The 232442-nt window shown below is 37.0% G+C and overlaps 2 protein-coding genes and 1 long non-coding RNA gene across 12 annotated transcripts; 1 reads left to right on the forward strand and 2 right to left on the reverse strand.

Moving 5' to 3' along the window:
- The first annotated feature begins 17066 nt into the window (after positions 1 to 17066).
- LOC149790259 (uncharacterized) lies at positions 17067 to 30846 on the forward strand. The gene is made up of 2 exons (XR_016423823.1): positions 17067 to 17487; positions 22794 to 30846. It is a non-coding gene; the product is annotated as an uncharacterized LOC149790259 (long non-coding RNA).
- Positions 30847 to 34619: 3773 nt separating this feature from the next.
- LOC149790260 (uncharacterized) lies at positions 34620 to 74514 on the reverse strand. 8 transcript variants are annotated; one of them, XM_089972292.1, is made up of 9 exons: positions 74173 to 74514; positions 63962 to 65210; positions 62364 to 62547; positions 57167 to 57278; positions 55398 to 55881; positions 47542 to 47703; positions 42832 to 43044; positions 37360 to 37539; positions 34620 to 35691 (listed from the first exon to the last, which is right to left on the reverse strand). In XM_089972292.1, the coding sequence occupies exons 3-9, from the start codon at positions 62470 to 62472 to the stop codon at positions 34939 to 34941; spliced, it is 2013 nt and encodes a 670-aa protein (XP_089828418.1). In that variant the 5' UTR covers positions 62473 to 62547; positions 63962 to 65210; positions 74173 to 74514; the 3' UTR covers positions 34620 to 34938. The 8 variants fall into 8 exon arrangements, with proteins under 8 accessions (XP_089828418.1, XP_089828420.1, XP_089828423.1 ...); XM_089972294.1 differs by lacking the exon at positions 63962 to 65210 and adding an exon at positions 65258 to 65356; XM_089972297.1 differs by having other exon boundaries at positions 57167 to 57291; positions 74173 to 74506.
- A 32864-nt stretch (positions 74515 to 107378) lies between these two features.
- Positions 107379 to 208296, reverse strand: LOC149790261 (uncharacterized). 3 transcript variants are annotated; one of them, XM_089972300.1, is made up of 23 exons: positions 208179 to 208296; positions 207515 to 207882; positions 184378 to 184555; positions 160363 to 172742; positions 159046 to 159174; positions 158050 to 158101; positions 155383 to 155459; positions 152105 to 152306; positions 149552 to 149649; positions 147084 to 147225; positions 144591 to 144725; positions 143861 to 143971; positions 141027 to 141716; positions 137567 to 137630; positions 131821 to 131877; positions 130645 to 130708; positions 129232 to 129491; positions 127233 to 127333; positions 124745 to 124867; positions 120717 to 121019; positions 117319 to 117402; positions 115851 to 115952; positions 107379 to 109799 (listed from the first exon to the last, which is right to left on the reverse strand). In XM_089972300.1, exons 2-23 carry the CDS (start codon positions 207547 to 207549, stop codon positions 109635 to 109637), a joined length of 15552 nt encoding a protein of 5183 aa, XP_089828426.1. In that variant the 5' UTR covers positions 207550 to 207882; positions 208179 to 208296; the 3' UTR covers positions 107379 to 109634. The 3 variants fall into 3 exon arrangements, with proteins under 3 accessions (XP_089828426.1, XP_089828427.1, XP_089828428.1); XM_089972301.1 differs by having other exon boundaries at positions 208211 to 208287; XM_089972302.1 differs by lacking the exon at positions 124745 to 124867.
- Between the last annotated feature and the right edge of the window lie 24146 nt (positions 208297 to 232442).

The following is a 232442-nucleotide window of genomic DNA, read 5'->3' on the forward strand; positions in this document are numbered from 1 at the left end:
CTCGCTCATGATAATTATAATGTCATATATTCATGTTAGTGTCAGTCTGACTCCTGTTCAGATTAAAAAGCTTCAATCAAATTCAGCAAATAACTGTGGAATAAAAATAAAACAAAAAAAGATCAGATCATATGTGGTGAAAATAAACTATCTTTGTCAGAATGTCAACTCAGGCATTACAATGACGCCAAACAAACCAAGACAGGCGTTAAACTTAATTTTCTGCGAGCGCCATTAAAGATCGAATCAAAACTGGTGGTATATTTCCACTTCTTGCAACTATACCAGCGGCAATATCCGCTACGGCTTCATCTGTCTCAAAAGCATCTGTACTTGGTGATGTTGTAACTGTTGCTGGAATGGCATTAAAGAAGCAACAGGTCACGGAATAAAGACTTCTAAAAATACGAGAAAGGGTCTAAGATTGCCAGGAACCCCTCATTGGTACGGAAAAGGTCTGAGACTTCCAGGAACACGTCTTCCTGTGTCAAATTTTGATTTACTCTATGCTACTAAAAACATTAGATATCTTTTTTTTTTAAATTCAGAGGTGTTTTATGCGTGATCAGTTACCAAACCAACAAAACAATATTGAAACAGGCATTATTAATCACGATAAAAGTTCCGGTCCAGGTACTCATTGAGTGCCTTACGCAATTGATCCACGTGGAATTGTTTATTTTGATTCGTATGGGTTGGCCCACCAAAACAATTTTTAAATTACGTAAACACAATAAAAACTCCAGTCTGGTATTCAACAGACATTAACAGATCCTCCAAAATGTGAGCGTGAAGTAATTGCTGTACTCGACGCTATGTCATCATCAACAATACCACCTCATAAAGTTGTGTACGTGTATAAAAGCAGACGGTCCAACATTTTAAATAGATCTTCAACTATAATGGTAGATATATACGGAAGAGCTTCTCTGAGTAAGACTGGGCAAAACTCCAGGCGACTTATCTAAACATGCAACCATTGACGAGGTCAAGGATGAACTAAGTTAATCTTTTGAGTCTTGCAAATGTGGATCAAAATGAAGTCGTTGTTTTTCAAGATAAACAAGGACGATTAAAGACGAGTACTATCCCGCTGACAGATATTATTCTGTGGGTTCTAGATGCAACGGATAACTTAGTGGTGTTTACTAAAACAGGTAAAATTAAAAAATTCACAGGAATCAGTTATATCAATCATGAGGGGAAATTGCTCGACGTATCAGCAGAATTTGAGATATTATGTATGGCGATCTCAATATGAGTAAAAATACAGTTTTAATGTGAACGAACCAAAATCAGATGATGATGTGGTAACAAAAAGATATGTAGACAGCAACAACAACATGATCAGAACTGAGACTAATGATCGAGTATTAACCGCAGCTGATACAATGACTGGTTCTCTCAATGACATCACCAGCAGTTGTAAAAATTCGTGTTTCAGCTTCAACAACAATTGCTGGTATTCTTAATATCATCACAAAATAATATGCCCGTACACAAATACAAAATTACATGATCATATCCTCTGGATCTATGTTTAGTGATGTTAGATCAAAACGACGAGGGAATGTTCGTGGTGAAACCCGAAGACAAAAAGTAACCCTCTGTTGTATTATTGGTGTCTTGAATTAGTTGCTAAACTACCACCTACTTAAAATATAATGAGCTCCCCAATCAACGTTCAACGTTTTAGATACAATCAAGCACGTGAATGACAAACAAAACTAAAAAAAATATCGTTCACGAATATACAGCAAAAGTAAAATAATATCGCAGACGTGTAGTTGTCGTTGACTTAGTTGTGTAGTCGGCGTATGATGTTATTGCTGGAAACTGCGTACTATTATCAACAATGACAATAACATCACCAGCAGTTGTAACAACTTGAGTTTCAACTGCAACAACAATTGCTGGTGTTCTTAATATCATCGCAACAACAAACAAAAAACGTTTACAAACAAAAAATAGCATGATTATATAATAAAATTACATACAGCGACGGTAGCATATTCCGAATTATCCTCGTTATTATCATCAAGTCTTAGTGATGGAAAAATATCAGATTATGATTTCAAGGAGATGATTAAAATCTACAAGGAAGTAATGACTTTGATAGAATCCACGTCTGATTTAGAAAATCAGGATTTAAATAAGAACGAGCTACGTCAGCAGAATGTCGTTAATACAAGTCCGTCAAAAACAACGATGATATCAGCTAGCTCAACCAATTCTGAATGTAGTGTTAACTTTCCAACTGCAATTCCAGCGAAAGAAATAGCACTAGCACAATAGCAAATATATCATAGTTGGCCAAATATTAGATCGAAATCATCTGGTGGATTGCAAGCAAATAGTTCACTGGTATTTTCAAATAAGAATAAAGATGATGGAACTCCCTACTGGCAAGCTGTCGGAATACCCACTGGCAGTTATCTAATCAAACAAATCAACGATAAATTACAACGCAAAGAAAAGAGAAGAATCAAAATTGATATCACTGTTCACGAACCAACGTTATCAGGTGCGATAGAAATAAATTCTCTAGATTAAGTTGTATATATAGAATCAATCCAAAGCGTGTTAGGATGGCCTGAGATATCACCTGTTTATCAAGGACCACCAGAACCAAAACGAGATGATTTCTCTAATAAGGAAAAAAAAAACTTATAACAAGTCCAGTATCTCAAAACAAAGTATCCATGGATCTTTATATTCGCTATAATTATCATATTTTATATAAACATGATCCAGAAAACCCCGTTAAATTTGTTGCTAATGAAGAAGAATTTAGATCAATTGCTAATAAAATTAAAGATGAACACATAACGATGTCCACCACATTAGTAAATTCTCGGTCAAATTTCAGGTATATGGTACTTAAAATCATGAAAATCAGCCAGATTTTATAACTTGATGGGGCATATGGTATTCGTAATTATGAAAACCAATCATATTTTATCATTTGATGGGGTAAATGATACTTAAAATCAAGAAAATCAGTCAGATTTTATAACTTGATAGGTGAATGGTACTTAAAATTGTTAAAATCCTACTAAAAATAGAAATTACATAATAAATGTTATTATCAGAATAAAAAAATATTATTATCAGAATAAATATTATTATTAGAATAATATTATAATCCGAATAAATATGATTATCTGAATAAATATTATCAGAATATATATGAAAATATTCTTCATTGATGATTTAATTTGATGGGTTAATGGTATTCGTAATTATAAAAACCAAATTTTATCATTCAGGGGAAAATGGTACCCAAAATAACGAAAATCAGTCAGATTTTATAATTTGATGGGATGAACGATACTTAAAATAATAAAAACATCACCGAAAACAGAAAGTTACATTAAAATATTATTATCAGAATAAATATTATTATCAGAATTAATAATAAAATCTTGTTCTTTACTGATTCTCAAATTTGATAGGGTGAATAGTACTTAAAATAATAAAAACATCGCCGAAAACAGAAAATTACATTAAAAATATTATTATCAGAATAAATATTATCAAAATTAATAATAAAATCCTGTTCTTCACTGATTCTCAAATTTAATAGGGTGAATGGTACTTAAACTCATGAAAATCAGTCAGATTTTATAATTTGATGGGGTATATCATACTCGTAATTGTGAAAATCAGTCAGATTTTATAAATTGATGGGGGAATGATACTTAAAATCATGAAAATCCTACCAAAGCAGAAATCACATAATAAATATTATTATCAGAATAAAATTATTATTATTATTATTATTATTATTATTATTATTATTATTATTGAATGATTTTCGGAAAGGGTCAAACATCACACGCTTTTATAGTTGATTTTGATAATATTTTCTCATGAAACAGCGTCTCAAGTAATGTTTATTTTATCTAATTCTAATTAAATTTCTACTAAAAAATGAACAAAATTAAAAAATTATCAATAAATCCTAAAATCACTTAGAAAATTGCGTGAGGTTTGACCCTTCAAAAATCAGTAATCTCACGGATTTTCTCCTAACAAATAGACTAAAATCAATACAAAATGATACATTTCATCAGCATCATTAATAAATAGTATTATTATCAGAATAAATTTTGCAATCTTTGCCTGTTTTCCGGTTTTTCCAAATTTGCTGTTCTGAATTTGTGTAATTGCTCGTAAATTATTTAAAGTTATTTTTCTTATTAGAATCAATATGGTTGACCACAAGACCTTTCTCAATTAATCCGTTGGAACACTCGTATCAGAATTTATGACAGGAATAATGTTTATTTCCCTTAGATAACCAGAGTTAGTGACATTACCAACTGCTTTTTTTAGTCGACAGTACCTGATTACACCATCACGACATGCCTCAAAATTCTTGATAATATGATGTTTCATAAATTCTTTTTACGCCATTTTATATAATAATATTATGTGTCTAAATGATTATCTTGATAGTCTGGGGATATAACCTTCAGAATTTCATATAATCTTGTCATTATTTTCGCTGTTATTTTTTTATCATAATATCTCTTCAGCTCTCAGTAATTTTTTGCCGCCACATTGCACACACAACTGCGTTTCTCCTTTAACCCCAAAACCACATTTCAAACACGGTTTTGGTCCTAAACTCCCTCTAATCACACTGTGTACGTGAAGTCCACACAATTTGTTTACACAAGCTTTGTTACAGGGAGTTATAGAACTGTAGAACCTATCATAAACCATTTGCATTTATTCTTTGTTTGTTGAATCATTATATATATATATATATATATATATATATATATATATATATATATATATATATATATATATATATATATATATATATATATTTGTCAATTATAATATGGATGAGTTTGAGATATTATCCGCGATTAATATTAAGCCCTCTAAATCTTGATTTGATCTTGACAGAAGAAATTCAAAATTAGAATGTTGACCGGTATTGACAAACGAGTAGATCCCGTAACCGCGGTTATTTGTGCAATGTATTCCATGACTGATAAACCCAGCGTTCATGATCTAAAAGCAATGAATTTTTTAAAATTATATTGTGTAGCCGAACGAATAACAGAAAATTTCACAAATACGATACGTGAAAATGGTTAAACGGATCGAAGACGTACAAAATAAAAGAGTGGGCAGAAATAGTTAAATATACCGGAGCGTTTATCCAAAATGTCGCTGAGCTAGGAAAGAAATTAAAATTTCCAATAATGATAAAAACGATGACCGTAGAAATTCTGTACGAATCGAAGAATAAATCGAAAGGAGCTTCGATTGAAATTATTGATCATAATACGCATGCGTGGACTAATGAAGCAACAATATTTCCACGAAATCGAATTGTTAAATTTTGCCAAGGAAATATATTTGATTTTATTAACAAAATAAGTAAGAACTGCATCAGTATGGTTATTTCAGAGTTCTGAGATCGACGATGAATTGATTAGGCCAGATGGAAGTATCTGTATCGAAGAAAAAACAATAAGTTTGATTAGTTTGTACGGTGTCACGGAATTGTGTACCGAGTTACATCAATATGTATATGTTGTCAAAAATGTACTCGGGTTCCGTTGCCACGTACAGCGTCACCCGAGGGTGGTATATTTTTCGGCTCTAGTTATTTCGAAATACTGAGCGAAACTCAAACCGAGCTGCATGTGCGAATTGCCTGCAGCGGAAAAAACGTAAGTACCTAGCTGCGCATATCTGTCACAGCTAGTATACATATAGAGCAAATTCTCTATAACCAAATTACATTACGACGAGTCTTGTCAGGAAGCTTACCCCTTTACGGGAGCAAATCTCCAGCTGTAGAGCTGCCTTATACATGGTTTGATGTGGAGTCACAGAACTCTGCGTGGTTTCGTGTGACGTATACGCTGTGTCTGGTGACGTTGGTTCGGAAGGGTGTACTGGTTTTCTCAATGCGAGGGACCAGGGCGTCGCGACCATCGGGTCTGTGTTAAATGTTAGGGCTCTCGAGGGATCCTTCAACAGACTGAGAGGGGCGGACCGTGCGTGGGCGCTTCTCTGGCCATTGACTAGAGTGGAACGGGAGTTACGTCTTGGACGTCAAATGGGCGCCACGATAGTTATATGTATTATGTGTTCCACTTTGTAATTTTCACTATTGCTATCTGTGCAAATTTACATGCATTTCAATGCCGTTATATGAACGATACATTCAAATTTACATGCATTTCAATATCGTTATATGAACGATACATTCAAGACTCTGTTTATATTGGGGTGTAGATCATATACTTTCATTTTGTTGATCGGTGGTAATACTTAATTCACGTTTGTTTGAAATTCCATTTGTTAAATTCATGTTTGAGATTTTTCCGTTTAGTTACTTGTTGTTGATAGTTCCATGTTAGGAACCTTATAATCTTCCTTATCTTTTTTGTTTATAATGGTGTCAGATTTGTTAATATTTAATTTGCGTTTATAAATAAACATCTTATAAACGCAGTTGCTTTGGGTGTCTTCACTAATCCAGTCCCAACCCGGTTTCATCTTGTGACATACGGACTAATGGTGACATATATCGTAAAGAATGTCTTCATACAAAAATGAAAAATCTTGCGATGAAACATACCAACGATGATGATGTTGTTGTGGGGTTTAACGCCATTTTTCAGCACACGATAGGCTATGCATGGCGGTCAGTTTTAATGGTGTAGGAATAACCACGGACCCACGAGAAGCTACTGGCAAGTTTTCTCACATACCCTCATTGGCCGAATCCTAGACTCGAACCCATGCAGACAGAGGTGAGATGGCAGTGATCTGTAACGGACAGCGTTTTAGACCACTCGGCCACTCGGGACCCACCAACGATGATGTTGAACAATTACCGATTAATTGTTTTACTGTTCCCTCATTCGCGGCTCATTTTGCTCAGAAGAACCAACACGATTAAAATTTCTTGAAAATTACAACGTAGTTGTATAGAATATGCACACGGTGGATTGTGGAAAAGTAAATACGGTCATAAAGATGTTATATCGGTTGATATGCTTGCATGTTATCCCGGAAATTTTCTTGGAATGGGTGAATGTTCGAAATATTTTAAGAGATTTGAACATCCAATGCGAGAAATTACCAGAGTTGCTATAAACGGACCTTTACCGGATTTTGACTTGGACTAGATTCGCCTGTATCGAGTCATTCGAGTTTGCTAAAGGTCTTCATCCGATTTGTTATGTCTGGCTTGGTAAACACTTTTCAGAAAAAAAGTTGGTTATCAATAGTATTAATACGATATATGATTGATGATAAAAGAAAAAAAATTCTACAGTATGTGAAGCAATTATATCATATTATACTCAGAAGGAAGTTTGGTTACCACAAAAAAAAAATATTCTGATGATGAAAATCCTGTTATAACTGATTTTGAGAATAAAATCGCAAATGATTTTGGCAGAAACGACATTGTACAAGATTAATTATAGATTATGCTGAACTCGATTTTGCAATTGCTGATACACGGAATAGAAACACATTTATAAGTCGAAGTAATGTTAATTTATCAGACGGAACTAAATTAGGTACAATTGTGAGTTATATTATTGGCGTGTACCGCAGTTTACTCATTTAAGATATTCAATGCTCGCGTATGTTTCGATAAATGAATTATAGATGATAAATAGAGTTTCTGAGTTTGCTATCAGATTAGCTACGGATTTATTTATATCAATAAAAAATACAGGATTGCTAGAACAACTACATATTGGCACTTATGCATCATGGGGTGAATTGAGAATAAAACAAGAAAATATACTTAATTATTCTGAATCCGCCGACGTTGAAATTAAGGATATTTATTACCAAAAAAATAAAATATTAAAATTTTCATCTGCACGATCGGTATATGTTCCTGTGACCGGAAATAAGATTGTTTGTATCAATGGACCAGAAGGTTCTGGTAAGACAAATAGTGAACTTGAATTATTCGGAATTTTGATATTGTTGTATTAACATCTATACACAGACTCGCAAGAGAAATGAAAGAAACAAATACTAAATCATGCACTAATCACAAATTCTTTCGATGGAAGGGCGATAAATGGTCTCATGAACGAATGGGAGAGAAATATATTCCAAGGATTACTGTTTGGGGTGAAATATGCATCGTTTAATTAAAAACGTCAAAAATATTTCTTGATTGGTTATTAACAAAAATACTACTGTAATAATGTGTGGCAAACATGGTCAACCACCGCCTTTTATTGGATTGTCTCCACATAAATGACTGAAAAAATCTTGTGGAGTATTGTGAAGAAATAACTGTACATCATAGAGCGCTTGATCCAGAATTAAGAGAGTTTCGGAAAATATTCAGACTACAACCGAATAAAGTTCAGTTTGAAATAATGCGCGAGATAATTTCAGAAACTCCAATGAACAATTTTTGGAATTTATGGAGACCAAGTGATTTGATAGTTGCAAGTAGTAAGATAGTTCCTTTTACACTTCAAAAACAATTATTTATGTTACATAAAGAAAAAATGTCAAATCTACCTGTAGCATTGTGTTATCGACCAGCAGATAAGCGACGACAAAATATTGAAGTTGATATACCAGGATCGTCAGAGAAACAAAATCTTGTGTTAAATGACATTGTTTTAGTTCCTGTCAATGTTGCTGAGAGCGCATTAATGATAAACAGAACTCCGTGGACTCTAGGATACGTAATGACGAGTACTGCAAGGATTCACCATCTCTGAAACAACTGTTTGGATCGTCGATGATCGTATCGAATGGTCAAACTTAGTTTATCTCGCAGTGTCTCGAGTCAGACGAATATCTCAGCTGCAGAGAATTATCATAAATGTTACACCTCAGAAAGACGGCAACAACGAAGCTGTTGATAATGATGTTGTAAGAAAAAAATGGTTAGTTATAAACAATGTGAGAAAAAATGTGACTTTAATCTTGATGTTGAATTTAATAATGACGCTGAAACAACAGCAAAATAATCATTGTGCAAACTGTAACACAGGAATGTTATGACAGTATTCAAATAATAGTCCAAGACAATTTAACGCAGATAGAATTAATAGTAGTCTTGGTCACACACGCGAAAATGTGATGCTGACCTGTTTTAAATGTATTCGACGTCGAGGTGCTAGTTTACAAAAGTGAATGCGGTGGTAATTGTGTGTCTTCAGGAATCATTTGTAATTGTTCACGTACAAATCCACGCACAGGAGCAGCTGAATCTAATCCGTAGATTGCAGGTCTACCCGTGGGTCTTACCACGCTGGAAATTTTGTGTCGTAATACTCCAAATAGACTCTCTCGCTCATTTTTTTTAGCACCTTCAAGTTCACCGGGTTCATATAAATATCTGACAGTCATATTACCTATTACTGGTTGTTTAGAAAAATGATGACGTTGTATTGGTATGTTTTTTGTAATTGCATTGATGGGCTTCATAGAAATTGCACGAATAATTTCATTATTTAACGCAGCTATCAGACTTGATCAATCTTGTAACCCATCCACCAGATCACGATGAACTGCAGTGTGTCTTCGTCTAATTTTGATATTATGTTTTTCGTCAGAGATGATACTACACCAAGATAAGAAATTTCTTGCCAGGATCAACCTATAGTAACTGTGTCCATCGCAAGAGTCCTCGTTGATAAATTTGTTTAAAAGCAGATACAACTTCAGCTGCTGTTTTAGTTAATAGTGGTTCTGCTTCTTTATATCTACTCGCAACGTCAACGACAGTCAATGCGTATTTGTATGCACGTGATTGACGTCTACAAATTGTAATATTATCGTGTGGTTAAAAAAAATATCTGCTTGATGAACTTCATTAGGAGTACTGACATTAAAATGTGCATGCTAAATTTTTTAGGTGGTGGTAGTTAAATGTGCCATATTTCCTGTTTTATTTAATAGCACCATCTGTAAATGATCAGAGATGTTACGATGTACTTAAAGATTTTAATGAAAATGCAAGATTGTTGGACGAAGATGGTAATGATATTATTAATTTTATCACCGATATCGATGAAGCCCCATCTGTAGATGACCTTGATATATTTATTAATAATCTCGTAGTATACGATGATGCAATGTTGGACAAACAATCAAATCCAGCTCGGATATTTTCTCCAGACAGACACAAAAACAACGATGTTGTGTTATGTTACTCTGCGATATACACAAATACCTTAAGTGATCAGAGATAACTGTAATATTTTAGTTGTGTTTAATGGAGTCGATACACATACTATGCGAAATATTCATCAGACTTGATGGAGTGCGGACACGGACATGATTAAGTTCAAAAACTTCTTTTCAAAAGCACAGTCTACTCCACACAGATTTATCAAGCTAAATTTGCATGACCCTCGATTACGATATCGTATAGGTCTTGATAAAATCTTTGGTTGAGAGACTGATATAGTAATGACTTAATTACTCACAAACCCACACAGCAGCAGAGATGGTGCGACCACAAATGAGTGTCTGACGGGTAAACAAAACATATACAAATTTAGAAAACACGAACGACAAAGATGAAGTATCAAAAAATAAATAAACCAATTAGAGAAACTCTCGGTTTTTAGTTAGTTTTAATTTTCATAAGTGGCCTCGGTCCCATGGTTTTGTCTATCTTATGCAGCATTTCTGGTTTTTAATAAGTACCGGGTAATTTTTGCTGACCGTTAATTCGTGCTCAACATCATATATATGTGCCACGATCAGTTTCATAACTTAATACAGCGACACTGCCGCTCTCTGAAGCATTATGAGCCATTGTTCCTTTACTGTTACCTACTAAGTACTTGGTCATTTCCAACTGGCTGCTAAAGCATGATGTGTGAAGCGGCGTCATTTGCGCTGAGGTTCTATACCAAGGAACTATGACGCAGTCAGTTGGCATAATGGGACCTGGAGGTGTGTTGTGGACAATTTATCCCCAGACGTAGGGGCACGTGGGACTGGGGAGGACAATGTGCACTGGCCGTGAGGGGACGTGAAACCAGATGTGTGTGTGGATGCATAACGGATAACAGAAAAAAACTACGTAGAATTCTGGAGTAAGACAGAAAAAGAATTTGTGGTGGATGAAAACCTTACAATTGAAAATAAAACCACGTAACCTAAAAGAATATGCTTCGTCGTATAGGTATGTGTACATTTCTTGGCATTTATCTACAGTGTTTATATAATCAATGATAAAAAATTACCAAACTGTCGACATTATACGGTAAATTTCTCGGTTACGAGGTACACATACTGTGATGTATTTAATATTTTGTTGTTGCTGTTGTTCTTCTTAAACATAATATAATGTTCTAAAAATCTATTAATTAAATATGAAAAGGCCGCCTCCCCCCCCCCCTTTGGTCTCTCTCTCTCTCTCTCTCTCTCTCTCTCTCTCTTAGTACTGTAATAAAGCAGAATAATGACTTAGACCAATGATTTAGATCAAATGTACAGATATTAAAATATTTTAATTACCTCTTGTTGGTTCGTCATTTCACTTAGTTTCTATTAATTTGCATGCGACGATACGTGACTGGCTGAGCGTAAATGTGAATGACTTAGCTACCCATGTGTTAAGAGTGCTCTACATTAAAACGGTCTTTCATGTTTAAACCATAAGTGTGTATTATACTGATTTCATCAATGTGCAGAATATTAGAAACTCAAAAAAGAAAACAATCACCTTATCAATATGGAAATGTGGTTGTGAATAGCCACAAAAGGAAGAGAACTACATTTTGTAGCGGACACACTCGGCAGCGATGTGAGGACTTCATTCACTCGGTCAATACACAGCTGCCTATATATATATATATATATTATAAATAACATGGCTTTAAAAGTGTTGGTATAAAACAATTTGACATAACAGTGCTATTGGTATATCAAATTGTGATCCGCCCATGGTGCGATAATATGAATATATAAACATTCTTGGAACTGTATGCTGTAGGTTCTGTTGCTATATATCAGTGACGAATTTCCACTCATTAATCATTGGTAATCTATGAAGATAACGATACAAAGTAAACAATCCTCTTTTCTAAATGAATTTAATATGGTACACAGTTTCATTTCACAATTTAATTACCTCTTGCTGGTTCGTCATTTCGCATAGTTTCTATTCCACACTAAACTCCATGCGCCTGTATGTGAATGACTGAGTGTTCAGTGTTCAAGAAGGTAGCGATGTGTTTGCAGTCCTCTAATTTCTTCATTAAAACCATCTTTCAAGTATAAATCATAAGTGTCTTATATTGATTTAATCAATGTGAATGAAAATAAAAGCTCTAATAAGAAAACACTCAACTTATCAATATGCAAAAGTGATTATGAAAAGCCGAAAAAGGCATACAACATGTTGTAGCGGACACGCTCAGCAGGGATGCAAGTACATTCACTAGGTCAATACAAAGTTGCATGTTGTCAGTCTTAACTCCGTTCACAAGGCAAATATGTGTATATGAACGTGATATAAATAAAATGTATGTATAGTATGTACGCTGTATAAATGATACCACTCGTATAAATTTTGCATTAAAAGGAAACTCGACAAGCCTCGTTTCCTTTTAATTAAAAATGTATACAAAATGTATACATCTCGTGATATATCATTGATACAGTGTACTTACCATATATATATATATATATATATATATATATATATGGGTCGTTCACATATGACGTGGTTCGAGTCTAGGATTCGGTCAATGTGGGTATGTGAGAAAGCTTGCCAGTAGCTTTTCGTGGGTCGGTGGTTCTTCCCGGGGTTTTCCCGGGTTCTTCCTCAACCATTAATACTGGCCGCCATGCATAGCCTATCGTGTGTTGAAAAATGGCGTTAAACCCCACAGCAACAACACATATGATATTACACAGTGAGGGGGAAGGGGGTCAAACTTTTGTGACCGAGTGTGACGAGGGCGGAGTGGGTTAAAGAAATGTGACATCACATTACATATGAGTGTGGATCGCTTCTTTCAAAAAAAATGTCAGAAAAAAAAAATTTTGTGACCTGCATCCTCCGTCCATTTTTATCCACAATAGATAACAACTCTCTCGTGGACGTCTTATATTAATATTGTTAACTCAGATGAAATATTGGGTAATTGTAATAACCTTTATAACTAACTATTGTTTTTTTAATTATGTACATGTAATTCTTATTTTTAATATAATGTAATACACACTTTAAAAACAACATATAGACTAAATAACCTGCTGGCCTACTGGTGATTAAACTTAGATTTTGGAAAAGTAAAACAATAGGCTAACAAGTTATCACCATCCTGACAAAAGTCCGACGAGATCAAAGACACGAGTTTAGTAAGTTGAAAGTCGTTTTTCGGTCCGCAGTGAACATTTAATCTTTTAATATTTTTATGTGGAAAAAAAAAACAACAAATGTAATTAGCTAAGTAGCGCCAAGGTTGGGCCCTGTGTCGCGCAGGGACGCCGCACTTTAAAGGGAATACATATATCAAATGTTAGCTTTTTGTTTTATTGAAAACGTTTTGTTGACACCAACGAAGTGCTAGATTATAAACGGTCCTACTAGCACAAAGAGTCTTTGAGGCTTAATGACATTTTTTTTAAAAAAAGGCAGTCTAACAAAGACAGGATGAGGGGAGAGAAGAACTTTGAGGATTGAGCAAGCGTGGGACACTAGTAACATTTACGCTATTGAAACCAAACAACGTAATGTGTCTTGTTTTAATTTTCATGACTCTTCGGCAGCCCATAACAATGGATAAAAATACATCAGTCTTCATTTAACGCTTATGTGCTAGCATATCCTAAAAAAACAAAACCAAAAAGATGTGAAAAGATGAACTTCTTATAGAGTGCAATAGTATCAAGAATGACACAAATTTGACCGAAAAAGTTCACCATATGTCGCAAGAGCTCAAAGAGAAAAAAGGAACACTTTTTAGCTTTTGGACAAAACAGAAAACACTAGTTTAAAAAAAAAAGTTTCTACTCAGGAAAATTCAGAGTCCAATGAACAACCGACTTATGTCGTGAATATAATTACTTCTGAAACATTGCCTTCTAAAGCCATTTGGCTACTCCAAGAAATGCTACTGTTCAATTACATTTAAAGTCCCAAACTGATGTCATAAATTCTGACCTCGTTGGTTTGTTTAAACGGCAGAAACAAGGGTTACTTTCAAATGAGCAGAACTTAGAGTTAAAAGATAAATAAAAAAGAATAAAATGAGTTGGAAAAGGAACTAAAGAGGAAGATTGATGATCAAAGAAGATCCCAGAAAGCAAGGGATTTGAAAAAATAAAAACTGAATGCTTTATTGGAAGATAATTCTGAACTGCGCACAACACTGAATATCAGGGCCAGATGAGGTCAACCAAAAATCAAAAAGGAACAACCATTGCTTTAGCAAACTATACTTTATATCGCAATGCATGGTTCCGCTTCTCATGAAAAAAGACAGTTCGAAGTCTACAGAAGTATCCAAACCTAGGATCAATTAACAGAGCATTTGTATATAAAAAAGATGGCTTCTTCGTCTACTTTCTAAGCGTAGTTCGTCGTCAGAAGGTACGCGTCATGTAACCACTGTCCCAGTAAAATTAAGTAGAGCGGAAAATGATTATCACACTAAACATATTGATGGCCAGTGTTGCACAACTACAATAAGACATTTGGAAGAACTGTTTTATATGCTTGGACCGGACGAGGCTTATTTTATCAGCCAGGACGATAAATATCGCGTCCCAATTGGTTTGGTCGCTGCCAATAAGCAGAGTCCACTGCTAATGCACGTTGAGTATAAAGTAAGCCTTCCTGACCATGACTGGGTAATTGCTGCCCGGCACAAGCTTATACCCTCGGTGTATGCCGGCATTGAGATCCATTGCAACGGTCTTGGAAACAGAGATGCTGTTGGCTTTTCTGGCCCAACGTTTATAGCCAACCGATCTGGAAAACACTTAGCATCAGCAGCACTCAGCCATGGATTTGACTTTGAAAAGTTACTGTGCCTAACATAATTCGATACCATAACCAGGGCTGGTATTGATAAACTGGTAAAGCGGATTCTCGTGTTTACTGTTGATGGTGGGCCGGATGAAAACCCACGGTATCAAAAAGTCATTACGGTTGCCATCCACCATTTCTTGAAACATGATCTTGACTTTGTCTTCCTTGCAACAAATGCTCCGGGAGGAAGTGCTTTATACAGAGTGGAGAGAATGATGGCGCCACTAACTAGGGAATTTAGTGGAAATAATATTACCTCATGACAACTATGGCAGCCATTTAGACGAACGAGGTAAGACAATTGACATTAAGCTAGAAAATAAAAACTTCGAATTTGCCAGAAAAAACGTTGGTTGAAATATGATCACAGTTGACCGTAGACAATTACCCAACCAATGGCTGGGTATTTGGAGCCATTAAATTCTGACCTCATGGAACAGGATGTATTGTGTAGAGATCAGAATGGTGTGACACCCATGTCCGCTCAAGCCAACACTTGCTTCAGATTGAGAAGTGTGACGACAACGTGTACTGTTCGAAAGCACGAAGCTCATACTTCAGCGTGATAAAAGACATATTTCTTCTTCCTCCTTTACCCCTTGTTCAAACATGTAAAGGGCTTAAAGTTCCAGAACGAGCAACATATGGAGCCTTGTACAAATTTCCAACCTTATATGCAACTCAAAGTCACAAAACGGAAGACATTGCACCGCGGTCAGCAAACACATTTCGGACAATTCCCTACGATTTTTATTGCTCTTCATTTCAATCTGTGATGAATGGGAGAATTTGCAAGATATGCCACGTGTACTTCAGCTCTCTGGTCATGCTGCCCAGTCATTCAGTCCTTCACAAACAAACAAAATTGAAAAATTGTTAAAGCTACGTTAAAAATACAAAACACACTTCACAAACAAATAGCAGTTCCACTGAAGCGCATCAGACCAATGCGAGTCGGTGTTAGAAGGCAACGCGAAACGATGGTCATACTAGCAGATGCAGAGAATGGAGAAAGTGGAGATTGGATTGACGAGGAGGAACTTGATTTGGAGGATATATCCATTCCAATAAAGGATGTTAATCTAGAAACACATGGATTTCTTTTTCGTTCAATGGAGGAGCATTTTACTTTGCCTTGGGATAATGATAACTATGAAGAAAAGTTTTTAAACCCTTAGAATTTTTGTTGATTTGTTGATACTTTAATGACAGTAAGAACTGAAGTGATTGATGTGTTTAATTTACATTTCATCTTTTTGTTTAAAATTAATTAATTTTTTTTAAAGTAATTGTATAAATGTTTAACTAGCCAAGCAGTCCATGCAAAAGCCTGATTATTTAAACACTATTTTACATTAAAGATTAATGACCCTTCCAGTGGCCAAGTAGTTAGTCCACCTCGGATGCGGGAGGTCGTGGGTTCGATCCCCGGCCGAGCTATACCAAAGATTACAAACATGGTACTAACAGCTGCCTCGCTTGGCGCTCAGCATTGAGAGGTTAGTGTTAAGACTGGTCGGCCTGGTGTCAGGATAGTGTTACTTGGTGGGACATCATGCTACAAGTCCGCGACATGATGCCCCAGTGACAGGCATCACTATAAACTGCCACACTGCAGACATCGTAGCAATATGACTGAAAAATTGTTAAAGCTACCTTAAAAATCCAAATCACGCACACACACACACACACACACACTACAGATTGTTGTTCTGTTTTTATAGTTAACTGATGTACATTATATTTACTTTTCAGTATTACAGAACAATTGTGAGGTCAAGAGATTTCTGACAAACATAGAGGGGGTCTCTTTTTTTGTGACATGGGAGAGTAGAGTAAAAAAAAGAAAGGCAAAAATTGTGTGACGTCAGATGTGGACGACCCCCCCCCCCCCCCCCCACACACACCAAGACAAGATGGCGCTCAAATGTTAAGTTCCCTCCTGGATTTAGATCCCAAAACTCTACAACTTTCACGTCAATAATTTAAAATGCAGCATGTTGCTTGAAGGGTTAGTGTATTAAGGCGGCGGGGTCTTTAGGCTTAATGATTTAGGTTGTGAAAAGCGTTATGTGATTAGAGCCTTCTATCGGGTATAGTCAATCACTAAGGTTCAGACTAAATAATTGGTAGGGGAGAGTGGGACCATCGGTGTAACCAAAATTTGTTTTTTTATTTTGATTTCAAGATAATTCACTTTTACAACTAATATTGTCTTATTTTTCCTACATTCAGAGAAAAAAGGACATTACCAATCAAGAAGAACATTGGTTTTCCAGCAATATTAGGTGTGTTTGCCAGTTTTGTCGATTAACACCGATTTTTACTCGCTCACATAAACGCATGACTGTTTTTGGCGGAAGTGAGGCAACATCTTCCAAGTGATATATGAAATTTTAAAATTTTGACACCATCGTGTGAATTCTCCGTGAATTGTTATTTTCCAAGACTCCCAGGTATGTTGATATTTATTTGCAGGAATTGTGATGTCCAAAAAATATCAAATGTAGGAAGAATTACGAGGTACAGATTTGTTGCTGTGAGCAGTGTATGTTTTTATTTCCTGCGATCTGATCATGGACTTGATCATGGTTCGGTTGCAGGTAGTCGTAAGGTCTTAATATTTATGTGGTAAACTCTCCAGTTCTTGGAGGTATAGGAAATAAATTCCTTTTAACCTTTCAGATCTACATTTGTTGTTTTTTTTTTCATCTAAGAATGAAATGGAGAATCGTCATTTTAACCCAGAGAAGATTTTGCGAAATTTGACCTTCCTCAAACAAATCTGGACGGTTACTTGAAACACTGAAATACGATCAAAAACCGAAACGCAATAGAACAACCCAAAAGAAACAAGTATTTACGTGTTTTCAGTCTATATATCCATGTACACATATAAGTTATTATTCATATTTGTTTGATAATAATGCTTGTTAAAATTAACATTGATTTAAGTGATTTTTATAGAACTTATTTCATTTTTACCACAATACACACAGAATTATACACTGCATTCGGGCTTTTCAGCAAATGTAAAGTTTCCATCACCATCACTGGCACAAAACATACCGAATTTTCGACTGATTGATGACAGTAAAATAAAGCAGTGCTGATCCCATTTGAAAAGCAGCAGTTGTCATCAGAAAATTCTGTTAGAAACAATACTAATTTTGGATACACAGGATAATACTGCTGTGTTTTCAGGATCCATGATATGTCTGCCTATTCTGTGTGTGATTTGTATTATTAATGTAGCTTTAACAATTTTTCAGAGGCCCAGAGTGGCCAAGTGGTCTAAAGTGCTCTCTGTTACCGATCACTGTCATCTCACTTCTGTCTGTGTGGGTTCGAGTCTCGGATTTGGCTAATGTGGATATGTGAGAACGCTTGCCAGTAGCTTCTCGTGGGTCGGTTGTTCTTTCCCGGGTTCTTCTACCATTAATACTGGCCGCCATGTATTGCCTATTGTGTGCTGAAAAATGGCATTAAACCCTACAACAACAACAACTACAACAACAATTTTTCAGTATATTGCTACAATGTCTGAAGTGTGACAGCTTATAATGATGTCCAGCACTGGGACATCACGCTGCATGTCACATTATCCTGACCCCAGGCTGGCCAGTCTTAACACTAACCTCTTAATGCTGAGTGCCAAGCGAGGTAGCTGTTAGTACTATATTTTAAAGTCTTTGTTATGACAAAGCCTTGGTTTGAACCCACGACCTCCTGCATCCATGGCAGGTCCTCTAACCGCTAGGCCACTGGAGCAGTCCAACCTATTCTGTATGTGCACTGATTATGAAAAGCTGTAATGTTTATGCATTAGGCTATGAAAATGGAATGCATAACATTGGACTAATTCAGTCTGCATTTCAGCCAAGGAACTAGGTCAGGTTTATAGCTGGTTTTGCAAAATTCAACTTAAAAATGACAATAAATGGCAAGAGATAATAAGCAAACTACACCAGTTTTGTTTTAGAAAAGTTGAATCTTTGATTAAAAAAGTTAGTAAGTTGATGAGACACAACAATGAATAGAATGTAATTTTTACAATGTCTCGTTAATGGAAGAAAAAAAAGTTACTAAAGAATTTTGAAACAGACTTTGCACCCAGGAATTTCTTATTAATCCATCCAAGTGGCTGTTTGACAAGTTGGTTAGCAGATGATAAAGTTGGTGTGGGACAACTTGCAAAGTTAGAAACTTGGATTAAGATGCGGTTTTGTTTTGAGGTAGATATTTCTATCTTTTAAGTAGTGTATTGATTTGTATGATTTTAAAAGATAAATATTAAATAGGTTTTTCAGGTTAGAAGTTCAAGAAAGTCATGGGGTGGGTCTTCATGTAGACTTAGAAATCACATTTTCGTATTCATTTAGAAGAGAAACATGAGATATTTTTGTACACTTGATGAATATTGTTTAGCTTATTAAAAGATGAATTTTCTTTCTTGATACAATTGGATTTTAGACCAAAAACAACATGTGATCCAATTATTACAGAAATGATGTAGCATTGTGCAGAATAGTACAATGCTCAGAATAGACTGACACGGTGGTACAAGTATTTACATGGTTTTGTTGTATGTATCATCAGAATAGGCTGACACGGTAGTACAAGTATTTACATATTTTTGGTGTATGTGTCATCAGAATAGGCTGACATGGCAGTACAAGTATTTACATGTTTTGGGTGTATGTATCAGCAGAATAGGTTGACACGGCTGTACAAGTATTTACATGTTTTTGGTGTATGTATCATCAGAATAGGCTGCCACGGCTGTACAAGTAGTTACATGTTTTTGGTGTATGTATCATCAGAATAGGCTGACATGGCAGTACAAGTATTTACATGTTTTGGGTGTATGTATCAGCAGGATAGGTTGACATGGTGGTGTTTTAATAATAATAAAATGCCAAATTAACCTTGAGGCAATTTTGATAAGAATTATTTATTTATTTTTATATATTTTTACCACAATTCATGTAATGACATTTATCAGTCCTACTTGATTGGACAGAGATGATAAACAGGGAATAGTAACGGGGAATAGTAGCATATAAACAGAATGTAAGTGAAAATTATCAAAATCCCACGAGTATCCACTGACATTGTATTATATATCTCTTGTGAAGTATATTTTGAGGTTCAGGTTTTAATTTTATTGCAGTAATTGTGACAGTTCATACATTTAGAATTTTTATTCCCCAGTCAAGGTTTTTGTCTGTTTGTCTTTGGTGCAGCAAGAGTTGTCTGTCCATCCGTAGAATTAATATATTTTGTGTCAGTGTCAGTGTGGTGTTTGAACATGTTTTTGCTTGTTTCATTTATATCCTTTCCATTTTCTTAGACTGAAATTGTTTATGACTGTTGGCAAGCTTCAGTTCTCCAGTTGAGTACTACTAGAGTATTAATCAGAATGTATAATTGGTTATTTATGCAATTTTGAAGAAAAACATTTTGAGCATTTTTGTTCTATAGTTGTATGCTTTAAGAACATGGTTCTTCTTTATTTTTCTGAATGCATTCAATCTGTTTGATTCTTATGGGTTATTGATTTTTTATATTAACGAGTTATTGATTTTTATATATTAATGGGATATTGACTTTTATTCAATATTTGTCTTTAGCCTTTGCGGGAAGCAATTACTCCATTTTTCAGAAATCAAACAAATGTCAGTGTGAACTAGTCCATCTCCACCCCCCACCCCCAATTTGTTTCAAGATATTGTTTCAGTCAGTCACCGTAACTGCATTATACATCTGTCAATATGCACCTAGTGTTCTCATGTAAATGGTGTGTGTGCAGAATACATGGTGCTTTGGGCAGAACCACTGTAATGACTTTGACTAGGGTCTTCTCATCACTTCCAGTTATGAGGCTGTTTAGATTAACAACCTGAAGTTTACTTTGAGATAATGAAGGGAAAAAAAATTACATTTTGAAATTGCTTTCGTTCTGAATGAAGAGGGGTGCTAGAAATATTGGTGATTTGCTTGTTCTGGCCTCTTTCACCATTTTACCATCACATGCATTTTAGACAGCATAAAAGTTTTGCAAAGGCCAAGAACAATCTGCCCAGTGCAGTGCAGTTCCTTAGTGTGTTTGTAATATATTAGTGCGGGTGGGTGTGCCCACTTGTCATATACATGTCACTTTTGCTTGGTTATCGTTATCTAGGAGATGATGAACCACAGTGTTATTGCTCCGACTGAGTGAATCATAAAATATGAAAATTAATGCATGGAATAACAGATCTGAGTTGAGATATAGAATAGAACAACATGAGCCTCTATGTAAAATATAATAATTTAATCAACTGCATAAATAAAATAATTTTGATCATGACAGTTGAATGATAATATTTCTCTTAGAAATAAAATTACCAAGCTCTAAAAAAATCAATTAGGAATTCTGTTTACACTGATAAGACAAATGTCTTTATAGAGTTGAGTGAACGATCGACCTCAAATTGCCGGCATAACCCGTTTGCTTCATGTCCTTTCAAATTCAATGTTAGAGACAGGTCAGCTTAGCCATATATCTTTTCCATCTCTTTCCAGCCTCTTTCCAGTCATCAACTGTAATTTGGTTGTCTGCCTTCTTTTCACACTGTGAAGTACAGATATGGAGCTCTTTTTTCATGTTTCTCAACTTCCTGACACCCATCTGTTGGATAATGTAATAATGAGAAATACATGTTATTTCCCAGAAATTTGTTTTGTATTTATTCCTTCATAACCATGCCAAACATTGCAAGATGATTAACTGAAAGAATTTAGACATTGCAGTTAACATAATCTTCAGCCATTTCTTCACAGAGTACCATGCCCCACCCACCTGTACTGAATTGTGCATTACTATTAGAACTTAAGAAAATGTTGCAAGTGACCAGTCACTTTTAATTTTGTGGGAATGGGGTGCACAGAGTGTGATTATTTTGACCAAAATGTCCTTCCCCCAGATAGCTGGAATTAAATTCCTTGTATCCTGATCTATAGAAAAATAAAATAGCTATATATATATATATATATATATATATATATATATATATATATATATATATATTAATTTAGTCTAAAACAAAAATGATCCTGAATTAAATGAAAGAAGAATGTTCTGGTTCAAAGAAAAATCACAACCCATCTGTCCTGAATATTAAATGATCAGTTTCTAAATTATATTCAATGTACAACAAAAAAAACTTATTAATTCTGCTGATTCAATGTACAATTTACTGCCATTGTGACACTCAAAATCTTATTACTACTATTCTTGCCAGGATAGCCAGTTTGACCTGGTATTTTCATATAATTTTTTAATAAAAAAAACAACTTCTTTTGATGCCTATCTGGTTCTAAATGACAATGGTACCAGTCTTAATAGTAATACTAATATGGTTGCCATGACAGCCATCTTGAAAATCTTATCACTTCTCATGAATTCTATTAACATAGGTTTTCACCAAAAGACTTTACAACCAATATGGCTGCCACAGTAGCTAATTTGAAAATCTTATTATTGCTAAAAAAATATTAGAGATTGTTTCAACAAATGGCAGTTAAAAAGAAGAAATGTTCTTAAAGTGAATACTTGGAAATTCTTTCAGATCAGAATATCACCATTATCTCTGAGGGAATCTTGTTAGAGTAGTAGAGTACTTGAATAAGTAGAGGGATATCTTGCCATTGTATGGATTTAAAAAAACACAACAATCTATTGGATCAAATTCCTTTTTTTAATTTATTTATTTTACAGAGTTGCTCAAGGCAGACTTCTTCCTTGATGTATGTCTGGTTCTGGATACCACTGAAAACAGACGCACTGCACATTACTCCTGTATGAAATTGGAAAATGAAAATTGACAGAAAAAGATCGTGTGCTCGCAATACAGCTCATATTATCGCTGCACAAAGTGAATACTTGCAGACTTCCAAAAGGGATCAACAGTCATCAAAAAAATTCCGATGTGTAACATGCCATAAAAAATTTTCTAGCCGAGGGAATCTTAAAGCACATGAACGGATCCACAGTGGTGAGAAGCTTTTCAGATGTGATGAGTGTAATAAATCATTTTCATTTCCAGGAAATTTGACAGTTCATAAAAGAATTCATGCAAATATTAAGCCATATAAATGTGAAGACTGTGGTAAAACCTTTTCTGCAAAAGGAAATTTATTGGCTCATGTCAGGACACATACAGGTAGCAGGCCTTTTAAATGTAAAGAATGTGGCAAAAGATTTTCACACAAAGGGAACTTGAATGCACACATGAGACTTCATTTAGGTCTAAAACCATTCATATGTTCATATTGCAAGAAGGGTTTTGCTCATAAAGGAAACCTGAACGTTCATCTGAAAGTTCATGGAAAGCCAGTCACTTATAGTTGTGAAATATGTCCAAAAGTATTTTCAAAACAGCGATTATTAAAGAAGCATCTGTATCGGCACAGCAATCTATCCAAAGCTAATGATGCCCTCCAGAAGACGCTGGCTAAAGAAAACATTTCTAAGGAAGCTGAAACAGCCAGCTCGAATGCACATAAAACTCTCTCACGTAATGATAATATTAAGATGGGAGAGAGTAAGAAAATTCAAGATCTACAACAGGATCACATGAGATTGCTCTGGAAGTCAAAGCCTTTCACATGTCCCGAGTGCAGTAAGGGGTTTGAGGTTAAGAGAAGCTTAACTATTCATATGAAAGTTCATGGAAGGCCAGCAACTTACAGTTGTGAAATCTGCCCGAAAGTATTTTCAAAACGGAGATTATTAAGGAAGCATCTGGAGCAGCACTCTAACCCAGCAAAGGCTAACGACGCTCTCCGTGAGCTACTGGCAGGAGAAAACATCTCAATGGAACCTGGAATTTCGGAAATGGCAAATAATTCTGAAAGTGCAAAATTAGATGACTCAAACATCGATAACCTTATTTCATTGACTGACACTATTGGGGTAGAAGGTGGTAAAAACATCGGTGATCTACAAAAGAGCCAGGATGGCAAAGACAAACTATTTACTAGTTCCCAAGAATGTGTTGTGTGTAGCCAAAAGTTTTTTGATGAACAGAAATTGGAAATTCATCTGAGATCACATCTCCCCATTAGTAAAGTTTACTCTAAATGATGAATGCTTTTCTCAGGGATCTATACTTAGCTGAATAAAATGACAATATTGTTAAAATCTGCAAGATGATGAATCAGTTTGAATATTTACACAACTTTCCAGATCATAATGTAAACACTGTCCCAGCTATGCATATGTCAATCCTTTGACATAAATTTGGAATCCACAATCTTGAAATGAATTTGGAATCCACAATATTGAAATGAATTTGGAATCCACAATATTGAAATGAATTTGGAATCCATAACATTGAAATGAATTTGGAATCCACAATTCCTCTTGATGATCGTGACTAGCATACTGGGATTTTGGACGAGTCCAAGTTTTAGAAGGGAGTGAATAGCATTAAAACAAACAACCAGATTGTTTATTGTGAATGTTAGCAATATTGTTTTTATTTAGTTACCTATATATATAAGATATAAGCCACAAAATGTTCCTGTAAAAACTCTTAACAATGTAGGTATTCAGGTTTCAGCATCAAGGATACAAAATTTTAAAAAGACATATTTTGAATTTTGGAATTTCATTAGATAAAACCATAACACTTTATTTTCGTAACTTTATTTACTGTTAAGTGAAATAGAATAAGCTGCAGTAAGGAACTAAATTGAGCTAATTTGGGGATTAGAAAATATTTCTCAATTGCCTTGGACATATGACTTAGAAAAATGATTGGTCCTTCTGAAGTCATACTTGTCCATGGATTTGAGTAACATGGAAGTTATATTCTGACACCTCGATCTTACAGAACAAAATTTATGAATTTACAAAAATATTACACCTTTTTTACAGCTAGTAATAACATGTAGATTGCAGGAGTGCAGAAATCTTGTCAAAATCAAAAGTTGTACACGGACAAGTAAATTAAAACTGCATAAAAGACCACTTCTTCATATTTGAAAAAGGAATAGTGGAAAATAGGACTATTAAAATGTTTACTTTATTAAGCTGTACCATTTAAATGTACGAAGTATGGATCCGGGACATGTAAAATATACTGGATATTTTAACTCGTCATTTTTTGCAGCAAAATGTGTACTTAAACTACAGACACACGGAAACGGTGACATGTATATATTTTGATTCACACTTGTTTGGTTTGTTAATGACATGTCTTTCCTTGTGATATCCAGTATGGCAAATAGTCCACCGGTTTTGCCTGCAAGTGAGAGGTATTTCTTGCATACAAGGTGAAAGTGTGATTTTCTTTGTTAGCCTCAAGCCGAAGAAACTTTTGCAGCCAAGAATCGTTGAACTCCCATTTTCTCTTCTTTGTCATGTTCCCTAACATGTTTTGTTTTAGCCTGTTTTGTTGACTTTTCAATCAACTTTTCATCATTTGGCCCTAGCATTTTAAGAAAACTATCTATCCAGATGAATTCAGGAAAAATTCATTCTAGTCACACATAATGATTTCAAGGAGTACAGCGACTGGTTCGAAAAAAACATTCTTCAGGTAAGCCCTATTCTCCTGCCAATTAAATTCCTTCTGATCAGATGTAACCATAAAAAATACTGCCTAAACCAGAACTGTCTGCTTCCACTGGTTGTATTCATAGAAGCTGCATCTGCTTTTCAGTCAGAATCCGTCAATTTTTCAGCATACACTATGTAAATATACAATGCACCCATATGACATTCTCTGGTAAGTATGAATTGTGCTTTTGTAAACACAGCTCTGACAAAATAGGAACTGTTGCCCATTAATGTTACAGGCCACATTTTACTTGTCCACTGACAAGTAACTTTGTGGGGACCCCAGCTAGTCTAAAGCGCTCACCATTCCAGATCAGTGCCATCTCACCTCTGTCAGCGTGGGTTGAAGTCATGGGCTAGTCTAATGTAGGTTTTTGAGAAAGCTTGCGATAGCTTCTCGGGTCGGTGATTCTTCTCTGGGTTTTCACAGGCTCTTTCTATACCAGTTATACTTGTTGCCATGTATAGCCCCTCATGTGCTGAAAAATGGCATTAAACCCATAACAACAAGAAGTAACCCTGCAAAAGTTTCTTGTCTGTAAAAACACATTTCCGACAGACAATATGAACAATGTGTTTTTGCAACCCTGAGAAGCCAATTGTTAAAAATAAATGAATCGAGATCAGCTCTATCTATTCTCACTTCTGAGTCAAGTCCCGCTCCAAACCGAGTGCCTGAGTGGTCTAAAATGCTCTCCATTATGGATCACTGCTATCTCACCTCTGTCTGCATGGGTTCAAGTCTAGGATTCGGTCAATGTGGGTATGTGAGAAAGCTTGCCAGTAGCTTCTCGTAGGTCAGTGGTTCTTCCTGGGGTTTTCCCAGGTTCTTACTCCACCATTAATACTGGCCTCCATGTATAGCCTATTGTGTGCTGAAAAAGTGGTGTTAAACCCCACAACAAACTGCATAGACCCTGATCTACCATTGCATAATGTGCTTGCAGGTCTGGGTCTATTCAGTTAAAAGTAATCAGTAGAACATACAGCTTAGACCTTGATACGTTGTTACTTTATATGATTGCAGATCATGGTCTATGTTTTTTGCGGTTGGACTGGACTTAAAAGTGAGTAAATATGGTATATTCAGTGATCCATGTCCAACAGTATGAACTTAATCTGCTGACATAACATCTATTCTTGCTTACAAGTTACATCCAACTGCAATCTACATACACCTATCTGTTGACAAGTGTAATGGCTGAATAGGGTCTATTTTGTTTGCCAGTAGACCAGGCTTGTTTGGGAGTATATATGGTATGTCTGAAGTGCATGAATGCATATTACCAGTAATTGAGACATTTTACTTTTTATTCCTCCCCTTTTTAAAATTTGTTACAATTATATGTAATACATCAGTTGATTCCATTATCACAGGTCATGGCAGACAATCCATTGTGTGCCTTTCTCTTATGATGAGATTTTTGCCCAAAACTTGTGATGATGGTCTTGATTTATAATGAATATAAATCTCTAATGAATTTCCTTCCTGAAAAAATACTGCTTGTATAACCAAGGCCTACTTTATCTGCACATTTAGTATCTTACATACTGTGTATTTGTCATAACAATGGTCTTTGAAGACAGGTTTTATGGTTTAGTATCGTTGGATAAAGTACAATTTATTATATGATCTACGTATAATAGTCGGTGATACAATTTACTTGGTTAATTACCATATGTACTCACTTATATGTCAATACCAGCTTCAGATTGCACAGACCCAGATCTGCCATCACATAATGCACTGGCATATCTGGGTCTGTGCAGTTTGTTGGGAGTAATCAGTAGAACAAAAAATATATACCCTAATCGGCATGCACAGTATGATATGACAGGATCTTTGTTGTTTGCAATCTGACTTGACTTATAAGCAAGTATAAATGGTAAGGTATGAGACCATTAACATTGCTATAATTTCTGCAGAACCAAATGACCTCTTTGATTTTTAACCACCACGCTAGTTGGTGTCAGCAATTAGTACTTAACTGTAGTGATAAGCTCAAGATTTGTACACATGCTGGCAAGTGTTCTCTTTAGTGCCAATTGCAGTAGATGGCCTGGAGATAATTTCTACCGAAGGTAGCAGTAGATGGCATGCTGACAATTTCTGCTGAACGTTCTGTCATTTACTCAAATGATTTTAATCTGAAAGCAACTAATATGACATATGTACTCACTTATAAGTTTAGTCCCATTGCAAACAACATGGACCTGCTCTGTCATTGCATATTGTGCTAGCAGATGGGGTCTTTGTTTGTTCTGCTGGTGATAAAATCAGACTTGTTATAGACAAACCTTTTCAAAATTTTAATGAGCCCAACCAAGAACTTCACTTGTACCAAAATTTGGGCTACAGGATTTGCTGAACTTTGCAATTTAGTTGGATACTTGGCCTTATATTGTGGATTATTCCTGTATATTATATATGTAGAATTATGCATTCCTTACTAATTAATTTATAATCCCAAGTGCTTTTGCTTGGGGGCAATGGAAAGCCAAGTCAAGGTCTGGAGGGAAAAAAAAACTAAATGAAACATGTACAGATCAAGGGTCTCGGACATGCAGCCCATAGTTGTATTTTTTGCAGCCCATGACAACACCTGGAATTTTTAAAATAATAATAAAACAAATTTTCTTCTTCATGGACAGCCAGTTTTGATAATGATTCAATTGTTACATTGTTTAATTATTGTTTCCACCATTTCAACCATCTTTTCTGTGGGCTGCTTTCACTGTGAGAAGGTTTCAGTGATGCAGCCATTGATCAAGTGTACTAGTCCTTATGTAGCCCTTTAGGTAAATTAAATTAATAAAGAAAATTATGTATGCTAGTAAGTATCTAATGGATTTTGGGTTATGTCCCCTGGGTCATAACCTGGAGGGTAGAGTTTGGAATTCTATATGGGTGGTGGTAATATGCTCTGAAACTTTGTACAGTGCAGTGGAAGTAAAGCTGCTCTGAATATGTATAGAAGTCACATGACATTTACCATATATGCTTGCTTACAAATGCAGTCCAGATCTGCTCTCTGGTCTTGCGCTGGCAGATTTGGGTCTTTGCAGTTTGTTAAGAATAATTATTAGAGCAAACATAAAACCTGATTTGCCCATATATTTTGCGATGGCAGATAATGGTCTGTGTTGTTAGTAGTTGGACTGATCTCATAAGCAAGTATATCTGGTATTTGTGTTACATAAAAATGTATATGTAAAGTAAAGTGATCTGTCAAAGCAGAAGAAAATATGTACATACAGTGAAATGTATTTTTCTGTATTATTTTTAATTATATTTCAGTATCATGACACTAGAAGATAATATCTTTGAAGAATAACTACATTTTCTTTGATGAATTGGAATTCATTGTTCTTATGGATCTTTTTTTAATACTTTCTAATGTATATATAATTATGTCACAGGTTTCAATGCTGTCTTGGTCTTGTAATGAAATATTTATTTTTTACTGATTATCAGCTTTTGGTTTGTTTTAAAATAAAGCTGTCTATATCTGATACATGTTTCAGTTTGTGCAAGCCTTCAAAACAAAGTGCTTTTGGAGATCTTGGTAATTATAAATGTTGTTGTCACCATCATCACATTAAAACGCCACCAATTCGTATTTTATTTAGCCCTCACGGCTTAAGTGAAGCTAACTATATAATGTTCTTTATTGGTGTTCACCCAGATGGAGTGAACATTAAACACTTTTTGAAATCTATGAGTTAAGTTTTGTTAAACAGTAAGACGAAAGCCAGATTTATTTGTGTACTATCTTAATTATGCATCGTTGACTCTTTATAACTTATAACATTTTTCATACATTTGTTTTAAAAGTCCACTGTCGATCACCTTGACTTTCTATGCCCACACTTTGCAGTGGGTGATATTGATTTTGCCCTTTCATTTTATTTAAAAGAACCTTGTTAGAAAGATTGTAAAACAACACTCAATGTAGACAAATGAAATTAGGATAGCAAATTTGCATCCATATTTTGATGAATTTTTTAGATTTTCAAGCCATCATAGCAGATTTTTAGCTCATCTGGTCATAGACCAGGAGAATGAAAAGGTCTGTTTGTCATGCATCGGTTTGTTAGCACTACTACTTCTAAACTACTCAGAGAATTGCCATGAAATTTTAAACACACATTCATCAAATGATCTAATTGAACCTTTTTGAAAATGGTGCTGCTCTGACATCTAGTATGGCTGTCACCACAGCCATCTTGAAACTTTTGTTATCACTACTCTGAATTGTAAAGTGAGCTAGAGTTTTCATTCTTATGATTTTATCAGTACTCCTCCTTATCAAAAGTGTTTGCAATAAAGGACTCCTTATGATGTCGAGTTGGTCCTAAATGAAAATGGTGCTGATTTATATGTCCAAAAACCGCTCCGATGGCTTAGTGGTTAGAGTGTCTGCCTCGTATGCAGGATGTTGTGTGTTCGAACCCAGGCCACATCAAACCAAAGAATTATAAAAAGGGTACTAACAGCTGCCTCGCTAGGTGCTCACCAAAATACTTGTGATATCTAGTTGGTCCTGAATAGAAAGGGTGCCAATCTGTTATCCAATACAGCCAGCACAGCAGCCATGTTGAAAATCTCATTGTTACTCCTCCAAAACAGAAAGTCACATCAGCAGAGATGCTCCCAGGATTTGTTTCATGAGGAGGGCTTTTCCCCCCTTGTCACAAAAATAAGGAGAGAGTAGAACAGAAATGAGGGGAGAAGGAAATGGCCATAGTTCAATATTTACAGAAACTTTGATATCTGTCTTTTTGTTTTAAATCAAATTCTTCAAAAGATGTTTTCTCTAGTAAGCATTAATCTGTCGACTGTTTCTGAGCTTAACCTGTTCCTTATAAGTGTAAGAATGTTGTTCTGTACTGAGAACCCCCATTCACATTCTGTTGTCTGAATAGGCATATACATAGCTAGCTTAGCCAGCTGGAACAAATTTGAAAACTGTTCTTATGGTTGGTGTGTACAATTTTCCACACCTCGCAGGTATTGTCTTTTGGATACTTCTGCTCCAACATAAGATTTTTCACTAACAAAAGGTTTGCATAACTTTCTTAAAATAGCACTCTGACTTCTATACCCAATCTGCATTTCTAAATTCCTGTATTAGGATTTCAACTCCATTAATGCCATAGTCTACTTGTTCAAACGTGTTTTGAAATAAGTATCTTTACTTCTTAATTTCAGTTTTAGATTCTTATTTATTAGATTTATTGTAACCTTAATGCCAGGGCTATATGGTTCTGTAGCACATGATCCCACAAGGCTAAATTATGAAGACAAGAGAAACTAGAAGTTTTTCCGCTTGAATAATATCTAAGTACAACATAAAACACATCTGCAGACTTACAATAGGAACATGAAAAAATAGGAATTAATCTGATTGCTCAGTTCTCCTTATTTACAACTTCTATTATGACTATGCATCACAACATACCCCTAGTGACAGATCTTACATCTCTATTTATCTCAAAACTGCCTATTCATGTGATCTAGCTCAACCAATGGTAACTTACTGAATTCTAGAACCATCCAAACCCCGTTAGCCAATAAGAAATTAAACCAAATTCATCATTAAGTCTTATTAAGATTATTAGCAAGAAAATATCAACACATACTTAAGCATCTATTTATAGATCCCATCTAATTTTTCACACTTAATATTCCTAAAAACAGTCCCTAGTCATGAAGGCAAAATCTAAGTAAAGAAAACCTGAACAAATTACAGCCATGAATAAAAATTACAACAATTGGATAAAATCATGTACCAGGAGTTACAAAAAATGGAGATATTCACAACACTCCATTAACACTTGAATTGCTGGAAATCCTTACAACAACAGTGTCAGTCCCTTTGAGAGACTCCTATTTTTAAATTTGTTTGGACATAAAACTTTCTTACAAAAACTTGACAAAATTAAGCAAAAGCCACTTATGGTGGACAAATGAAATTTTATTAGCATACTTTATTGATGTGTAACTGACCTAATTAGATTTTAAGGACATTACATTTTCAGGTTATTGCAGCATCTTTTTTTTAAGTTTTTAGCTCCACTGGTCATCTGTTAACCAAACCCCAAGTGTAAGCCATCCACAAAGTGTGGTAGCTGTGGATCATGGAGAGTTAAAAGTTATTTTTCAGCAAATAAATTTTTAACAGACAGACCACAGATGTTAGAACATAATCGGGTCCACATTATGGCAGGCCAAAAATTAAAATCTGAAATGCATGTTGGTATGCCTGTGTAACTAGATTTGAATGCAGTCATGGCAATTTTTTAAGTTGTGCATCTTTTTGGACTTGGACATTTTGTCTGCATTGGAGGCACAAGTGTCTGACCAATACAAATCTTATGATGTTTTTTTTTCATGGAGAAAAATGCCAGTTGTAAAAAAAATTATTGCTTTTGTAGGTAGGTTCTCGTAGAGAACAAAATAAAATACAAAACTGTAAGCAGTTTCTCCTTTTTTTAAAAATAGACCTGAATTTTATCTACTGTTGCAGAAAACATGTAAGATACAACAGTGTTATGATAGATATCCTATTCTGGTGGGATACAATAGGTTATATATACTATTCTGATGGGATACAATAGTGTTATGATAGATATCCTATTCTGGTGGGATACAATAGGTTATATATACTATTCTGATGGGATACAATAGTGTTATGATAAATATCCTATTCTGTGCTGTTGTAATGTTTGAGATGCAATATAATCATAATTAATAGTTTAACCTTGGCAAATCCTTCACTCATGATCAACTTAAAGGGGCCAAGAGCCCCATGTTCGTGTGATTGCTCAGCATGAAACATATTAGGTTCAGTGAGGATAGACAACAAGGATCACTGGATTATACTTGTGTGATCAGCAGTAATTTGGAAACGACTAAAGACGTTAGTGGATTATGTAAAATGTGTGGAAATAAAATTTCAGTTCGCCGAGGACTTAAAACATGCTCTGAATATACAATTTCTTGCTTGAAACTTTACTTGAAGTTTATGGCTGAGTGGTTTAAAGCGCTCACCATTACGGATCACTGCCATCTCACCTCTGTCTTGCGTGAGTTCGAGTCTCAGGCTCAGCTAATGTGGGTACGTGAGAAAGCCTGCCAGTAGCTTCTCCCGAGTCAGTGGTTCTTCCCGGGGTTTTCCATGGTTCTTCCTCCACCAATTATACTGGCCGCCATGTATAGCCTATCTTGTGCTGCAAAATGGCGTTAAACCATACAACAACAACAACTTGAAGTTTAGTGCATAATCTCATCTGCCGAATCTGTAGCTTTCAAAATCTGGCTATTCTGATTGATTTTGATTGTATTAGAAACATTTCATTTTTAATTTACATGACAAATGAACATATCCAGAGACTTTTCATATCTTTCTTCTCAAAAATGTACCTATTCCATTAAGCTGGTTCAGAAATAAGCTTCAGCACACCTTTTATAAATAATATCCCTCCACCAGTTATCAAACTACAAAACTGTGATGAACTATTTTCGAAGGTTCAAAAATGGCATCGTTTAAATAGTCATTGACGATTACATGTTGAAAAGACCCAATTTTAGGTAGCTGGGTTGAAAATATTGTAAGAAATTATTTCTTTTATGTAAACCTAGAGTCTGCATAAGCATAGATGCTGCCAGGAATTTTCTTAAGAGGGGTAAATCCTCCACACCTACCTCCAGATGGAGGGCGGGAGGAACAATGCCGAATGGTAGCCAGTAGGTAACATTATTACCAGGTACATACATGCCTAGTTTCCTAGTTTAAGACAAACATTTAATGACTTTATATCACTTCTTTGAAAACAAATATATAAAGTATCTGTATATCCAATTTAGATTGCTGAGATGGTAAATGTACTTCTCTGCTTCCTATTACTAACTTCATCAAAGCCTCTCAAAATGGGAAATGGTCTATATGACCCCATTGTATCTGAATAGATATCAGTTTACTCACTGTTTCTGATGTTAAGAGCAGTGTAAATTCTTTGTGAACTAAATGCTCTGTAACAGTCTGCTGTTTGTAAAACCACTGCAATGTTGGCCAATTTAAACAAATTAGGGAAATGGTCTTCATGTCTGAACAGAAGTTTCCCTGGGATATTTCTGTTGTATGGTCACATTTTTTGCAAGAGTGTATTCAGCCAAGGATGCAACCTCTGAAGAACATGGGTTACCCTATGCAACCATTTTCATTGGTAAATGGATTATCTTTCTTATGTTTTTGACTAAGAAACACAGGACATCCCTCCTTTTTGGTTCTTTTCTTAACCAGTTGTAGGCACTTAACCACTTGTCTTGGAATTTCAGTTCCTTTTATTCTTTTTTTTCTCAGCCTCCCATTCCCTTCCATGTGCAGTGGATGAGGTGTCAACTCTTTCTGTGACATCTTCAGTTTGCATTGGAACATGAGAGCTTTCCTCTTGCCCTATAAGTATTGACTGTAGCAGACAATCTTACTGTAAAGAAATCCTGTATCTTCCGTCTCCACATTCATGAAACTTGCTGCTTGTTACACTCTGTAAGTTCTGTTATGGCTGATCAATTTGTTATAGCCCTCTAGAAGACAAATAAGAACCCCTGGTTAGTTTCTGCAAAAACCGCAGCAGATATCAATCATATAGATGCTTATATTCAACACTAAATCTACCTCAGTATAGGGGGCCCCTTGTGGCCGAGTGGTCTAAGTCACTCACCATTACAAATCACTGCCATCTCACCTCTGTCTGCGTGGGATCAAGTCATCGGTTTCGGCATATGTGGGTATGTGAGAAAGCTTGCCAGTAGCTTCTTGTGGGTCCACAGTTCTTTCCGGGGTTTTCCCCGGTTCTTCCATCACCATTAATAGTGGCCGCCATGTATAGCCCATCTTGTGCTGAAACATGGCGTTAAACACCACAACAACAACAACCTTAGTATAGCTTGATTTAGATCACCAGCAAAATGGATGGCCATGTTTGTCAAAATCTTTATTTTTAGTTGTTGTGTTTTTAAAGAAAGAAAGAAAAAACAGCATGGACTGGGTACAACAAATTGCAGGAAATGCAAATAATTTGCATGAATTTCCCCCAATGATTTTTAAAAAATGCATGACTAGCAATTTTTGTTGCAAGAAACCTGCAATCCCTGGCAGCATCTCTGTTACTAACAGCAGATTGCTGCCATTAAAACAGAAAGTAAACTGTAATATACATAAACACATCAAATGTTTGAAATTAAAACAAAATTTATTAAGAAAAAAGTTACTAAAAGTTAAAGGATTTGTATTCATGTAACTGCATCCCTCAAGGAATCTACAAACTTTCTGTAATCAAGATAAAAATCAACCGGTTTCTGAATCTTCCCCACACCTGGGAAGGATGCTGATTTATTCCGACTTGAGTTATCTCCTCTTGTTCTTATACTTTGTGAATTTCTTTGTTCAACAGTGGAGCAAATCTTGTTTTCTCCTCCTTTCCAAGGAAGTGCATTATCATCAAGTTTTTGCCTCTTTGAGCATGAGGAAGTGTCAACAATGTCATTGTCATCCTGATCCATCTCTTTCTTGGCAGAATTTTCTCTTGTAGCTTTATCCATAAAGTCGTGAATTATCCTTTTGGAAGTAAAGAATGGTTCATCACAACTATGTAAATGATTCACATTTTTCAAACAATCATGATTTTGTTTGTCACATGCTTCAAGTACTTCACCATTTCCTTTTGCCCTTTTTACTTGAAAAGTTTCCTCATTGTTAATAATGCTTGCTTTGCCACAGCTATTGCTTTTGTCCTCTCTGTCTTGATGAGAGTTACCACCTGTACCCTGTCCACAAAATACACACTTACAACCAATATCTGAGTTGTCTCCCTTTAAAACGGCATCTATGAGATTCTGAGGACATCGAGGTATATCACTGGTTTGGAGGTGGTTGGTGGAGACTTCTTTCTGTTTGGATGAAGATTTTGATTCTTCTTTATCAATCTGCTGAACCTTTGCCCTTCCTTTGCATTTTATCCATACCTGTTTGCTTCGCAGGTCCTTCTGCAATGACAAAATGTTAAATATGCAGCATTAAGATACAATACGTTTTCATGTTAATAAGATAAGCAACAATCATGGAAGCAGACTGCAATTTTGGGAAATTTCTGAAATACTGTAGTTCCGCGTTTATTTATGTATGATAAAGTTTCCTACATTTTGGGATTGTGTGTGTGTGTGTGACTTGGATTTTTCATGTAGCTTTACTAATTTTTCAGTCATGTCACTATGATGTCTTCACTGTGTCAATATATAGTTATATCTAGCACTGGGGCATCAAGTCGCAGACATGTAGCTTCATGTTCCACCAATTCACATTATCCTAACACAACCAGTCCTAACACTAACCTCTTAATGCTGAGTACCTAGCAAGGCAGCTGTGAGTACCATTTTTGTACGTCTTTGGTATGACTCAGCCAGGGTTTGAATCTGCAACCTTCTGCATCCAAGGTGGATGCCCTAACCACTAGGCCATCAGAGCAGTTTAATTTGAGAGTTCTAAAAGCCAAGAATGAAAAGTCCAATAAACATTGATTAATCTGTGAATGCTCCAGGACCCTCTTCTTCATTCCAAGAATTTTCAGACCAAAAATCATTTATTTTGGCAAAACCATCAAAATATATACCCAGAAAAATAAATTTAAAAAACTGATACCCAGAAATAAAAATGATTTTCAAACAGCTGCAACTAATATTAATAAAGATTAATAAACTGTCTCAGATACAAATAACTATAGTGTGCTGCAAGATAGGTATAATAGTCTACCTCAAAGGGCTGCAATTAACATATTCAAGTCAACTAAACTGTGATATACAGCTAATAAATACAATACTCCAAAGAAACTGCAGACCCAACCAACAACTCCCTTCCTAGGATGGTCAATAGCTAGTATAACAATGTTGTTTACTTGAAAATTTACTCATTCTTGCATTAACATTCAAAGAAGTATCATTTTTATTGCTGAGTTCAGTTTTTAATTTGGTTGGATGTTTTTATTTATTTATTTATTCAAATTATTCACTGGAATGACAAAGTGCTCAATAATATTCTTGGACTAAAACATTATTTTGGAATTAAAGCAAATCAAGACAAGGACATATTGGATTATATTACTGCAATACATCAAAAGACTATTAACACATCACCACAGTCCAGGTCACTGGCACATTAGCACTTTTGAAACTAAAGACACATCAACACATTCAATATCCTATGTGATGATGCATTGTCTTATGAGACATAAGATTTATATGGCATGACACTAATTATAAGATCAAAGATAAGATTCTACTAAGGCAGACCTGACAACCCTTATGATTGTGCAAGTTTTATGAAAATGCCCCTTTAATTACAGACTTACAGAATAAATTATAGAAATACAGTTGCTTGGAATAAAATCCAGATACTGGCTTGTCCGTGTTTGATTTGGATCTGAGTTTCATATTAGTAGATTCAGTGGAATTTATCAGGGAACCTGTCTAACTTTACTGTAGTACCCAGGATGCTTTAGAATCACACTTATGGACTTATAAATACATGTTTTCCAGCTTAACAATAGCAGTAGATGATATTCTGTTGCATCTTAGTGACAACAGGTCCAACTTAGAGAAAAAAATTAACTGCCTTACCGAGAAGGTCTAGTTAGGGTTGGCAGGTCTGTTATAGCATACCTTTATTTTGTCTACCAAGACCATATGACAAGCCCCAGTATAGTCTTCCTGGTTGGCTAAGGACAGAATTTCCTCCATACTCTCTGATATCCCCTCAGTCTGTAATAGTGTGGTCAAATGGTCAGCATCAAAGTTTCGAAAAGGGCAGCCTCCATCTTCTCCTGGACCCATCGCGGCTGCCTAGAGCATAAAAAAACAAGCACATGTACTACTTAATCTTAACTGTGCATAGTTAAATTACTCCTTAATTCTTTATCAAAGTCTTTTCCAGATACAAGACCCTTTTTAGCACTTGTGTCTTGAATCTGGGCCTGTATCTTTGATCGATCCAATTCATCTGCAAGTGTTAAGTTAAATTATTTATTGGATTAAATAATTTAGCTAATGATTTAATATTCAAGGCTGAGAAAACAGGATGTGTCCTTTATACTATCTTCCTGTAGAATGATTTAAAGGAGACCAGAAACCAATGGAAATATAGAATAATAATAAAAGTACTATAGCAGAAAACCTTATTCTGAAGTATCATCTGCGACCGTAATGCCAATATTTAAATATTGGCCTATCTTCTAGCAGCTGAATTTCCATGACCTCGTATGCAAAATTTCCGCGCCTATTCGGTTACTTTCGGGATGTGACGTCATAGTAGCGACTCCAGCAGCCCAAGTGGGAGTTGCCAGAGTAAAAGACAATACCGTTTTGCGTTGCTTACGGGTGTAATAGAACATTAAGAAAAGTCTGTGGACATAAAAAAAAATTCTTTTCCGAAAGATAAAGGCATAATGAAAGAATGGGTACATTATTACAAACGAGTTAATTTCAAAGCAACACCATACAGCACTATGTGCTCGTTACATTTCTCAAAGGAATGTTACGAGAGGGATCATGAAAAAATGGCAGCTCAAAGATACGCAAATGCTAGGCCTAGACTAAAAGTTGGCGCTGTTCCAGAAATACCTTTGGACATTTTAAATCCTGGGAAAAGTGTTAAACGTGTGAGTTACGAAAATAGGCAGAAGGACGAGTAAGTGACCACAAAATGCAACAATCAATCCACATATCTTTTATCTACACCAGCAGTGCTAAAAACAAATCTGATAGCCTGACACCCTGGGCCCTTCTGGTTTTAGTTCCGGCCCATCCCGTATTCAAAGTGAGGTGCCCGTCAGGTTTGTCGAAACAAAAATTGTTTGCCTGAGGAAACTTTGATCGTGCTGGTGAAATGAGTAAATGTATTTTCAAGATGTTGACATACATGCCTTAACACGGCACAATCTAAATCAAATCACCACTGTCCTAGGTGAAATTTAGATTTGATTTTAATCAAATGGAAGCTTTGCTAAAAATAAGATTCTAAACCTGTCGTGTTTCGAGAAAATACAATTTTCAGTAATCTTATAAAAATTAAAAATTTAATTTAAAAAATGCATTGTATACATGTAGTATGCATAAACGGTAATCTGTAATAATTGGAACTGATATAAGATATTCCTTGGGCAGTTTAAAAAGCAGCGATTAAAAAAAAAAGGTCAAAGTTTCACATTAACTGTCTGACAATAGAACGGGAGGGGGGCTATTGACCCCCCCCCCCCTTGCCCCAATGTGCGACCGCCCATTTGACGTGCCTTTTCTCCCTGTGATACGCCTTATTATTCCCCCACGACAAGCCCCTTTTGCATATTCTGGTCAGTTCTGGCTAAATTGCAAAATAGCTAAAGTTTTGATTTAAGGACGCAAACAATAAAGCCGGTGTGACTAATGAACATAATCCTTATCCTTGCATTGATCTTGTGAAAAGGACTGCCCTTCGGACATAATTCCAAGAAACCATGTTCGACAGTGTGTGTATGTGTAACCAGCAATTGATTACCAAATAAACGATGCCTATTTTGTTGTTACTTACGATGCCATGGACTTCATTTTAACAGTTCAAATCTGCAGTCACAAGTTACCGTACATGTGGCAACTGTTTTTCTCAAGTTTTATGCCCCACCTTATTTCCTTAGGCTTAAGTCTTAATGCATGTAACACTGTTTGCTGAATAAAATATTTATTCAGAATTAGTTCTTTGGGGCCACATATACTGCATGGTATATTTTGTTTTATTCCTTGTAATTTAATCATGGTAATTAAACTTTTCATATACGGTAGAGGAATGTCAGGTGTTAACTGGCCGAGTTTCTTTGGCGGAAATCGAGATGCGATTTTCTTTGCAGAGAAAATTTCAAAGTGATCATTCATTTAAGCTAATTGGTGACAATTTTATTCATTTATATTTTTTTTTACGTTAGTACTGTTGTAGTTGTTTAAAAATATCTGAAATTTACTTGAATAATGTTTAATCTTCACGTTCTATTATCTGAAGAAGAAAAAAAGAAGAAAAAAAACTGTTGTATGATATTAATTATTTCGTCCAGTGCCGGATTTAGACGTGTGTGCGTGTGATTTGAATTTTTAACGTAGCTTTAACAATTTTTCAGTCATATCGCTACGATGTCTGCAGTCTGGCAGTTTAGACTGTGGGTTGCATACGTCATATTTAAAAATGGTTTGGGGTTGGGTTTTTTTTCTTCTGACAAATGAAAATTGACAGACATAGTGTAATAATCGGGACTTCGCTGCGCAAAATTGAGAGATATTACGAGATCGGGAGGTAGATGAGGAAATACCCTCAAAATTGGGAGGTTTTTCTCCCGACTTGAGAGTTGACAGGTATGAACTGTCCCGGCTTGTGGGATTTCATTCAGGACTTTTAGTTTATTTAAGTCACCAGCCCGGGGCCTGTGCCTAACAAATTTCTTTTAGCACTTACCAGTACAGTACATAAACTATTATATCAGACTGCAGATTCAACTTTTGAATGTGCAACCCAAATGTGGTCTCCGCTCTGCCTTGCTCGCCAATGTTTATGTTTGTATTCGAGGACTGGCTAGTATAGCGTCACGGTACCACGTGATCTGTCGTCTCATCAAAACTCGTGTTATCTTCCACGCAATATAATCACTACCCGCTTACGATATTTAATTTACAAACATTGCAGTCGAATTAAAATCTGTAGATAATTACATACGCAAAAGGAAAATTTTGATTTCTAGTCTCCTTTAATGCTTCATCTGTCTTCTTTTCAATGGTTCCATGTTCCTATTTCATGCAAACCAGTCAAATAAAGATTATGAAACAAACTTAATGCTATGTCTTAGCCCTTCTTTTTGTTCAGACTAAACCACACAGTCTATTACCACACAGCTTCAAGTCAACACACTCACAATTGGCAATCTTATGGTAGTTCATTTAAATAAAAACAACATATTTCCAACCTGAAATCAGTCACTATTTTAAACATATTTTTTTTAATGTAGTGAATTTTCTTCTCGGGAATATGCAGCAATAAATTGACTGATATGAATCAGTCTGAAGAGAAAACGTCAAGATAAAATGTGTAAGAATGACAAAAATACTAGTCAAAAATTGGATGGCTCTCAAGTTAAAAACATGCCTGATATGGAACAGAAAATTCAATACTTTCCAGACAAAACTGACCAACAGCCAAGGCAGCGATGACCATGCTCATTAAATCAAAGTATTTTTTTATACTAATTAATATCTATCCCATGTAACCTAATGTTAACTTTATGGCTATACTATAATGTCATAAGAAATTACTGAAATTTTTTGAAGCTATGATGATTTTAATTTGTGCATCATATACAGTGATAGTTGGTGATAGGCAATGGGCTTCTATGCCTGGCTAGCTCTGCCAGCAATAGTAACAGTCAGCAGTCTAAATGTTGGCACTTGTTGGGGTTTGACAGATACACAATGAATTTTTATTTGATAACTGCTTGCAAATTTGTAGCACCTGCCTAACACATGAAATGAGATCAGTGTCCCACACTATGATTATAATACCTGTACCTGGTTTGCAAAAACTTGAATACAAATGAAGAATCTTAATGCTTATGCCAAGAGGATATTAACACAGAATCTTAATGATTGACTCGACAAAATGTTAACACAAGCTCTTAATGCAGATACCAACAAAATGTTTTTGTACGAATGGTGAAATCCAAACAAAGCTGAGTCCTTGAAAAAAGGCAAATGACTGAATAAAAAAAGCCATTAAAAGAATAAAAAAGTTTCTTTGGACTGACTTTAACCTCTTTTTTCAGTAACACAAAAGTATAAAATGGTTTAAAACCAATATCTCAAACAGCTTAGAACAAACAGTGAAACAAATATAATAGACTTGAAATATCATATATATAAATCTTACAAGTCAAGTCCACCTGCACAGACCACAGAAAAAAACATCTGCCGTTACCTAATGTGCAGTCATATCAAGATTTTTTTTTGCTTGTTCTACTGATTACTCCTAACAAACTACAAAGACCCAGATTTGCTGGCACATTATGCAGTGGCAGTTGAACATGACTTGTGAATATATACAGTACTGAGTACCAACTTTCATGAATTTTGTGGTTCTTACAAACCACAATAATTTTTAAACAAACAAATGTTGATCTCTTTGTGAAAACGAGATTTATTGTATCAACAATGAATGAATTTAAGCACGGACAAAATGTCATTTTCTACAAAAGCCATACAATTCAACCCTCATGAAAACAAATGGAATCACAAGAATTAACATTTCTTGCCATGCATGATCACTTTCTTTGCAGTCATTAAGAACAGCATATTTGTGCACAACACATATCCTAAGCAACATTGGTCAGCATACATATGAAGTTGTGTGATGTCAGTCAGCAATGCTTGCCTAATTGGTCTATATTCATTTCATAGCAATGCTTGCCTAATTGGTCTATATTCATTTCATAGCAATGCTTGCCTAATTGGTCTATATTCATTTCATAGCAATGCTTGCCTAATTGGTCTATATTCATTTCATAGCATTGCTTGCCTAATTGGTCTATATTCATTTCATAGCAATGCTTGCATAATTGGTCTATATTTATTTCATAGCAATACTTGCCTAATTGGTCTATATTCATTTTGTAGCAATGCTTGCCTAATTGGTCTGTACTTATTTCATAGCCATGCTTGCTTAATTGGTCTAGAGTTATTTCACAGCAATGCTTGCCTAATTGGTTTGTACTTATTTCATAGCAATGCTTGCCTAATTGGTCTATATTTATTTCATAGCAATGTTTGCCTAATTGGTCTATATTTATTTCATAGCAATGCTTGCCTAATTGGTCTATATTTATTTCATAGCAATTCTTGCCTAATTGGTCTATATTTCAAAGCAATGCTTGCCTAATTGGCCTTTATTTATTTCATAGCAATGCTTGCCTAATTGGTCTATATTTATTTCACAGCAATGCTTGCCTAACTGGTCTGTACTTATTTCATAGCATAGCATATCTTGCCTAATTGTGATATATTTATTTCATAGCAATGCTTGCCTAATTGGTCTATATTTATTTCATAGCAATGGTAAGTTACCATTGTTACCTGCAGAGAAGAACAACAGTGTCCTCTATAGTTTATCCTTGAACCTTCTAGTCCATACAAATGTCGAATATTGTAGGTGTATCTTTTCTCATTGCTGGACCATGTATGGGAGCAGCCATTTTCAAAGGTCTCATGAGAGTATTCCTTCCTCCAAAACATAAGAGCTTCATGGACTGGCATGCCAATTTCTTTCAAGAAAAGTGTGTACTGGATCTAAAAAAAATGGCATTGCTATATTAAACTTGAAAGCATCATACAATGCAAATCACATTAACTTGAGTAAATAGTAAATCAAGAAAGATATGGAATACAATTAAAACACATCTGACAGCATTACATATGAGATTACCACCAATAAAAACATCATCAATGTTTCCATTGATATAATAAATGGCTCTGTTATGTTTTGGGGGAGGGGTGTAAGCTGCTTATTATTTACAGTGATTGTTTTACCACAGAAATATAAGCAGACAGTTCAGTTAGTTTTGGAAATCCTGGCACTGCATACCGAGTCAAAATACTTAGAATACTGAAGGCCTTAATGGTACAAGAAACATGGAACATAAATTGTAAAATGATGATATGCATTTTCCTTGTCACGATCATAAGCAATACCAATATCCCTCTAAAAACATGTTGTTGTTATAGGGTTTAATGCTATTTTTCAGCACAAGATAGGCTATACATGGTGGCCAGTATAAATGGTGAAGGAAGAACCTGGGAAAAACCCCAAAAGAAGCACCGACCCACAAGCCTAAAAACGTGTGATCCAAATATTAAATGTTCGAGTTTTTTCATCTCTTAAACCCTTAACAGAGAATTTATTTTAAACACACATCAAACATTTGGATTGCAATATGTTGAGCAATGACATTTAATCGCCATTTTGTATTTAAAGAATTCTGTTTGGAAGCAAACATGCTAACCCCAATATAGATATTGGCTTAATGTTTGCTAATATAAGTGACAAACAGCATAATCTGAGCAGTAAAGTGTAATCTGTTACTTGTACGAATATTAGTAGCCCTACTTCATTGAGGCTTCATCATTGTAGCTAATATATTACATTGGTATAATTACAGTACGATGACAAATGTACATTTATTTTTACTGCTAATCTGGATCTTCAGGTCAAAATACATGGCAAGAGGATTAGATGAAAACATACTGAAAAATTATTTATATTCAACACTCACTTTAACTAGTCTACATGTCTAACTTTGCCAAATCATTGTGAAGTCTGCCATGACTATGACGATGTACTCAATCTGAAAGCTGTATTGCATCACCCCCATATTCTTCTTTACAAAATGTGGGGTTGAATTGTCTTTTTTCTGATCGGATGCATACTTAAGTTTAAAAATAGCCACCTGCTCTAAGAATTTTTATCCACAAGTCGAACTGTAAAAGAACATTTTGCTTAATATCTGGCCCATTTCCTTAAAAAAATATAGACTGGTCAGCTAACTAATTTATTATCAATAGAATGAATCAGTGAAAAAGCTCATGATTAAAGAAACCTGTTTTCTTGGAAATGGGTCACATAGAGTTGCCATAAATAGAAAATTAGGAAAGTACATGTAGATCTATGATATGCTATTCGTATGCTGCCTTTTTTATAATGCTCTCAATTTTTTTAAAACTGAATTAAAATGATAATATAAATGACAAATGCAACTTTTTACACCTTTATTTTTATTTTATTTTTTAATGTACCTGAAAAATGTAATGCATATACACGCAACTGTATGACGTAATTCAGCGGAACAAAAGTGCAATGATTATGCCAAAAGTGTTGTAGGTGGTGATCAAGGTTTAATTCATCAGTACCCAGAATTGTGAGAGTGCAAATTTGCCACTCATTATTGCCTCAAAGTTATATGCAATTCATGCTTTTCATGAAAATATATGAAGCAAACATTTAGCAAATTAAACATTGGTCATTTCACATTTAAAAAGTTCATCGGTATTTTTTCACAGCAGTCTGAAATGTGTAATTCTCTCTTCGATTCAAATGGTCATGATTTTATTTGTAAATCTCCCATTTTATTACCTGATGCCTCAAAATTGTTGTTATAGCTAAATGCCGTTTTTCAGCACATGATAAGCTAAACATGATAGCCAGTATATAAGACAGATGAAGAACCTGGGAAAACCCTGGAGAGAACCACCAACCCATAGGAAGCCCATGGCAAGTTCTCTCACATACCCATGCTGACCAAGCCTGAGACTGGAACCCACACAGGCAAAGGTGAGCTGTCAGTGACCAGTAGAAACAAGCAGCTTAGACCATTTGGCCACCCAGGGCCCCTGAAGCCTCAATGAAAAATACTTACTATAACTTAATCATTATTTATAACGTATACTTAACAAATAGTACACTAGTTGTTGGACTTGTATAAATTGTACATAAGTGTATTTGTTGTTGTTGTTGGGTTTAACACCATTTTTCAGCACATAATAGGCTTTACATGGCGGCCAGTATTAATGGTGGAGGAAGAACCTGGGAAAAACCCCGACCAACAATAAATTACTGGCAAGCTTTCTCACTTACCCACATTGGAAAAATCCAAGAACTTGAACCCACGCAGACAGAGGTGAGATGGCAGTGATCCATAACGGAAAGCGCTTTAAATCACTCAGCCACTCGGGGCCCCTGTACATAATAAGTGTAGCTTTGAAGCCATCTACTGACCAAAAAGAATACAGACGAATTCAAGATAATCCTTTGTTTAACTGCTGCATATTGAAACCATCTCACTACATTAGAATTCTTTAAGAAAAATCATGCCAAAGTAGCCATCCATTCTATAACAAGAATTTCAAGATCGCTACTGTGGTGGCTATGTTGGATCTAAAAGATGAACCTTTTTCATTTAGGACCAATTAGACTTCATTAGAAGTCTTCCAGTAAATATCCCATATCTATATGACTTTCCTTTGAGGAGTAGAAATAAAAATATCTGCAAGACTGGCCACCATGGTGGCCATATTGGATTTGATTTAGGACCAACCAGACCTCATATAAAATCTTTCTGTGAAAACACCATTTTGATAAGGCCTTTGGCGTTTTGGCGTGGAGTAGCAACAAAACATTCAGAGCTGCCAACCCTCCAGACTCGCAATTAGTGAAAAGTGGGATAAAAATTAGTGAATTTTTAATGCAATTAGTGAAAAATTATATCATGACACTAACTTTGTTCACTTCAATGGTCAGTACTGCATTATTGATGCTGATTACATGTACTACTTTATTTGTAGCCAAACTAACGTACACAGGCTTCATGCTATTTTTCATAGTATGATGCTGTGGCAGTCTTGAATTTCCTCAATCAGGCTATGATAAATTTCTTTTCAAAACAGTTCAGGCTTCTTGCCTGTTGGTTAATCTTGGTGACTAAAATTGTTGCAATAGCCTATGTTGGAGGTGAAAACATTTAACTGTAGTGTAGCTTAATTATGAAATGGTATCAATCTAGAAGATGAAACTCAAGCAAGTTAAGATATATGCTAATCTTTCAAGGTATAAAATTCCAACACTCAAAAAAACTGTCTTCATGTAGTTTCCCAACTTCTATGTACTTTTTGCTACCAAAGTGCTTCCTCACATCATCCCTGCCACCATGTCCAATGCTAAAATTTGTGGCACACTGTGCAAAAAGCATGATGTATATCAGTATTCTATGGCTGAATGCATGGGCAATTTTTGGCATATTCGAAACTAAACTTCACTTTTTGTGCAATACGTTTCTTTTTCCTTGGTGGTGAAGACGTTTTTGAGATGCGGTGCTGAATGGCAATGACGGCACATACAAAGAATAAAATTCCGGTATGGTCCTGTTTCTTTCACAAGCATTTGTAAAACTACTCATATATATAGATTAAAATATGCAAAACTGTGCTACCGGGCCAACTGTACGAATCAGGTATGGTTCTACTAATGTTGTGACTAGCAGTACCAGACCATTTCAGCAACTACCGATATAGCAACTAGCACTTAACGGGAAAATTTAAAATAACTGAAAATTGTGTTTTTCCATGAATCGCTGTAGAAAGTCACGAAATTCACTCCAAAATCATGAGGGTTGGCAGCTATGAACATTTCAAGATGGTTGCTGTGCCAGCCATTCATATATGACCAACTAGATATCATAAAAGTCTTCTTCTGAAAACTCCATGCTCGACAGGACTTTGATTTTTAAGATGGCTGCTATGGTGGACACATTGGATGTCAGACCAGCACCGTTTTCATTTAGAACCAGAATATATATCATATTCAGTCTTTCTGTGAAACCCCTATGTTTATATCAAAATATTTCTGTTATGCAGTACACATTATTTTGACATGATGCTATATTTGCATGTATTGTTACTGGTTGTTCAGTGCTTAATAATAATTATTAAGTCATTTGTGCTGCTTCCCAAACACTTGTTTTTTAACTGACTGGACACTTGCATATATAACTTGATATAGCATCTGATTGAAGATTTTTATCATAACATCTAAACACTTCAGGTGCATGGAAACTCGGACATAAATATCAATCTTCCTCAAAGGCAGTTAAAATAATACTCAGCCCATGCAAAATTCTCTTTCTGTGGTTCAGTTGTGACCGTTAAAGACAACCTTAATTACAAAATCCATGTTGCCAAGAAGCCCAGCAAGAGATAAAAAATGTAAACCATGTATTAAAGTAATGCCATTCATACCCTTGAATGATGCCTCAGTCTGTGTTGTTCTCTAAGTTTCCGATGAAGATGTGCCATACATGGAGGAAAAAGGGAAGTTACTCTGTCTACCTCATCATGTGTCAAGCTCCATGGGGATCCTGATAATGTATGCTGGTACCCATACTGCCTCCTATACAGAAACTGAAAGATCAAATACAAGAATGTCAGTACGTGTACAAGACTAGATGCAAAATGCAAGTAAAAAGTCAAGCCCTAATAAATGAAAATCACTTTCCACTGTAAGTAACAAATACACATCTCCCTCGATAACTCGCGTACAACGTGGTCCACGAACATAGACCACACTATAAGCGAGGTGCAAGTTAATGCAGGACTCCCAAAACTTGACAAAAATTCGTTTTTACATCGTTAGAGAACTGGACTGTTTATTGACTGAATCCTCATTTTACAATCAAGTCGATAATAATTTTTAATAACGTGCTTTTTATAATGAAGTTATTCGTTATTCTGTTTAAATAACATTTATTTTCAAAATGTCCAACATATGAAAGACCGTTCCAACTGGTTTCAACAAAAATGGTGGATTACATCACTTCTTGTTGTTTTCTTGATGAGTCTGGTTCTCGTAGTGGTGTTTAATATTATCATGCCAAATCGGGAATCCACAGAGCAAGGAACTGGACTAACTGTTGATACACCACCAAACAAGATTCCTTTTTTCAAAAACATGCAACGTATTTTTCATTATACAATTGTCTATGTTGAAACTTAATTTTTGTATTGCTCAATTAGTACAATATTGATGTTGTGAATTAATTAATTGGAACTAATAATGAAACTTCTCATCATCCTTGAGGATATCTCTAAGTGCCAGTTCAAGAATTCTCTGAATCTCGCTTGCCCACAATGGTCCGTATCTGTGAAATCAAACTCTTTATTTTATGAAGTATTTGTTTTTGCTTGGCTGCCTTGTTATCTTTGATCACAGTTATTAAAGAGTTGGTTAATTTAAGGTAGTTTATGTTACAGACACAATAACATTTATAAGCGTTCGATTGATCAAATGAAGTGAGTTCACCCGACATACGACCAGGGCCGCTAGATTTTAAGTTTGTAGGATTTTCGTGCCTTCTAACTTTTCTTTTATTCCATCCCCTTTTTGTGATTCAAAAGACAAAATTAATGTGATAATACTTAGGAGGCCAGCTTTTAATTCAGTGCAACAATACAACAAATACTTCCAGAAGTCTGTTATCAAAACATGGCCAGCATTTAAATAGGTTCTCAGAGAAATGCACGCGGACATAGCTGTTAAGGTAGAATGATGCATTTTACATTTAATTGCAAGAAGACCCATTGCATTTATGATGATTACACTTAAAAGGAACTAAAAGATAGAACTAGAAGATAAATTTAAATTGATAAAGAAATTATTTAATTTGTATTTATTTATTAAAGTACTGCCTCCACTTGGCGTGACATTTTCAGTGATCGAAAATTCCTTACATATTGTTAATTGCAGTGCACTAGGAATGTCGTTTTTGAAAGAAAATGTAAATATTTGTATGACCTATTTTTAAATTTGATATTTCATAGTGTTGATTAAAATCTCCAGGTCCTATCTACTGATTTTGACGATAAAATGAGCGATACATAAAGTTTCCTTTACCAATTTTAATTGCGATTTTGTTAAAGTTCAACAAATAGGGATCAATTTTTGGGGTATTTTTCTGGTTTAAAAAATGGGATCCATGCCTGACCCTGCACTATAAACGGGTTCGCGAGTTATCAGGGCGTGAATTATCAAGGGAATGGTGTAATAAACTGGATATTGCAAGGCAAATGAAAAAAGTGACACATTTCTGCAACCATTCACCTATAGATTAAATCAAGATAAATTACTACTAGAAATTTATCTTTGAGTTTCTTGGCTGCTGTGAAGCTTGCTAAAAAGAACTAACTGCTCAGAATAATTCACTCCAATGTGCAGTATTAACTTGCGATTAAATTTATGTACCCTCTCTCCTCCTCACATTCCACACTCAGTAGTCACTTCAATCCCAGACAATAACCCCAGGGGTCACAATGCAAAATCCTTCAAACCAATCCCAAAGAGCAACCCAGGTGTTATAATGCAAAATTATGCAATCATAATGCAAAATCCATCACATCAATCACAGACGGCGACAGAGAAGTCATATTTAAAAATCAATCGCACCAATCTTAGTCTGTGACCCAAAAGTCCTATTGCAAAATCTATCACACCAACTGCTAAATCCATCACACAAATCACTGTGTCCCAGGAGTCATATTGCAAAATCCATTACACACCATTCAGAGAGTGACCCAGAAATCATATTGCAAAATCCATCCCACCAATAACAGGATGTGACCCAGAAATCATTGCAAAATCCATCACCATAATCCCAGACAGTGACCCACGAGTCATATAGATGAATCCATCACACCAATCCCAGACAGTGATCCTGGGGTCATCATGCAAAATGCACCACAAGATTTGTGCATCTTCCCGCTATAAGTAAATTATTTAAGTCAAATTGCCAATCTGAAATCTGTGCAAATGTTGTTATTGTTGTTCTTGTGGGATTAACACTATTTTTAGCACACAATAGGCCATATATGAGTGCCTTTATAACCGATGAAGGAAGAACCCATGAAAATGCCCAAAAGAATCACCCACCCATGAAGAACCCAGGAAAACGTTTGTAAGAGCCACCCAACCAAGAAAAATCCAGGAAAACGTCTGTAAGAACCACAAACCCATGAAAACCCCATGAAAACGTCTGTAAGAACCACACACCCATGAAAACCCCAGGAAAACATCTGTAAGAACCACACACCCATGAAAAAACCAGGAAAATGTCTGTAAGACCCATCCACCCACGAAAACCCCAGAAAAGCATCTGTAAGAACCATCCACCCACAAAACCCCCACAAAAATGTCTGTAAGGACCACCCACCCATGAAAAAAACAGAAAAGCATCTGTAAGAACCACCCATCCATTAAGAACCCTGAAAAATATCTATAAGAATCACACACCCATAAAAAAAACCAGGAAAACGTCTGTAAGAACTATCCACCCAAGAAAACCCCAGAAAAACATCTGTAAGAACCATCCACCCACAAAAAGCCCAGAATAACGTCTGTAAGATCCACCCACCCATGAAAACATCTGTAAGAACCACACATCCATGAAAAACATCTGTAAGACCCACCCACCCACAAAAAACCCAGGACAATGTCTGTAAGAACCACCCACACACAAAAAACCCAGGAAAATGTCTTTAAGAACCACCCACCCATGAAGAACCCAGAAAAAAAATCTGTAAGAACCACCGACCCACAAAAATTCCAGGAAAACATCTGTAAGAATCACCCACCCACAAAAAAAACCAGGAAAACATCTGTAAGAACCACACACCCAGAAATAAACCTAGAAAATGTCTGTAAGGACCACCCACACATAAAAACATCTGTAAGAACCACTAACGCACGAAAACCCCAGTAAAACATCTTTAAAAACCAGTCACCAATGAAGAACCCAGGAAAATGTTCGTAAGAACCACCCACACACAAAGAACCCAGGAAAATGTTTGTAAGAACCACCCACCCACAGGAAGCTACTTGCAAGTCTTCTTACATACCCACACTGGCTGAACGTAACACTGGAACCCACGCAGACAGGTGAGATGGCAGTGTTCATAAAGACAATTGCTTTAGACCAATGAGCCATCTAGAGCACACCTGTGTAAATGTAATCTTTGACATCCCCCAGGGACCTGGGGCGGGAGCCAAGGAAGACGCCCCTCTTGCAGATTGTTACCATAGCCACCAAGTTTCATGATTTTTCCATCCAGCAGATTACCTGGAGATTTGTTGCTGTTGTGGAGTTTGACGCCATTTTTCAGCACATGATAGGCTATGCACGGCGGCCAGTATTAATGGTGGAGGAAGAACCTGAGAAAAACCCGGGAAGAACCACTGACCCATGAGAAGCTACTGGCAAGCTTTCTCACATACCCACACTGGCCGAATCCTAGACTCGAACCCACACAGACAGAGGTGAAATGGCAGTGATCTGTAACGGAGAGCACTTTAGACCACTCGGCCACTCGGGGCCCTGAATACCTGGCGATGTGGTAATGTATAGATTGACAGGCATACTAAGGAAGGACAAACAGAGGGTATCTTAATAGCCCCCATGTTGCTTTAAAGACTGAAAAGATAGGAAAGACATTGATCAAAGATTTTTTCAAACACAAGCCTAGAGGAAGTGTTTTTTGTTAAAAAGTCACTTGCCTTGACATAAAATCCACTTTCCTGACAAAACCTTATTTTTTTACTATTATCCACCCCACCCCACCTCAGAACAATTAAATGGTTAGTCCCTTATACTTGTGATTTTGTTCATGATATAACCCATGTTCAAATTTTGCTTAAGAGTGGCTCACAACAAAGATTTCCAACAATTTCACAATTTACACACTTAAGTGACATGAAAGTATTAGTTCCATGATCCCGAGGTATTTCTCCACTGGGTATGCAAATAATATCAGAGTCACTGACTGTGCTGGAGATAAAGCAACTGACAATGTATGTACTGCCAGAATGTTAGGCTGGAAGGAAGGTCAGAAGCTTAGCTGGATGAATGGCCAATGAAACCAATGGACGGACAGGTCAGACCAGTCCATGTATGGTCCCAGGTACAATGGATTGGACAGCCAGTTTGCAGCATGTTCCATCAAAAGGACAGATCTCTGATCACCTAGTATACACAGTCCACTGGAAAATTTAAACTGGAAGGTCAGCAACTGTGATGGCAGTGTTAGGCGAATCCATCTGGTAAGAAAAAAAATCAGCCAGAAAAGTTTCATATCCAAAGTGCCATCTTACAGGCCCTAAAGATATGCAGTGGGAAAGAGAAGCAACAGAACATTCATTTGCTTAATCAAACTCCTCAGATGCGACTCGTAGACTGGTGTAGCATGTACACATCGAACATCCAGTGCCACCAAGTTGTCTTTCTTTAACTGCCGAAATAGCTAACTGCCTTTCTGACGAAATTTTGGATGGGTAAGTGCAAAAGGAATATCATCCACTATCCTCACAACACAAGATGATTTTGAGTGTAGGCTTAAAATTTTGCACTCTGATGATTTTAACTTCATCTTTGTCTCCAGCCTTTTAACTTTTTAACAGAACAAAAAAAAGTCAGCTCCGACCAAGAGCAACATATACTGCAATGTGTTGTTGATGTACACTTAATACAAACAAGGCAAGTGAATTGATTATCCTAACTACATGCACCTTGAACTGCTTGCATTTTGAACAGGGGCTCCAGGTGGCTAAGTGGTCTAAAGCACCCCCCTTCACAGATCACTCATACCTCGGTGTGTATTTTAGCCTACACTCAGTTAACATGGTTTTGTGAGAAAGCCTGCCAATAGCTTCCCATGGTTCTTCCTCCACCAAATATGCTAGCAGCCATGTGCTGCCCAATGGTGTTAAATCCCACAAAACTAAGCCAAACCATTTGGGAATATAGCTGTTATTGTGTTATGACAAGATGATATAAGAAGAAAAAAATACAGAAAATAACATGAAAATGTAAGCAAATAAACAACAGCACCACAACAATGCAAATAAAATTCAATCAGCATTTGCAGCACAAAAATACAGCCAGTACATATGGTACTGATAACATGTGGAACTTACCATGTCAAAAAAACAGTCCACAAACTTTGAAAAATATTCAAGAATGTCCACTGAGAATCACAAATAAGGTTAGCAGTCCATTACACAAATCTTAAAACACAACATTACACCAAACTGATTGATGGATAATGAAGGATTCCGACTAGCAAATGGGATGATGTTGATTGCAGTGTAGAGAAAGCTTAAACAATCAGATGATGGGTATCCACCTAGCAGTGGCACAGGAAGGTAATGTGTAAATATTTCTTCACTTTATCCAAATTGTTACAGTCTATGGTCTTAAACTGAGTAACAGAAATGAGCAAAATCCCAAACAATTGAAAAGATAATTTATTTACCAGGAATACTAAGTGACAATTTAAACAGAACATAGGTAATTGTTAATTTAACCAAAATTAGTCTTAATAGTTCTATTACAAGTCTGAATGTATAGAATTTCTAATGAATTCCATATACTGAACATGCTGATTTGCCAGTAATATTGAATGTGCTACTGTGCCAACAGTCTTGATGTATCACAATGATATAATCCAAAATTTCTTTGAATGAATTCATAATAATTTCCAAAACAGTACTTTGGATCGAAAACTAATGATGATAAGTCCAGTGAATAATTTAAATAACTAAATCCTCTTGAATTAAAAACTCAACACAACTATAAGACTGATTCCACTTCTGCTGTTAAGATAGGAATAAGCGATTCAACCTTAATAACCTGAGAAACAATATGAGAACCAGAACGAGGGCCAAAATTTCATTTCCAGAAAATTATAAGCTATAAACAATCTTATATAGATCCCCACCACTCTGTCATCTTAATGCAATTACCATCACACTGTAAACTAAATTTGTTTCTAGAAAATTCTAAAGTCAAAATCAAGACAGCATCCAGTACTCAAACTTAGTAAATGTGACATGATTAGACATGTCGGCCCAATTCCCAACCTCAATTATGGATAAAAGTCAATCACACACTACAAATTAAATACACATAACAATATGATATATGTTGTTCCTGGATCTTAACGTTAACAAAACTTATTTCTTAACATTACTGTAATCGAGGAATGTATTTGGCTAAGAAACATCATGACATATGGGGATGAAGTTTCACTATATGTGACCAATCGTACACCATCAGTATAATGTAGTGTCTTGACATGAAACACAGCAAAAATGAATACAAATTATGTGCATATGATAGAATCATAACACAATCAACACTCTATAGCACAGGAAAAAGGTTTAATAATGGCTCAACCTGAGAGATACTTGTAATTTAATTCTTTACATGAAAGTCCTTGAAACATGGATTAGATACACTAATTCTTGCAAATATTTTTGATGAAAAGCTACATGTATAATAAACTAAGCTACATGTATAATAAAGAATGCAGCCAACAAAATTTCAACTGAAAACCTTTAATGGTTTCATACCAGATTTAACTTTGTAAAATTGTAATGTTGTGCACTTCTTATAAATTACATGGCTGACAAATCATAATTAGTATTGTCCGATTTTAGTGAACACTACTTTACACCATACTACATAGTGTAATAATCAGGTGCCACGTGTATAGTCATACTTTGCGCTGTAGGGTGTAACATTATCAACGAGCTCTGTCAGATTGAGCTGTACTTGGAAAATTACAAACTAACATGGCAGACCCCAGAATTTGACTCATGGTGGGAAAAATCCTAATCACACTTGTGCAACTGTCTGTAACATGCATTATGAAAATGTGATCATCACAATCCGTGAAGAAAGTGAAAGACGCACCATTTTCTGTCACTTTTACTTAAATTGTGTCAAGGCCATTTTGAGATAATTAGATGCATCTCTTGTTATTAATAGTGCCATTGTTGACGAAACAATACTTTCTGTCTATTTAGTAACATTACATTTTTGAGAAGCTATTTGAAGGTGTTATTGCGAAATTTAGCCATATGCCTGTATATCATGTGGGTGGAGCCAAGCTTACACCTATATTTACTTACCTACACTGTTAAGTCCCTCCCGCATTAGTGTAACATGGTCTCTATACTTTAAATGTACAGTCTTCTACAATTAACTTTCATGTCTTTTAACCACAGTAATATAATCAAGATTGGATTGAACTGTACAATAAACATTCACCTTCAACTTTGATGAGATGCTTCGAAGCCTGGCATCTTTGGAAACAACATGTTTCCTCTGGCGAGCGACACTGACACCAAGTCTTAGAAGGTTAAAAAACAGACTGGTTGTCAACTCTCTCAGTTTACTGTAAGGAAAATAAGCCCAGCCTCTGTGTAGGGAAACCAGTCTTTCTGAGACAAATGCTGGCACAGTTTGGAATGGAACTCGCATAAAGCAATCATCTTGACCTTGAAGATATTTGTGTACTAGCTGTTTCCAACCATTTCCTGTACTCTTCATGTACAAAAATGCTTTCATGATATCTCTACCTGGACTTGGCAGTGTTATTTTGTGGTTCTGAAACTCAAGGAGATGCTTGTCAAGACTCTGAAAGACCTTGATCAGTTCAATCTCAGTCATGCAGGAGACTTGAAAATCAAATAACAATGTCTCTGCTCTGAGGAGAAAATCCCTGGTGTCAAAATCATCACAGAAGCACAACCTGCAAAAGAATTAAGATTTATTTCTTCACAATTATATTTCAGACAAAACTTTAAACACCAGAACTCTGTGTGTGTGTGTGTGTGTGTGTGTGTGTGTGTGTGTGTGTGTGTGTGTGTGTGTGTGAGAAAAGGAACTAATTAATTCAGAATGTCCCAAGTATTTTGCCAATAATTTTAAAATGTCAAAGGTGCTTGATGTTCTTTTTGAAAGTGCCTTTTGACCTTCCCACCAACATCTAACTGAAAAGCACGTAAGGTCTAGCGATGATTTGAGGTATATCTTTGCACGTACAAAACAAAAACATGGATTTTGTATCAGATGCCATGAAAAAATAAAATCTGTAAGTACTCAAGAACATTTACAACATTAAATTTATTGCTTATAACCAAAAATAAATAAATTCCATGATGGTATCATTTCCAGCAGGGATCAAAACACATATGATGCTACATTTATTTTGCTTTGTCATTTTGGCAATGGGGGAGAGGGGCAGGTAGAAATCATGATTTCATAACTTCAGATTTATTTCACTTGTGAGCTAATTTTAATTTAAAGTTCAAAGCTCATAAATATTAAGAATAAAAGATAAGCTTAGAATTCTGAAGCAAAAATCGCCGTCTCAAACTAAATAAAAAACAAAACCTATGTCATGGAGATTCCACAGTCCAAATGAGAGATTCCAGTGCAGATATTCTAACACTCAAATTTGATTTCTATTAAAGTTAAACTGCCACATGTTTCAGACTTTAAACTACACTTGAGTTGCATGCTCAGAAGAAAAGTCCTTCAGAGGGCCTTTTACTTTATGTACCATTGATTTTCTTGCTCTAAATAAGAGTTCCTCAAATGGACTTATGACCTAGTTCCTCAAAGAGTTCCTCAAAGGGACTTATATTGAGCTTATTACTGAGTTTCATGTTCAAAACATGTCCCTCAATGGGACTGATGCTCTACTTAAGTTTCCATTCCATGCCCAAAACAAGAGTCCCTTGAAGGAACTGATGCTCTACTTAAGTATGAGTTTCATGCCCTAAAAAAAAGAGTCATAAGAATATGAAGGCAGAAGATGTTACAAGTATCAATTTTATACAGTATAGTTTCACTTATCTGGCATTCATTTCTCAATCAATCACTTTTATGTAATGCAACTACCAGTACTGATTTCTTAAAAATAATACCTAATATAAATTCATTTATTCAACAATCACATTTATCTGACATTTTTGTGGTGACTGTGTTGGATAAACAATATCAAAATATAGGTATGTCTTCCTAGTTCCTACCTGAGGAAGAAGTGTGAAATTTTGTCTTTGATTGTTCCAGCAATGAGACAATCTGACTCCTGTACATTGCTGATATTGCTGACCACATCATGGAGTTTCACTCTGTCACCCCCTGTATTAAGCACCTCAACAAAGAAAAATACAAGATATCATCAATATGTTCCTTAAAACAATAACATGACGAATTGGAAACATAAAATAAAAACGTATCCAAACGATATACATACTATGAAAGACATCAACATGATGTACTGAAAACATACATGGAAAGGCATACAAATGATATATGAAAATATACAATGAAATGGCATCCAAATGATGTACTGAAACCATAAAATAAAAAGGCACACAAATGATGTACATACAATGAAAGGCATATAAATTATGTACTCAAAACATAAAATGAAAGGCACCCAAATCATGTAATGAAAATATACAATGAAAGACATCCAAATGGTCTACTGAAAACATACAATGAAAAGGCATCCAAATCTAAATGTAACATTATAATCAGTGCTCCAGGTAGACTGAAATAGAAGAGATCCAGCACTCTTTGCCCTCCCTTCTGTCCTCCATATTTATGCAAAATCATTATATTATTAGTAATGTAATGAAAAAGAATCAACATTACAATCTTGTCAAAATATTTTGGGAATCCTAATGCATGGTGATTGGATATTGGATGCCTTCTATTATGCTCAGCCATCATACTGTTACTACGTGCAGCCTAGCCTGGGTAAAATGGCCTAAATGCATAACAATGTACACCATAAAGGTAAAACAGGTTTGCAAGAGTGTTGTTAGATCAATTTAGTTGCCAAAAACAACAGACACCTGTTTAATTAAACAATCTGCGTTTCAGCCAAATTTCCCCCACAATGTATACATTTTCTGTGCAGATAGTCTATGCAGGCTGAGATTGTACGGAATAGTATCGGGACAAGCTGACTTGCCATGGATGTTTCCTTCTATGTTGCATGCTGTAACATGCTTTCACTAGATAAATGTTCTCTTACCGTGATATATACTCTCTTAATTTGATACAGGCTCTCTTAATGTGATACAGGCTCTCTCACTGTCATATATGCTCTCTCACTGTGACAAGCTCTCCGTCAGAGGTGTGTGGTATTACCAGTAAACTGGATGACCATGGTATTTTTTTCTGGTGGCATGTACCATGGCACTTTTTCACTGCAACGGTATGTCAGTAGTTTCTGTCAAAAATGAATGTCTGGAAATTCCCAAGCAATCTTATTATGACTTAAATGATATTAACATCGTGTTTTCATTATTCACAACAAAATAGTTCAAGAAATTAACTTTCCATTTACAAAATGATTGTATCTGTCACAACTTAACGATGAATATTACAAATATAATTTAATTTTATACCCATCTGTTCTTACATGACTGGTCTGGTGTGCGATGCAGATGTTCAACCTCTGATTCTGCATTTGTATTTTTTAGGAGTAAGTCTAAGTGGAGGGATTTATAATTTGTCTGTTAAATTTAAGAGGAATCAAATTTGTTTACTAAATCTGAGGATAAAACCGACAAACATTTACAACATAAAGGTGGACTTGTCACAGAGAGCAGCATCTGTTTTGATTGTGTATTAAAAAAAATGTAAAAATTATGCAGGTAACAAACTCGTGCAGACTGAAATCTAGCCTTTGCTGATTCTGTGATAATTTTATTTATCTTGTTGGCATGTTCGGTCACTGATCAATATCTCTACACAAAAAGAGAGATTCCAAATTTGTTCCACCCTTTATGATTTAAGCAGCAATGCTGCCATGTTTTATAGAATGGGGCTATACCATTATCACTAAAATAAAGTGGGGAGTAGGAAGAAAAGATGAGGAGGAAACAGCCATAATTCAACATGTACCTAACACTTCAATATCTTCTGCTCCACTCTGTTGGCGCTCTATTACAATCAAATTCTTTAAATGATGACACATCTAGTTTTATAAGAATTAATCTGTTAATTGTTTTGTATCATACTCTGTTCCTTATGTTTGAATGAATATTGTTCTGTCCTTCTGTCTGAAGAGCATATACAGAGCCAGCTTAGCTTGAATAAGTTGGGAAATTGTTCTTTATGGTTGGTGTGTACAATATGCCAGAGCTCACAGGTATTATCTTTTGGATACTTCGGCTCCAACACAAGATTTTTCAGTAGCATAAGCACTGCCAAGGTTTCACTTTAATAAATAAATGCTTTCCTGACTACTATGCCAGGTTTCCTGTCAGTTCTGCTATGTTAGGGTTTCAAGTCCATCAATGCTACAGTCTGTTTGTTTATAGGTATTTTGATCAGGAAAACATCTTTACTTCTGAATTTTATTGTTTCATTCTTAATCATTCGGTTTATCTTAAACTTGATAGGGATATATAGTTTTGTATAACATCCCACAGGGCTAAATTGTTTGAGAAAAAAAATGAAACTTGCATTCTAATTTGGCTGTATTTTAAATATGCTCAGTTAAGTCTGCCTTTTCTACATTTTATTTTGAAAAACCGCTGAAAGAGGGATTGACTGACTATTTTTGTCCATCCAGCATGCGCATCAGACTCGTATTTAACACCAAAATCACTCACTGGCATCATCATTAACACTTCCTCATCTCCAATAATCTGATATGTTTCATAACTTTGAAAGTTACTGTTACCAGCTCTATCATCAACCAGTACTTGCTGAGTGAAATATCATTGCAAGGTAAACCATGACAGGAATCAGTCATTTTGTTTTTTCTAGCTCTCCCATATTTTAAACAAGCATTTATAAATCTTACTTGACACAAGGTTAAAACTATGACAAAATTCTTGCTCCTGGGCCCAAATTCCCAATCAAATTTAGTTTAACAACCGTTCACGTCAAGCATAACACACTGCAAGTGTAGCTTTCAAATTCAACCTAAATAGACCAGATACAAATCAACATAGAAATGTCACGTATGTGTATGTGTGTGTGATTTAGATTTTTAATGTAGCTTTTAAAAGAAATTCAGTCATATCGCTATGATGTCTGCACTGTGGCAGTTTATAGTGATATCTAGCACTGGAGCATCATGCTGCAGACATGTAGTATAATTTCAAACCAATTCACATTATCCTGACACCAGGCAAACCAGTCCTAACACTAACATCTTAATGCTGAGCGCCAAGTGAGGCAGCTGTTAGTACCATTTTTTAAAGTCTTTGGTATGACTCGGCCGGGGTTAGAAGTCACGACCTCCTGCATCCGAGGCAGATGCTCTCACCACTAGGCTACAGGAGCGTTGAAACGTCACATTAAAGTGCTTATTAAACAAGTACTGTTCTATACTGCTTGAGATGAGATAAATCATTTAACAATGTTTAAAAAGAAATTCAATGACAATGAAAAATCAGCTGGGGCTGCTAATTATATTGTCATGTGGAACACATCTGGAATGTCTCCTTTGTGCTGAAAATGCTGTTGGGATAGGATAGTCAGTAAAGAACTCGCGATAAGGCAGATTACAAAAAACATCACTTTAGTGTTAATTTGTAGAAGGTGAGTGTTCTCAAGTCTTTTTTCATTTGTACTAACAAAAATGAGTGTCTGTGCCTGTAGTAGCTGTCTTAGATGAAATCTCAATTTAAAGAATAACAAGGCAAGCAAATGATGACTAAAATAACTTGCATATGGTAAGTATCATTTATTTCAATTCTCAACCTCTTGTACTGATGTGTATTGGTACAACAAATGTATTGATGCATTGATATACTGATCCATCGTTTCACCCCTACTTCGAGGCAGCATACAAAACAATCCTATCCAACTCATAAAGCAACAAGATCACCATGACGACCAATGCCATGTTTTGGTTCAAGGAAAGAAGCTCATTGCTATATGTAGGATAGAGAAATACACCGAACAATAAATAGACTGGTAGCTTGCTTTTTTTTAAAACAGGATCCCAATATTATTAAACAGGCAGGTTGATCATTCTCATCATTTAAAACCTTCACCATGTGAGTCTGGATCACAGTCGGCCATATTGGGTACTCAAAAATTGACAAATACAATAAATTTTATTCCATGGCCACTCTCTTTATTTCCATTGTGGGGTCAGAGCATGAAACATTGTCAATGTCATCACCTCACTTGCTGAGTGACATGATATCACCCCAACAGATATATGGTGAGAAAACTGACCACAGGCTGGGCATGTACCCAGACTTGTCATGCTGGTACAGAGAGCCAGGAGTGTGCAGGATAGGTAGTTAGATCACCGGCATGTCTACTAAGAAACTGCCTTGCTGAAATGTGCAGCAAAATGGACAAACCTACTAGCCAGATCTCTATATAACTCTACATACCATAGAATGGCCAGTAAGTGGTAAGTGGCATGGCCTGCTAAAGTGATGGACATCTGGTCACTCGTCAACTGGTATGGTTGGCAAGGCTAGTCTGAAGTCAGAGCTGCAGCAGCTTATGGTGTGGAAGAATGTCTCTATGAATAATCAAACCAGACAAACACCCTATGCAATGAGATTGCAAAGAAAAGGGGAAAACACTCTCCTGTTATCTCCTAGTTATCAATGAAGCTTTTTAATTGTCATAGGGGAAAATGAAACAAAGGTATCCAGTAACTACATACATCATTGCTTTCTATACCAGCTGAGGGATCTGCACTTCGAACAATGTCTTGGAAAGAAATGGGGTTGGCATCTCACTAACCTCTTGTTCCTCCATCTATAGCTGTTGCCATCAGCATCAACTGCATCATCTTTGATTGGGAAATCCAAAGGGGGGACATCAGATAAAAAAAACAAAATACTGACATGTTGATGGTTATAGGATTCATTCTGATAATATGTTTCAAAGGTGTGAGGGTACATCCTGGACTGAGTCAATGACTGAATATTATTTAGAGGTACCCGACATAAAATTGGTATCAATGACACTTGCTTTCCTTGTCTATTACAGGTCTCATTTCAACACTTATACTGCAGTACTCACAACATGGACTGACTTGTTACTGGTGTTGCTGAGTTACATTATCTGGTGTAATTCAGGCATTGCACCCAATATATGGGTCATTTACACTAATCCTCAGAGGCACAAACAAGGCATTATAAATACTTCCCATACCACCACCACCACCACTGCCAAAGCATAAATAGTGATTCAATTGTTTGGAACTAGTACTTGACGGGACCTCACCTGGGTCAACAAACAGAATCTGGCCTCTGCAAATGCCTCCAGTTTCTGAAGAGATATATTTCCACCAGGTGGCACCAGGTAAAATGCCATCCTTACCAATGGTCCCCATGCTCTGAAGTCAGCCTATCAGCCCTCAACAGTGTTGACATCTGTCCTGATTTTCATAGAATATTGGCACAATATTCTGAAAAATTCAAAGTAACAAGTGTATTTTGTTGTTTTCATTTTTAGTCTTTATTCATCAATTAAAAGGATGTTGTGTATCTTTAACAAAATGAAGCTATCTAATCACTTTCATCAACATTAGTATCTTACATACTTCAACTTTATTAGTTGCCTTGACATTTATTAGTTGCCTTGACATTCATTAGTTGCCTTCACATTTATCTCATTAAAAAAACATACTTCAACTTTAAATGACTTCGGCATACCTCGGCTCCTGCCACATTTCAACCAAATGAAATGTATGGCAACAGAACCTGAAAACATGTCCATTTCTTTTTGTCAGAATTAGAATCCGTTTGGAAAAAGACGTCAGAGTAAGTACAATCTGACCAATGCAATGAGACTTTCATTTGTGACAAATTGTCCATATGGGCTGACAAGTGTGTTAGAATTTCCTGAAAATTCTGTCTTGTGCTCACCTGTCAGGCAAACACGACGATGTCATTTATTTAGGCAGTAAGATGTCTACCTAGTCCTACAATATGTCTCCTCTTATATTTGCGTTTTTGGGATCTCTTACTGCCTAAATGACAGATCGATGCAGCGTTGATCAAACTTAAGGTCGACTAACATCACAACAAGAAGTCAAATTTTCTGGAATAATCAAGCTTATGGCAGCCCATATTGATGCTTTATTACAAATTCAGGTCATATTGCTTTAGTCGGACTTTACTGGGATTTTTTTCACTAATAAATTCAAAATCTCACCACATAATATATCCATGGATTCACAAAGATAAGGGCATGCACAAATTACATTGTAAGTTTAAGCAAAATGCAGAATATAGACATCAGCTGCATGTATATTATGTACTTTTTGTGTTGTCAGTTAAGGTACAATTCAAGTCTGAATTATGTTTAGAAATACATATAAGAAACATGAATACAATATAAATACAATAAAGGAATGGAAACCTATGTACATGTACAAATAAATAATCAAGGTACAGGCAGAAAATTGCTGATCAACTGCCTTTTCAAAAGTCATGAAATTGTTCCTTATACAAATAATATCATGATGATTTATCTGATAGCATTTTGTAACAAGAGCAAAAACATGTCAGCACTATTTCCAAAATATATTTGGCTTATAAACTGAATGCAGTGGAAATACAAAAATAAAAATTAAAATTACATGTTCATGTACAATCAACGCAAATATTAATATAAAATGCATAGTTTTTTTTAAAATTTGAATCTACAATATGTGTACATATTAAAACACATACATAAAAATAGCATAATGTGAACTGCATTATTTTTTTAATATAAATATGAAGTAAGATCAAGTCTGCTCTTGCCTGATTTAACGCTGATCTGTAACAAAATATTCAAAAGTCCTTATGTTTTCATACAGCATCAGCGATACTTACCAAAAGCAATTTCATATTTTTAATACATTCCGCTATTTCACTGTAGTTTGTGATAGTGATGAGCTGGTCACCATCATCATTATTATCACCATCATTAGCTTCTTGCTGGCATGATTGCGTCTGCTTGGTTATCACCGATTGAAGTATTTCCTCATCAGTAAGTTCACCATAGGCACTACCATCATCATCAATGTGTACATAATTAGCAAATTCTTCAAGTGCAATGCCTATGCAGCCCATGATTAAAGACACATTTCCCATTGAGGCTTTCAGTTCTGCTGCAGCCAAACACTGCTGGTGAAATTCTTCATCCAAAATTTCCAGAAAAATACAGTAGAACCAACAATATTGAATGGTTATCCATGATACACTGTTCTATGCTGCACGGGCATACATGAAGGTGTCTAGCAAAGTTGGTTTATGGGATTGTTTTTCCTCAACTGCAAGTTAATAATTAATAACTAAAGCTTTCCAATAATGTGTTTTAAAAGCCTGAATTATTTCTTGGTGCAGAAGCTGGTAGCATTGGGAGGAATAAAATACAGCATGATTGCTTTTAGCCCTAATACACATGGGTAAGCACAGCAGTTGACTATTATTAATGCTATCTTTCACTTTCCAAACTGGAAGTGTCGATCTAACTTGCGTAATCAGTTCGTAAAGATCCCAACTGTCATCCAGCTATCAGACTGGGACTTGTATCAATGGAGAAAGAAGATCTATTAATGTTCTTGAAGCATCTTGAATTTTCAGATTTTCCTATTATGGTTTCATCTTGTCAGTTCCATCTATATTTCCGGCCAAAAGCAAAGTTAATCTCTCTTTGGATTTTTTAAATCAATAGCATTCGTTTCCTTTTAAATCCATCATCTTGTATGGCAGGCATGGCCAAAATAGCCCAGTATCATCATCACTATAATTTTGGCAAAACTTCTTAATGCCATTCCTCAATGGCCACATAATAAACAGATGCACTCTCTCCACATATGGTTTTAAAACAAATAATATAGCGCTGTTTGAAATGACCCATTTGATGCAATGCATGTTTGAAGTCCCAAGTCTTCTGCAAATTCCTTAGCCTGGATATGAGGCCCATCTATTGGGATATTTTCATCATGGGCTAATAAACCTTTTAGTGTTGCCTCGCTGACATCATTAAACTTGGCAAGTTGGCAGAACAGATGTTTTTTTCTACCAGGATCAAACTGTCAAAGTTCATATGAACTTTTGATTTTATTTATCTTCCTACCTGAAAAATAGTATTGTACTTTTCAGCCAAATCAGCACATTTCTCACCTTTTTCAAGTTGTAGCCAAATGTCATACTTCAATGTTTTGGTTTAAAAGCTTTCTCATTTGGAACATTTTTTTCTCTCTTGTGAAACAGCACCTATGTCTTAACAGAAAAAAAACCCCCAGAAGAACAGATTTAATACTAAGTGGAATATCACCCTACATTTGCGCTCTTATATATGAACATGAATGGATAATTAATCTCAGGCACATGGCTTCTATTCTTTGACAGGCAAGGCTCCTTAATTTAATTCCCAGTCTTAAGGTCTCTTTATTTTTTGCTTTTTGTTTTGTTTTGTTGTTTGTAATATCTCTTGTTTAGGTCTGGCAGAAAAACTGCTTCCATATTTTTCCTGCCCTGAGGAATAATTAAAAACCTCACATTGTATAGGCTAATCTTTCATCTTTTCAAGTTAGCAGATGTCTTGAAATGGGCAATTCACTGAGATCTGCATTACTTGAGATGTGAAGACATCGACAGATTGCACTGAGATAGATATTAATTATTACATAAAAAATGTACATAACATTAATTAATTTACAAATGATAAGAATAAGAGCATTTATGCATAAAGAAGGTCAGAAAACATGAAGAACAACAACAAAAATGATCATTTCTTTCATCCATTACATTGTATTAAGCGAGGTAAGATGTCTATTAAGGTTTTTTTTCTGAGTCGGTTTTCAGCCCATAAAACTGACTAATGCAGCACATTACAGTTTATCAATTTCTATTAAATAATATCTGTAGTTAGAGCCATGGCAGCTGTAGGGACATGTATATCGTATTTCTTTCTCTTCTGCAAAGACACAAGCAAAATATGTTTGCTTACATAGGGGTGGTCAGGTTTAGTTAAGTTCATATTTGTTTAATTTCTTCAAGAGTAAGGTTATTTTATCTACTGAGGAACATTAAACTATATGTCCACTGCAAAATATGCATCAACTATGGAACTAAAGGAGAAAAAAGAGTATGTATTGGATCTTTATTTCAGAAAGACTGCACACAGTATTTTCGGAACCTCACACATCACAGTGGAGGACTTAATCCCTCCACTTTGGTTCCGCGATAACACTCAGCTTTCATTGTAATACTTACAAACCACCACCTCGCCTTGGCCAGAACACTGATGGCATCCACCATTGTGTGGCTGATCAGCATTACTGATTGACATTGGAACAGTCAATCAATGAAGACCAAACGTGGAAAGACCAATACATTATGAGTGATTTAACAATCAAATACCATTTCAGCAACCAGTGATCATTAGTTTGTTCATAAGTATGGACAATAGAAATTATTTTTAAAAGTCTTGCATACTTTGTATATTTAGAAAACTTATGAGCTGATTTGATGAGATGTCCACCTTATTGAGCTGGTCTTTAACAGTGTAAATTTGTCCTGTTTAAACATTAAAAGTAATCCACTGGGTTATTCAACAGATAGCAGCAGATTCTGCTTAAAAATGCAAACAACGAAAAGAAAACACTGAATTTATGCTTAAATGTGATTGTTCTAAAGCAGTAATGGCCCAGTTACGAGATCAAACATACATGCAGACAACAACTTGTTCAATTCTGAATGCACGTGAACTGTAAATAACTGGCCCGTTAATTTTATAAGACTGAAAAAAAAATTCTGACTAGTATTTTTTTTATTGTTAAATTCATCACAAGATAAGTTTGTTTCACATAAGCAAGGAATGGCAGTGTTCTTTTTATACCACATATCAGAATAAGACAATAGTTTTCATGCATTGCCACCACGACCCCTTCTTTAGAAACTTAAATGGTCTCTCCCAGATGTTCAGCAGAAATAAAGGCCGTGACCATTGAAAAACACCGTTATAAAATGTTAGCATCATCATTAGATGTCAATTTCAGCATGGGAATGGTGTGTTTTCATCACACTATTGATATGGCATGTTGTACTTAATACATGCAGCTTAAAATATGGTCCAGTCATTAAAAATGGAAATTTCGTTCATTGACATTTGAATAGTCAATGTATGATGACCACCCATGGAAAGACAAGATGTACTGCGTGATTTACAATCAGATACCATTTCAAGAATCCAGTGACTTTAATTTCTATTAAACATTCTGGGACATTTTAAAAAAATAAGTCTATATATTCTGTATATTTAGAGAAGGTTGATTGACTTCTTTTGCAATATGCTTACACTTTTACCTTATACAAAGAAATCTGAACAAACTTCCACACAGACTTGACAAGAGGCAAACTATATTGATCTCTTTTCAGTTTATCATGTTCAAACATGAAAAGTAATCTTCTAGATTTAGGCAATTAAATTTCAGTTGCCTGCCACTTTTGTTGTGTTTTTTCCAACAAGGAGAAAATTCTGAATTTACAAATCACTTAATGACCCAGGCATGAGGATGAATATAGAAACTACAAGGCCATTTAATTTATGGGGTTAGATTGTCCTTTCCAAATGGGATATTTTTTGTTATTTCATTCATCACAAGATAAATTTATTTCAAATCAGAAAATGAATGGAATGGTTGTCTTTTTATAACAGAAATTTAAAGTTAAATAACCCCTCTAAAATTCTATTACTGGATGCTAGAAGAAATGGTACAATATATTACTGAGAACCTGTCATAGCTGGATAAGGCCAGTGTCGCAGAAAAGAAACCGAGTGGGTTTTTGGACTAAATGAATAAGACAAACACAATGTGCGAAAGATGGAAATTTATGAAATGAATTGATAAAGAAAAATATATGGTGGTGTTGTTGTTGTTATTGCTGGGTTTAACGCCATTTTTCAGCACATGATAGGCTATGCATGGCGGTCAGTATTAATGGTGGAGGAAGAACCTGGGAAAACCCCGGGAAGAACCACCGACCCATGAGAAGCTACATGCAAGCTTTCTCACACTGGCTGAATCCGAGACTCGAACCCACGCAGACAGAGGTGAAATGGCAGTGATCCGTAACGGAGAGCGCTTTAGACCACTTGGCTATTCAGGGATAATATATGGTGTAAAAATACAATGATTCTCTCACGCCCTCAGCATATGATTGACCCAATCACTCTACACAAACATTCACACATTGAAAATAACCAAAAAATATGAATTCAGTATGAAATACAGATCCAAGAAACCTCATGGACTGCAGATACGTTTCAAACAGTATTATATGCTACAAGAGAGATTCACATAATCAATGTATGCTTCTTGACCCCTTGTACAGTCGCACGATTCCTTGGGTTGGCCCACACTCTTATCGCCTGCTCGCACCCTTCATGGATCCACCACATGTATGGTCATATGTATTCACACGTACAGACAGCATAGCTATGTCTATGTCCATGGCTCAGACATATGTACATACATAAATATGTATCGACATCACGCAGCCTTAAATACTCTGGAAACTCCAGACAGCTCTAAACAACTTTAGACAGCTTCAGACAGCTCTAGTCATATTCACAGTCAGCTCTAGTCATAGTCACAGTCACAATCAGCTACAATAAAACCAAACTGGTCATAATAATAGTTCCTGTAAAATCTCTAGATATATGCTAATACATTAACCTCTAATAGCGATTTGTAATTCAAAGTTCAAATCTGCATTCTAATAAAGTTCTAATAAATGCATTATTATGTGATAAGACATTACAAACCGAATAAGCTTCGCATATCAAATGAAATATAAATTTAACACTTACCCCTATGGCTGGAGAACAATGGAGAGCGTACACTCCTTGATGTGATCCAAAATGACCAGTGTCGGTTTAGAAATTGATCTTATTTAAATCCATAGGAGAGTGAGCAATAGTCAGGGTAAAATACCCATGCATATCATGTTATTAATGTCCCTCGTTGCAAGTAATTTCTGGCGAGGTACATGTTAATACAGTCGTTTACCTGGAAAAACACGCATTCACCCTAGATAACGCATGTACAACAAAAAATAGTCAAATAGTTCTAAGTCAAAACCAAGTTATTTTTTGCCTAATTCTGTGACAGACATCCCCAAACCCCTGGTAAAAAAAATGTACACACACACAAACATACAGTAGTCACCTGTCACTTGAAATTTGACCATAATTTCATTTTTGGGCATTTTTATTGGGTATTATGCATACTTTGAGTAAACAGACACATAGATGTTTGTTTTGGTGCCTTTTCAAGCTAAGTTAAATCACTTTTGAAATCTGCGAACAACCCTCAGCCAAACACTTGACCTGATCTGGCCCTGCTCATGCATGGGGTAACTATCAGAACTTGTGCAATATTGTTTTACAAGTATAAATGCAATTTTGTTATAAAATGTTTGATGTCTATCGTTTGTTATCATTTATCATTCTTTTCACTACAGGGAGTGCAGCATTACTGAATTTCATACCATACTTAACAATGTATATTGTGTGAATGGCAACAAAAATAAGAATGACTGCATCTAACATTCCAACAACATACTGTACTGAGAATTTTGTTTTCAAATAAGACACAATGCACTAAATGTACTCAGCATTTTGTTAAGGTTTTGTTTCCTTTTAAGTAGAGGATTTTGTATTAAGCACTAAACCAATCTGAGATAAACGTAGAGACCAAACTGCTACTGACTGGTCTTTTATTTCCGTAAAGTTATTAGATCATGTTAGAGATAAAGATGCCAATGGATACCCGGGTACTCGCCCATTCATAATAACTCAGATAATAAAATGAACAACCGGGTACCCATTTAATAAAATGAACAACCGGGTACCCATTTAATAAAATGAACAACCAGGTACCCATTTAATAAAATGAACAACCTGGTACCCATTAAATAAAATGAACAACCGGGTACCCAAGTATTCAAGTTCAGATTGAGACACCGAATAACAATTACAATTCAAGGCTCATTTCGTGTGCACACTTATTCATTATCACAGGGGCTCGTATGGTTGCTTACAAATTACTTGTCATAAATGTACTTTATAATAATACAAGGGAGGACACTTCTCTCCTTTCTCGCATGACCTATTTAAGAATCAATGCACATATTTAAAGCTTGACTGTCCTAACTTTGTGCTTACACATGGTTCATGCACCATTTTTCTCGCAACTTAAACATACTTGCTTTGAGATCCTGATGACATTAACCTTTCTTAGACAGCAAACCAAAGTACTGATTAGATGAAATACAATTTAAATACGTAATACAATTCAAAAAAAAGAATGCACAATATAAATGTCCAGTTTAAAAATGCCATTTTTGCCTCAAGTTTGTGGCCCAAGACCAAGTATTGGCTGTTCAAGTCAGGGCCACTGTTCGCCTTCATTTACTGGACCTGTTTTATTAGTGGGAACCCCAAGACAGATATTTTTGTCACGGCAATGGCAACACAAAAACTTTAAAACACATCCAGTTACTTGTGTGAGAATTTGAATTTACTGGTAAAAAGACATCAGAGTAATTAAAGTCCATCTAAAAAAATATGGCTTTAATTTGTGGAAAAGCATCAACATGTGCTGACAGTTGAGTAATATTAAGAAAATGTCAAAAAATGTTGACGTCCAAAAGTTAATGTTGCAAAATTCACAATTTACACCACAGAAATGCTGAACTGTTCTAATAATAAATTATTGGAAAACCTGTACAATATGAAAAAGTGAATGAGGAATTTGTCAAGTATTCTGTATATGGGACTGACATCATTTACAGATGTGGAAGCATTCAATTTAAGGTATTTTTCTGTATGTTTACTTTTTATCATTAATTTTAAAGATATGAAAATTTACCAAAACTATCTACCATAATTAAATTCTAAAATGGCAATTGCTGTCTGCTAAATTGTAATTTCAGATCAACATATATATATACAAGAAAATTGTAATGATTATTGCACTATTATTTTCAAGTGGCAATTCGTGCAAAATGATGGAGCACCTAAAAAAAGCATAACAAGGCTTAAGAAGTAAACAAAACAATGAAAAAGTGAATTAAAACCAAATGTCCACAAAACATTTCTATATTACCATACACAAGAAATATGCAAATTTCCACTTGAAATAACCATGAGATCAAGATATTGCAAAAAAAGTAACTGAGCACTAAAATTAAAATTGTGAATCATGCATGCGTTTGAAATTGAATGATGCATGCTGTAAATTTCTTTGAAAAGATATAAAGATGAGTTCGATTTTTAATTCTGCACACATAACTTATGCATAAAACAGAATTGCAAGAGCAACATATAATGTCAACATGTGTATGACTCAAGAATATAGTATTTCATACAAACATGTTAGTGGGGAGGCACTTCATAAAAAGGGACAGAAAGGCTATTTAACTATATGTAACACAAGTCCTAGAATGTAAGACATAGCACATGTTATTTTTGCTTTAGTGCTATGTCTTACTACCCAAATAATGGACTTCTAATGAGTAGTCAAAGTTTCAGGAATATCTCACACTATTGGCAGTCCATATCAACACTCTTCCATATATCGATATGTAATTAAAATACTTACTGTGCTGTTTTTATCCTGGTAGAATCAAAATCTGACAATGTTCCATTGACATACATTTGAAGTGGTTGAAATGTAATGGTAGTCAAGGTATGGTTCATGTAGGGGATATGTTTCTTGAACAAAACGAAATGTTGCTTACAGTTCCAATAGATATATTTTTATTCATTTCGTTAAAGAATAATATTTTAACTTAACCCATTTTCAGCATTCCCAGCTTTCATCACTTTCTAGCCAAATGAAATGTAGGCCAAAGAAACTTGAAAACAGGTCCATTTCTTCTGCGAGAATTTGAATTTATTAGAGAAAAGACATCAGAGAAAGTAAAATCTGACTGCAACGTTATGATTTTACTTTTAAGAAAAGTGGTATTTTAGTTGACAGCTGCGTGAGATAATGTTACTTTCGTTACGATGTCAACATCAAAACACAGCGCTGTTAGTTAGGCAGTAAGACACTGAAGCCCAAAAGAAATATCAGCGTCGAGGTCTTACAAGTTACATGTAGGATTAATGAAACACATGCAAATTTCAGCTACAAATAATGGTAACAGGCTGATTTGGACCATGGCTGATTCGGACCAGGCTTCTTCGGTCCAAATTACGGGCTGATTTCGACCAGATTTCTGGCTGATTCGGACCAGATTTTTGGCTGATTCGGACCATGTTAAATATCAATAAGTTTCGTCTGAGATTTAAATGTGACACTTACATTTGTTTAAGACACCATATTTCTCATTATTTCCCAGGTACGTTGAGCAATTCAATATAAATTTAAATGTTTAATTCCTGTAGAAACAGCCATGTAAAGTTTTGCAAACATATCCGTTTTTCTGTTTTATTTGTTTGTCTTGTCTATGTTTTGTATTTGCCTTTGAAAAGGACTCATTAAGAGTCAAAAGTGCTCAGGCAAGTTAGATACTAGTTTTGCACTGTTCGTTGTCAGTTTATTGCATATATATATATATATATATATATATTTACACACACACACACACACATATATATTTATATTTATATATTCTTTATTTTGGTTGAAAAAATCTAAATGCTATAGTTAATATGGAGTTTGTTCTGATTTCGGTTAGAAATTTGCTAACAACTGTCTAACGTAAATTTAAAAGCCGAATATTAACTTTTTATATTATCTTAATATATCTGCAGAAACAGTAATAACTACTAAACTAAATAATGTGTGTGTTACACGGTTTTTCTTATAATAGTTCACATGTTCCGAATCAGCCCGTCATCTGGTCCGAATCAGCCCCTAATTTGGGCTGAATAAGCCCGTCATTTGGAATTACATCACAATTAATACTTCCAGTTCAGTACCCACGAATGTAGTTCTAGTCTATTTTTAGAACATTTTTTCCTCTCTCATTTTGATGGTGATAGAAGAGTTTTATTTATGCAGTTTTGGTAGGGATTTAAAGGTAACTGTTTATTCTTGATAATATGAGCTCAGGGTGTTGTTGTCTGTATGTATTTTGGCGACAGTGCACAGTGAGTAATAAGGCCTTGGTGATGATCCGGAAGTGAAATACGTGTTCTGGTTACATGCTGTTATGTTGACAGTCAATGATCTAAAAAAAGAGCAGGTCAACCTTTGACAAGAACTTCACCGTGAAGTCATCTTTGAAGGTATTTTAGATTAACATATGATTTGCATTGATTGTCACACAGTGGAAAGGTCAGTACTGAGAAACAAATGTAGAGAACATATAGTAAAATTAATTGTGTACTATGTCCATTTGGGCCGAATCATCTATGGTCCGAATCAGCCCACGTTCCGAATCAGCCAGTATTCGAAATAACACGAGGTCATGATTTTACACAAAGTGACCAAGACCAATATTAAAAATGGTGTACGGTGCATGTGTTTTTTTTTAATACTTTCGGTGAAAAGATATCGTGAATATCGGCTCATTCTGAATTCAGCAAACTCGAATCACTCAGAATACATAAAAGTTTAATTTATTCTAAAATTCTGAAAAAAAATCCCCTGCTGCTATATTGACTCTTGACAACTGGCACTTGATTCAGGGGGAAACTAATGCGAAAACTCACCAATTAACAACTGGGGAGTGTACACATTGGCTTCCCACTGAATCAACTTCAAGTGCTACCGCTGTAATGGCATCGAAAACAGGTGATTGAGCACAACTATCAAAATACGAGCACGTGCCTATAAACTACCTGAGAGTAGCAGTATTGTGTGTTGGTTGCCACACATACTCTATTGAACTGGGCCGTAAAAACCTCAATAATAAACCTTAAACAGTAACTAGAGGGTACATGCTTTCAAAACTGAAATACGGTGTTTCCCGCTGTAGCTTGGTACCCTCGCCCATACATTGTTTCCGTATGAAGCATCATGAGAGACCAGGCTAAAATTTTCATACTTGTCAAGAAGAGTTCGGCTTAAACTTACCCCAGTATAGCCAAAGGGGTTCGTTACAAAGAACAGTAGGAGTATGCGTTCATGAATCAAGGAAGGGGGGTGGGGTCTAATTGAACTATTGTTGACTACGACTGGCTCAAGTTGGAAATTAGCAGACGCAATTAGGATATACTAGCAGTGTTGGAACTACCGAGGGGTGCGGACTGGTGTCTTCCCTTGTTTTATTGTTACCGGTTAGAACCCCTATCCCACGATTCATGGACCGATACTCCAAATTTTCTTTGTAACGAACCCCTGTGAGTATATCCATGTGAAATTGTAATGAAATATTCCTATAATCATTTATAGATATGTGTTATCTTTTCTTCATATTTAACATCCCAGCAGATATGGAATAAAATTTTTCCTCATTTTGCTTTCCTTCGTTCATTTGGGATGTATAACATCGAGTCGGCTCACGCTTCGTGACTTTCAGTGGTATGATATAGTTTACGACCTCAAAAATACCAATCATTAACTCAGATACAGGATTGTGAACCCCATAAGTTTCACTTTACACGATCATATGACGTAAATATTAGATTTTATTCTTACACGATCATATAACGTAAATATTAGATTTTATTCATCACGTGATCAAATTTTATTTTAATATTGGAATATTTCAGTTATTTTGTGCTAATACGTTCTTCTTATTTCCAGAAAATAAATTAAATATTTAATTTAATAAAATAATAATAATAATTTAATTAAATACAGTAAATAAATCAAAATGAATATGGTCCTCGCATAGTTGTTCATATCCTTACTCCATTATGAGTCAATGACTATATAGCAGAACATCTACTAAAAGTTATTTTTTGCGAAGAAAAATCTCTCGATGGATCGAATTTTATGCTTAAGTAAAAGCCCGTGATATGTCCAGAATACCAAAATAGCAAGAGTTGACAACATATTCTGCGAAATTTTCATAAATTCTGTGAAATCTGATCCCCAAACTCCGAGCCAGCAGCAGAGAGGGTGAACAGACCTTTTGAAAAAATAACGCTTTCTACGACAACGAAAAATATAAGCATAATAACGCCAAACTGAAGCCTCTAACTGACCGAGAGTTTCTCTAATTGGGTTATTATTATTTTTTATTTTATCTTATTTTTACTTTATTTTTGTCGTTTGTGTTTTTTTTAAAGTATGCACGTTTTGTTTACCCACCGGACGTTTTTATTGAGATCGCACTCTCCTTGCTGCTGTAATTATATCATTATTATATCAATAATGACACCGGGTACGGAGTCTTATACAGCTGGATTAGCTAGAGAAAGATCAGAAGCAATCAAAAAGTTTTTGTCTGTTCGTGATGTTAAACAAAAACTACAAGAACGACAAGAAGCACAAGTTGAATACACAGAAGATACAGAAAGATTATATAAACCTATTACGAAGGTTACTGAAAGAGTCACTGAAACTCTTATTCCGGCAGTAAAACAAACTGCTGAGCAAACTGAAAAAATAGCAAGAAGATCTAAACAAACAAAAAGAACTTTACGTAATGCAGCTGAAATAACTGCTGCTCAGCCTCAACTTGAAGGTGCCGTTGGAGTAAAACCAAAAACGAAAAAAGAAAATATTAAACTATTTGATAAAATTTAATGAAGAAATTGTTAATGCAGTGAGAAAGGAAGAAAAAAACGAAAACAGTAAGAGATTTAGCTATATTTGCTGATACGAGTTTAAGTAATAGAGATAGATGTTAAAAAACCTGAATATGTTGATAAACCGGTTTCAATAGATGCTTGGGAAAGTTCGATATTTCGATTATACAAAGGAAGTAAGCAAACTATGGCAGGTGATTTTGATTTTATTGCATATAAAGGTGCAATAAGAGAAATGCTATCCTTTGGACAACAACTTAATAAACAACCTAGACCTGGACTGTAATCGATCTTCAAGATAGATTTACGATAAAAGGTTTCAATGCTTTCGCGAATGTAAAACCAGAAGAAGTTTATAATATTGCTTTAAAATATGAAAATAGGGGTAAATATATGAGATCGAAATATGTTGATTCTTTGACAGAAGATGATAGGGTTAGAGATGTATGTCTCATTTCTACAAAACAAAGTAGTAGTAAGGTGGGATACCCTAGCGACAATGGGAATTACCATTACAGGACTCCCTGGGACAATCTGGCGACAATGGAAAATTAACATGGAGAAAAATCGTGGGACAATCTGGCGACAAGGGAAATTAACATGGAGAAAAATCGTGGGACTGTTGAGTGACAAGGGAAATTAACATGGAGAAAAATCGTGGGACTGTTGAGCGTCAAGGGAAATTAACATGGGAAATAAATTTTGGGACTGTTGAGCGTCAAGGGGAATTGAACATGGTGGGATTGTCTAGGGACAATGATGGTAGAGAGTCAAACACAACAGAGACAGAAATATACATACACTAGTACAAGCGTGAGATTTATATATAAAGCATTACCAAGACCTGAAATCTTGCTGGGGTGTTCAAAAATTTGCACAATTGTAATGATGCTATAAATAGCTATAATCAAGGAAATGCTCAACGACAAAATGGATGTGACTAAAAGTAACGCTAAAATGACAAAATTGTCCCAGAATTTAAAGGAAAATAAACATATCCCCGAAAATTAAGTTACAATGGTTTAGACTAAAATGGATAAAATTAGTAACTACTTACAATATCAACTTGTGTGACGATCGTGGATAAATACCTATGTATCTATAATCAGCTGAAATTCCTGTGAAATCCCACTATCTATTTATAGCTCCAACTTGTGGGTTATTCCTTTGGAAAATCCCACTATCTTTTTATAGCCTCAGCTTGAGTGACGTTCCTGTTTATGAACTTTAGTATATATGTATAGCTACAAAATGTGGAAATCCCCAAGTCCATATTTATAGTCTCAAAATTTCCAGCGTCAGTGACGTCACTGTACTGAACACTAGGGGATAAATGGCAACAGTGTTGCAAGTGGCTGACCTGAATACGCGCTACTGTAGGTAGGTAGGTAGAGTGTATCTGATAGGGATAAAGTGAGTTTTATAGGGACAAACAGAGACCAACACACACACACACACACACACACACACAGAAGGAAGAGTAAAAAACAAACCCCAAATATACTATCAACACAGAGGGGAGATAATACAAACCCCAAATAAACTATCCACACAAACGTACGCGAACGCATACAAACCCCAAATATACTATCTACACAAGGTCGCTAACGCATACAAACCCCAAATATACTATCCACACTCGGGAGGAAGAAGAAAAAAAACAACCAAATATACGATCTACACAACGTACGCGAACACACACACACACACACACACACACACACTATAAAATGGATAAAATTAGTAACTACTTACAATATCAACTTGTGTGACGATCGTGGATAAATACCTATGTATATATAATCAGCTGAAATTCCTATGAAATCCCACTATCTATTTATAGCTCCAACTTGTGGGTTATTCCTTTGGAATCCCACTATCTTTTTATAGCCTCAGCTTGAGTGATGTTCCTGTTTATGAACTCTAGTATATATGTATAGCTACAAAATGTGGAAATCCCCAAGTCCATATTTACAGTCTCAAAATTTCCAGTGTCAGTGACGTCACTGTACTGAACACTAGGGGATAAATGGCAACAGTGTTGCAAGTGGCTGACCTGAATACGCGCTACTGTAGGTAGGTAGGTAGAGTGTATCTGATAGGGATAAAGTGAGTTTTATAGGGACAAACAGAGACCAATACACACACACACACACACACACACACACACACACACACACACGCACACACAGGGAAGAGGAAAAAACAAACCCCAAATATACTATCAACACAGAAGGGAGATAATACAAACCACAAATAAACTATCCACACAAACGTACGCGAACGCATATAAACCCCAAATATACTATCCATACAAACGTACGCGAACGCATAAAAACCCCAAATATACTATCCACACAACGTCGCTAACGCATACAAACCCCAAATATACTATCCACACTCGGGAGAAGAAGAAAAAAAAAACAACCAGATATACGATCTACACAACGTACGCGAACACACACACACACACCACACACACGCACACCACAGAGGGAAGAAGAAAACCATTATACACTATCCACACGGAGTGAAGAAATAACCCTTTATATATACTATCAACAGAGAGTGAAGAAAATAACCCATTATATTCCATCAACACAGAGTGAAGAAGAAAAAGTTTTTTGAAAGCACCTAAGCCCTCACCTGCAATGACCAACTCTGCCAAACACCTACACCCCACCCCCTACTCCCAACACTACAAAACCCATTTAACCCGTTATTTTATGGCATCAGTGTGTGATTTAGGAAACATCAAGACACAAAATGATGGATGAATAGACTGACTATTGTTTACGGACTTGCATGCCTAAAGAGCGTGCGTGAAGGAAAACATCCTTCCATTTCAATTCTAACTAAAACATGATCCAGAGGGATAGAGAGAGGTGAAAGAGCACAATTTCATAAAGTGTGAGTAAAAACAAAACACGCCATCCTTCTTATACAATGTCAAGACCAAGAGACACTTACGTTTTCTTTCTGGTCTATTCTCTTTTAGAAGGTAGTATGAAATTTCACATCAGGGCCAACGCATCGGCTCACATTGTCAATTTTTTCATTTCCATGTCTTTACTGGCACAAGTTCTTCATCATCTTCAATTTCTTCTTCTTCTTCTGAATCCGTCTTCTCTGTTTCGTCTTGTTTCTGTTTCTTCTCTTTTCTCGTAGAGCACTCTGAATTCCAGTGTCCTTTCTCCTGACAACGATATTAGGTATCTTGACTTTTGTCTCTCTTTCTTAGACGAAGCAGGTATTCTGGAGACAAATACCCATTTAACTTTGTTTGTTCTAGCGATCTGCACGGTTAAATTAAATGTTGATGTATTTTGCAATAAGACGGACACAATTTCCATGGGATCGCCCATGGAACCATTGTTCGTGCATTAGTTTAAGTTTTTAAAATATTTTTTTTGTATAAATCGCCTATAGGATAGACCCAGTAAAGCATGGCCATTCTCGTCACTGTGTGAATAGCTACTCAAGTCAATTCAAAGTGAACGCGGTAAGAAAATAAGTATAGCCGATGAAATGGCTTACAACGGGTGATGCATTGTTTTGTTCTAGGACTGTGTGGTATAATAATCCCTATGTTCTTGCGTTGTTACCATTACAGTGCAGACAGACTGAAATGTGAACTTACAAGCCCTCTTTGTGTGTGTTGTACCATTTCTTCTTACCACATCAAAATACTGAGCGCCACAGTATTGGTTCGCGTTTTCAAGCTGACCATTTTTTTTTATATCTCACTTAAACATTTTAACATAAACACTCACACTCACATCGGTAGAGTCAGAACAGACGTGTTACAGTATTGAGGGGCATGTTATCTTTTTTTTTTTTCAAACTAATAAATTTGGGGTTTGTATGAAGTAAAGAACCGAAAGTACAGTGAAACTCAAGGATGATGAACCCAATCTGTCTGTCTATTGATGCGTGTATTTACTTAAGAAGAAATATGGCCTCTAAAACACAAAGAGATACGGCAAGCATGATTAGAATGAACATAACGATGTTTTCCTTCACGCCCGTGTAATTTAGAGTTTCAATCCTCTTTGAAGACAAACTTGGTCTCCTTTTGTAGGGCTTGAAATAATAAAAAACCTGAAAAAATCTTAAGCACTTTGCTATAGATAATTTCATCAACAGATTAAACAACATAAATACCGTTACAACACTAGAAAGCCTTAAATCTTCTATCAAAAAGAAATGCATCAAAAAATTAAAGATTAACGATAACTAACCAATGAAACCGAATTTAACAAAGGCAGTGACATGTGAAGAAATGTCTCTCACTTTGGAAAGGTAGGCGAATGTACTCTGTCATGCACCATCAACTTGAAAAATAATTATAAACAGAGAGAAACCTGAATTCAAAATTCGGGTTTTTTTTCTTCAAAATTGTTTCGTTTCTTTTTTCTTTTTTTTTTTTTGGAACAAATCGAAGCACTAATATAGAGTGGTAAAGGGAAAATGCACATAAAAGCTTTGATATTTCTGAAAAAATGAGGGGATATTCCTAACGTTCATAACCACCTATAGACTTGGACTTGTCTGTGACTTATCCACAAAACAAGATGTACATATTTCTGGTCAAGCTGCAAGTGTGTGCGTGTTTTTGAAAATGGTAAAAATGGGATATACAATTTTCTCGTGACACTTATAAAGTGAAGAGTCTGTGCAAGTGTCAAAAGCCAGAGTCATATAAGTTTTGTATTTTGTACGGCTTGTAAAGATTTCCACTTTAGAAAATGTGAAGTATCACAAGTTATTATCACAAACAGAAGTGGAACATAGGGGCTTGCAAGAAAGAAAATAACCCAGACAGTTGGTGTCATCAAGAGTGCTAGAGACGGTACCCGAACTTGCTTGCTTGCTTACTTGAATTAAAGTGATTTTCGCTCTAATGGAGCATATATCACTGGTTTAATAACGCACCGCGTGATTTTTAATTACTCCTGGGGAAGGAAAGAGAGCCTCATCTCCCAGGCTTTTATGTACTCACAGACTACTCTTAAATTTAGCCACTCAGGTGTAGGACTAACTAGTCCTTAACAACCTGACTGAAAGGCTTAAACATGAGTGGGAATAGTCTCACCACACACTCATTTTTCTGTCCGAGCGTGGTAAAGGAGGAAAAAGGTGCTCAAAAAGACAGCCATGGGTGTTAAGTACTCAACAAAACGCTAGCCCGTACTTATTTCAAATCAAGTCCCGTTTTTGCTAATGGACAGTAAAAAGTACCAATAATGTGTTAACCACTTGTGCAATTAGTTTAAATCTAACGAGTCTGTTAAATTTCCTACTTCCTAACATATCTATCTAATATTAGTACTTAGTGTATATAAAAATAGCCATACTGATCTTATTTAAATTATTATGTCTAAGAGACATATACCAGTTTGGTCACTGTTAGGTTTAAAAAGTTAAGTTTGTTGCGGTGTTCCAATGGGTCAAGTTTGTTTCGAGAATAGTTTAGTCAAGGAGGGATACCAAGCCAAATATGGTTCCCTAGTTAATAAAAAGCAATCTTTTGGAGCCCTAAAAAAGGCTGTTTTTTTTCTGTTAGAAGGTAACGCGTCTCTCTTTTGCTTTCACGTTCTTTCCCGCACTCCTAGTCTCATGATTCTTGATATCAGGAAATGCGTAGCCATGATGGGCGGCAATGTATGCAGCGGCTTCTACCAGTTGACTGAGGGGGTATCCAGTGTAGGTTTGTCTGTAGAATTGGGGAAGGACTCTGACCCTAATCCCCATTGAGAAGGTCTTGGTTTAAAGGTGTCTAGAGATTTGTAGGCAACGTATTGTATGGCTCTAATAACCTACCCTGCTTTGTTGACGTCATACAATGCTTGATCTAGTCCCATTTCGGTGTACTTCTCAACGAGGGTCAGCGTCCCCCTCCTCCTCCTCAACCGCCTCAATTTCCTCTTCTGGTTCTGATACTAATTCTTTAGTTGAGGTAGATAGTTTCAAATCCGCTGCTATGGTGTCTGTCACTGTTATTGTTGTTGTGGTTGTTCTTTCAGCTGAGATTGCCTGTAGTATCGGAGTGAGAAAAGAACGTTGTTGTTGTTGTAGGGTTTAACGCCATTTTTCAGCACGCGATAGGCTATACATGGCGGCCAGTGTTAATGGTGGAGGAAGAACCCGGGAAAAACCCGGAAAGAACCACCGACCCACGAGAAGCTACTGGCAAGCTTTCTCACATACCCACATTAGCCGAATCCGTGACTCGAACCCACGCAGACAAAGGTGAGATGACAGTGATCTGTAACGGAGAGCGCTTTAGACCACTCGGCCACTCGGGGCCCCAGAAAAGAACGTAGTGCCTCCAATAATTACATTTGAGTTTGCCATACCGTTTGTCTAACATAATTGGCCCTTTGTTTTGCCACCACTCTTTCCGGGGCAGGTTGTTTGTTAGGTATAGTCGGCTGTTGACTAGATGTTATTTGTGTTCTCGAGGTGGGTGGAGTGCTAACTGGCTAGGTCTGCATTTCTTGCTCCCGCTACTGTTGCGTATATTTCTTCCCTCCACACCGAGTTCTGGGCCTAATTCTTTTCATTTCGTTGTACCCGAACTTACATTATCCATATTATCGCCAACAAAAAAAAAAAAAACGCACAAACCTAAAAGAAACACTCACTCACTTTTTTACAGAACATTACTATTTTTAAAATTTTGATAAGCGACGGAAACGAAGGACTTAGAGTCGCACTTTCTAACCAAGATAAAGAAATCATGTGCTGATAGACTCACTTCTGTATTTTTTCTTCTAACTGACTAACATATCATAGGCAATGGAATGTTATTTCTTTTCGAGAGTATGGGGTAGCCCTGAAATTTTTTTTTTTTGGAACTTGAAGCTATGGCGATCGCTTAGGTTATAAGATGGCGGCCTCCTCTGACGACAGGCTTTCTCACAGGATAAGGTCTGCTTCTTCGGAAAAGAGAAGAAGAACTCTTTGGTGTCGATACAACTGTTGAAAAGCCTCTGTCAGGTTCATGCTGCTGCTGTTGCTGCTCTCTCTGCTGTTTATGAAGTCTGTACTTCTCCATCCATTCTTCTTTCTCCTTCTTGAATTCCTCCTTGAAGAGCTCTTCTTTCAGGTCTTCAGTGACTTTCAACATTATGATATTGTCTATCTCTTCAGGTCTCGGTATCAGACTTGTCATGACCCTATGCAAATTCACATAGGCTTCGTTCAACTTGGCTAATCTTGAGCACATCTTCGTAGGAAGATGAGTTAACAATGGATGGGCAGACTGGAGACTGCCCCGTTTTTATGGTCAAAGCGCGGACGTGAAGGAAAACATTACTACACGGTTTTCGAGCCGGAACGTTCAAATAGTGTTATGGGAGGGATAGAGAGAAGTCAAAGAGCATGAATCAAGATTCCTATAGCCAAACAAACCACAAAGGCATTTTTTTCTTCAAAACACAACATTTTTTTATTCATACTAACAAACAACTCTAACATTTTTTTTAACAATAATCCAACACTATAACATCAAACATTTTTTTCAAATACCAAACATTTTTCTTTTCAATTCACACTCTACTTTAAACAGGGCTGACAACGTTGTGAATGAAATTGTGATTTCCACTGTTGGAAATCATTAGGCCATTGATGGACACTACGTTTCCTAGCTTGAATCAAAAGATAAGCATAATGGTCACAAAACCATCGATCTACTTTCACATCGTTTCTTGAATAAGAACGAGGATCAAAATGAGTCACTAAATGTTCTAAGGAATAACCCAGGCTGCGATGATGCAGAAAATACACACAGTACTGTCCACACACCAAGGAATCTGTGCCTTGTAATTTCACATTATTGAATCGGGTGGTTTGAGCATTTCTTCTCATAAAGTCAATGATATCGTCTTCCAAAGGGGGCAATCCGTACGAATCAAAATATTCCACACATCCTTCTTGAGGAAAGTAGACGGCTACCCAGTGGGTTCCTGGGAGATGACTGTCGTCCGTGTTGATCACATAAGCTTGATGGTTTTGAGGTTTGCGATGAAGGAGTTCATCTTTAGCACAGACGACAGGATTCCAAGAAGCAGTGTATAAACTGTGGTTCAAAAGGTAATAAAGTTCTCAGGTATCCATTTTTTGTTTTTTATCTTCTTCATAGGTAATAATAAGTCATCAATTCGATCCTGACTTTTTGATTGAAAATGTCTGACAAGTAACCGTTTCTTCGCCTTGTCTCCCAACTCTGATCCAACAGAGCTTCGATACGATGGATCTCTTGAGTGGTTAATGGAGGACAAGAATGTTCACGCAAGCCTTTATACCACTGTTGTAACACGTCTTCTTCCGAGATGAGACTCCAAGCTTCGTCCAGATACTCGTCCAATTTTTCTTCTTGACTCAGCATCAGACATTTATCGTGTTAAATTTGACTGGGATGATCGTTATGACATCCATAGCAATCTTTCTTGATCAATTCCTTAATTTTTTTCTGTTTAAGACTATAGCATAACAGGAAACTAAATGTGATTCTTGTTCTGGCCATCTAGACTTCATCATGATGACTTCTTCGTCTTTGTCTTGGGGTTCTCCTTCCTCAGGATCTTCACATTCCATGTCCAAAGAATCCCTACTATACAAACATTGATAAAAGTCTTCCTTGACTTCTAATAGTCTAGAATGACTTCTCTCAAACTGTTGGTTTATATCGTATTGTCAAATTCAGCATACAGGATGACGTTCACCGTATTATCTGCGCGTAGATTTTCTGCAAACTGAAATTCCACACGCATCTGACCGGATTTTATAGGGTGAAAATGTCCCTCCTCGTTGTCTTGACTTACAATTCGTTAGAGAACCGTTTTCGAAAATGGAGTTTCACTGTAACTTTCCCTTTGGAGAATGGAATATTTTGTCCCAGATCTCCTTTTATAGCAATGTTGACAGTGTTTAAAATACGACTTACTGACGGGCAAATAGTGAGAATGTACAAATTCACGGTGTACGTGATAGGTGTTTGCACCTTCCTGGTCATTGTTTGTGGTACTATCCACTTTGAAAGGAATGACACACAGTAACGGAACAGAGGTGTGTCCCACCACGTTGTACTCCACCACATCGGAATACACAAAGATCAAATTAAGTCCTTGGTTCAGTTCTACCGGGTTTCCAAAAGCTCTGTAAAAATCCATATTACTTTTGATCTTGGGGCTCATATTGTTTGCGACCATTTCTGCATGTCCACCCAAAATTTCAAACAAACTACCATTGAACCTGAGGGACAATGTGTCCGTATCTTGAAATTTGATCACGAGACGATAAGCCACTTTATGGTACTCAATCTTCACACTTTTTTTGGCTCTGTTCAGTGCTTTGCCAAAGGCTAAGTTGAACCTGTCCGCAATAGTGTCCACCAAATGTTCACCACTAAAATAATAACCTGAAGGAATTTTCAAGGTGTAGATAATGAAGGCTGGATTGCTGGCTGATCTTGTGTCCCCTAAAAACCCCATTTTGTTGATTTCTTCCTCCAATTGGGCATTCAGGATTTCCACCTCGAAAGTGTTTTGCTTTTCGGTGATGTTTTTGATTTGTGTTGGGTGAATGATTTCCACTAAAGCCACTTCCCAATGGGCTTCGTGATCTAACTGGATGGTCTGAGGTAATTTGACCGTGTAACAGCACAACGTGTTCTTGGGAAACACCTCCATGGAACTGTCACTGGGTAAGGTTAAGTAAAATTGGTTGTTATTGCTCATAATTCCAGAGTTTTGTGGCTCTCCGAGGCGATACTGGAAGTCAGAGGAGTGTCTCCGCCCAAAATGGAGTTGTTGTTGGAGTGGTGGCTGGCACTGACACTGGACACAAGGTTCCCGTGGTTCCCGTTCGAGGAGAATTTCAGGGAGGGATTAGGAAGCAGGTAACCGATGTAACTGCTCGATAAAATGGTCCACAAGTGTTTGTCTCCTTGTTGCAAACTCAAATTGGCAATGGCTGCACCGATGACACAATATACCACGAAGATTTGGAAGTAAAAGACGATTTGCGTTTTAGGCACACGTTTTCCATACCACACCCACAAGGGTTGTGTTTGTAAATCTTGCAGAGAAGAATTGGGTGAAGGAGTGATCGCAGTAGCTGAATCTGTGTGAAAGGGCATGATGGTCACTTCTTTTTATAGTGCGAAGCGTCGATGCAAGAATGAAAACTGGGTGGATATCCTTTCCAACGTACTTTGACTTCTTTGACACGTCGTTTGCCCACTTTACGGTTTCTGCGTTTGACAATGCCTTTGATGTCGTACACGTCGTCTTTTTTGGTGACACGACTTGATTTGAAATAAGTACGGGCTAGCGTTTTGTTGAGTACTTAACACCCATGGCTGTCTTTTTGAGCACCTTTTTCCTCCTTTACCACGCTCGGACAGAAAAATGAGTGTGTGGTGAGACTATTCCCACTCATGTTTAAGCCTTTCAGTCAGGTTGTTAAGGACTAGTTAGTCCTACACCTGAGTGGCTAAATTTAAAAGTAGTCTGTGAGTACATAAAAGCCTGGGAGATGAGGCTCTCTTTCCTTCCCCAGGAGTAATTAAAAATCACGCGGTGCGTTATTAAACCAGTGATATATGCTCCATTAGAGCGAAAATCACTTTAATTCAAGTAAGCAAGCAAGCAAGTTCGGGTACCGTCTCTAGCACTCTTGATGATACCAACTGTCTGGGTTATTTTCTTTCTTGCAAGCCCCTATGTTCCACTTCTGTTTGTGATAATAACTTGTGATACTTCACATTTTCTAAAGTGGAAATCTTTACAAGCCGTACAAAATACAAAACTTATATGACTTTGGCTTTTGACACTTGCACAGACTCTTCACTTTATAAGTGTCACGAGAAAATTGTATATCCCATTTTTACCATTTTCAAAAACACGCACACACTTGCAGCTTGACCAGAAATATGTACATCTTGTTTTGTGGATAAGTCACAGACAAGTCCAAGTCCATAGGTGGTTACGAACGTTAGGAATATCCCCTCATTTTTTCAGAAATATCAAAGCTTGTATGTGCATTTTCCCTTTTCCACTCTATATTAGTGCTTAGATTTGTTCCAAAAAAAAAAAAAAAAGAAAGAAACGAAACAATTTTGAAGAAAAAAAACCTGAATTTTGAATTCAGGTTTCTCTCTGTTTATAATTATTTTTCAAGTTGATGGTGCATGACAGAGTACATTCGCCTACCTTTCCAAAGTGAGAGACATTTCTTCACATGTCACTGCCTTTGTTAAATTCGGTTTCATTGGTTAGTTATCGTTAATCTTTAATTTTTTGATGCATTTCTTTTTGATAGAAGATTTAAGGCTTTCTAGTGTTGTAACGGTATTTATGTTGTTTAGTCTGTTGATGAAATTATCTATAGCAAAGTGCTTAAGATTTTTTCAGGTTTTTTATTATTTCAAGCCCTACAAAAGGAGACCAAGTTTGTCTTCAAAGAGGATTGAAACTCTAAATTACACGGGCGTGAAGGAAACCATCGTTATGTTCATTCTAATCATGCTTGCCGTATCTCTTTGTGTTTTAGAGGCCATATTTCTTCTTAAGTAAATACACGCATCAATAGACAGACAGATTGGGTTATCATCCTTGAGTTTCACTGTACTTTCGGTTCTTTACTTCATACAAACCCCAAATTTATTAGTTTGAAAAAAAAAAAAAGATAACATGCCCCTCAATACTGTAACACGTCTGTTCTGACTCTACCAATGTGAGTGTGAGTGTTTATGTTAAAATGTTTAAGTGAGATATAAAAAAAATGGTCAGCTTGAAAACGCGAACCAATACTGTGACGCTCAGTATTTTGATGTGGTAAGAAGAAATGGTACAACACACACAAAGAGGGCTTGTAAGTTCACATTTCAGTCTGTCTGCACTGTAATGGTAACAACGCAAGAACATAGGGATTATTATGCCACACAGTCCTAGAACAAAACAATGCATCACCCGTTGTAAGCCATTTCATTGGCTATACTTATTTTCTTACCGCGTTCACTTTGAATTGACTTGAGTAGCTATTCACACAGTGACGAGAATGGCCATGCTTTACTGGGTCTATCCTATAGGCGATTTATATAAAAAAAATATTTTAAAAACTTAAACTAATGCACGAACAATGGTTCCATGGGCGATCCCATGGAAATTGTGTCCGTCTTATTGCAAAATACATCAACATTTAATTTAACCGTGCAGATCGCTAGAACAAACCTCTGATCATATACATTTTGAAAAGTATTGTGTGACACGGATCGCCATTGTCGCTTGGTGTCTGCTTTCTTCTTCGAAAAGAGATCGTTTCGTCTTGACTATAAAAATTTAATTTGACTAAGTTTTACGCACTACTTGAACTCATACATTTCACGTTGTAGGTGTAAGCCGTCGTTCTCAGTTTTCTGGAAGTTCGTTTTTGCGTTTCTCAGATGTGATACTATTTTTTATGGACCGAACGAAATTTCTTTTGGCGTGAATCAGGACTCGTGGTTTTGTGGCATAAATGGAGAGCATTGATGAAAGCTCAGTTATGTCGTCTTCGAAATCGCTGACACGGATCTGAGCTAACACTTCAGGTTTTGTGTGAGGCGATACGGTACATCATTGCCTTTTACTTCCTCAATGAAATCGTTTCATCTTATTGCAAAATTACATTTGACTAGGTTTCATATGCAGCAGGCCCTGTATATAAGGAGAGTGTCTTAGCGTTAGAGTATTCATTCCACTCTCAAACGATCAAGAAGATGGAAGAGTCAGCACAGATCGACCTGCTGGTCAAATATTTGCTAAAAGTCATACGAAAGCATAATTCACAGGCGAAAGTGGCAACAAAACTTACTCTTTTGGTCGTTGATTTGATGAGAGTCACACGAAAGTGTGTGCTAATGAAGTTTGCTATATCTGCAAAGGTAAATGGGTATTTGTCTCCAGAATACCTGCTTCGTCTAAGAAAGAGAGACAAAAGTCAAGATACCTAATATCGTTGTCAGGAGAATGGACACTGGAATTCAGAGTGCCCTACGAGAAAAGAGAAGAAACAGAAACAAGACGAAACAGAGAAGAGGGATTCAGAAGAAGAAGAAGAAATTGAAGATGATGAAGAACTTGTGCCAGTAAAGACATGGAAATGGAAAAATTGACAATGTGAGCCGATGCGTTGGCCCTGATGTGAAATTTCATACTACCTTCTAAAAGAGAATAGACCAGAAAGAAAACGTAAGTGTCTCTTGGTCTTGATATTGTATAAGAAGGATGGCGTGTTTTGTTTTTACTCACACTTTATGAAATTGTGCTCTTTCACCTCTCTCTATCCCTCTGGATCATGTTTTAGTTAGAATTGAAATGGAAGGATGTTTTCCTTCACGCACGCTCTTTAGGCATGCAAGTCCGTAAACAATAGTCAGTCTATTCATCCATCATTTTGTGTCTTGATGTTTCCTAAATCACACACTGATGCCATAAAATAACGGGTTAAATGGGTTTTGTAGTGTTGGGAGTAGGGGGTGGGGTGTAGGTGTTTGGCAGAGTTGGTCATTGCAGGTGAGGGCTTAGGTGCTTTCAAAAAACTTTTTCTTCTTCACTCTGTGTTGATGGAATATAATGGGTTATTTTCTTCACTCTCTGTTGATAGTATATATAAAGGGTTATTTCTTCACTCCGTGTGGATAGTGTATAATGGTTTTCTTCTTCCCTCTGTGGTGTGCGTGTGTGTGGTGTGTGTGTGTGTGTGTGTGTGTGTGTGTTCGCGTACGTTGTGTAGATCGTATATTTGGTTGTTTTTTTCTTCTTCTCCCGAGTGTGGATAGTATATTTGGGGTTTGTATGCGTTAGCGACGTTGTGTGGATAGTATATTTGGGGTTTTTATGCGTTCGCGTACGTTTGTATGGATAGTATATTTGGGGTTTGTATGCGTTCGCGTACGTTTGTGTGGATAGTTTATTTGTGGTTTGTATTATCTCCCTTCTGTGTTGATAGTATATTTGGGGTTTGTTTTTTCCTCTTCCCTGTGTGTGTGTGTGTGTGTGTGTGTGTGTTGGTCTCTGTTTGTCCCTATAAAACTCACTTTATCCCTATCAGATACACTCTACCTACCTACCTACAGTAGCGCGTATTCAGGTCAGCCACTTGCAACACTGTTGCCATTTATCCCCTAGTGTTCAGTACAGTGACGTCACTGACGCTGGAAATTTTGAGACTGTAAATATGGACTTGGGGATTTCCACATTTTGTAGCTATACATATATACTAGAGTTCATAAACAGGAACGTCACTCAAGCTGAGGCTATAAAAGATAGTGGGATTTTCCAAAGGAATAACCCACAAGTTGGAGCTATAAATAGATAGTGGGATTTCACAGGAATTTCAGCTGATTATAGATACATAGGTATTTATCCACGATCGTCACACAAGTTGATATTGTAAGTAGTTACTAATTTTATCCATTTTAGTCTAAACCATTGTAACTTAATTTTCGGGGATATGTTTATTTTCCTTTAAATTCTGGGACAATTTCGTCATTTTAGCGTTACTTTTAGTCACATCCATTTTGTCGTTGAGCATTTCCTTGATTATAGCTATTTATAGCATCATTACAATTATGCAAATTTTTGAACACCCCAGCAAGATTTCAGGTCTTGGTAATGCTTTATATATAAATCTCACGCTTGTACTAGTGTATGTATATTTCTGTCTCTGTTGTGTTTGACCCTCTACCATCATTGTCCCTAGGCAATCCCACCATGTTCAATTCCCCTTGACGCTCAACAGTCCCAAAATTTATTTCCCATGTTAATTTCCCTTGACGCTCAACAGTCCCACGATTTTTCTCCATGTTAATTTCCCTTGTCGCCAGATTGTCCCACGATTTTTCTCCATGTTAATTTTCCATTGTCGCCAGATTGTCCCAGGGGGTCCTGTAATGGTAATTTGCATTGTCGCTAGTGTATCCCACCATACTACTCAAAGTTCTCTTAAGGCTGATGATTCTGATTTTCAAAGATTTAAAAAAGGATTAAGAGAAAGGAACAACCTAGACAATTACAACAAATTATAACTGAAGATCGACCACAATCTCCTCGACGACAACTTCCTCAACTTCCTCCTCGACACCAACCTCCTCCACCACCACCTCCACGAAAAAGAAAAGTATTAATTGAACGTGAATCTCAGCAACGAACTACAAATGAACATCGACAACAATCTACTCTTCCTAAAGTTGAACAAGAAAAAAGTTGTTCAGAAACGGTATCTTCTGTCATGAGTAAATTTAAATGTACTGGTTTTGGAGCTATTAGGAATATACATTATCCTTAGTTAGTAGATGTTGGTGCGAAATTTGAAGAAAGAAATAAATATTTAAAACCAGAATATGTTTTCCTACACCAATGGGAGCTTGGCTTAAAAACTTATTGATTATGAGATATGGTCCTGAACGATATAATGACGTAAATTTTATTTATAAATATTACAGTGATGAGCAAAAAAGAGAACAATTAGAACAAGAAGAACGGATAAAACGTTTACGATCGAAAAATGCTGACGGAGATTTTCCTGATAAAGCGGGTGAAAAAACACCTAATTTGCCAAAAACCGGAAGTGAATTAGGACTTTGTCCTGAATGTTCTCACCGATGTTGATAGATTAGAAATTCTGATCGGAGGAAAACGCGCAGGAAATAATTCTCCAAATATTATTAATGAAATATCTTGTATTTGTCGAAGATTATTTACAGGCCGTGTTATGGAACGTAACATTTATCATTCTCTTAATAATGAAATTGTCGGTCATTATTACAGCGACTGAAATAATTAATTAATCAACATGTAATTTAAAAGTGATTATACATAATGCTCAACGGGGGCCTGTAATAGTTAGGGTAGTAAACTCACGATTGCCAACTTACAAAGCACTTTACGGTTGGACTCGATGATGTCGTTATGGGTTTATTTAAGAGAATAGCTCCAAAAGCAATACCGATTGCAAAACAATTAGGGATGAAGGCTATTAAGGTTGTTCGTGATAAAGGTATTAGCGCTGTTGGTAATGTTGCCGGTAAAGCATTTTCATCGATCAAAGAAAGATTACCTCGATTAGTACGAAGGAAACCACAAATAGTAAAATTACCCAGTACTGAAATTATGCCTGCAAAAATTCGTAAAATAATAAATCAAGCTGCAAATGAAAAACTAGCAGAATTGGCTGTTAATGAAGTTGTTCCTACAAAGTTGACTAATGAAATTATGCCGACAAATACAAGTTTTATTTCAGGAAGTGGTCTTCTTGTTAGAGGAAGATAATTATAATAAAATGTTTAAGCGTTTGATATGGACGCACCAATTCTTAAAGATGAATCTACACGCGATTATCAGTTTTATTCTTACGACGCACTATATCGAATCGAACTACAAGTTTAAGATACAAGCAGATACTTCTTACCTGCTTATTGAGGTAGAAGGAGAAATTGTAAAAACAGATAATACTGCATATAATGCAAACGACATAGTTGGTTTTATTAACAATTGTATTCTGACGTTGTTTGACAGCGCTACGTCCATGACTGACGGAAGAAATGTTGAAACAATTCAAAAAGACGTTGATGTTGCTACAACGATAATAAATTTAGCAAGATATTCAGATGATTGTACAAGACCAGCTGGTCCGTCAATGATGTTCATTAAAGATAATTTTGACAGTGCTGACAGCAGACCGTATCATATAAGATGACCAAGAGACTTTGCCGACGCCAATGATGTTAATGTGTGGCCGGTGGTTCATGGTGCTAATCCAGAATTCAGCTTAGGATTTACTACACGTAAATTAATGTTAAAAGACGCAACTAGAAGATTTTGATGTGCAATTCCGTTATCACATTTTTGTATTCTGTAGAAATGTTAGAAAAGTTATCTTTGGAGCCAAGCATACAGTTGTATTTGTGAGAAAAGGTAATGATAATGATGCAATTTGGCGATCTGGTGTTGTTGCTGATGATTCTAAAGTAGTACTAACAAAACTTTCACTGTGGATGTCAGTAATGACTCCAACGATTGCTGAAGAATAAAAATTACTTTCTTTTCTGAATTTAGGTGAAAAATCATTGTTATCATGGTTAACAATAACCACAGATAGTGTTCAAAGTAATGTTGTTGGGTTATTTACATGGCATATTGCATTACAACAAGGAGTTTCTGCACTGAGGCATATATTTATCGCTTTACAAAGTACTGTTCGATTAAATTCACAAACACAGTCATATGATATTTGACGACCTTGCAGTTAGTGAAGTTTCCTTAAGGATAAATGGACATCAAGAACCAGCTGAGGATATATTATTGAATTTTGATCAAAATTATGTAGCACGTGCATATCATCTGTTAATGACATTTATGTGAGGTGATCAAAATATGGATACTGGATTACAAATATCACAGTTAGATTTTAGAAATCTGTATCCAATCTATTACTTTTCACTGGAACATTTTGATTTATCTAGACAATTCATTGTTAATATTCACTTTCGAGCTCGTAAATCAAGTTGGTGTTAATTATAGAGCAGTTGCAGTTATACTTGGCGATAAAGCAATGTTACTTGAAGGTGTAGGTGGAAAAATGAGGGTTATTGACGCTCCAGTTGAAAACATGTAATTAAATCACTCACAATATTTATAAATGTCATTTCATCATGTTAACGTTAATCTGAGTCCTGCTCAGACTAAAAAAAAATTCAATCAAGTTCAGCAAAAAATATCATTAAAAACGATCAGATCACATGAGTTGAAAATAAATTATCTTTAAACGAACGTCAGTTTAAACATTTTAATAATGCCAAACAATCAGAAATAGGAGTTAAACTCAATCTTTCTGCCTGCGCTATTTCAAATTCGTTTACAACAGGCGGTATAGTTCTACTGATTGCAGCTTTAACAGCTATGATAGCCGCTGCAGCTCCAACCATTGCAAAACAACTGCAAAATGGAGTTTTAAGTGGTGATGCTGGAAGTCTTGTTAAATTTGCTGTTAAAAAATAACTGGAGGAGGAATAAAAAATGGGCAAAGGTCTAAGATTACCAGAAACTTCTTATCGATATGGAAAAGGTCTGAGACTTCCAGGAACACTTCGTTAATTTTTCCAATGTTTCATTATGATTTAATCGATTTAGCCAACAAACTGAAAAAATAAAGACTTTTAGAGGAGTTTTATGCGTGATCAATTATCAAAACAGCCAAACCCTATTGAAACAGGAATTATTAATCTTGGTAATAATTCAGGGCCTGGTACTCATTGGATTGCTTAAACATTTGACCCGCGCGGTTCTATTTATTTTGATTCTTATGGACCTCCTCCGCCAGTAAAATTTTAAAATACACCAAAAACATACCATTTTTGTATTCATCATTGCCAACACAAACACTAACTGATCCGCCAATATGTCGTCGTGAAGTAATTAATGTATTAAATTCGATTTCAAAACATTATCTTCCAACATATAAAATTGTTAATTTATACACTAACAGTAAATATAATGGTTGATATTTACGGAAGGTCGTTTATCAAAGACAAGAAGAAAAAAGATGATATTGATTTGTCAAATTACGCGACTGAAGATGAACTTGCCGATAGTATGAACCTCTCTGGAGTTGACAGAGATGAAGTTGTTATTTTTCAGGATAAATTCGGTGTTTTAAAGACGAGAAATGTCAAATGGAATGACATAGTTCGCAGAGTTCTCGGTGCTCCTACTGATAATATTCCAGTATTTACTGACGGTGGTAGAATCAGAGACTCAAATACATCAATCGCAACTATTAGAAATGAAATTGCAAAAAGTGTTGCTAACCGTTTACAATCTACCGGTCATACAATGGCAGGTGAACTCAGCATGAATGGAAATAAAATAGTTGTTTTAAGAGATCCAACATCTGATGAAGATGCCGCAACGAAAAAATATGTAGACAATAAGAATAATACAGTAGATACTAAATTACCACGCTGAGAGCTGCGTATGACGTTAATGTAAATATGTTTTCAAATATTCGTAGAAATTTTCGAAAACTTATTGAAATCGCATAGGAATTCTTTGGAAGTCCGTTGACTGTTGACGTAAAACTCAGTCAACGATCTCATCAACAAAAAATTTCCTAAAATACTTGAATCATCGAGAAAAATAGCCCCACCAGCATCTCTTCTCAGATACAATAATGATCCTTACGGTGGCGGCAGACATATTTCACCAGGAATTGTAAATATAACTTCAACAATCACAGTCAATTTTGTATGTGATGCAATTGATGGCAGCTATCATATAGATCTGATAAAATCCAGTGAAGCACAACAAAGGATATATTTTATATACATTTACACCTCGAGTACATCCTGGATATTTGATTGTACAAGAGCCTATTAATCATGTTTACCTGCGTTGTCATAATCCGTTATTATCAAGAATACATTTCAAACTTACTGACCAATCCGGACACTTAATTGCTTTAAGAAATGTAAATTCTAATATAAACATATACGTAAAATCTTAACGATTTTTAATCATGTAGAGTGTTTTACAATTATTTATTTAATCAAGAGGTATTATATAACGTACCAACAGGTGAGAGATTTCATGCACGCAAAGATGTACTTGAAAACGCCATCAGAACACTAATGACACCGCCCCCAGTCATTACAGAACAATTTACTGTTACATAATTATTGATGAATACGGCAATGAATTTTTTTGTTGACGCAGGAACAATTAAACAAACTGCAGCGAGAACATATTATTATGATTACGTGCGATAGAGATCAGATTATGAATTGTGCACATTCTTGTATTGAATTAGATCAGCTTAACATATTGTCTAATTCTTCAGATTGATGGGTATATTACCATAAACTAATATAAAAGAATTGTACAATTCATGTCATCTTTTTAATATTTCTCAGGTAGAAGAAAAGTGAGAGGATAATTAATCACGACATTGCCGTAAATTTTATTTTCATCAATGACGTTGTTAATAATACTTTCAGTTTCAAAATCCTCTTTACTATTTTCACTTTCGTCGCTACTTTCAAAATCTTCTTTACTACGTTCATTTTCACGATCTGGCATAAACTTTTAACTGCCTCACACGCGTGTAAATAATTTCTTACTTTCGTATTCATGAACTAATTCTGATCTAATTTTTTCGATCACACTTGAGAGAGATACGAATTTTTTAAGTTCCCTATCTTTTACAGTAGCCAGAAATTGGAACATAGTTAGCTGGATAATCTTTATGAATCTGTACTCTGCTGGTAGTGTATATCTATCTTCAAATTTTCACGTTTGCAGTTATTCAAAATCACACATATTTTTTCTGGATCAAGTTGAATTTTTATATATAAATTGTATTCCTCAAAGAAAACGACATAATACAATTGTGTAATATAGAGCAAACACAACCTCTAGATTACTAAATAAATATTTAACTTACCTTTATTCACATCAAATGTATTGCCAGACTAAGAGAGACACAATGAGCCTGGCTGTCAGTTATAGTATATATAAAAAGCCCACGCAAGTGTTCTAGAAAATATGTTGGAAATTCCGTCATTTCTAGAGCACCTGCATGGGAGAATGTTATAGATGATCACGTGAGTGAATTATTCTGGAAACACCTCATTCTGCGTGAGTTTATTTGACTATTAAAAAAAATCGACCAGACTCATTGTCTTTTTGTCAGTCTGGAAGTACATCAGAAGTGAATAAAGTTAAGTGAAATATTTTATTGAATTATGTTGTGTTGATTATCACACAGATGGTTATGGATCACTTAAGAATTCAAGATTGATTGGAAATAAACCATTGATGCTTGAAGAGTCAAATAAATGTTGTTGACAAAACGCATTCGTAAACTACTATCCCAGGACTTTTTAGTCTAGCCGTAATTTTTGAATACTCAGAGGTATTTTAGGCAGGTAGGGGGTTCATTGAACGTATATCGAAAAAGAATTATATTTGTATAAACTTATTTCAATCTGTGCGAAAATGGTGTGATCACATATCTCTTGTGTAAGTAGTAAATAGTTTTCTTCATATTTTAGTTTATCAGACGTTTAGGTTTGCCCAAAGAGTCACTGAGAGACAATATAGTTTTGTTTCCAGCCATTTTGACACGTGTGCCAGCAGGGTACATTGATTAAATTCCGTTATGTACAGGCACAATAACCCTGCAACCCACCTTTTGACCATAAAACCTCCATACGCATTTTGCTTGTACAAACGGATTTCTCGCCATCATGTTCATAACTATAGCTGTTTTGACTTGATTTGGTCTCTCGTGTCAATTCGTATTGACCAGAAACGACAGACAAACATACAGAGCTGCTATGTATGAGCGAGCGGTCATCCTACCGCCACGACCGGAAATAAAAGTCTCGAGGGAACACGCTCTGCACAACATGAAGATGAATTTTAACATCTATGAAAAACAGTTCTCAAATGCATCGAGGCAAGTATGAATAGTCAAATCTGAGAGAAGCAATCTACAGGCAAATATACTGAACATTATAAGGATATCGTGTGCGCGAGCGCGCGCGTGTGTCTGTGTGTGATTTGGATTTTTAACGTAGCTTTAACAATTTTTCAGTCATATCGCTACGATGTCTGCAGGTAACTGGTATGACTAAATGAACAAAAATGTTAAAGAACAATGTATATTCACGGGTGTTTTGTCAGCGACGTGGGATTTGACTACAATAGGGTATCGTATGAGGGTCATTTACTTATCGCTGACGTTCCGTTGTTACAATCAAGAGTATGTTCTTCCCACTTACAAAAATAACCTACAAGATTCTTATGGGCAAGCGAGAACCATTAGGTTACATCAAATAAATTCAGGTCTACCAGTTTTCATGACTGGTACAATTTTGTTGTCATATGATGTGTAAAAGGTAGCGCACGTGTGTCAAATGAGCCTACGTTTATTGTATATGAAAGGGAAGATAGTGGTGAAATATATGCCCTGGGATTCTTTGATTGAATACATCGATACAAAGGCACGTACTACTTGCAAATGTGTATGTTATTATGATGCCCATCACTGGCAAAGGAAACTTGCGGAAATTTTAATTTTAATGCGAGCACCTCATTTAATCATTTCAAACATTATGGCAATTTCTCGACGCCTTATATGTTAATCCACAAGTTCTACGGTCCAACAATGGATTTTTTGAACTAGCCCTGATTGGTTCTTGGCATTACGATTCGTCTATGCTACAGGGAAATTCAACTATGTCAGCATTGATTACACACGTTCGTAGCAGAAACAATTATTAGATTCACTACGACATAAAATAATTGAAACACACACACACACACACACACACACACACACACACACATATATATATATATATATATATATATATATATATATATATATATATATATATATATGTGTGTGTGTGTGTGTGTGTGTGTGTCTCATCGATTTCTAGGTGAATATAGAATATCTTTCAGCATCCGCAACAAGTCATAGTCATGTAAAGTTTTACAAAGACAACGATTTGTCTCTTTTATTTGTTTGTCTTGTCTATGTTTTGTATTTCCCTTTGAAAAAGACTCATTAAAGGCTCGAAAGCGCTTAGGCTCGCTAGATACTAGTTTTGCACTGTTCGTAGTCAGTTTATTACATTTACTTTAATCAACCCCTGACAAACGTATAAATATGGGAACTGTTGTTAAAATGTGCGGCAAAATGAGATGAAAATGATCGATATCACTTTTTTTTATGCCTGATCTATGCTAGTTCATAACTTTAGATATTTGTTGACTGGTTTGTCCAATATATTGTATGCCACATTTTTTTGCTTGTGATCAAATAAATAACATTTGATGTTGCACAATTAGTATCGCAATGCATATTAAATGTTTCTTTCGTATTATTACTATTGAAAGAAGTATTTTCATTAACAAAGGGACAGTGCGAACATCTAGGTCTATTATATTTAGCTGATGGTCCTTTTTTATGTTTTTTCTAATTTAGAATTAATTAAGAAAACTTTAAGATTTTTAGTCCTTCTTATAAGCAAGTGCGGGTTTGCTTTCGTGTAGCGACTTAATATAATAATTTTAATAAATCCTAATATTTATTGATAACCTTACCTATATTAGGCAAACTTGGATTATATTCAATAACAAAAAAAATATATTCCTTACTGAAAAACGAATGTGAAGAGGAACACTTGACACCTTGGATTTTTCAAAATATTAGTAATTAAATAGACACATTAACTGCATTTTCTATCACATCAGCGTACATTGTACAACTGAATTATGACTGATATTTTCTGGGGACGTGAAAGACATCGTACACTCTCGCCTTGTACAATGCTTGAATTGGAGGTTAGACGAAAAGACTAACGTAATTGTTTTGTAATTTCTGCTGCATTGGGCTTTCCAAATGAATTACAGTCAGAAGTACAAAATCATTAGATATGCATATACAGCCTTGCGTGAATCCTTTGTGTTGGATTGCTTTCAGCCTCACGTTTCCTTTGTGTTTTGTGCTTTCTTCCGAACAAACAAAAGTTGCAATCCGTTTATATTGAACAAATGAGTTTTAAGTATACATTTTGAATTTGTTTATTACTGTTATATTTTCGAACAATAAGAAATATATTTATACGGTATAACTATATAAAAGATATATGATATTACCAATTATGTCATATTAATTTGTTTTACTCAAAATGTAATGATCAGGTTAAACGGAAACAAAGTCAAGAGGTCTGACGAATAAGTGCGAAAAAATTATATCTTTACTGTATCATGTAGTACCAAGATTGGTATGTTAATACACTCGATATGACTGAGGAAATTTCAATGATAGCTGTTCTCATTTTCTTTGTACTTGTACATAATTTGTAGTCCGAATAACTTTGAATATAAGCATATAAAACTTTTAGTGTCATCGTGTCATCGTGATTGAGGACGATTGTGTTCCCACTGCTACTACTTCTACGATTACTATACTCCAACTCCTGCTCTCTTAACTCCTGTCCTCTTACTATTTGCCCACTTTGTACCTCACCCATCCACCCATCTCTCTCTCTCTCTCTCTCTCTCTCTCTCTCTCTCTCTCTCTCTCTCTCTCTCCATCTGAGCTACATCTCCGTGAGCTCAATTAAGAATCAGGTCAGATGAAAACAACAAACATTTAGTGCAGTTTTAATAACCTGTAAGGCACCAGTGCAACTGAAGAGCAGGGTAAGCATATGTCATGAAAAGAAAACTGAGGTAAATATTTTCTGTCACACATGTTTTGAGCACCACTGGGAATCAGCACTCCAGTAGTATGTGATACAAAGGTTTTCTTTTAAAAGGATCCGACACTTATGTACGTAGCACAACTGGTCACATACCAACACGATTTCACAGAGATAATTTCGACCTGCTTAATATGTTTTTTAAATGAGCAGAAGTTTGCATCACACAGAATGTAGGTCTTTTTATTTTGCCTTTAAACAATTATCCACATAATTCATGACATAATGCATCCGCGATCTTGGTTTCTCGCGATTATCAATAACAGAAACGCGGACTCGAGTTTTACAACGATTGGATACATAATTATTTTATCACTCCGTGATTCTGCTTACAGAAATCAACGTCACATAAAGAGTGATAAACTACACGAATCACACATATATAGTTCATCAAGTGTTATACGACATATTAGTCTAGCAAGTTCCAAAAACGTTTGGATGCACCAGTACTAGAAACTAGATACTAAGACCTTGCCACGATTTAAATTAATTCAACTTTATTATCATCTCGTCTACATACATTTAATTTTGACTCCTTTGTAAATGTTCATTGCAAAATCATCTATGGATAGTTATAGCAAATTGAGTCAAAACCTTAAAGAAAAGCAAACACTTGTATAATATGCCCAAGAAAGATATCGTCTCATTTACGCGGTAGATTATAATATAGTATTTTACTAAAATATTTTCATTGAACTATTCCTTGTGGAATTAGCCTCGTTTTGTTTGTTTAAATATGCAAACGTGTACCGCAATACAGAAGCACTGGTATACATGTATGTCTTTAAAACGGAAGCAATATATTATAGAATCTGACCACTTTAAAAATAAACTTTGTATGCCTACATATATTACAATATTGTTTTTCTTGTTTTTGAAAAAACGTTTGTTGCTTATTCCTTCATTCAAGCCATTGAAAGGTATGAAGATTATTAATACTTTAATATATTTTGTCAATAAAATTATAGTAACTTTATTTGTTTGGAAATAACAATTTTAGCACTTTTAGTGATTCTGTACACATACTGAGCAGTAATAGTAGTATAAGCCTTGCCAGATTATAACGAACAGTGACACAAGTGAGAGTGTTAACCAATACATTTAAAAGATGCCCATGCTCGATAAGAAGGCTACGTTTTATTAATAATAATAATAATAATAATGAGAACAATAATAATAATAATAATAATAATAATGAAGTAGAAGAAGAAGGATTTTATTACTACTCGCTGCTATTACTGCAATTATTGCTATTAGTAATACTGCTACAACTGGTACTATTGCTAGTACTGCTACTGGTTCTACTAAAACTAATAACAACATACTGCTTTATTTTGTATATTATCCAATAATGTCGACAGTTTTCCTTTGTCGATACTTTAAAAAATTACCTGAAATTTAGTTCCATGCTTTCAAATAGCTAGTTTTGCCTTTTTATTTGATTTTCATGAACGATGGTATATTTAAGAAACCACACAAGTTCAGACGTAAATGATACATATCAAATAAATGTTTCTGACGAATAGAAGCCGTAAAATACTATTCCACTACTATCTCTTAAGTCTTGCATTTTTCTCCAATACCCAGAAGAATTTCACAAGTGTGTAAGCATATTCATTGACAGCAGATAGTTTGAAACACAAATGTGCTGAAAATTAGTTCAGATTCAGTGATCTTGTTATAACTTCTAGAAGGCTACTTATGTAGTCTTTATTGGAATTTAATGGCTAATATCTCTTGTAATTAGCCAACAGCTAACACAAACAAGTATGTGTTTTCTTTTTTATTGACTTCTTTTGGTGGAAAACGAATGTGTTATTGTTTATCAAATGCTTAGGTTTTATACACGAGCCTTTCAGAAAGAGCATAATTACATTTCCAGCCATTTAAAGATGAATGTCCATAGGGTACATTGTTTAAAATATATTATGTAACTGCACAGAAACCCCCGAATGTTACCTTTTAGACTTTAAAAGTTACATAGGCATTTTCTTCTTACAAACGCATTGCTCAACCATCAAGAAGCTCCCGATTGCTGTTACTTCTTTGTCTCGTCTAGTCCATTTCTATTGAACAAGGACAACAAATAAACGTGCAGAGCTGCTGTGTACACTGCTGTGCATGAGATAATTCTCCATCACGTATGGATGTAAATTATCCAGTGAAGGTGCTCAACAAAAGACAATGATCGATCATGGTATGTATGAAAAATGGTCTTTGAAACAGCCAGGAGTATACGTTTCAATAGCATGGAAAATAATATTATTATATGCTCATTTTTTCTCCGTTAACGTTGAATTGCCAGAATCTTTCAGTATTTTACGATATTGAATTTGTGCTCAACTTCACATTGCACTCATAAAGGAACTATGTTCTATTGTAAACAGGCAATGGAGGCAGACACCAGCACTTTTGATTTGTAAACAAATCATATACACCCAAGTAGTAGGCGGTTTACGTTTTGGTTGATTAAATTTATTTCTGAATGAAAAAAGCAGATGCTTCGTAGTTTGCGACATACCAGCTGCTTTGATACAATGTTTGGGATTTATGCGGGCAATAGACGCCAGATTTCATAGAATTACTTACTGGGTACATACAAGTAACATGCAAGTGACAATGCATAAACTGTTCTTTAGATGGTAATAAGAATGGCACAAATATCCTTACAGTTTTACATCCTGAATTTCCTCAACATGTCCTTTCTTAGTTCTGCAAATCCGAATTACAGGAGCCATGTCCTGGGTTCTCAAGTTTGATTACACATGAAACCAACATTAAAATCCATAGCGTCTTTTTGATAATTGCAATTGAAAGACTTCATATTTTTCCCACATTATGATTTCAAACATTCATGATAGAACAGGAAAACACTTGCAGATGACAACACGCTTCTCTCTCGATGCTGAAATGCGATGTATTTTATGTAGAATTGTCACAGAAAAATTCACTCTATAATCACTAAATTTCTTAGAATCAACACAAATACCAAAATCTATTCATTCCAAATAAAATGGAGTAGTCGTTGCAATGCACATTCATTCACAATATGACTAACATTCAATTTTAAGTAGACCGAAACGTCATTTTCGAACGTGATATCTAGCTCTCGACTAAGTTAAAATTTATCTGGGCGGAATTACATGCACATTAATAATGTTGTTGTTGTGTAATGATAAATCTGAGCTTGTGTATTTATTTTGGAATACAGCATAAATTCAGTTACTTTGTTTCTTGTATTGTATTTTGTTAATTTAATTAAGCCCTAGGTAGAATATGAAAACGAGCATATAATAAAAAGATTACTGCATTTGTATGGAAAAATATGAACTCGTTTTGTTGGATGGATATACTCCACCACCTTGGGAGTGCAGTATATCCAGTCGAGAAAAACTCGTTCATATTTGCCATACAAATGCAGCAACCTATAACAATTATGGTGGTTTTATAGTGTTGTTTTGTAGTTTGCAAGTTGCTATAACAAACTAAAATTCCAAGACGGAGATAAAAGGAACCATCTATTGACAGAAAAAGATACGTTGAATATTAGAGACAGTATATACAACGATAAAAACGAAATATTTAGTTTGACGACAAAACAGAGTAAAATAAAATATAATTTTGATTTTTGTTATTCTTTAGATGCGTACAAAAATAAAAAAAGAAAGTTTAAGTATAATGCACTTCCATATGGTCATTTTTTGCCCATCGTGAATTTAGCTGATAATTGAATTTAATTAATGCTTTATTTCTTTTTTCTGCTCACTACCATTTGGTTCATCATTCTGACGGACATTGCATTATTTTGATCTGAACATTTCCCATAGACTTATTTGTCTTTGATGTACAAGTCCACTAGCAGACGTATTTGTCTTTTATGTACAAGTCCAATAGCAGACTTATTTGTATTTGGTGTACAAGTCCACAAGCAGACTTATTTGTCTTTGATGTACAAGTCCACTAGCAGACTTGTTTGTCTTTTGTGTACAAGTCAACTAGCAGACTTATTTGTCTTTGGTGTACAAGTCCACCAGCTGAATCGTCTCTCACAAAGATTTATTCCCTTGGTAAGGAACCTAAAGATTAATTCACTCTATAACCAGAATCTATCACAACTGTAATGTCATCTCCAATAATACATGATGTGTTGACAATATTCTTAAACAGTAATGCCACAGAAAAATATGGATGACCTTATTTCCACAAAATTGAGGTTTCGGTGTGTTACAGGTGATGAGAAAGTGGAAAGGTCTTCCAACTGTTTTTGTTCTGAAGATCACTCTCTTACTTCTCATTGATTTTTCGTGGAAGGTGAGATCATGCATGAAACTTATCAAGAAACTGATCTAAGACAACACGTGTAAAATGTTTGATATCCTAATAACCTAATAGGATATAGCAAATAACTCTAAGAACCTTATTAAATTTGCCACTACGATGATTTGCTGGCAAGAACGTGAGGAATTGGATATGGTGTTTTTCCTCACAAACCATGGTATTTCTACGTTTTCAGAATTGTATCCTTGCTCATAAATGATACAGTGCCGAAGGTATTGAATTAAAGAAACGCGCCAAAGACCTCCGGTAAAATTATATTTCCTAGACATGTTACACAAACACGACAGAACTCTCTTTTGGATAAATTAATTGTCAAACTTGCATCAGTGAGTCTGTCAAAGAATTTTCGAATTGTTTCTAAATGTTCTTTCCAGGTATCGTTGTAGATGATGACATCATTGATGAAAGCCTTACAAATATCTAGACCAGATCATATTCATTAAACGTTGAAAAGTACTTGGCGAACCCTTCATCCCAAACAACATCACTTTATATTGATAAAGTCCATCTTAAGTCACGAATGCCAAAATTTCCTATGCTCTTTCCGTCAGTGGAATTTGCTGAAATCATTTCAGAAGGTCAAATTTGGTGACATACTTGACATTTCAGATTTTATCAATGCAGTCGTCGATTCTTGGTAATGGAAATGAATTTGTTTTAGTCACACTGTTCACCATCCTATAATTAGTGCACATATGGTAAGTTTTAACTGGTTTCAGATCAAGTATACATTATGTACTCCAGTCCCTTTCACTGGGCTCTATCAAATCTTTCTACAACAATGTCAAATCCAGTAAATAAAGTTACATTATAATTTATATATTATGATAAGAGATACAGTCTCAGAGGAATAACGGTCACTGATGTTTACTAAATGGATATGAGAGATAGATTTGCCTTACAAAAGAGTAATTTGTTTAAAATCTTTTCAGTCAATAGCTAGATTCAAGAATATTGCAGTTGTATACCAGGAAACTATACAGCCTAATATGTAAATCCTTGCCTATGATTGCTATGCCCAACAATAGCCCCAACTGTAATGATACTAATATTTTAGGGGCAAATCTCACCTATTTATCAAAACATGCAAATATTTGCAGACACTTTCTTTTCCATTCTTCGTTGTACATTTTATACAATTATCTAAATTGTTCGTGGCTCTTGTGTTACCGTCGTCAATCAGTATCTACATGTCTGCAGTGTGGCAGTTTATAGTAATGTCGAGCAACGGGACATCATGCCGCAGGTATGTAGCATAATGTCCCACCCAGGCACATAATCCTGACACAAGGCCAACCAGTCCTAACACTAACCTCTTAATAATGAGTGACTAGAGAGGCAGCTATTAGTACCATTTTTGTAAGTCTTTGGTATTACTCATCCGGGATTCGAACCTGCAACCTCCTTAGTGATAATGAAATCAATCATTAAAATTTTTATTTGATGAGTAGTGTTAATGCAATCAAGAGAAATTTAATCTGACATGTGATAATGCAATCAATCATGACAAATTTAATTTGACATGTAGTGCAATAATGCAACCAAGCAAGAGAAACAGAAGTTGATGAGTAGGGCAATAATGCCATCAATCATGAGAAATTTACTTTCATGACTAGTGACAACACAATCAATCATGAAAAATTTACTTTCATAAGTAGTGGTAATTTAATCATGTGAAATTTCATTTGATGAGCAGTGATAATGCAATCAATCATGAGAAATTTAATTAGTTATAATTCAATCATAATATATTTAATTTTATGCAATCATGAGATGTTTGACAAGTAACATGATAATGCAAACATGAGATGTTTGACAAGTAGTGATAATGCAATTATGAGAAATGCAAGTAGCACAATACTACAATCATGAGAAATTTGATTACACGGGTTGAGCAATAATGTAATCAATCATGAGAAATTTAATTTGACGAGTAGAGAAATAATGCAATCAATAATGAGATATTTCATAGTCAGCCCAAGTATATATGTGTGCGTGTGTGTGAATGACTTGGATATTTATGTAGCTTTAAAAAAAAATCAGTCATATCACTATGTCTGTTGTGTAGCTGTTTATAGTGATGTCTAGCACTGGGGCATCATGCTGCTGACATGTACCATCATGTCCCACCCAGTCACATTATCCTGACACCAGTCCTAACACTATTCTCTTAATGCTGAGTACCAAGCGAGACAGTTGCAAATACCATTTTATAAAGTCTCTGGTATGACCTGGCCAGGGCTCAAACCCATGACCTCCCGCATCCAAGGTGGGTGCTCTAACCTCTTAGGAAGAAAGAAAAAAACTAAGAGAAGATTTTGGAACAGTTAACAATGAATGGAAAATCTTTGACTGTTGGTGCTCAACATACAAATTAAATAAAACATCACTCTTGTCCAAGAGTGCACCATGGTAGCCAATCCGGGCTGATCTGACAGCAGGTTTCCTCAACCATTTGGTCATGAGTCGAGCTGCAACAGCTCCTACTTATGACAAGCAATTTCACCAAAGGAAATCTACTTTACCAATCCTACTGATAACAAAAATTGTCAACTTTCCATTTCATTAATATTAAAAAGATTTGTTGGTACAGTATTTATCATGAACTGAAAATCAACATCTTCTATGATACCAACAAGAATGAAGTGTTCACTTAAATTTAGGAAATTTTTATAAATGAAGCAGGTCTTTGGACCCACTAACGGCATCAAAATATAAAATGTGGTCTGGTTTGGCTTAACATTTTCAAAGCAATTTTTACATGAAAGTGTAACTAATAGACAGACAGAGAGCACAAAACCATGCTCTCTCATTCTTTAGGGTAGACAAAACTATTCATCATTGAGCAAAAGAGAGACAGAAACAAATACAAAGACGAAACAATTTAAAGGATCAAGGTACCTGAAATCAATGAAGATTGTCGCTGAATCTGTTAAACATTTATTTCATCAACAAGTTGCCTTAAAACTTACAAAAATTTCTATATATTACAATATATACAACATTTACATTTTTACATATTTAATGGATGGATGACAAATTAATTCTTCCTACATGAGTCATTTTAACATCAGGTGTAATATAGAATATGACAAAATGACCTGAATTACATGTTTATAACCTGAGCATCATTTTATCATTCTGATGGAACACCACAATGTGAAGTAGGCTAAAACTGCAAAATTGATACTATAATAAAATAAAGTTTTTTTCTTCTAATTTATTTTTCCTGAGCCAAGATCTACAACTGCTCAGTCTCCGCTGTAAATTTAGAAACAACTAATGTACAACTAGCAGTTAAAAGGAAAATGACACCAATCATTTTACCCACATGTCTTTGGTATTTGTACAAATTTAACTAAACCAAAATCTTGTAATTATGCATGGGTTAAGATTGCTGAAGGTACATGTTTTAATTATTTTCCATACCTTTATTTCAAATTTAAATATGAATGGACTATTTTGTCTTTGTATATACAACTTCAAAATATATATGAACAGAGAGAAGTGAATGAATGAGGCACATTACATTAAAACAGTACACGTCATCTTGTCATTCAACTGACCTGGTCATGGTAAATGTTTCTACATGCACCAATGTCATAATAAATTTACTAAACAGTGAGAAAGAATTAGACAGGATTAATCAAATGATTCTGCAAACACAAGACATAGTTTGACTATGTATTGTAAGTTCTAATGTTCCAAACTAAAAATTTAATTTAAAAAAAATACAACTGATTCTAACTGGAAAGAACAAAAAGAAAATACATGAAGAAGATGATAGTGACAAGTGCAAACAGATGAATTACTTCCTGCTACAGACCGCATTATTTTTTCTCCTGGCATTTAGATAGTTAGAAACTAAAACAAATTAACATCGAGTTTAATCTAAAACAAACTTCAACAATGAGCTTAATCAATAATGTGGACAGGTGTACAAAAGAACGAATGGATGCCAAACTGATCACTATGTCAAGCACGAAAACAAGACTGCCTTGAAAAATCTGATTATGATGATAATACTAACAATGACAAAAAAAATGACAGTAACAAATGATTATGACAATGAAGACCTTGGTGATCTGATAAAACTGACAAAGAAATGGCCACGTCATAAGTGTGATAAAAGTGAAATAAATGATCTGGACCATGATTTAGACAGGCAGGACTTTTGAGTAGTCAGGAAACCTGTAAAGGTAGGATTTTCTTATGCAATGATTCATACCCACGATTCTTTTAATCACATGATTATTACCAATGTAATCAATTGCTATCACATTATTAATACATAATTTTCTGTTTGTATCCCCCCTCCCCTCGAGTCTTTTCAAAACTTATAAGAGCCCGAGTCCCAATAATCTAAAATCCTCCAACTGTAGGTTACAACTAAGTTTTTCACGACTAGTTTATTCTTAAAACTAAGTTAATGGAATTTGATTCCAATAAACTATAATAAAAACTATATTTGAATACTTCAAAGCTTTGAAATTCTATCAGCCTACAATAATAAATCATTCGCAGATAAACAATTAACATGAATCACACATTTCTATGTCATTAACTCCACATCTAAATTATCTCTGCCACTAGGAATTTATTATCTCCCTAAACTATGATTATCTTCCATGCAAGTGTGCACTATAATTGACAAAATTCAAAAGAACAAATTTTTTCACCAATTCAACTCTGAAACTGAATTTTTGGAAAATATTTCCATTTTAAACACATTAATGCAATACAAATTAAATCTGGTATGTCAATAATTCACCCCCCACAAACTTGTATTTCCCAAATATACCATGTAAACAAGTCATGAAAATTTAATGACGGTTAAAATACACTGATTGACAGCTATCATGTCCAAATCAATGTTTAGAATCCCTCATTACAACATGTTTAAGACAAGTCATATATTCCTTTTATAAGCAAGATCATCTTTTAAAGGGGTCTGTTACACGGTATGTCACAAACAAGATTGTGTAATAGTGGGGTATGCTGCACAGAAAACACTGGTAATTCATGTGAAACCTTATTAAAATTAGCTCTATAAAACGAATTACACAAGTGACTGTGTTGAATTTAACTGATTCAACTGAGTTCCATAACCATACACACATTAAATGAAGGGCTGTGTGAAAATAGGGGACTACTTTAACTTCATATCCATGGATTCTTGCTCACTCGTCTGTTGGAGATGATGATGATTTTTTGTAGACAGATCCGAACTTCACCATGTATTTCTTAACGTAATCTTTTGCTTTGGCCTTGACATTTTCATTAACCTCTAGATCCTCAACGTGGCGACAGTGCTTCAGTTCTTTGGCCATGACATGATGTGTCAACTGTAAATAAAAATTAAAAAACAAAAATCAATAAATAATTACTATATTTGTTTACAATATGCAAAGGCAGACTGAGGTTTTATGCTCATTGCTAACTGCATCCTTGAAAGACGATCTCCCATTTCATTAGCCAATAATATGCACCAAGTTCCTTTAAAAAAACAACTTACAACATCAGCATTTGGTGTGTGCATTTTATGCAATATTGCACAACAGAGATACCCAAATGAATGCAGTAATTTTTTAAATACTTTATTCAGCTTTTGTTTCGAGATTGAGGATTTTGACGCTATTACTCAGCTCAAGATAAGATAGGATTTACATGGCAGCTAGTATAACTGGTGAAGAAAGAATCCAGGAAAGCCTGGTAAAATCTACCAAGCAACGGGAAGCTACTGGTATGCTTTCTCACATACCCACATTAGAAGAGCATGAGAATCAAACCCACACAGACACAGTTGAGATGGCAGGGATCTGTAAAGTCAAGCACAAGTTTTGTACCTATTCATGGTAAAGGACTCAAATTATTATGTGTGAACCACTTCTCTTCTTTCACTTAGTGACCTTAACCTTCAATATTTTCACCATAAACTTGATAGGGTTCATCCTTCCCCAACTGCAACCTATCTTGCAAGTTTGTTCAAATTATTTTATAGAACAGGAAAAGTCAATGGTCAGATGAAAGGACATGGGCGTAATACAATCCAACAAAATGGCAGACAAAATGCTTATACCACATTATAATCACAATAAAAGTCCAGTGTTCTTTTCAACTCTTCCATGTTCAATCATGTAATAATTTTTAGCAACATATTTCATTTAACCACTGAGGCAAGGATATTGGATTAAGATTGGCACCATTTTCAATTAGGACCAGCCAGACACCACTTAAAATCTTATGTGAATACAACCAACCAATGAGGAGTAGCAATGACAAGATTTCAATATCGCTGCAACTGTGGCACCATTTTCATTTAACTGAATATCATAATCAGAAGGTCAGTGAAAAGCCCTTGTAAATATGACAGTACGTCTAGGAGTAACAGCAATAACAAGACTTTCAAGGTCAGATTGGCACTATTTCAATTCAGAACCAACTGGATATCATACGAAGTCTTCTGATAGAAACCACACTACAAAATTACTTTCCGATGAGGAGATGTATGACAATGATACTTTCAAGATGGCTACTCTGTCAGCCATATCTCCAAGCAGCACTATTTTCATTTACAACCAAATAGACACCACAAATCTTCTGCTTAAAACCTCATGTTGACATGACTTTCCATTCAGCAGATATAGCAATAAGATATACAAGATTTGCAAGATGGTTGCCATGGTGATTATATCAGACATCGATTGGCAACATTTCAATTTAGAAACAACTAGTCATCTCAAGAAGTCTTTCAGTGAATACCCCATGTCAATATGACTTACTATCGAAGAGAAGTTGAAACAAGATTTGGCTGCATTGATGGCATTGATGGCAATATCAGATACAAGGTTGGCACCATTTATATCTTGCCCTACCTCTGCATGGAAATAACGACTCTTCCATTGACATGTATGGACTGTACATTATCAATAAAATGGTTTAAAGGTCTTTTTATATTTGCATTATGTAATTAAAAGTAGTTATACTCGCACAAAAAGAATAAAAAATAAAATAAAAGAAGAAATAATAAATTACTCGAAACAGAAGTATTCAACGCTGTTACTTCCCCTTAGCTACGATTTCCCACTATAGGATGCCAACCGAAAATGATGACATACATTTATCACCACAAGATGAAGTATGTGCTATAGGGAATATTTAGATGGAACTATTGAAAACTAATTTACTGTTCAGCCTTATATCGATATAAATGTACGACACACTGGATTGTGTCTCTTTCAAAAAGTTCCATTGTTTCAATTTATTTTCAAAATTTTCATCACCTGGGCTTCTATTTGTTTGCCATATGTAATCATAATTGATATCTGTAGGGTAAATAGTATACACAGCAATAACTTGCTTAAATAATACTTTTTTAACCCATGCTAATGAAAAAATTATCATTTGTACTCACAGTGAACGTTTTTTCAAATAATGATTTTAATTTGCGAGATACCCTGGCATAGTTAACCTGGATAGAATACAATCTTGGTCATTTTGCATGAATGGCAGGTGCCTTCAAGCAATCGGGTGATATTCCCATCTCATTTGTGATTTTGTTACCTGACATAAGTGATATATGCTACAGTAAGGATGCCAGCCAGCATATGCTACATATACGGATATATATTTTTCTTTAATAAATTTCGCATGAGGAAAAATGAAGAAATAAATGATAACAATGCAAGGTTAGTTTCTTTCATTTTATTTTGAAATAAGTATTTTGTTAATCCATTTTACTGTACCATGTAGTGGGGAAGGGGGCAAAAATTCAGCACAAAATTGTTTTGTGTATCGAGACATATACCTTGATGAAAAAAGTTTCACCATATGTTCTGGGACAGGAAGGAAAAAAACATTTTTGTATGGTGTCCTGATATATATGGTTAATAAGGTATGTTTTTGTATATATATATATATATATATATATATATATATATATATATATATATATATATGGCTGATTCTACATACTCCTAGGAAACCCATACACATCAATAACTCCTATATTCCATTTTATGTTTTCAACCTCAAACAGTTAACCAACGCACCCATAAACATGGTCACATTTTAGACTGGATTCTTCATAGACCTGATGATAATATTCTACTGTCCTCCCTGGTATCCCACGACCTTGCATCAGATCACCTCTGCATTATGTGTCATGTTGACATATCAGTCCCTAACCCTCCAACTTTATTTGCTACTAAGAGAAACATCCATATGAAAAATAGATCCAAACTAATGCACAACATCCAAGCAAACCTAACAACTTGCTTACCTCCTACAGCTGAACAACTCAGTAACTGCCTGTGTTCATTGCTTGACAAACATGACCCAGCAACCAAGCACAGAGTATCAATTCAAAAATGTTCTTCGTGGTATAGCAGTGTCAGGGACCAGCTTTGCACTGCTAAAAGAGACCGCCGTAAAGCTGAGAGGCTTTGGCTTTCCACCAGACTCACTATTCATAAGCAAATATATGTAGCTGCTAAGAAGGTCACACATCACATACATAGTCCATGCAACGTAATCAACTCACTACAGTACTAAGATCATAGAAAGTTCCAGCTGCCAAGAGCTCTTCAAGATTACTAATGAGCTTATGTCAAGGAACAAATGTACACCACTTCCAACTGCCTTTTCTCCAGCTGACCTTCCAGACCTGTTTGCAAATTTCTTCCATGACAAAGTAGAAACCATTAGAGATAAGCTTGAATAGACAAGTTCAACTGACTCATCATCACCATACAGTTACGATACAGAATTTTAGCAGTAACAGTAGGCAGCATTTGAACCTGTCTCTATGGATTTAGTATGTAAAGTCATGATGAATAGTGTCCAAAGTCATGTGAACCTGATCCGATTCCAACATCACTGCTGCCTGAGTGCTTAGATCCAGTATTGCCTTCACTATCTGATGTTATTAATACCTCTCTCTCATCCAGGGAATTTCCATCATTTTTCAAAACAGCCATTGTAAAGCCTCTGCTGAAGAAACCAACACTCAACCATAATGACTTAAAGAACTAGCACTAGTTTCCAATCTCCCATTCATATAAAAAATCTTAGAAAAAGTTGTTCTATCCCAACTTGTATCTCAACATTCTTTTTAGCAATGTACTGTCTGCATCTTGCCCTTACCAAAGTACTGAAACTACTCTTCTAAACGTAGTTAATGACCTTCTCTCTGCTTTGGATAGCGGAAAGATTACAGTCCTCAGTCTCCATGATATATTACTTCACCATCTCCAGCGTGTATTTGGCATTCATGATACAGCCTGATTGTGGTTCAATTCCCACTTGGTCAACAGGACATAAATTGTATCCACAAATGGAATACACTCCAACCCAGTTGAACTATGTTGTGGTTTTCCATAGGGGTCTGGTCTTGGACCTGTTCTCTACATTCTATACACTCAGCTGCTCTCAAGTGTCATAGATCATCATCCAGTGTCTCACCAACTGTACACTGATGACACCCAAATATACAAATCTAGCTACCCAGCTGAAGTTGATGCTACCATACAAAGTTTAGAGAGGTGCATTGCTGATGTGAAATCATGAATAATGTATAACAAGCTGCTGTTGATGTAGTAGGGTTTAACGCCATTTTTCAGCACACGATAGGCTATACATGGCGGCCAGTATTAATGGTGGAGGAAGAACCCGGGGAAACAATGGAAAGAACCACCGACCCACAAGAAGCTACTGGCAAGCTTTCTCACATACTCACATTGGCCGAATCCGAAACTCGAACCCACGCAGACACAGGCAAGATGGCAGTGAGCCGTAATGGAGAGCATGTTAGACCACTCGGCCACTTGGGGCCCCCATATATAACAAGCTGCAGATGAATGATAATAAAACTGAAGCCATTCTGATCACAACATAAAGACTTTCTCATTCACATCCTTTACCTCAAACAATAAATATCAGCAACACCTACATTAAATTCACAGTCAGAACGAAACCTAGGTGTTACTCTCGACAGTACTCTCACGTTGCACCAACATGGCATGAACATATGCAAGGCTGCATATCTTGAGCTGAGACATCAGCTCCATTCGCAAATATCTTTCAGCGACTATTATAACTAAATTCTGTCTGGTTTGTCTCAATATCTACTCCTAAAACTTCAAAACGTTAAAAACACAGCTGCTCAGATCATCCTTAGAGTACCATGATCAGAGCACACCTCTGCCCTGCTGTACCCTACACTGGCTATCCATTTGATCAAGAACCAAACACAAAATTTGTTCTCTGTGCTATATTTCACTGACGGACTCCAGTCCAACATAGCTATCCAACCTCACCCATTTGTGCACACCAGCAAGATACTTATGCTCCTCTTCTGACAATGGTATACTCAATATTCCAAATAAGAAAACGAAGTCATATGGACAATGTTTTTTTGCAGACCAGGACCCAGCAATGTGGAACGAATTGCTCACTGGACTTAGACACAAAGACACAGTGATCTCATTCAAGATTGCTCTTAAAACTCACCTATTTCGACTGCAAGAACAAACTTAAAAACCTAATAATGTTTCCTACCTTAAATATTTTCAGCATGTTTTATATTTACTAATTTCACGGTGTTTGTTTTTCGTAATCATATCATTATATGTATTTTTTTCTGTTTTAGGTGTTGTCTAATGATGCAAGCGCTTAAAGTTCTAAAGATCAGGCGCTACACAAAGTCCTCATTATTAATATTGTACACCAATAAATGATAAACATACCAGAGTAATACCTCATATTTCTTTTTTAAAATCCTTTTGTGTTAATATTGGTTATAATAGTGCTAAATACTGAGTGTGATCAAACTCTATACACTGCACATTCAAAAAGTGATTATTTTAAAGATTAATATATTAAAACTGCAGTAACACAACTGTACTGTAATTTTTATTTAATATATTTTACTTATGCTCTTTCTGTCCCTCTTCTCATATGCACCATAAAACTTTCTACAGGATTTAGGACTTTCCCATCTCTCAACCTATTCGATCCCACAGCTTCAATCCACTTTTTTTTAAATGGTAAACAGGGTTTTTTGGTTACATCCATATGGATCACAGTGCACAGTATTTGCTGTACAAAAGTACGATCATAAGATATATCGCATAGACATTTATGTGTGGGAAATTCAAAACTAGGTTTAAAAGAAGAGATCATGTACGTCGTATCTGTTTTTAGCACTTGGAAACTACCAATTGTTTACTGAGATTGCTGAATACTTTTTTCATTTAAAAAAGTGGATTTTTAAGTCTAATTAATCATTTTTATGGTGTGAATAAATAATGCATTTCTTTATGATGATGATAATAACACATGTTTGTACAATACAGGTGGCCAGTTACCTTTAATGTGGTTTTTCTTAAACTACTTACTTTTCTGGCCAGATGTTTGAAGTCTTCTGTGTTGGTGATACGGCCAAGTTTGCAGTCAGGTTTACGGAATGGATTCAGGCACAGTACAATAAATGAAGACATCTGAAAGAAAGGAAATGTGTGCATTAAACTTCTGTTGTATCTTCCCTATAAAACAGAATAAACATTCTGAATAAACACAAAATTCAACTGAGCTCAATCTGAGTTGATATCAACTAGGCCTAAGCAGAGTTACTATCAACTTGGCTTTACCATCAACTAGGCCTAACCGGAGTCAATACCAACTAAGCCACACAGAACTGATATCAACTAGGATCTAACCACAGTTACTATCAACGTGGCTTTACCATCAACTAGGCCTAACCGGAGTCATTACCAACTAAGCCACAGAGAACTCATATCAACTAGGATCTAACCAGTTACTATCAACTTGTCTTTACCATCAACTAGGCCTAACCTAAGTCAATACCAACTCAGCTGCATGCTGAGGTGATATCAACTAGGGCTAACCCAAACTACTTCTGTAATATGACTGACGACTAAGTAAAAGCCACCTGTGTTATCATTATAACCTTTAGACCTTAAAAACACTGAACTGTGCATTTCCAGGGTGAAAACTGTCTCATATACATGTCAAAATGCAAATTTCTGTACATCTCTGGGAATGACACCCTTTTATCATGAATTCTGATGGACAGACAGATGGAGGATATCATGATCTCATCTTGATCACAACTAAAAACAACTGTCTCAAAGTTTCTCTATCTTTTTATCTTTGATACATCTGTATAATTTATCCAATCTTAAAAGACCTTTATGCCAGGATGCTTCTGTCAAAAATGGAAAGTTCTGTTTAACTTTTTTTTAAAATAAGATTTTTAAATGTTGTTTATATTTCATGCAGCAGTTTCTGTGATGTTTGGTGTAATTCTGATGGCCTTAAGTTACAATGCCTTCTGATGGATTTAAGTCATGTTTTTTCTTTCCGAGAGCCTTAAGTTACAATACATTTTGTCATGTTTGGTGTAATTCTGTTAAGCAGATTTTGAGAAGAAATTATTCCGTGTTCCATTAATATATACCCTGGACCCAGAGAATGCACTTTTAATGTGGAGTATACAATTAACAAAATGTATCAAGTTCACATGAACAATGAAGATATTTTTTTTCCTTCCCTTGGAACTATGTATGTTCAAATAGATCTGCCCTTAAAAGAAAATGTATTTTAGTATAAAAAAACATTTGATGGCAAATTTTGTACAAACTTGAAAACCATTCTCCATACCAGGATTATCTCCGTCATGTTTGGTCAAAGATGGTCTATCAATTATTGGAGATGAAATTGAAAATAGCGAAGGTGGACAGATAAGTAATGGACAGTAAGGTCCAAAGGCCAATTTGGACTTCTGGCCAGATGAGCTCAAAATCTACATAATAATATCATTCTTTAAATAACTCCCCTTTTTACCTTGTTTCTAAATGCTTCTTTCAGCTTTTTTGACATCTCACTTGATGTGTCTGCAGCAGCTGTGGTTGTTTTCTTCTTGCTGACCTAAATTAAAATATAAAATTCACTAATGTTTATGGAAGCTATAAATGTGCTCTGTGTTGTAAGGGAGTTAAATATATTGAGTTACTCTGTAAGCAAGACAATAAAATAATGGGTATATTTAAGGTAATACCACATCTTAATAGACTCTGTGTGTGTGTGTGTGTTGTGTGTTGTGTGTGATTTTGATTTTTAACATAGCTTTCACAATTTTTCAGTCATATTGTTACAATGTCTGCATTGTGACAGTTTATAGTAATGTATAGCACTGGGGCATCATGCCACAGACATGTTGCATCATGTCCCACCCAGTTAAACTAACTAGACACCAAGCCGACCAGTCCTAGCACTAACCTCTTAATGCTGAGCACAAAGCAAGGTAACTGCCAGTACCATTTTTATAAATCTTTGGTGTGATTTGGTCAGGGTTTGAACCTGCAACCACCCACATTCAAGTTGGATGCTCTAAACACAAGGTCACCAGAACTGTCCATAACAGACTATGAAATATATAACAATCTATATAGCAAAAACTTCACCTAACAAAATTCACACGTTGTAATAAAGTTACATCACGGACCACTTTATTCAGTATAGAGAAAAATAAACATAAAAATATATACTGCAATCCCACAGGATATTTCATGAATTCAGTTTCCCTGCTAGATCTGTGTCATCTGGATGCTAATGAATCTGATATACAGAATGCACAGCTGCCAACCAACAGCATGCCGAATAGGAATCCTAGCATAAATTTGTCATAATCTAGGCAGACTGTCCTGAATGGAGAAAACATTTAAAACATAACAAATTTAAATAGTCTTAGTCCATCTTTCTATGAGCCTATACACACCTGTACAGTCTTATCCCAACTTTCTATGAGCCTATACACACTTGTACAGTCTTATCCCAACTTTCTATGAGCCTATACAGACCTGTACAGTCTTATCCCAACTTTCTATGAGCCTATACACACTTGTACAGTCTTATCCCAACTTTCTATGAGCCTATACAGACCTGTACAGTCTTATCCCAACTTTCTATGAGCCTATACACACCTGTACAGTCTTATCCCATCTTTCTATGAGCCTATACACACTTGTACAGTCTTATCCCAACTCTCTATGAGCCTATACACACCTGTAGTCTTATCCCAACTTTCTATGAGCCTATACACACCTGTACAGTCTTATTCCATCTTTCTATGAGCCTATACACACTTGTACAGTCTTATCCCAACTTTCTATGAGCCTATACACACTTGTACAGTCTTATCCCAACTCTCTATGAGCCTATACACACCTGTACAGTCTTATCCCAACTTTCTATGAGCCTATACACACCTGTACAGTCTTATCCCAACTTTCTATGAGTCTATACACACCTGTACAGTCAGTAACAATATCGGTCCAATGAGAAGAAATAGTTTATCCAGTTTTACACCTAGGATAGGACACCAAAAGCACAACACATTACATCCACTGTCATTCAAATTTGCAGTGACACAACATTTTAAAGGGACAAAGAAAAAAGATAGCATGTAATACACAAGCAGTAGTAAAACAAAGAGATAATCTTTTCTGCTTGGACAGTTTTGCCACTCTAACATGTCAATTTCACTACACTGTGATCTTTTCCTTGCATACTGTTATTATTGTTAAAAATACTTTATCAGATGCTCGACTAACCCATAATCTACGAATATCTGGTTCTCCTGGTATAAGCTGCACTATGGAGTTTTCATGCTTTTATTTAATCTTCATGCTAAATTCCACCTTTTCTGAATTACATTTCTTCATGCTAAATCCCCTTTTTTTCTGAATTATGTTTCTTTTCTGGGTCACTGAGTGCTCATCTTGACTGATCTCTGCCATCCCACCTCTGGATCACATTGGTTCGAGTCCCAGGCTCAGCCAACAGGGGCATGAGAGAAAGCTTGCCATTAGCTTCCCTTGGGTCGGTGATTCTTTACAGGATTTTCCCCCGTGTTCTTTTTCTACCCAACATACAGGGCACCATGTATGGCCTATCACATTAAGCCCACATCATCACTCTGCAGACTACATGTACTACAAACTAACGAAACCATTTCTGATATTCATGATGGATCAAATTTTCAAATTATCCGCCATGATGGCCACACTGGTTGAACAAACTAGACAGCATTAAAAGACTTGGTGAAAACACAATTTCATTTTGGATCAACATCTTAAAAAGTCTTCTTGTGAAAACCCAATGCTGATGTGACTTTCCATTCATCAGGGGTAGAAATAACAAGATTTTAAAATTGACTGCTGGATTTTTAAGCTGCACCATTTCCATTTTGGACCTACCAGAAAATGTGTAAAGTTTTATGGCAATCTTCCAAATAACTTAGGTGTAGCTAAGATGAAGGATGATCGATTTACAATAGGTCATCCCATATGACCAGGAGCTAAGAACTAGTAGAATATTTATTTATTTCTGACAATTAAATGCACCCTGAGACCAGATTGCGGGGAAATGTAGTGCAATAATTGTGGGAAACCCATGATTTTTAGCTCAACGTGCAATACTGTTGATCCATTCCTTGGATTCAAGAAGACTTCTATATTCTCAAAAAAAAAATTAAATTTTTCTCTGCCTCACTCTCTCATCCTCATCTATTCATAGATTAAATGCCTGATCCACTTGTAGCTAGTTATTTACACTCCGTTTTGCTTACATTAATAAGCTATATTTGATGCACTAGTTGATCATATTAGGTAGAAGTACATTCTTCCCTACCTATGACCACAGAGAAAACATCTATTCAAAACTTTATCCCAAACAAGTTTGATTTTCTGGATTTTTTTAATTATAATTCGAATGAATAATGTTTACTAATAATTCTTAATAATTCTGCAAATTCGGAATGGTTGCCACCTTTGAAAGGCCCATCACCGTAAGAATCAATTTATACTAAATCTGATTATTTGCCACATTTTTTTGTTTTTCAAGGACTGTATTTTCCACTTTCTTCTACTGAATTTTTTCTGTCTACTGATCAAAATTTAGAAATGGTATTACATATAGATGAAAATAAACATATTATGTTCCCCTATTTTCCCAAGAAGGAAAGCTAGCAGGAGTGCCAAATCATAAAATGGTAAATGTGAGCTACACCAACATCTTAATAAGAACAGAACACTACTCAAAAGACACAAGGCACCTTTCTGCTACATGCATATACTTTCTTGTACAAGTTTATCATGCATATTTTAAACTGCTGCTAAATACCTTGAATATTCATTCTTTTGTACGATCCAATGAAAGAGTTTTGTCATTCCCCGACTTACCTTGACCACGATTTCTTCTTCTACTACAGGAACTTCCAACTCCATACTGTCAAGGTCACCCTGATCGAGGGCTGGAGGATCCCACTGAGTCTGCCTTGTAATAGTGTGATAATAGTACACCTTCCCCTCCGAGTCTTTAGCAGTCTTCCAATTGGGCGGAAGCTTGAGTGGTTTCTGTTTGGGTGGGGAGGGGGGTGGAGGCACATCATCCTCGGTCTCGTCTTGAGAGCTGACATCTGCTGACACTGATGCCATTGCTGTCAGTTGAGCGTGAAGTTGGAGTTGCTGCTGTATCTGTACAAGCTGGTGGTAGAAAAGAGATGCAAGTTTACAAGTGAAACAAGAAATGATGCTGTGTGAAGACAGCAAAGCTCAGAGTAAAGAATAGATTATGTGTTGGAATCTCAGGATCACCCTCAATTTTCCTGGTAATTTGTGTTTTTATTCTATAAGTCTGTATTTTAAAAGTCACTGCCATAACACTTATAGCAAAATGTCAAGGGTTGGCAAGTCAGCTAAAGATCATTTAGAAGGCAGCTTCTCGAGGATCAGTGGTTCTTTCCATGGATTTCCTGGGTTCTTCCTCCACCATTAATACTGGCTGCCATGTATAGCTTATCGTGTGCTGAAAAATGGCATTATACCCTACAACAACAATCATTTAGAAGGACTAAAATGTAATAAAGGCCATTACTACTGAGATGTAAAATGAAAGTTCTATTGACCAATGAAGTAAATAATTAACCAGTGAACAATCTTGTGATGAAAGTGCAAATTATCAGTCTATGATTCTGACGAGGCCTAATTCTATAGAGTGCACATTTAGCTCTCAAACTTGTGAAACAGCACAAAATGAAAGGTACTGTAGTTTTACTAATTTTTATGATGCACAAATTTTGATGAATTTGTTGTTGCCCTAAACCATGAATTTAAAGACCAAATGAAAAATTAGCCACACGAGATAAACTCCATCACCCTATTTTTGTACTGAAATATTTCTAGAGATCAACAAAACTATTGGAGAAATCAACTTCATTACAGTAATCTGGTAGAAAAAAAATTACCTTTTACATGCATCTGCTTTATTTTAACCCATAAAAAATAACTGTAAAGCATTTTACATTGTTTCATTGCAGATGTAGTATATAGTATCTGGTACCTGTAATTTAGACTCACTGCCATAAATATAAAAATGAAAAACATTCTCAAATTGTTGAACGGAACAAGTTTAACATTCTCAAAATGATTGATAGTTTGGTTCAATATTTCACACATTTTTTGGGGGGAGTCGCAATTATTCATTCAGCATAAAATCAACTTAGCTGACGAGGTTTTATGGTCCATTGACACTTAGCATACAAGTTTTGGAAGTGTGATTTGAATTCTTCTGTGCAGTGTTTATTTACTGTAATGTCTAGTGCTTGAATTTGGTTCATACATGAGGCAGGCTTAAACAATGAAGTAATTCCACTGACTCTGAATTTAGTTAACATCTTCTCAATTTGATGGGTTCTAACTGATAATGGCACAGAGCAAGGGGCAGCTGGTCATATAGAATGATGGCATTATCCAAGACAACAGGAATCCAAGTTAAATTTTACCACTCTTAAGCCACTTGGTTTACCCCAAGTACAGAGAGTGTTGCAAGTACGAGACCATACACATGTGCTTTGACTGAGGGCTAAGTACTGTTGGCTGTCCTTTTGATTTTGAGCACTTGGAACAAAGAACGGTGTTGAGTAATCTGTCTTGACAGGTACTGGATTTGTGCTCATACTAGAAGCAGTGTTGTTTTAACCATTGAAGTGGCCACTATAAGGTGACATAATTTTGTCTTTGAATACAACAGAGCTCCAAGCTGGATTTTAAAATTATTAAGCTATTCGGTTAACCCCATGGTCATACGAAAGTTCTGACAGAGTGTTTTCTGTAAGAGATCACATACATGTGCCTTAATAACAGATTAGCTTAGTGTTGTTGGCTTTGTCCAGCCAGCACTGATGTGGAGCATTTGGACGAAAGAATGGTGCAAGTAATTGGTCTTGACGGATTTGAGCAATACTTGTGGTAGTAATGATGATATATGCCACCCCATTAACTGGACTTAATTTTTGTTCTTCTTTTGAATCCTTTAATTTGGATTTTTGTTGAGCTTAATTTAATCTCAAAATTAAATACCTAAAACTACGCTGACTTTGAATCCACTCATTTAAGTACCCATGACTTTAATAGTCATGAAAGATTAAACCCATGAAAATAAATGAAGCCACAGTATTTGTGAAACCATGAGCCAATGCTGAGTGGAAACAGCAGTTACTGAAGAGATCTGGCAGTAATCCCCATGTCCAAGGAAAGGACACTCGCCTGACTTCTATCTCGGTAAGCAGATATGTTTAAGCACTTTTAGTCCTAAAACATGTCCAAAGATTTGGATAATGTTCATTTTAAGCCTGTGAGGGTTGGATTTACAAAGTAATGAATGTTTTCCTAACATGTTATATTTGGGTAATTTGGCTAATTAATTTGAAGAAGAAAGAAGAAATTAAACAAATCTGCAAATCTGAATAACTCAGAAAAACTATGACTGCAGCACACTCCTGTGGGTCTGTCATCTGGTGTTCTCAAGTCCATGATTGACAACACTTATGGGGCATGCTGAACTGATCCCACTAGGTCATACTGAACTGATCAGGTGGAGCATACTGAACCCTAAGGATCCAAACTGATTCCCAAGGGCCTCCAGCTGTCTTTTTCACTTTTTTTTTTTTTTTTACAGATGCACAAGGATATTATGGCCCACATTTATAAATATTTACTAGTTCATGACACCAAATAACGGGGATGGAGACTGGTTCAAGTGAAAATCAATCAAATAATTTGGTTAAATATATATATATATATATATATATATATATATATATATATATATATATATATATATAATCACCACATTAAATGAAATGTGAAAGGTTTGAACCCTGTTAAACATATGATTTTGCTATACTCAACAAAAAGGGTTGCTACAGATTTCTGGTATGCAGAATGCCTAATTTCAAGAAGACTGATGAAAATACATGATCCCAGACATGCCCAAATATTACTGCTTGCTTATAATTATTTAAAAAAAGTAATCACGTGAATTGAAACCCTAAAAAAGAGACTGCACATGTTAGCCATAGACATGCAAGCTGCTGTTTCAACATTTGAGGCAGCTGACACAACTGGAATGACTGGATTACGTGGAGCTTGCAAAGCCCATGGGGGGTTGGAATCGAAGGATCAGTGCTCCAGGCCTTACTCACAGTGGTAAGAACATGAATACTGAAAACACCATATCCATATGAATGACTCCGATCTCTAAGTAAGGGAGTTAACTACTGTATGAGGAGTGATACTGGTTTTATCAAACTAGCTTAGCAAGTTAAAAGTGACAACCTGGATTAGGAAACGCAACTTGTACTTGTTTTATCCCATTCTGTAACCCTGACCTTCAAACAGGGGTGGGGTGGGGTGAGATTTTGAACACAAGATGCTGTCAAGATATATAAATGGCAGGCTTCATCAGAACGTCTTCACTGGGATAAGTTAAACCTATATATGAAAAAGATATTTTCCCCTGCCATGATCTTGAATCAGGGGGCATGTACTATATTCAACGCACTTTCTACTTCTGATAATCCCTCATGGTTCAAAAGTTATACATCATACAAGTCAGAAGTGCATTTTCCTTGTCCCCTCTCCAACCTTAATGACTGACATAATATGTCTGACCTGAAATAGGCATACAAATAGTGATAAATGATATCAATAAATTCACAATATTCCTCTAAACTTGAGTGACTCTACACACCTGCTAAACTATGACATATTTTCATTCTTGCAAATATTACTGACATGCATCAAACATGTTGACCCCAAAAAGGCATTTGGAGCCTATGAAGGCAAAACTGAAACCCAAAAGCCTACTCCTGGTTATGACTGATCTAAAACATCACAATATTCCAGAAAATTCAAGAGACTGTGCATACCTGCTGTAGATATGTCAGCTGCTGTTCTGGAGTCTGAGGCTGTTGACCCAGCTGTGGGAAACCAAGACCCTGAAGCCCTGGGTCCATTGATAAGGCCTCCTGCCCAACCAATGGTAGCGCCATCTGTTGGGAGATAGGAATAGACTGGTTGTAAGCCTCTTTGACTAATTAGCACTGCTGAATTCTGCCCGAAGTGGGCATCTGCAATTTGCTGGTCAAGGAATCAGGGTTAATCTCATGTTTTCTGAAGTCATTTCTTCCAATATTGCTGACTGCATATGTCAGCCATTTCAAGGTTTCTTTGGTTTCTATATCTCTGCTCAAATCTGATGCCAAATTAGCATCATTCAACAATTACTGAAAGGCTGTAAGCTTTAATGTCAAACCTGGTTAGATTCAGTTGCACAATTTCTTGAGATAAAAGTCATTTAAAGTTGTTTTTTCTATTTCCAGTAATGGTGACTACATTTGAGTGTGAATTGGCCATGATGATTACATTTGGTCCAATTATGTCGAGTGGTTTTGCACTGAAGAAGTCATTAAAAGGAGTTTCAATTGTTTGGCAACAATGTCCACATTTGATTGTGAACTATATTTATTGGTATAAATATGAAATCCTTGATGTCAGAAGTTTTCTGACTGATTTGATTGAGTGGGATTTCAAAAGCATTAAAGGTTTTTCTATTTTCGGAATCATTTGTACAAACTTAAAGCTGTTTATGCTGTCAAATTTGATCAAATTATGCCAAACGTGTCCTTGAGAAGCTGCTGTATTAAGATACTTCCATTTCTTGCTAAGATTTTTCTGGTGTGGAATCACTATCACTTGGATTAAGCTGAAAAAGGCCAATTTGATTTCTGACCAAATTCAGATGATTTACCACTTCTTCATTTTTTTCTATATTTAGTAATAATGGTGGCCATATTTAATGGCAAAATTGTCATCATTTGTAATAATTTCAATGACCTTCATATCAGTGTGTCATCAAATCCTATTCAACAGATTTTAAAAAAAGAAAGAAGAAAAGACATCTGAAATTTATTCTGTTATTAAAAACTCATTGTGACTCACTGTTCAGTATGCAGGACTTGAAACTGAAATGATGCAGGTTTCAACTAACCAATCCTGTGTCCTTGGGCAAAGTAATTTACTCCAAATGTCTAAGAACTAAATAACCTATTAGTGTTGGGAGTATTAGTGCTATTAGTGTTGCTTTCCTGTAGAAAACCAAACCAAAACTATTATTTAAATCTTGTAATCAAATGTTTGTCATGATGATGATGAAATGGATTAATGTGTATAATTTTGAAAGCCATGTCTAGATGCTCTGTCAAATTCTGTTTACAAGAGTTTGCAAAGACTGCTTAACGGTTTTTTTTTGGAAGCCATGTTTGATGGTGAATTGGCATGATCTGATTAAATCTGAAGTGGTCTAAAGTCTTCATAATGCCTGATGGACATTATATACAGATCTGAAATCCCTTCATGCCAGGATGCTTTATGTCAAAGTTACAACTTGTGAGAAAAAGTCATTCAAAGATTGTTCTAGCTTTAGAACTGCAGACATATATGATGGCATATCAGCACACTGAAAGCTCTTCATGCCAGGACGCTCTCTGCCAAGTTTGGTACTAAAGAGTTTGGGTGGCTTTTGAGAACAAGTTGAAAATAGCAATTGCTGATGGATGGACCATGACCACTATATGACTGAGGGAGGACCATAAAAATAAAAAAATCACTTTTCAGCAAAAGTATTTTTGACTCATCTTATTCATATAACTACATTTTATGCTCAAGTATCCAACTCAAGTTTAAACAAATTTTCACCATCATAAAATCTATTTATTTAATGAACTTTTACTGATTAATGATTTAACGATTTTTTAAAAGTTATTATAACTTCTTCTAAAATTTAATACTAATATAGTTTAACCAAAGTCAATTAATTAACGCTCTGCATCTAAAATGTCATCAAAGATTTCCAGGAAAAAAAAGTATTGATCACACTGGCCTTTTACAATGGTGCCCGGCACTTAATGGTAAAAATAAATGATGACATTGGGTTGAATAATTACCAAAGTAGGGGTGTTTTTTTCCAACACATGGAGTTTACATTGTGAATCGGTGTGACATTCAATCCAGTTTATACTGAATCTTACCTCAACTGACCTTGTCCAAAAATGTTCATGTACTTTAACACTGATCTTGTCAAATGAATTTCTCATGATGATTATCATCAAGGAACATGGATCAAAAAGGAGCTAAATAAACTTAATAATTGCCATTTAAAGTTGTGTGTAATTAAATTCTCTGAAATTTCCCATTACTGAAATAGTCTGGCATTCATTTCAACAGATAACATAATAATCAAAATTAAGTTTTAACCACATCTCTCTGCTCAAGAAAAAAAATCATGGAAAACAATGGTAATATCAAAATCAATTCTAACCAAAAAAATTAAAATTTTATCTTGCTTAAGAATCTTACCTGAAGACTGGTCTGTTGTAATAAAAGAGCCTGCTGTTGATGCTGAGGTAGGAAGTTGGGGTCCTCCGTAGAGAACTGAGCTGCAAGGCTGGGATCCAAACCTGTGTACAGAAATATGGTTGAGTTATAGTATATATGAGACACAATGGTTGTTAGTGAGGGACCACTGTACTAGTGGTCCCTAACAACCATTGCGTCTCTTATAACACATGATCATGCCTTGGAATCCTATAAACTGTTTTGAATTTTTTTATCATTGCTACTTAATTTCTCAACATTTTAGTTCCTTGCTAATGTGAAAAATCATGATATGACTTCACATTTCTGAACACCCTACTTTTGTTTTTTATAATTTATAGTGACACAGACTTGTTAGAACAGTACTATTACACAGCCTTACAGTGACACAGACTTGTTAGAACAGTACTATGACACAGCCTTACAGTAACAGACTTGTTAGAACAGTACTATGACACAGCCTTACAGTGACACAGACTTGTTTGAACAGTACTATGACACAGCCTCACAGTAACACAGACTTGTTAGAATAGTACTATGACACAGTCTTACAGTGACAGCCATGCTAGAACATCACTCTGCATACGGCTCCCTCATTTATGATAAAAGAAATGAATTAGTGGCCCCGTGGTGGCAGATTAGTCCAAGGCAGTTAACTGTCCAGATTATGCCCATATCATCCTGTCTGCATGGGTTCAAGTCTTGGCTCAGCCACTATGGGTATGTAAGAAAGCTTCTCAATAGCTTCTTGGGGGTTGGCGATTCTTCCCGGGCTCTTCCAACACCAATTGTACTGCCAACCATGGATAGCCTATCATGTACTGACAAATGGTAATAAACTCACATAACACCACCACAAACAGCATTTAAATACTTATAATTTATCATTTCAGTTGACGCTATATTACATTTTATATGAAGGACATATCTATCACACAAGTGTGAACTAATTCAATGAACTAATTAATACCTCAATAGTGTGTCAAAAACTCCGACTGGTTGCAGACCTGCCAACCCTGATGAGACCATCTCAGTAAGGTGGTTGATTGACCAGTTAAGTGCATCAAAATATCATAAAACTGCTATTGTAAAACTGGAAAACATTTAAAAGTTCAGTATTCGAAACATGCAGCTTTCAAATCAACCAAAGTAAACATGATAAAAGTTCATCACAGAAACTTCGCGTAAAAGTGGGAATTAAATGGAAAGTAAAACCATTATATGTGTTTGAAACATATAGTATATACTGAATGTGCTGCTGAGTTAAGATAATTAGCATGGAATTGGGAGAGGCAAATTACGAACCATGTCACTTTGTGTTCATTTGTAGACACTGAGTGTTCTCAATAGACTATTTTTACTAATAAAAATGAGAGCCTGTGACGGCAGATTCTGTTTCAGATGAATTCTAATTTTAAAGAATAACAAGGCAAACTAATAAAATAATTATTCATGACTGCTGAAGACTTAACATAATGTACATATGGTATCATTTTGTAATGATTCTCCGTCTCCTGTATTGATACGTATATTGCTACAGAAATAGTATCTGTGAATCATTTCACATTTACAAAACAGTACTCTGGATAAAACCTTAAAGCTAATTTCTAAATGCAGGATCCTTAAATCCCTATGACCACAATAATAACAAAGACAAAAGTCATGCCAATATAAAGGTGACACTTGCATCCTGCCTAAGACCAAAATGATGGCAAGGACAAAAGCCACACCACCACAATGGTGACACCTATGCCCACAGTGACAAAGGACCAAGCCACTGCAAAGGTGACATCTATGCCTCACCAATGATCACAATAATGACAAAGGACCAAGCCAATGAAAATGTGAGACCAATGCTTTGCTGAAGCTCACATTACTAACAGGAGGAAAGATCCTTGTCAAAACAAAGCTGACACCGCGCTGTCTTGCTTATGCTTCACAGACAAAATAAAAACTTGTAAAAAGGATGGCAGTCCCCTACCAGGTGAAATTCCAGGAAGCTGCAGACCTTGTGCCAGCAATGCCTGCAGCAGGTTTGGATCTTGTTGTAGATAAAACAGGAAGGTGGGGTCGCTGAGAAGTTGCTGCTGCTGCTGTAGTAGTACCTCCTGCTGCTGAAGCATTTGCTGCCGCTGAATTTCATCCTGCTGCCGCTTTATCTCATCCTGCTCCTTCACCTGTGCCTCAAACATTTGTCTTCGCTCTTCCTTGCTTATTTTCGGTGTGGGTAACAGCACTTTTCTGTACATTAGAGAAAATAATGTTAAACACGGAAAGATCACAAAAGATAATACTGCCTTCTTCTAGAAAAGAAAATCTTCTGATCCAGGAATATTGTTGATATTACTGAAGCCTAATAGCTGTCATAATTACAGTGAAAATAATAACCATCAGAAGAATGAATGATTTCCCCCACCCCACCAGAATGACTACATCTTACATCTTGTAAAATTCTTAATAACTTTCATCTGTAATGAATATCATTCTACATAAGCCAAGTTAAAATAATGTCCTCCAATGACCTTCAGATCTGAATACTTTACAATCCATATAAAAGAAAGAAATCATTCCATGATGATCTGCACTGGATGTTAGTGCATGTGCAAGTGAAGAAAAATGTTGCAATTCCAGTGCAAGAAACCTTGACACTACATCTACTAGTCCACTGAATTTATTAGTAGTTGCTACTATCCAAATGAATACCTATGAAGTCTAACAAAAATTTGGTCCATGTCAGGAGAGTTATCAAACAGAAACCTAGAATGCAATTTCACTTCCAGTTAGCTTGACCTCTGATTTGTCACTAACAGTGTATCTTTCCTCAAGTGAAATGCAACTATGAAATTAATCAATACAGAGAGCGGAAAACGTGAGGAAAGGAAAGTGGAGTTAACATGTGGAACCCAAAATGACAATTTTAGCTCCAGTAATGTTGACCTTGGATTTTAAGGCCCCATGAATCTGTGAGCAGATGCCCCTACCTATGCATGGACGACACATAAACTTTGATGAAACAAGACCAGGACTTGTTATAAATGATGCGACTGTAACTGATCCCAATCCTGATCTTTCTTCTCCAACTGAGCAATTATATATATATATATATTTTCTTACCATCCAGCAGTTTAGAATAAAAGAACTTTTTCCTTTTTTTTAACAATATCACTGAGGAAATATTTTAAACACAAAAGATACTCCAAGACTACAGTTTATTTTCTTTTGCACAAGTTAAGAAAACACTCAACTTAATATGCAGTGGGAGAAATCTCCCTGATATCATATGGTCAGTACATTATCACATGCAGTCACAATTTTAGGCTTGATCTCTTTTGTTCTATCACCAAAGAAAAGGAGGGGAGACCACTATATATGATTTGATACCAAATTAACTCACCTGGGCTCTAGATCATCTTTGGAGGATTCTCTCTTTCTTTTTCTGCCTGTATCCCACCCTGATACTGAAAAAAATAAACAAAAGAGCAGTCTACAGAAAAGGATGAAAAATAAACAAAAGAGCAGTCTACAATGAATGTGTAACAGAAAAGGATGAAGTACATCTGCAGTCAAGGACAAATACATGTATGTTTGATCCTCAGGCAGACGTACATGCATAAGAACAAAGATTTGATGCAAACTCAGGTGTGAAATCAATTCCCAATCTGACTACAGTGATATACTGTTGATTAGAAGAGAGAATCCTTCCTGAAGGGAGGTAATCTGAGACTGTTTCATAGGCTCCAAGACAATATTAAATGTTAAATTTTTGAGCATTTCTCAAATTGTTACTCAGCATCATGAAATGTGCTTACATAAAGCCAGTATCATCTGCCTTTCTGGCAACTGTTTTTATGAAAGGTGCGAATGTATAGTGACTACCATAGAAAAAGGAGGTAAATCTTGGAAACATGTCAGAGAAACCAAATCAACTAAAAATACTTTACTGATCATTAAGCGGAAATGATTATAATAGATACATTTTAAATATTTAAATAAGTCCTGATTGATCACAACAGGTAAGACTTACTTTAAGTCTTGATCAATCACGACAGGTAAGACTTACTTTAATAGGCTCTCATCAATCACAACAGGTAAGACTTACTTTAAATAAGTCCTGATCAATCACAACAGGTAAGACTTACTTTAAACAAGTCCTGATCAATCCCAAGAGGCAAGATTTACTTTATATAAGTCCTTATGTGTGTCTGTGTGTGTGTGTGATTTTGGATTTCTAATATGTGTGCAGTGTGGCATTTTATAGTGATGTCTAGCACTGGGGCATCATGCTGCAGTCATGTAGCATGATGTCCAACCCAGTCACATTATCCCAACACCAGGCCGACCAGTCCTAACACTAACCTCTTAGTGCTGAGACCCTAGCAAGGTAGCTGCTAGTACCATTTTTAAAAGTCTTCGATATGACTCGGCCGGTCTCTGAACCCCCGACCTCCTGCATCCAAGGTGGACACTCAAACGACTAGGCCACCGGAGCTGTCATATATGACCTTTTCAATCCAAACAGGTAATATTTATTTGAGATAGGTCCTGATCAATCCCAACTAGTAGGACTTACCTTTTGCCTTGTACCTCTCTGACCTGCTAATTCTATCAGAGTCTCCATACATCTGATCTGCAAAACACAACATGATTGCTGTCAAGTGAGTGTTACAACATACCCTACAAGGCAAACAGTTCCGAAATATTTTGAAGTTTGCATCAATTGTCCCAATTCTGAAAATTTACGCAGGAACTCATCCGAACAATGTTATCCATTTACTTGTACTGTTGGTTCTCCTTCACTCCAATCCCAGGAGTTCTTGAAAAACTGAAAACATTTTTTTAATGTCAAAAGAAATATGACTTATTTGATGTGCTTCGTTTTTAACTACGAACAAGATATCAGAAGTGCCAGTTAAGTTGCCACTGTTGTACCCTTAACAATAACTGACTGAGCTCTGAACGGGTACAAGCATGTTGTCACCTTTGGGTTAACCAGCAACTGACTGGAATCCATGGAAGATGGGATTAACCAGTCATGATAATTTTTTAATACAATTTTACTACAGTACAATCAGTGAGACCTTTTTGCAGAACATGTATACAGTTTCTGTAACCTTCTTTTTTGCAACTCCAAGAAGTTTTAATCCCAAATGATTTTAATATACATATAAAAAAAAATAAACTGCTGTTATGCAATAAAATCAGACCATCTAAATTAATTTATAAACATGCATCCTATATTTCCCCAGATTATCCTAAATGGTGTTTGTTGAATTATTCTAACAAAGTGTTTCTCAAAATAAACAGTCCAAAAGTAAATTATTATGTACTCTTTCATTTGAAATAAATAAACCCACAAAATATGTGCTTCCTACTGTACTGTTTTTAAAATTAGGGTAGATAGTAGTTTTTTGTTGAAACAAATACATTATAATGATCAGTATTATACATAATGTACTAAATGCTTGAAGTGCTAGGATAAACAAGCTCAAACAGATTGCACAAATCAATTTCACGAATTTTTTAGACATTTTTTTATTTATTTCTTTAACCCTGGAGGAAAAAAGTGCTAGGGCGGCAATGAAAAACAGGGACAGTCAGCCGACTGGAGACATATTTTTTGTGGGGGGCCTAATGGCCTAAAATTCTAATGAGATAATCTACATATGATCATAAATTTCCTTTCTCTATTTCAATTAACTTTTGCTTAATTATGCCAAGTAGGCTTTTGTAACAAAAAAACTGAAGAAAAAATCCTGCTGTACTTGCCTGAAAATCTAATATGGTCATCTACATTAACACCAACAGAAACTGCATGGAGATAAATTTATTCGTTTTTGTCAGATATTATGCTCAAACAAATTCTGGTGGACATGTGCAAAGCAATATGTCCCTTTCTGGTGTCCATGTGGATACATGGATATTATGACATGCAGCTGCAAAACAATATGCCCCTTTCTGCTACTGGTTGTTGTTATAGGGTTTACCGCAATTTTTCAGCACAAGATAGGCTATACATGACGACCAGTATTAATGGTGGAGGAAGAACCCGTGAAAACCCCAGAAAGAACCACCAACCCACGAGAAGCTACTGGCAAGCTTTCTCACATATCCACATTTGCTGAGCCTGAGACTCGAACCCATGCAGACAGAGGTGAGATGGCAGTGATCCGTAACGGAGAGCACTTTAGACCACTTGGCCACTCAGGTGTCCATGTGGATACATGGATATTATGACATGCAGCTGCAAAACAATATGCCCCTTTCTGTTACTGGAATGGAGGCACAAATTATAAATGTGTTCAAAGATCACAGATGTCCCACCAATATGATGCAATGTAAAAAACATTGTAATGGATAAAGACCCTATGATAAAACTCTTAATACCGGTAGGTGAAAAAGAAAGTGAAGATCAAGAGAAAAGGAAGATACACATTCAGGATTTTTCTGTGTGAAGAGAATTAAGTTTATTGATTAAAGAAAAAAACTTTTGAAAGACTTTAAACTTCTGGAATTGGAGGTTCCTTATTCTCTACATCGTTTATACATTAAAAGCTATACTCAGCTTATCATTCCATCATACTGGTGTCAAAGTATTTTTTGTGTTCACAAAGAAAGCTCCATTTAAAAGTCATATCTCCAGAACCACAGATTTTGCAGAATTCTGTCAATATTATTTGGAATGCAGAATTTATACTTAAATTTCATAATAATTAGCAACATTCAGAATGGTTTAAACTTTAATTTACAAGTCCAAAAGTTCAAAAATGTGAAGAAAAAAAATATAATCTAATCATGTCATTTACATACCAATGCAAATATGTCCACCAAAGTTCACATTTCCCCAAGTGGTTACTGTTTAATGGTGCTGTTAGGGTTTTTACTCCCAAAAGAATGGCTAACACCAGAAAACTCATAAATGTGAAATGTTTCAGTGTTTCCCTTTACCAGACATGATTTTGGTCTTCTATAAAAATAGCTTAAAAAATTTGAAGGGGGTTTCCTCATTTCAGGGGTCCAGGGGACCAAAAGCCCCTGACCAAAAATGTAATTTACACTCTAAAAATCTGCTCCTGGTGCAACTTATGATCATAAAATAGACCAAAATAATCAGTTGAAAAACTAATAAACTTACCAAAAACGTTCAACTTTACTTCAATTATTTCACAATATTTATAGTCACATGAATTTGTTCTCCAATGCTATTGATGCTGAATTTATTTCATGTGCATGTCAGTGTTTACATCATACTTCAATCACAATAATTTCTCAATTTTTGTAGCAAATATATTATACTTCTATCTTTTCATAACAAATCTGTAAAATAAACATGATAGTACAGCAACTATATACAAATAATCCCATACATTCACTTGTCTTTTTCTCCAATGGACACAACCTGTTGATATGCCAGTCAAGCTCTTTTTGTGGCTTTGAACAGGATTTCTTTAGCTTTCCTTTTTGTCACCAGTGACTTTCCTTTTTGCCACCACTGACTTTATTGGCTCAATGAACCATCATTTATTTTCCTTCTCAATGAGAGCCTTTTTCTTTCAAGCTGGTGCTTGTATGGGCAACATGTAGTGCGCATATTCTGACAGAGGGCTACATCTGTTCTCTCATGCAAGAAATCTTTCTTCTTATACTAATTAATTAACTGCACTTTTTCCAGATGCCTTCTGAGCTTAAATTTTTCTGTATGCAGCTTCTTTTGTAGGTGCTGTTCCAAACTCTTCCAACTGCAATTACCGTAATTCTGATCTTTATTGCAGAGGTCACAAAATGCCAGTCCTCTAGCGTTTAGTTTTCTTATAAACTGACCAACTAAATTTTCGTCAACTTTTCACTCCAGCCTTTCCCCTTTCCATGTTTTTTAAACCTTTATCTAAACTTTCTGTGTCATGGTATCTCTCAACAACTCGGGATGCCATGTTTTGCAAGCATGCTTCTTCTTTCCATTGCTATCATTTCCATTACACAAAGCTTCAGTGGATGAATTTATCCCATTGATCAATCAGAACACTCTTTATGAGAGTCATGTGCTAAAATATGGAACAAATACTTTACAAAGGTCGTTGGTGAATGGGAGTGGACAGACTGTTTTAAAAAAAAAACAGATCGGAGATGATATAAAAAACGGACTATATCAAGAAAAATCTGATTCAAGTAAGGAGAAAAGCTAAATTCCGCTTTAAAACGGATAAAAATTATGTTTGCTTTACCCTAATTTGCATTTCTGAGACAACAAATTTTGAATCTGACCCCCCTCCCAATTGATACCAAAGTTGTTTTTTTAAAACTCTGTATGACCTCCAGTTCTGACACCAAGGATATTTTTAAGTGTCTTGTACCCCTAGGGGATACACTGTATTGTACCAAAAATACAATCATGTAATGGCCTGAATCAGGTCATGTACACAAGAGATGCAGCCAGAAAATTTCTAAAGAGGGTGAGATATCACACACCCATCTGTATACATATGGAATCAAGGTAGGGATTAGGGAGGGGGAAAATGGTAATGACAGCTGATGGGTAAAGTATATGCAAAGCTAATGTAAAAAAATATTTTATTACTTTGTAAAACTTCTTTGACAATTAATATACAAGATAGCTGCATACCTATTTCAGTTTCCTCAGCTCGTAAATATTGCTTATTGGTTTCTTCAAAGCCTTTGCAAATGGAAAATCATTTCAAACGGAAAATCTGTATGGTCATCGGTTTATGATTCTGATGATAGAGGTTTACTTGAATTTTGTTCTGATAACTTTTAAATCTCTCAAAATTGGTTTATTTTTTCTTCTTATTATTATTTTTTATAAAGACAGCATCTTTGAAATTTGTTTTGTGAGACACCCACGATCAAAATGGCCTGGCATCCTCTGTGCATACATATACAACAAAGATTGCCAATTTCATTGTCTATGTTAAGTGGTTTTATGCAATCTAATGAACTGCTCAGGACAGACAAACCAGTGGATCAAGGATATCAAATCAAGATGTCCCCACTGAGATTATATCAATGTCCAAACTGAGATCAAATCAATGTTCCCATTAAGATGAAATCAATATGTCCCTACTGCGATCAAATCCACGTGTCCCCACTATGATGAAATCACGATGTCCACACTGAGACCAAATCAAAATATCCCCACTATGACAAAATTAAGATGCACCCACCAAGATCAAAGTCACCAATGTAATCAAATCAAGATGTCCCCACTAAAGTAAAATCAAGATGTCCCAGTGCAAGCAGTGGGAAGTATAAAATAAAGATAAAGGTTTGCAGTTTATCAGTGTTCACACTACTTTTTCAGAATAACAGTTTTTGTATCCCTTAGATTGTTCAGATGGGGAGTACAACACAAATACTGGGGGTGTACAGTGAACACAAATAAAACATTACAAGTGCACTGAAGAAGAGCAAAATAACAATTTAATAAATTAACCAGCATATAAATTTTAAAAAATTCACAACTTCTTTGCATTCAATAATTTAGAAAGTAATGCTAATGTACAAATGGATTTGGTAGATTAGATTATTCCAAGTATTATCAATGCTTCAATTTCCTTTTTCATCAGAATGGAGACATAATTTTTTCTTTAATCAAAACATTCCTTAGGAATGTAACTGCCTCCATTAGTTTCTCAAGTCAAGAATCCCATATACCACCCCAGAATTGTTTATCCTTCTGGATCTGTGTTATGCCATTTAAGTGCAGTACAGACAAGGAACCAGTCAAACCCTCATGGCAAATAAAAAACATAACAGTTCTTAGATTAAATGAGTCAGACTAAGCCTCATGGCCAATATAAATACATTCCTAAAATTTAATTTAGTACAGGAGCCAGTCTTGTTGTTGTTGTAGGGTTTAATGCCATTTTTCAGCACAAGATAGGCTATAGATGGCAGCCAGTATAAATGGTGGAGGAAGAACCCAGGAAATCCCTGGAAAGAACCATCGACCCACGAGAAGCTACTGGCATGCTTTCTCACACACCATCAATGACCGAACCTGAGACTCAAACCCACACAGACAGAGGTGAGATGGCAATGATCCGTAACAGTGAGCGCTTTAGACCACTCGGCCACTCCGGGAACCAGTCTAATCCTAACGGTTGATATAAATACAGTTCTTAGATTTAATTTAGTACAGAAGCCAGTCTAGCCAATACAAACAGTTTTCAGATTTAACTTAGTATATACATCAGACTTAAGTTTCTCTACATCAGGTTGGTGTTTTGCAGCGCCAAGTGCTTTTAATACATGATTCACATACATTTTTTGTGTGAATGGAAGACTATATAAGTTCATCTTACCAAGTTCTAGTTCTGTCTTTTTCCTTTCTTCAACTCTTTCCTTCTTTGGAATCTTATACACTTCCTAAAATGAGAAACAAATTTACATGTCTGAAATGTGCATTTTCTAAAATCCTACTTGGGTGTTAATTTCAGCTAATTTCTGCAGACATAAATGCAAAATAAAATATCCTGACATTTCATCCACTGAAATAAGAAATTGTTCAAACAGAATCTGTGAAAATGAAAATGGCTTTTAAAGATTACTGATCCATTACTTGGTGTAGTATATTCATACTTGCCAATCCCTGGCAAGGAAAAAGTGTAATCCAAGTGGACAAAAAGAGTAATCCGAGCAGAAAAAGAGTAATCCACATATATTTGGCAAAAATTCAATGAGCATATGTACAAAATGGTTTATTTATCCCACTGGACATTTTACATCAATTAATGCCTCAAGTTTTTGTAAATAACACTTTGCGCTTTAAAAAGCAACAGACTCTCATACAGCATTTCAAAACACTTTGAGATTATGAATGTTGTGCACACCTGTAGCACTAAGTTCTGGGTTACAGAGCCCAGATCTGAATTCAGTTTTACTTATGTTAACAGTGCTGAACAATCTCTCACAGTCAGCATTAGAATGGTAAAGAACCAATATTCCTTTCATAACCTGACAAAGGTGAGGAAATTTATATCATACAGTTATTGGGTCTTTTAACTGGGAAATAAGATGAAAAAAATCAACTCTGTCTGCATGAAGTACATTGTCAGGTAGAGTGGAGTGCCAACTTGATACTTCAGGAGTTCTAATTTATCAGCAGCCTTTCATGCAGCATGGTGCATCATATGACAGAGACAACCTGATATGTACAATGATGGAGACATTTTTCAAAATATAGAATGCAACTTCTTTATGAATTCCAGTCATCACTGATGCAATATCAGCTGAAAACCCCATACAGTTCTGCCAACTTCTGTTTATTCAGAGAATTACCAAGCAAATAAAAAAAAGTTTTCTCCAGTGGAATCTCCTGTTAATTCTGGTAATGAAAGAAGAGCACTCTGACTTAACCTTTTCATTGTCAGTCTCTTACAAATACTGGGTACAACGTTTTGTCATAATCACTACTCCTGCCTGTTGCAATACTAAATGGCCTAATTTGCATGGCTTCTGGAATTTGAAGTGAAGTATCTTCTGCTAACAATATTAGATGATTTTGCACATGCATATTTTCTGCAATTTTGGAATCAGGAATCATCTCTTTCAACCAATGTAGTCTTCTACCGCTAGGGGCAGTCTGTTTTCTATTAAGAACTTGGTAAATAATGCCTCTGCATTTATACAATTCGTGTCCACAATTAAATTCTGCTGTAAATAAGAAGTTACTTTAGTATTGGAATTAGTAAAATGAGCTAATTAAAGGCTTCTTTGTTTTACCACCATGACCAATATTAAAATCCTTTCCACATAGCCTGCAAGGGGCGTGAAGCTGTCCTAGAATGGAACGCTGCATTGTGTAATTCATGTATTCATTTCTGAATCAGTTTTTCATCTTTTCCTAATCCAGCTGTGAAATTATTTGAAAATAATTTTGATCTAACACATGCATCGACTAGAATAAATCTGACTTTACTTTTAGCGCCAAATACCTACAGACTGATTCTGTACCAGATATGAATTAGAACAAATAATCTGCGAGCACAGATTACAAGTTAGAAAACCAGTCTATTTTCAAACTGATTAGTTGTCTGTTCTTAATTCAATCTATTAGGCCTTTTCTGGCTATTACTTTTGACTCATTTTGGTCACCTTTTGTTCTGCAAAACATGAATGTTTTAAAAACACCTTATTACCAATTTCATCCTATTCGCATATATTTAGAATGCATGACAGTGCTATCTTCCAAAGAAATAGTGCAATTTCCTTGTGCAAACAAGGTCATGTCTATAATACGTCCAAAGTGTGGGAGTGGAAATGACTAACAACAAATCTTTCATACTCTTACTTCCTGCTGATGTAAAACAACTGCTGCTGCCAAACCGCAACTGTTAAGTTGTGTTGTTTGAAATCTGACCACTTGCTGATTCTCTGGTAATTTCCATAATGTGTGAGATTTAGATTTTTATTGTAGCTGTAACAATTTTCCCATCATATCGCCATGATGTCTGCATTAAGACAGTTCATAACGATGTCTAGCACATGCCACAGACATGTAGTACCAAGCTGACCAGTCCTAACACTAACCTCATAATGCTGAGTGTCAAGTGAGGCAGGCAGCTGCTAGTACCATTTTTATAAGTATCTGACTCAGCCGGGATTCGAACACATGACCTCAAGCATCTGAGGTAAACACTCTAACCACTTAGGCCACCAGAGCGGCCAATTTTCATCTTAATCATGTGGATACATACAACAGCGTAAATGATTTCTTACCTCTGTATGATTTATATACTTTATTGATCATTTAATAACCACTTCTGCACAAAGTTTCTCTGCTGCTTTATATCTATTTTGAACAAATCTGGATGCCAATACTTCCAGTTTGTTACACAGTGAACAAGCAACTGTAATTCTTATTGGTGGTTATTGTTTTACCCTGGATTTGAACAAATAATAACCTCCAATCCAAAATGAATGTGTGACATATCGAATGTGTAGCTTCAAATTTGAACAAAGCAAACACGCTACTTAAATGTGGCTATTAAATATTTGGTAAAGGACTTACGTCAAATCTGGGACATCTTTATGTTTATATGTTTTCAGTGGCTGGACTTGATGTCAGGATAAAATAATTATCATAAAAAGGGGGGGGGGGGTAGAATTTGAATCATGTTAGTCACCTTAATCTGCAGGAGAATGGTGTTGTAAATAGTTTGTCTTTCTTGCTGACAGAAATGAGCACATGTTCCTGCTACAGCGGTCTCATAATTCTCAATTTAAATGCAAACAAGTAATAAGAATTCGTGACTACAGATGGTTGAAGTAAGTTGTATAGAGCAAGTATTGTCTTGTACTGATTCTTCGCCTTTAGTATCAATACGAACACTGACATGGAAAATGTAATAAATGCATTAATATATTGATGAAAGTTTTCAAAGCTAGTTTCCAAGGCCAGTTTGTGAGTTACCCAGTAACCTGGAATCAGACTAGATGAAGCTATCCTATGTTAATGACTGTACAGCATCCAATGACATTCTGTGTCATGCTTCTTTTAGCATATACTATCACTTTCGAAACCTAGATATTTAACATTAAGCAGGTTGTAAAGTACTGACACCTGCATAAGCTCTAGTGCCAATACCTGATATACTATGGTGTACAGTGTACAATGCTAATTTGTCGACTATTCATCATTTGAAACACCTGGTCAAAATACATTCGTACTATTTCATTTAAATTGATTTACACACTTGCAATTGTTGACACTTCAAATTGATGCATATTTATAAAACTGTATATTAGCGAATAACTACATACCTTTAGATCTACCCAGGATTCAAGGAGGCTGGCAGCCAAAAGTGTCAGGTCTTTATCGTCATCTTTTTCTTCGATCTCCTCTGAGTCCGATACAATTTTTAATCTCTCCTCCACACTTGATTCCACTGCTGCTGCCGAAAGTCTAGAACAAATATCTTTGTCTAATCTATCACTCTCTTGAATAGTTTCTAAGGATTCCTGACTAGTCTGTTGTGAATCAATAACATTTTCATCCTTCATACCACTCTCTGTTGGTACCATGAATTCCTTCATTTCAAAAAGCTGTCTCCTTAACTCGAATGCCTCCTTTTTCTTTGCTGGTTTTGGAATTTGAGATGTACTAGACACATTATCAAATTCCTGGACATCAGAAATTTCAGATGCACTAGTCCTAGATTCACTATCAGAGCTCGAGGCCTCATCGGCAAATTTCACTTTTTTCTTTGGGTGTTTTGAAGAGTTTCCAAGAAAACCAAATGAACTTAGAATAGAGACTGGTACTTTGGTGGATTGCGCTGGTAGAGGAGTAACAGGTGAGTCTGGGACGGAGTCCCGTGTAACTGTGGAATCTGAGGTAGTATCACCTTCATCATCATCTTTACTCGATAAACGTTCCACAACGGACAGAATCTTGCTTTCTTTGAGAATTGTTTTATTTCCTATTGGAAGTGACTTGAGCAAGGAGAGAATCTGAAAACAAAAACACACTTTAAATGTCCATATAATCATGTAATCCTATAACTCTAGCTCAAAGCCTTTATCTTACAAGAGTCTGTTGAGGGCCCTGATACTCTACTGGCTGAAAAGAATTTCCACGAGTTCAAGATATAATTTTCTACTTTTATCTGCCGCATTAACAAAATATTCAAATTAGCTGTTGTGGTGAACATATTGGATATCAGATTGGAAACATTTTCATTAAAGTTGTTTGATTAAAACCATGCCAATATGACCATCCATTCAGGGGGAGTTGCAAGACAATCACTCTGGCAGACATACAGGATGTACCATTGGTACCTTGTTCATTAAGGACCAACTATGTATCATAAGTCTATTAGTTAAAGCCCCTTGTTGATATAACCATTCATTTTCAAAACAGTCACCACAGTGATCATATCAAGAGCCAGTGTGCATCATTTTTCATTAACGATCAACTAGAAGTCATAAGAACTCTTCTGAGGAAAACACTATGTCAAAATGACTTTCAATTTAATTGGAGTAGTGGTAACAAGATTTTCACTGGTGGCCATATTGGACAGCTGATCAGCACCATTGTAATTTAGGACCAAATGGATACTATAAGTAATCTTCTGGAGAAAATCCCATGTTGATACGACTGTCCATTTTTCTGTAATAACAATAACAAGATTTTCAAAATATTTATAAAAAAATATCAGGGTCGATGTCTTAGATTGTAGGCCAAGATGGGTAAGAAAGCTTGCCAGCAGCTTCCGGTGCATCAATGGTTCTTACTGGGATTTTCCCAGGTTTTTCTTCCACAAGTCATACAGGCCATTATGTACAGCCTATCTTGCACTGAGAAATGGCATTAAACCAAAAAAAAACAATGGCAGCAGCAACAACAATAACATGTACATAATACTCAAGATATTGAATCTATTTCATTCTTGCTGGCAAGTTCTGATGCAAAGAAAACAAAATGAGCTGTTTATTTGAAGACTATATATAACATGAATTCATGAAAATATCTCATAATCTGTACAAAGGATTTGTGATATTACATTGTTATAGGGGGCCCCGAGTGGCCGAGTGGTCTTAAGTGCTCACCGTTCCGGATCACTACCATCTCACCTGTCTGTGTGGGCTCGAGTCCAAGGATCGGCTAGTGTGGGTACGTGGGAAAGCCTGTCAGTAGCTTCTCGTGGGTTGGTGGTTCTTCCCTGGGTTTTCCAGGGTTCTTCCTCCACCAGTTATACTGGCCACCATGTATAGCCTATCTTGTGCTGAAAATGGTGTTAAACACTAGAACAACAACAACAACAACAACATTGTTATATTTTTTTGGCAAGGTCAAATCTCACAAGGGCAAGTTAACTTTCCAGTGAGGTTTGCCTGAGGTTTGCCAACTTTTATAAAATCTGTCAAATCTGGCATGCATCTTTGATGGCAGATATACAAACCAGTTCAGCACATAGCTCAAGTTGTGTGTGTGTGTGTGCGAAGGTGTTTTAATCTAAAAGCTAATTTTTGAACATTTTTTCAATCAACACTGCAGATGAATCTAACAACTGCCCAAATCATCTAGTTAATACTGATAAACAAATATATTTCATCTATTCAAATGTCTCTGCATAGTCTATCTAGTCCCAGAATCACCTGTATGCTGCATTCATCGTATTGGAAGATTTCAATATTGTATGTGTCTGTGCAGTTTGTTCAGAGTGATCAGTAGAACAAACAATATAGACCTTAATATGCTGGAACATTATGCAGTACAACCAAAATATATGCTTGTACCAGTGTCATGTGACTTGATCATGTAAAAAAACCAACTTGCTTATCCATAGTCTTTTATTTTTGTATCCATCTTGTATGCATGATGCACGTAAACAACTGTACCTTTTTCTTGAGTAGACACAACGTAAACATTTACAGCAGGCACATACAACTTCCTCCAGGGTGCTGGGCAGATGTACTATTTTTAAAGGCACACTCATAGACGCAAATAAGCAGATAAAACCAGATTGCAGTATATAGGTTGCTCAGGGACTGGACGTGCTGATCAAGCTACAGCACTGACCATGACAAGTCATGTGACCTTTTCACACAGTATATGAAAGAATCTAAAAAAACAAAGTCTTATAACAATATACCTGATAAAGCAATTCTCTGTTTTCTTGTTTATTGTCCGTCATCCAGCTCCACAGTAATTCAAGACCATGATAATCAAGGAACAAACGGAAACAGGCAGGCTCTGTTGTATTCTGTGAAAAATATACAGCATAATCAGTTCCTTATTATTATGCATGTATTAAAAAAATCTAAATATAAAGGAGTGTGAAAAGTAGGTGCGCTTTCAACATAACATATTTAATCACATCTATAAAAAAACTTTTTAAAAATAATTCCCGAACATGCAAGATAGCGAGACTTAAAAGAATTCAACAATTCCTTTAATCTGCATGAGGACCACGCGAACATCTCTTGCACAAAATGACATAATCTTTATGAAAATAAAATTATGATAGCCTTCCCCCTCACAATGTAAAGGCTCCTACTGCATGGTCTATGGTCTTGCACTCAAAACTACCTATGCTACACTTGATTTCCATGGCAGCATACAAAAATACAAATTGTAGAAAATTCTAAGTATGAAAGCTACCTTTAAGCAACTTACCAAAAAATGAAAATGTTTAGAGACAGACAGACCAAGTGATAGCTATATACTCAGTATTACATGCCAGGAAATAAAAAGCAGTTGCTTTACTGCCAACGATAAAAAAGCAGATTAAAAATAATACAACTATACCTATCATCCATACAATATTTAATTTGCAGTTATCCATCTGATTTTTCTTTCCCCCATTATGAAATCATATTTACCTGTAATACTGTGAGTATAGCTTTTCTGTGTTCTGGGTCCTCTGCCCGGACCATAAGTCGACACAAACTTAGGACATCCATCTTGTTCCTCAGTCCTTCCTGTAACTCAGACATCTGCTCAATTTCCTCTTCCAACTGGAAACAATGCAAGGGACATTACACTGATGATGAGAATTTTGACAACATTTCTATAAAGCTATTTGATCTTTCTGATTCACACATGTACAGTGGAGCCTCGTTAATCCGGACACATTCGTTCCCAGCGAATATGTCCAGATTAACGAGTTTTCCGGATAATTGAATCATGCACATTTTTTATTTTACGATATCATCACACCGTATATATGTACATGTATATGCTAGCTTTAAATGTAATGTACTGTATATTCAATAATGGTTAAAATAAATTAATGAATACATCTATTAATTTGTGTTTATTTCACATTATTATAACATGTGCTTGTACGTACATATACAGTAAACAGAAGTTTAGACAATTAACACATCGAACACATCACACTATGTTCATGTACATGTATGTACTGTACATACATTTATTATGTCAATTTCCTGAAGAAGTCTGTAACCTTTGTTTGCCTGTCCACAGCTTAAAAACGTCAACTGTATTTGCACAGCAAACAATAAACTGTGATTGTTACATACAATTGATAAACAACAAAGAGGCTTAATGACACTTTTAATTTATTTACCATATGTTATGTCAAAAAGCGTGGACGATTTGATCCCAGTGTGTTTATTTAATTATTAACACCCCCGTCAGCGACTAGCTAAAACAGACATTGTTTATACAATCGCTGGTTACAATATGGTCATGCTACTTATTTATTGATAGTGGCCATAGATTCTCAAGGGCTTCACTACTGTGTTTTATGTATTATTCTTCTGATTGTATTTTCACATACGATTTTTCGAATTTTCTTATTTTTGGACAGATTATTTCCGGATTATCGAGACAAGTTTTAATGTAATTTTACACTTTGGTCCCCCGATTTTGATTTCCGGATCCGGAATGTGGATTTCTTGATTAACGGAGCAAATTCACGTTTAGGAATTCCGTTCCCGTTGAATTATGTCCAGATAGCGAGGTTTCCGGATAAATGGAGTCCGGATTAACGAGGCTCCACTGTATATGGCTCTTTCTAACGCACTAGTTGTGTTCCAGGACCATACCTTAGGTGCAAGCTATAAATAGTGAACTTGACCTTTTGGACCCCCAAATCAATAAGGTTCTTTCTTACCCATCTTGTAAATCATCCACAATCTTTGCCGAAGGTACATGGCAAAGAACTGACATCTTGGCAAAGAAACCAATTTTCTTTGTAAAGCAACCTTGATCTTTGGACCCTCAAAAGCAAGTTTTCCTCCTTACTCAAGTGCAAGCTATCCACTAAGTCAGTGAAGTAGAACACTACTGAACAGAAATTTCTTGTTTCTTTCACTGTGATCTTAACTTTCCAACTCCCAAACAATTGCAGTTTTCCTTATCCCAAGTGAAACCCTCTACAAACACTGGTAACTGTAGATGGTGAACAACTCATTCTTATGCAGAAATGAAATTGTCAACTGTGATTTCATCTTTTTTACTCTATGCTGATAAAAATTCTTTCTAAAGATAAATGCATAACTGATGTGAAGTCTCTTGTTCATTATTTAAGTCATCCAAGATGTTGATGTTAATAAACTAAACAGATAAAAAATATGGCTTCATAAGTAGTAGCAGATAGGTCAGCAAGATTCAAGATCCTGCTTATTTTCAAAACTGTGCATGGATCTCACTCCTCTTTGAAAAATTCCAAGATCTAGATGATCAAAAGTGGATCCCAGAAGTGGCTTCCCAAGTCAGGCATTTGCAAGATTTTATCGATAATATACATTAATACTCATTAATCTTCATGATACCAATCAGATGCAAGATCAACTCATTAATGTGTTAGTACGAACTTCATAATGTTGATCCAACTCTCACCAAAACTGCAACAGATATATACACTCCCATGTGGTAAGAAACTCAGCTTCGTTGATGCAAGAACCCCTCATTAAAACAAATGGATCTCATTCATTACTGAACTCCTCTTAAATCTTATGAAATAAACGCATATTCCGATTTTCATAAAATCTGGTCAGATATATGACCAACAGAGTAGCAATGAGATCATCCCATCAGGTGTAAGATCACATCGTGATCATGGATCTTGTATATTATTAACAGTGATTTTGATTATATAACCCATACTGACTGAAATATGGACCGAGTGGTACCAAAATGATGGCCTGACGACACATGATGGATGACACAGATATAAGGCTCATTTGGCCTCACAGTCTGGTAAGTTAATAAAAAATTACTTCATTAACCTAATATAATGAATATGGTACTAAAAACAAGATCTGGAATTAAGTTAACAGTAACTTACTCTTGAAAATAGTCACTATTACAAAATTCTGACCTCTAATATATATTTTACACTTTACCTTGTCATATTCTTCAAACATTTCTTCTTTTCTCCTCTCCTCCGCTGTTGACTTCTTTTTGCTTTTGAGTGGAGATCGTTTGGTTCCCCCAATGAATCCTCGGCAGTTGTCAGACCCACAGAAGCACTTTTGTGCCTCCTTCCTGTCAACAATAAGGAACGATTTATATGCATGAATAAATCTGCCGAATTCCGGTAGAGCTGTGTACATGTTTTGGCCTATTTAAGCAGATTTTGTGCCACATTTTGCAAGTATTGAGTATCATGCAAATATTGGATTTTTTTTATTTTATAAATGTAGCTTTACAAAGTTTTTCAGTCATATGGCTACAATGTCTGCACTGTGGCAGTTTATAGTTATGTCCAGCACTGGGGCATAATGCCACAGACATGTAGCATCATGCCCCACCCAGTCACATTATCTTGACACCAGGCCAACAAGTCCAAAAAATAACCTCTTAATGCTGAGCGCCTCGCGAGGCAGCTGCTAGTACCATCTTTACAAGTCTTTGGCATGATCCGGCTAGGGTTCAACCCCACAACCTCCCACATCGCCAAGTAATGTATCATATGATTTCTTAATATCCATATACAAGACATACACAGCTTGTTGAGTAATCTGTAAGATCACTTTAAATAAAAATAAATACAACTAAAAAGATGCTTCACAAACATCAAAGAAGACGTATCTACAAAGTATCCACTGATTTATCACTAAATAAAAAAATGTATTACTTATGTTCAACAATATGTTTCTGAATTATTAACTGCACTGCAGGCAATACACAAGATTGGCAATCAAATGGTTTTATTTCAAATATGCTTAAATTTTAAATTGTACTGCTGATTTAAATGTTGCTGGAGAGGTGTGTTTGTGTTTTGGCTTTTTATCGTAGCTTTAACAATATTTCAGTCATATTGTTATGATGTGTATAGTGGCAGCTTATAGTGATGTCTAGCACTTTGGCATCATTCCACAGACACGTAACATCATGACCCACCCAGTCACATTATCTTGATACCAGCCCAACAAGTCCTAAAACTAACCTCTTAATGCTGATTTTTATCATAGCTTTAACAATATTTCAGTCATTGTGTTATGATGTTTATAGTGACAGCTTATAGTGATGTCTAGCACTTTGGCATCATCCCACAGACATGTAGCATCATGTCCCTCCCAGCCACATTATAATAACAACAGGCCGACCAGTCCTAGCCCTAACATCTTAATGCTGAGCTGGGGTTCAAAAACACATCCTACTGCATCTGAGGCAGACGCTCCAACCACTCAGGCTGCCAGAGCAGTCCTCCTTGTTGGAAACAATTCAATTATCCATACAACTGCTAAAATATGACACTTAAGCAACATCACACATGTTAGTGATTGGAAACTTGCATTTTATTTGGAAGAAAAAAACCCACCCACCCCCTTTGTCGAGAAAACCAATAACTTACCATATACTTTTGCCTTACTGGGCAAGTCAAACTTCAGACTTCATAGATCAAGATCTACCATCACATAATGTACTGGCAGATCAGGGTTGATACAATCTCTTAAGAGTAATCAGTAACACACAATATAAACCCTTATCTGCCAGCTCATTATGAAACTGGAAAGTGTAAAACTTAAACACTGGTCCTAAGCTTGGTTGTTTAAAGAAATACTGAAGGAGATGCACATGAATCCCAAACTGAACACTAATGTTGAGTTTCTATTGCTTGACAAATATGATTCACAACTCTTGACACTTGACAAATAAGATTCACAATTCTTGACAAATATGATTCACAACTCTTGGCAAATATTATTCCCAACTCTTGATAAATATGATTTTCACAACTCTTGACAAATATGATACACAACTCTTGACAAATATGACTCACAACTCTTGACAAATATGATTCACAACTCTTGACAAATATGATTCACAATTCTTGACAAATATCATTCACAACTCTTGACAAATATCATTCACAACTCTTGACAAATATGACTCACAACTCTTGACAAATATCATTCACAACTCTTCAAATAAACAGTTAAAATGCTACTGGCAGATCGGGGTTGATACAATCTCTTAAGAGTAATTAGTAACACACAATATAAACCCTTATCTGCCTCCTCATTATGAAATGAAACTGGAATGTGTAAAACTTAAACACTGGTCCTGAGCTTGGTTGTTTGAAGATACTGAAGGAGATGCACATGAATCCCAAACTGAACATTAATGTTGAGTTTCTATTGCTTGACAAATATGATTCACAACTCTTGACAAATATGATTCACAACTCTTGAGAAATGATTCACAACACCGATTAAATATGATTCACAACTCTTGACAAATATGATTCACAACTCCTTTTAAATATGATTCACAACTCTTCAAATAAACAGTTAAAATGCTATCGTTGTAAAGGTTGAAACAAGTTCTCCTACATATTCATTTGGCAGTATGTTGCAACACTTACCCGTACACCTCATACTGATAGTCAAAGGTGAGTTCTGTACCAGCTGTGATATGCTTGCGTGTGAAAAATCCCACCCTGAGATTACCGTTGACAGTCCACTGAAATGTAAATATGTTGGGAATAACTAACATTTGCATAAAGAAAAAAACAAAACTATTGCAAATGGCACATCTCATTCTATTTCCTCCAAAAATAACCTTGAATTTGATGTGCGAGACTTTACTATTGTATAATGTTTTGTAAAGTTTCGTCAGAATATCTCTTAGGGATTTAATGCAAGTCCAGACAAAAAAAAGCAACAACTTTCATTATCCTTGTCATAACCTTGACTTTGAGGAAGGGGTTATGGATGAATACACAAGACTGTCAAGTTAATAACAGACTAAAGATTCATTAGGAACACCTTCACTGGTTTCAATTTCGTTCACATACATGGATAGAGGTCACTGATGTATCCTCTCCTTTGCCATGACTTTGACCTTCACAAAGACTCTGACCTTGAGGCAAGAAGCATAGCTATGTTATGCAACACACCAACATGATACAAAAGTTTCATAAAATTATAATTAGTGATTCAAAAGTTATACTCTACTCAATAACACGTCACATAATTACATTTGCCCTTGCTGTGACCTTGATTGGAAAGCAGAAAGCTAAGTTAGGTGATACATGACATATATAACTGTCTAAAGTTTCATTTAAATATGTTGAAAATTATACTTGAGGCAAGTGAACATGTCACAGTATTACATCTTCCCTTGCCAAGATCTTGCCCTTGTGGCAGAGGGAACATGTCACAGTATTACATCTTCCCTTGCCAAGATCTTGCCTTTGTGGCAGAGGAAACATTCAGTATTACATCTTCCCTTGCCAAGATCTTGCCCTTGTGGCAGAGGAAACATGTCACAGTATTACATCTTCCCTTGCCAAGACCTTGCTCTTGTGGCAGAGGGAACATGGATAAGGTATGCAACACACCATCTAGACATGATACTGTATATATTTAGCAAGTTTTGTTAAAGCAATTTTAGTGGTTCAATAGTTGTACTCTGGATGGACATACAAGTCTCAATTACATCTTTTTTGATATGACCCTCAACTCTGTGGTAAGTGATGTGTGAGAGAGAGAGAGAGATATACTAGCAAACTTTCATGAAAATCTCATCTCTCCATCTGTTACAAAGCAATAGGACAGACATGTTAGTTGATGGACAAGCAACAGGATGGACATGTTAGTTGATGGACAAGCATGTTGATGGATAGATGGACATCCAACTAAATTGATATCCGATACTAATTTGGAAGAGTTGTATTTGGGTATTTGTATGAATATGAACCAAAAATTAATATTACAGTGCTAAACCTCCCTGCATGTAGTAAGAAAAAACTAATGGACTCAGAAGCCAAAGTGGCTCAGTGGTTATTATAATAGATTTGAGACAATAAAGGGTGACCAATGGATGTGTCCAGGTCAGCTTCCATGGTGTGTCCACCAGCAGGGCACTTTACAACCGCCTGGCACCAAATAACCCACTTGTGTTGGTGTGCCATAAAATATCAGATCAAACGTTTCCTCTACCTAATTAATAAAGCAATTCATTGAAATGTAATTTCATTCCCCTCTTGGATCAATGCCGATCAACAGACATGCAAGACGTTTTGAAATCAGATTTACTGACATCCTTCATTATAAGGAGTAATTTGGAACCTACTGCCACTGAATGTTACAAAAAATACTCAATCACCCACCCACCCACTCAGTATGGTCTCATGCAAGGAATTCAGTATTCCTGTTAGCTACAATTGGAATAGCACAATGTATGAATCTGAGGGATATTAGGTATCTTTAATAGGCCATTCTAATTTTTCATAACTCTCCCCCTTTCATCCCATGAGCAATGTTAATTTTGTTCCCTACATATTCAGCAATGGAAATGGGACTGCTCTTTTGAGGTGCCATGGTTACTGTCTGTACTACTGAAAAAATTAAATTATTTTTCAACAATTTTGTAATAGAATTTGTAAACTGTAATAAGACGATATATTTTTATATTGCATTTTTTTATCATCTATATATGATTGGTGACCTAGTAAAATATACAAGGTGTCCTGCTTAATCATGTTTTTATCTCTCTCCCCTTCTCAGCACCCCCTTCTTTGTTTCTCCTGAAACACTCCAGAAACTTGTGTGTGTGATGTGTGATTTGGATATTTAACGTAAATTTAAAAATACATCAGTCATATCAACACAATGTCTGAAGTGTGGTAGTTATAGTGATGTCTAGCACTGGGGCATCATGCCGCAGACATCCCACCCAGTTACCAGGCCGATCAGTCCTAACACTAACATCTTAATGGTGAGCGCAAAGTGAGGCAGCTGTTGGTACCATTTTTTTAAATCTTTGGTATGACTTCCCCGGGGATCAAACCCTCGACCTCCTGCATCTGAGGCAGATGCCCTAACCACTAGGCCACCGGAACAGTTCCAGAAACTTGTAATGAGATAAATATAATGAGACTTAAATATATGCAATGATGGGAAATAATTGTTACCTTCTGCGTTTCACAGTTGGGATCACAGCTGTGGTTGATATAGCGGGAAATATTTCCTTTATAGGTGGCATCAATGATCTCATCAGAATTCAGTGCCATGAAGTAAAAGTGCTCCTGCCCTTGCTTGGCATACACCTTTGTCCTCTTTTTGAACAAGCTGTAATCTAGGACCTCTCCAAGGTATTCCATCACAAGGCGACCCCTTGAATGAGAGAAATATTCCAAAAAAGTCAATAATTTTGATAAACAGCTATGTCTATTAATTTTGATTTTTCCATAAAAACCAAGTTATCACAAACTGTGTCTTTTTATTTATAATGTAGCTTTAACAATCTGAGTCATATAGTTATGATGTTAGCAGTGCGGCAGTTTATACAGTTGTCTAGCATTGGGGCATAATGCCGCAGACATGTGTTATCATATCCCACCCAGTCACATTATCCTGATAACAGGCGAACCAGTCCTAACTCTAACCTCTTAATGCCGAGCACAAAGCGAAGCAGCTGCAAGAATCATTTTTAAAAGACTTTGGTATGACCTGGCAAGGGTTTGAACCTGTGACCTCCCCCATCTGTGGCAGACACTCTAACCACTTAGGCCACTGGAGTGGTCGATTAAAATTGGCATAATTTAAAAAACACATCATCTAGTCATGATACAAGATTATACCAAGTTTTATTAACATGCCTCAAACAGATAAGGAGATATAAAGAATAAATAAAATTTTCTAACATGGGGAGATCACTAAAAGTGCTGCTCTGACAAAGCTGAAAATCATGTGGGACACAAACTCAGGACTGTCATGGCACAAATGCGTAACAAGTTTCATGAGGATATCTTGAAAGAATCAGAAAGACATTTGGAAGAGGATACAATGTTAAATCACAATACAAAATCACACCATGTTTCATGAAGATAACTCCAAGGATTCATGACATATAAAGTAAATAACACTTTCTTTATTGTTGGATATAACAATGTAGATCCCTGTGACCTAGTTTTGCTCATGGTGAGAAATACCTCTCAAGATCAATGCACTTGTCAAGTTTTATGACTCTACACGAAACAAATGAATTCACAAATGATGCCTATTTCAACAGGAGTCCTTCAGAGGGACTAACACTCTACTATCTGAAAAGAATTTCCTGGGAATTCAAGCTAAGACCATTTCTTCTTTTAACTGCTGAGCAATAAAAACCGTCTTTGAAATTTTTGAGCAACAAGATTTTTAAATCAGCCATTGTTGTAGTCATGTTGGCTGTAAGACTGATACTATTTAGAACAAACCAGACACCATTAAAAGGCTTTTGGTGAAAACCCCCAAGCCAATATGCCCAGCTAGTCAGAAAATTTAGGTTTTCAACATGTTTATTGTGGCAGCCATTTTGGATGTCTGCATTACCACCTTTTAATTTAGGACCAACTAGATACCATGGAAAATCTTGTGGTGAAAACCCTGTGTTGATATGATCATTAATTCTGGAATAGCCATATAAAGACTTTCAAGATGGCCACCATGGAAACCATATCTGAGGTCAGAGCAGCACCATTTTTATTCAGGTCCAACAAGATATCATAATCAGTCTTCTGGTGAACCCCATTTCAACAGGACTTTCCATTTAGAATAACAAGAATTTCTAAATGGCTGACAATGATAGCCAGACTGCATTTCAGACTGGTACACCTCTCCCTCGATAACTCGCGCATAATGGGGTCCACAAACATAGACCGCACTATATGCGGGGGGCTAGTTACCGAGGGACCTCCACAATTTTTTAAAGATAGCTTTGACATCTAGAAAACCGTTGAGGGGAGGCGGCATTAGGGAACTGGGCTGTTTATTGAGTGAATCCTCATTTTACAATCACATCCATAATAATTTTTAGTAATGCGGCACTTTTTCTAATGAAGTTGTTCGTTATTCTGTTTAAATAACATTTATTTTCAAAATGTCCAACATGAAAGATAGTTCCAACTGGTTTCAACAACCATCACATGCATGCGAAAAAATCTGTGTATTATGTCATTGCTTTTTGTTTTCTTGATGAGTCTGGTTCCCGTAGTGGTGTTTAATATTATCCTGCCAAATTGGGAGTCCACAGGGCAGGGAACTAGACTAACTGTTGATACACCACCAAATGAGATTCCTTTTTTCAAAAACATGCGACATTTATTTCGCGAGACAATCGTCTACGTTGAAACTCAATTTTTGTATTGCTCAATTAGTACAATATTGAGGTTGTGAATTAATTAACTGGAATTAATAATGAAACTTCTTATCATCCTTGAGGATATCCCAAATTCAAGAATTCTCTGGAACTCGCTTGCCCACAATGGTCCATATCTGTGAAATCAAGCTCTTTATTTTACGAAGTATTCATTTTGCTTGGCTGCCTTGTTATCTTTGATCACAATTACGAAAGAGTCAGTTAATTTAAGGTAGTTTATGTTACATACACAATAACATTTATAAGTGTTTGATTGATCAAATGAAGTGGGTTCACCCGACATATGACTGGGGCCGTTATATTTTAAGTTTATAGGATTTTCGTGCCTTTTAACTTTTGTTTTATTCAACCTCCTTTATTTGATTCAAAGACATAATTAACATGATAATACAAAGGAGACCAGCTTTTACTTCAGTGCAACAATATAACAAATACTTCTGGAAGTCAGTTATCAAAACACAGTCGGCACTTAGTTAGGTTCTCAGAGAAACGCTCGCAGCTGTTATGGTAGATTGACGCATTTTACGTTTAATTACAAGAGGACACATTGCATTTATGACGATTATACTTAAAAAGAACTAAAATATAGAACTAGAACACAAATTTCAATTGATAAAAAAAATGACTTAGTTTTTAATTTATTTATTATTAAACTCCTCCTGGTGTGAGTGACATTTCCATTGATCGAAATTTCCTTACATATCGTTAACTGCGGTGCACTAGGACTTTTTTGGAAAGAAAATGTAAAAAATCGTATGACCTAATTTTAAATTTCATATTTCATAGTGTTGATTAAAATTTCCATGTCCTATCTACCGTTTTCGACGAGAAAATAAGCGATACATCAAAGTTTCCATTACCAATTTTGATGGCGATTTCCTTCAAGTTGAACAAATAGGGATCAATTTTTGGGGTATTTTCTGGTTTAAAAATTGGAATCCACACTGGACCCCATGTTATATGCACGTATGCGAGTTATCAAGGGAGTATTGTACTATTGTCATTTAGTACCAAAGTTTGTCTTTATAAGGTGAAACAAACGATCCTTACGGTTCTAAGTCCTCTACAGTTCGGAGACCCATGCCCTTCCAGTCTGTTTGAAATGGTTCAACGTTGGCATATTCTTTCTGCAAGAAAAAATAAAGCATAACTATAATTTTGGTAAATAAACACAATCGAATTAACAATTTTATTTCAATAATTTTTCAAAGAGAGAAAGTTTTACGACATTTGCCATCTTTTTGTATATTAAAATTATTCCACAGGAAAGTGGCATACACTTAGCCCTTTTTCCCTCCTCTGTTTCCTTAATGTATCAACCATTTCAACCCATTTTGCAAATTTTATAGTCTACCAGGACAGTGTGAGGGGTATATGTTGCCCTTACATGTATGTTAGGAGTGTGTGTGTGTAATTTCAATGTTTAAAGTAGCTTTAACAATTTTCAGTCATATCACTGTATCATATGTCTGCAGTGTGGCAGTTTATAGTGAAGTCTAGCACAACAGCATCATGCTGCAGACATCTGGCATCATGTCCCACTTAATTACATTATCCTGACACCAGGCCAACAAGTCCTAACACTGACCTGATAAATTAAAGCGGCAAGCGAGGTAGCTGTTAGTAATATTTTTATAAGGCTAACCACTTAGGCCACCAGAGCAGTCTCTTTTTATCTGCATTATAGGCAGTTGGCCAAGAAATCTAGGTCAGTAGGTTGCTCACTGGTGGAATGCCTTTTAATGCTGTTGACTGCATATGTTCTAAAAATGTTTCTATCAGTCTCTCTAGACTTTTTAATCTTCATCCATGTTAGCATTATTTGGCAGACAACTTTCCATCAATGTTGGCCAAATTCTCTTGAACTCTTTCTGGAGATTTGTGTAAATGTTTCTAAACTTAACTGTTATTACTGGTAGCAGCAGATAGATTATCATTTGCATAAATCTTTTCCTTATGTTAAGAGGTTCTTTAAAAGATTTTCAAAGTTGTTCTATTTTAGTAACAGCAGCCATATTTGATGACAGGTAGCCATTATTTGTATCAACTTAAAAGCCCTCAAGCAAAGCTGCTTCCTATCAAATTAGGTCAAATTCAAGAGGTCTTTTGATATGGTGTGGAAGTGATTTTTCACAACTGAGGGCAAATCAACTGAAATTCTACAAATCTTAAAGCCCTTACAGGCTAATTCAAAATTCAAAAATGCCACAACTCTAATATCAAAATACTGTACTGCCAGTATTTAAATGATGGGCTGATGATGGTGAAAAATAAAAAGTAATATTTATATTTTGTAAAAAAGAGGAAAAACTTGTGAATATATGAAGAACATGGCTGAAAACTTAAGTGTCAAAATTCAAACAAATTTTAGTATTTAATTTCAATGCTTTAATATCGTACATTGCAAAACAGATCTGAATTTGGACGTTACCATTCCATAAGCAAGGGGCCACCATGGGCCCATGATTGATCACATCGCTGACACCTGCCTAACAGCTAAAAGAGCAGCTGAAGAACAAAAATGTTATTTGTAAGTTTTCTGTAGATATCTCTTCATATTCTATTGGTACAATGTGTTGTGAAAACAAGTTTCAAAGTTTGCCTATTCTGCATCTTCATCAACTTTTTATGGCACATCAACATCGTTTTAAAACCAGTATGCCAGTATGTTTTCTATCAGTTTTCTTCTGAGAAGAAGTAATCTAAATGTTTTTCTTTTTTTAGTAATGGTAGCCATATCTATATCATGCTGACAACTTGAAGTCCATTGTAATGTAAGGATGCTTTCTGTTAAGAGTCATACACCTGCCTTGTGTGTAATACAGTACTCCTCTGACATTTATTTACATACACCAATAATCTTCTTTCAATGAGAGTGACCCTGACCAATGACCTCTGGACTCCAAATCCAATGACCCCTGGACCCAAAAGCTGGATCCTGATCTGTCATATAGAGATGTTATTGTGCAAAAACAATGTGTTTTTGTTTTGCTTTTTACAGTCAGAGACTTTGATCTTTGGTCAAAAAATCAATAGGCCTCTTCCTGAACCCAACCGCATGCCATCCAAAGGACTGGGCCAAGTATGTGATGCAGAACTAATACTTTTGTATGGAAACTTTTTATTCTTCCAGTCAGTGACACTGACCTTTGATTGTTTGACCCTGATATTGACATAGTTCTTCCTCCTCTAGTGCAAGCCATCCACAAAGTTTGATAATTGTATATGGTGGACAATTCAAGTTACTGTATAGAAACTGACAGACAGACATCATGGCATAATACATAATGCATTCTGCCTAATGATAGGTTCATAAAATCCAGCCGAAACCTTTTCTACTGTTTGTAATTGATGGTGTCTCAGCATTATTCATAGAAGCTTGAAATAACACCATGCCAAGATGCACCTTTTGAGAAGTTGTTTAAAGTTTTTTGTTCCCAGTAACTGTTGCTATAATGAATGACAGACTGACATATACTGAACAAATCTGAAAGAACTTGATTCCAAAATACTCCCCGTAAAATTGTGCGCAAATTGTTCAAGCTGTTTCTGAGAAAACATGTAAATAAATGAATGGATGACAAAGGCAGGATAAAGGACCATAAGTTCACTTGCCCTAAATGTAAATTCAGCAAAATATGTAGTGATTTACAGTTCACCTAATTTCTGATTATTGGCTCATTATCAACTGGTATAAATAGAAGCAAACTGACTTACTCTCTGAAAACGCCTATTGGTACAGTATTCTCCACATGGACATCTTGACCCACTAAAATGGAAGAAAAATAAATCAGACAATAAATATAACACCATCTCCCCAATCCAGTCCTGGGTGGCGATATAACAGACACCAGTAAGAAGTTGTGTTCTGCTGACCTTGTCATTCACCAAGTAATGGACATCTTTCAAATTTCTTAAAGTGACATGCATCGTTACTATAACAAATTGATATCACTGTCATTATTTCCCTTCAGAAACATTTTTGCTTTGGTTTTAAATAACACTGTCAGTGGCAATTTCAAAGGGAGATAACTATCAGGTTGAATCAGTTACCTAAATCGGAGTTGTCTCCACTGACATATATAAAACTAAACTGAAAGGGCAACACGTGTATTTTGTTACTAATTTTAGCACAACTATAGACTAAGATACTAGTATTAGTAACATAAAGTATGTCTGTAAAATGAGAATGGATGCCAAGTCATAGATATAGAGGGACTGAAAAACTTCCAAGTTTGTCCTATCCAATCATGCACAATGACATGGCATGAGAACCAAATTAATGGTCAGGAACTTTTCATGGCCTTGTATATACGAATGAAGCTCGACTTCTTGAATGGGAATGTTTAATATGGAATGGTAGCTTCAAGACTTTTCTTCTTATTTGTATTTTCCTTTTGAAAATTGTTTATATTTATGCCTTGACAAAATGTAGAACAAATCGCTATATCTTGGAGTATCCAAATGGGCTACCTGAATTCAATACATGGTGAGCAAGACTCAACATTTGCCCTTGGAATAGCCAAATGGGCTACCTGAATGTAACATGTGGTGACCAGGACTCAACAGTTGCCCATGGAGTAGCTAAATGGGCTACTTGAATTTAACATATTATGATCAGGACTCAACATTTGCCCTATGACTTGAGGCACAAGATATGTCAAAACTACCATTCATTTTACTAAAAACTAATATAACAATGCGCTGCCTCACCATTCTATGAAGAGCATCCGATTAAGACAATCATCCCCACAGGCTGGTATACCATTCTCTCTCTCTTCCTTGGAGGTTGAACAATCGCAAACCATTCTGCGTACTTCTCTCATCTGCTTGGACTGGCGCCTATGTAAAAAAGAAAACAACAAACAAGTGTTCAAAGAAATGTTGCTTCCTCATGCTGCATCTAAGTTGATCTTGTATTATTCCCAAAACAGGATTCGATACCACACATGAAGACAGTTTTCTGTTATTTTTGTTTTTCATGTACTGTGAAAGTTCTCTTAAGAATGATCTATTTTACAACAGTATTTGTTTTCAAAATTGACATTTTTTAACTAAAACCAGGGACATCAAGATCACCCCTAAACTGAAAGGTACTCATTTTTTGGCACAACTCTTAGCCGTGATGATCAATGCATAGACAAGTTATTTAAAAGGAGCACTATGAACAGGGTCAATGAGTCCAACAATGAGGGGCTATAACTCTGTTGGACAGTGATGCATAAAGTAGAGAATCAAAATCTGGCAAGGTCTCTCAATGTCAAGCACTGGGTTAAAAAGTGACTACTTTTAGCAACAAGGCAAGTGACCTGCAACTGGTACTTCTCCTGGATAAATAATACACCATACAAAATGCCACCCATCCAAAGGTGTGATGTGATTCTGATTTTTAATGTAGCTTTAAAAATAATTCAGTCATATCGCTATGATGTCTGCACTGTGGCAGTTTATAGTAATGTGTAGCACTGGGGCATATTGCCACAGACATGTAGCATGATGTCCCACCCAGTCACATTATCCTGACACCAGGCCGACCAGTACTAACACTAACTTCTTAATGCTGAACACCAAAAGAGGCAGCTGTTAGTACCATTTTTTTTGAAGTCTTTGGTATGACTCAGCCAAGGATCGAACCCACGACCTCCTGCATCCAAGGCGGCCACCCATCCAAACAACCAGCACCTGATGAAACTGACAACCTTCCTTGGTCACCTCTTGTAAATACAAGCAAAGTAAAATTTTCTAGCAATGAGGATGCAGAATGCAGTCAAACTCTAGCAAGGTCTCATTAATATTATGAAACACAAATTTTGGAAGAAAACCAACAGTATTTGAAAGAGTTATTATGGACATTAAAAAAATGGAGTAAATCTAACTATCAGGGATGATTAAGATGTGTACACAGGCACAGCAGTAATTTCTAGCATACAAGGACAGAACATAAAGAACCTTGAAACTATTGCCAACTCCATTAGGAAAGTAATACCTATGCCACGGCATTCAGTGGTAAGAAAATAATCAAACAAATACCTCTCAGTAAGGTAGATGCTATCCTCAATCGTCTCAAAATTGTTCTCTCCTTCAGATTTCAGCATGTCCTCCTCTATTATGGCAGCCTTGAGCTCCAATTTTGAAGGCTTTCTCTCCCTTAAATCATTCTTTGGTGGTGGAGGTGGAGGTGGTGGAGGTGGTGGTGGAGGTGGTGGTGGTGTGTCTGATGTTGTTTCAACCTTTTCTGCCTCACTTGCACGCCTCCATCTTGACTTAACTTTCAACAATTTGTCACCTGTTTCAGAGGATGCCGATGGTGGTGTAATTTCACTTTGATCAGAACTTGTTGCTGCAGCTGGCTCAACAGAATACATCTCTTTTTCACTATAAGCTTCTGTTGAGGAGATTTCAGCCTTTGCTTCAACAATATTAGTTAGCTTGGCCTTAACTTGCGATGCATATTCAGACTCTGTCCCTGGCACTACCTTGGCATCTGATGAGCTAGTGACAGGTGATTCAGTGACATCAACCGTGGCCAAGTTCACCTGTGGTGTAAATGGACTAGTCAAATCTTCAGTTGCAGCTGAGGCATTTACAGGGACCGTAACTTGAGGCTGATGACGAGGTATATTTGCTGGTAACATTGGTAGTTTTCGATGAAGCCCTTTCTCTTTGGGTGGTCCATGAGAAGGTGGCTCTGGGATGCCTCCATAATAACCAGGATCCATATTAACTCCATAGTGTGGTGGTCCATACTGATCTGAGTATGGATTTTCATATGGAGGTCCCATAGGATACATCTCTGGTTGGCCCTCTTGATATGACATCTGAGGACCTCCCATGTGTGGCAATGGTGGTGGTGGTGGTGGCATTGGTGGTAGTGGCTGATGTGGTGGTGGTGGTGGTAGTGGCTGTCGTGGTGGTGGTGGTAGTAGTGGCTGTCGTGGTGGTGGTGGTAGTGGCTGTCGAGGTCGTGGTGGCCCAGGTGGACCATGCAGAGGAAGTGGTCCAGATCCAGGCATATGAGGTGGTACCATGTGCATTGGTGGCCCTGGCACAGGAGGCATTGGTCCTTGCATCTGTGGAGGGGGTCCTTGCATGCCAGTTGGTGGATGTGGTAACAGACCTGGATGCGGCATTTCATATCCTCCACTTCCAGTTGGCATCCCTTGTGGTGGACCACTCGGGGGAGGAGCAATGTAGCGCTGCCGATTCCCTGCATAATTGGGATCCATGTGATATGGTTGGTTGACCTGATTCATAAAAGGAGCATTTGGATTTCCAGGAAATGGTGGTACTTGTGAATAAAAGTCAGTTCCAGCTCCATATTGCATTTGAGATGGGTTTGTTGGATATCCATAGCTTTCTGAAGCTGCACCATGGTATATACTTGTAGGAACTGGCCCCATTGGATACTGAGGTGGATTAGAATTTCCATATGGACTTTGCTGGACCTGTTGGGCCGATTTGACCCGGCTGAGCTGCTGTCCAACAGCAACCAGTTCATCTAAAGCAGTAGGCTTTCCCTTCATCTGAGCATTCAAGGCCTGAGCTGCAGCAGCTAACAAAGCATCACCTGGTGTTGGTTTATTTATCTTCCTTGACAAAACTTTCTCAAATTTTTTCCAGTTTGGTTCAATGACAGGTTTCTTGAGGCTAGCTTCCATTTCAATCTTCGGTTTTTCTTTTTCCTCTTTTTCCTTTTCTTCTTCCCTCTTTTTATCATCATCTCTTTCCTTTCTATCATATCTGTCTTCATCTTCCCTCTCTCTTTTCCTGTCCGGATGTTCCTCATCTCTGCTATGCCTATCTCGGTCATGGTCATTAACTCTTTCTCGTTCTCTTGGTCGTTCAAAGCTTCTACTCCTGCTGCGGCTTAAACTTCTTGATCTTCTCCTCCTATAGTGATCCTGTTTGTCTTCATAATCTTTTGAGTGTCTCTCGTGATGATCTCTATCGCGCCTGTCTCGTTCATAGTCACGACTATGTTCCCTACTTCTCTCTCTCTCTGGACTCCGGTCTCTGTCACGACTGAGATCTCTATTCCTATCTTGGCTTCTGTCCCACTGAGGACTCCTGCTTCTGTCTCGACTCCTCCCTCTTTCACGACTTCTGTTTCTCTCACTTCTAACCCTCTCCTGACTTCTATGTCTTTCACGACTTCTTCTTTCTCGGTTTCTATCACTTTCTCTACTCCTGATTCTCTCTCTCTCGCTGCCTCTTTCTCGACTCCTGTCCCTTCTTTGCTTTCGGTCTCTTTCACGACTTCTTTCCCTGTCTCTACTCCTATCATGTCTTGATCTTTCTCTTCTGCTTTTATGCCTGTCTTCTTGTCTGTCATCATTATTCCCATCTTTAACATCCCGACTCTTTCTATCATAATCTCGCTCTCTCTTCTCATTTTCCCTAGATTTCTTGTCTTCTTTTTCCTGACTAACTGCTTCCTGATCATTTTTATGTGTATCTGCAGGAACAAGCCTCTCTGTTGGAGTTACTATGGTTGATATTCCTCTTCCTTGTTCTTCAGTCCATTTGCTGACAAGTACTTTAATGCGACCAACTGGCTCTGACTCCTGAGATGTAACCTCACTACTTTCAGTATTTGCAATCTCCAGATCTCTCAAAATAGACAGTTTGCGCTTCTCCAAACTTTCCAATTCTTCATGATCAATTTTGGCAATGTCAAACTCTCCAAAGGCTGTTGCCTCAATCAAATGCCCCCTGCTAACAATTGGAATTGCTTTGCCTTCTCCAGTAATAATGGAATTCAACTCATGGCCTTCACTAGTTGTTGTTCTTTGTATAATAGGAATGGCCTGTCCTTTGCTTTCTGCACAACTTCCCACCACAGTAATTCCCTGGATGTTCTGTGGTACACTAGCATTCATAGTTCTTTTAAGTTGTGTCGGAGTTGCAGACCCAAGTGTTGGAATAGGATGAAACTTTTCCAGGTTTCCACTCTGAACAGTTGGAATTGGCTGACCACCAGCATGTCCATCAGCAGATTTTGTCTTCGAGCTTTCTGCTGTGTGTTTAGACAGCATAGCCTGCCGAGGCAGCAGAACAGGAATTTTCTTAGGTTGGAAGACCTTTTCAGTGTTTGCCAAATCATCTAATGATTTGTCAGGCATGGTCATTATAATATTGGAAAGTTCAGATTCCAAATCTGCTTTGGTCAGAACTGATGATGATGTTTTGGGTTCAGCATAACTTTCAAACCCAGCAGCTATTGTTTTTAAGGAGTCTCTTGCCTTTAGCTTCAATGAAAACTTTGAAGGTGATTTGGAATCATTTTCACCACTGGAGACATCATCATTAAATACTGATGCAACACTCTCAGAAGATAATGATGATGTAACAACTTTCTCTGACTGAGGTGTTAAATAGGTTCCAATAGTTTTCTGATCTTCAGATGGTGGTGGTGGCAGCAGTGGTGATGATGTGGAAGCAACAGAATGTACTGTCTTACTACTGGCTCCTACACTACTATCAAAGATTCCCTCAAACATGTCATTTACAGGAAGGTACCTCAATGAAAGTGATTCTTTTGTTCGAGGCACATTACTTGCAACTTCACTGCAATTAGCTGGAACTGAATCTTGAATGGGAATGGGTGCTATCTGAGTGGTTTCTTTTGATCCTACAGAAGGCAATATTTCCCTGTTTGATGCTGAAGAATGTTTTTGCAAGGTCTCTAAATGAATATTGGGTTCACTGATGCATAATCTCTGCTCAGGCTCAGTAACCTTTGGGATAAACATGACAGCTTCCATGGATGTGTCAAAAGCCTGGTTGCTAAGGATCTCCTTAGTGATGACTTTTATTTCACCTTTAGAAATGTCTTGTGTTTGAATCACATCATTTCCCGCTTGATCTTTCATTCCTGCAGCATTAGTAACGACTAATTTCATTTCCACCGAGGTAGATGCTAAATCATCTGTCATATCACCGTCTTTTTCTTCCACATCATCCTCTGCTATACCTTTGCATTGGACAGGATGACGTTCTTCCATGTTTTCCACTTCCAAGGAGGTCTCTTCAAATCCCTGTGACGGTAATTCTGAAGTGCTCTTCCTCACACTCATTTGATCTTCACCACTACTGATCATGTCCACTGATTTGGCCAAATGTGACTGAGAAAACAAAGATTTCTGCGAGTCTCTACTCACCACCTGCTCATCCATGAATGACTTCTTGAGTTCATCTAATTCCTTTTCACCAGAATTTATTGATTCCAGATTTCTGTCTACAAGAAATTCATCATTACTTGGATCCTTTGGAACATTCTCACAGACTATTGATGAAGCATCGCTGCTGTCTCCAGATTCAGATTCTTTCAAAGAGGAAGACCTCCTGGAACGTCCCATTCCTTTGCGACCTGGCATTTCCTTAGACATAACCGGTGGCAAGACAACATTTTTTAAAGCAGCCTCACGTCGAGTTAGACGTCTCGCTGGAGTGGGAGCTAGAGATTCTGTTTTATGTCCTTTCCTGCTACTTGATTTTATCAGTTCCATTTCAGTGACCTCCTTTGCTGAGGTTGGAGACTCAGACTGTTCCTCAGATGCTGGACCACTTGTTTCTGATTTGGATGAATGTGATGATCTACTTCGACCTCTCCTGTGTCCTTTTCTCAAGGTCTGCTGTTTCTCTACCTGCACCGTATCATCAATACATTCAGTTTCATCTTCCTGAACCTTTGGCATCCTGTCCTGTCCTGATGTATCTGCAGACCTGGTAATCTGAGTCTTTGCTTCTGTGATCTGAACAGTTTCTGTGGTTGATAAAGACCAAGTCTGAGGATTGAGTTTTGAGGAAGACTTGGAAATTTCTTTCTCAGCATGTCCAAGATCTTCCTCAGGGGAATCATCAACAGATCCCATACCAGCAACATTTCCTCCTGACCTTTTTAGTACATTGTATGTACTAATCTTTGCTGAACCTTTTATCACCAATTTAACCTTTGATCTTCCCAATGCCGACTCATTCTTATCTGGTGTCTCTTTTTTATCAACTTCACTGGAAAGAAGTGCAGACTCTTCTTTTGTTTGTTCGGATTCCGTGTCAAAAGGACTTTCTCTGGCTGGGCTGAGAGTTACATCTGCCGGATCATACAAATCTGCTGGATCGTAGAGATCACTCGCAATGTGGCATTCTTTTTCTTTTTCCTTTGACAAATCCAACTTTTCCGCAGTTTTATCTTTCCCTGTGCTATCTGCACGAGACAAGGAAGCATTCTGAGCTTTTGGAGGAGGAACTGGTGAGGGAGGTGGGACAATCTGTGGTGAAGGCACAGGGCCTGGTGGCGGTACTGGGAGTACAACAAATGGCTGAGTGAGTGTTGAAAGCACTGGAGGTACCACAGGCTGTTTCAATGACTGGGAATGTCCAGCTGAAGAAACTGGAACTGGTGATGGTGATGGAACTGAAATCTGTGGCATCAACTGCAGTGGCATCTGAGCAGACGACACTGTAAAATGTGGGTGAAGCATCTGTGACTGTACTGGTGGCACATCCTTAGTAGCCAATCCTGATGTCACTGGTTTGGATGAAGACACTGCAGCTGCTGACTGGGTTAATGCTGCTGCATTCAAGGATGATGTAAATTTAAGGGGCTGAGATGATGTAGTTGCCCTAGAATATGGAGGAGGCACAGGTGCAACTGATAATGGAGGGGGAACTGGTGATGGAGTATGAGCTACAGCTACACTGCTTTGAGGTGAAGTAGCTAGCAGTATACTGCTTGGAAATCCCCGTTCTTCCCCTCTGTTGGAGGGCAAACACTGTAGCTCAGTAGTACCCTCAGCATTAGAATTTGAGGCAGTTTGTGACTGACCAAATTCACTTCCTGAATAAATCTGCTGATCTGGCTTGATTATGGTTTTTGAGCTAAACACTGGGAGAGGTATTGTTCCAATTGCACTTCGTCTTGATAGCATGCCAACATCTCCAGGTTTAGTACTTGATATATTTATTTGGTTTGCAAATTCCATAGGGGATTTTTTCTCCATTTCAACTGTCGCCATTTTCTCACTGTCTTGCTCCTTCTCTATTCCTGGTAATGGTATACTTAACAAAGTAGTCTCCCTTTCTCCCATATTTTTTTCTGTGTTAGTATATTCTGAATTTATGCCATCCACCATGAATGCTGCATTAGTCTGTTCCTGCTCCTTCTTTCCAGAGGCATGATTTTTACTGGATAAAACATCTCCTTTTGCACCAATTATTGTATCAGTCTTTTCCACTGAGGCAGTTTCTTGTGAAATCAAGTTTGTTTCAACCTGAATCTCTGCTAAGAGGTCTTGGTCATTATCAATGTCCATATCCTCAACTTCATGGTCATCATTCACATCATAATTACTCATAATAGAACTTAATGCTGAAGACGGACACACTGTTTTTTCTCCCGAATCCTTTGTTGTCTGACAAGAAAACTTTCCAGGATCTCTTATCTTGGATGACTCTGTTTTTGACTTCTTGCTGTCCATTTTTTGTTTCTCTTCATCTGAGTCATAATCAAGTCTGTGGCTCACAGGAAATAACCTCTCCTTCTTTTTCACTTCGTCCTTCTCTTCAAAACCAACCTTTCTTTCCTTGGTGTGTGAATGTGAAATTTCTACCATTTCCAGACCAGCACTAAGTCTTCTGTGTACTGATATTTCTTCATCTACTTGAACAAAATCAGAGGAGGCATCAGTGTAACTGGATTCGTCTACAGACTCCTTAACTTTATCAGAGAAAAGCTTTGAGCCATCTTCATTTGACTCAACCACATGCCTGCCAGAATCTTTTCTCTTTTTTATTTCTCGATCCTCAATTTGCCTATCTAATGCTTCTAGCTCCCGTAGGAGACGGGCTCTCTCTTCCTGTCGTCTTAAACGAATTTCTTCCTCTTTGCTTACTTCTTTTTCGACACACTGTCCTTTATCTGTCTGTTTGGGATCACCTTCCACTCTAGGCCCTTCCAAGATTTTGGACTCCCTTCTCAAGCCCTCCTCATCACTATCATCACCCTTGCTGTGATCTTGTCTATTGGATTTCTTCGTACTCAACTTGGATGCTTTTCTTTCAGCCTCTATATCCTGACTATCTGAACTGCTGCTGCTCTTCCTCTTGTGCTTATCTTTTTTCTTGTTCCTTTCTCGGGACTTTTTCCTTCTAGTATCTCTTGATCTACTCGACTGAGAATAGCTAGATCCATCACTAGACTGGTCTCTACTGCTACTTCTTTTGATAGGTCTGGATTTCTTTTTAGTCTTCTTGGACTTGGACTTGTCTTCATCACTATGTCTATCTCTGCTAATACTAGGACTGGACGAGCTAATTTCATGCATGGACTTGGTCTTTGCACTCTCTTCACTACTTAATACATCTCTTCTACTTTGTCTTTGTGTTGATGAACTTACCATAACATCCTGTGACTTCTTTTGTTTTTGAAATTTTTCATCACTGCTATCTATACTGCTACCACTATCAGTGAAATCTTGCAGTTGTGACTTTTTTGACCTATCCTCACCTGGTCTCTCAAGACATTCAGATACTGTCTTACCACTTTCCTTGGATTTTCTGTCATCCTCATCAGTGCCTGAATCCTTGGCTTTACCTTTTTCTTTTTTCTTGGATTTCTTCTTTTTCTTTTTCTTTTTGGGTTTGTCCACATCGGATTCTGAATCACTGCTGTCCTTTTTACTCTTCTTTCTGTCCTTTTTATTCCTAGTTTTTTTCCCTGATTTTGATGGTTGCTCAGTTCTCTTTTCCTTTACAGTTGTCTTAACCTCCAAGTCCTCAATAGCTTTTGTATCTCCTTTAGTCTTTCCACTGCTAACTTCTGTCATATTTCCTAACTCTGCTGGTATTGTTTCATCTTCCATATCAACTGCCATGTCAACACTCTTGTTTTCATCATCAGCCTCCATACTGTCTTTTCTCACTGAATCAAATACTTTTTTCAGAATCCCTTGGTCATCCTTTTTCTCCTCTTGAACAACACCCTCCAAGTCCTTTTGAAATTCAGAAATTTCTTTACTTCTGAGACCTTCCTGTAAGGCATTTTCAGCATCTAAATTTTCATCTCTGCCTTCATTCCATGCAGATTTCCTCTCCTGATTTGTAAGATCTTTAGTCTTGTCCACAGAAACAGATCTCACCTTTTTGCTCCCTCTCTCACTTGATTTTGACCTCTCTCTATCTTTTCTTTCCTCAGACAAGGACCTCTTCTGATCAAGACTGTCTCTTGACTCTGATCTCACCGACAGGGACCTTTGTCCATCACTTCTCTCCCTGGATGAAGATCTTGTTCTATCTAGTTTTTCTTTGTCTTTTGATGGAGACCTAGTTCTTTCTCTTTCTTTGTCAGTTGTGATGTTCAGACTAGCTACATCCTTTGAAGACCTTGTTCTGTCCTTTGCTTTCTTGCTTGTGGTCGATAACAGTGACCCTTTTCGGTCTCGATTTTCCTTTTCTCTTGATGAAGATCTTGTCCTGTCCTGTCTTTCTGTTTCTCTAGATAAAGATCTTTTGCTTTGCTTTTCTCTATCCCTAGTTAAAGATCTAGTTCTATCCCTTTTCTCCTTGTCTTTGGATGAAGACCTTCCTTGTCTGACTGTATCCTCTGATGGTGATCTCGTTTGTTTGTCTCTATCTCTTGAGGTGGATCTTGTGCTACCTCTCTTTTTCTTTCTTCTATCTCTTGATGAGGATCTCTTTCTCCTTCTGCTACCTTTGTCTTCTGAGGATGAACGACTTCTATCTTGTTTATCTGTATCTCTCGACAAAGATCGCATTCTCCCCTTTTTGACTCTCTCTTTAGAAGAAGACCTAGATCCATCAGGTCTATCTCTTGATGATGATCTCTTTCTGTCTTTCCTCTCCCTGGAAAATGATGACTTAATGTCTCTTTTCTCTTCTGATGCTGATGCAGATCTCCTTTTATCTTGCCTTATTCTGTCCCTGGAAACTGATCTAGTTCGATCTAGTTTTTCTTTTTCTTTAGACATGGATCTTCTTCTTTTCGTCCTATCCCTAGATAATGACCTCCTTTCATCTTTTCTATCTCTCTCTTTGGAAAATGACCCAACTCGTTTATCCCTGATCTTTGACCCAACCTTTGACTCAGATTTTTTCTTCTCTTCTCCATCTCCATCTTTAGATCTTGATGACTGCTCTTTTCCCAGCCGATCTCTGGAGGAAGATCTTGCTCTGTCCTTTTTATCCTTTTCTCTTGAAGCAGATCTCTTCCTATCATGCTTCACTGTATCATCTTTTAAGTCAAAATTTTCCTTCTTGTCCCGATCTTGTGGTACACATGTGACTGACTTTTCTTTTTCTTTCTCCTGCTCTTCACTAATTCTCTCTTGACTTCTATGCCTATATGGCCTGTAACTAGCAGAATCTTTTTTTTGAGATTTATCTTCCAAGATATTTTCGATTGTTGAGCTCTTTTCCACATCTTTATGTGGACCTGATCCTTCTGATAATGCCGCTTCTGCTTTTGCCTCTTGGTCTAACATTTTTTCCAGATGCTGAACAATTTCCATCGGTTTCAGACCACGAGACTTTAAATCATTTGCAACTTCTTTTAATCTCTCTAAGACAGCCTTGGATGGATGCCTGGTTTGTATGAGTTCCACATACCTCTGCATGGCAACTGAACTGAAATCAAATTCATCTTCATCTGCTCCAGGTTTGTAAAGTTCAGATTTCTTGCTCTGTGACTTCCCCTTCACAGGTATTTTCTCATCAGCAACACCTTTCTCCTTTTCTTCCTCTTTTGCAAAAGCAAATACATTTGACTTTGATTTCAAACTGACAGTCAATTTTCCAACACCTTGACCTTTGAGTTGTATGGGAACCCTTCCTTTCATCAGCGAAGATACTGGCTGATGTTTGACCTTGCCTTGTTCGGGATCAGTTTCCACATCAAAAAGGTTTTCAGATGGCTGTTCAGCTTTCATTTTCTGCTTCAGTTTGAATTTCTCAAGAAGCTGAGATGCTGTGACCTTTTCTGGTTCTTTCTTTTCTTGCTTTTCCATTTCCTTCTTTTCTGACTCTGTCTTTTGTGTGACTGATTTCTCTGAGGATGAGATTGTATCTTTTCGAGACTGCTCCATCTGTCCAGCACCATCTGCTCCCTGATCATCTGAAGACTGTATTTCCATGTCTTCAACAGACACAAGTTTTGATATTTGATCTGTAGATGGTGGCATGGATGACAATGGAAGAGGTGGTGGAGGTACAGATAAAAGATCAGTGATGGTTTCTGAAGCAGGTACAGCATTATCCACAGGCACAGGCATGGGAGGTAGAGGAACACTATCCAGATCTACTTCTTCAGTTACTTGTTTGTCTTGTCTCCGTTTTTTGCGACTTTTTTTAGATTTTCCTTCTGAAACCTCTACAGTCTCAGCAACCTCACCAACTGATGGGTCCATAATCTGCTGCTGAGTATCAATCATGGAAGGAAACGGTATAGGCTGGAATCCTTGAGGCAGCTGAGGTGTTACAAAATGTGGCACAGATTGATCCATCATAACTGCTGGAGGAGGAGCTGACAGTTGAGAATTATTTACCATGTTTGGCACTAGGAAGCCTTGATTAGGCATTGGATTCATTGGACCTTGAGGCATATTGCCAGACATAAATACACTACTCTCTGTCCCAGGCATTCCTCGATTTGGAGCAAAAGGCAGGTTTCCAGGACCAGACATATCATTTCCCATTCCTGGCATTGATCCCTGATGTGGAAACATCTGTCCAAAATTAGGGCCATTTGGTCCTTGATTTGGAGTATACAAATTGTTTGCATGACCAGGCATGTCATTTCCCATTCCAGGTACTGGTCCCTGGTGGGAGACCATCTGTCCATAATTTGGAACATTTGGTCCTTGATTTGGAGTGAATGGCATGTTTCCATGACCAGACGCATCATTTCCCATCCCTGGCATTGATCCCTGATGTGGAACCATGTGTCTGAAATTAGGACCATTTGGACCTTGATTTGGAGTGAATGGCATGTTTCCAGGACCAGACATATCATTTCCCATCCCAGGCATTTGTCCCTGGTGTTGGACCATCTGTCCAAAATTAGGACCATTTGAACCTTGATTTGGAGTGAAAGGCAGGTTTCCAGGACCAGACATATCATTTCCCATCCCAGGCATTTGTCCCTGGTGCTGGACCATCTGTCCAAATTTCGGGCCAGTTGGTCCTTGATTTGGAGCAAAAGACCTGTTTTCAGGACCAGGCATCTCATTTCCCATCCCAGGCATTGATCCCTGATGTGGGACCAGATGTCCAAAATTGGGCCCATTGGGTCCTTGATTTGGAGCAAAAGACCTGTTTTCAGGACTGGGCACATCATTTCCCATACCAGGCATTGGACCTTGGTGTTGGACCATCTGTCCGAAATTAGGGCCACTTGATCCTTGATTTGGGTTAAACTGTCCACTATTTTCCATTCCAGGTGGTCTGAAATTAGGATGCATCTGTCTAAAATTAGGGCCACTGGAAGCTGACATTTGGTTAAATGGTGGACCACCTTCCATCCCTGGTGGTCCGTGTCTTATACCCATCTGCCTAAAAGTTACACCATTCGGTTCATGATTTTGGTTAAATGGTGGCCTATTTTCTATCCTTAATGGCCCCTGGTTAGGTGTCATCTGTCCAAAGTTTGGACCTGCTGGTCCTTGGTTTTGATTAAACTGTCCAAATTTTTGATTTGGTGGCCCTGGGGGCCCATGTTGTGGCATGACATGTGACATTGGTGGCCCAGGTGGCCCATGATTTGGGCGAAGCTGGTTTTGCCCAGATGGGCCTGGAGGTCCATGATTTGGTGCAAGTGACATGGGAGGTCCTTGAGGTCCTTGGTTTGACCTCATAGGGCCATTTGGGCCCAGATTTGGTGGTGGGCCTGACTGATGCATTTCCAAGTTCATTGGTCGAATCTGATTTGGCCCCATTTCCATTGGATGTGAAGCTCCACCTCTCACTGCTCTTCTACCCCTGCCAACTAGGTTGGGAGGGCCAGAATCTTCTGTTGGATTATGCATAAATGGTTCATCCATCCCTGGCCTGAGACCCTGCATGCCCTGGAATCTCATACGTGGTTCTGCTTCTTGTTTCTCCATATCAGGACCAGATCTAGGTTGGAACTGTTCAAATCTTGAGTGTCGCCTACCACCTCTTCTTCCTCTAGGCCTTCTCTCATTCCATGAACCTCCATGATGGAATGAATCGTCCATATTCTCTTCATCACCATCAAATCGTGGAGTATGTTCTCTTGTGTCAACAAAGGGATCAAACTGAACACCTTCATTGTAAGAATATTGAGGTTCTGCATCTTCAAAATGGTATGGTTCATCATCTTCATCCCGAGTTTCCTGTTTCCACATGTCAACTGGATCTTCGCTGTCACTCTGAACCTAAAAATAAATTATCTTTTTTGATTACAAATACAAGGACCAAGACTTAATATTTGTTTCAAAATGGCTCGTTCTGTTCATCATACAAATTTTAGGGTGCTTTGTGCATGGAAGGAGTGATGTGATGGCAAAATATAATGTGACATAAATCTTTGACATCCAGTCAAGATATCCCATGACCCTCTTTTCTCCCTAATAAAGCCATCTCCCTTTACATCATCTATTTTCTAACAGACTAAATTCTTCCATTCCTTAGCAGACATTACACAGTATGGCCATGTCAGCCAAACAGTCAGCCAGGAACTTCATGTCAAGACCACCATTAAAAAATTGCTGAAAAACTTGAAATTTCTTCCCATCTTCCCATGCTGTTGAATTTGTAGCTATAGTACAGCTCGTGCAGTGTGGCATGAGGCGGGGGGGGGGGGGGGCATTAAGAAAAGTCATTGATACTACACTTCTTGCAGTAGACTGCTCCGGTGGACTGAGCTATTCAAGCGTCTGCCTTGTATGTGGGAGGTTACAGGTTCTCACCCCGGCTGAGTCATAACAAAGACTTGTAAAAATGATAATAGCAGCTAGTGGTGGCAATCGGCCAGAATTTCATAATAATCGGTTCCACATAACCAACTGATAATCCATAATAATCGGTTACTAAGAACAAATTTTAATTTTGTTTGTTATACAGTTATAGCTTTGCTCAAGAGCTCAAAATGTTAATAAATGTCCTGGAGTAATCTCTTTGAATGACATGTATATGTGTATGTGTGTTTGATTTGGATTCTTAACGTACTTTAACAATTTTTCAGTCATGTCGCTAAAATGTCTGCAGTGTGGCAGTTTATAGTGATGTCTAGCACTGGGGCATCATGCCGCAGACATGTAACATGATGTCCCACCCAGTCACATTATCCTGACACCCGGCTGACCAGTCCTCTTAATGCTGAGTGCCAAGCAAGGCAGCTGTTAGTACTATTTTTGTAAGACTTTGGTATGACTCGGCCGGGGATTGAACCCACGACCTCCAGCTTCTGAGGCGGATGCTCTAACTATTCATTCGCTGGAGTGGTTGTGACATATATAAACTGATAAAAATATTACATTCTTTTCAACTGTGTAGTGTTATTTTTGTTCTAGAACTTTATTAAATGAAAGCAATATCTGATGTGTCTGTAATTTAAAGTACAGAAGGTTTTCCTCTCAATAACTACAAATACTAGAAAGGATTTTATATTAAAACTGGAACAAATCGTCAAAATGTTTTTAAAATTTATTGAGTTAACAATTTCACTGCATAATCATGTCATCATGACCACATGTCCCAAATTATTAAAGTTAACACCTATGGAATATGATATGGTTTTACATTTTTAATTTGTGAAGGGAACAAATAATTCAATTCAAATGAAGCCCTACTTAGCTTACGATTTACAAAAGTTTTACTAACTTTTGTGTTCTGCATGCAACTAAAAAGTAGTCTCCCTTTACACAATCGATTATGGAGTTTCACAATCAACCAAATGATGATTGATTATAATCGATAATCAGAACAACTATACATGCAGCTACCTTGCTTGGCACTCATCATTAAGAGGTTAGTATTATGACTAGTCAGCCTGGTGTCAGGATAATGTAACTGGGTGTGACATGATACATGTGCTGGTCATGACTATAAACTGTCGCACTGCAGACATCTTAGCGATATAAATCACACGCGCGATATAAATCACACGCACACTTCTTGCAAGATCAATGTTAAAGAAAACATTAACAAAATTGCATTCATACCTAACTTAACTTAAACAAAATCGTACAAATTCTAACGGTTATCTTATTTTATGATTAAGTTCGCATTAACATTTCTTCTGCAATGCAAGCACAGCATTAGTGTGGCATAACTAAGAAATACGAAATCATTGTTCTGGTGGTTGCTACATAAATATACAAAAACAAAAACTGTTAAAAGCTAACTGACCATGTTCTCTTCTGAAACTATAAAGATTGTAATGACAATAAGTTTGAACTTTCTTTATGTTGTGAAAACAACATACATACATTTAATAAACAATTTGTATGCACGTATGTTAGCCTCAGATATATTATCAGCGAGTGTGTGATTTGGATTTTTAATATAGCTTTAAAAAAAGTTGTCATACTGCTACAATGTCTGTTGTGTGACAGTTTACAGTGATGCCTAGCACTAGGGCATCATAATCAGTTTTCAGTCCAAAGCCTGTTTTGATTAAGTGTTTCCCTTTATGTACATTTGTGTGTCAGGGATGCAACACTGGAGAAAACTGATGCATGCATTTTGTTGCTGTGCATTTTTTGACGCAAAGAATTTGCATAATACAATCAGGAATTATTTCATATCCAATGCATTGGATAAGGGGTGGCATCATGTATACATCGAGCATAGGCATTGAATGGTTCCCCACCTTGTTTGCTTCCTGTGTTGTGCTCCTCTATTTGTATAGCAGAGTGCAATGCAGGGACCACACAAAACAAGGAACCAGACTAGCATAGGCAACAATGTGACAGAGTAGCTTCCCCATATCTTGCGAGCTCTCACACGATTTCCATTGAGCTCAGCAAGATGTCATCTAGATGTTTAAACTCTATGCTTGTTGCACTAGAAAGTGATCTTCAGATTAACACATTAACCCCTAGCTACGACTTTACGGGTCAGGAGGTAGTAGCCTACTGCCGAGCTCTGTAGCGTCATGGTCTTGGATGATACACTAAAGTGGGTGTTATTATAGAAAGGTAGACAGATGTAGCTCTACAATGATACCAAATAGGTTGCACTACAAAATACAGATAGAAAAACCTCATTTTTTGTACCCAATTTTTGTACCCAAAATTAGCCTGTGGTCGGAATCCAAATTTGTGGTCGGAATCCAAATTTGTGTCCAGATTTTAGACTTTTTGGTCTCAGATCTAAAGCAAACCGGTATGAACTGCAAACAGACAGATGAGCCTTTATAATGGCTCCATTTAGCAAAAAAAATAAAAAAAATAAAAAATAAAAAAAGAACTCCAACTTTTACCCTTCTGCTCATGCGCGTGTCAAATAGCCAACGAAAAATGATGTTTCTAACACAACTAGGCAGTATGTTATTGAAAGATGACCGGGGATTTGGTGTTTGCGAGTCTATTCAGAAACAGCTTTCAAAATGGGTTTCCTACTAGATTTTCAGACAAAAATGACAAAAAGCTCCACGGGTTAATGTGTTAAACAGTACATTTTGATGATGTCACAAAATTTAAATATTCCTTGTGTATTTAATCACTTATGCATTGACATTGCACATAAATTACAAATTTAGCAATTCCTTGACGATTTGTAAAAAAAAAAAATAATCCTTGTTAACACATTAACCCCTAGCGACGACTTAACGGGGCAGGAGGTAAGTAGCCTACTGCTGAGCTCTGTAGAGTCACTAAAGTTGGTGGTATTATAGAATGGCAGACAGATGTAGCTCTACAATGATACCAAATAATCTGTAATATCTAGTTGCACTACAAAATACAGATAGAAACACCTCATTTTTTGTACCCAAAATGTGCCTGTGGTCGGAATCCAATTTTGTGTCCAGATTTTAGACTTTTTGGTATCAGATCTAAGGCAAACCAGTATGAACTGCAAAGAGACAGATGAGCCTTTGCAGAAAGTAGGATAAGATAGGCATTTGGAATAAAGAGTGGTCTCCATACAAAAATAATGGCTCCGTTTAGCAAAAAAAAAAATAATAAATAAAAAAAAAAAATCCAACTTTTACCCTTCTGCTCATGCACGAGTCAAATAAATGAAAAACAATGTTTCTAACACAACTAGGCAGCATGATAATGAAAGATGACCAGGAATTTGGTGTTTTCGGGTCTATTCAGAAATAGCTTTAAAAATGTGTTTCCTACTTGATTTTCAGGCAAAAATGACAAAAAACTCCAGAGGGTTAATGTGTTAAAACGTCGCGCACTAGGAACCATTAGCGAAGAAAGTGAAAGAAGCAACACAAAAGAGTAACTGTGGATCTAACTGTAATGAAAAATGGAGAAAATAATTCCCTTGACTGGAATACGGCACATCCATTAGGCAATAAAAGAATGATCTTAAAGTTCAAGTGTAACTTATTAAAAGAATATGAATCATTAGCCTCCTTCATTTTAGGATAAATGTGTTCTAGGACGAAGTACAACGAAACCAATGATAGTACACATTTTATGACAGGCAGTAAATTAACTGCTATTTGGTTAAAAAGATTTATTTGGCTTGTATGTAATGTGTTGTCCTATAATATTGCTTCAAAATCATTATAAAAGACTGTTAAAATTACAACTTTAAAAGGAAAATTAACTAATAAAATTATTATTTGAATGGACAATGCATTTGTTTGTTAATTGTGCATGTTGGTTTATTTTGTATGCTTAGAGAGAGAGAGAGAGAGATTGAAAGAGTATATTGTGCAAGATGCAATATCCTATTTCAAGCTTAAAAAGTATGAGTCAGATGAAAATTTGTCAGTACATTTTTGATCCCCCACATTTTTTATTTGACCCCCAGTTCTAACACCAAGGTGTTTTTTTACCCTCAGTTTTACACCCCTTGTTGATACACTGTGATATTACTTGAGGAAGAGTAGCTATAACAAGATTTTCAAGTTGGCTTCATTGGTGGCCATACTGGATGTCAAATTGGTACCATTTTCATTTAGGACCAAGGAGTCTTACAGTGAAAACTCAATCTTGATATGATCATCCATCAAGGAGGACTAGGGTCATGATTTTTAAGATGGCCTCTGTGGTGGCCATATTGGATATGCAAGCAATTAGGATCGAGCTAGACCATAGGATGAATGTATGTGTAAAGTTTCATGGTAATCCTTCAAGAAGTTTAAGGAGTAGCAATAACAAACTTGTACTAACGGACATCAGACAAAACACCATCCGATTTGCTCTTCTGTTCCATGACCAGTACAGCTAATTAGTTCTATACCACATACAAAACACCATCCGATTTGCTCTTCTGCTCCATGACCAGTACAGCTAATTAGTTCTATACCATACAAAAAACTACATTTAAGTATTATTAGCAATACATTACCCGCTATTAATGCATTACTGAATTTGCCAGCCTGGAGGGAATAGAGTTAGAAGAGCATACTCTTCTTTCATCAAAGACACCAGCTGAGATTGGTGAAAGAGAATGGGGATCCTTGAAACTGATGGCAGGTCCTTGAAGTGAAGCCAGATACACTTCGTTATTGAAGAATGGGCCCATGCATCATTCAAGAAGTCAAAACAAGCATCAGAAAAAATCTGGCACTTAGTGGGGCATAGGGATAAGGAAGTCTTTGCAGGGAGTACAATTCTCAAAGGGCAACTGTCTCCCTCCTTAGGGAAGAGTCCAGACTTCCTCCCCTGGCTCCTCCAGCCATTTTGAAATGATAATGAACTGGGAATTAATTTAATTTTGTTTTGCAGTTTAAACTGCCATGGAGGAAGAACCATGAACCTACCAGAATAGGGGTGTTTCTTCACTGCCTTAGCCAAGCCCAGTACTGTGGCCAGGAAAAATTGTAGATGATCCATTAAATCCCGAGACCCAACTCTGGCAAATAATCTCCAAATTGCATCTCGGCATCCAAAAGGGTGGCACATAAAAAAACCTTTTCGCTGTGATCCAGCAAACACTTTGACATCTCCAAGGCTGCATCCTTCCTCAGGTGAAGTAGCTCTGCAAAGAGTGCCATAGATATAAAAAGAGCACGTCTTGACCACAGTCTCTGCATGGCCTCAAGAGAAAAAAAGATTCTTCCTCCAACAGAATGAAGGAAGCTGCCGAAAAATTGAAGAAGAAAGGCTGGCATGTGATACTATGGTAATTAGTCTCTCTGCCTTCAGTTCCAATGCCTCAAAAGCATTCAGTACTGCTTCAAGGAGTTTTCAAAATAGAACCAGCTCCCCCATCCCTTCTCAAAAAGATGGGCTCTTCTAAATTCACCAGGGCTAACCTGGCCTTTTCATATTAGAAATATGGATCTTACTAACGAACAACATCTTTCAAGTTATTGCAGCATCCTGAAAACAGGCAAACAAGAGAATATTGCCATACTTAGTTTATCTAACGAAGTTTTAGCTTATTTACCATATTACCAATTTAAAAAATATCAACTGATTGCAAATGTGTTAGTTTTTGATAAAGTACATGCATGTCAAACATGTGTGTAATGAAGTGTACAGGTAAGAAAGATAAGTAAAAAAGAATTAAGGAAAAAGGTCAATAATTTAATTTTTTAAGCCCACAGGAAAACTAGAAAAAGACCACAAACTTTTCTCAAAGAACTTTATAAACAACTCAGATTAGACTTCAGCAGTACCAACAGAGAACACCTCCAAGAAAAATTTAGTAAGGCCAGTAACTAATGAACTGAAAGCTAAATTTGTGTACCCATCTAATGTACTGGTCCAGTTTGTGCACTGTAAAAAGTAAACGTTTTTCTGTGTTTCACACACAGCATCCCCATCTCTGCTTTTCTAACAACAACCATTTCCTAAACCAGTTCAAATGTTTGCTTTATTCTTCCACTTACTATGCCAGACACTACGTTCAAATCGTGTAACAAGAAATTCTTGTTTGCTGTCTCTTTGTTTAAAATAAGTTCTTTTTAATATTCCATGTGTGCATTCCTCCTGAAAGAGCACAAATCAACACAGCCTTTGGTTGATTAATTGTCCGAACAGATAATTCATTTCTGCCTCTATAACAAGCTTCTAAGCACAAAATAAAAGCAGGATATGAATCTTTTAATGTAAGGCTGGAACATCAAGTGAAGAACATAAGACAGAATTCTGTTCAAGGTCATACTACACTAACGTCTAACATTTCAAGGACAAAAGATATACAGGAATGAAATCTAGGACTTTTCAATCATAATATTCATTGACTTTCCAGTCTGAAAGGATTGCAAAATTTATGTCTGCAAGACCAAGATGAGACAATTATTTTGCAAAAAAAAAGGGGGAGGGGTATTGCTCTTGTTTAAAGATTTAAATATATGATATGAGAACAGAAGTGTATTAGCCTTTTTTAGAACATTTTATACAAACTCAAGTCTCTTTCTTTTCGTTCAAATAAATATTCCAGATCCAAGTATAGAAATTACAGGAGCATCAATTAAACTGGTTGGCGAGTTGGTTCTTTCAGTCTGAACCAGTCTGTCATGAACTACAGGATTCCCCAAAAACCCATGCTCCTGCCAGTGACGGATATGTGTATCCAGAACCTTGACAAAATCCCAAACGTTTAAGGTGCCTCGTTGTTGTGAGAGTGCAACAGCAGATCAAACTTGGACTGTGCCATGGAAAGCCTCTCCAAGGTGAATAAAATTTGGACCTTACAGGTTTGGGACATTACTCTGAGGATATAGGCAGTAAGTCTCATTTAGCCAATATCAACAGGCCACATTTTCTCCTTCGCCATCAACTGACCTGGGTGGGCCCAAACAAAAATGATGAGAGAGATGAAGCCTAATGTTTTCTTCCAGGAACTCATCAGCATCCACAATAATCGCGAGTTCATCTTCCTGGCCCTGTTCTTCAGCCAAGGCAGGACTACAGCATCTATTATGCTTCCCTAAGGAAGAGAAGGATTGCTAGTTCTTTGATACTCTCTACCTGGAGAAAGGGATTGACACCAGAGGAAACAAGTGATAGTCCCCTCCCTTTCCCTTAGTGATGCCAGTAAAGGTGGGCAAAACGTAGGGGGTGCCAGGTCTGTGGATCCATGAAGCCATGACAAAACCATCCATGTTAGCATGGTCAGGAAAGAGACACAGTTGTCACTGTGCTGGGTGGTGGGAGCCTCCAGTTTCAGCAAGAGTTCAATGGAATATCTTAAAGTGCGTATTTACCTAATCGCTTCCCTAAGCAGAGTGCCTAGTGACCAGAACTCTATGACCAGTGATGTTCTCCTATAACTGCCTTTAGACATATATCCCAGTGACAAAGCTTTGCTGGCTGTCATCAAACACACTACCCAATGACAGAGCTTTGCTGACTCTCTACAGTGCCACAATCACCAGACAATGGCCAGGCTAATGATGTAGACCTTATTTTAGAGTCTCTATTTGGGTAACTCCAACAAATAAGATCTAGCTTTAATTTGAGATCCATTTTTAGCACAACACAACCACACCTCCCTTGAATCAAAAAGGCATGACTCATTGTCTGGGACTGGCAACTCTCTTATGACGAGAAGTGCTGAATATCCCTACCTCAGTGGAAACAGGCAACCAACTCTGGGTGTCTTTCTCACCGAAACAGGCTATTTTCCTTGATCTAGAAGTGCCAGCATTGAAGCACGCAACTTCCATACACCAGGAAGGTAATAGCTGCAGCCATTTCTGTATTCTGGGAAGTGGACATCGAAGCAGGCTACTTCTGTACAGCATGAAGTGCCATAGCCCCACAAGTGGGACCTGATCATCAACCCTGCTATGAGGCCAAGGCCCTGAAGCCCACCTGATGCCCACCACAGCATGATATACGGGTTGAATAATTCACTTCCCTGAAAAGGATGTCCCCACACCCCATAGGGATCAAGAGAAATTAATAAGGAAGTGTGAATGCTGATGTGATTACCTTTCCTAGACCATTCCACAATAGGGTTCATCAGTACCCTGGCAAGCTGGGAGTTCAAAAAACAACTCATTCCCTCCACAGATCATACAGAGCTAGATCAAAGTCCAGGGTGACTCAATCCACCAGTTGCTATCACCAGATGACAGGCTTGGAGGGTGGTGCTTCCCACATTTGTGTGCATGTATGATCCACTCTCCACCCTGGTATTTACTCTGGAGGGAGGAGGAGGAGGACCCTGATCCTAACCCTATAAGGCACTGCCTGGAATGGAAAAACCAACTGGTGCTTAGCGGCTGAGACTGATCCCTTGTACTCTTGTGATCAAGAAGTGTCCTTCTCTACCAATGAGCTAATCATCTTTTGAGACCCAAGGGACTCGCAGAACAATCTTGCGTGTTCTAGATTAGGTGAAGTCCTAGACCTCGCCCAAACATAAAAAGCAAAACAGGCACCCATCTGTCTGTTGACAATTAGCAAGGCAAGTGAGTTGCATATCCCATGGGGATTTCTTGCACCCAAATTAACTACATTCTGCTTTGACATACTACTGCAATAAGAAAATTAGGAAAGGAATGAGCAAATTGCTAATTATAATAATAATAAATGGCTTAAGAACTGAAATCAAGCACAATCTCTTATCAGAAATACTTTACCTATCCATATGGCACTGATGACATTAGTGGTGTGAAACCTGCAGTCAAACACACTCTAGCATCAGCAATGGTATGTAAGTCACAGATACTGGCCATGAATGCTGTGAAACCAACAAATGCAATTATAAATGAATGGTTTGCAACAAACTCAAGAAGCGAACAGAAGATAATGCTGGTGTATGAGCCCCTTAAATACAAACAGCATTGGTCAATGAATCATCAAAATGAATGTTCTCAAAATAAAATGGTGAGTAAACATAGGTCAATAACAAATTCGGATGAATGGGGTGGGGTGTCCAGGTGGATTGCCCAACGGGTAAGTGCTGACAAAATGCAACAACAAATGCCTAAAATCTAACAAGAGTTCACCAATTACAACATATGCAATGGATTATGGGTATAAACACTTCATAAGCAACATAGAAGCCGGTATTTAGATTTTTGAAATGTCTTGAAAGGCACTATTTTTCTAAAGCATGAATAATTCAATTCAGATGCCCACAAACAGGGCAGCTCTTGTTCATGGACCTATTATGTGGGGAATATACTAGGTCTGTGTTCTATCAAGTTCTAGGACTTTCCATCTAATGGGAGGATGGAATTTTTTAATATACAGATGAGGGTAATTCTCATTCTGGAAAGGTAAAATTGATGCAGGAAGTAACAGTACTTACAGAAGATCAGCACATTAGTGACTACATAGCGCCAACAAAAGGTTCAGTTAAAATATTTAAAACTCAAATGCACAAACATTTTGACAGGTGAAGCTTCAATTCAAATTTATAAGCATGTTTGTGTGGTTTTGGGATTTTTAACATAGCTTTTTTAAAAATTCAGTCATAAAGCTATGATGTCTGCAGTGTGAGTTTATAGTGATGTCTAGCACTGGGGCATCATGCAACAGACATGTAGCATCATGTCCCACCCAGTCACATTATCCTGACACCCAGCTGACCAGTCCTCTTAATGCTGAGCGCCAAGCGAGGTAGCCACTAGTACCATTTAAGTATTTGCGGACCTGCCAACCCTGAAGAGTCTGTCTCAGTAAGGCAGTTGTTTTTTTCCCTGTAAGTTTGACCAGTTTTCAGTAAGGTGTAACAAAATACCATAAACTGTTATTGTAAAGCTGGAAAAGATAACTAAAAGTACATGTAGACTTTATTTACCACTAGTATAGTTGCACAAATTTTAGTTCCAATCCCTATGGAACTCAATGGCTTGTTGCTATCTCTCAATTTTATGTAATTCTTGGAAATTCTTTTTTCCATTGCACATGACAGCAATCGTATTTCCTGCCACGAGTCAAAGTCAAATTGGCACAGGATGTCCAATAAACATAATTGTCCCTTCCAGCTTATAGTCACAAGAATCTGAATAATCCATTTTATTTTTCTGTGTTGATTATTAACAATCTTCAAGAGGCTTATTTCACCCTTTGTCTCAAACATGCATCGCTTGCTGGATGTCATTTTTAAAAAAATTATATGATCAACAGTTTAATCATGCAGACGCTTCACATGATAAAATATATGCAGGTTCAAGCGTCTGATGTGCTGCTGTAAAGTTAGTCTGGTTCCCTAACCAATTTCATTACTTCTAATATGAAAACCTGGATCCAAATATAAAACAGGGATGAACAAATTTTCCCCGATTTTTCAGCAATGGTCATTTTTTGGTAGTTTCTGCTTGCATGCCGTAAGTCCATATTTTAAGAGTAATTTTCATAAGACTTACGGCAAAATCATAAGAGTTGGCAGGTCTGTATTTGGTATGACTCGTCTGGGGTTTGAACCAGTGACCTCACCCATTTGAAGCAGATGTTCTAACCACTAGGTCACCGGAAAAGTCATAAAATTAGGTACAAGATAAAATATACAACTGTATCATTTAAAGATAAAATATAAAAATGCTAATATTCTGTAAAATGTATACGACATAATGGATAAAGGTAACACATGTAACATCCTTAAATCATGATTTAAATATCTTTCACAAAGCAATGCAATAGTGACAGGTAACATTCAAACTATATTTGGAAAAAGAGAATAGACACTATATCACAGACAGGTAGGTACTGAACTCTCTCCAAGTCAAATAGCAAACAGTCACAATTACATCTTGCTTCTCTACCAAAAAAGGACCTGACAAAAAAACAAAAAAACATTGTTATGTATAGTCGGGTTTGAATAACAAACCCAAATTCTTTAACACTTCCTCGTATTTAATCAAATGACACCCCTAACTAGTTCCATCACATCTTCCACTCTCCCATTCCTCCATCCCCACCTCTCCTGTTTAAGCCGGACTGATCCTTTCCAATGTTCCTTTGTCCAACTCACCTGCTGCTGTGTATCATCTTCAAGATCATCCATGGGACCGGCATCTCTGTCATACATTGAGGATAATGCTCCTTGATTCTGCCCTTTCTTTCTTTTTTTCCTCTTCAACTTCTTCTTATTGGCTTGTAACATCATGTGTTCTGACAGGTCAGATGGTGCAGCCTCAGCCACATCTTCACTAGAAAGTGAAAGAAAAAACTGAGGGTCAAAATTTCAAAGTACTCTTTTCAGAAATGCAATATTAAAGTTCAAATTACATGGAATACTGTCTCATTTGCTCTATTATGACATAGCAAGACAAGAGTCCCTCAGGAGGACTGGCACTCTACTGGCTGAAAAGAATTCCTAGAAGAAAGATAATGATATGACCATTTCTTATTAACTGCGGAGTGCTGAAACCATCTGATATTTTTCAGCAAAAGCAAGATTAAGCTACTGTGGCACTCATACTGGATTTAAGATCGGCACCATTTTTATTTACAAAAAGAACTTACATTTTATTAGACCTATTTTGGTGAGAGAAAAAACCATGTCAACATTACTCTCCATTCATGTGGAACAGCAATAAGATTTTCAAGATGACTACTGTGGTGGATTCCTTGGATGTCAGATCAGCACCATTTTCATTTAGGACCAAGCAAACATCACAAGTCTTTTGGTAAAACCACCATGTCAATATAGCCATCTATCTTGGAAGAGAAGCAGCAACCAGATCTCCAAAACAGCTACAATGATGGGCATACTGACTGTCAAATCATCACAACTTTTATATCCTATGGTACAAATACCACAATGATATGACTTTCCATTGACAAATAGCAATAACAAGATTTTTAGGATAGCTGCAATATTGGATGACAGAACAACCCTATCTGCATTTAAACTCCACTATATCATAAGAATTTTTGGGGAAAACCCAGTGCAGATATGACCATTTATCTAGGAGTAGCATAACAACCCGATTTTCAAGATCTCTACCAGAATTGCTGCTCTGGTGGCAATAATAGGGGTCAGATCAGTACCATTTTTACTTGTGACCAAGAAAACCCCACCTTGACATGACTTGCCCTTCCTCCGAAGTAGCAATAACATGACCGAGTGCTATGCAGGCCACCATTTTTTAAGATCCATTCAGACATCTTTAGAAATCTTTTGGTGAAAACAGCTTAAATATGATTTGACAATTTACCACATGTACAAAGAAGTTAAACTTGAAATCATATGAGCATTAAATGCAAGCCCTGGAGAGACGACAAATTAACCCACATGCTCCTGACCTATAATGATTTATAAACTTCTAAAAGAGGGACATCATGCAATATGCTTGATTATGGCTTTTTTTAAAATGTTCACTTTATTGGTTTTGCCTTGTAAAGGGCTATATGCACATTGGCCACTATCACTAGGACCATTGTATGGAGTGGCCGATATGGGTGACTGCTGGAGGGGAACACCATTTTGCTGAGTCAACTGTGCCAATCACTGTCTTGTATAGCACCAACTTGTGACAGTCCTGGTTATCACACAGCAATTCAATGACAGATAATTCATAAAAACCACTTCATAAACGAATGAAGCCTAGGTAAAAGACAATGACTGGCGATAAAAGAAATCTTTTGATTCCACTTCCAATCAAATATACATGTCTAGTGTCAATATTTTTTCTGCAGCAAACTTGAATCCAAGATTTTTAACCATCTACTTGCCTGACATTTAAATATCCCCCAAAATGACAAGATACGAGGTACATATTTAAGCAACTATGAAGAATATTTAAATTTGTTCATATTCTGTGCTAGTACAGTCAGATACAGATAATAACAAATATCATAAGAAAAAAAAAAGAGTAATATTTTTAAAGAAAGAACATCCTTGCACACAAAACTGTTAATAATTTACCAATTATAACATTTCAAAGTAGATGTTTACAATATAGGAAATTATAGGAATTTTAACAAAATTTAAGAATCCCTGAATATAAAGGAATTTATAGGAACTTTTCATCACCATGGAAAATTCCTATGCCTGGATGTCTAGAAAGAAATTTTTTTCTCCAAGGTAGTAACATTTGGCATCCTTTGCCAGAATTTTTATGTAGCTGTCAACATTCAAATTTGATATAAAAATATTTGATCCCTACAAGAACTACAAACTTTACAAATTTTTCCAACTCATTCATTCATATATATATATATATATATATATATATATATATATATATATATATATATATATATATATATATAAACACACACACTAATGCAGCTAATTCAGTTTTCCAAAGGAAAGAAGAACAAAAAATAGAACAGTAGAATGGTTCCTGGTTGTAGCACTAGTCTCAATATTGATTTCAATTATGAATTGCCACTTGAAAACCAGATGATCTACAGATTAAGTTGCCATAGTGATTGGCAGCAATTTTATTCAGTATTACCAGTGCCATACAAAAGAACAAGCTGAATCAAACCTGTAAAAACTTTCCAATCTTACATTTTCAGACAGGACCCCATTCAAGCTGGCAAAGTGACTGGGCAGACATTTTTTTTATCAACACTGGTTGTGCCGCATAAAAGAAAACCCTTGCAGGTATAAAAACAAATGCAAGGCTATTTCATTTAATAATACAAAATTATAAAGAATTTTTACCAATTATAAAATTTCAAACTAAGTAAATACTTTCACTATATGAATTTAAAGGATTTTAACAAAAATTAGGAACCGCTGAATACATCACAATTCCCTAAAATGTACATGCAGCTCAAGACACATTAAATGCTAATAATATATCATTACAATATAAGCAGCGATTTCTCCTCGATTTTCTTAACTGGACCATACGCACTGGCATTTTCACAAGTCTGGATATTCAACTTTATAGGCAGGGAGGGGAGGAAGTTTTTACATGAGAACAGTATCTTTGCATACATATGGTAGTACAGACGTATAAAAGGAACATGGACCTCCAATTTGTTCAAACACAGTTGGGTCTAGCTACGTAATTATGTACACACCGTAATGGAGTCTTGCACTCACTAGCACAAACACAGGTCTAACAGATAAAGAAGAATTTGTATGGATCGTTATTCATGTATATGTATGACCATGCCTAACAACGTAACCATCTTGGTCCAGGCGTTGGAGAATTTGGTACATTACAAAATCTAACAGCATACAGACCCCAATCTGCATGCACATTATGCAATGTTGAAACAGGGTTTAAGCTATTTGCTGTTGGAATCCTTTTCCAACTGCAACACAAGTGTCTATGGTTATTATACATGGGAAAAAAAACATGAATGTGAACTTTAATTGCCTCAACTTCATCTGCACCACATTCATGGTCTTATTTCCGTTGGTCTACCAGAACGATCATATTGGACTCCACTACTTACCAACAATTTTAAAAAGAACTACGAGTTTAGACTTGAATGTAATGCTTTTGCGAAATGCAAAACAACTGGGGGAAGTTCCGATTGCATGCCTCCTCATTTGCAAGGGCTAATTTTTCTGATCATAAATCAACAGCATATGTAATAAATTATTACTAAAGATAATTAAAGTAATTCAATTCAAATCAGGAAAACTGCTTGCATAAAGCTTGTTTTGGTACTAAATTATTTACCATGAGAGGTGCTGTTCAACATGTTGCCTACCAATAATACAGAGTGGACTAGGGCACAGGCATATTTTCAACGGGAAGCAGAATGTATATTTTTAATTCCTTCATCATTTTTTCCATCCAACAAGTACACTACTTTTTCTCATATATTATGCTTTATTCTCTCTTCAGCACTCACAAAATTTCATCTATTTAAAGTCAGGTTCACTGGTTTCTTGTTATTTACATTTTTTTCTTCACCTAGAGAAACTACCGTTTTTATACCAGTCATTCTGGTTCTGAAGGACCTTTTTCAATGCCCATACAGACATCTGTTCAAAATTGTATCCACTAACATTGCTATTTTCCAGAATTTCAATGCAATTCAGACTGTGGAATTATCATTAACAATTCCTAATTATTATGCCAAATCAGGAATGGTTTACATCTCTGCAGTTGGCCTTGGATACTGGGTCACTCAGATGCTGTTGAAATTTCTTCCAATGCTGCTGAATGCACTTGTCAGTGCTCAATTTTTTTCCACCATAGGCCCAGGGCAAGTGACTTTTAAAAAAATCACTAGCCTCAATTCCACTAGCCCAGCTCAAATTCCATATGCCTTAATTGTCCTGATTTCTTTACAATTATTTGTAATTGTCGAGAAATTAAGAAAAGCACATTAAATGGACTCATTTCAAAACATTTCAATTCAAGCAATGTCTTATCCCAGGTCATATTTACCAACTGTCAAATACCATCTATGCTCACTTATAATTCTACTCCAACTACAAACAGCACCGACCCAGATCAACCATCACAAAATGTACCAGCACATCTGGGTCTGCACAGTTTGTTAGCAATCAGTAGAACAAACAACACAGACCCTGATCTGCAGGCATATTATGCTGTCTGCAATTTGATAACTTATAAGCAAGTATATACAGTAGCTTTAAACAAAACCACTTCCTTCAAATTAAAATCCACTTGTGAAAGACTTATTTTTGACTATTATTCTGGCATGCCCACCCCCTCCATAAGGATTCCTCCGTTATACTTGTGTTATTGCTCGCAAGACTGAACCCTCGTTCTGCGTACAAGATTTCCGATAATTTCACAATTTCTGCATGCTCATTGATGAATTCTGAATAAATGTGGCTTTTATCACGATTTGTAGGGACAACTTTTCCGAGGCCTCGAAGCAGCTTTATTTTGCAAAAATGTCCACATTTCTTGATCAAAGTTGGAAACAAAAATTCAGGTGAAGAAGCATTACGAATCAGTAGACACAGTATCTTCAAGCGTCATTAGTTTACATGAGAGTACTGTGAATCATATGGCACATCAGCCTAATTTGTCTAACAATGAATGCCCCCCCGCTTCATGATCTGTCAAGTTTGGTCAAATTTTGTGGAGCATATTTATATAATTTTAATTTTTGTAACAGCAGCCATATTTATATAATTTAATTTTTGTAACAGCAGCCATATTTATATAACTTTAATTTCTGTGACAGCAGCCATATTTATATAACTTTAATTTTTGTAACAGCAGCCATATTTATATAACTTTAATTTTTGTAACAGCAGCCATATTGAATGGCAGATCAGACTTTTTAATTACAGATGGCAAGATGTTAAATTTATTAAACTGGTTTCTGACAAAAAGGCACATTCTCCTTAGTATTAGCAGCCAGATTTTATGACAACTCATCATGTGTATCAATTTAAAAGTCCTAAGTCTGAATGCTTCCTGTCCACTATAGCTAAATCCTGTCGAGATGTTCCCAATTTTAGTAACGGTGACCTTATCTGATGGAAAATGAGCATCAGTTTTACATATTCAAAAGGCACTCAACAACTATAAGGCTGCTTATTGATAAATTACACCAAATGGTTTTGTTAGAAGCCATTTGAAAGCATAGTATCTTAATAACAGCATGCATTACTGAGACTGGATTCACAACATTAGCATAATTTGAAAGCCCAAGATGTAATTTGTCAAATTTGGTCAAATTCCAATAACAGCTTAAAAGAAAGAATTTGTTTTGAAGGTTTTCCAACCATCTTTGAATTTGCCTTGGCATCATTTGTACAGAAAGCATAACACACTAATATATAACCATAATAGTAGTTTTTTAAACATCTGATTAAAGTATTATGTATTTCAAACTTTGACATCTTTTGAGTCAAATTCTGCACAACTGACAAATTTTGAAATAAGATATCTAACCATTTGTAACATATTTGCTTTTCCCTTTGTACCAAACCAGTCTGCTGTTAATAGTGTTATCTACCAAACTGGTACAGGAAGAACTGTATGTCCTGAATGCTGTTTATCAGAAATTATCAAATTTTCATATTTTTGGTTTAAAATAGGAAATAAAGTCACAACACTATGCTTCATCTTGTTTGCATACAATCAGGATTAAATTTTAAAATTACGAGATTCTTTTTATTAGGTTTTTAATCAGGGTTTAAAACAATTGAGGTTCAAGACACGAAGTAGCTACAAGACTATCTCCACGGTAAGCATAACAAATTTAATAAAGTATCAGTTTCTTTCTAAATAAAATGAAAATAAAGATAAAAATTAAAATAATTACAAAACAAATACCTGTAAGTGTGAAGAAAATCATGCTTTCTTGACTAGCATAACAAATAAAAAAAAACTGCAAAAAACTTGTATGTGGTATAGGGATAAAACTGTTCATTTTGCTCAAATTTTTGTTTTATTTGATTTGTTTCCTTTAGTTTTTGTACCCTTTAATAAAGTTTCCATGGTCAAAACGAAATTTTAGGATGTTGAAGTTTTTTAAGGCCTGCTTCTAACCCAATACAATATATATATATTATCCATGTTTGATAAATGGTTTAATTTTGGTTGAGGAGGGGCTGAGGGGTATACAGCAATCAGCATTACCGGTATATATAGAAACACATGAAAACAATGCAGGTTCTAATGAGGGAAACCTGTAATGTGAATTCATTTATTTCCATATGTATACATTTTTTTTTTTAAAACAACATTTTCATCTGTCATATATTTATGGATTGGGATGTGGTGATACCATTTCCTTAGAAGGAACTCTGCTAAATCATTGGTCCTTTATAAATTCCTTGTTCGTAGCAACCATGATCCACAAACATTGTTCCTGGTGAAGAAAAGTGAAATTCACATTGTTAATATTGTTCATTTCAGAATAATATGGCTTTCAAAGCACAAAAGTTGAAATTATTACACCAGAACTTTCTCTGATGGCAGTGCAGGACTATATTTCTCGTAAAACAGTATAGTATACACACAAAAGACTCAATTTTGAAAACTGACAGTACACAACATTGAAACTAGAGGTGCTAGAAGCAATAACTCTCACAAACTATTCCTGTTCAGGCCTGCAATTTAAATATACAAATTGCCATATTTCACCGAAATGACACTACTTAAATACTGCATTACTCAAAAGTATGCCCAGCCATCATCGTAGAACCTTGTAGAATACGTGGAGTTCTCCCAAAAGAATCCCACCTCCACTTCTGACCCAGGAGTAAAACAAATGTCTGTAAATATACATGTTTTGTAATTCAATTCAAAATAGTTGATGAGATGTGATTTGGATTTTTAAAGTAGCTTTAACAATTTTTCAGTCACATCACTATGATGTCTGTAATGTGGCAGTTTAGTGATGTATAGCACTGGGGCATCATGCCATCGACGTGTAGCATGATGTCCCACCCAGTCACATCATCCTGACACCAAGACGACCAGTCCTAATGCTAACCTCTTAATGCTGAATGCCAAGCGAGGCAGCTTTTAGTACCATTTTTATAAGTCTTTGGTATGACTCGGCAGGGGATCGAACCCACAACCTCAAGCAGATGCTCTAATCACTATGCCACCAGAGTGGTTCAAAATATTTGAAACTTTTGTCCTATTTGAATTGTCACTGAGGCAAGAATTTTTTTTTATTATTCAATAAATCACCCACCCACCCCACACAGAAACTGATTTTTAAAATGACATTCAGCAGTTCTGGTTATTCATAAAAGTTTATTTGAAAACCTACCAACTGCCTATAAAAAAACTTTTAATGTAGATAAAATACTTTCTTAGCATGCAGTTTTAGTGGCAAACTGCACAGCCCTACCAAACTTCTGGATCATGACCAATTCAGCAAGAACAACATAATGGAACATCAATACACCCACCCCATGTTTAATACTCTTGTTTAAATTTTAAAATTGGCACAAATCACTTTTCATTTCCAGTCAGTGACCTTGAACTCTGACCTTTCAACCTCAAAGTATAAGCCATTTACAAACTTAGTCATGTTATGTGACACAGAACTATTGCTATCTTGTGGAAACTACTTTTGTTCAAGCCACAATGGTATTGGCATTTGAGCTTTACAACCCAAAAGTCCTAGTTTTTTTGTTCTAAAAGTGCAAGCCATATACATAGTTTCCTTTAGGTATGTGATGTTGGAACTTCCACTCCAAGTTGTTGTTGTTGTGGGGTTTAACGCCATTTTTCAGCACGATAGGGCTATACATGGCGGCCAGTATTAATGGTGGAGGAAGAACCCGGAAAACCCCGGAAAGAACCACCGACCCACGAGAAGCTACTGGCAAGCTTTCTCACATGCCCACATTGGCTGAATCTTAGACTCGAACCGCCGCAGACATAGGTGAGATGGCAGTGATCCGTAACGAAGAGCGCTTTAGACCACTCGGCCACTCGGGGCCCCTCCACTCCAAGTAATCTTGACTTTGACTTCAGCATAAGCAAGGGTTTTTATTTGCCCCAAGTGCAAGCCATCCACAAAGTATGATAAATGCAAATGACAGGCAAGGAAAGTTACTTCAATCAAATTAATGCATGGTAAGAAATATTTTTTGTTTTATTAAATAATTTGGTTATTGTAATATACCTGTATATTGACTTAATTAGTATACTAAATTAGAATACTGACTCAAAGTAATCTCTCATGCTCACTATTTTTACTCTTGTGAAAAAAATGGCTGAAAATTTCATGGTCAGATAAAATAAAAAAATATCTCTATAAATGCAAATCTACAAATAATACAAGGAAACAACTGAGTATTAAATAAATGTACTGTCAGCAATTAAAGACTTAATCATTCATGGTTACCACAGACTGTTTGGCAAACTGTTATGGCTTGGTTTAGTGAACAAACCAATACTGTTACCATAAACAATGATGCTGTTGCTGTTAATCTTGCTATTGTGTAGGATACTCTGACTACTGTGGCCTGGCAGATTTCTTTAATTCTGATATATTTGTTGACAATAGTTCTGTAACTGGAAGTGACAAAGATGATTATGATTTAGTACACAGTCACTGTCTTTAGAGCAATGAGGTTTTATTTTGTATATGGGACACTGGATTGTACCTTCAAGCCCAACATGACAGCGGTGTTAACAGAGTGGAAATTATTAATGAACTTTAAACAAAATAATTCAGATTAATAAAAAAGCATGACTACTGACAATTTCTTTCCATCCAAATAAGTAAAGGAATAATTTACAAGTCAATAAGTTAGTGAAGAAAGATGTTTTCACATGAAAGTTATCTTCATTATTTAGCAGACGATACATGCATATCCATTTTCACTTTCATCAGATTATAAAACTTACAGATATAAATTTTGTTCATGATAACATGCACTGATACAAAATGCATCATTTACAAATTTTACGATTACATAGTTCTGAAAGCAATCATGCCAATATAAACTAATTTTATGTCCAACATTATCAGCATCGACAAGTATAAACATCATCGACAGGTATATTAACACATCAAAAATGAACAATGAATTTGGATATAGTGGATATAGTGTTCCTCAGTTGTAATGTTTTAAAAACACATCTTTTAAATATTTATAAACAATCTTAACTGTAATGCCTTATGGTGCACACCTGTTCATCAATCTTAACAATACCTAAGTCAGGCCTTGTTGTTGTTGTAGGGTTTAATGCCAGTTTCAGCACAAGATAGGCTATACATGGCGGCCAATATCAATCATGGAGGAAGAACCCAGAAAAACCCTGGAAAGAACCACCAACCCACGAGAAGCTACTGGCAAGCTTTCTCATGTACCCACAATGGCCAAGCCTGAGACTTGAACCCATGCAGACAGAGGTGAGATGGCAGTGATCCATAACGGTGAGCGCTTTAGACCACTCGGCCACTCAGGGCCCCAAAAGCCAAGCTTTAGTCAAAGATTTCCTTTCTTTATATCTAAAATGTCTAAATGACAACCAAACTCACTAGATGGCATAATGACTGGAAATGGTGAGCTTTCATCACTCACACCTAACTCCAAATCTTGTTTGCAAAACAAATGAACTGATCACATTTAATGTTTTGTACACCAATACAAAAACCTTGCATAAAACATTAAAAAATGCTATATTTCAAAGTTTGCAAATTCAAAATTCATATGAACTGCTCAAATCTTATTTACAATAAATATTCCTTGTGAAACAGATTAACCAAGAACAGCAAGGAGTGTGTAATAACCACAATGAAGGAACAGTGACTATCACAACAATTGAACATGCTTAAGTAGGCTAAACATATAAGTGTGTGCGTGTTTTTATTTTTAATGCAGCTTTAACAATTTTTGTGTGGCAGGTTATAGTGATGTCTAGTACTGGAGCATCATGCCGCATGATGTCCCACCCAGTCACCTGGCCGAACACTCCTAAAACTAACCTCTTAATGCAGAATGCCAAGCGAGGCAGCTTTTAGTACCATTTTTGTAAGTCTTTGGCATGACTCGACCGGGGATCGAAACCAAGACCTCCCAAATCCGAGGCGGACACTCTAACCACTCGTCCAGCCCCCAGAGCAGTTGGCTAAACATACAAGAAAGAATCTCCTCATATGCAGTACATTCACCCATTAAACTTTACTATTCAGCACACGGGTGTCGAGGGGTAAGAAAAATTACCTCAACTATCTCTCCATATATTCTGATCAAGCTCTCACAGCAAGGTCCCATCACTGGACGTTTTATTATTCTCTATATCCAATTTTAGATTACAGCAATACAAAGACTGAAATTAGCAGTGATCCTGAACAAATCTGGTGATACAGATTTGTATAAATTTTCAAAAATCTGAATGATTGAATGACATCCAAGATCTCTTGCAGCTAACTGCATAAATTCCTGAGATTCAACTGCTTTCCTTAAATAATTCCAAAAGTTCTATAAATCTTTACCACTCTTGCTACATTTATAAAGTTGTACTTCAAAAACTACTGTAGACCAGATATAATTATGTACTTCTCAAACTGCCATTGTAGTAACATGGTCAAAATCCATATGATGTAAAGACCCATTCTTTCAAGGATCTGCAATCGTGGAGATACATTCCATTTAATGTTTCTCTTGTTTGTATATTCAAATGGCGATAATGCAGCACCTCAGGTACCACCCTAAATTGTCTCTGAGTTACGATACATAATCTAATGGGTGCATGAGGTTTGTTCATTTCTTGACATTTGTTTTTTTCCAAGGGAGATGAGGCTAAAAACTAAATTTATTCTGTCATCTTTTCACTATTAATTTCTGGAGAACCAGTCGGTATTTTTCTTATGAACTCATGAATATTTTCAAGAAACACTTGGTTTTTGGAAGCAATGATCTGTACTTCTGAATCAGAAATAATGGTCATATTTAGAAATATAGTGTTGTTGATAAAGATTATGTCTAACATTGTTTAGTCATAAGGCATTGCCAAGCTTCAACAGGATTAATAAATTTCCCTTCTAGCTACAAGTAAATATTACAAACAGCACCAACATGTAAAATGTGTGACAAGTTTTGCTTTATTGCTTCTTGATTGAATTCAAAATGAATTCAATTATTGTTTGATATTTAATACATTCAGTTTCAATGTGATCAATGGTATAAACAATATTACCAAAGTTAAGTTTATTCTAGGTTTATTGTATGAATTAAAATAATATCACATTCTAGCTAAGTAATTGTACAAGGGGACATAATTCAAATTTCACACTCTTTAAAAGAAGGCTTATTTTTGTTTTCTTTTAATAAACTTCCTCTGCATTTAATAGATACTGATAGATAAATTAAAAAATCAAAAACTTTGAAATTTAAAAGATTATGTACAATCTTCATTATTTAATTACTTCAAATATATTATAAATGCATAATACACACTAATAAAAAAGTAATAAAAATGTTTATCTCTATTCATAAAGTTCTATCTACAAGGAAATTTATATTAAATTCAAGACCTGGTAATGTGAACTTGTGTAAATTGCAGGTTTTTGTTGTTGCTTTCAAATCCTCCAAAATAAGAACCATAGGCAATTTTTGTACCATCAAAACATTAATAATAAAAAGTACAATTTTTTCTTAATTTGCATAATATTTACATGCAGAAAAAAACTTCAAGAATCCTTACAAGCAAAAGCTGGTGAAATCGATGTTTGCTCACTGTAGGGAAAACTCAAGTACATAATGATGCAAGTACAACCGACTTTATTGTAAGACTGGATTAAACTGTGCTGAAAACTGATTATAAAGATTGAAGATGTGGTTCTAAACAAGCATTTCTTTACAGTCTCAACATTGTAAATGAATATCAGCTATTCAACATCAGCTAAATGTCAAATAATAATAATACAGTATTTCAAATCATCGAATTCTTTTGCGAAAGCAGGAGTGTACACATTTTTTCCATCAAAAATCTAAATAACCAATACCATATGTTGCACAAGGAAGTTTCATATGCACCCACTACTTTTAAAATTATGCACAATCAAATCGGTAAATAGGGTTCTGTTCACAATCATGTCTGTCAGAACCAGACACACAGATACTGAAGTTTCTCTGCTCATGAAGAAATTTGCAGCTTCATGTATGTATTTACAACAATTTGTTTAAATACAAAGTTCAATTTGCAACATTAAGGCAGAAAGAGAGTAGTTTGTCATTTGTCACTGAAATAATGGAAGCAGATTTACATCTAAAAATTAATTTCATTAAATTAATTATGATTAGGAAATGATCTAAACATAAACCATAAGAATGTAACATAAGAATCGCAGGAGGTGGAGTGGGTGGGTACCATCTCAACATCATGAAAATAAAATAAAAAAAACTAATCAATTTCATTATCAAAACACTACATTCAAAATCTTCAAATCCCTTGGAGATGTCTTATTTTTGTAATTACAGTTACTATCAATGTACCACATTACTTGCTCCAATATGGTAGCATCAGTACTTCCTTGCAAACAAAAAAGAATTACTGCTGTTCAGACCTTCCCTAACTTATTCTCTCAAGACTCTATCAATGTAAAGAAAAATGTCTCTTGTCTGGAATATGTGCTATAATGAGCACAAAGTTTATACTGTTCTTCACTTGGAATGCCATGGTTTCGATGTGTTAACAGATTGATCAGATATTTCAGAACTTTGTTCTAGTGACATCTATTGGATGCCATGAGTTGTCTCCCTTAGTATGCAATGTCAACTAACAAATAGCGTGAAAAAGTGGTACACTGCACATCAGCCGAAATGGTGAAGGCAACTGAATTCAAAAGGATACATAGTAATTTTAACACTGAAAGTCTGACAATGTAGAGCAGAGAAGCTATTATAGGTGGGGTTTTCTTTAGAGAAAGGATATATTTGTACAAAACTAAAACTGCTTGCTTACGAGTCCATTCTAATTGTTTGATGCCACATCCAAGGAAATTCACAGATCCAAAGCACTGAAATATCTTACTCTAACTTCACGGATTTTCTGCAGTGTCATTGATCTAGTGTGCTGCACAGGTTTAACAAGGTCCAAAACTGTTATGAAACTTGACTGATTAAATCGTGATTTTGTCAGTTCCATTGACAAATACACTGGCCAAATTTCCAACTTCTGCCAGTTTATGAGAAAGTTTGCAACAACTGCAAACATCTTTCCTTCCAAGTCAATGAATTCAAGCAATGGATAATTGTCAACCCAATGTGCCATCAGTTTCTTTTGTCTCTTTGTTATGGCATATTTGATCATTTTTACTTCCAGTATTTGGCTTGTGACTCTTTGGAGGAATAGTTACCACAGACTAAGTGGCAGCATTGCATTTTATCCTTCAATTACATAAAAGTTTTCATTCTCTGAATCATATAACCTTCTTTGCACAAATAATTTAGTAAACATATTTTATCCAAATAGAAAAGATCACCTCATTTTGACAACTATTTCAACAAACATGATTATAACATACATTTTGTGGTTTAAATGCAAATACTGAGCACTCCTTGAACATAACTGTTTCACAGCAAACACAATACAAGTTGATCGTCTGCATAATAAATTTTAAAAAATCAGCGACTTATTACTGACATTACATAACAGGTATCGGACACTTCTATTGATAAACTGCTTTTATCTCACTTCAAAAATGCCTTAACCTGTGCAGACACAGAAAGTAGTGAAACAGCTTACCGCTACTTTGTCGAGTTACAAATTTAATTATGGCAGGAATACACGTCCATCACTGGATGGTCTCGTATTCAACAACATACAGTTACAAGCAATGGCTTCTATTAACTCTTTCACTACAATGTAAATACAAGGGACAGACTACCATTCAACACCAAGTTTCAAGATGTTTCATAAATCTAGACACCACATTTTCAATAATCTGTATACATTTCATTTCTTGTGACAGAAATGCATACATGCAGGTAGGTTTTGCATGCCTATGAACTATTTTACTGTACCTCCCTTACTTGATTTGATACAAAAGACATACTTAAATGTGATCAAACATGGTTCTCTTTTAATTAATTTTTACAATACAATAAACTCCTCCCCAAGTTGTATGTCAAAACAAGAAGTACTCATGATTATTGATGAAACGGTCAATTTTAATAAAACAGAATATGCCATGGTTACTTTGAAACAGAAATAAAAGATTAACACATGAATTTCACATAACAAGACATATTTAATTGGTATATTTTTCTTTCAATGCTACTAGCTGTTGGCATTTAAGAGAATTTTTCAATGATTGCTATTTTGCCACATATTTACAATTAGAAAATATTTTCCCAATAAAACCTAACAAAATAGGTGATTTCTTATTAAATATGCATAATGCATTATGTCAGTTCCAACTTTTTGGGCATTAACCACCATTTATGACAACAAAAACAAGCAATATATCAGCATTTCATTTACAAATTTTGATTTTCTTCACATTCAACATATAGCGGTAAATATTTGTGAACTTTCTTTATAAAACAAACAGGATCCAAGCAAGACATTTCATTATAAGTCATTTCACAAGTTATCAAGGTGCGACTTATCAGGAAGGCGGTGTACTGCACATATGCAAGCACAGTCCAATCTTTGATTCTGTGTGTTGTGGTCAGGTCAGGTTGCAACAGGTGCAATGAAAGTTGACAGGTAGTTGATGATTCTGATCAAATGCAAGCAGAGGACCACACATGAAGGAATCTAATAATCCTCTGACCAGGCGTCTTGCTATTGAAATTTTACAATACAAGTCCTCTGGGTATCCCTTTCGATTTCGACACACCCTGCCAAAAAGATGGATATTTACTTGATATATGTATATATACATCATCTGCTAATAGAGGACTCGTGTAAAAATTGTCACTGTTGATAACATAACCTTTCCAACATAAGAATTGTAGCTATCTGCTGATACTGCTTCTGTAACCAGCCATTATTTGATACCAAACATGACCAGTTTGACAAAGTTTGATTCCAATTCTAAATTTAAACAGAAACATGGTTTCATTCAACAACATTTCTCTGGAACATACTGGTGGCAACAGTAATCCAATATAAAACCTTATTTTGTACAATCTGTCACGTGCATTAAGACTGAAATGTAGGTAGCTTTTTACCTAGACAAATCTGTCAAGTGGCACAACATCTCCAAAATTCAGTCTCATAGCTCACAACATTTACAAGACCTTCTTAGCATGGCAAATGATCTTTCTTTCAACAGGTTAGATCAAATTTATCAGCAAACCAAAAAGCCATCCAATGCTACAGTCAAGTTGGAAAAGATGCATTGAAAAGTTCAGATGTGTGAATTGGAATGGATGCAGCAATGGTACACATTATGTTTAACTAAAACATCTGTAAAGTATATTTAGATCTTAATTACCTCCAGTACAGTTTAAACTAACTGTAGTTCTATGGAGTTCAATCTCTTCTTGCCATCTCTCAACTTAATGTAATCCATGACTTTTATTTTTTCAATTTCACATGGTGACAGCAATCATATCTCCTGCCACAAGATATACTCAAATCAACACAATGCTCAACAAACCAAAATGTTACCCTTCTAGCTTTTTTGCATCATGAATCAGAACGTACCTTTTTATTCTTCCATAGTGACTATTAAAACTTTTTTAAGAGACTTACACTGGACAACAAATTTTTACAAAAGTCATGTTACTGAAATAAAATTAGTCAATTCTTATCAATTTTTATGTGCTGAACACGAATATGACAGTCAAATTGCAAAATTGGCTCTAGGTTTTTTTGTAATCTGCAAGAAATTAATGTTTACATAACGAAATACATTCCAATAGTAAAAGGTCAACTGTAATAGCCTACCTATAAAAAATCAAGTCATTGACTACATCTTAGATTTCTTCGCCTGTCTCTTGTACAGCTGTTCGGGAGCATCTCTGAGGAGTGTCCAGCAGTAGTCAGCCAGCATTGTAGTGGACCATTTTCCCTGGTATCTTTGTTCCATTGTTGCGATATCTTGATGAAAACGTTCGCCGTGTTCATCACTAACAATCCCACAGTTGCTAGGAAAGAAATCCAAATGGGAATGAAGGAAGTGAATCTTTAGAGACATATTGCAGCCAAGTTTCTTATACTTCATCAACATGTCTTCTACTAGTTCCTTATAGTTTTCTGCCCTAACATTTCCGAGGAAGTTTGTAGAAACTAGGCGAAAAGCATTCCATGCTTGTTTCGCGTCACCTTCCAGCAAGTTGTTGAACCGGTCATCTTTGAAAAGCTCTCGAATCTGAGGACCCACAAAAACTCCCTCTTTAATCTTTGCTTCGCTGAGTCGAGGGAATTTTTCATGCAGGTATCGGAATGCTGGCAAAGTCCGGTCAATGGCTTTCACGAAGTTCTTCATCAAACCTAGTTTGATGTGAAGGGGTGGTAGCAAGATTTTCTGAGCCTCAACCAGAGCTGGGTGTTGGATATTCTTCTCTCCAATGGCTACATTCTGCCTGTGAGTCCATTCCTTCCTCATGTAGTGCATTTCCCTTGCTCGGCTATCCCACTCGCATAAGAAACACATGTATTTTGTATATCCTTGCTGCAGTCCCATTAAAAGGGCAACTACCTTCAAATCACCACAGAGGTGCCAGCTGTACTTGTTACACTCAATGGAATTCAGTAGCTGCCTTAAGTTATCGTATGTCTCTTTCATGTGGACAGCATACGCTACTGGAATAGATGGAAGAATGTTTCCATTGTGCAAAAGCACAGCCTTGAGACTCAGTTTCGAAGAGTCCACAAATAGTCTCCATTCTTGTGGGTCATGAGTGATTTTTAAAGCATTCATGAGGCCCTCAATATTGGAACAGAATATCAGATTACTTTCCTTTCTGAAGAAAGGCTCCAATTGCTGGTGGCGCTTTCGATATGCAGTAATTGTGACATCTTCTTCTAGAAGATTCCATTGTTGGAGTCTTGATCCTAGCAATTCTGCCTTGTTCTTTGATAAGTCCAAATCACGAATCAGGTCATTTAGTTCTTCCTGTGTTATTCTGTGTGGGGTTGATGATGCACCACAGTGAAAATCTGGATCACTGCATGCTGATGGACCAGGAGAAGAACAGGTCGACTCACCTTTGTCTTCGTCAGATGAATCAAGAGAATATTCTGCTGGAGGTTCTGGAATAGGAAGTCCCTCACCATGTGGAACTGGTCTCAATGCAGACGGAATGTTTGGGTAGACTATTCTCGACTTCTTTCGCTTCGTTATTCCGCCGGAAAGAGGAGGAACCAAGCAGAAGTAACAGTCATTTAGGTGGTTGCTTGGCTCTCTCCACACCATTGGGACTGCAAACGGCATTGATGACCTTTTGCAATTCAACCACTGTGAAAGCTGTGTTGTACATGTAGCACAGCATATATGCGGAGCCCAAGGCTTGTCTTGGTCACCAACCTTGCATCCGAAGTAAAGATGATATGCCTTCTTCACTTGAGAATTGATACTTTTCTTCTGGTTGGCAAATGTCACTTCCCCACAAATATAGCAAAAATTGTCCGCGGTATTAACACACTTTCGAGGCATTACTGTTCTTTATTGTACGTAAATGGATAAAATAATAAGTTTTATGTAACAGTAGCTTGAACTGTCTCGCACAACGTCTAAAATATTTTAAATGCTGAACCTATCTGATTGGGCTTTATATAGTACACTGCTTACGTCAGCTTCAGCAGCCGCCTGGCATTAGTATAATAGGCCTACACATGTATAGTACACTGCTGACGTCAACTTACTTCAGCAGCCGCATGGCATTAGTATTGCATTGCATCAGAAAATGATGCAATCAACTGTGGATGATGTGAGCATGATGGTATTATGCAATGTTACATCATTATTCCGGATGTTGCTGCAGTCCTACTGGAGAAATTTACACAGTGAAACATAGAAAATGAGGTATATGAATATCTTCAAAACGAGAGCCAATACAAATTTTTCACGGTTATATTCGTGTTCGGCACACCAAAATACTACAGATTAGGGCCTTTTCAAGTCAGTAATGATTTCACTGTTGACCAGTGTTATTTCCCCTTTCACCCTGAACTTGTTTCACTTGTGGGATGCCATATTTAAAATTCTATTTTGCACAGCTATATCATGCAGATGTTTTACATGAAAATATTTACATAGCTTAAAGCTCCTGAAGTACTCCTGTGCTTTTTTTCCCTTAAAGACTCCACTATATATTAAACCAGCATCTGAATCAAACACAGGCAAGCCAGTATTGGGACTGTATGGAAACAACCACAGGTAAATAATTTTGGCCTTTATTCCACAAGTTTTTATTTTATGGGTCACTTCCGTAACACCTGCAGTCAAACTGCATGGGTTGGCAGGTCTGTGACCCAACATGCCAGAATTTCTCATTTTTATACCAGTACAGTTCATCTATGTCAAATTTCGTAACTTCCATCGCAATTGAAAGGTCATGAAAATGCTTTTATTTCAGTTATGTGGCTTTAGTCCAAGAACTTATGTGCTGCTCTGGGTCAGTCTTTTGCTTCAGGTGTGCATCCGCGTTGGTGAATCTGCCATTTCCAAAAATACACAGTCACTATAAAACAGTTTTAAATCCAACATGATGGACCTACTCTTTTGGAAATTGTGTAATATTATGCATCAATTGAGATTTTGTTCACTGAAGTTCAAGAATCTAGTACACATCAAATTCAAAGCCTTCAAATTCTTCAATGTTATCACTATCACCAACAATATCTTTCCAATTCTGTTGTGAACATTTTCAATTTTCACAAGATCAAAATTGCCAGTATTTTCAATTAATTTGTCCCCAGACAATTCTGACAGATCATCAGTCGAGTCCACCATTTTGGATGTACTTGGGTGACTGAAGTTTTACATTTACCGATTTAAAACCCACCCACCCTTCCAACAACCTCCCTTAAAGTCTGAATGTATCCAAGTGGTGTGCAAATTAATCAATAAATATTTACTATTGGGAACTCCAGACACTTACCAATCAAAGAATATAATGTCAAAACTAGGCTGGTATGCAAGACCAAAATAAAGGTTGGCAGTGTTTAATAGCGGTTACTGTTCCAGGGCTGCTTTACCAGTCTACAGTGCTGAAAGGGTTAAGGAAAAAGACAGAATTTGTATTCCAATCCGCCATCTTTGTTATGGATCTGAACAGGAAGGACGAAAATTTTCAGCAGTCAAAATTTACTAACTTTCACCAGGGAATTTCAAAATAAAAATGTAGAAGCCACCAGGTGGCTCTAATTTATAAGCATTTACCTTTACAGTTCTCTCACACATCTAACCTCTGTCCGCACATGTTAGAGTAGTGGCATGACCAACGTGGGCCTGCCAATAGCTTTCAATGGTTCTTATCGGGTTCTTCCTTCAGTACATGTAATATATATCCTATCATGTGCTCAAAAATGGTGTAAAACCACAACAAAATTCTTATACATCTGAATCATCCCTCATGTGAATTTTCTTAATGCCAACCATACCTATTTCAGCACTGTTAACTCAAATGAAACAATGGAAAGACATGCATTGAACTGGGAAATCTGTAGTGGAACTCTTTATCTCAAACTTTTTCCTAAAAACATTTGAAGGTTCCAAAACAAGTATGTCGTCAGAAAGTTTAATCTGCATGATTCAAGTTTTTTTCATATCAAAACAAATAAAAGGGTAAACTGGGAACATTAAAAATTAAGAAAATAAAAACACTAACCTAGCACATTTGAATCTGATGGGAGAAATAATGTACTACTTCTGGATCCAAAAAAATGGTCTTAGAGCTTTCAAATTAGCTACTTTCAATTCAAAACGTATGCATTCACAAAAATAATGACTATGTTTGTAAAAAAAAAATGTGTGTACAACACCACTCCCTCAATAACTCGCGAACCCGCTTATAACACAGTGTCAGGCATGGTTCCCATTTTTTAGACCCGAAAGTACCCCAAAAATTGATCCCTATTTGTTGAAGAAAATCACAATCAAAATTGGTAACAGAAACTTTGGTGTATCACTTGTTTTTCGTCGAAAACGGTAGATAGGACCTGGAGATTTTAATAAATACTATGAAATATCAAATTTAAAAATAGGTGATAATTTTTTTTTACATTTTCTTTCCAAACAACATTTCTAGTACACCACATTCAATGATATGTAAGGAAATCTGTATCAATGAAAATGTCACTTACGCCGAGTGGAGGCAGTACTTTAATAAATGTTGGATATTTTGAAAGTCAATGTTATTTAAACAGAATAACAAACAACTTTTTTATATAGAAAAAGCACGTTATTTAAAATTATTATTGACATGATATAAAAATGAGGATTCAGTCATTAAACAGACCAGTTCCCAAACACCCCCACCCCCTGGTTTTATCGATGTCAAAGTGATCTTTTTCTCTCAAGTTTTTGAGGTCCCTTGGCAACTCGCGCCTCACTTATAGTGCGGTCTATGCCTGTGGACCCCACTGTGCACGAGTTATTGAGGGAGAGGTGTACTTCAAAATCTTTTTAATATGATCTCATCGCTTTTGATCTGGGCTAGTTTCAACATAGTTATGATGTCATAACCTAACAAGGTTGCGGCTACAATCTGATCCTATACCTTCCACTGGAGCAAATAAAACTACTGACAAAGACAAAAAGATGACTAGTTAAAATCTACTACAAGGAGTTGTTTTTCAGTTTGGCTAATAATAAAGTTATTAAACCTATAACAGGTAAATTATATTGCAATGTTTTTCCTAATCAAACCCTGTCCACCATGGCACTGCATTTTTGAAAAATGTTCTCCACTGAAATGTAACATATATATCATGTGTACCGTGGAGTAGGTCAACAACGAGGACATGGTTTTGGAGATACGTTAAATTCTCTTCGTAATTCATGTTCAATATTAGGCTTGATATGCCATATTTGGATACGTTATTCAGTGTGTCATTTTACCATGATCCATTTTTGTTTCTAAATAAGGCGACAATGTCCTTATATGGCACCCAAAAACACAAAATTTGTTCTCTGTGCTATGTTTCACTGACGGACTCCAGTTCAACATACCTATCGACCTCACCCATGTGTACATACCCGCAAGATATGTATGCTCGTCTTTTGACAATCGTATACTCGTTATTCCCGCTACGAAAACGAAGTCATATGGACAATGTTCTTTTGCATACCAGAGCCCAGCAACATGGAATGAATTGCCCAATGAATTTAAGAAACAAAAACACAGTGATCCCATTCATGAGTGCTCTTAAAACTCACTTATTTCGACTGCAAGAACAAACTTAAAGACCTAATAATGTTCCCTACCTTAAATATTTTCAGCATGTTTTTTAATTTCATGTTGTTTTTTGGTAACAACATTATTGTTTTTTTTTTATGTTATAGGTGTTGTCTAATGTTGTAAAGCACTTACAGCTTCTAAAGATTAGGCACTATATAAAGTCCTCATTATTATTATTATTGTAATTGACAATAAGTTTCAATATACAAAGTCATCATTATTATGATTATTATGATTCATAATCAAAAATCATGTAATCTAATTAAGTATAAGCCTTAATCTAATTAGCTTTGTAATATCACTTGACAGTAAAAGTAATCAGATATTCCACACTGGACTAGAACTGATACACACCAACAGCTGGTTTATGTTATACATTCATATGGATTAATGTTCCATGGGAAACATACTCTCAGAGCAGTCTCCCCTTCCTAGCTGTATTGATGTTTTGTATTTAATAAATAGCACAAAACGCCTTCTGCAGCTATTCTTCAATAACAAATAACATTACAAAGATAATCAATATTTTACACATATTTCTACAATGATACACAGCAATCCTTTAAATTTTTAAATATTAAATTTGAATATTTCATTTATTTTAGTATGTGTGAGGAACATGTTCCAATTTTTTTTTACATCAGACTGAAAAAGTTCCAGGTGAATCACACCTATCTGCTAAGTCCACAAAGTAGATGTAGTTACACATTAGTACTAGTTTCTAAATGTAGACAATCACACAAAAAAATTCTCTACAGTAATTTAATGTTTGGAATAGAGTTTAATGTACTATTACTGACGTTTTCATGTAATAAATTTATTTTTCTGTATTGAGAAGGTAATTTTCTAGCATAAAAACGTGTTATATCTCGACTCCTCAATGAAGGAAAATATTCTAAAAGATCAATGCTTTCAATTTCCAAGTGAAATGTATTGATCAACTTGCACAGTGTGCAAAAACTCAATTAAGTTAACAAAATAAATAAGCTCAAGTGAGGGCTGAACTAACATGATGAACTGCATGCCAAAATTACACTATTACGCAAGTCTTCTTTCGACGGGTGCCCAACAAGCTCTACTTTACGCCCTCCGAGTGGCGAGCGTGGCAGCCATTTTAGCATGTCCATTTGCCAGGAATGTACAACACGTCTGGTTCACCCTTGTATATTTGTCGCCGAATAATTGCTTGACACTTTTTCTGCGTGTATTTAAATCGATAAAATCGTAAATTAAAGATGTTTAGCAGCTTAGATATGTATGTATCATTAATATAGGCGCATATTTTCATCGACAAAAGCTTCGACATGCGCGCTTGTTTGCCAACACCGAAACACAGATCCATACAACATTATGATCTGTTTGTGATGCATGTTTTGCATTTGAAGTTTCAGGGCCATTTATTTTTCATGGCTCTTATACTTACTCTGTAGGGTTAGCTGGATCATATATGTCTGTCATTTTGAAACTTTCATTGCAAAATAGTACAATATTCTTGAGATACTTCTCGATCTCGGCTGGCCGACTTGGGTTGTTCAGAGAACACGGCTCTCTCTATTCTAGGTCTGGGCTGTACACAAACAGTCGACTTTCAACTACTATCCTTTGACTTCCTTGGGTTTTGATCTTACCAAATGTTCATGACGATATCTTTCTATATTTCCATCATACCAACTTTGTAATACTTATCGGTCTTCTTTCACATTGTGCTTTCAATCAATGCAAGGTGCCCGACTCAAAACACTCAAATCAACACAGCTTCTTGAGGCTCCATACAGGGTCCAAGCAGGCAGCCTTAAATATAAATAAAAGTGTATTAGTCGGATAGGTTTAGTTTTAATCGCCGAATCAAGCCAACTGACATATTGAAATTTAAATTCGTACAGCTCAACCAGAAATTAAAAATGATAATAAATGCCTCCCCCGAACAGAACCTTAATAAATATTACTTAACATGCATATTTGCACCCTACAATACACCCCAATATCCGGGCATTCAACGTGTAAATCAGGTCAATAAAGAAAGTAAAATATATATGTTTACTGTGAATCCTTCCCTTGGTAATTTTTAAACTAACTTTAATTCTTACCTTGTGTAAAGTAAATAAAATATGCTATCTACCATTTATCATGTTCTTTAAAATGGGAAACCCGACGTATGGAATTCCCACAACACGTGCCGGTGTATAGATAGATTTGTCTTCCTAGATAATTAGAAAGGGTAGACAACTTTGTGTAGGAAGAGTTATTCATCAATAAGTCAAAATTGTCTTCTAAGGAAGTGTGCTAAGAAAAGAAATCGTTTTCTTCTTCTTGTTCTCCTTCTTCTTCTTCAAATGTCAAATTCTGTATCAAGAACACTCTGTTCCAAAGTCAATTGGGTCATCCAATGATGCACATAAAGAAGTGAAAATGTGTATTATGAATTAAGATAAATGAGCATGTATAATATTTTTTTAGATGTTTTTGTGCAAGCAATACAGAATAAACAGTGTTTAATAAATGTTTAACAAAGTGTTTAATAAGTATTTAACTAAATTATAATTATTTATTTTTAAAACATAAAAATTATTTGCAATAAGCACGAATGCTTTAATTCAAATAATAAAACTAAATATCACAAAAGTTTTCTTCATTCAAGTTTTGACGATTTTCGATACAGGTTGATAAACTTTTAACAAACTCCAAACGTCTGTTTGGAGATCAAGCAGATAGTATATTTTTAAATAGTGTATCTGGATTGGAGAGCTGCTGATAGAATGGTGAATATTAAAAATATATCACGACGTTCATAATATTTGGGGCGTTCTAGTAGAAAGCAGCATGCAACAATGTGCACAAAGTTGAAGAGTGTTCCGATTTCAATATTCAGACTGACGATATATTTGAAGTTTTGTTATTATTGATCATTTGTGTTTATTAATATTAAAATCAAGATAATTGACTTTAGTTAGCTCTTTTAATAAATGATTTGATTTTCTTTTCTTTTAAACGTACATGTAATTTACTCTTCCTATAAAAATATAAGCTGAGATATTAATAAAGGAACTTAAATCAACAGCTATTTTTTGACAAGGCCATGGGACAATCAGCTTAGAACAAGCTAGTAGTTATATGTGCTACTTATGGGAAATGTCATAGTGTTGGTTATGAAAGGTAATATTGGGTCAATGGAAAATTAATATTCTAACCCCATAGTGTCCTTTTTTATACTTAGAGGAACTGAAGGGAATGTGTGGTAAAGGGAAAAAGATAATGCAAACGATATACATTATTTTACTCACCAACACCCACTCATGTTCTAACCAACACCCACGCTTACTAACCAACACGCTGTCTGAGTAATCAACGTCCATTCTTCAAATGACCAACACCCACGCTTACTAACCACACAGGTTAAGATTTAAATGAAAGGGGAATAAAAAAGAAGTTAAGCACATTATAAACAAAATTAAAATTTCTCCTACTGCCCATATCTACATTTAACTTTCCTATCATCCCATTACAAACGAAAATAAAATCACCCCACTATCTCTATAACTTCTAAAGCCTCAGCAAGGAGAGAAAATGGTAAGTATATGCACATACAATATACACAAACATGCTTATATATTATTAAACGCAAGATTAAGAGTCCTCGCACGCACATGTACAGACAGTATGAATCCTCATCCACAAAGAGGGTATAAATGTTCAGAAACATAAACACAAAGCCTTACTGGCAAAACGTTCTATTTTTGCCCAAAAATATCCAGTAGGGTAAAATCAAATATTTATTTATCAGTTTCCGAAGACCAGTATTATTTTGCAACATTGTCAAATAGATGCAGAATTTTTGCAATGTGCCAAACTTGGTTCGTAAATTAGTCACAATTCTGTCAGCCTGCGATGATTTGCATCGTGCACTTGGGAAAGAATTTTGTGTCACGTTAAAGATGGGAGAGGGCGCGTTTAAAACAAAATTAAAAATGTGTCCCGGGTGGTTTGAATGGTCGAAAGTGCTCGACTTTACAGATAAGTCACACACCTAACCCCTGTCTGCGTTCGTTCGAGTCTCAGATCGACAAACGTGGGTATGTGAGAATGCTTTCCAGAAGCTTTCTGCGGTTTGGTGGTTTTTCAAAGGTTCGTTCCCTACGAAATATGCTGGACATCATTTATAGCCTATCATGTGCTGAAAAATTCCTTGAGTCACACAAAACCAAGCCAAACAAAATTAAAGAATGCTTGAACAAAACAAGTCAACACCATTTTTCAGAATAAACACAATTTTTAGAAAATCCACCTTACTAAAAACATCGATATAAGAAGCGGGGGATTCAGAATAGCCCCTTCCTATGCATATACAAATACCTAATATTAAACATGAACATATTTGCAAAGCTGACAACGTTGTGAATTAAGATTAGATTTCCAATGATATAGAACAGTATCATTTTACCCGAGTCATGAGGTGAGTGTCCATGTATTCATTTTCAAGGGTAATCACAAGTCACGAGTTTTCACTTGACTATTTCCTTGAAAATATCTCTCAAGTACATTTTTGTAACCGGGATCTTGTTCAAAGTTCAGCGCAAATAGATAATGGTCACTTGGTCACTTACGCCTTTATGCCATTCTTTTAAGGCATCTGTAGCCCAGCGGAACTCTTTTTTCTCTAAAATACAAAATGCAGTAGAAGATACACGGGTGCTGCACTCAACCAAACAAAGTATGGGTATTATAAGTGAACGTGGCTTCTGCATTGCAGGCGTATTGAGTGAGGGGCTTCATGTCTGAACAATTACTGCAAGTTTCAAGGACACATGATAAGGAGGATCAGGTTTCTACCAGTGTCATACAATAGCTTTGAGATAGGACTCAGTCCGACAGTGCTTTCCTAAAAATGACGAGTCAAGAAGGCAAGCGATATGTTCAAAGCATGAAAAAGAAGTCTAAAAGGCATTCAAGCCAGTCACAGAGGAGCTGAAAGGGCGAACGTCGCACACTGGATAGCCTATACTAAAATACGACGTGATTCTTAGCATATTGAGGCTCAATTAGTAGTCACGCAGTCAATTAATTTTGTCTCCCGAATATCGATGGTGTATTAGTGTAGCTGGTCTCCTCAGCTAACACTATAGCTCAACGACGCATCAGTTAGTGTATGTACGATGGGTATGGATGGTAGTTCGTAAGATGCGTAGAGTCCAAACTTAATATGTCGCAGAACCGCCCGTAGCAAGGCCGGTGCTTCCTTCCAAAGAAAAAAACGCCGTTGACCGCGTTTCTCGTCAACATGGAAACGCCGAAATCTCTGCTTCGAATGGGCTCTTCTGTCGGGCTATGTACCCAGTAGGCAATCGTGTTGATTGACAAGCTAAGTGTCGCTAGCTCTTGGGAGAGCAAAACTTCGGTGGGATGAACTTTTCTAGTCAAAATCGATAAGTTCATGGTCCGCAATCCAGGAATTTCGGTTAGTGTTATTGGTTGGCAACATGACCTTTACCTGATAAGCATTAGCAAAATGTATAGTCACACGAAGCTGACCTGCTGATGCTGCTGGTGATTGGTACAAGACCGTGCTAAATAATGCTGAGGAGTAGTTGAAAAGCCACAGCACATGTCCTTGCACGATGCGATAAAAAATACCCTAGTCTTTGATTAATTCGAAGTTGATCATCACGCTCAACGCAGAGAATAAATTGCCAGGTTTCATGCGGTTTCTCTTGCGAAGCCGTCCCCTGCGACGGAGTCACTGAGAGGTCAGTGTGGAGGACCGTTGTCTGGCAGAGCATGGAACGTTAGCATGATCTATACCTCATCACGGAGGTGCCTTTACTAATGGAAATGTCTCACTCTTTCATCGGAACACAAAAAAAAAACTGGCATCGACCCTGCCCATTACGACAGCACGCCGGGGATGAGCTGTAATTTCCTTCAGAACTCAAGTGCTCAAAGCTTGAGCTGCTGACCGACATCGACATGTACCTGTATATCAAGAAGAGAATCTATGGCGGTATTTCGATGGTGAGCCGCCTTCATGCTAAAATTATCAGCTTAATGTGTTCAGACTTTGACATCAGGAAATCAAATTGCTGGATAGCTTATCTCGACGACAACAATCTATGCGTCTGGCATGAAGCAGAACTGCCAACTTGATGCTTTCGCTGCGTGTGATACGATCAGGAGGGGTACAGTGGAAAAAGTAATTGGTTCCATCGGGCGTGACGAATCAACACCAAATGGATGAATCATTTAGGTCGATCTCGAATACACTGAGGAGTTTCAGCGATGTTCACTGTGACTACCCGCTGACACCAGAGGTAGTCTGCATCCAAAAGAGCTATTTGATTAATTGGCAGAGGGTTTTAGTGAACCAATTGTAGTGGGTGGGTGGGTGTTCAGTTCATTATATGCATGAACCTTGTTCCCAGCCTGTGAAAAAAAGGGCGCTGTGAGGTCCATTATCAAAACATTTAACTTTACACGAGCATTGGTACACCGCAAAAATTATGTCAAACACGTGGATGGGAACGTACGTTAAATTGCACCTATATCTGAGGGACAAAGCTATGTCAGATTTCAAGAAAGCCGTCTTAAGCTGATGAATAACGCAGTCTTCAGTAAGATGAGGGAAAATATGTGGAAGTTGATCTGGTCGTCCCTAGTGCAGCCCGAGGACAAGAATGATAAGCGATAAGACATAGAGTTTGTATCCAGAAAGGTGTTCTGGAAGTCCACACGATAGGCACAAGGGGCTACCCGAAGCGACACGTCATCCGAAGCTCTGATAACAAGAAATTCGTTCGCAAGTTGAAAGACTGGATCAAGCGTACGTTGATCGCGGAGTTCGTCGGTATTTGGTTCAAAATATATTCTATCCAGCTGTGGATGGCAATGATGGTCGATGCCAAACTAGTCACTAAAACCATAAAGGCCAAAAGAGTTTCCAAGGCGGTCGTGAAAATCAACATGAAATGCAGCCTGTACCTAGAAGTCCTCGTCAAGTGGAAGGAATTTCATCACCAGATGACAGTACATTGCAACGACTACCACAAGATGACAGTGTATTGCAGCACTTTCTCCGCTGAAAAGTAACAAGCGGATTGCGTCAGATGGATCGACGACGTGGATATATGGGCAATACATTACCGAAGAAGAGCGATATAGATAGAGGGATCACCTCTACGAGTTCTTAGCCGGCTAAGAACGTCCGCATGTGGTGGCTATGTGTCCTCATGCATAAGCTTAACTTCCTTGCGGGAGAAGCTTCTAAGTAGAGTGCCACTAATCCAAAGATGGTATATAGATAACCGACAAGGGATATCACACCTGTTGGCCAGGATGGACACCCAGAGAGACCACACATATTCTTGTTACGACATTACCCATCATCCAGCTCTCATATTCGAGAACGATGGTATGTGGGGGTGGATGGATGTTAGTTCCAGCTGGCAGAGTCACAAACGCTGAAGATCATGGACGCTCCATCTCACCCCATCCCGGAGTTCACATCTAAACATGCGTTGGCCTATATCAGTAAAATATAATAGCTTACCACCTCATGTTCCCTACCCCGAAAATAATTCTGCGGTCATATCGCATCAATAGACATTTACACTGTGAGGTACTTTACCTCCCCGTTTAGGGTCTCAACAACGACAAGCATCTGAATCGACCATTCAGTACTACCATTTGCAGCCACGTTCGAGATAATCAGCACCTCCTCAGCGAACAGGTACCCAAACAGACGCTCGGCTAATGTACGGTTAACATCTCCACAATACCTTGATCCCGTTAGATGCCAGCCTTTCCCCGCCTAACACGCATGATGTGGTTGGCTAAGAGCTCCATCCAGCACCTATAGCCTCCACGTCTGGGTCAACGTGCATCAGTTTGGGTCTTTTTAGAGGCCCTCTCTTGTAAATATATGGCAATGCATCAGCGACTTGGAAATCTCATTTGTGTCCACCGACTCGGTTAGCGACGTCAGACACGGTCAGCACATATTTGTGTGTATACTGTCCAACCTTTTCGTGCGCAAGAAAAAGAGGTCAGCCTGGTGCATCTCGTCAGGGACGGAAACAGGAAGCAGCTGTCTGGAGAGTTTGCGCGGTGATCGTAGTTAAATCTACCAGATGATCTGTTTGTTGGACTATTCCTTGACAACACGTTGAGAGATTTTGACAACCGCTGTCAGCTTAATGACATCTGCTACGACTCATAGGTGAGCTATGTAATTGTTGATTGAATTATGATTTTATATTCTTCTTTTCTATAATCATAATTTGATGTAGCATTTGCTCAAGAGTCTATGTTTTCTTTTGATTTTGTTTGCGCTTTTGAAAAGTATCTTTAGCAAGTAAAGTTTGTATGTCATCACGACTGTCAAAATTCCATGATTAAATATTAGGACAGGTCAACTGCAAATCATCACCAGTAATTTATAACAAATTACTATACATCTCATCACCTTTCTGCATTCTCTCGAGTTTTATATATTTACCTCTGTAGTAGACATACATAAATATGTAGGCCAAGCCTGTCGTTCATTTGCAGCCGTGAGTAGTGAATGGGGGCACCCTACGTACAATGGGAATTAGCATTAAAAACCACCCTGGGCAAATCTACGTACAATGGAAATTTAACATGGAGAAAAATCGTGGGCAAATCTACGTACAAGGGGAATTAACATGGGAATAAATTGTGGGCCACTTTACGTACAAGGGGAATTTAACATGGGAAATAGAGTTTGGGCTTGTTTAGGGACAAGGGGAATTGAACATGGGATTTTATTTTTTTTTTTTTTAAAAAAAATTTTTTAAAAAAAAGGGGTAGGCAATGGAAAGGCTATCTCTTTTCGAGAAATATGGGGGCCCTGAAAAGGGCCTTTGGGTTTATGTTAATGTATTCATTAACATAAAGGACACCGCATTGGTCTTCTTCTTGTCCTTAGGCTGCGTCTCACTGTTGGCCCGTAAATCAGCACTCTTTTGAGGCATCCTTGTCTTTCTACGTAGATCCTACGTATCCACAGACTGGTGTTTGTCCTGTGGACAACGGTCCACTTGGATCGGACATACATGGGTATGTCCGTCATGAACATCATGGAAGACACAAGCGTAGAAGATTGCACATCGGTCCACATCTTGAAGCGACGAGAACAGGTGAATCAATGCACTGAACTGCGCTTATTTATAGGCAGAGGTAGGATTGAAACGGATTGAGTTCATTCACCAATCCAAACACGCGTTACAAAATTCAGTTACCCCGCATCCAATCCGAAGAGAGCAGTCTGTGACGTCAGTTGGTCTATATAGATTCGTTAGCGCTTGTGTGCAGTCAATCTATGCGACAGTGATTCAACATGACGGAAACTCAGAAAACGATCCATTGGGGTGCACCAACAGGGGAGACTGCCCAAGGGAACCCGGACTTACTTTCAGAAGAGGTGAATTGGGATTTTGTGGATTTTCTCTCCTCGCAAGAATTTGTTCCGGAACCTTCGTTACCTTCTTCATTACCGCAAGTGGAGAATTTTAGACAGAGACAGAAAGAAGAATTGGAGAAATTTATACAACGACAAAAGGAAGCGGAACAGGCTTTTCTCCTACAGCAACATCAGCAAGAAGAAGAGGTAAGAAAGAAACAACAGCAACAACAGCAAGAAGAAGTAGCAGCAAAGAAACAAGAGGGTGAAAATGAAACGGTCACGGTACTGTTGGACATTTTAGCGGAGTTAAGAAGTCTTAAACAAATGTATCAGACTTCTTTATTACGACCGAAGAGAATACGACCTTCCCGAGCCAAACATGTCAACCCTGTGACTAAGCCTACCGTACCACCCTTAGTGATTTCAACCCAATCATTATCATCATCAACATTACGCAGTCCAGAAGTAGGCCTTGGCCGTGGCAAAGGCTTAAGGCAGTTAAAATTGATTGCTTAAACTCACCCCTACACCATAAAGAAAAAAAAAGGCCCTTTTCAGGGCCACTCACATTTCTCGAAAAGAAATACAATTTCAATTTGCCAATAACTCAAAAAAACCCACCCATTTTTACCCCTATAGTACGTGTCTTTGTATGAGTGCGTGAGTGTAGCTTCTTATTTTAAAATCAAAACTCAAAGACTCTTACCTTATATCATTAATTTATTCTTTTATCCATTTTTTACAATCCAATTCACAATTCACAACACAACACTTTAATAAAAAGTTCATTGACTTCTTCTTTCTCCTTGTTTAGTCTCTCTGTTTTTTGAATTTCTTCACCGTCTTTTCCTCATTTTCTTCCCTTCTTCTTTTTTTTTTCTTCTCCTGTTTCTTTGCCTCTTGTAAATAGAATTGTCTTTTTTCTTCCTCTTCTTCCTCTGAAGAATCCCTCTCTTCTTCCGAAGAATCCCTCTCTTCTTCTGAAGAATCCCTCTTTTCTTCTGACTCCTCTTGTTTCTTTTTTGGGCAATCTGGAGACCAATGTCCTTTTTCTTTACAATAATAACAGGTATCTTGACTTTTGTCTTTTTTAGTCCCTGTTTTTGTTCTTTTCTGACGGTCTGGACACTCTGAAGACCAATGCCCTTTCTTCTGACAGATATAGCAAGTATCTTGACTTTTATCTCTAAAGGAAGGAGAGTAGTCCGTAGGCTGGTCTGAAGAGAATTTTCTAATGACCCCTCGCAAAGCTCTGACGAAACGTTCCATCTGGTTAGTCTCTTCCATCGTTGTGCTCGGCTTGAGAGTGAAATGAATAGTGAAAGGACAAGACACACACCCTTTTATATACGCTGGTCTGCCATGACTATAAATTAGTCTATGGTGTTTAAACTTGAGTCATTTGACGTTTTTCACTCAAGATGAAACGATCCTATTCATTCGAGAAGAAAGAAGAAGAAGAAAGTAAGAGGCAGAAACGTGATCTATCGCCTCGAACCAGGGCTGAAATCTTGGCACAAATTCATACCAGTGATTTTGAAGAGGACATGAGTGAACCAGAATCCGAACCCTCTAAACCAAGTTCACCACCCTTAGTCAACCCTGAAAAGTACTATTCCATTCGAGAGACGGAAAAGCGCTCCTCTAGAAAATTTAGAACCACGGCTTACAAATACACGGTGAAGTTTAAAGATTTCAAGGCTGAAGTGCCGTTAGAGAAAGCAGAAGTGTTCATCACTGGGGTGTGGGATTCTCTGCTCACTTCACTCAAGCAACAATGTCAACCCAAAGAAGACGATCGCTTGAGACTTTCCATACAACACGACGGTTTGAAATCCCCTGTTTGGATCAAGTTTAGCACCCCTGCAGAATTGACTGCTTCCAAAGTCATGGACAAGATTCAACACGTACAACAATCTAATGATCAGTTTGACATCACCGATGGTAAAGCCACACTTGACATGACCCACGTCTCTCCTCCTCAAGGGACTGGACGCAAAAAGATGTTATTGGTGGACGACCTTCGCAACACCAAAACAAGTCTCGTCCGAATTAACAACCCTCATGACCAGATGTGTTTAGCCCGTGCCATCGTGGTGGGGCGAACCTATGCCAACAAGAACGACACGGCAGAATGGAAAAGAACCTGGAACACTATTCAACGATCCGATCGAGCCAAACAACGAAGCGAAGCAGAACTCCTGTTGCAACAAGCTGGCCTGTCCAAAGACACACCCTGTGGCATTCCTGAGATGCAAAAATTGCAAGATGCCCTAGCTCCACGCTACACCTTGAAAGTGCACCCTCAAGAAATGCGCGGGCCTCTGTTGTTTCGAGGCCAAGATTTTAAGGACGGAAAATACATTCATGTTTATTATCACGATGACCATTTCGATACGATTACCACTATCACTGGATTTCTGGGATACAGTTATTACTGTGAGAAATGTGACCATGGTTATAACAATCGAGAGCAACACAAGCATTGTGGATCTAAATGCACAGGATGTTTGGCCTCTTCACCCTGTCTGAGCGAAGAACCAGTGCCTTGTTCAACTTGTCTGCGCACGTTTGTCAGCCCTACCTGTTACCAACAACATTTGAAGACGCAAGGTTCACAGCAGAAATGTGCTTGTCAACTCCTGAGATTATGCCCTACGTGTGGACAAGGCATACGTACCAATAGTACCAAGGCACACGTATGTTCAGGAAAAAAGAAATGTCACATTTGTCATCACATCGTGGACTTGGAACACCAATGTTACGTGCAAAAATACCAACCCCCACCAGAGAAAGAGGACAGTCACAAGAAGAAAGGCAATTTCATCTTTTTCGATTTCGAATGCATGCAAGAGACCGGCATTCACATTCCTAATTTCTGCGTGGCTCATCGAGCGTGCGAGAAGTGTATTCAAGAACCTATCTTCAGTTATTTCCCTCACTGCAGCAAGATTCCTGGAGGACGTGAAAAAATCTTTCGGGGACCGAACACGCTAGCCGATTTTGCCCAATGGGTCTTAGACCCCGTCGACAAGACGTGGAGCCAAGAGAACATCGAACGTTACGGAGATTGTCATCGTCATGCCACAGTGATGGCTCACAATTTCTCCGGATACGATGGACAGTTTCTTTTGAGGTACTATACGGAACATGGCACCGAACGTCCTAAAGTCACTTTGAACGGAGCCAAAATCATTTTCATGCAAGTGGGACAAGTACAGTTTAAAGATTCGATGAGCTATTTGGCCATGCCTTTGAGTCGAATGCCTAAAACGTTTGGAATGACAGAAATGGCTAAAGGGTACTTTCCACACTTTTTCAATACGGAAGCTAATCAACACGCCGTTCTACCCCATTTACCTGAGGCTCACTATTACGACCCCGACAACATGCGTACCGAACAACGAGAAGCTTTCTACGCTTGGTACCAGGCTCACGCCTCGGACCCTTTCGACTTTCAGGAAGAAATGTTAAAGTATTGTCGTTCCGACGTGGACATTTTACGGCGTTGCTGTGGAAAATTTCGAGAACTGTTCATGGAACACGGAGGGGTCGATCCTTTGAAAGAAGCTTGCACCATTGCCAAAGCGTGTTCCTTAGTGTATCGACAACGATTCATGCCTGAAAACACCGTGGCGGTCATCAGCCCTCAAACGACCCACTATGTCAAACGTCAATACTCGGTCAAAGCCCTACGTTGGTTACATTACTTGTGCGACAAGGAAGACAAGTGGATTCAGCATGCCCGCAACGGAGGGGGCGAAAAGACCATCGGAACGTATTCGGTCGATGGCTGGGACTTAGAAAACCCCAAGATCGTGTACGAGTTTAACGGTTGATTATTTCACGGATGTCCCGTCTGTTACCCTGACCGTAGCACCAAAAATCAGTTTTTGCAACGAACCATGGAAGACTTGTACCAGGACACTTGTCAGCGGCGCCTAAAGTTAGAACAGCAAGGATACCAAGTGGTGGAAATGTGGGAACACGAGTACGATCACCGTATGAAAACCGATCCCGAGTTTAAACGCCTCGTGGAAAGTTACCAGTTCATGGACCCGCTGAACCCGAGGGATAGTTTGTACGGAGGAAGGACCAATGCCACCTGTTTGCTGTACCAAGCCGACGAAGAGAAAGGAGAAGAAATCAAATACTTGGACGTGTGTTCGCTGTATCCCTACGTGTGCAAATATTGTCGCTTTCCTGTAGGGCACCCGCAATTGTTCACGGAACACATCGACCTGAAAAACATTCGACAATACGAAGGCTTGATCAAGTGTAAAGTTTTGCCTCCCACGAACCTATACCATCCCGTCTTACCTCACCATTGTCAAGGCAAACTGATGTTTCCCTTGTGCCGTACTTGTGCCGAAACGTGCAACCAAGACCAACCTTGCCATCACAGCCAGGAAGAACGGGCCTTGACGGGAACCTGGGTCAGCGTAGAATTGTTCAAAGCTCTGGACATGGGATACCAACTGTTAGAAGTGTACGAAATTTGCCACTTTCCCAAGACACAACAATACCACAAGGGTGACCCCACGCAGAAAGGCATTTTCGCAGACTACGTGGACGCCTTTTTGAAACTGAAGCAAGAAGCCAGCGGCTATCCTTCCTGGTGTCACACTCCCGAAGACCAAATAAAATTCAAAAGAGAAATACTACGAACAAGAAGGCATCACTTTAGACCACATCGAGAAAAACGAAGGCAGGCGATCGTTTGCCAAAGTGATGTTAAATTGCTTGTGGGGTAAAATGGCACAACGACCGATTTTACCCAAGACGGAATATTTGACAGAAACTTCCCGCTACTTCCAGATGATTCACGACAAAACCAAATACATGAAACACGTGGACGTCGTTCGAGAGAATTTGATCTTGGTCAATTACGAAGAAGATCTGGACTTTGTACAAGACGACCCTTTTGGAAATGTCATCATTGCGGCTTACGTGACAGCCCATGCTCGCTTAAAATTGTACGAAGCTTTAGAACTGTTAGGGGAACGCGTCCTGTACTTTGACACGGACAGTTGCATTTACATCCATCACCCGATTCAACATCACCCTAACATCGAAGGAGACCGTTTAGGAGCCTGGACAGACGAGCATCCCGACGACAAGATTCTAAGTTTCGTCAGTGGCGGTCCCAAAAATTACGGCTACGAATACCGTGACAAACAAGGAGAAGTGCACACGACGTGCAAAGTGAAAGGACTGACTCTGAATTATCGTACCAGTCGTGTGGTCAACTTTGGGGTATTGAAAGAAGCCTTGCAATCGGGAGAGGATGGAAACTTTAAAGTGACCACCTATCAACCGAACAAAATTGTACGTTTACCCACTCACCACATCGTCAGTCGACCCTTGTAAAAAGTCTATCAAATTGTATACCAGAAGCGAGTGCGACTTCCCAATCATTTCACCTTACCGTACGGTCACGTCGGTATTGGTCTGTATATAAAAAAGGAACCCTAGGCAAGATCGATAGTTCATTGTGACTACCAAGACCGAGCGAACAAGATGAATACTTTCAGAGAAACACAGAACAAGTTGTTTAGAAGGGCACAATTCAAGTGTGAGGCTTCGGAAGTGGAATGCGATTGTGAGCCTTGCGATGGGTACGATGCTGTACGTTGTGACCTTAGCGATGCCGTAAAGCATCATGGGAACTTTAGTGCCCCTACCCCTATCATGGAAAGTGATGCTGTGCGTGTCAAACCTGAGGGATGCGAAAGTGATGCCGCTCGTCCTCTTGGACATTTTACTGGGTTTCGTTTTAAAGGGGAATGTTCACCTTCACGTCTACCCCCTTACGGATGTCATCCAGCCTTGAACAAACTCCTGTTCCTGTCACCCAACCCTCATCGAAACGAACCTGTGAAAGACGAATATTCGTTTCCTGTGCGTTTGTCGGAATACTGCGACTTTGAAAATCGTCTTCAATCGTTCAAAGGAAAATGGCCAAAGTATCTGGGAGGACCGACCCCCGAAGAATTAGCCAGAGCCGGATTTTTCTACTTGGGCGAAGGAGATAAAGTCAAGTGCTTCAGTTGCGGTGTGTCACTTCACCACTGGGAACCGCAAGATTCGGCCTACGTAGAACATGCTCGATGGTCACCGAATTGTTATTACTTACCCTTAGTGGGACCGAGACATTGAAGGAACTTACCATGTCGTTGACGAAGAAACCAGATTGGTTAGGAGTCAAATGTTGGACATCACCGAGATCAGTATTTAAACTGCATTTCAAAAACGATATTGAATCATTACCTAAAGAACTACAAGAGAAGATTTACAAGGAAGTTTGGCAGGGGTTTGCCAGAGTGAAATCTCAGTGGGTCACTGTAGAACTTTTGTGTCGAGAAATTCATAAGAAGAAAGTGAAAAAAGTCAACCAGTGTGTTAGATTTCTTTGGGTCAAGGGTGCATTTCTTCTATTGTATCGCTTTAGACCGTTTACATCAAAAGAGTTCAGTGACATTCTTGGACGTTACCCTGAATGGCAGTGGTCAGAAATTACTCACTATGTGGATTACTTTTGTGAATTGTACGGACTGACCTATTCATGAATACTTTACAAGAGAACATTCGTGCTTTGCCTGTGGAGTTGAGAGAAAGGATTTACCGAGAGCTGGTCAAAATTCAAGTCAAACGTAAAGAACAATTGCATCCGTTACGTCACCAGATCTTTAAGCACTGGTACCTGAATGGTATAAGAGAACTGATTCGTCAGAAATTGTTTCAGTGGTCAGACCTTGTTCAATACTTCCAGGCCCCCGATGATCCACGTGTTGATCATTTTGGTTACTTCGAGATTCACCTAGAGCAACCCATTGAGGAAGACGAGGTAAAGGATTACCAACATATTTTCCGTGGAATCTACTTAGCGGAAGAGGAAACTTCTAATCGAACTCTGACGTTTCGGTTACAATATGCAAGATTTACATTCCCAACTGGAGAACGAAGATCACTGGCTAGAAAGTACGTGTATTCTTTTCGAAACAAAGAGACTATAAAAACAGGCTGCTATGCCACGACTTATGTCGCATGTTATCCAACAGATTCCGTGGAAGGAACTCAATGACCATATTCAAACTGTGGATCATTACCATCGATTATTACAAGAACTGTATCCATTCAATTTGGGACGACAAGTGGTGTGTGTCTTAGTGACTTGTTTTCTGGGATTTCGTTTACCAGCCGATTCTTTGTGGACTCTTTACGATCAGTACTTACCACCTCAATGGCCTTAAATGGTCACGAAAAACTCCTTTTGCTCAAAGCCTTGCGGTTTCATCTGGATACTTCTCGACCTCAACAGGAAAAAAAGATTCGTCAACTTTTAGCTACCCAAGACGTGTATGACGATGTGTGTGTAGCTTGTGACTTACATTCCCATTGGACAGATGTCCGTGCCTGGAAAGAATGGGGTTTTGAGGCTTGGACCCAAGAAGTGGCCCAGTATGCACGAGAGTTGTTCAAGGAAAAAAGTTACTTTTCAACCCGTGTTAGTGACGGTGCCAGAAGAACCCGTCACCCAGGACAGGACTGTCGTGGACAGACCTGAAAGACCCTTTCGGGAGGACACTTGTGTGACCTTACCCCCTACTATAGAACTGGTTAGAACATTACCCAAAACATGTGGTTGTTGTACAGACACTTGTTTTTATTCCACGTTCATCGTTATCATGTGCCTTTTATCCTTGTACTTAAGCCTTTGGCTTTTATGTATTTTTGTCTTTCGTATTCATGTTTGATAAAAAACATTCAATAAACGTGTTCTGAAAAAGTATATAAACTCTTGTCTTGTTTGTTTTCGTGTCACAAGTGACATTTCTCACACAATGGCTACCTCTGCTGTCTCTGCTCCCTCTTCCTCTACTGTCAAAGTCATCGACGAACACTTAGATCGTGCCAGTTGGGAGGCTTTGTATCTTCGCCATCCCTTTAACATGCTCATTGCTGGACCTAGCGGTTCAGGCAAAACCGAATTCGTCAAACGTTTGATCGAACATAAACATCATTTGATCGATCGGCCCCCTCAACGGATCGTGTGGTGTTACAAAGAGTGGCAATCGGCGTACAGCCTCTTGCGAGAAAGTCAAGGAGATTCCATCGTGTTTGTGGAAGGCATTCCTAAAGAAGACGATGGCATCGTCTCTGACTCCCGTCTAACCCATTTGGTCATTTTCGACGACATGTTAGGAGAAGACGAAGAAGAAATTAAACTGTGGTTCACGCGCAAAGGGCATCACCGTAATGCCAGTGTCATTTACATCACCCAAAATTTGTTTCAACAAAGTAAAGCCCATCGCACCATCAGTCTCAATGCGCATTACGTGGTCTTGTTTAAAAGCCCTCGAGATAAATCGCAAGTGCAAGTCTTAGCCAAACAGTTAGGAACGCCTTGGCTGACTCAGGCGTACGACGATGCCACTCAAACTCCACACGCCTATTTACTCGTCGATTTGAAACCTACGACTCCCGAGGATTTGCGATTTCGTACCCACTTGTTTCACCACTGGTGCCAAGACGGAGGGCCTGTCCTGTACACGTCTCCGTCCTCGACTTCATTTCACTCCCCATGAAAAAAAAATCTATAAAAACCTCAGACCCTTTCTCGTCTGCCTCACACAGTGTGAACATGACGTCCCTTCAGTCGCATCTTCCCGTCAAATTGATTCGTGCCTTGTATGGCATCTGTCGAGAAAAAGATCCACAAACACGAGCTCGTGTCTTAGAAGCTAGTCTCAAAGAAGTCTTACGATGGTTCACGGTGACGGCACGTCAATTACTCCAAGGAATCATTCAGATTCCTCATCAAACCAAACGCTTTTTCGATCGAAACAAAGTCGCTTTGGTCCAACTGGCCGATCCCCGCATCGACACTCAAACCAAAAAACAAATCATTTTGAAACCTGGAGGGAGCGGTACTCTAGGAGGGGTCATCATTCGCTCACTCTTAAGATGGGATCCTAATGCCCCCAAAGTTATACCCAAGACAAAAGTCCAACGAAGCCCCAAGAAGAAAAAGAAAAAGACCAAGTCCCCAAGAAGAATAACTTCTCCAGTGGCGGGACCCTCCTCTTACCAGACACCACCACCCCGGAAAAAGAAAAGAAGCCCCCAGAAAAAGAAACAGAAAAAAAGTCCCCAGAAAAAGAAAAGTCCACAGAAGAAAACTAGTCGCAAGAGAGGCACCTCGGCCAGGACGCAACCTTACACTCGCAAACCACGACCTGCCACGGCAGTGACTGCGTCTCCGGCAGCCTCACGTTTGTCCACTTCTCCGTTGATGTCACCAGGAACTGAAGAGTACTTGGAGACGTTGATCACACCAAGAACTTCTCCGCTGATGACCCCCAAAAGAACTTCCCCAGTGGCAGGACCCTCCAATTTAGTGGCAGTGGCTGCTGCTCACAAAGTACCTTCTCCCAAAATCAAAGTTCAAGAAAGATCGGGCATGTTACAAAGTTTACTGGATTTGTCCAAGCAAGAACTGGCTCGATGTAGTCCGTTGCGTACCCCTGCACGACGTGTCATGCCTGTCCTCAAACTGATACGACGTAAAGACAATCAGTGGCGACGCGTTCCAGTATAAAAAAGGCCTGTGACCAAGTCGGGTATCAGTGTTTTTTCGGTGCTCCTGAAGACTCAAAGATGTCACCCTCCAGAAAACCCCAAGGAAAGAAAAGGAAAGGACTGCCACCACGTTTAGCCAAACATGGGGACATGTTATCTGTCCTGTCCAAAGCTTCTCCACCCCTACGAAAAAAACTCATTCAAACGGCCTCCAAAGAGGTCATCGATACCGTGTGCGAATGTTGTTTGAACGTTTTGAAAGGCACGATCCCTTTGTCCAAACACCAGAAACAATGCTTAAGCAAGCATCGTCACGTTCTTCGCCAAATGGTTCGAAAAAAAATTCCCATTCGTCAAAAAAAGAAGATGTTGGTCCAACGTGGAGGCATTTTGCCTCTCTTGTTAGGTCCCATACTGAAAGGAGTCTTGGGAACCATGTTGGGAGGACTGGTGGGAGCAAGATAAAAAGGCCCTCGGAAGTCCCAAGATCTCAGAATCGACCCCTGACAACCCCATGGAAGGACGAAAACTAGCTTTAGTGCCTTACAAACGATGGATGGAATACCATCGGTGGCAAGAACAACGCACCCCGCATTTACCTCCCAATCCCAATCTGAGCGAGATGTCCCAGTTACAACACGAATTGCAGTCCTTGATGGATCGCCAAGATTTGTCCGAAACAAAAAAATCGCAAAAGTACGGTCAACTCTTGCAACGATTGCAACTCTTTCACCAGAAAGCTTTAGACGAAACAGCTCTACCCACTTTGAAAGGTTTTAAGACCTTGATGAAAAGTCCAGCACCATCACCAGTACCAGTACCAGTGGTCAAGACAGAAAAAGGAAAAGAAGAAGAAGGGTTTCAAACTCCAGCAGAAAAAGTACGCAAGTTAACAACACCACCTACCTCCAGAATTGGATGGATTAAAAAGATGATGGCCACCCCTTCTTCGTCACAAGAGAAAAAGAAAGTGAAGACAGAAGTGAAGACAGAAGTGAAACAAGAACCGATATCCCCCGCTCAGACATCCTCCTCTTCGACACCTATTGCCGGTCGCACACGCAAAGCCTTGCAATCCAAGAAAATACTCCAAGAGAAAAAGAGTAGCCTCTTCCAAGAGTGGGTGCCTTATTAACACACTAACCAACACAAAAAATGGAAAAAGTCTTAGCCAGCATTTACTACGATCCCTCGCATCCTGCAGGTTACGCAGGAGTTCAAAAATTGTATCGTGCTGCCAAAACTCGACTGAAAAGTCTCCGTTTACCTCAAGTGCAACGATGGTTACAAGAACAAGCTACCTACACTTTACACAAACCCATTCGACGCAAGTTTGCCAGAAGTCGCACCCGAGTGGAAGGCATCGATCATCAATGGCAAGCCGATTTAGCCGATGTCTCTCATTTGGCCAGCTACAATCGTGGCTACAAATATTTGTTTTGTGTCATCGACGTCTTTTCCAAATTTGCCTGGGTCGTGCCCTTGACTTCCAAATCGAGCAGCGAGTTAGTGCGAGCCCTGCAACGGGTGTTGAAACAAAGCGGTCGTCACCCTCTTCGATGGCAAACAGACAAAGGCACCGAATTTCTGAACCAAGCTTTCCAAAAAGAATTAAAGAAACGTGACATTCATTTTTTTACCACCGAGAATCCCGAAACCAAAGCCAGCATCGTGGAACGTTTTCAACGCACTTTGAAAGAACGCATGTGGAAATATTTTACGCATCACCACACTCTGAAGTACATCGACATCTTACCGCACCTGGTGCAAGCGTACAACCAATCTTACCATCGAAGCATCGGACGTGCCCCGCAAGACGTGACTCCCGACAATGAAGTGCTGGTGTTTGAGCGCCTGTTCGGTACGTCCCCGACCAGGGCTGTCCCCAAGAAAAGTGGAGAGTTGGCCGTAGGAGATTGGGTGCGCATTGGCAAAACCAAACGCACTTTCGACAAAGGTTACTTACCTAACTGGACGACCGAATTGTTTCGCGTCACTGGACGAGTGCATGGCCGTCATCCTGCCGTCTATAAATTGGAAGACATGAACGGAGAAGTGCTCAAAGGAACGTTTTATTTGCCCGAGTTACAACGTGTCACCAAAAAAGAAGACGACGTGTACGACATCGAAAGCATTCTCGAACGCAGAACCCGTAAAGTGGGCAAACGACGTGTCAAAGAAGTCAAAGTACGTTGGAAAGGATATCCACCCAGTTTTGATTCTTGGATCGACGCTTCGCAAGTCATCGACTATAAAAAGAAGTGACCATCATGCCCTTTCACACAGACGCAGCTACGTCGACCACTCCTTCACCTAGTTCTTCTGTGCAAGATTTACAAAAACAACCCTTGTGGATGTGGTGTGGAGAACGTGTGCCTAAAACGCAAATCGTCTTTTTCTGCCAAATCTTCGTGGTGTATTGTGTCATCGGGGCAGCCATTGCCAATTTGAGTTTGCAACAAGGAGACAAACAATTGTGGACCATTTTATTGAGCAGTTGCATCGGTTACCTGCTTCCCAATCCCTCCCTGAAATTCTCTTCCAACGGGAACCACGGGAACCTTGTGTCTAGTGCCAGTGCCAGTCACCACTTCAATCACAACCAGAACCCCATTTTAAACGGAGACACGCCTCTGACGTCCAGTAACCCCTCGGACAGCCACAGAACTCTGGAATTATGAGTCACCAAAACCAATTTTACTTAACTTTACCCAGTGACAGTTCCATGGAGGTGTTTCCCAAGAACACGTTGTGCTGTTACACGGCCAAATTACCTCAGGCCATCCCCTTAGATCACGAAGCCCATTGGGAAGTGGCTTTAGTAGAAATGATTCACCCGACCCAAGTCCTCAATGTCCTTCCCAATCAAAATTTTTTTGATGTGGAAGTTCATGACGAGCAAATGCAACAGTGGATGGATAGCAATGTCAAATATGACAAGAAATCCCGTACACAAAAGTACACCACCTATCACTTGTTCATTCCCCCAGGCTATTATTTTAGTGGTCAACATTTGGTCAGCACCATAACCTCCAGGTTTAATGTCGTGTTTCTGAAAGCTTTGGAGCATGTCAACAAAAATGTCACCATGGAGTACCACAAAGCAGCTCGTCGCTTCTTGATGAAATTTGAACGAAGTAAAATCGTGTCCATTTTATTTTGTCCTGAATTGTTTGACATGTTGGGCGGAGACATGGACATGAGAAAGGCCATGCTCAAGAAAAACGAATTACCCATCGTTTACGACAACGAGTCTTTTAGCAAGTTATTTCGTGCCCCGGTAGAACTGAACCAAGGACTGAATTTGATGTTCGTGTATTCCGATGTGGTGGAGTACAACGTGGTGGGACACACCTCCGTACCGTTACTGCGTGTCATTCCTTTCAAAGTGGATTCTGCCACGAACGCTGACGAGGAAGGTGGAAACACTTACCATGTCCACCGCGAATTTGTCCATCCTCACTATTTGCCTGTCAGTAAGTCGTATTTGGACACGGTCAACATTGCTATAAAAGGAGATCTGGGACAAAATATTTCATTCACCAAAAGAAAAGTCACGGTGAAACTCCATTTTCGAAAACGGTTCTCTCACGACTCGTAAGTAAGTCATGTATCCAGTGTACCGAGGGGTTGCTCGACAGCGAGGACACGGTTTAGGAGACATGTTAAAATCGGCCTTTCGTTCGGTGGCCCCGGTGTTGAAACCGATGGTGACACGCGGATTGCACGCCTTGAAAGATGCGGCACTGACGCAAGGCAAAGAATTTCTCCAAAATGTCATCATCGACAAACAAAACCCTAAAGAAGCCTTCATGAGGGCAGGCAAAAATGTCTTGCTGCAAACGGGCAAAGACATTTTAGGCCAACGAGAAACACCTATAAATGCCCTGCACGCTACCGAGTCAGGCATTCAGCAAGGACAAGGTAGAAAGAGACGACGAAGAAAACACCCTTTCACCAGACTTCAAGTGAGAAAGGCCAAGAAAAGAAGAACCGTTCGAGACTTAGACGTTTTCGATTATTGAGAAAAGAGACAAAAAAATGATGCACCGAGAATCTTGCGCTTGTTCCAAGACGGAACTGGATCTGTTTGCCATGCCCCCTACCATGTAAGAATCCCAGTGGGTGGAATTTCACCCCGTCTCCTCACTGACCGATTCCGCTCCCATCGAGTTTGAAATCAAAGGACAGCCCGAAGATTAAATCGATCTGAATAGCAGTTACTTGTACCTGAAAGTCAAAATTCTAGATAAGACTGGAGGTGCTATAGACGATGAAGCAGTAGCTCCCGTCAACAATTTCATGCATTCCTTGTTCAGTGGAATGGACTTGTACTTGAATAACAAACTGGTCAGCAGCAGCATGGATACTTACCCTTATCGTGCCTACCTGGAAAATCTCTTGACGTACGGAATAGATGCCAAGAACACTCATCTCAATGCCTGTGTGGTATGGGAAGCTGACGAACCTACCAAGTTTGAAATATTGGAAACTGATGAAAAGAAAGACAACAATGATGGATTTCTAGAACGAAGAAAGAGAATCACGGGAGCCGACACAAGTTTAGAACTGATGGATCGTTTGCATTTGGACATGTGGTTGCAAGAAAAGTATTTGCTGAACGGGGTGGATGTCCGCCTGAGACTGAATCGTAGCAGTGCCGCTTTCCATTTGATGGCTGATAGTGACGGTTACAAAACCAAAATCCTAGAAGCCAGACTCTACGTACGCCGTGTGGAAGTGTTACCTAAAGTGGGAAACGACATCAGTCAGACGTTGAGTAGAACGACCGCCAAGTATCCCATACGACGCGTGGAAGTGAAAACCTTCACCATTCCCAAGGGACAGCGATCCATGATCGAAGATCATCTGTTCCAAGGACAGTTACCCAAACGTTTGATCGTTGGTATCGTCGAGAATACAGCCTTCAACGGAGCTGCCGAAAAATATCCTTTCTACTTTCAACACTTTGGCGTGTCCAAAATCGAAGTCAGTCGCGATGGCAAGACCTTGTGTACCCGACCTTTCGAACCTGACTTTACCAAGAAGAATTACTTGAGATCGTACTTGTCCCTGTACGAAGCCACCGGCCAGTTAGGAACCAATACCAGTCACGGCATTACGTACGAGGATTACGCAGGAGGCTACGCTTTGTGGGCTTTCGATTTCACTCCAGACCAAGGCAGCGACGAGGGACATTTCCACCCTATAAAATCCGGCCAGATTCGTGTGGAAATTCAGTTTAAAGACCGAGACCCTGATGAAACGGTGAACGTCATCCTGTATGCAGAATTCGATAATACCATAGAAATCAACAGTTTGAGAGAAGTCATCCTAGAGTTGTTGTTTAGTGTTAAGTGATTTTTGAATAAAAAATGTTGTGTTTTGAAAAAATGTCTTTGTCTTTTGTTTAGCTAGAAGAATGTTGGATTGATGCTCTTTGATTTCTTACTATCCCTCTCATGACACTCACTAAACGTTGCGGCTCGAAAACCGTGTGGGGGATGTTTTCCTTCACGTCCGCGCTTTGACTTTAAGAACCGGGGTTGTTTCCAGTCTAACCATCCATTGTCGACTCATCCTCCTACGAAGATGTGCTCCAGACTAGCTAAGCTCAACGAAGCCTACGTGAATTTGCATAGGGTCAGACACAGTCTGATACCGAAGCCAGAAGAAATAGAGAATGTGAGAATGTTAAAAATCACTGAAGACCTGATAGAAGAGCTCTTCAGAGAAGAAATGAACAGGGAAAAAGAAGAATGGACAGAGAAGTACAGACTTCAGAGACAGCAGCAACAGCAGCAACAACAGCAGCAGCAACCTGAAGCTGACAGAGGTTTTGTCGATTGCCGTATCGACACCAAAGAGTTCTTCTTCTCTTTCCGAAGAAGCAGACCTATTGCCAGAAAGTCTATCCTCAGAAGACATCGCATTCTTAGAAACTAAAAAAAAGAATGCCATAGCAAACAAAAAAAAAACCAGCCCTTTTCAGGGCTACCCAATACTCTAGAAAAGAAATAGCTATTAATTTGCCAATGTGTGTAGGTAGAGTAGTGTGAAAATAAACACTAACTCTTTTTTAAAAAAATGTGAGGGTATGTGATTGTGTGTTGGTGTGTTTGTGTTTGTAAGTGATAAAGTAGGTTGGTGTGGATAGTAGATTAAAATGATGTTTGTTTTTTTTGGGGCTGTTTGAGGTGTATATTTGGGGTTAGATTGGATTGCTTTGCGTATGTGGATAGTCTATTGAAGTGATTTATAAAAAATTTTACAATAGTGATGGGTAGCATAAAAAAGTGAGTGAGTGTTTCTTTTAGGTCCGCGCGTTGTTGTTTTTTTTTGGTCATGATCTAGGTAAGATCAATGTTATGTTATTAGGGGGATGTTTTCCATCACGTCCGCGCTTTCACTATAAATTGAAACTCGCTGGGCAGTCTAGCTACCCTTGTTGATTGATCAACACAGCCAGAAGAATGAATAGCAGAATAGTGAAACTGTTAGAACTCCAGATGCACCTGGAATATGCCAGGCGCATAGTAAACGAACTATCAGCGGAGGCTATAGTAGAAGAAGCAAGAGTAAAGAAGGAAGAGGAGGAGAGAAGAGAGAGGGAAGAAGAGGCAAAGAAAAGAGAAGAGAGGATGTCGTTCAATATTCCCGAGACAGAGGATTGGGGTGTTGAAGCGAATCATCCTCCCTCTGCGCTCCCCAGAAGAAAGGTGAAAGAAGACTGGGGAAGAAGATACGTGTGTGGCGCAAGGCCAGGACGGTGCAACCATTAGATAGGTGCATCAGGAGTTCAAAAAAAAAAAACCAACAGCCCTTTTCAGGGCTACCCAATACTCTAGAAAAGAAATAACGATCAATTTGCCAATGTGTGTAGGTAGAGTAGTGTGAATATAAACACTAACTCTTTATTAATAGTGGAAGTGTATGTGTTTGTGTGTTAGTAAATGTTGAAGTAAGTTTGTGTGTTTGTGTTTGTGTTTGTAAGAGCTCAGGTATGTTTGTGTGAATAGTAGATTATGGGTTTCTTTGCGTATGTGAAGAGTATAGTTAGGGTTTTATTATATGAAATGAAAAAAGTAGGGGGATGTTTTCCTTCACGTCCGCGCGTTGTTGGGTCATGATCTAGGTAAGATAGATTTTATGTTTTTTAGGGGGATGTTTTCCTTCACGTTCGCGCTTTCACTATAAGAACCCACAGTGTTAGTTGTTCAAACCATTCTGCAAAGAATAAAAAGAAGATGGCGTCAAACCAAATGGACAAAATACAAACCTCACAAGACGTTTTAGACAACTTAGGAATAATGGAACAGATGCTAATAAGACTCGTTGAAGACCATTATTCCTATAG

Source organism: Sinohyriopsis cumingii, chromosome 10, assembly GCF_028554795.1.
Source record: "Sinohyriopsis cumingii isolate HCF-2022 chromosome 10, ASM2855479v2, whole genome shotgun sequence".
Lineage (NCBI taxonomy): Eukaryota > Metazoa > Mollusca > Bivalvia > Unionida > Unionidae > Sinohyriopsis > Sinohyriopsis cumingii.

Excerpts from the sequence above, each read along its gene's own strand:
- LOC149790260 (XM_089972292.1), bottom strand. The coding sequence starts at position 62,472 with ATGGGGACCATTGGTAAGGATGGCATTTTACCTGGTGCCACCTGGTGG. Across the intron at positions 47,704-55,397 it reads GCATCTCATCAAAGTTGAAG|TTTCTGTATAGGAGGCAGTA; the intron begins GTGAATGTTTAT and ends TTGATCTTTCAG. Across the intron at positions 35,692-37,359 it reads TCTTGGTAGACAAAATAAAG|AAGGACCTGCGAAGCAAACA; the intron begins GTATGCTATAAC and ends TTGTCATTGCAG.
- LOC149790261 (XM_089972300.1), bottom strand. The coding sequence starts at position 207,549 with ATGACAGACATATATGATCCAGCTAACCCTACAGA. Across the intron at positions 159,175-160,362 it reads AGCATCTACCTTACTGAGAG|GCGCCAGTCCAAGCAGATGA; the intron begins GTATTTGTTTGA and ends TTTTTTACATAG. Across the intron at positions 137,631-141,026 it reads AATCCTGGGTAGATCTAAAG|GAAGTGTATAAGATTCCAAA; the intron begins GTATGTAGTTAT and ends TTCTCATTTTAG.